The sequence below is a fragment of the Nerophis ophidion genome, linkage group LG19, assembly GCF_033978795.1.
Source record: "Nerophis ophidion isolate RoL-2023_Sa linkage group LG19, RoL_Noph_v1.0, whole genome shotgun sequence".
In the NCBI taxonomy this organism is placed as follows: domain Eukaryota; kingdom Metazoa; phylum Chordata; class Actinopteri; order Syngnathiformes; family Syngnathidae; genus Nerophis; species Nerophis ophidion.
Window position 1 is genome coordinate 18344827 of NC_084629.1, and position 288358 is coordinate 18633184.

A 288358-nucleotide genomic window follows, 5' to 3' on the forward strand; every position below is an offset into this window, starting at 1 on the left:
AGGATTGGATGGTGTTTTTAGTATATCTCATTAGCTTAACAGTATTTGATCAGATTAAGTAGTATTTCAGTGTGTAATTGACAGTATTTGATCAGATGAAGTCGTATTTCAGTGTGTAGTAGACAGGATTTGATGTGATTAAGTACTATTTCAGTGTGTAAATGACAGTATTTGATTAGATGAAGTAGTATTTCAGTGTGTAATTGGCACTTTGATTAGACAAAGTAGTATTTTAGTGTGTAGTTGACAGTGTTTGATCAGATTAAGTAGTATTTCAGTGTGTAATTGACAGTATTTGATCAGATGAAGTAGTATTTTAGTGTGTAATTGACAGTATTTGATCAGATGAAGTAGTATTTTAGTGTGTAATTGACAGTATTTGATCAGATGAAGTAGTATTCCAGTGTGTAATTGACAGTATTTGATCAGATGAAGTAGTATTCCAGTGTGTAGTTGACAGTATTTGATCTGATGAAGTAGTTTTTCAGTGTGTATAGTTGACAGTATTTGATCAGATGAAGTTGTATTTCAGTGTGTAATTGACAGTATTTGATCAGATTAAGTAATATTTCAGTGTTTAATTGACAGTATTTGATCAGATGAAGTAGTATTCTAGTGTGTAGTTGACAGTATTTGATCAGATGAAGTTGTATTTCAGTGTGTAATTGACAGTATTTGATCAGATTAAGTAATATTTCAGTGTTTAATTGACAGTATTTGATCAGATGAAGTAGTATTCTAGTGTGTAGTTGACAGTATTTGATCAGATGAAGTTGTATTTCAGTATTTCAGTCCAGTTGACAGTAGTATCCAGGGTGTAATCAGATTACAGTCATTGACACAGTAGTGATAATAAATGGAGGAAACGCCCCTCTCACATGCACGCGCGCACAGTCCCGCGAGGGAGAAGAGGAAAAACCGTAACGCGCACACGCGCGTACAGAAGGAGGGTCTTTTTTCATTGACTTCAACTTTTCTCCTCACACCCACACACACACTCACATACACACACACGCGCGCGCGCTTTCTCACCCACACCCACACACACATACACACACACACACAAGTCCGGCATCGACTCACGCGTTCACGGAGTATTCATCAGAAATCTTCTGGTCCAACATCTGGCATAACCAAGGCGAGGAGAACATCTGCTGTAACGGTGAGGCGCACACACGCAGCTCGGGCGTGGGGATGAGCATGCGTGTAAAAAAACAAGACTTTTATGAGTAAAACACACGAGAATGAACTTTTCCGAATTTCTTTCATTCAAGACCATTTTACCTTTTTTTTTTTATAGTTTTTTAATTATTGTACTTATAACAATAGTTTACATATTGGATGGATGGACATTCAAAGTCAATGAGTGCTAACAGGAAGTCTGTGCATGCCTTTATTCTGAAAATCACTCCTGCATTTCCTGCTGAAAGCTTTTAAGGTGAAACACAGCAAGCTGTTTCCTATATGGAACACTTTCGTGTGTAAAGCAGAAGTGTCCAATGTGCGGCCCCGGGGCCAATTTCGGCTTCCAGCTGTTTTTTTGTTGGCCCTCGGTAGATGGAAAAAATGTCATTAATACCTAATTAATTAAAAATATCATTAATACATTGTTGTGTTAGTAATGATACATTGTTAAAATCAGATTAATCACACTTTTGAATTTGGATTAATCAGGATTAACCACAGGAATTACTAGTAGTGTAAACTCGCTTGCATGATTTCAATTCATTTAAACAATTCAATCAAATAAAAAAATGCAATTTTTTGTCACAATAGTTAGAAAAAAAGGGAGCAAAATAAATTGCGTGAATAATCTGCGTACATACCTGATTAAGGGCCTACTGAAATGAGATTTTCTTATTCAAACGGGGATAGCAGGTCCATTCTATGTGTCATACTTGATCATTTCGCGATATTGCCATATTTTTGCTGAAAGGATTTAGTAGAGAACATCGACGACAAAGTTCGCAACTTTTGGTCGCTAATGAAAAAGCCTTGCCTGTACCAGAGGTAGCAGACGATGTGCGCGTGACGTCACGGGTTGTAGGGCTTCTCACATCCTCACATTGTTTACAATCATAGCCACCAGCAGCTAGAACGAGTCAGACCGAGAAAGCAAAAATTTCCCCATTAATTTGAGCGAGGATGAAAGATTCGTGGATGAGGATAATGAGAGTGAAGGACTAGAAAAAAAATGGCGAGGGCAGTGAGAGCGATTCAGATGTTATTAGACACATTTACTAGGATAATTCTGGAAAATCCCTTATCTGCCTATTGTATTACTAGTGTTTTAGTGAGATTATATAGTACCTGAAATTTGGAGGGGTGTGGTAGTGTGTGGTAGTAGTGTGGTAGTAGTGACCGCCAGTGTCTCTGAGGGAAGGAAGCCACGCAGCTGCAGCAGGACGCAAGCTCCGCTGATGTCTACGGTAAGAGCCGACTTATTAGCACAATTTTCTCACCGAAACCTGCCGGTTGACATGTGTTCGGGAACCATGTTCGCTTGACAACTCTGTTCCATAGTAAAGCTTCACTTTCTGGAATTTTAAATAAGGAAACACCGGCTGTGTTTGTGAAGCTAAAGGCAGCTGCAGTGCACCGCTTCACACCTCCATCTTTCTACTTTGACTTCTCCATTATTAATTGAACAAATTGCAAAAGATTCAGCAACATAGATGTCCAGAATACTGTGTAATTATGCGATTAAAGCAGACTACTTATAGCTTGGATCGGGCTGGAAAGAAATGTCCGCTACAACCCGAGACGTCACGTGCACGCGTCATCATACGCGTCATCATTGCGCAACGTTTTCAACAGGTTACCTCGCAGGAAATTTAAAATTGCAATTTAGTAAACTAAAAAGGCTGTATTGGCATGTGTTGCAATGTTAATATTTCATCATTGATATATAAACTATCCGACTGCGTGGTCGGTAGTAGTGGGTTTCAGTAGGCCTTTAATGCAATATCTTTTTGTGATTAAACGCATGAGTTAACTTATTTCTGACAGCCCTATTTGTCATTTCTAATTTCCTTGGTCGCCCATAACCAAAAGCTAACCTGGGTGTTTTGTTCAACAAGCTTAGCTTAATTTGACGCCCAAGGTTTAGCTTTAGTATCTTTAATGTATAAAATGTTCACCCATCCGGAGTTTGGACACCCTTGATGTATACTTTGTTAGATTTAGCGCACTTACACTCAGCATTTTTTAGCATTGACGTGCGTTTAGACTTACTAGTACACTTGCCACGCTCAATCGTACAGTGGGAAGAAGGGGAGGGGCTAACACGAGTGGTTGCAATTCACCAAAAAAAAGAGAGAAGAAAAAGGAGGTAAAATATTGCATTTGTCATTTCCGATAAGTGCACCTTGGTTGTGTCAAACTGCACACTGGGGAGCGCAGTGTACACAGTGTATACACTTAGTGAAAAGTAAGTACACAAGTGTGCGACTTGAAACGCAACTTCGCTGTGTGGATGTCCACAGGCCAAAGTTTAAGTATCAAAATGTTCGGCTCGACTGGGAATTGTGTGCTCGGCAAAAAAAAAAAAGTAAAAAATATGCCAATTTACCCAGGAATCCCTGTTTTCTGGGACATTTTTCCAATTGAAAATGAATGGGCCATTTTTCGAACTTGCGCAATTCCCACATTTCCCAAGATATTGGAAGCGTTCCACCTTCTACACACTCCGCTCATCCTGGACAAACAAACTTCCAATTTTCATTTTCCAAGTTCATAAAGATTCCAAGAATTCACGGTTTTCCAAAGTTTCCACGGTCCACATTTTTCAACCAAATCCAACCATTCTTCCATCAAAACATTCCTCTTAGTTAAGACAACAACATTTTGTATCTTTTTCCCGTAAAGAATCACAACTTTTCTAAAACTCCAGGAATTCTGAAACACCCATTCTGAATTCAAACTGTTACTACGTCAACATTTTTCAACCGATTCGAAAAATTCCAACACCAACCTATTTATATAACCGCGAACAGTTGTGCTAGTATTTATATTTTTTTTTAAATTCCAGGTTTTCCCAAAATACTCACATTTTCAGAAAAATTACCTTGAATGGACAGGCTCATAGTTCTACAATGCTTCAAATCTTGCACCATTTTTCCTCCCGATTTGGACTTTTCAACCATCCACACACGACTCTTCTCAGAACTCAAAGGCAAAACATGTTTTCCCTTTCCCAAAATTCCCGGTTTTCTCCTGAATTTCCAGGAATTCCCCCTATTGACAATGAATGGTCAATACACAAACCTCTCCATATCCCACATTTCTCAAGCGATTGAAAGTGTTCCACCATCCACTCACCCTGGACAAACAAACTATCATTTGCCAAGTTCCAAAAAATTCCAAGAATTCCTAGAATTCCCGGTTTTGTAAAGCCCTATTTTTCACTTCTTTCTGGAAAGTTTCCACGGTCCACGTTTTTCAACCAAATCCAACCATTCTACCATCAAAACATTCCTTTTAGTTAGAACAACAGAAGATTGTATCTTTTTTCTGTAAAGATTCCCGATTTTCCTAAAATTCCAGGAATTCCGTAATACCCATTTTGAATTTTAACTGTTACTATGTCAAATTTGTTCAACCAATTCGAAACATTCCAAAACCAACCCATTTATATCATCTTGAACAATTGTGCGTTTTATTAATATTTTAAAAAATTCCAGGTTTTCCCGAAATTCCCAAATTGTCAGAAAATTCCCATGCTCATAGTTCTGCAATGCTTAAAGTCTTGCACCATTTTTCCCCCGATTTGGACATTTCAACCATCCACACACGACTCTTCTCAGAACTCAAAGGCGAAACATGTTTTTCCTTTCCCAAAATTCCTGGTTTTCTCCTGAATTTCCAGGAATTCCCCCTATTGACAATGAATGGGCAATACACAAACGTATCCATATCCCACATTTCTCAAGTGATTGGAAGCGTTCCACCATCCACTCACCCTGGACAAACAAACTATCATTTTTCCAAGTTCCAAAAAATTCCAAGAATTCCTACAATTCCCGGTTTTGCAAAGCCCTATTTTTCACTTCTTTCTGGAAGGTTTCCATGGTCCACATTTTTCAACCAAATCCAACCATTCTACCATCAAAACATTCTTTTTAGTTAGAACAACAGAAGTTTGTATATTTTTTCTGTAAACATTCCAGATTTTCCTAAAATTCCAGGAATTCCGTAATACCCATTTTTAATTCTAACTGTTACTACGTCAAATTTGTTCAACCAATTCGAAGCATTCCAAAACCAACCCATTTATATCATCTTGAACAATTGTGCCAGTATTAATATTTTCAAAAATTCCAGGTTTTCCGGAAATTCCCAAATGTTCTGAAAATTCCCATGCTCATAGTTCTACATTGCTCAAAATCTTGCACCATCCCCCCCCCCCCCGATTCGGACCTTTTAACCATCCACACACGACTCTTCCCAGATCTCAAAGGCATAACATGTTTTCCCTTTCCCAAAATTCCCGTTTTCCCCTGAATTTCCAGGAATTCCCCCTATTGACAATGAATGGGCAATACACAAACCTCTCCATATCCCACACTTCTCAAGCGATTGGAAGTATTCCACATCCACTCACCCTGGACAAACAAACTATCATTTTCCAAGTTCTAAAAAATTCCAAGAATTCCTACAATTCCCGGTTTTGCAAAGCCCTATTTTTTACTTCTTTCTGGAAAGTTTCCACGGTCCACATTTTTCAACCAAATCCAACCATTCTACCATCAAAATGTTCCTTTTAAATAGAACAACAGAAGTGTGTATCTTTTTTTTGTAAAGATTCACGATTTTCCTAAAATTCCAGGAATTCCATAATACCCATTTTGAAGTGTAACTGTTACTACGTCAAATGTTTTCAACCAACTTGAAACATTCCAACACCAACCCATTTATATTATCTCGAAGAATTGTGCTAGCATTAATATTTTCAAAAATTCCAGGTTTTCCCGTGCTCATAGTTCTACTATGCTCAAAATCTTGCACCATTTCCCCCTGATTCAGACCTTTCAACAATCACCACATGACTCTTCCCAGATCTCAAAGGCAAAACATGTTTTCCCTTTCCCAAAATTCCTGGTTTCCCTCTAAATTTCCAGGAATTCCCCCCTATTGACAATGAAGGGACAATACACAAACCTCTCCATATCCCACATTTCCCAAGCGATTGGAAGCGTTCCACCATCCACCCACTCCACTCATCTTGGACACTCAAGGATTTCACTTCCACTCGTGCGTATCGGCGCCTTGCACACATTGGGCAGTCCAACAAATTGTAGTTCATTTTGCAGTGCACTCTCACTACTCAGAAGACGCAGTGCTGGCTGCATGAAGTGCACTGAGTACACTTCCTAAGTGCGCACATGGCGACAGTGTAGTGCTGTACCAAATCTATTACTGTCGTTTGGCACTTACCGAAAATACAGCTTACAATATTAAGCTATCTCCTTTTTTTTGTGTATTGCAACCCCGGTGACGCTTGAGTGTGCTGAGTTGTCCATCACTGCACACACTTAAGTGCCCTTTGCCCTACTTAGTGTGTTTCTGACATGATTGTGTTGGTGCTTGTCCCGTAGTTGAGTCCCCTGAGATGTGCCCCTCGTCGACCAGGCCGGTCCTGGTCCTTGTCCTGGTCCTGCTGGGTCACACTGCAGGCTACACCTTGGATCTGGAGAGCGTTGTGGAGTTCCGTGGCGTAAATGACTCCATGTTCGGTTACTCGGTTCTGCTGCACCGTCACCGAACTCACAGCTGGTCTGTCCTTGGCTTTGATGGATGTGTCTATGCAAATGAGTATGCAAATGAGACAGGCTCCCTGCGTGTGTGTCAGGTTGGTGGTGGGCGCGCCGGTGGACAACTCTTCTTCGTCAAGTCACTCTCCAGGAGCCGTTTACCGCTGCAGCATCAGCACGGACGACCGCCGTTGTCAGATCATGCACGCCGGTATCCTTTTGTTTTTCAGCTCTTTACCTTGGTTACTAGGGGGTGGCACCTAACCATTCCATCCGATTCCTGGGTTGACGATTCCATTCAGAATCAATTTTCGCAATCTATTATTTGGTATAATAATTCTTATGAAACATTTTCAAAGTAGGTTACTCAAACTATAGTACGGCACCCCAAGTGGTACACTGGCTCCATTTAGTGGTAGCCAAAGATTTTGTTCATTATTTAAATACACTGTTTTGTTTTCCTATCTTCAAACACAGTGTCACTGTTCAAACTGTGTGTAATGGTACAGTGGCCAAAACTATTATACAGACTTGTTAAATAAAACCTCTGCCTTGTTTTCAATGCATAATTAGATCTACTATGTTACTGTATTTTGATGTTGTCATTATGGTGGTACTTAATGAATACTTAGGTCTACTACGCTACTGTATCAAGATGTCATTATGGTGGTACTTGATGAATACTTAGGTCTACTACACGACTGTGTTTTGATGTTGTCATTGTGGTGGTACTTGATGAATACTTAGGTTTACTACAATACTGTATTTAATGATGTCATTATGGTGGTACCTAATGAATACTTGGGTCTACTGCACTATTGTATTTTAATGTTGTCATTATGGTGGTACTTGGAGAGTGTTTCCTACGGTTAGCCAAAGTGTTTTCTGAGATGGAACTTGGTAAAAAAAAAAAAAAGTGTGAGAAACACTGGGTTACAAGTTAGAACGTCTCCTTTTGGTTGCATGGAGATGATATAAAACTTATTTTTTTCAAATTATTATTATTTTTTTAATCAACCCCCAAAAAATGTAATGCATTTTTGAAAATTACAGATCAATTTATAATCACAATTTGGATGTGAATCGTTTAGTTTTTTCTGTGCATCCCTATTGTTTACCATGTTGGACTCAAGTTTCAGTAGGTAGTGGCCACTACTGCAGGGGTGTCTAAACTTATATATATATACTGTATATATATATATATATATATATATAAGGGAATAAGCGGTAGAAAATGGATGGATGGATATATATCCATATCCATCAATCCATTTCCCACGCATTCACAGGGAGAACATGCAAATTCCACACAAAAAGATCTTGAGCCTGGGATTGAACTCAGGACTGCAGGACTCTCGTATTGTGAGGCAGACGCACTAACCCCTCTTCCACCATGAAGCCCATATATGTATGTATGTATATGTATGTGTATATATATATATATATATATATATATATATATATATATATATACACACAGTATATATGTATATATATATATATATATATATATATATATACAGTATATGTATATATATATACACATGAGTACATATTATTATAATAATATGATATATAATTAATATAATAAATATTAAACGTATGTGAAAGTTTGACTCGTACCTTGTTAACTTCCGTGACGACTTCCTTAAGGTTTTTTAATCAATCAAAAGTATTAAGCAGCTAAAATGTGCCAAAGATGGATAAATGTGTGGAGTGTTTTGCATTTTTCCCATCATGCATGGGTAAGGGATTTAAATAGTTGTATTTTTTTTTAATGTTGATTGGACGTGTTTTATAATATCAGCAAAGTTTAATGAGCAGGTTTTGTTATGTTATTTAGAATTTTTGTACTAGTTGGTTGTTTTTTTCTGCACCTTGACTAGGGAAGGTTGTTTGGATTGGGGCTTATATATAAACGCTGTATGGTATCAAAGTGTAAGTTCAATTAATGGTTGCGTGACTTTAGTTGGCCATTGCATTGCCAACAAATAGCTGGTGTATATATGATATGAACATTACATTCTTGGCTATATTGTTTATTTAACTCATAAAGACGCCCGTGGTCCATAATTTGGATACCCCTGCTATACTGTTTCTCCATTGGCACACTTAAGCCTTTTTAGCGCACACTAAAAAAAACAGTCCAAAATGAGACCGTAGTGATGGACATTAACCACCCTCAATAGTCACTATTTTTTTTTAATTAGCAAAAGGGGAGGGGTTAACTTGAGTGGTTGTAATTCCTCAACAAAAAGGAGAGAAGGAGAATATTGCAATCATTGTTTCTGCAAGTGCGCAAAGAAAGTCATGGATTCGGTACAACACTACAGTGTCAACATCCGTGTACGTAGTAGACTTATTGAAGTGTACTAAAGAAAGGATGTTTGTTTTGTTAGTTAGCCTTAGCTCTAGCACCAGTAGTGCTGAGTGTCTTCCGTCAGTACACTTCCATGAGTACACTGCGTGCGCGGTGTTCTAATTCCGAGATTTTGTTCTTTTGGCGTTACCGGAAATTGTCAGAAAATTGCTAGGAAGCACATATGAAGACTAAGGCAAAAACGTAAAGCTCTTAGCATAGAGCAGGGCAGGGGTCACCAACCTTTTTGAAACCAAGAGCTACTTCTTGGGTACTGATTAATGCGAAGGGCTACCAGTTTGATACACACTTTAAAAAATTACCAGAAATAGCCAATTTGCTAAATTTACCTTTAATAAATAAATATACATATATATATATATATACACAAAAAATGGGTGTTTCTGTCCGTCATTCGTCGTACATTTTTTTTCCTTTTACGTAAGGTTTTTTGTAGAGAATAACTGATGAAAAAAAAACTTAATTGAACGGTTTAAAAGAGGATAAAACAGGAAAAAAATTAAAATTCAATTTTGAAACATAGTTTATCTTCAATTTCGACTCAAAATTCAACCGAGAAAAAAAAGAAGAGAAAAACTAGCTAATTCGAATCTTTTTGAAAAAATTAAAAAAAAATTTTTTATGGAACATCATTAGTAATTTTTCCTGATTAAGATTAATTTTAGAATTTTCATGACATGTTTTAAAAAGGTTAAAATCCAATCAGCAGTTAGTTAGAATATATAACAACTTGGACCAAGCTATATTTCTAACAAAGACAAATCATTATTTCTTCTAGATTTTCCAGAACAAAAATTTTGAAAGAAATTCAAAAGACTCTGAAATAAGATGTAAATTTGATTCGGAAGATTTTCCAGATTTACCAGAATATTTTTTTATTTATTTTAATCATAATAAGTTTGAAGAAATATTTTACAAATATACTTTGTCGAAAAAACAGACGCCAAAATGAAAAATCAAATTAAAATGTATTTATTATTCTTTACAATGAAAAAAACAAATGTATACTCAAACATTGATTTAAATTGTCAGGAAAGAAGAGGAAGGAATTTAAAAGGTAAAAAGGTATATGTGTTTAAAAATCCTAAAATCATTTTTAAGGTTGTATTTTTTTCCCAAAAATTGTCTTTCTGAAAGTTATAAGAAGCAAAGTAAAAAAATAAATGAATTTATTTAAACAAGTGAAGACCAAGTCATTAAAATATTTTCTTGGATTTTCAAATTCTATTTGAGTTTTGTATCTCCTAGAATTAAAAATGTCGAGCAAAGCGCGACCAGCTTGCTAGTAAATAAATAAAATTAAAAAGATAGAGGCGGCTCACTGGTAAGTGCTGCTATTTGAGCTATTTTTAGAACAGGCCAGCGGGCGACTCATCTGGTCCTTACGGGCTACTTGGTGCCCGCGGGCACCGCGTTGGTGACCCCTGGTATAGAGTGTTAAAAAAAAAAAAGACAGGACTTGTAAGCAGTAGCATCAAGTTAACCAGAAACACAAACAGTAGCATGACGCTAACAAGAAATGCAAACAGTAACATGAAGCTAGCGTTAAATGTGAAACGACACCTACATAATGCGAACAAATCACCAAACAGAGGTGTGCCCAATCTGCGCTCCTAGCAAAAAGAAGGTAAACAAAAGAATAAAGTCTAAACACCAGAGAATTAGAACAAAACTAATGAACCATTCATTCATTCCTCGTCTCTTCTTTAAAATGTGTCAATTGCAACCACTCAAGTAAGCCCCTCCCCTTTCGCCGTGTAGCTAAGATGGACAAATGTTGAAGGTGGCGAGTGGCAACGGTATTTGGCAGGAAGTTAGCCTCGCCGTGTTAAAACGTGTTCTGTGTGTGTACAGACGTGTTGCAGTGTGGGAAAACGTGTGAGGCAGAGAGCGACCACCAGTGGTTAGGAGTCAGTCTGTCCCGACAGCCTGGGAATGTGGCGGGAGGAGGCGGACATGTTTTGGTTTGTACAACATGTTCAACATCAGTCCCTTGACAGTGTGTGTATGTGTGTGTGTGTGTGTGTGTGTGTGTGTGTCATGAGTTAAACTGGTGACAACTTGTGATCACTAATCAAGTAACGACACTGTCGTGTGTGTGTGTGTGTGTGTGTGTGTGTGTGTGTGTGTGTGTGTGTGTGCGTGTGTGTGTGTAGGCGTGCGCACATCGCTGGAAGAACGTGTACTATTCGAAGAAAGACAGTCAGAACAACAAACTGCCCAATGGCGTCTGCTATCGCTATGACAACAACCTGAGACACGCCCAGGCGATCATACCTTGCTACAGAGGTGCGCACTCACCACGACCTTTGACCTCCACGTCACCTGAGGGCCTCTTCAGCCTGTCCACACCTGTTGTCTGTGCAATGTCCAAATGGTCCACATCTCCTCCCAAGAACCAGCATCTATTGTAGTGGACATTTATTGTAATTGTGTTTTTGATATCAAACAGAAACGTCCACTGTTGAGGACAATGTTTCTCAGGAGAATAGGTTGTCCACAGTGTCCAATGCATTGGACGTTTGTCATTTTGGTCAATTTCCTCTGTCAGACTGACAAATAGCCCTGTTACGATAAATAGAAACGTCCACTGCAGAGGACAATAGTTCTCAGGAGAGTATGTTGTCCATACTGTTGTTAAATGTCCATATACTCCTTAGAACCAGTGTCCAATACAGTGGACATTTGTTATTTTGGTTTATTTCTTCTGACAGATTGATAAAGACACAAACGTCCACTTCAGAGGACATTGGTTCTCGGGAGAGTATGTTGTCCATACAAATTTTCCATACCGTTGTTACATGTCCATATTCTCCTGAGAATCACCGTCCAATACAGTGGACATTTGTTATTTTGCTCTATTTGTGTTTTGTAAAATGGAAACGTCCACGTTGTCTCCATGTTGCCTCCACACTGTCTCCGTGTTGTTTCCATGTTGTCTCCACGTTGTCTTCCCACTGTCTCAGTGTTGTCTTCAAGCTGTCTCCGTCTTTTCTCCATGTTTTTTCCACGTTGTCTCCGCCCTGTCTCCATGTTGTCTTCACACTGTCCCGTATTTTCTCCATGTTGTCTCCACGTTGTCTCCGTGTTGTCTCCCCACTGCCTCCATGTTGTCTTCACACTGTCGCCGTATTTTCTCCATGTTGTCTCCACGTTGTCTTCCACTGTCTCCATGTTATCGCCACACTGTCTCCATGTTGTCTTCACACTGTCTCCGTATTTTCTCCATGTTGTCTCCCACTGTCTCCATGTTGTCTCCACACTGTCTCCATGTCGTCTGTGTGTCGTCTTAATGTTGTCTCCCCACTATCTCCATGTTGTCTCCACGTTGTCTCCCCACTCTTTCCATGTTGTCTCCACGTTGTCTCCGTGTTGTCTCCCCACTGTCTCCATGTTGTCTTCACACTGTCTCCGTATTTTCTCCATGTTGTCTCCACGTTGTCTCCCACTGTCTCCATGTTGTCTCCCACTGTTTCCATGTTGTCTCCACACTGTCTCCATGTCGTCTGTGTGTCGTCTTAATGTTGTCTCCCCACTATCTCCATGTTGTCTCCACGTTGTCTCCCCACTCTTTCCATGTTGTCTCCACGTTGTCTCCGTGTTGTCTCCCCACTGTCTCCATCTTGTCTTCACACTGTCTCCGTATTTTCTCCATGTTGTCTCCACGTTGTCTCCCACAGTCTCCGTGTTGTCTCTCCACTGTCTCCATGTTGTCTTCACACTGTTTCCGTATTTTCTCCATGTTGTCTCCACGTTGTCTCCCACAGTCTCCGTGTTGTCTCCACACTGTCTCCATGTTGTCTCAACACCGTCTACCTGTTTTCTCCATGTTGTCTCAACATTGTCTCCCCACTGTCTCTATGCTGTCTCCACACTGTCTCTGTGCTTTTTCCGTGTTGTCTGTGTTGTCTCTGTGTCCTCTCCATGTCGTCTCTGTGTCGTCTGCGTGCCGTCTTAATGTTGTCTCCGTGTTGTCTCTGCTTTGTCTGCGTCTTGTCTCCATGTTGTCCCCATGTTGTCTCCACACTATCTCCGTGTTGTCTCCATATTGTCCCCATGTTGTCTCCACACTATCTCCGTGTTGTCTCCATGTTGTCCCCATGTTGTCTCCACACTATCTCCGTGTTGTCTCCATGTTGTCCCCACACTATCTCCGTGTTGTCTCCATATTGTCCCCATGTTGTCTCCACACTGCCTCCGTGTTGTCTCCATGTCGTCTTAATGTTGTCTCCACACTGTCTCCATGTTGTCTCCATGTTGTCTCAACGTTGTCTCCCCACTGTCTCCATGTTGTCTCCACAGTGTCTCTGTGCTGTCTCCGGGCCATCTCCGTGTTGTCTGTGTTGTCTCTGTGTCCTCTCCGTGTCGTCTCTGTGTCGACTGCGTGCCGTCTTAATGTTGTCTCCATGTTGTCTCTGCTTTGTCTGCGTCTTGTCTCCATGTTGTCCCCATGTTGTCTCCACACTATCTCCGTGTTGTCTCCATATTGTCCCCATGTTGTCTCGACACTGCCTCTGTGTCATCTCTGTGCTGTCTCCGTGTCGTCTTAATGTTGTCTCCGTGTTGTCTCCACACTGTCTCCATGTTGTCTCCACACTGTCTCCGTGCCGTCTCCGTGTTGTCTGTGTGTCGTCTTCGTGTCCTCTCCGTGTCGTCTTAATGTTGTCTCCGTGTTGTCTCCCCACTGTCTCCATGTTGTCTCCACACTGTCTCTGTGTCCTCTCCATGTCGTCTGCATGTCGTCTCCGTGTCGTCTCTGCATTGTCTCCGTTTTGTCTGTGCGTTGTCTCCATGTTGTCCCCATGTTGTCTCAACACTGTCTTCGTGTTGTCTCCATATTGTCCCCATGTTGTCTCCACACTGCCTCCGTGTTGTCTCTGTGTCATCTCCGTGTCGTCTGCGTGTCATCGTTGATTGTTTGAAACTTTTATTATTAGATTGCACAGTACAGTACATATTCTGTACAATTGACCACTAAATGGTAACACCAGAATAAGTTTTTGAACTTGTTTAAGTCGGGGTCCACATTAATCAATTCATGGTATCTCCGTGTCGTCTTAATGTTGTCTGCATGTTGTTTCCGCGTTGCCTCCATACTGTCCCTACGTTGTCTCCACACTGCCTCCGTGTCGTCTCTGTGTTGTCTGTGTTGTCTCCGTGCCGTCTTAATGTTATCTCCGCGTTGTCTCCATATTGTCCCCATGTTGTCTCCACACTGTCTCAATGTCGTCTTCGTGTCTTCCAGACCACCAGAGGAAGTTCGGGGAGGAATACGGCTCATGTCAGGCCGGCATCTCCAACTTCCTGACTGAGGTCAGTGTTTCCTGTCCTCCCTGCTGTACAACATGTTCCCTGTTAAGCAGAGACCGACTTTTATTCCTCAGGACCTGATTATCATGGGCGCTCCAGGCACGTCTTATTGGACGGGTTCAGTCCTGGTCTTCAACACGTCCAGCAGCGTCATGTCCGTCTACTTGGACGACGACTCGGCAGCCGTGGGCTTCGGGAGCTATCTGGGTGAGTGTGTGCACGTGATGCCTTCAGGGACTTATGTGAAGTCACTTTCCAAGATGAGACCGTCATATGATGTTTGCTACTTTATTACGGCAGCCTGAAGCCACTTCATTCATTTTAGCGAACACAACGCTAACTTTAGCTTCATGTGTGACGTGACCTTTCACAGTCACTTTCAGTAACAATCTCTTTTGTCTGCTAACAGATTCAGCCAAGGACATTTAGACCACACCGCTGTCTCCAATGTTGACTTGAAGTTAAAAATTAGCTCCTTTTGGGGGGGAAATGCTAACTCCTCTTTGTAACTTTAACATCAACGTGCCGTGACAAAATATGCTGTACAAAGTACCACAGATGCTACTGCTAACAAGCACTAGTAGCGCTACTGCTACATGCTACTATCTAATGCTGGTGCTACTGCTAACTATGCTAATGCTACAGTTAACTCATAATAATAGTGTTACTGGAAGGACTAATGCTGACTCTTAAGGCTAGAAAACAACAGTCAGTTAGCACATGCTACAGTTAGCAGATGCTACTGCTAACAAACACTACTAGTTCTACTGCTACATGCTACCATCTAATGCTGGTGCTACTGCTAACTATGCTAATTTTACAATTAACTCATAATACTAGTGTTACTGGAAGAACTTATGCTTACTTTTAAGGCTACAAAACAACATGTTTAACAGATGTTAGCGCTACAGTGACATTTAATGCTAACTTCAAAGGTTAAAAAACTACGGTCAACAGATGCTAGTGCTACTATAAGAGGTTTATTTTAACTTCCAGGGCTAAAAAACAACACAGTCAACAGAGACTAGCACTACTGTAAACAGCTAATGCTAACTTTTAAGGCTAGAAAACAACAGTTAGTTAGCAGATGCTATTGCTAACAAACACTACTAGATCTACTGCTACATGCTACCATCTAATGCTGGTGTTACTGCTAACTATGCCAATGCTACAGTTAACTCATAATACTAGAAAACAACATGTTTAACAGATGTTAGCGCTACTGTGACAGTTAATGCTATCTTCTAAGGTTAAAAAAAACTACGGTCAACACATGTTAGTGCTACTGTAAGAGCTTTATTTTAAGATCTAAGGCTAAAAAACTGTATAGCAGTACTGTAACAACTAATGTTAACTTTTAAGACTAGAAAACAAAAGTCAGTTAGCATATGCTACTGCTAACAAACACTACTCGTTCAACTGCTACATGCTACCATCTAATGCTGGTGCTACTGCTAACTATGCTAATGCTACAGTTAACTCATGATACTAGAAAACAAAATGTTAAACAGCTGTTAGCGCTACTGTGACAGTTAATGCTAACTTCTAAGGTTAAAAAAACAACGGTCAACACATGCTAGTGCTATTGTAAGAGCTTTATTTTAAGATCTAAGGCTAAAAAAGAGTATAGCAGTGCTGTAACAACTAATGTTAACTTTTAAGACTAGAAAACAAAAGTCAATTAGCATATGCTACTACTAACAAACACTACTCGTTCAACTGATACATGCTACCATCTAATGCTGGTGCTACTGCTAACTATGCTAATGCTACAGTTAACTCATAATGCTAGTGTTACTGGAAGAACTAATGCTAACTTTTAAGGCTAGGAAACAACAGTCAGTTAGCAGATGCTAAAGTTAGCAGATTCTATTGCTAACAAACACTACTAGTTCTACTGCTAGATGCTACAATCTAATGCTGGTGCTACTGCTAACTATGCTAATGCTACAGTTAACTAAATACTGGAAAACAAAATGTTAAACAGCTGTTAGCACTACTGTGAATGTTAATGCTAACTTCTAAGGTTAAAAAACTACAGTCAACAAATACTAGTCCTACTGTAAGAGCTTCATTCCAGCATCTAAGGCTAATGCTGACTCTTAAGGCAAGAAAACAACATGTTTAACAGATGTTTGCGTTACTGTGACAGTTAATGCTAACTTCTAAGGTTAAAAAAAACACATGCTAGTGCTACTGTAAGAGCTTTATTTTAAGCTCTAAGGCTAAAAAACAGTACAGCAGTACTGTAACAGCTAATGTTAACTTTTAAGACTAGAAAACAAAAGTCAGTTAGCATATGCTACTGCTAACAAACACTACTCGTTCAACTGCTACATGCTACCATCTAATGCTGGTGCTACTGCTAACTATGCTAATGCTACAGTTAACTCATAATACTAGTGTTACTGGAAGAACTAATGCTAACTTTTAAGGCTAGGAAACAACAGTCAGTTAGCAGATGCTAAAGTAAGCAGATTCTATTGCTAATAAACACTACTAGTTCTACTGCTACATACTACCATCTAATGCTGGTGCTACTGCTAACTATGCTAATGCTACAGTTAACTCATGATACTAGAAAACAAAATGTTAAACAGCTATTAGCGCTATTGTGACGGTTAATGCTAACTTCTAAGGTTAAAAAAACTGTGGTTAACAGAGGCTAGTGCTATTGTAAGAGCTTTATTTTAACATCTAAGGCTAAAAAACAGAATAGCAGTACTGTAACAACTAATGTTAACTTTTAAGACTAGAAAACAACATATGCTACTGCTAACAAACGCTACTCGTTCTACTACTACATGCTACCATCCAATGCTGGTGCTACTGCTAACTACGCTAATGCTACAGTTATCGCATAATACTAGTATTACTGCCATTAAGGCATTGCCTTTAGCGTCCTCTACAAACTGCGGTCACATCCATTTTTCCTTCATACAAACAGCGTGTCGGCCCAGTCACATAACAAATGCGGCTTTTACAGACACACACAAGTGAATGCAAAGCATACTTGGTCAACAGCCATACAGGTCACACTGAGGGTGGATGTATAAACAACTTTAACACTGTTCCAAATATGCACCACACTGTGAACCCACACCAAACAAGAATGACAAACATATGTCGGGAGAACATCCGCACTGTAACACAACATAAACACAACAGAACAAATACCCAGAACCCCTTGCAGCTCTAACTCTTCTGGGACACTACAATATACACTCCCGCGACCACCAAACCCCGCCCATCTCCCAAATTCGGAGGTCTCAAGGTTGGCAAGTACAACTAATGCTATTTTTCAAGGCTAGAAAAGGAGATAAGGAACAGATGCTAGTGGCTGTCAGCCATTATCAACAAAGTAAACATGTCTCACCTTGAGCGCTAACGTTAACGTTGGGGACAGCTGTTGACTTTCCCTCCACTCTTTAGCCTTAGCAAATCCCAATCAATCAGTAACCATTATTTAGGAACATTTACTTCCTTGAAACGTGTACATAATTACTGCGATGAGATGGCGACTTGTCCAGGGCGTACGACGACTTCCGCCCGATTGTAGCTGAGACAGGCCACAAAAGGGAAAAAGCGGTAGAAAATGGATGGATGGATGGTGTACATAATTAATGTTGTTCTTTGATGTTCTAGGTTATTCCGTAGGAGCGGGTCACTTCCTGAATGCTGCTAGCTTAGAGGTGGTGGGCGGAGCTCCACAGTACAACCAGAGGGGCAAGGTAGCAGCTGCCCCACCATCAACACTTGAAGAGGGCTTCATGAAGTCAACTCATGCTACGTTTGTGTTTATCTCAGGTGTTTATATTGTCTGTGGACGGCAACATGCTGCGTGTGCTCGCTCACGTGGCAGGAAGTGAGGTAAGAGCTTTGACTTCCTTTGGGGGCGTGGTTAAGTCTTCCTTAATAATAATAACAAAGTGTGTTTTTTAGCTGGGCTCATACTTCGGCGCCAGCGTGTGCGCCGTGGACCTGAACGCTGACGGCCTGTCAGACCTGTTGGTGGGGGCTCCCATGGCGACGGGCCTTAGCAGAGAGGAGGGGCGTGTCCACGTCTACATCAACCAGGGACAGGTGAGTGCACACACATTGCCGCCATTTTTGTCAAAACGTTAAAACAACAAACATGAGCACAATTCAACCACGACGTCCCTTGTCAAAGGCCAAGCTTCTGGAGGCGGGGTTTCAGCTGAGCGGCAGCGACGCCCACGCCGCCCGCTTCGGTGAGACCATCGCTGACCTGGGAGACTTGGACGATGACGGTTACCCCGGTAACGATGACTAATTCTGATGTAGCTACTGTCGTTTCTATAGCAATTTTCTGATAGTTTGTACATTTTCATTAGCTAAATACTACTTCCTGTAAGTTTTTACATTTTCATTAGCTAAATGCTACTTCCTGATAGTTTGTACATTTTGATTAGCTAAATGCCGCTTCCTGATAGTTTGTACATTTTCATTAGCAAAATTCTACTTCCTGAGTTTGTACATTTTCATTACCTAAATGCTACTTCCTGATAGTTTGTACATTTTCATTAGCTCAATGCTACTTCCTGGTATTTTCTACATTTTAATTAGTTATCTCAATGCTACTTCCTGATAGTTTGTACATTTTTGTTTGCTAAATGCTACTTCCTGATAGTTTGTACATTTTCATTAGCTAAATGCTACTTCCTGATTGTTTGTACACTTTCATCAGCTAAATGCTACTTCCTGATAGTTTGTACACTTTCATCAGCTAAATGCTACTTCCTGATAGTTTGAATATTTTCATTAGCTAAATGCTAATTCCTGATAGTTTGTACATTTTCATTATCTTAATGCTACTTCCTGACTGTTTGGATATTTTCATTAGCTAAATGCTAATTCCTGATAGTTTGTACATTTTCATTAGCTAAATGCTACTTCCTGATAGTTTGTACATTTTCATTAGCTCAATGCTACTTTCTGGTAGTTTATATATTCTAATTAGCTTAATGCTACTTCCTGATGGTTTGTACATTTTCATTAGCTCAATGGTACTTCCTGGTAATTTTTACATTTTCATTAGCTAAATGCTACTTCCTGTAAGTTTTTACATTTTCATTAACTAAATGCTACTTCCTGATAATTTGTACATGTTCATTAGCTAAATTCTACTTCCTGATAGTTTATACATTTTCATTAGCTAAATGTTGCTTCCTGATAGTTTGTACATTTTCATTAGCAAAATTCTACTTCTTGAATTTGTACATTTTTATTAGCTAAATGCTACGTCCTGATAGTTTGTACATTTTCATTACCTAAATGCTACTTCCTGATAGTTTGTACATTTCCATGAGCTAAATGTTACTTCCTGATAGTTTGTACATTTTCATTAGCACAATTCTACTTCCTGATAGTTAGTACATGTTCATCAACTAAATGCTACTTCCTGATAGTTTGAATATTTTTGTAGCTAAATGCTAATTCCTTATAGTTTGTACACTTTCATTATCGTAATGCTACTTCCTGATAGTTTGGACATTTTCATTAGCAAAATGCTAATTTCTGATAGTTTGTACATTTTCATTAGCTAAATGCTACTTCCTGATAGTTAGTACATGTCCATTAGCTCAATGCTACTTTCTGATAGTTTGTACATTTTCATTAGCTCAATGCTACGCGTGGAGACAAGTTGTGTGCATTGTGTAATGTGTGTGTAGATGTGGCTGTGGGCGCCCCCCAGGAGGAGGAGCTCAAAGGGGCCGTCTACATCTACAACGGCAGACAGGAAGGCGTCTCGCCAACACCGTCACAGGTACACATGTTTGCATAGCGAACAGCAAAGATAACCCTCAGACACGTTCCTGGCGTTATGTCTGCAGAGGATCACCGGCTCCTCGCTGGGTCGCGACCTCAGGATGTTCGGACAGTCGCTGAGCTCCGGCGTTGACATCGACGACAACGGTTACCAAGGTAACGCGGCTAGTTGATGCCGTCGTTGTATTACGTGCTCTAACTGGCTGGCTGGTATGTCGCAGACGTGGCGGTGGGGGCGTTCCTCTCGGACGCGGCCTTGGTCCTCAGGTAAATGACAGCAGACAGGGAGTCTTGTCGTAGCAGGGAGAGGAAGTGGGATATAAGATGATGCGCTTGCAGGTCGCGCCCTGTGCTGCAGGTGGCGGCGTCGCTCATGCTGCCCGAGCGCATAGACCGGCGGGTGGCGCTGTGTGGGAACCACATGACAGTGTGCGCCAACGTCACCGTCTGCTTCAGGGTCACGTCCAGGCAATACAGAGGAGCCATAGGTGAGCCCAGTTAGCGAAGCATGGCGCTAACAAACAGCTAACCATTCTCTCCTCCCCTCGCAGAGCTTCAGTACAACCTGACCTCTGACCTCCTCCACAAGCCATCCTTCCCTCACCGCTTTTATTTCCACGGCAACGGCTCGTCCAATAGCACCAAGGGGCGCGTGCGGGCGCGACTCGGACAGCTGACGTGCACAACTCACCTCGCTTACCAGCGGGTAACGACGTCAACCTTGTTGTGATGCTAGCCGGGCGCTAACAGCGCTAACGTCTTCGTCCTCGCAGAAAGACGTGAGGGACATCTTCACGCCGCTCCGCTTCGAGGTGTCCTACAGCCTCAGGGAAACAGACACAAAAAAAACAACGTTCAAACTCTTTCCTCCATTGAAACCCATTCTGAGGAGGGGGGCGGGGCCTCACAACACCGTCACCAACCAGGTAGCGCTTGCTCATGCTAACTCAAACCTGCTAACATCTAACAGATAATGCTATCAATAAACTTAAAGGCCTACTTAAATACCACTACTACCGACCACGCAGCCTGATAGTTTATATATCAATGATGAAATATTTACATTGCAACACATGCCAATACAGCCTTTTTAGTTTACTAAATTGCAATATTAAATTTCCCGCGAAGTGTCGTGTTGAAAACGTCGCGGTATGATGACTCGTATGAAGACGCGTGCGTTTGACACCGGTAGTGGACATTATTTTCCTGCCAGATCCAAGCTATAAGTAGTCTGCTTTAATCGCCTAATTACACAGTATTCTGGACATCTGTGTTGCTGAATCTTTTGCAATTTGTTAAATTAATAATGGAGAAGTCAAAGTAGAAAGATGGAGGTGGGAAGCTTTTAGCCTTTAGCCACACAAACACAGCCGGTGTTTCCCTGTTTAAAATTCCCGAACATGAAGGTTTACTATGGATCAAAGCGCTCAAGCGAACATGGATTCCGACCACATGTCAACCGGCAGGTTTCGATGAGAAACTTGTGGTAATAAGTCGCCTCTTACCGGAGACATCAGCGGAGACTCTGGCGTCAACACACCCGTGGCCACACCCCTCCGACTTTCAGGTACTATTTAATCTCACTAAAACACTAGCAACGCAATAAGCAGATAAGGGATTTTCCAGAATTATCCTAGTAAATGTGTCTAAAAACATCCGAATCGCTCCCCCTGCAATCGCCTTTTTTTTTTTAAACTTTTTTTTTAGTCCTTCACTCTAAATTTTCTCATCCATGAATCTTTCATCCTTGCTCAAATTAATGGGTAAATTGTCGTTTTCTCGGTCCGAATAGCTCTAGTTGCTGCTGGCTATGATTATAAACAATGTGAGGATGTGAGGAGCCCTACAACCAGTGACGTCACGCGCACATCGTCTGCTTCTTCCGGTAAAAGCAAGGCTTTTTTATTAGCGACCAAAAGTTGCGAACTGTATCGTCAATGTTCTCTACTAAATCATTTCAGCAAAAATATGGCAATATCGCAAAATGATCAAGTATGACACATAGAATGGACCTGCTATCCCCGTTTGAATAAGAAAATCTCATTTCAATAGGCCTTTAAAGACGTGTATGGGCTAACTAATTTTACCTCATTTTTTTATGCCTCCACAAGCTGTAGAAAGGGTGGTCCCCACAAGGGATGATCAATAACTTGGTCCCCATTCCAAATGATAACCAGTAAGTGTGTGTGTGTGTGTGTGTGTGTGTGTGTGTGTGTGTGTGTGTGGCAGACACGCTTCGCTCGGTCCTGCTTGCTGCCCAACTGCTCCACGGACCTGCAGCTGTCAGCGACGCTCGTGCTGCCGCAGTAAGAAAGAACTTGAATACAACTTGATATTGTTGTGATTTGACAGCTATAACTGTGTGTGTGTGTGCGTGTGTGTGTGTGTGTTCAGACAGCACCAGTACTTTGCGTTGGGTTCTGGCCGCTCCTTCCTGTTGAACACGTCGCTGCTGGTGGCGGGAGACGACGCCTTCCTGCCTCGCGTCACGCTGCATTTCCCCGACGACGTCCACTACGTCAAAGTGCTGCACGAGGTGGGTGGAGCGCCCTGATTGGTCCAACGTGGCCCGCCGCCTTACAGCAGCTGTCTGTCATGCAGGAAGACACGGCGGTGAGCTGCGACGTCACACAGGAAGTGAACGGCACCACGGTGGAGGTGTCCTGCAGCGTGTCCAGCATCATCCTCACGTCTCACTCGCTGGTAAGACCACCGCGATTTTTTTTTTTTTAAAGTTTACACACTATTTGTATTTTTATTTTGTAGGTGAACATCAGCTTCCTGTTGGACATCAACCAGAACGCCACACCCGGTGACATCGTCATTCACGCCAACGCCAGCAGGTGCTGTAAGAGCACAAAACGTGTTTTCTTTCAGATGTGTTGAAGTGTTGTTTTTTTATTTCTCAGCGACAACTGGGAGAGTTGGGAGTATCTCCATGACAACGCTATCAGCTCCGTGCTCCCTCTCAAATACGACGTCGACGTCAACGTTCACGGGTGACACATTAACACATTCATTAATGCTCTGGAGTCCAGGGTAGGAATCAACGCTTTTGCGTACCGTATTTCTCGGACCATAAAGCGCTTTAAAGGGGTTGTATCATGATTTAAAACACTTCCTTGTGGTCTACATAACATGTCATTGTCACGACTTGGACTTGGGCGTGGATTGTTTTTCCGAGGCAAAGGAAAGTTGGGACGGGCAAGACGTGAATGTAAGTACATATTTTTATTAACACTATAACTAAAAACAGGAACAAACGAAAGGCGCGCACAATGGCGGTACAAAAACTTGGCTATGAAACAAAAAGACTAGCACAAAGGCAATTAACTATAAACACGAAACAAAACACTTCCACTATGGCATGAATAATGAGAACACTTACTGTGACTGAGACAAGGGTATGAGAAAAAAGCAGCATGGATATCATGGGTGCAGGAGGTGATGTTGCCAGGACGAAAAACAGAAACAGACAGTTTAAATAGCAGTGACATAATCAGTGAAAACAGGTGCAAGACATGAGGACAAGTTAAAACTAATGAGTTGTCATGGTACATAAAACAAACCAGGAAGTGAGTGTCCAAAAAACAAAACATAATCACACAGACATGACAGTCATGGTGGTTCTCTGGTCAAAATATTGCAGTAGGCGGGTCTTACTTACGTGCCTCCACTTCGAGAGCCTGATCTTTGTTGTAGCTTTTAGAGCTTCCATAGCGAGATTACTGACAGATACAAGTTAGAGCTGGTATTAGAAATGGCAACAGCAGAGGATGAATTCCCCGCAAAAAAGGGCAGAGAAAAGGAAGAAGGTATTGACTACGACTGAAAAGTTGGTTTTGCATAATATTGCAAAATAAAACGCCAGACAATATGTCTCCTAATAGGTGCCATTTTGGAGTCCTTATACACACCATGATAATAACCGTATGTTGAAGCACAGTACATCTGACTATGGTAGCCGTAAAGCGCCGTCAATCCATCAAGCAGTGGAGTTTACCAAAGTCATACTAAAACATTTTGATAGATTTTTGACCACCGTGTGAAATGTTCTATATCAGGGCTTGGGAACCTCTTTGGCTGAGAGAGCCATGAAAGCCAAATATTTAAAAATATATATCCGTGAGAGCCATATAACATTCTTTAACACTGAATACAACTAAATGCGTGGATTTTTAAGTAAGATCCAACATTTTTAGAGTATAATACGTCTCTTTTTTAATAACATTGTTATTCTGAAGGTAATAATAACTAAAATACTTCTTACCATTAATGCGACTTTTGGTGCTGCATGGTTTTGCTGATGGCTTTGTAGTCTGGTTGATACGTGGTTATTTTTAACATTGTGATTACCAGCAGAATTATTCATTACTTATCGTGTTAAGCAATGCCAGCTAGGATTTATCTGAGAGCCAGATGCAGTCATCAAAAGAGCCACATCTAACTCTCGAGCCATAGGTTCCCTACACCTGTTCGATAAATGAAACATCAAAGTTTAGGTGTTGCTTACTTACCTCCTAGTCATTTATTGTATATCTTATGTGTGACTGCCATCTACTGGTCACACCATTACACCATGTACCAAATAAACTTGCTTCAAGCTCGGTAAGCCCAAGCAGAAAAATACCTACATTAGGCGCAACAGATATTTAAGAAAATGAAAGGATTTTAAGTGCACCTGTAGTTAAAAAACTATTTTACATTTATTTTTCACTGTAATTACTGTTTTTTGCCTTCTTGATTAGTGCCATTTTTTGTACATCATGCATGTTTTTTGTTTTGACAAAGTATATTTATACACATTTTATTTTGACTTATTTAGTCATAGTTTATTTATACACATTTCATTTATCCATAGTATATTTATACACATTGCAGCACGGTGTAACAGGGGTTAGAGCGTCTGCCTCACAATACGAAGGTCCTGGGTTCGATCCTGCGCTCGGGATCTTTCTGTGTGGAGTTTGCATGTTCACCCCGTTACTGTATGGGTTCCCTCCGGGCACTCTGGCTTCCTCCCACCTCTAAAAATATGCACCAGGGGATAGGTTGATTGGCAACACTAAATTGGCCCTAGTGTGTGAATGTGAGTGTGAATGTTGTCTGTCTACCTGTGTTGGCCCTGTGATGTGGTAGCGACTTGTCCAGGGTGTACGACGCCTTCCGCCCGATTGTAGCTGAGATAGGCTCCAGCAGCCCCCGCCACCCGGAAAGGAATAGGCGGTAGAAAATGGATGGATGGATGGATGGATATTTATACACATTTTATTATTTAGACATACTATATTTATACACATTTTATTTGGACTTATTTAGTCATAGTATATTTATACACATTTTATTCAGTCATAGTATATTTATACACACTTTATTTAGACATACTATATTTCTACACATTTTATTTTGACATTATATATATATATATATATATATATATATATATATATATATATATATATGTATATATATATATATATATATATATATATACATACATACACAAATCAACATGGCCCGACTATTAACAGGGGTCACCTGCAAATGACGGACAAAATGCAAGTCTGTGATCAGATTCAGATCCAGAATTCTCTCCCACCATTCTTCTTCACTCGTGAAGCTAAATTCATACAATCATAATCAATGTTTCAGCCCTAAATATTGCTCATATATGTAAAAAAGGGCCATTTAGGTGTCAACTATCATTTTTAAATGTGTTTATATTTATTGTATTTTCTGGACTATATAAGCCGAACCCAAAATTTAGAAAATAAATAGTTTCTATATTTTAGGCGCACTGCACTATAAGGTGCAGATATATACATTGGGAAATTAATTATTTACACAGAAATATTTATTTACGTACCTTAATTGTTTCCAAACGGTGTCTGCAACACAGCAGTAAAACGGCTGAACAAACAAAACAGAAGTCATCGTCATGGACTCAATTGCTGCGTAAGCAAGCTCTCCAATCAGCTAAACAGACTCGATTAACTCTATGGTGACGTTTTGGTGAATTTACTGAGGAATTAGTGAAACTAAAACTATACAAAAAGAACGCCATTGTAGGTTAATAAAACTAACACAAACACTCGTAAACGCCTTAGCATATTAGCTAATGCTAACTGATTAGATTATGATAGGACAAACAAATATGCATGAAAACAATCTTGCAGACATCACACAAGGGACGGTTTAGCAAGTATGAATTGTTTTAGTAATATTTTAAACTTGAAAACGTTGCTAAAGTGACGAATTAAGAATCCATACGAGAAGAAATGCTATGGAGGACTAGAAGTCAGAACAGCACCTTACTTTCGGTTGAAAGCTCAAAAAAGAAGAGCACTGCAGCACCTGCAGTGAGCGAACTCTCTCGGCTTGTTTTTTTTGTTTTTTTTAACTATTTGCATTATGGCCGCCAGCAAAGAAAAATCCAAAAATTAGCCGCACCGTTTTATAAGCCGCAGGGTACAAAGCGTAGAAAAAAAGAAGCAGTTTATAGTTGGAAACTTGACAAATGTGGGTTGTTGGCAACTTTGACATGGCGGGCGCTAACTTTCCGAAGGGTAAGCGTTATTCTAGGACTCAACAATGAATCTCTTCAGGTTTACTATGTTTGTACCAGAAACCTTTTAACCTTAAGCCAGTTGCAAACATTTGACATCATGTAAGTGGGAGTACTCACTACTCGTCAATGGGAGTCACGGGCTAGCCTTTAGCTTGTTCGTCCGTGGTGGCCCCGCCTCCATCTCCTTATAAAGCGGCTAGCGGTGGTCTTCCGGTCCAGGCCAGCTCCTTGTTGTCCTCCATAGTGGACTTATGTTCCTTTCAAAGACTGGCTCGTCACGAGGGCCCAAGCAACAAAGTTTTCTGTCATTGCACCAAACACCCAGAGACAAAAATTGGCTATTTTGGAGGCAACCAACACAGAATGTCAGAATTGACCCTCTGGCACTCCTTTGAAAATTTGAGCAAACAGATTCACGTATCGGCACGGAAACCACAGGAGACGTCTATCATGCAACAAACAGGAAGTCGGCCATCTTGGTACCCGTTGGTTATTTTGGAGGAAAAAACAGGTTTTGTACTTAAAAGAAGTCCTCCAACGGACTGTGACCAAATGATCTGACAGACACTCGATGGAGTAGCGAAGGGGTTTTGACCACACCATAGGATGTGGGCGTGGCATGGCGCTAAACTTTGATTTGAAGCCTCTTTCAACATAATGAACTTGACTCCACAAACGCCAATCTTGATAAGAATATTTCCATGTGCAAGGAGACCCTCAAGTCTAGATCTGTCAGTACCTATTTGTAGTGGGCAAAAACAGCTCCTCTCAAGATGATCAGATCTGCTTCCAAACTGATAGGTTGGAATCTTATTATGACTGATCAATGATATCGACACAAATGTCGCCCTCTTGTGGTGGGAAATTATAACATTTTCTTTCCACATGCTCCTATCATCCTGATATTTTTGTTGGCGGGTCGTGACGTGAATGCATTCGTCACGCGTGTCTGCCGACTCGCGTGAACCCCCAAGTGCGAGGTGGGGCGAGATCAGAACTCTGTTTTTGCTGTACTAATTTTCAGCGAATTACGACTCGTGTGCAGAGAGAAGTCTGCACTTTTCAGGCTTATTGACTGCAGATAGCAACATATGGACTCCTTAGTTTTACACACACACGCAGAGTTGTGTACTGTAAGACTTGCGTACAATGACGTCATCTTTGTCTTTGCAGTTTTGTGACTCCCACCTCCTTCCTGTTCGGAGAGGAAGAGAAAATACATGTGGACTGTTACCAGCAAGTATTGAACTACACCTACAAGGTAACACACATCCAGGTGTGCTTCCCCTGGGCAGTCTCCAACCTCCATAATGTGTGTGTGCAGGTTTTAAACTCCGGAGTCAGCAGGTCAGTGGACACGGTGGTGGACATCTCTCTGCCCAAGCTGCTGACCCCCCACCCTCACAGACTGCTGCAGGTGGTGGACTGGCAGGTACACACTTCTAAGGGGGCGGGGTGTTATATGAGGGGGGGCATGACAGGCAATAGCATATAGCTTGACACTTACAGATACATCAATAAATCTCACTTCAAGGGGGCGTGAACAAATTCTGTCCCAGAGGAAATGTAAGTGTAAACAAGATCCAAACATCCCCTTTAATGCATTGCTTCTTAAATAGTGAGGAGGATCCCAAGTAATAGCATCTTTAGTAAAGATGTATGTTGACATAAAAACATAAACATTCACTTCAAGGAGGCGTGAAGAAATTCTGTCTTAAAAAGTGGGGCACGCCCCCCTGGGGTTGTAGCATGAGGTGGGGGTTAGAGGCTATAGTGTATATCTTGACACCATACTTGCCAACCCTCCCGGATTTTCCGGAAGACTCCAGAAATTCAGCGCCTCTCCCGAAATTCAGGCGGAGCTGGAGGCCACGCCCCGTCCAGCTCCATGCGGACCTTAGTGAGGACAGCCGGTTTTCACGTCCGCTTTCCCACCATATAAACAGCGTGTCTGCCCAATGACGTTATAACTGTAGAATGGTCGAGGGCAAGTTCTTGGTTTCTTATGTGGGTTTATTGTTAGGCAGCTTCATTAACGTCCTCCCAGGGCGGTAACAACACACAACAACAGCAGTCATGTTTTCGTCTACCGTAAAGCAGTTCGTCTGCTGTAAACAGCAATGTTGTGAAACTCTTAAACAGGACAGTACTGCCATCTACTGTCCATGCACCACAACACCTCCAGGCAACTTCAATCCTTTACTAATACCCTCCTCCATTCACATCCCATCTCCCCGGATTGTAAATAACTTAATGTAAATAATTGAATGTATTTCTAATGTATATACTTGTTCTTATGCTATCTGAACTCACTATGTTCTCTGCTAGCTGTACATATCCTACTAAGTAAGACCTACACTGTTTCAATGTCCATTTCTCTGTTGATGCAATTGTTGATGACTGAAGTGCTGATATCAACCAAAGCTCCTCATCCCACACCCCAGATTGTAAATAATGTAAATAATTCAATATGTATACTATGAAAATTAACTTGTGTGATGGCTGTATTATACTGATAGTATATATTTGTACCATGAATTGATTAACGTGGAACCCGACTTAAACAAGTTGAAAAACTTATTCGAGTGTTACCATTTAGTGGTCAATTGTACGGAATATGTACTGTACTGTGCAATCTACTGATAAAAGTTTCAATCAATCAATCATGCATATGTGACAACACTCCTCCCCTCTTAACCACGCCCTTGCCCCACCCCCAACCACCTCCCCCCACCTCCCGAAATCGGAGGTCTCAAGGTTGGCAAGTATGCTTGACACATACAAATAAATAAACACACACTCACATCAGAGGGGTGTGAAAAAATTCCGCCCCCTAGGAAAATGTACGCGAGCAGGTTCTAAACATCCTCTTTAAGCAGAGGGGTGGACGCCGTGAGTAAAGGGGGGGCGTGAGAGGCAATAGCATCTTTAGTAAAGATTTATGTTGACATAAACGTTCACTTCAAGGGGGCGTGAACAAATGCTGTCCCCTAATGTAAGTGTGAACAAGTTCCAAAAGTCCCCTTTAATGCAGTGCTTTTTAAACAGTGAGTAGGGTCCCAGGTAATAGCATCTTAAGCAAAGACTTATGTTGACATAAAAAACAAACATTCACTTCAAGGGGGCGTAAACAAATAGTGGGGCGGGGTGGTCAACATGATGTGTCAGGGCCGGGGGGGTATGAGAGGCAATAACATCTTTTAGTGTGGGTAAAGATTTTTCTTGACACATATATAGATAAAACAAAATATAAATCAACATTACCTTTAAGGGGGCGTGAAAAAATTCTGTCACCGAGAAAAATTTAAATGTGAGCAAGTTTTGAACTGCCCTTTTATTGCAGTGCTTCTTAAAAAGTGGGGCACGCTCCCCCTGGGGGGGAAACATGAGGTGTCAGGGGAAGGGAGGCATGAAAGGCCATAGTGTATATCTTGACACATACAAATAAATAAACAAACACTCACTTCAGGGGGTGTAAGTGAGCAGGCAGCATTTTTAGTAAATATTGATGTTAACAGATACAGATAACAATTAAAACATTAACTTTTGGGGGCTGAAAAATATGTCCATGAATTGATTAACGTGGACCCCGACTTAAACAAGTTGAAAAACTTATTCGGGTGTTACGATTTAGTGGTCAATTGTATGGAATATGTACTGAACTGTGCAATCCATTAATAAAAGTTTCAATCAATCAATCAATTCAGTCCGTTAGGGGTGCATGGCAGAAAACAATTGACAACCTCTGCCTTAGATAAACAGAAAGTAGAAGTTCATGTGTGGTTTGAGCCCAGGTGAGATTTTGTGGTCATGTGACATACACACCTTTTTCTCCACAGGTGTCACAAGGGGCCTGCACGGTCAGCGGCGACACCGTCTCAGTCCTCGATGACTGCGACGTCCCTCAAGCGTCCTTTATCAAACAACTGGTCTTCTTCTTCTCCTCCACCTCCACGCGCACCATGGTATACACACACACACACACACACACACACTGCATTTATTGACTACTTCATACGTTGACCGCACAAAAAGATGCTAACGTCAAACGTGTGTGTAGTTCTGTGGGCGTGGCGACCAGCTGTGCGAGCGGCTGGTGTGTCGCCTTGGCAACGTGGACGGCGGCCGGGACGTGAGCATCCAGCTGGAGGTCCGGCTGAACCCTGACGTTCTTCTCCAAGCGCCCGTAAGTCCACGCCGTGACGTCGTGAGACGTTAGCATGGTATGTTACTTTTAGCAGCACGTTGATCTGATGAAAGGGGGGCCATGTGGGCGACAAATGTTGAACTGTGGAGACCCACACAGGAAGTCACACATCAAGTGGAAGTGTCACATCAGTGTTTCCTACATGACTAATCTTCTTTGTCACATCCAATTTGCATATTCAGCCATGACACCTGGAAAAAACATAAAAAGCAAATCAAAGTGTATATAGCGGGGTCAACACACTAAATATAGCAGCATCGCTAAATTGGCAACCCCGATCCCTCATGCTACGTCTTCTTGTACTCTGGCAGACCAGGCGTGTACGGGGTGTGTTAGGATGCCACCTAGTGTATGGTGTTGGGACCACAAGCTACACCCACATACAGTCCCATGAGAATGTGTTTATGAACAACACTCTTGACTCCCAGTCAAGACAGGGACCGAACGTGTTTGTGTCTGCGTCAGGGTCGCCACGCCGTGGTGAAGTTGGAGAGCGCCGCCGTGATGTCATCACCCAAGAAGGACCGTCACACCGTCCTCAAGCAAGAACGGCCCGCAGCTCACGTAAGCATTCGCCAACCATCTCACGATGACAACGTTTGACGGCAGGGCAGCAACCAATGTGAGACACATTACTGTGTAGACTGGCTCCACCTGGTGGTACGCCAGAGAATCACTTGATTGTCACACAGTCTTTTTTCAAACACAGTGTTACTGTTCAAACTGTGTGTAACGTTAGTGGTCAAAAATATGACATATTAACCTCTGCCTTGTTTTTGATAAATACTTAGGCCAGTGGTGTCCAAACTACTATATAAATATATATATATATATATGAAAATATACATATATATATATATATATATATATATATATATATATATATATATATATATATATATATATATATATGCTGTGCTATTAGTGCAAAGTAAAAGCTCAGGTATGTGTATATATACATATATATATGACACAATCCAAACAACCTTCCCTAGTCATGGTGTAAAAAATATACATATACATTTATAACTAACATAAAGGTCAACACACAATTACACATAACACAACCTGCTCACTGATCTTTGTGAATATTATTAAAACAAAATTCAACTACCCCCACTTAAATCCATTACAATGAATGATGGGAAAAATGCAAAACACTCTCCACACTCATCCATGTTTACTGCATTTTGGCTACTTGATATTTCTGATTGATTACACAACTTTTAAGGTCGTCACGGAAGTATACAAGGAAGTCAAACCTCCACACACTCTTAATATTCAATTACATTAATTTAATATTCAATCCCATTCATTATATATCATCATATTAACAGAATATGTACACAAAAATATCATTACTTTACATGCATTTTTTTTTAGCTCAATGCGGCCTCCCAATTTAAGAAGTTTGGACGACCCTGCTCTAGTGGTGCACCAAAAGAATCACTTGATTAAAATAGAGTGTTACTGATCAAACTGTGTGTAATTTGAGCGGCCACAAATATTAAATATAGAACCTTGTTTTAAATGAATACTTAAACCTAATGTATTTTAATGTTGTCATTATGGTGGTACTGAATACTTAGGTCTACTACAATACTGTATTTTAATGTTGTCATTATGGTGGTACTTTATGAGGACTTAGACCTACTTGGTTAAAACCGAAGCACTGCAATAAAGCATCAAGTCGCAGCTTCATCATAGAAATGCAGTCTTTAGTACACCCTGCTGGAAGACGCACGCCATGACACCGTTTGGCTGCAGGTGCTGGTGGAGGCCCACTTCACCCAGAAACCTTCCACGCCTGTCAAAGTATTCATCGTGGTGGTCAGCTTGGTTCTGGGTCTGATGATCTTGGCCGCGCTCATCTGGTGCTTGTGGAAGGTAAAGGTGACACCAGGTGGTCAGTATGTGCTGGTGTAAGAACTATGGATCTTTCCCGCAGGCGGGCTTCTTCAAGAGGGACTTGCAGAAGAAGGAGGAAGAGGAGTTCAAGAGGGACAGCTGGGACTACGTCCCCAAACGGAACCACAGGGAGAGCACGTCCTAACGCACGTTGTTGGTTTGACTGACTTCTATTTCACGCTGCCAATGAAAGCCATGCTCATTCAGTCAGGCATCTCAACCCCCCAACAACCTGTGACCTTTTTCGCCACTGTGCCAACTCCACGTGAAAAGCGCTGAGAGGCAGGGGGGGTGGAAAGGGATGGACCAATCAGAAGGCCTGACTTCCAGGGGACCTTTGACCTCAGAGGATGGCAGCCACGTTTCATTCACCCGCTGAGACACTTCCTGTCTGGGGGGGGGGGGGGTCACACGACTGCTGGAGGACAGCGCTCTACATTTGTGTTTTGACGCTTTTCACGCACTTCCTGTTAGCTTCCGCGCTACAAGGCCTGTCCCGTCGCTCCCTTATTTAAATGTGACTACAAGAGGCGTGGAGCGCCGACGTCACTTTCTGTCACATTTCACACTAAAAACTGAAGACGACAAACGTGTTCTTTGAATATGTTTGTTCACCTGGACTTTTTGTGCACTGGAGTCAACATCTTTTAATAAAGTATTTTCTATTGACACTTCTTCTAAGCAGACTTAAGGTCCAAACCGCCTTTGTCAACTTTCAATGTTGTTGTGCGTCAATATCCTAAAATAGATGATAGGCTATCTTAGCTTTGTAATAATAACGGGATGCTACTATATGACACTATTACACTGGAGAAAATAATTTTCCTTATAAAAGCCACACCCAGGGCAGCATGGTGGGAGAGGTGTTAGTGCTCTGCCTCACAATACGAAGGTTCCTGGGTTTGATCCTGCGCTTGGGATCTTTCTGTGTGGAGTTTGCATGTTCTCCCCGTGACTGTGTGGGTTTCCCCCGGGTACTCCGGCTCCCTGGTGGTCTAGTGGTTAGGATTCAGCGCTTTCACCGCCACGGCCCAGGTTTAATTTCCGGTCAGGCAACTTCCTTTTACCGTGAATTGATTTACGTGGACCCCGACTTAAACAGGTTGAAAAACTAATTTGGGTGTTACCATTTAGTGGTCAATTGTACAAAACATGTACTGTACTGTGCAATCTACTAATAAAAGTTTCAATCAATCAATCCTCCCACCACCAAAGACATGCACCTGGGGATACGTTGATTTGCAGCACTAAATTGGCCCTAGTGTGTGAAAGTGAGCGGGAATGTTGTCTGTCTATCTGTTGGCCCTGCGATGAGGTGGCGACTTGTCCAGTGTGTCCCCCGCCTTCCGCCCGAAGCAGCTGAGATAGGCCCCAGCACCCCCTGCAACCCCGAAGGGAATAAGCGGTAGAAAATGAATGGATGGAGGCCACACCCACTACATTTTTTTTTTAAAGTTTTTTTTAACATAGATATTTACAAGATTTTGTTATTTAAACATAAATATTTGGTAAATGTTTATTTAGGTACCTTAATTGTTTCAAATTGGTACCTGTAACACGGCAGTAAAATGGCTGATAAAAAAAAAACAGAAGTCATGGTCATGGACCCACTAGGTGTGCAACCTAGATCTCCAATCAGCTAAACAAAATCAATAACTCCACGGTTTTGGTTGATTTGCAAAACTGATACAATACAAAAAGAATGCCGTTGTAAGTTAATGATACTAACAAACACTGACGTACAGTCGGGCGGCAGGTGAGGCCTGGCCATCATGGAAAGAAAAAAATGTAAAAAGAAAATAAAATACTTATATTGTTATATGTAGCCTGTGATTATACTATAAAGTTATTTTCCGTTTAACTTCACCAGTTTTAAATTTTTTTTAATTCAAAATCGCTTAATTTTCACATTTGCCGTTCAAATACTGAGAAGAGACTTGCGGTGAGTCACAGCCAGTTGAACCTCACCATGGATTGTGCAATGACTCGGCTAACTGCTGGCTGCTGTGCAGTGAGACCGTATTGCTATATGAATTATGTTATACATTTCCATAGTTTAGTTAGCTGAGGTATATAATGTACAGTGTATTTTGTCAACAACTGTATGTGTGTAACGTATTTCTTGTGCTGGGCAATCATAAAACGGCTGCGAAACACGTACTATGTGAGGCAACCTGTTCTCCGGCCTCCTGGTTGTAGAGGGCGCTAGTGATCCCAGAGATCATTCTTGCACTACTCAGCTAGGCCTGTATGGGGAAATCTGAAGCCGGTATGTTTTAAAGTTGTCGTATGTCTGCATATCGTAAAAACAACCGTCCAACATTTTACAACTAATTGTAAACTTATTGGTGCCGACCATCAAGGCTGAGTTGCGACGAAAGAGTGTGTCGATGTTGCGATATTAAGCCGAGTTGGTAAGTGAATTTGTTTGCTAATAGTAGCTACTAGCCGTACCCATGTATTTTTTATGGGCGGTTAGCATCAGGTTTTAATCCCGTTTCCTCCAATGTTTCTGATCAGATTGAATTTATATTTATGTTGAGTCTTTATTTTGGGTACAAAAATATGGTGACTGAGTATTGTGGCGTTTTAAGGCCATCTGCATTTTTTATGCTACAGTAAAGACAATGAATGAACACTGCCGCTGGAGCGCGGTTACACATGTCATAGTGACAACACTGTGTACTGTCGTGTTTGTTATTTGTACACATTGTGATTATTTAATATTGTTAATGTTAGCAGTATTATCGCCAATATTGATAATAATAAGTGTAATTGTTTTATACCATACTATACTAGCTAAAGTACCTGCTACATTAAGTTAAAGTACCAATGATTGTAACACACACACTAGGTTTGGTGAAATTTGTCCTCTGCATTTGACCCATTCCCTTGTTCACCCCCTGGGAGGTGAGGGGAGCAGTGAGCAGCAGCGGCCGGTAATCATTGTTGGTGATTTAACCCCAAATTCCAACCCTTGATGCTGAGTGAGCAGGGAAGAATGCTGGTATGAGTTTTTAAACATAACCCGTTAACTGCTGCAAATCTAATGGTGAATAAGATACTCTATAGGGTTCATATGTTTATAAATCTGCAGATGAAGTCAGTGCCTTACCAGCCATGAACCTCACCGCACGTCACTGCTAACAAACACTCGTAAACGTGTTAGCATATTAGCTAATGCTAACGACGTTGGCTGCATTACATTAACACGTACAAATAAGCATGAAAACACTCCGACAGACATCACACATGGGACTTTAGCTGTATTGTAAAACTTACAAACGTTTCCTGGAGTGATGAATGAAGAATCTAAATAGTAGAAATGCTATGGAGGCCTAAAAGCCGGAATGGCACTTTTACTTACGGTTCAAGGCTTTAAGGAATTCATGTTCACCCAGCAACACCTGCAGTGAGCAAAGTCGTCCAGAAGATGGCGCCATAGTACAAACAATAACGCACTTTGCATGTGTTTGATGTCGACTATTTACATTATGGCCGTCAGCGAAGACAAATCGACTGTTTTATTAACCCCAGGGTCCAAAGCGTAGGAAAAAAATAGTGGCTTATTGTCTGGAATGTACAGTGTGTTTGACAAAGAAACATTGTGTGCATCTCTTCCAGCAGAAGCTCAGGGTTTGATAGGCCTTCTTACGCACTTTAACAGCCCGTATAAAAAGTGAAGAATAAAAGTCAGTTAATGTATTTGCTAAAGTGCTAAACAGGCAAAAAGAAGTCAAAAGGAAGCCATGGAAGGAGGTTTATAAAGTGTGTTGTCACCATGGAAACCCTCTGCTGGCCTCAGATGCAGTTGCAGGACACATTGGCCTCGGCCTCGTCCACGTCCTCTCCGTACAAGGTGATGAGGCTAGGGTGGACCCTGAACGCACCACAGTTAGCATGATAACATCGAGGTGACATCATCATGTTTCGCACCTGATGACGACTTCATTGGCGATCTCCACCAGCTCCCCGTCAATGTTCCAGGGAAAGGTGGCGTCTGATTGGATGATGGGCGTCGTCTTCGAGTCCTCCTCGCTCTCGTCCTCGGGCGGTCGGGGGCGGAGCTTGACCGCTGACACGGTGTGCGTCTCCACGAAGGAGAAGTTGAACTGCGGAGACACAACAGGTGTATTGACGTGAGCGCCACTTCCGGTTTCCTTTCCCAGCTGTGACTATGCAAAGCTCCAACAGGGGGCAGCAGAGACCACTTTTTTTGTCTCCTCAAACTCTGAAGCCATCCATCCATTTTCTACCACTTATTCCCTTTGGGGTCGAGGGGGGCACTGGTGCCTATCTCAGCTACAATCGGGCGGGAGGCGGGGTAAACCCTGAACAAGTAGCCACCTCATCGCAGGGCACTCTGAAGCCAAACTGCAGTTTTTTTTTAAATAAGCATGAACCACGAGAATAATGAGCAGTTTTTAACCCAGTCAGGTTCTGGTTCTGGTTCGCTCTCTCGTCAGTCTGCTACAGCTGACGTGCAGGCAAACCAGGCCGGGAAGTGAGGATGTGGGTCAGTCAGCGAGTAAACACTCATATATTTAGAAAGTGGGTTAGTGTGCGTCCTCCTGGGCCAGAACGAGGCTAATCTGGTCTGGCGTGGACTTAAAGGGAGCAGGTCAAGAGTGATGTCCAGATCAACCAAACGGTTACCTGTCCACCGGAGGTGTTGTATCGTTTGAGGTGTTTGATGAACTCCGACCTGGACGTGTCGCCCACGGCAATCAACGCCGCGTTCCCATTGGCTAGTCTGCAGTAAACAGGAAGTAAACCAACATAATATATTACATGTTTACATTGGAAAGATTCTTGGATCATGTAGATTAGAATTAATTTATTAAGTAAATAAACTCAAAATGATTGTGTTTTTGGTTTTGAGGCAAAACAAATGTAGTTAATTACAACTTAAGCATTATATTTATCGAATACAGAGAATTTTGAGTGAATTCTAATTATTGTTATTAGGCACAGTATAATGCTACTTAAAGGCCTACTGAAATGAGATTGTCTTATTTAAACGGGGATAGCAGGTCCATTCTATGTGTCATACTTGATCATTTTGCGATATTGCCATATTTTTGTTCAAAGGATTTAGTAGAGAACATCGACGATAAAGTTCGCAACTTTTGGTTGCTAATAAAAAAGCCTTGCCTTTACCGGAAGTAACAGACGATGTGCGTATGACGTCACTGGTTGTAGGGCTCCTCACATCCTCACATTGTTTACAATGTGAGCCACCAGCAGTAAGAGCAATTTGGACCGAGAAAGCGACAATTTCCCCATTAATTTGAGCAAGGATGAAAGATTTGTGGAAGAGGATATTGATAATGAAGGACTAGAAAAAAATAAAAATAAATAAAGTTTTAAAAAAACACACAAAAAACAAGCGAGGGCAAGTGAGAACGATTCAGATGTTTTTAGACACATTTACTAGGATAATTCTGGAAAATCCCTTATCTGCTATTGTGTTGCTAGTGTTTTAGTGAGATTAAATAGTACCTGAAGTTGGAGGGGTGTGGCCACAGATGTCTTGACGCCAGAGCCTCTGAGGGAAGTCAGGCAGCTGCATGGACGGCGCAAGCTCCGCTGATCTCCGGCAAGAGGCGACTTTATACCACAATTTTCTCACTGAAAACTGCCGGTAGACATGTAATCGGATCCATGTTCGCTTGACCGCTCTGATCCATAGTAAAGCTTCACCTCCAGGCATTTTAAACAAGGAAACACCGTGTTTGTGTGGCTAAAGGCTAAAGCTTCCCACCTCCATCTTTCTACTTTGACTTTTCCATTATTTATTTAACAAATTGCAAAAGATTCAGCAACACAGATGTCCAGAATACTGTGTAATTATGCGATTAAAGCAGACTACTTATAGCTTGGATCGGGCTGGAAAATAATGTCTGCTACAACCCGAGACGTCAAATGCACGCATCATCATACGCGTCATCATACGGCGACGTTTTCAACACAACACTTCGCGGGAAATTTAAAATTGCAATTTAAGGCCGTATTGGCATGTGTTGCAATGTTAATATTTCATCATTGATATATAAACTATCAGACTGCGTGGTCGATAGTAGTGGGTTTCAGTAGGCCTTTAAGTAAACGTTAGCAAAATATTTTAAATAGCTTTTTAGCTAAATTTTTATGCTTGAACTTAAAAAACAAGATTTTGGATAGTTGGCGCCATCTTGGAAGTATGCTAATGTTAGCATGTTAACATTTTATGGTAGCTTCTTACTGAATTTTGTATGTTTAAACCTAGAAATGATAGTTTGTGATGTCAAGCAAGTATGCAATACTAAACATACGCTTGCACGTATGTTAACATGCTAACGTTTTTTGGTAGTGTCTCTTATATTAACATGTAACAATGGAATGCAAACAATTTATGCTAGCTCTTTATATAATTTTCTATGTTTACGCCCACAAATGTATGTATGTTTATGTATGTATGTATGTGGGTTGTGTTGTTATTCCTACTGCTTGTCGGCATGAGAGGCGAGCACGCTGACTACCGAGCTAAAAGCTTAACTTAATTGCCAGCATTGCGCTTGTAGTTTACCAATGTGCGTTACATGTACACCAAAGTATATATTTCATCTGTTCTCGTATCTTTAATTGTAAAACCACCAACTCTATACAGAGTACTTGTACCTTTAAATGAATGTACCTTTAAAGGGGAACATTATCACCAGACCTATGTAAGCGTTAATATATACCTTGAAATTGCAGAAAAAAGACCATATGTTTTTTTAACCGATTTCCGAACTCTAAAAGGGTGAATTTGGCGATTTAAACGCCTTTCAATTGATAGCCTGTCGAGCGATGACCTTTCACCCGTGACGTCACAACATGAAGCAATCCGCCATTTTCTCAATCTTATTACACGCACCAAGTCAAATCAGCTCTGTTATTTTCCGTTTTTTCGACTGTTGTGGATATCCTGGGACACTCAAAGCAAATGCATTTCCAACAATAAAGTCAACAAAATCTGCAATATTGGAATATAGATCACCATTGAATTTGCCCGAGTGCGAGCTATTCAAGGACGACGGCAGTCTCTTCCCGCAGACGAGTGAGTTAAATCCCCTGGATATGATTTATGCCACTTCTTTTTCTGTCTCATTTTGTCCACCAAACTTATAAGGTTGTGCATGAATGCACAAAGGTGAGTTTTGTTGATGTTATTGACTTATGTGGAGTGTGCTAATCAGACATATTTGGTCACGGCATGACTGCAAGCTAATCGATGCTAACATGCTATTTAGGCTAGCCGTATGTACATATTGCATCATTATGCCTCATTTATAGCTATATTTGCATCCAGCCTTCCCCTCCACCCACATGTAATGCCAAACAAACACATACCAATCGTTGGTTAGAAGGCGTTTGCCGAATTCGTCCTCGCTTCCTCCCGTGCCGCTGTCTGTCGTGATATGGCTCAATAGCTTCAGTTTGTTCTTCAATTTCGTTTTTGCTACCTGCCTCCATACTCCAACCATCCGTTTCAATACATGCGTAATCTGTTGAACCGCTTACGGCGATGAAATCCGAGTCTGAGTCCGAGCTAATATCACTATACCTTTCTGTGCTATCCACCATGTTTGTTTCTGTGTGATCATGCTGTGACGTCACAGGATAATGGACAGGTGGATATAATGACAGTTCAAATCGGGCACTTTGAAGCCGTTTTTCGGGATATTGAGTGATGGGTAAAATTTTGAGAAAAACTTTGAAAAATAAAATAAGCCACTGGGAACTGATTTTTATTGGTTTTAACCCTTCAGAAATTGTGATAATGTTCCCCTTTAATTTTAAAACCACACTAGTACACCAACTGTATACAGAGTACTTGTACCTTTACATTAAATTACCTTTAATTGTAAAACCACCAACTGTAAACCGAGTACTTGTACCTTTAAATGAATGTACCTTTAATTGTAAAACTACCATGTGTATACCGAGCACTTGTACCTTTTAATGAAAATACCTTCAATTGTAAAACCACACTAGTACACCAACTGTATACAGAGTACTTGTACCTTTAAATGAATGTACCTTTAATTGTAAAACCACACTAGTACACCAACTGTATAGAGTACTTGCACCTTTAAATTATTTAACCTTTAATTGTAAAACCACCAACTGTATACCGAGTACTTATACCATTAAATGAATATACCTTTAATTGTAAAACCACACTAGTACACTAATTGTATACTGAGTATTTATAGCTTTAAATGAATGTACCTTTAATTGTAAAACCCCCAACTGTGTGCAGAGTACTTGTAAGTTTAAATAAATGTTCCTTCATAGTAAAACCACACTAGTACCCCAACTGTATACAGAGTACTTGTACCTTTAAATTAATGTACCTTTAATTGTAAAACCACCAACTGTTTATTGAGTACTTGTACTTTTAAATTAATGTACCTTTACCTGTAAAACCACCAACTGTATACCAAGTACTTGTACCTTTAAATGAATGTACTTTTAATTGTAAAACCACAATAGTAAACCAACTGTATTCCAAGTACTTGTACCTTTAAATTAATTAATGAACCTTTAATTGTAAAACCACCAACTGTATTTATACATTTAAATGAATGTACCTTAAGCCACCAACTGTATACCGAGTACTTTACCTTTAAATGAATGTACCTTTATTTGTAAAACCACACTAGTATACCTAGTACGTGTACCTTTTAAATGGTGTACCAGTTCCCTTGCACCTTTGCCAGTCCTACCTAGTGTTAGGGGCCAGTCCTCTCGGGGTGTGAGGACTGAGACAGGGTATGGCCATGATGCTGATGCTCAGGTATGAACCCTGAATAGTGGTCCAGGACTCCGCCCCCTCTGCACATGCAAAGACGGCGCAGATAAAAAAAAAAACTGAATGGGCACAGAGTCTGCTCGACTCACCTGAGTCCCTACCCTGGTCCTGGACTGGGTCTTGGCCTCTGACAAAGACAACAATAGTAGTTTGTTTGTTTGTGTTTGTGAGTGAGTGAGTGAGTGAGTGAGTGAGTGAGTGAGTGAGTGAGTGAGTGTGTGTGTGTGTGTGTGTGTGTGTGTGTGTGTGTGTGTGTGTGTCTCACAGTTGCCCAGGCAGGTCGTGGTCTGCGTTGCTCACTAGAAAATTCAGCTGACAGTGGTCTGCTCTGTAAAACACAAACATGCTAGAACAAACAAAACAAATCTGCTCTGTAAGACACACAAACATGCTGGAACAAACGCGGTCCATTGTGGCTCCACCTTCCTGTGTCACCTGAGCCGGGCCAAGGTCTTGACCAGGGCGTACTCGTGTCGCCGCGACGACGGCATCCACCGCCTCTTCTCCGCCCGCGCCAGGCTCCGCCCACCAAAGCCGAACATGGCGGAGAAGCCGTAGCGCAGCAGCTGTCCCAGCGAGAAGAAGCTGCACATGTCCACTGGCTGCAGGTGACCTGTGGACACATGGCCGCCGTCACTGGCTCCGCCTTCTACAATATCATTGGCCCATAGAACTAGAGCATCAATAAAACATGTGTTTGATAATTGTACGTCGGAAGAACCCGGAAGTTGCCAAGTAGGGTTGGTTGCATGAACAAAGTGATCAGTGGGAGTGACACGCCAACAGCCAATCAGGTAACAATATCAGCTATCAAGGTTGGTTGATTGGAGTTTTTTTGAGAAGAGAAAGTCAAAATGAGGAAATGATAGATAAAACCGTACCAATGTGGTCTGTAAATGATGCAAGGCTGTGTTCGCCCTTAAAGCCGTGCACTAAACCTGCAGGAAACAGTTCTCAGGTTTCTCTATGTTTACATTTTCGCACTTTGCACTATTTTTGTACACTTAACGGTGTATGACCTGCTAGCCATGACTCTGCAACAATTCTTCTCAACAAAAGGAGAAATACAACCTTAGATTACTTGTCCAGGGTGAACCCCGCCTACCGCTTGAATGCAGCAGAGATAGGCTCCAGCGACCCCCCGCGACCCCAAAAAGGGACAAGCGGTAGAAATGGATGGATGGACAACCTTAGATTTAAAACATGTGTATGCACATTCAACACTTAAAACCTTTAGCATATCAGTAAATGGGATTCAATGATGGAGTGGATTAATCAAGTAAAACAAACAAAAGTATTAATATGATTCAGTTTAAGAAACGGTTCAAACACAAAGTACAAAGAAGAATTATCATATTTAACTTTTTTTTCAATTATCATTTCATTTATTTCACCATAAACTACTGTACCATTTATTTATGGGAACTTCAATTATTGTCTATATGTCAGGGTTCTCACCGACAGTTTGGTTATGTTTAGTTTTTCTTCTGTGTTTGGCTTATTTCCGGTCAGCGTTTTCCTGCACGTCTCCCTGAGCGCTTGTTTCCCTCACCTGTCCCTGATTGGCAGTCTGGCCCACCTGGTGGCCATTGCCAATCAGGCCACTATTTATACCTGCCTTTCCCTCCAGTCCGCGCTGGATTATTGTAGCTGTGTCGCTGTATCCTGATAGCTGTTCCCTGGTTCCTGTGCCTGTTTCCTGTCTCCTGGTTTGTGTTTTACCTGCATGTTTGGACATTAAATCATGTTTTCCTGCACCAATCCTGCCATCTCTGCATCTTGGGGTTTGTCACCACCAATACCTGACACTATATGTTTACATGTATAATATTAATGTATTTGTTTACTTATTGTATTTAATTAATGTACTCATGTATGTACCAGCTCAGTGGCCTTGTGGTTAGAGTATCTGCCCTGAAAATGGGAGTTTGTGAGTTCAAACCCCGGCCGAGTCATACCAAATCTATAAAAATTGGATCCATTACCTCCCTGCATGGTACTCAACGTCAATGATTGGAATTGGGGGTTAAATCACCAAATGATTCCTGAGCGCGGCCACCACTGCCGTTCACTGCTCCCCCCACCTCCCAGGGGGTAACCATGGGGATGGGTTAAATGCAAAGGACAAATTTCACCACACATAGCGTGTGTGACTAAAAGTGGTACTTTAACTTTTAATTATACACTGTTACAGAGAACAAAGAAATTGGATAAAACTGCTATGATATGAAAAAGGGGTAGGCTTAAATAAACTCTGCTTCTACCTACTCTTTTTCACACGTTCTGCAAAGAAACAACAGGAAATATCTGATTCATTGCATCGTAATCGTATTTTATTCATGTTCAAATTAAACTGAAACTAACACTTTATTAGGCATTTCTTACATAATCCTTATGTTTGCACCTTAATTTTAAGAGGTTACTGTTAAGTGTTTAATGTGATTTTACTATTTTGTGTACACTGTTTGTTTTCCATGCTTGTTGCCTCGGTAGCTGAGGGCATTATAATCAGAGGAAGTTTACATTTGAAATAAATGTATTTACATTCATTAAAACAATAATTATTGATATCGACCAATAAAAAACAATTATACTGTGATACAGTTTTCAGCCATATTGCCCAGCCGTAGTCAAAACACTATCTACTCTATATGTTGAAGAGCATTGCAGTAACCATGGCAACGGCAGCATCACCTGATCCAGGTATGTACACAACTTACTGTTTGCTTTGGTCTACTAATTAGTATCATTAGTTTGCCATCTGTTTCATGTCCCGCCATTCAAACACAGCGGTTGGCTGCCAGAAGGGAAGGGGAGGGGCTTCACAACTTAGTGAAGATTTGGGGTGAAACTGATCCTGTGGAAAGACATCTGTCTTTCCCCTGAGAGCCCGCCCCCCACTGAGCAGCAGCCAATCACAACGTCTTCAATTAAAAGAAGCGAGAAATTTGAAGAAAGCAAAAATTTGACTGAGTTAGGAAAACAAACTGGAGTGGGTCAAGGTAAGTTCTTGCCTCATCCCTCACTTAGAATGTGATGAAGAATGGTGTTTACTTGAGACGAAGACCTAATAAGTCCAAAATATGATTGAGTATTATCTGCTCACAGATGCTCTGATGGTTGTTGGAGCTCACTGCAGCTAGTTCTGGATAAATTAACCGACCCCCACTCCTTAATGCTTCAATAATGCGGTGGATTCTCACAGGAATGAGGCAAAGGTTCATTCAGACCCACAGAGCTCACCCAGGACGACGTGCATGGCTGCAGTTGCCGGGTCTCTCACCCCGTGAACAGAACACGACACCACGTCTGTGGAACCTGTTAGAACCGAGGACAAGGAGAATGTAGTCATACCGGTATAGTTTAGTGGATCTGGGTGGGTCCTGCACCTACTCTACCTGCAGGGATGATCCCCAGAGGCAGAAGAGCTCTCACTGGACTCTCAGGAGACCCGGCGTCCAGTTGGGCTCTCAGGACCAGAGCGTGGCAAAGTTCTGCGACGTAGCCGTCACCGCCGACGCACACCACCCTGACCCACACATGAACAATCATCAGAACATTTACTCTTTTTTTCTTTACCATTAAAGGGGCCATATTATGATTTTTTTTTACATACATATCATGGTGCTTCTTTGTTTAAAATGCTGCATAAATTACGTTTTACACACCATCTTCGAGCAATTATCTAGGCGCTCTTATTTACGTGCCTCCACTTCAACAGTGTCTTCTTCCCGCCATCTTTGTTGTAGTTTTTAGAGCTTCCATCGCCAGTCTACTGACAGGTACAACGTAGAACTATATACTACTTTGTATTAGAAACCGCAACTGCGGAGAATGTATGTGCATGTACGAGCCAGTCTGCCCTACAACAAGAGGATAGCAATAAAAGAAGGAGCTTATTGACACTTTGGGTAAATGTATACTAGGGTTGTACAGCATATCGGTACAATAAAATGTATCGTGGTACCAATTAATTAAAAAAGGTGCTGTACTACATTTGAAAAACATCGGTACTTTTTTTTGTCCATGCGCTGGCCGTTGGCACACAGGGGGGTATGTCACGAGTCAACATGAACACACGCACAGATCACTTCAAAACAGAAACAGTGTGGAGACAAAAGAGGGAGAATGGACGTATTTGGGCTATGAAACTAACAAAGTTGAAACTATAAACACAGAAACGCCGCTCTTCAAGCGGTGTGTTAGCTAGTTAGCATTAGCTAGCTAATAGAAGCTAGCTTTTAGTACCTAACTAGTAATAGCTATCAAGTAGTAGGTAGCTAGTAGTAGGTAGCGAGTAGAGGGCTAGCGATTATTATCAAGCTGGTTGTAGCTAGCTAGTAGCAAGCTAGCAACTAACGCCTGTCCATACAGTGTTTTCCCTACTTCTAAAGTAATGGCAACAAATAAAGTATGTTTTTTTTTACAAGTATCATCCCTGCAGGATGAGAAATAGCGTAACATGCTTCACTCCACATAACAGCTATCTGCTAACAGCAGGCTATCGCTCCTGAATGTAAACAATGGCTGGATCTATACAAACATCAACTGTAACGACAAGGAATACAAGAGCCATATCTATTAGATACTACAATAATTGCATCTAAATTATTTATTATCACAAAATAACTTTTGTGTTTATTTGTTGCTTATAAATCCATGAAATATGTCCCTGGACACAGGAGGACTTTAAAGGAGCCATATGTAATAATGTCATGTCAAGTCATCATTAAATGGCCATGACATGTCAAAAGGCTTTCAAAAATCATGTTGTTTTCCAATACCTCTATAAGTGATAACTCTAGTTCATATGCTCATTTCAAAATTAGATTTACAGCCCCGAAATATTGTTATTATTTTCATTTTGATGGCCCGCCCTCCACCATTTGACCAATTAGAAAGTCTATGAGTGTGTCACATCCAGTTTGCCAGCTATGCACCACCATCTTTGTCTGGCTACTGCCATTAGTCTAGTCTTAGAATTAGATTGGTCAGATTGAGTCTTAGACTTAGATCGGTCACATCTCGTTTTAGATTGGTCACATCTAGTCTTAGATTGGTCAAAGCGAGTCTTACACTTTGATTGGTCAGATCTAGTTTTGTACTTACATTGGTCAGATGTAGTCTAGCGGCTGATGCCAAGACCCCAAATATTTATACTCAAAACCAAGAGAGTGTGCCTGGGCAAGAATGGTTTTGCGCTATTGACTACTACCAGTCCAAAATGGTCTGAATCCCCCACGTAAGCATTCCATTCAGTTGTAAACAAATGGCACATATAGCATTCTGGTCACCTTCTGTGAGCAGAATGTTTCTAACTCCTGTTATTTGTTGGAGGCTAAATTGCAGAGTCTTTTAGGAATGGTTGAAAGGACAGTGTTTTATGTGGGAGAAAGATGGTGTCGCAGATCACCTCCTCTTTTCGGGGATAGTTTTTCAACGTTCCCTTACTCCTCTTTCATACCATTCGTCCTCCCGGTCCACAATACGTATTGTATCCATTCCACCATACCCTCAAAGGAGTGCTGTTCTCCTTAGGGTGCAGGTAGACAGCTGAGTCTGGACCTGAAGAGTTTGTCCGTTTATGCTGTGCAATGCATCGGCTTAGTGGTTATTTTGTTCCCCCAATATATGAATCAGTGCATTCATCATTACACTGGATAGCATACACCAGATTGTTTTTTGTGGGTGTAGGGTGTCCTGTCTCAATGATGCACCAGTCTTTGTCTCAGGGTGTTGCCTGGTTTAGGTGTTCTGAGATGTTGTGTTGGTTCAAAGTTCTTCTGAGTTTCTCACATACACCTGATACATATGGGATGACAATATTTTCCTCCTCATCCACTCTGTTCTTGTTATTTCTGGAAGTGGATGCACTTGTCAGTAACGACCAGCTGGGGTGACCACAGGTTTTGGACTGGTAGGATCAATATCAGCGATCGATTAAATGCCCTGAGATGACGATGACCCGGATGAACGAGAACATTCACAGACATATAGAAATATATTTTGGTATCGGCACAACCCTAATTTCTACCATATATGGATAAGCCACTAATGTCTACACAGGCAAAAAAACGTCACAAATTGGGCTAATTCCAAACAGCTCGTTTCTCAGAAGCATGAAAGAAAATATGAATATTTTATTATTTATAAATATTCCCGCTCCATGGTTTGATTTCACATTTTTTGGGACTTATGCAGATCCAAAATACACAAATGCAGGGACTAATTGGTAAAAACAGTTGGTTTTGCATAATAGGCCCACTTTAATGGAAAACCACAATCAATTCTTGGAACTGTTATCATTTTGTGTTTGTTTGACAACTGCAACACATGCGCACACAGACACACACACGCACACAGCTTCCCATCCGGTCTAGGTTTTTTTCCTGGAGCCGCAGTCTAATCTAATGTAGTTTTACGATAATCCTTACTTCAACACACACGCTAAGTAGCTACCTTAGCAATGCTAAGCTAATCTTCTCTAGGCGCAGTAAGCCATTGAGGCCTGAGTACAAAAGCTGATTACACAGACGCACGCGCACACACACACATTATTTTTAACCACATTTTCATTCTACACCTTTTTCATTTCAAAATGTGATTCATTTATGGACACTGGACTCTGATTGGTCAACTTCAAAAACGAAATGATGATGTCATAGCGAGTGATCTGTGAAGGAAACACTAACCCGTCAAATTCATCCAGCTGGAGCTCTTTCATCACAAAGAGGGCGTGGCCCCGCCTGTCTGTCACTGCACATGCAGGTGGAGAGACAGGTAGGAGGGACAGACAGGTGGACAGATGGAGAGACAGAAAGTGAACAACGGTGCTCGTGTGTGTGTGCGTACACTGAATGTGACAACAGAGATTACACCATCTGCTAAAGAGAAGGAGCGGAAGGACGCAGAGGAGGGGAGGATTAGGCAAGAGAGGAGGCAAGGGAAGGATGGAGGAGGAGAGGGAAGGAGAAGATGCGGGAGGAGAAGACTTTATGGCAACAGATGGGCGATGCTCCGCCTCCTGTATCATGTTACCTAGCAACCAGAGACTACCATTAACGCTGACCTTTGGACCCACACACACACACACACACACACACGCACAAACACTGACCAGTGATGTCCGTGCGTACGTCAGCCATCTTGAAGAGCGGCGCCACATGTTCTCTGTAGATGTGGACAGCCTCCTTCTTGTGACTGCTCGGGTTGATGAACACCTTCACACACCTGGGACGATTGCTGAAGCCTGCACACACACACACACACAATCTTGTTATGTATCTTGTTATCATCATGTTGTCATCAAGTATGGAGGTTTATTTGTGTCTTTATTACAAAAGCTTTTTTGTAAAGCTAAATATTTCACGTTTTAATTTTGTGAACTTAATTTTTTTTTTTTTACATCCAATTATGCCGACCATTTAATTGAAAATATATATACCGTATTTCCTTGAATTACCACAGGGCATTAAGTATGCGCCTGCCTTGAATTACTGCCGGGTCAAACTCGCTTCCCAAAAAAATTAGCGCATGCTTAGTATTACCGCCTGGTCAAACTTGTGACGTCACGAGTGACACTTCCCCTATCATCATTTTCAAAATGGAGGGGGCTGATTTCAATATCGGTAATTTGAAATCGCATAAAGTGAAGAAAATTAAGTGCTATTCAGTAGGATTTAAGGTCCAAGCTTACATCACACTCAAATTTTTACTGCATACCTTTGGTAAGTGCCGGAGTGAGAAGATGTTTTAAAATAATTAGCGCATGCTTACTTTTACCGAATGCCTTTGGTAAGCGCAGGAGTGAGAAGAGTTATTAAATTAATTAGCGCCCCAGCGGCAATTCAAGGAAATACGGTATTTTATATATATATATATATATATATATATATATATATATATATATATATATATATATATATATATATATATATATATATATATATATTTGTTTATATTTATATATTTTTTTAATGTAGTGTTTAAAAATTCAGTGTCAAAAAATGTATTATAAAAAATGTTGTGCTAATAAATACAGTGTCGAAAAATTATATGCTTCAAAAAGCAAAACGCACTTCCAGTAAAAAAAAAAGGCTGAAGCAATCGATCCTATCTCAGGCCGGGTTGAAATGTTGATTATGTTGCACTATACCAAGGTAGCCCACTTAACTGCTTTTTTTTTTTTCCTGTTTTGCAAGACCCGTGTTACGTGACCTCATACTTGACACCTCATTGGCTGGTTCTGAGACAGGATCGATTGCTTTAATCTTAATTTACCGGAAGTGACTCTTGCTTTTTGAAACAGCAAATTTTTATGCACTGATTTTTATTTTTTTTTACACTGAATTTTAAAATCATTGAATGTTCTTTCAATCCATCCATCCATCCATCCATCCATCCATCCATCCATCCATCCATCCATCCATCCATCCATTTTCTACCGCTTGTCCCTTTCGGGGTCATGGTGGGTGCTGGGGCCTAGCTCAGCTGTTCTTTCAATGAAATTGTCAAATTTAAACGCAAAAAAATCAGTGACACAAATTTTGTGTCAAAAAAGCTTTCGTAATAAAGACACAAATTAACCTCCTTATCAAGCGCCCCACGGATGATAACATCATTGAATCATCTCTACTGCAGCTGTGTGAGCGGCGGCCATGTTGGTACAGGCAAGTCCTGAGAGACATCGAATTGTAAACATTGAAAGGATACATTCTAAAAAAAAAAATTTCAAGAGCACTGAAACATTGTTTTTATATAACTTGAATTTTCACTAAAATTACAAAAATATAATTAACCTGATAGATTTCAACCCACTAGTTTTTAGAAGGGCTGTGAAACCTTTGGCACCACATGATTCAATTAAATTCTTGGCAGTAACGATTTGATTCAGAATCGATTCAAAATCAACACTGTTTTAATAACATTGGGTGCCAGTTCTATGATTAACTACACTCCTCCATAAACTAAATAAACATCTCTGACCAGTTTCTATATTACTTCAAAGATAACTGGTTTTGGTTGATAAAATTCTACCCAAACATTTTATAAAGTCAAATAAGGCAACTACAGAAGTATCCAAAACTTCTCTTTTCTAAAGTAAATATGTAAAGCAGATGTAGATCATCTACATTAACAATATGATTGGTTGGACGGAACAAATTAAAACAACAACAAAAATGTTTTTAAAACGATTTTGTATTTTTTTTTACTGATTAAGAATCGTTACAAATGAGAAACGCGATTAATTCAAAAACCAAAACATTTTTTGACACCCCTATTTTTGGTTATGTGGACAACCGCTTACATTGTTAAATATATTTTTGGGACCAGCTTGTGCTTATAAAGGTTAAGGTGTGTGTGTGTGTTTGTGTGTGTGTGTGTGTGTGTGTGTGTGTGTGTGTGTGTAGTATTGATCTGCGCTGGTCTACTGGGATCCGTAATGTGGCCTCTAAATCTGCTCATGATGAGTGCGCGCACACACGCACACACACGCACAGCATCTCCATTATCCAACTCATTGCTATAATCTGCTCCCAAAAGGCCGTGACCTCGCCCCGTTAATGACCTCCCGCACACACACATAGCTCCCCTTGTCACCCCCCACACCCTCACAAGGACCCATCCTGAATTAAGATGAGACTGACTGGCGCCCCCTGTGGTCTCTGTGGATGGTGCCAGCCACACAGCCACAGCCACAGCCACACACACACACACACACACACACAACCTTTGAAAGGAACCTTCACTTCGACTACTGAGAAAACAAAAAACATAATGTGCTGGCGTGCATTTCTCCACCAAAGCACTAGGGGCAGTGTTGAACAGTAGTTATGTGTGTTTCCATTGCAATCAGCACCCAGCCAAAAAGTAATTCTGGATGGTTTCTTCCATCTTTGCCCGCGCCATCGTGTCCAGAGACGGTTGGAGTCAATGATGTTGACGACAACAGTGAAGATCAAGTTTCCGCTCCTCAGCCTTCACGGGCGGCAGTAGGTTGTCATGGCAACGCTGCATCGCCATGGTAAACAATCCCTGACTGATGTCAACAACTTTGATTTCATGCATGCGAGGAGTCCAGAGAGCCCAGGTATCAACTTCCTGTTAGGAAACATTCAAACCTCTCTGCTCAAAGACTAATAATCTGTTCTCGGGTCGACTGTGGCCACCAAACATGGCACGACAGAAAACGAATATTAAATGTAGAAATTAGCGTATTTTCTTTTGGCACACAAGTCTTGTGTCGCTATGGAGATTTGCACTTTGCCAGCTGTAAATGACGTTACGCTGTATTGAAAAAAATCTGTTTTTGAATGCCCATACCTGCTATTTGGGAAGGTAGAAAGTCTTAAATGGTTCAGCGGGAAGGTCTTAATGAAAGCTAATGTCAGCTGGCTGACTTTCTTAACGTGTCAACAGGGAGAATGATGTGGGCGGAGCCACGCCGTTGTGTCGCGTACATTGAGTGGCGCTGCTGCATGGAAAGCAGTCGGCCCTTTTGTCACACTGACCGCCATTCTGCAGCTGCGCAATCGGGGGGCTGGTCTGCGCGGCGGCGACGGCAGCGGTGCCACACAACGCCACAAAAAAAGTTTTTTAAGCTGACCCCCGGCTGGAAAATTGGCTTAACGTGCACACGGCGGCCGCAAAGGTGAACGCGCTTACAATGAGCGCCGCCGTTTGACGTGCACTGTGACCACGGAGCTGACACGCGACCTGTCGTCCATTCATTTCGTGTGTGTGTGTGTGTAATCTGCTGTGATTGACAGACAGGTGAACACAGCTAACTTGTTACCATGGTGACCTCAATTGCTCTCGCACAGAGGACGCCAAAGTGCCACACGTTCAATATCTACGCGGCTGTCTGGCTCCACCCACTGCAACGACACCGCATACCCACATTAATTACGCCACTACTCTTTCTGTCTTCCAAAAATAACTACCGTCTGTTGGCGAGTGGCTAACCACTAACAAGTGCATGTTGATACGCGTGTTCATGAAGACTCAGCTAATCTCGCTCTCAGACGTGATTCAACATGCTGACGTGTGTGTGTGTGTGTGTGTGCGGATTAGCATGGATTAACAGATTAGCTAGTCTGTATTACTCACTCAACAAAATTGTCAAACGCAACACAAAGCAAACTAGTCCAGTCCCGTCAAAAGAGTGAGCTCAAGTAAAATAGGCATATATTATATTGATTTGATTCAGCATCAAAAAAGTAACAATGCTATAATTTTGTCGCATCAAAGCAACATTAGTCCACAAATTTAAGATAATAGTTCTACAAAAAAGCAATATTTTGGTGGTAAAATGCTGTATTAAAGTAGCAGGACAGTGGAAAAACAAGTTGCCTTTACGTTGAAGCTGTTATTGATTGATTGATTGATTGATTGATTGATTGATTGATTGATTGATTGATTGATTTAAACTTTTATTAGTACAATGCACAGTACGGTTCATACTCTGTACAATTGACCACTAAATGGTAACACCCGAATACGTTTTTCAACTTGTCCACGTAAAACAATTCATGGTACATTATCATATATATCTGATTTTTGACACAAAAAGACTTACAAGGTTTGCAAATAAATCAATATGATCAAAATAGTATCAATCTCACAGAGATTTTCGAGCTATTTTGAGAGATTATGAGGACGGCAGTCACGTGATGTAGAGGTGGAACCACAGATCTCTTCACCATCAACAACAATTCTAATCATGCAGAGTGCCAAAAACGATTACTTTGGGAACAATTATGATTCAGAAACTTATATTTTTGAGCCCGAACACAAAGAGGACTAGCAATAAGTTTTAGAAGCCTAGTGGTGGACGCCGTTCCTTTGTGACTCTATTAGCATTACCAGCATTGCTAGGTGCTAAACATACAAACTAATAGGGGTGTAACGGTACACAAAAATTTCGGTTCGGTACGTACCTTGGTTTAGAGGTCAAGGTTCGGTTCATTTTCGGTACAGTAAGAAAACAACAAAATATTAATTTTTGGGTTATCTATTTCCCGAATTTGTAAACAATGGCTTTATCCTTTTAACATTGGGAACACTATAATAAGTAGTGGTTTGTGCAGCCCTTTGAGACACTAGTGATTTAGGGCTATATAAGTAAACATTGATTGATTGATTGAATAATTCTGCCCATGTTAATCAACATTAAACGGCCTCAAATTGTTGCTCAGATGAAATAAAATGACAAAACTTTTCTTCTACATATAAAAAGTGCAACATTAAACAGTTTCAAGTCAATTCATCATGCTTAATTTATCACAGCATTTGGGAAGCCTGTAGTTGATTTTTATTATGTCAATGTTATATTTTTATCAACATGTGATAGCAGGGACACTGCCATTCAAAGCTTTTTTGTCCGTAAAACACACACACACGCACGCACGCACGCACACACACACACACACACACACACACACTGCAAAGTGAGCTAACGTTACGCTAAAAGCTAATTAGCCTTCACCTCAAACCAGAACTGCAAGCGAGCTGAGCTGCAGTTTAAGTTTCTAGAAGGTAAACGGGCTTGCCATGAATTGATTAACGTGGACCCCGACTTAAACAAGTTGAAAAACGTATTCGGGTGTTACCATTTAGTGGTCAATTGTACGGAATATGTACTGAACTGTGCAATCTACTAAGAAAAGTTTCAATCAATCAATCAAAACTCATAGTGATGTTAGTAGTAGTTGACTGGGAGGTGTTTATTATCATTTGGGGACAATACGCTGCCTTATGCTCACCTGCTAAACACCTATCTGCTCGACGCTGAAGCATTTACTACATGTGCTCCGAATACACACAGCTGATTGGCTGTTACCGCTCTGAATACGCACTGCTAATTGGCTGTTACCACTATATACGTAACCAATCAGATGGTTGTGTGGGTGGGACAATGCTGGGTGCTGAGACAGAGGCAGAAGAAGCAAAGCAGCTTCTTAAGACTTTAGCTTAGAAACTCGTTCGGTACACCCACGTACCGAACCGAAACCCTCGTACCGAAATGGTTCAATACAAATACACGTACCGTTACACCCCTACAAACTAACCATAATAAACCACAGTAAACAAACACTCTGTATTATCAAATTGTATTATTTTCACAATCACTGGGATGCTGACCGACGGAATGCTCACATTATTCTGTTTAGATGAAGAATCAATTGCAATCCTCATCAAGGGTTAAAAACAAGCATTTTTTCACGACATCTCGGGGACATGAAAGTGGACCAACCTGTCGGTTCATGGCCACATTTGTCTACTACCAAGTGAGAGATGCATGAATTATAATCTATAATTTACTTTTAGCAAATTTGAGACGAAGCAGAAGTTAGTGTGTCAACAATAGCTGTGTAAGGTAGCATTAGCTCACTGCTATCAATGTGCCGCTAAAATAGTCTGTCTGCTTTAGCACTTATAATAAATATATCACTCATATTTGGTTAATTTTCAGGTCACAAAATGTAAATAGAATATTGTTGGCAGTTTCTGGATGTTTTTAGATAGTATAACAAACACAATAGAGTACCCTTCATCTGTTGACTCAATTGTTAGATATTTATTTACCATTTAGAATGCATAAAACATATGTATTCTTGTCTTACATAAGGATTGTGAACGATAAACACCACATCTCTTTAAAATGTTTGCGTATTTCCAGTATGACTTATCAATAAAATGGTCAGAGGACAGAAGCGTTACTCCAGTGACGTAGAATCAACGGAAATTGCCAAAGGTATTACGGGCGGAATATTCAAAATGGCCGGCTGAATTTGTGGCATTTTGACATGTTTAGACAGTATTTTCAAATACTTTGCAGATTGTAAATACAATTGGATATGGTTGAATGGATACAATGAAACACAATTAAGCATATAAATTAAAAAAAAAAATCCACTCTACTGCTGCTTTAAGTCATGAAAAGGCTATATTTGGGTATATAAAAACTGTATTTTGCCATGAAATGCAATATTTTGCAAACAAATTGGTACATTTTCTTTAAAGAGGCACACAAAGGTTGTAAATTGCCTTGAAAACACCTTATTTGGTCCTAATTATATACATCCTCCTCCCCCAAAAAAGGCTATATTTTGCAGTTTAAATGCTGTATTAAGTCATAAAAAGGCTATACGACGGTTATGTAAACACAACTTTTTCACTTCCAATACCAGTTTTGGAGCCTCTATTCAGTTAAGCTCATGACTCAGTAAATTGAATGTTGTGGACCCGATTGTTACTGGATACGTTCTAATATGCCTTGACATTGTATGTGTAAGTAATAGGTCACTATGAGTATTTGATACTTGTTTATATAGAAAAATGTGCTGTTTTACACTGCAATATTGTACAATTATTATTACGTATGCCTAGCCTGCGTGCAATTGTGTGCTTAGCTGTTGTGTAGCTGCTAGCCTTCTAGTAGCCATACCTACTATGTTAACCTTTTGTGAAAATGACTTGACTAAATTAGAAGAAAATTAATGTGGTTGGAGAGACAACAAGTGAATAAAAAACGAAAATCAAAACACACGTCTAGAAATACATATAAATTCGGGACACTCCTCATAAATACTGTAGTTTGCCATGAAAATACATAACTTTGCAAATAAAATGAGAGCTTGTTAGAATGGCACAGAAATGTTGTCAAAACACAATATCAGACCATAAAAATAAATAAATTTAATATTTGTAAATGGTTATTAAAACACAATATCAGACCATAAAAATTTAATAAATATATATGTGTATAAGGTCATTAAATCTCAATATCAGGCCATAAAAATAAAATAAATATATATATTTGTATATGGTCATTAAAACACAATATCAGACCATAATAAGAATAAATATATATTTGTATATGTGCCATTAAAATGCATTAGCAGGTGAAGGAAAAAGTACTCCCAAAGGCGCCATCAAACTTGTGTTTTTGAAACCTTAGTACGTGTTACCTGCCAGCAGCTCCCTCAAGGTGTTGTACCAGGTGTGTGTGTGTTCTGAGGAGGCGTTGTGAAGGTGCAGCGTTTCCTCCTCCAACTTCCTCCCCCTCCGCTTGCAGTAAAACAAGGCCACGCCCAGCACAGGCCCGCCACAGCGCTGGCCGGCCGCTCGCCGACGCTTCACCTTCACTGCGAAGACGTCGCGCAGCATCAGCACACCTGGGGGAGGCGGGCACGCCTCACCTGCGCAGGAAGAATCACACCCGATTGGACACTTTGTACATCATATGACATAAATCACTGCTATCTTATTTAAAGGTAAACAAACACACTGCCAATTTGTCTAAATGGCAAACCCATTTATTCAGTATATTTATATACAGTATATATATATATACATATATATATATATATATATATATATATATATATATATATATATATATAAACACACACCATATGTAGTCATTTAATTAGATCATTATGTTGATGCCGGTGCTGATTCATCGAGGCTCATATTACATAACACATTAGCTGCTAGACCAGACACAAATGTAATAATCCGAATATATATGATGCACCTGTCAATCAATCTTAAAATGGGATTTGTCCCCGTCAGACTAATCATCCAATCTTGTGAGTTACATAACATACAGTATACCAGTGTGTGAGTATATGTACAAAACCCTAAACCAGTGAAGTTGGCACATTGTGTAAATGGTGAATGAAAACAGAATACAATGATTTGCAAATCATTTTCAACTTATATGCATTTGAATAGACTGCAAAGACAAGATACTTAAGGTTCGAACTGGTAAACTTTGTTATTTTTTGCAAATATTAGCTCATTTGGAACTTGATGCCTTCATCATGTTTCAAAAAAGCTGGCACAAGTGGCAAAAAGACTGAGAAAGTTGAGGAATGCTCATCAGACACTTATTTGCAACATCCCACAGGTGAACAGGCAAATTGGGAACAGGTGGGTGCCATGATTGGGTAAAAAAGAAGCTTCCATGAAATGCTGAGTCATTCACAAACATGGATGGGGCGAGGGTCACCACCTTGTGAACAAATACGTCAGCAAATTGTCCAACAGTTTAAGAACAACATTTCTCAACGTGATATTGCAAGGAATTTAGGGATTTCACCATCTATGGTCGGTGATATCATCAAAAGGTCTCCCGTTAAAAATGTTTGGCGCATTATGAAGTCTAAAATACCACAACGGAGACCCCGGACTGTTGAACAACTTAAACTGCACACCAAGCAAGAATGGGAAATAATTTCGCCTGAAAAGCGGTTTTTATTTACCATTTACACAACGTGCAAACTTCACTGGTTTTGTGTATGTACACACATATATATATATATATATATATATATATACATATGCGATGAGGTGACGACTTGTCCAGGGTGTACGCCGCCTTCCGCCCGATTGTAGCTGAGATAGGCGTCAGCTTCCCCCGCGACCCCAAAAGGGAATGAGCGGCAGATAATGGATGGATGGATATATATACACACACACATTTTTTCCCATTTATTGATAAATGTTTGCTATTTTCTATGTATTAGTTCAATCAAATGTTTTTTATAACTTATGTACGGATATGTCACTGTTCTTTCCCCACAGTGGCCTGAGACTGTACTACATCAACCATTTGTGACATGACATATATTAAACACGTGAAATGTAATTAAATGCAAAGAAAGTGATTTCATTGAGACACACAGCTTGTCCATCCTCCCCTCTACGTCAACTTGATTTCAACTGACAGCACACGCACACGCACACACACACAAACGCACACGCACACACAAACACAAACACACACACACACACACACACACACACACACGCCCGTAGCATGTTGCTGCTTCCAGATGGAGTTGAATCCACCGCTGTGCCCTCGCTACAGACACACACATGAAATATTAGCAAACGTTACTGTTCCCGTATTATTACGAGTTGTGTACCTAATAAAGTGTTCAGTGAGTGAACAAACTACGACATCATTGAGGCCTAGTTCACTAATGATAGTGTCATCTTGGACATTCTAGAAGCAGGCAAACAACATGTCCTGCAGCAAAAAGACTGGAAGAAGTCTTCATAAACAACACACACACACACGCACACACACACACACACAAACAGCATGCTAACTGTGTGTACGTGTGTTAATCTGCTCACATTGAGAGAATGTAATAACCCCCCACGGACACGACCAACTGCTCACTACTACTGCCAACACACACACACACTTCATGACATTAGGCTTGGATGGAATACAGCTAAACAGATTGTGTGTGTGTGTGTGTGTGTGTGTGTGTGTGTGTGTGTGTGTGTGTGTGTGTGTGTGTGTGTGACACACACACACACACACACACACACACACAGTGTATTTACACCTTCATTTGTGTGAAAACAACATTTACACCATGGAACCAAAACAAAACCAGTAACTAATGCCTTGTTAGTTGCCACTGACTCCCTCATACTAATACTACATCATTTATTATATTATTTATTAATTAATTAATTGATACTACATCATTAGAGCTGTATGACTACCTTCTGTAATCAGTTACTACCTACTACTACCACCTGCATACGACTTGATACTACATGCTACTACCACCTGTATACGACCGGATACTACATACTACTACCACCTGTATACGACCTGATATTACATGCTACCACCGCCTGTATACTACCTGTTACTACATGCTACTACCACCCGTATACTACCGGATACTATCACCTGTATACTCCCTGATAGTACATGCTACTACCACATGTATACCACATGGTACTACATGCAAATACCACCTGTATGCTACCTAACACCACATGTTACTCCTACCTGTATACTACCTGATACTACATGCTACTACCACCTGTATACTACCTGATACTACATGGTACTACCACCTGTACACTACCTAATACTACATGCTACTACCACCTGTATGCTACCTGATACCACATGCTACTACCACCTGTACACTACCTCATACTACATGTTACTACCACCTGTATACTACTTGATATTACATGCTACTACTACCTGTATACTACCTGATACTACATGCTACTACCACCAGTATGCTACCTGATACTACATGCTACTAACACCGGTATACTACCTGATACCACATGCCATGTAAAATCGCTAATGCTAATCTGTAGCATGTTTATGGCAAATCTCATATCGATTAGCATCAAGTTAGCACATTTTGAGAAGTACAGCCTTACTTTTGACCTATTATGTCAATTTGTGTTTGTCCCTTAGCGTTGTCATCTGGTTCAGTCTCTGCTTTCTGTTCCCGCGGGACTCAAACTTAGGTCCCCGGCATGAGAGACGAGCATGCTAGCTACCGAACTAAAAGCCCAGGCTATAAACCCGGTAGTTGGCAACCTGGCCTGCGTTACATTAGCAGGGACGCCCTGTGTATTGAGCTAAATTGGTTTGCACGTATATTGACTGTTAACAATACAGCAGGCTGCTTTCTACATATCCAAATAAAAGAGCAGTGGCAGGTCAATTGTCAGTGACACCGCCTGACATCATCAAACGTGCTGACTCGGCAGCATTGCCAAGTTCGCTTGTATAGCGACTTTTTGTACCCGAAAGTTGTTCGCAAATCTTTTGAGGCGCAGTTTGCAGTTTTTCGGGGGAGTGTTTTTGAACACGTAGATGCTTATTTGGGCTTGCTTTTTTTTTGTCTCTGTGGTAGTTTGTGCTTTTTCTAAACTCAGCAGTACACAGGGGTTCTGCGCCGTTCCTCTCAAAGTGTCTGTAGATCCTGCTCAATATGTTACGCTGCAAAAAAAATTATCACAGTCTTGCTTCTTGTTTACGAATGTCACTTATCAAAATGAAGTTTGGAGCTGAACATAAAGATGGCAAATGAGTCGAAAACACTACATGCATGTTCATCCAATCCACATTCAGTATAAAGAGGATTTCACGCTGCTAATTTTGTTTTTCTAAGGAATAAAGTTCCTGTTTACATTTGGAAATCTTTGAGGAAGATTTTTGACCAACACTTTGGTCTAACTCCATACAGTTTCTAAGGAGCATTGTATGTTAAGTGGATTTCTTTCACCCAAACCATGAACACACGACCCGTGTGTGAGCGCGCCCAATAGTTTCAATTACAGCACCAGCTGCCGGCACATTCCGTCCAGATGTCCATCACCGTGACAACTGACCTGTGGGGCTCTCGGGCGTGATGGGAGTCCAAGTCAGCGTGGTGCTGGTGAGCAGGACGTCGTGGCTTTTCTTGCCCACCTTGAAAATACCGTGCAGCAACACACACTCGCTGACAGACACACACACACACAGACACACACACACACACGCGTTCATATCACAGTTAAAGGCCTACTGAAACCCACTACTACCGACCACGCAGTCTGATAGTTTATATATCAATGATGAAATATTAACGTTGCAACACATGCCAATATCGCTTTTTTAGTTTACTAAATTGCAATTTTAAATTTCCCGCAAGTTTCTTGTTGAAAATGTCGCGGAATGATCACGCGTACGCGTGACGTCACAGACTGTCAGGAAATATTAGCAGCTGCACCACTCGCGGCTAAAAGTCGTCTGCTTTAATCGCATAATTACACAGTATTTTGGACATCTGTGTTGCTGAATCTTTTCCAATTTATTCATTTAATAATTGGAGACTATAAAAAACAATGCTGTTGGTGGAAAGCGGTGGATTGCAGCTGTCTTTAGCACCGAGACACAGCCGATGTTTCTTTGTTTGTTGTGAAGCGGAGCGGTCAAGCGAACATGTTTTCTCTACGTCAACCAGCATGTTTTTGGATGGGGAAATTGTGATATATATCTTACCGGAGAAATCATTGGAATATTCGTCGTCCTGCAGCAGCGGCAGCTGTGGGCTTGGCTCCTCGGCTTCTCTCTGAGACATTTCGTGTTCACCGCAGCCATCCGACCTCGAGGTGTGCCTTTACAATCTTTAAAATCTCACTAAAACACTATTAAAACAATAAGCAGATAAGGGATCTTCCAGAATTATCCTAGTAAATGTGTCTAATTACATCTGAAACGCTCACACTGCCGCCGCCCGGAGCTGTTGCTTTCATTTTTTTATTTTTTATTTTTTTTATATTCCTTCACTATCAATATCCTAATTCACGAATCTTTCATCCTCGCTCAAATTAATGGGGAAATTGTCGCTTTCTCGGTCCGAATTGCTCTTACTGCTGGTGGCTCCCATTAAAAACAATCGGAACATGTGTGGAGCCCTGCAACTCGTGACGTCACGCGCTCATACTTCCGGTACATGCAGGGCTTTTCTATTAACGACCAAAAGTTGCGAACTTTATCGTCGATGTTCTCTAATAAATCCTTTCAGCAAAAATATGGCAATATCACGAAATGATCAAGTATGACACATAGAATGGACATGCTATTCACGTTTAAATAAGAAAAACTCATTTCAGTAGGCCTTTAAAAGGGAACATTCTGAGAACATGAATGAAAAGTTCCATGAATAACTAATCATAATAACTAATTGTTCACTAAAATAGGATTATTTCCTCATATCAGTCTCAGTTTTTAGGTGACGTCGTCACGCCGCTCACCTGCTCTTCACTTCCGGCTTCTGCTCCTCACCGTCATCCTCCTCCTTCGTCGCCAAGTGAAGTTTCTCCTTCTTCTTGGTCCTCTTTTTCTCCTTCTTTTTCGTCCTCTCCTCGTTAAGCTCCTCCTCGCAGGCAGACATGTTAACAAAGTTAAAAAAAGACAAGCGAGCAAACAAACAAACAAACAAACACAACTCGACGTGTGTACGAGTCCAGGTCCGCGCGCGCTAAGCTGCTCAAGTGGGCGGCGCACTTCCGGGTCCGAGTAGCCGTCGTCATGGAGACGACGCAGGCGTCCACTTAGGCCCCGTGCGCGCAACATGTGCCACGCGGAAGCGCGCAGGCATCCAGTCTCGTCTCTGCTGGCCTTTCAGTTCACCTTTTTATGACGTAATTTGCTGTTTAAGATGAGTTGGTGTTTTTTATAGTTGTAAAAATACTTGCTGTTGTTCACTTCCTCCTCAACGACGTTCACAATAACAGCGTGTTTGTTTTAATGTGAAGGCGCATCATCTTTCACGTCAACACCTGACTCCCTGTCATCTTTAAGCAATATGGACACCATTTTGTAATCAGACGCACACACAGCAGACCATTAATGTGTGTTTTGAGGGTATCTCTTTTTATAAACGAGATCGCATACAATAAAATAAGCTTTTAGAAACATTAGAGAATACATCCATCCATTTTCTACCGCTTATTCCCTTTTGGGGTCGCTGGCGCCTATCTCAGCTACAATCTGGCGGAAGGCGGGGTACACCCTGGACAAGTCGCCACCTCATCGCAGGGCCAACACAGATAGACAGACAACATTCACACTCACATCCACACACTAGGGCCAATTTAGTGTTGCCAATCAACCTATCCCCAGGTGCATGTCTTTGGAAGTGGGAGGAAGCCGGAGTACCCGGAGGGAACCCACGCATTCACGGGGAGAACATGCAAACTCCACACAGAAAGATCCCGACCCTGGATTTGAACCCAGGACTGCAGGACCTTCGTATTGTGAGGCAGACGCACTAACCCCTCTGCCACCGTGAAGCCCTACAATAAATACATATTATAAGTGGATTAATTTGTCTGAAATTTACAAAAATAAATAATTTCCATTTAAACATATAAATTCTAAAAAAAAGTTCGACTTCAACCATTTGATAGTGAAAAATGAATCTAAATAAACTCAATAGATCAGCAACATTAACCCAGCACGATATGTAAAACACTTTAACCTATCAAAACACAAATTAATTAAACAATTTGTGTTGAATTAGTTATTTGTATCAAACTGACACAACCTCTACAATGGGCACATGTTGTAGTGCAGTGTTTCTCAACCTTTTTTCAGTGATGTACCACCTGTGAACATTTTTTCAATTCAAGTACCCCCTAATCAGAGCAAAGCATTTTTGGTTGAAAAAAGAGATTAAGAGGTAAAATACAGCACTATGTCATCAGTTTCTGATGTATCACATTGTATAACAGTGCAAAATATTGCCCATTCGTAGTGGTCTTTCTTGAACTATTTGGAAAAAAAAAGATATAAAAATAACTAAAAACTTGTTGAAAAATAAACAAGTGATTCAATTATAAATAAAGATTTCTACACATAGAAGTAATCATCAACTTAAAGTGCCCTCTTTGCGTATTGTAATTGATTCATGAACTTAATTCTAAACATTTCTTCACAAAAAAAGAAATCTTTAACATCAATATTTATGGAACATGTCCACAAAAAATCTAGCTGTCAAAACTGAATATTGCATTGTTGCATTTCTTTTCACAGTTTATGAACTCACATTCATATTTTGTTGAAGTATTATTCAATAAATATATTTATGAAGGATTTTTGAATTGTTGCTATTTTTAGAATATTTTTTAAAAATCTCACGTACCCCTTGGCATACTTTCAAGTACCCCCAGGGGTACGCTTACCCCCATTTGAGAACCACTGTTGTAGTGCATCATGATACTGATAAAACAGGTCGTCAGTATCAAATAACACTAAAACTTCTACTTGTTCGAAGCTATGTAGTATAAACTAATTTTAGTGTCGCTATAAAGTAATAAATGATATTATCTTACACATGTCTGTATTTTGTGACGTTGTACATGCTTGTGCTTTATGTATATTCAAAGTATAACTAAAACGACAATAAAAATTGTCTTAATGAAAATGTGAATACAAAATTTTGATTGATTAAATTATACTTTTATTAGTAGATTGCACAGTTCAGTACATATTCCGTACAATTGACCACTAAATGGTAATACCTGAATACGTTTTTCAACTTGTTTAAGACGGGGTCCACGTTAATCAATTCATGGTACAAATATATACTATCAGCATAACACAGTCATCACACAGGTTAATCATCATAGTATATACATTGAATTATTTACATTATTTACAATCCGGGGGTTGGGATGAGGAGCTTTGGTTGATATCTGTACTTCAGTCATCAACAGTTGCATCAACAGAGAAATGGACATTGAAACAGTGTAGGTCTTACTTGGTAGGATATGTACAATTCTACCAGGTGTGTGTACGCTTGAATAACTTTGCATATCAGAACAATTAACCAGACAAGTGGATCCAAATAAATTAATTAAAACATTAAAAAGTAAAAAATTATTACAGAAAAAAGGAATCCAAATGACGTTACATTTTCTTTGGCCCCGTTTACACTGCACACCAAATCAGATTTTTTTTTACCCTCAAGTCACACAGATCTGATTTCTTTTGGCATCAGATTAAGGTCACATCAAGAAGTAGTCCTGAATCTCATCTTTTCAAATGTGACTTCAGTCTGATAATAATAATAATAATAATAATAATAATAATAATAATAATAATAATAATAATTGAAATGTGAAATATATTTATATAGCGCTTTTCTCTAGTGACTCAATGCGCTTTACATAGTGAAACCCAATATCTAAGTTACATTTAAACCAGTGTGGGTGGCACTGGGAGCAGGTGGGTAAAGTGTCTTGCCCAAGGACACAACGGCAATGACTAGGATGGCGGAAGCGGGAATCGAACCTGCAACCCTCAACCCGAGCTATGCTATTATAATAATAATAATAATAATAATAATAATAACAACAACAACAATAATAGATTAGATTTATATAGCGCTTTTCTATTGAAACGCAATGCAACCTGAATGCGACCCGTTTGTGACTTTTTCATCACAACATCCGGTTTCTGTGATTAAAGTCTATAAGACGACCAATTTTTCGGTACATCACTTGTCCATCGAGTGCAAATAATTGTAAATATGTCACATAGGAATATATATTTTCATTCCCGAGTAATAGCGATTGTTGAAAGACCGGAATTGAAGCTGTGTCGCATTTGCTTACATGTGAGTTGAAAAATAAAGATCCCGTAGATCCACACTGATGTCCGTGTCTCCTCTACTTAACGGACATTAAAAGATTACAACCCTCCCAAATGTATACATCTATTCATACATTATATTAATATACTTTATTTTTACATAAAAAAACGCTAATTTTAAAGTGGGATGACATTTATTTTATTTTATTGTAGTGGCGACTTCCTCTTGGTCAACTTTTGTTTTGACTTTATCGCACTGCGCATGGAAGTGATGCGGAGGCCACATTGGTGTTTATACTGGAGTCTGATAAAAATCATATTTTACTTGCAGTGTAAACAGTCCGCTGGAACAAATGTGATCTCCAAAAAATCAGATTTGGTTCCACTTTTGGCAACAGTGTAAACGTTTTGTAGTCCATTTGCAGGTTGGTTGACACTATATTTGCATGTACATAAAAAAATTATTCAAAAAATCGTTTCACATCTCTATTAGGAATCAGGTTTTGGTTTTTTTCTAGCTTTGCAGCCACATACGTACTTAAACCTCTTTTGAATTTTCCATCTGAACAATATCGTTAGGATCTACTGCGGCCTAAACCTCAGAAACTAAAGTCACTACACAAGTCAAATCCTCCATATTGTGGAAACAACAAGTAAGAATGACAAAGGAAACAACAACCTGGATTTATAGAGAAAAGTACTTAAGTTAAGATTTGGTGGACGCTCAGGACACCATTTGGGCAACTCCTGCAGAGATGATTGCCTGTATCGACCTACACCTCCACCATCCATCGATGTCTACTAAAGTAAGGTTTCCCATTGGGTTGAGGTTTTTTTTGCCCTGATGTGGGATCTGTGGCTTGTGCAGCCCGTTGAGACACTCGTTATTTGGGGCCAAAAAAGTAAACTTTCATTGATTGATTGATTGATTGATTGATTGATTGATGTAGATGAGGCACCACTTCCAACATGGCATCTCTGGTGAGTGCAATCATTACATTTTGATAGGCACTTTGGATTACCTTGGATGTGTTAGGGCATCAAGCCTCTCCTTGCAGGCGATGCACGCTTGAAAGATGTCTAATTGTGATGGCCACCACTTATTCATATTTAAAGTGTGGCCATTTAGTGACTGTGTGTTGGAGTGTTCATGTTTGTAAAAGCTTTGACTGGCTTTGTGTGTGTATATATATATCTATATATATATAGATATATATATATATATATATATATATATATATATATATATATATATATATATATATATATATATATATATATATATATATATATATATATATGTATATGTCTTGGAAAAATCACAAGACTATTTCATCTCTACAGAACTGTTTCATATGGGGTTACCTCAATCATCATGACTGAGGGAACCCCTCATGAAACAGTTCTGTAGAGATGAAGTAGTCTTGTGATTTTTCACACACACACACACACATATATATATATATATATATATATATATATTTATATTTATATTTATATATATATATATATATATATATATATATATATATATATATATATATATATATACAGGGCAACGATTAAAAATTTTAATCGAAGTTAATCGCACTATTTCTCTGATTAATCGCGATTAACTGCATTGTATACGCAAAGCCCAATAATGAATTCAAAAGTAGTGTGTAGTGCACCTTTATTGGAATATTCTCCCACATGAACAAAAGCATCAAAACATTTGTTGTGCAAACACAATTTAAATCAGTCCTTGTTAAACAGTAGCAGTTAAATACCATATTTTAAGAAAATCAACTCAAAAAATGTAAATACAAACATTTAAGCTTATTACTACCACTGCCAGGGTATTTAAGTTATCCTGTTTGTTATGGAAAATAAATACAATCCACATACAAATCTCTGAGCCACAATCATAACATCTGAACAGGCAATTTCTGAGGTAACAGCAGAATTTTTTTTTTTTATCAGGGATCTTATGTTTAAAAAACCTATATTATAGGTAGTGGGCTGTTTTAGGGAATTTTTGATCAAATTATCTGTAGTAGCAATATTAATAATGTTGTGTTTATTCTGCGTAGTGCACTTAAAATAATTATGACCATATCTAGGAATCTTGGATCTTATGTTTAAAAAACCTATATTATAGGTAGTGGGCTGTTTTAGGGAATTTTTGATCAAATTATCTGTAGTAGCAATATTAATAATGTTGTGTTTATTCTGCGTAGTGCACTTAAAATAATTATGACCATATCTAGGATCTTGGGCTTCACGGTGGCAGAGGGGTTAGTGCATCTGCCTCACAATACGAAGGTCCTGCAGTCCTGGGTTCAAATCCAGGCTTGTGATCTTTCTGTGTGGAGTTTGCATGTTCTCCCCGTGAATGCATGGGTTCCCTCCGGGTACTCCGGCTTCCTCCCACTTCCAAAGACATGCACCTGGGGATAGGTTGATTGGCGACACTAAATTGGCCCTTGTGTGTGAATGTGAGTGTGAATGTTGTCTGTCTATCTGTGTTGGCCCTGCGATGAGGTAGCGACTTGTCCAGGGTGTACCCCGCCTTCCGTCCGATTATAGCTGAGATAGGCGCCAGCGCCCCCCGCGACCCCAAAAGGGAATAAGCGGTAGAAAATGGATGGATGGCATATCTAGGAATTGATATGATGGGAATTTTCCCATTGTTTGCTTGGTGCTTTGATAAACTGAACGCATCATATACATGGTACCATATTGCGATGTTATGAGCCAGGGAATAAAATAACTACCCTACTCAGCATGCAACAGGAGTGATGAAGCATGCGCGGTAGCCCGGTATAGGTTGTGTCGCCATGACGGCATCTTGTATGTTGTGATATGCACGCTCTGAAAGCAAACGTTAAGAACTCAGCCAACACTCCTCGTCTGCATTATTCATAAATAGACTGACAACACAAATACTCCGCTGCTTCACAGGCCGCTGGATATAGCCGGCAAAGTATTCCCATGATAGCTAGCCGGTCTAGCAAGCACGCGTCATTCAGTCCAAAACGGCCCGATCTATCCACATCCAGAATTGTCTGGCGGTCGTAAGTGATCCCGGAGTGACCACACTTTAAGCCAGCCAGAAATTTGCAGGATTGTCCGGTATTTTTGCCAAATGTTCCATCTTTACCAAGAGCCCCTCAACGTCGGGCGACGCCATCTTGTTAAAAAAAGGCGTTAACAAAATAAAAGCATGTAAACAACATTAGCAAATTTGCGATAAAATAATTGTCGGCGTTAATAGATTGATGAGTTAACTCATAATTAACGCACTAATTTGCCCACCCCTAATATATATATATATATATATACATATATATATATATATATATATATATGTATATATATATATATATATATATATATATATATATATATATATATATACATATATAAGTATATATATATATATATATATATATATGTGTGTGTGTGTGTGTGTGTAAAAAATATATATAATTGTATATATAATTTTCTGATATGTGTTATGTATATATATATATATATATATATATATATATATATATATATATATATATATATATATATATTAGAGGTGTAACGGTACACAAAAATTTCGGTTCGGTACGTACCTCGGTTTAGAAGTCATGGTTCGGTTCATTTTCGGTACAGTAAGAAAACAACAAAATATAAATTTGTTGGTTATTATTTACCAAATTTGTAAACAATGGCATAACATACATATACACACAAGGTCCATTGCCAAGGTTAATGTGGTCAACATATATAAAATAAAAACTAAATAAGATAAGGCTCAGAATGGTCTCCACATATAAAGTGTTTTTTTGATTGATTGATTGAGACTTTTATTAGTAGATTGCACAGTACATTACATATTCCGTACAATTGACCACTGAATGCAAACACCCCAATAAGTTTTTCAACTTGTTTAAGTCGGGGTCCACGTTCATCAACACCCCCTTATTTAATTTTTCAAAATATTTGTATAACATATGCATTTCTTGCCTGGTGTATATGTTGTCTGGGAAGTCAGATGGGTCTATGTATTTTTTGTTTGTGTGTTTGCATGAAAAAAAGAGACATTAACGTCATGTTGGCATGGACACGGAAGTTCCCTTTAATAAAAGTCATTTATAAACATCTAGAAAGTATGGACATGAAAAGTGAATACAGGCTAGGACATGAGAGAACATTAGAAAAATGAAGACAAGATGATCGCTCAAAAATAGACTTTCTGCGTTTGGAACCTCCTCCCCCGGGAACAAATTGCATAGTTTGCTGCACGTTATTGCTCGATGATTGGCGAAACGGAGAACACGAGGACATTCAGAAGTGCTACACACGAGGCGACGTCATTACGGACTGAAAGAGAAACAAGATGGCCGCCTGTCCTCCGGCATCCTCACGACTCGTGGAAAATGGCATTGAGCGGGGGGGCGCCCATCAGCCGCTCATGGTGTGGGTGTCCCTCAAATCCCATCAGGCCGTCCACCTGCAGGTCCCCACACCGCGGATTGGACCCTCCGCCCCCGTAGAGGGCCCCTCCGCCGTAGTGCACGCCGAAGGAGAAGGTCTTGTCGTATTCCGACGCCGCCTCGTGTTTGAAGGAGGACGAGAAGTTCCCGTTGATGCTGAGCGGCGGGCTGAGGGGCGGGTCGAAAGGCGGGCTGTCCGACACCAGGACGCCGTCAAAGAAGGGTTCCATTGGGCCATAGGGTTGACCTTTCACCTGGTGGAAGATGTGAGAGGGGTCCATGGTGCCGTAGGGGGGGCTGGGCAGGCCCGGCGTCAGCCCAGGACTCTGGTAGGAGAAGTAGGCGGCGCACCCCGGTGGGGGAAGGTGGGAGGGCAGGTCGGGCGTCTGCTCGGGCAGAAAGGTGCGAGGGTTCAGCTGCAAGCAGCCCGCCACTAGGTTGGTGGTCGGCTGGGACAGACCTGGCAAACACACACACACTATGTGAGTGAACACATGAATTATTCAGCCAATGTACTGATGCATAAAGTGAGTGAACTCATGAATGAATGTGAAATGAACTCATAGCTGTACTAATGAATGTCAATTGAACTAATTAGTGTTCAAATAAAATGAAGGGAACTAATGAATACATGAACTCATAAATTAATGATAGAATGATTTCCTGACTGTACTAATGAATGACTGTACTAACAAAGTGAGTGTACTAATGAATGAATGTCAAATGAAATAATGTCTGTACCAATGAATGACTGAACTAATGACTGTACTAATGAATGACTGAACTAATGAATAAATGAACTTGTGAATTAATGATGAATAAACTAATGACTGCACTAATGAATGTCAAATGAAATAATTACTGTTCAAATAACATGAAGGGAAGTAATGAATACATGAACTCATAAATTAATGATAGAATGATTTGATGACTGTACTAACAAAGTGAGTGAACTAATGAATTCATTTCAAATTAAATAATGGCTGTACCAATGAATGACTGAACTAATGCCTGTACTAATGAATGACTGGACTAATGAATAAATGAACTTGTGAATTAATGATGAATAAACTAATGACTGCACTAATGAATGTCAAATTAACTAATTACTGTTCAAATAAAATGAAGGGAACTAATGAATACATGAACTCATAAATTAATGACAGAATGATTTAATGATTGTACTAACAAAGTGAGTGAACTAATGAATGAATGTCAAATGAAATAATGGATGTACTAATGAATTACTGAACTAATGACTGTACTAATGAATGACTGAAATAATGAATAAATGAACTTGTGAATTAATGATGGTATGAACTAATGACTGTACAAACGGGTGACTGAACTAATGACTACTAGTAACATTAATAAACTACTCAATGAATGAACTAATTAATTAATGTCAAATGAACAGATTACTGAACTAATGAATTAATGTCAAATTAACTAATGACTGTAGTAGTAATGAATGACTGAACTAATGACTGTACTAATGAATGACTGAACTAATGAATAAATTAACTTGTGAATTAATGATGAATAAACTAATGACTGCACTAATGAATGTCAAATGAAATAATTACTGTTCAAATAAAATGAAGGGAACTAATGAATACATGAACTCATAAATTAATGATAGAATGATTTAATGACTGTACTAATGAATGACTGTACTAACAAAGTGAGTGAACTAATGAATGAATGTCAAATGAAATAATGGCTGTACTAATGAATGACTGAACTAATGACCGTACTAATGAATGACTGAAATATAATGAATAAATGAACTTGTGAATTAATGATGGAATGAACTAATGACTGTACAAACGGGTGACTGAACTAATGACTACTAATAAAATTAATAAACTACTAAATGAATGAACTAATTAATTAATGTCAAATGAACAGATTACTGAACTAATGAATAAATGTCAAATTAACTAATGACTGTAGTAGTAATGAACGATTGAAAACTAATGACTGTACTAGCAAAATGAAGGAAACTAATGAATAAATTCACTTGTGAATTAATGGACAAATTAACTAATGATTGCAAAAATGAATGACTACTAATAAAATGAATGAACGATCAAATGAACTAATGAATGAATGAATTAGTGAACTAATAGATTCATGATGGAATGAAATAATGACTATAGTAATGAATAAATGACTTTACTAATGGCTGTACTGATAAAATGAATGAACCAATGTAAGAATGATCAAAATGAACTAATTAATAATCAAATGAACTAAAGACTATTCTAATAAGTGACTGAACTAATGACTATATTGATATAATGAATAAACGAATGAACTAAATGTATGAGTAAAGCAATAACTGTATTAATAAAATGTATGAACTAAGGAATAAATGATCAAATGAACTCATGAATTAATGATGGAATGAACTAATAACTACAGTATTAATGAATGACTGAACTAATGATTATACTAATTAAATGAATAAATGATCAAATGAATAACTTAATTAATGATGGAATGAGCTAATGACTGTACTAATGAATGACTGAACTAATGATTGTACAAATTAAATGAAAAAATAATCGAATTAACTAATGTTTTCATAAATTAATGAAGGACTGAAGTAATGAATTAATGATCAAATGAACTAATGACTGTACTAATAAATGACTAACTCATGTCTGTACTAACAAAATGACTAAACTACTGAATGAATTATCGAATTGACTAATGAATGAACTATTGAATTAATGTCAAATGAAATAATGACTGTACTAATAAAATTAATTAATTAATTAATCAACAAATGACTGTAATATTAAATGTACTAATGAATTGTACTATTGATTGTGGTAATGTGTGACTGTATTAATAAATGAAATGACTAATGACTACTAGTGAATGAATGAACTAATGAATCAATTATATAATTAACTAATGAAGGACTGAACTGACAGTACTAATAACACGAATGAACTAATGAACGAATGGTCGGATTAATTAATGATTGAATGAATAAATGAACAGATAAATGAATTCATAATCATATTAATTATTGATTAAATGAACTAGTGACTGTACTAACTAATGAACAGAATAATTAATGAATTATTTAATGTATTAATGATTGAATAAACTAATGGCTGTATGAATGGATGAACAAACTAATGAACAGATGAATGAATTAATTAACAAATTAACTAATGACTGTATTAATGACTGAATGAGTGAACTAATTAATTAATGATTAGATAAACTATTGACTAATGTGTTAAACAAATAAATAGATGAGGGAATGAATGATCACATTAATTAATGATTGAATGAACTCATGAATGGATGAATTAATGATTGAATGATCTAATGACTGTATGAATGGATGAACAAACTAATGAACAAATGAATAAATGAATGAACTAATGACTGTATCAATTAATGAATGAGTGAACTAATGAGTTAATGATTAGATGAACTATCGACTAATGTGTGACTGTATAATAAATGAATGAATGATTGAGATACAGTACCTTCTGACGACTAATGAATGAGTGAGTGAGTGAACTAATGAATGTTTGATGGAATCCATGCTGTAACCCTAACCTGCAGTTGTTACTGACCAACAACAACAACAACAATAACAATAGAAGAAGGCATCAGCTGACCTTTGCAAAGAGCCTGGACAAAGGCCATGAGGTCGGGGGCTTTGCCGGAGCGCAGGACCTCACTGAGGGCCCAGATGTAGTTCTTGGCCAGGCGCAGAGTCTCGATCTTGGACAGTTTTTGGCTTTTGGAGTAGCAGGGAACCACCTTGCGTAGACTCTCCAGGGCATCGTTGAGACCGTGCATGCGGTTCCGCTCGCGGGCATTGGCCTTCATGCGGCGCACCTTGAACCTGGACCACAAACATGGTTACGGGCCAAGAACATATCAAGAGGAAGAAGAGCGTACCTCTGCTGCCGAGCCTTTGTCATCTTCTTTTTCTTCGGCCCTCGTCTCTTAGGTTTGTTCTCCCCGTCCTCCTCCTCCTCTTCCTCCTCCTCTTCCTCCTCCTCCTCATCGTCCTCCATCATGTGATGCTCCTCATCTTCCTCCTCATCCTCCGCCCCTCCTCCTGCGGTGGGGCTACGCTGCTCCTGCTGGTCTTCAGCCTCGCCGAAAGTTTGCTCGTCCCGCAATGACCTCGTCATGTCTGCGCAAGGACACTTTATGTGTAAGAATAATAATAATAATGTCAAATAAAGCTCGGATTTCCTTACTGTGCCTTAAAGAATGAGAAAATATTACCGTGTATATAAATACATATATAAGTATGATCGAATAAATATATGTGTACATATATATATATATACACATATAACTATCCCAGCTGCATTCAGGCGGAAGGCAATACACCCTGGACAAATCGCCACCTCATCGCAATACATATGTATATATATATATATATATATATATATATATATATATATATATATATATGTATATATATTTCATTACTGAAATAGCCTCTGTGTTTTTTCCTGACCTAACTTATGTTATTGAGCACTGTATAACGGATAAACCACAGTAACCTTGACTTTGTATGTGTATATATAAATATATATATATATATATATATATATATATGTATATATATATATATATATATACACGTATATGTATACAAATATATATGTATATGTACGTACATATACACACACGTATATATATATATATATATACACACACGTATATATATATATATATATATATATATATATATATATATATATATATATACGCACATGATTTTCATCATTTGTTTTCTGGTTAACACAAACATTTCATATATATATGTATACGTATATATATATATATATATATATATATATATATATATATATACATACAGTATATATATATATATTACATACTAATACACATACATGTACCTATAATACATATTTTATATGCATAATACAATTCCTATATATACTGTATAATTGATATATGTAGTATACATATATTAAAATGTATTTCATTTAAAAAATAAAAAAAACAAGATTAGTGGAATTATCGTGACATGAAAATGAAATCGCTATTTTGAACAATTAAAAATTATGAATGCAATTTTATAATTGCATTGCAAATGATTGCAAATAATCAATTATTCATAGCTAATTATTTTAGTTTTATTTGATCTGAGAAAAAACTACAGTGATCATACAGTTAGATATACATAAAATACATACTATGTTTAATTATTATAAAGAGTGCATTTTAAATTTGAATGTAGTTAATTAAAATGTGTATTATAAGATGTATTATATTATAATAATGATGACAAAAAACAATAATAATTAAATTGTTTCAACAATGGAATTAAAGAAATATGGAAAACCAAATAGAAAGTTTGTAAAAGTGCAATATAATTAGTACATAGAAAAAAATATGAATTTTTTCTTTGTTGGGTTGCCTGAGTTATTGCAGTAATTAATTGCTAATTAACACAACCCTGATGAAGATTATTAATACAACAGTCAGCAATTAATAATAGATCAACTTATTGACCAGGAATAAAAACTCACCTGTTGTGTTGATTTGCCGCCTTTCAGCTTGCTCGCATGCCGCGCGTGTCCGTGCGTGACCTGCCAGGAGCTGTCTGAGGCGTGGGCGCGCATGCGAGAGGCTTTTCTACTCACCGTGTGTGCGTGTGCGCGCGTGCTCATTAGCATATCCAGACCGCACCCTCCCGGCACGCGCCATATGGCGCCGACGTTATCCAAACGGCCCCGGGGGTCACGTGACCAACCTTCCATCGATATCAGCCCAAAAAGTTTTTTTTTTAGTTTTTTTTTTTACCATCTGGAGAGCCCCGCCGCGCTGCGCATGCGCGTCAATCAAGTCTTGGGAGGGAAGGTAGCGGGGAGTCCTTCAGGTGCCAACAATCAACAATTTAAGTCTATATTTACACACACACACACACACATATATATATATATATATATATATATATATATATATGCATATATATATATATATATATATATATATATATATATATATGTATATATATATATATATGTATATATATATATATATATATGATCCCAAAAGGGAATAAGCGGTAAAAAAAATATAAACTAAAAAATATTAATATATATATATATATATATATACATATATACATATATATATATATATATATATATATATATATATATATATATATATATATATATATATATATATATATATATATATATATTAGGGGTGTGGGGAAAAATCGATTTGAATACGAATCGAATCGAATACGTTGTGCGATTCAGAATCGATTCTCATTTTTAGAAAAATTTATTTTAATTTTATTTTTATTCTTTTTTTTTTTTTTAATCAATCCAACAAACCACTACACAGCAATACCATAACAATGCAATCCAATTCCAAAACCAAACCTGACCCAGCAACACTCAGAACTGCAATAAACAGAGCAATTGAGAGGAGACACAAACACGACACAGAACAAACCAAAAGTAGTGAAACAAAAATGAATATTATCAACAACAGTATCAATATTAGTTATAATTTCAGCATAGCAGTGATTAAAAATCCCTCATTGACATTATCATTAGACATTTATAAAAATTTTAAAAAAGAACAATAGTGTCACAGTGGCTTACACTTGCATCACATCTCATGAGCTTGACAACACACTGTGTCCAATGTTTTCACAAAAATAAAATAAGTCATGTTTTTGGTCCGTTTAATAGTTCAAACAAATTTACATTATTGCAATCAGTTGATAAAACATTGTCCTTTACAATTATAAAAGCTTTAAAAAAAAGTCTACTACTCTGCTAGCATGTCAGCAGACTGGGGTAGATCCTGCTGAAATCCTATGTATTGAATGAGTCGTTTTGAATCGGGAAAATATCGTTTTTGAATCGAGAATCGCGTTGAATCGAAAAAATTGATGTATTATCAAATCGTGACCCCAAGAATCGATATTGAATCGAATCGTGCGACACCCAAAGATTCGCAGCCCTTATATATATATATATATATATTTATATATATATATATATATATATATATATATATATATATATATATATATATATATATATATATATATATGTGTATATATACCCCGCCGGGCAGCACGGTGGTAGAGGGGTTAGTGTGTCTGCCTCACAATACCAAGGTCCTGAGTAGTCAGGGTTCAATCCCAGGCTCGGGATCTTTCTGTGTGGAGTTTGCATGTTCTCCCCGTGACTGCATGGGTTCTCCCCGGGTACTCCGACTTCCTCCCACCTCCAAAGACATGCACCAGGGGATAGGTTGATTAGCAACACTAAATTGGCCCTAGTGTGTGAATGTGAGTGTGAATGTTGTCTGTCTATCTGTGTTGGCCCTGCGATGAGGTGGCGACCTGTCCAGGGTGTACCCCGCCTTCCCCGTGATTGTAGCTGAGAAAGGCACCAGCGCCCCCCGCGACCCCAAAGGGAATAAGCGGTAGAAAATGGATCGATGGATGGATGGATGTCCTCTGTCAGACACACCCAAATAAATGGCCGTTGCCACATGCAGTATGGCCTTTGTCCACAGGGGCAGCTTTGTTATATGTGACACTTCAAATACTTTAAAATACATTAATGTTTTTTAGTTAATGTACAGAACAGCTAACGTGAAATCTTTTGCTACTTTTTGCCAGCAAATATTACAAAGTGAACCACAATCCAAACTCCCAATAGAAAATGATAACCAATTGAATAGTGTGTACCAGGGTCAAGCTGTGATCATCATAGTCAATCTTTACATTTCTAACCACCATGCTAGTGTAAAAGGAACTTAACAGGTGTACAGTCAAAGTAAAAGTAATAGTACTCACCCTTTGGCCAATAATACAACATAAATGTGATGTTTTTTTGGCTAATGCTATAGTTGTTCCCCGTTGAGCTCTCAGCTATATATCATTTGCATTAGCATTGGCTTGAGTGCTCATTGTACCCTTCCCATTAATGGAGTAAGTTCCATTTCTGGTTCTATGGTTATCATCATACTTTTCCTTTTCGCCATTACAAACTAAGTTTTGGGTGGGAACCGTTAGAATCGTGAGCTTTGTTTGACTCTTTATCGGGTCTGATCCAGGTGGACTTTGGTCCTGCTTGCCAGGTGAGTAGGTTACCATGGCGACGAGGATGGTGAGGACGATGACGATCAAGTGGTTGCCGGGCAGCTTGGAAGCACTTTGGTCGGAGCTGATCATCGGGCGGCTAATGTTTAACACAAAGTTGACACAACATATTTCTTGAATGACTGGTTGTCACATCAGTGCAGCACAAATACAGTTTCAAGAAGAACAAAGCAAAGTAAGTAAATATATTTCCTAAATAAAGAATAAAGATCTACTGGACTCCTGTCAAGCAGCTCAACAATCACCACGGCGACGAAACCATGAATGTCAATAATGTGAGGTCAGGTTACCTGCGAGTGGAAACAGCAGTTTTTTATTATTTTTTCTTCAATTATTAAATCACAGGTGTCACAAAAATATTATGACTTTAGTTTTAATGTGGTCTCAAAATGCATATTTTCCATTGTATCTCCCCTAAAAAAATGCGTCCGTATGCAACAAAACAACACACAATTCAATTGGCGCACTTTCGTACTTACACTTAAACTGTGTCAGTACCCGGATGTTGGACCCAAGACGGTGAGGATTTAGGTCGAGTTGGATGTTATCGAATTGTTACTAGAATGTGCAGTATCCTCCACCCCTCGAGTTCGTCACTGTTTGGACCCAAACAGTGACCTCTTGCGGTTGTCGTTGGAAGGAAACAACAATAAATTCCTGCTTGTTGTGTTTTTGTCGTGATAATTGTCGAAATCACACTTTGGGAACCACATTTGTGCTTGATAAGATGAGCTAAGCGTAAACATGTAGTAATAATAATGGGTATTTAAAAAAACACAATGATTAGGCGCTGGTGAAAGTGAAAGTTTGTATTCGTGAGACTTTATTTAACTTCCCGAGTTCAAATTAGTTAAAGATATTGTTGAAACAATTAATTTACGACAGTGTCAATCAAAACGAAGCATTAATTAATGTTGTTCCTGCTTTTACAGCTCACTAGCACGTCTTTGCTGCCATCTAGTGGTTAAAGGTGAGAGTGAGGCGTATTTCAGAGAGTGTAAACCAGGGGTCTCAAACTCAATTTATCTGGCGGCCACTGGATGCAGAGTCTGGGTGAGGCTGGGCCGCAAGAAAAGAGTTCTTTAAAAAAAAAAAAACGTTTTAAATGTCTATTTTATTTTCAACACAAAATAAAATCAAAATGAGAATTAAGAAATTAAGTTAAAGTTAAAGTAGCAATTAATTGTCACAAACAGGCTTCACGGTGGAAGAGGGGTTAGTGCGTCTGCCTCACAATACGAAGTTCCTGCAGTCCTGGGTTCAAATCCAGGCTCGGGATCTTTCTGTGTGGAGTTTGCATGTTCTCCCCGTGAATGTGTGGGTTCCCTCCGGGTACTCCGGCTTCCTCCCACCTCCAAAGACATGCACCTGGGGATAGGTTGATTGGCAACACTAAATGGCCCTAGTGTGTGAATGTGAGTGTGAATGTTGTCTGTCTATCTGTGTTGGCCCTGCGATGAGGTGGCGACTTGTCCAGGGTGTACCCCGCCTTCCGCCCGATTGTAGCTGAGATAGGCGCCAGCGCCCCCCGCGACCCCAAAAGGGAATAAGCGGTAGAAAATGGATGGATAATTGTCACAAACACACTAAGTGTGGTGAAATTTGTCCTCTGCATTCGACCCATCCCCTTGATCACCCCCTGGGAGGTGAGGGGAGCAGTGGGCAGCAGCGGTGCCTCGCCCGGGAATCATTTTTGGTGATATAACCCCCAATTGCAACCCTTGATGTTGAATGCCAAGCAGGGAGGTAATAGGTCCCCTCTTTATAGTCTTTGGTATGACTCAGCCGAGGTTTGAAATCACAATCTACCGATCTCAGGGTGGACTCTCTAACCACTAGGCCACTGAGTAGGTATGTGAGGCAATGCAAATTAAACGGTTCAAATTGGTCCATGTTATCGAGGAATGTTATTACTGACGGGATTACTGATGGACAGATGTTGGGGCACGACTGCAGTCAGGCACGTTAGAAAACCCTCGTCTCCACGGCAAAGTCTTTGTCGCTTTCACCTATTTGCCGTTTTTCCACTAATGCAGGGATAGGCCACCCAGAACATTGAAAGAGCCATTTTGTACCCAAAACACAAAAATCGTCTCTGTCTGGTGCAAATGTTGAGGGGGGGTGGGGGGGGGGGGGTATGGTCAATGTTCGGCCCTCGAGAGCGACATACCACACCATGATTGGTAGATTCCTACAACTCCGCGCACACCGCTGTCAAGCTCCATTCATACAAATCTCGCGGGCCGCACTAGCATTAAACTTTCATATTAAGGTGGGGGCCGCAAAATAACGTCTCGCGGGCCGCAATTGGTCCACGGGCCGCGTGTCTGAGAACCCTGGTGTAAACCCTGAGACGAGGAAAACTGAGGTTCTCCGTTTCAAAAAAAGAGAGGTAAGTCCAACTCAGAGTCTATTACCATGGTAACTTACTGCTCGGACCAAAAAAGGCAGGTTTTCTTGAACAAACCTAGGGGAGTTTTTTATATCGGGAGACGATTTTGATGCCGTGGTTAGTTAGAAAAAAATGTCTTCGTAGTCAATAAAACATACCTTTGATTTTAGATATTTGATATTACTTTGATTTGTTTTGGATTACAAAAACATTTACAGAGAAAACCATAGTCATTTTGTTTTTTTTCAATAATGTAATAATAATCGAAATAAGTGTTACATCGCGCTGAGAACCGCGGCGTCCTCGAGATCTCTGCAAGTTATACTTTAAAGCCGATATTACCAACTCTGGGTGGTCTTAACTCGGAGTCAACATACTCAGGACTGATTGAATTAACCGCTGATTTGGGACCTGACACTTTCTTGTCTTAGGTTACGTAAACTTCAGGTCTCCCGTCCAAAGGCAAAACCCAGTAACTCACTTCTAGCTGATTTTGAGAAACAAAAGAAAACCAATCTATATTGATGCTGTCTTACAAAGATCTACAAAGTCATCAAACGTATAGATGTTTTCTTGAGCTATAATTTTCTTGCCGATTGAGCCATGGATTGAATCTGCTCTAATGAACGTGTGCCCTTTCTCCAGATATTTTATCACAATCTCGGGTGGGCCCCATTCTGCGTTTGCACATTGGGCAAGAGCCGTGTAGAGGGTCCAGTTTTCATTTTGATCTCCACAGTTATCTGCCCAAAAGAGTATACAAGGGGAAGAATCAAGAACAATGCATTTAATGAAGGTGCCTGCAACGTCCTGGGCCAATCTTCCAAATATCCCCTTGTGCCATAATATCACATAATCAGGTTGACCGTCGGCCCCCATTCGTGCAAATGTCTCATTAAAGACAATAAGGCGACTGACAAAGAAGCTCCGATTGGTCCCTTGAGATACTAGGTTTTTCTGTTGTATCTACGCGGTTATGTGGTAGTTGCTAGGTCCTGCCATGCGCGTAACAGCTTACTTACGGAACAAATTACAATATCGCATACACTAATGTAAAGCATATCACCTAGGAACTCCAAAATTATTAGCAGCTCAGTTTTGACCAAAATTGAGTTACTGGGTTTTGCCTTAGGACGGTAGAGGTGTAGCCTCAAGAGTGGTGTTGAACCTCCCTCCTGGAATACCCCTGTGCATAGACCGATCTACATTTCTGTCAGTGGGTGCTCGGTGTGTGAGTGTATTAGTGTTGTCCCGATACCAATATTTTGGTACTGGTACCGGTACCAAAAGTATTTTGGTAGATTTTGGTACTTTTCGATACTTTTCTAAATAAAGGGGACCACAAAAAATGTCAATATTGGCTTTATTTTGACAGAAAAAAATCTTACAGTACATTAAACATATGTTTTTTATTGCAATTTTGTCCTTAAATAAAATAAGTTAACATGCAAGACAACTTGTGTTTTAGTAGTAAGTAAAAAAACAAAGGCTCCTAATTTAGCAGCTGATGCATGCGGCAACATATTGTGCCATTTATCATTCTATTATTTTGTCTAAATTATTAAGGACAAGTGGTAGAAAATTAATTACTAATCTACTGGTTCTGCAGTCCTGGGTTCAAATCCAGGCTCGGGATCTTTCTGTGTGGAGTTTGCATGTTCTCCCCGTGAATGCGTGGGTTCCCTCCGGGTACTCCGGCTTCCTCCCACCTCCAAAGACATGCACCTGGGGATAGGTTGATTGGCAACACTAAATTGGCCCTAGTGTGTGAATGTGAGTGTGAATGTTGTCTGTCTATCTGTGTTGACCCTGCGATGAGGTGGCGACTTGTCCAGGGTGTACCCCGCCTTCCGCCCGATTGTAGCTGAGATAGGCGCCAGCGCCCCCCCGCGACCCCGAAAGGGAATAAGCGGTAGAAAATGGATGGATCTACTGGTTCAGTTACAGTTGATATCTGGTTACTTTCTGTTTCGACATTTTCCATCTACACTTCTGATAAAAAGCAAAAATCACTTATTCTTCTGTTGTTTGATACTTTACATTAGTTTTGGATGATAGCAAAAATGTGGGTATCAATCCGTTACCAAATAGTTACAGGATCATACATTGTTCATATTCAAAGTCCTCATGTGTCCAGGGACACATTTCCTGAGTTTATAAACATAATATAATTATTTAAAAAAACCAAAGGAGATTTTACGATGTTAAAAAATGTCAATGTAATCATGGTAGTATCGACTAGATACGCTATTGTACGTGGTATCATTACAATGGAGGTTACATGCAGATCCACCAATGGTGTTTGTTTATATTGTAGTGTCCCTGAAGAGGTGGTGCTGCAGGGAATTCTAGGAATTTGTTCTGTTGTGTTTATGTTGCGTTGCGGTGCAAATATTCTTCCAAAATGTGTTTGTCGTTGTTCAGTGTGGTTTCACTATATGGCGCATGTTTATGACAGTGTTGGCATTGTTCATACTGCCACCCTTAGTGTGACATGTATGGCTATTGAGTAAGTATAACCTTCATCCACTTGTGTGCAGCGTATTCAAAGTCAAGATGATTGTGTTATTTGTCCATTATTGGGCACAATGAAATCTCGGTTAGACTTTGTCAATATAGAGCTCTGACTTTTTCTTTTTATCTGCAAAACGGACCAATCTCGCCAAGGAATTATCATCAACAAGATGAATTTTTCTCAAATTATGGTGGAAGAGGGGTTAGTGCATCTGCCTCCCAATACAAAGGTCCTTAGTAGTCCTGGGTTCAATCCCGGGCTCGGGATCTTTCTGTATGGAGTTTGCATGTCCTCCCCGTGACTGCGTGGGTTCCCTCCGGGTACTCCGGCTTCCTCCCACCTCCAAAAACATGCACCTGGGGATAGGTTGATTGGCAACATTAAATTGGCCCTAGTGTGTGAATGTGAGTGTGAATGTTGTCTGTCTATCTGCGTTGACCCTGTGATGAGGTGGCGACTTGTCCAGGGTGTACGCCGCCTTCCGCCCGAATGCAGCTGAGAAAGGCTCCAGCTAAACCCCCGCGACTCCAAAAGGGACAAGCGGTAAAAAATGGATGGAAATTTAAATAAAAAATTGAAAGTTGCCGTCAATCCCACGTGGGTGCTCGGCCCAAAGCACTCATGGGATCGGCGGCTATGCCCCCGAGCACGCTTATTATTCTCACTCGACACACCTTGTTGCACACACACACACACACACACACACACACACACACACACACACACACACACACACTGATGACGCTCACTTAGTGCTCTGTAAAAACATTTTGATGTTTGCATGTGCAAAGCAGGTGTCGTCATTAGGCTCACTTGTACAGAATCCTTTTTCCCCACCCACACACACACACACACACACACACACACACACACACACACACACACACACACACACACACACACACGCACACACACGCACACACACGCACACGCACTCACAACAACAGGAAAAGTAATGTGTCAGTCGTTTTTATTGTCCATCCATCCATTTCCTACCGCTTGTTCCATTTGGGGTCGTGGGGGGCGATGATACCTATCTTAGCTACAATCGGGCGGAAGGCGGTGTACACCCTGGACAAGTCGCTACCTCATCGCAGGGCCAACACAGACAGACAGACAACATTCACACTCACATTCACACACTAGGGCCAATTTAGTGTTGCCAATCAACCTATCCCCAGGTGCTTGTCTTTGGAAGTGGGAGCTATTATTATTATTATTATTATTATTTCTGTCTCCTCATCCCCCGCGCCTTCCGGCACGCCATCACAAAGCGGAAATTGCAATGTGGGAAGTCCCTGGCAAGTTCAGACGCCTTTGACAGTTAATTTGAAAAACAAAACAAAACAAGGTGTACCGTATTTCCTTGAATTGCCGCAGGGCATATAGTAGGCCCCTGCCTTGAATTACAGCCGGGTCAAGCTCGCTTAGCAAAATAATTAGCGCATGCTTAGTATTACCGCCTGGTCAAACTCGTGAAGTCACGAGTGACACTTCCCCTGTCATCATTTTCAAAATGGAGGAGGCTGATTTCAATACCGGTAATTTGAAATGGCATAAAGGGAAGAAGATTAAGAGCTATTCAGTAGGATTTAAGGTCCAAGCTTACATCACACTCACATTTTTACTTCATACCTTTGGTAAGTGCCGGAGTGAAAAGAGGTTTTAAAATAAATAGCGCATGCTTACTTTTACCGCATGCCTTTGGTAAGCGCAGGAGTGAGAAGAGGTTTTAAATTAATTAACGCCCCGGCGGCAATTCAAGGAAATACGGTAACTCAAGAGTCGAGTGAAGTTTTGTCGATGTATGAGCCAGCAGTGCACTTCCTGGCCATTTGGTGGTAGGGTAAAAGGCTGTAATGCTATTTATTTTCCAGCAGAGGTCGCTATTACTCCGCCCACTCGCCCCTGCTGCGGCTATAAGGAAGCGGAAGCAGGAATGTGGGACGTCTCTGGAAAGTTTGGACGCCTGACAGCTGGACAGAAGACACAAGACGAGTGGACCAACATGACGGTAAGGACAGCGACACTCTGCAGGCACCACTAATCCGTGGAACTAACTTTTCACGCAAGCTAACACAGCTAGCTTAACTAGTTAGGTAAGCGTGTTTTTATTCTATCTTTTCAATTATTTTCAATGTGACGTCTAAAATGCGCGGACAAACTAGTGAGAGACGCCGTTTCAGTAACGTGGGTTGAAAACAGTTTATGTGCAAGATACTTTCAGGAATCAGGACAAAGTGCAGATTAACGATAAGAGCGGTGCGTTGAAGTCTAAAAAAGTCGTCAAAAGTACGAAGAACAGGCTGGATTAGAAGACTTGTAACGTCAACTACAAACTAGTTAGTGCCCGTTTAATGCTTTACCAAACATTTAAATTCATGAAAAGCGTAAACAAGTTGATCCTCCAGCAAACAGGTTCAGTATCTGCACAAAGTAACAGTTTTTTATTTCATGAACGTTTTGTTTGTGGATCGGTTTGCAGCTGAGTGTGAAGCGACCGGAATGAGAATCAGCACCTCCAAGTCCGAGTCCATGGTACTCTCCTGGAAAAGGGTGTAGTGCCATCTCCGGGTTGGGGAGGAGACCCTGCCCCAAGTGGAGGAGTTCAAGTACCCAGGAGTCTTGTTCACGAGTGAGGGAAGAGTGGATCGTGAGATCGACAGGCGGATCGGTGCGGCGTATTCAGTAATGCGGACGTTGTATCGATCTGTTGTGGTGAAGAAGGAGCTGAGCCGGAAAGCTAAGCTTTTAATTTACCGGTCGATCTACGTTCCCATCCTCACCTATGGTCATGAGCTTTGGGTCAGGACCGAAAGGATAAGATCACGGGTACAAGCGGCCGAAATGAGTTTCCTCCGCCCTGTCGCGGGGCTCTCCCTTAAAGATAGGGTGAGAAGCTCTGCCATCCGGGAGGAGCTCAAAGTAAAGCCGCTGCACCTCCACATCGAGGGGAGCCAGATGAGGTGGTTCGGGCATCTGGTCAGGATGCCACCCGAATGCCTCCCTCGGGAGGTGTTTAGGGCACGTCCAATCGGTAGGAGGCCACGGGGAAGACCCAGGACACGTTGGGAAGACTATGTCTCCTGGCTGGCCTGGGAACGCCTCGGGATCCCTCGGGAGGAGCTGGACGAAGTGGCTGGGGAGCGCGAAGTCTGGGCTTCCCTGCTTAGGCTGCTGCCCCCGCGACCCGACCTCTGATAAGCGGAAGAAGATGGATGGATGGAACGTTTTGTTGCCTGAAGCGGAAAACTTCCAGGATACGTTTGGAACACTTTGCTGTAACACAGCCGATTAGTGACATTATAAACATATTTACACTCTCTACAAACTATTGGGGTTGGTTATTGTTTAAGTAGGGCTGTCATAATTAACAAGGTAACTCATATAATTAATCGCAAGAAACAATTTCATTATTCATGTACACACTTCAATTAATCATACAATTTATTTTGTTCTGGAAAAATTGGCTACCCATAAAAAAGTACTGAGCATGCATACGCATCCATCCATCCATTTTCTACTGTTTGTCCCTTTTTTGTCCATCCAGCCATTTCCTACCGCTTACCATATTTCCTTGAATTGCCGCCGGGGCGCTAATTAATTTAAAACCTCTTCTCACTCCTGCGCTTACCAAAGGCATGCAGTAAAAGTAAGCATGCGCTTATTATTTTAAAACCTCTTCTCACTCCGGCACTTACCAAAGGCATGCAGTAAAAAATTGAGTGTGATGTAAGCCTGGATCTTAAATCCTACTGAATAGCTCTTAATCTTCTTCCCTTTATGCGATTTCAAATTACCGGTATTGAAGTCAGCCTCCTCCATTTTGAAAATGATGACAGGGGAAGTGTCACTCGTGACGTCATGAGTTTGACCAGGCGGTAATACTTGGCATGCGCTAGTTATTTTGCGAAGCGAGTTTGACCCGGCAGTAATTCAAGGCAGGCGCATACTATGTGCCCTTCGGAAACTCAAAGAAATAAGGTATTCCCTTTGGGGTCGCGGGGGGCACTGTTGCCTATCTCCGCGACAATCGAGCGGAAGTCGGTGTACGCCCTGGACAAGTCGCCACCTCATCGCAGGGCCAACAAAGATAGACGGACAACATTCACATTCACACACTAGGGCCAATTTAGTGTTGCCAATCAACCTATCCCCAGGTGCATGTCTTTGGAGGTGGGAGGAAGTCGGAGTACCCGGGGGGAACCCATGCAGTCACGGGGAGAACATGCAAACTCCACACAGAAAGATCCCGAGCCTGGGATTGAACCCTGACTACTCAGGACCTTGGTATTGTGAGGCAGACACACTAACCCCTCTTCCACCGTGCTGCACGTCCCTTTTCTTATCAATGCTAAATCTTTCCTCAAACAAAATACCGTAGCAATTAGGGTAAAAAAAACAAAAACACTTTATATATTGTGGTTATTGTTATTATTATCAAACTAAAAACAAAATGTATAAACTTTGATTAACCTAAAATGCATGATTGGTTGTTTGTCTGTACTGTACAGTGACAGAATGAATGTCAACAATCAGTATTTTGGCAAGCTCATAAATGAATAATAAAAACATTTACATAAGCACCTGTTCCAGGACCTATTTCGGACATCTAAAAAAAAAAAAAAAATTATAAAGCAGTGCATTTTTTCAGAACACCGGACAAACTCTTTGACCTTAATTACCATAGTCAGTGATCAGAGTAATGCATATGTCGGTATCAAAATGAGACTGGTGTGCCCGCTGGCAAATTTCTCTCCAAAATACAGCCTGAAAGAATTTGATAAAACTGTTACCAAGTTTTGTGCAAATAAACGACATACATTCAAATAACACGTTTACTGCTCCTGGATGTCACTCTGACTAATATTGAGGTCTTTTCTTGACGTAATTCTAATCTTGCAAGCAAATAATCACCTGTTAAATAATCATGATTAATCCCAATTCCAAAATGTGATAAATTAATCTCTTGATAGCCCTCCTACAAAGTAGGGGTTTAATGAATCGTGTTAACGATTTGGTACAAATCATATTTTGTGGTTGCCGATACTATTCTGGGACAATATTAGTTTATTTAGAACAATACGATCAGAAACGATTAAGTAACTTTTTTGGCCATAAATTGACCAGTTTGACTGGTATTGACCACTACAGGTGAAATTTCCTATATTCTTGTTATTTCTTGTAAGGGAATTAAGTATCAACGAATTATGGATACAAGCAACATAAATTGGCCAATGTATTCACATGTTAATTGAATAACGTGCAAGCAACACTTCAGGTTGAATTACCAAGTGGAAATATTTTCTGCTCTCATTTTCAAGATTGAAGAAATGTTCAATAAAAGTACAGTAACCAACCTTTTAACAGTATATTTACCCTTTCTTTTGTTTTTCACCATGGAAATAATACAATATTAATATCAAAAATAAAGTGCCACCCAATTGCTTCAAGTTAAATAAGCAGTGGTTTAAAGTGTTGATTTCTCGTTAGTCTGCTTCTCTTCTGGTATCCACCATGCTTGATTTGATGACTGATGGCGAGTGGCGATAGACTCAAAAAACGTTTGCCGTCTTTGTCAATAAAAGTGCTAAAAAAAACAAGCTCATAAGTTCTGCCGTTCATAAATCCATTGTTTTCTTTTCAAATATCAATCAGATTGATTAATTGCCTTTTTAAAATTATTTTAGATCAATATTTCTTCCGGAAGGCCAACTTTCCGAGCACAGATTGATGTTTAGTAAGAAAGGGGTTCCTATGGCCTTTTTCATGACGGGAACTCTTGTGAGAGGAAGAGGTGGTGAATCATTTTGCAATGCGGTCATCTGAAAATGATGGAAACCGCCACTCTACATAGCAACTGATGCTGTGGTCAAAGTTGGAATTGCCACAAAACACATTTAGAGATATTTAACACTACTGACATCTGGCGGTTAAAGAGGTTAGTGCAGCCCCCCAATTCGTCAGATTTTACGTGTCAGGAATGGGGCCATCAAAATCCACTGCTGCTGTAGTTTAATCTCAAGAGTAAAAAACAAGTAGTCGATGAATGGCTACACCCCTACAAGTAAGGTTGTATTATCTAATACCGCCGATTTTGAAATAATATTTAAAAAAGGAAAACCATAGAAAATAAATAAAAAAATCAATGCATTTTTAATTTTTACGGAATTTGGAGAAGAGCCGGATGAGGTGGCATCTAGTCAGAATGTGTCCAACCGGAGGAGGCCTCGTGGAAGGACCAGGGCACGTTAGGGAGGCTATGTCTCCCAGCTGTCCGGGAACGCCTCGTAATCCCCTGGGAAGAGCTGGATGAAGGAGCTGAAAAGAGGCAAGGCTTGGCTTCTCTGCTTGGGATGCTTGAAGTCTCAATTAGTGACAAGCACGGTAACACTCAACGCATTCTGAGTCGTTCAAAAGGTCAAAATGGTGAGTAATCAGTGCTAGACGCGAGCCATTATCAATGCTCGCTATTTTGATGACACAACGAAAGGGGAGGGGCTTCCCAAAAAAAAGCGAGGGCAGAATTTCCGCCTCATTTTGAAGCAAGAATACATGCGTGAAAAAGTTTATGATTCAAATGTAAAAACAAATTATTTCTGGAGTACATGCATTTTAAGTACTCTATAAGACAGTAGACATAAGTACACTTATTCATGTAGAATTCATTCAGTGTTTGCTGAGAACTTGTTAGTCCTTTGCATGATTTGTTGTTAGTCCTAAAGTGTGTGTGCGTGTGTGTGTTGATGTTTTCAATTTGTGTATGAAAATCACCCCCCTGCCACCTCCGTGCGTCCTTGTCCTCGTCGGACAGGAAGTTGTTGTGCTGGTGGTTGTAAACACTTGTTTCCTGTTTCACACGTCCTCATTCATACTTGTTGTTGGTTGCTCTATTTCTGTCCGCTTTTCACTTAGCTGTGTTGTCATCTGGTGCGGCCATCACACGCCAGGCCACGCCCACCGCGTGGATATAACACTATGCCGCGTCCTTGCAGGTGCGTTGGCAGCTGCTGATGTTATCATAGCGACCCCAGTCGCGCGGACTGGTAGACCACATGGAGAGGGAGACCGTCGTACTGGATCCCACTGTCCCCGATCCAGGTGGGACACGTCTGGACTGAAGATCCTTGACGACTTTGAAGGTTTTTGACTCTTTACTGCGTCCTCAGATCCCAGCGGGCCGCCGGACTCCAGCCAGGCCTCCTTGCGGCGCCGCGCCTGGGCCCAGAGCCGAGAATCCACCTGGCAGGAGACGCTTAAAGCAGAGCCCCCGAGCCCCCGGGGGGCCCGACCCAGTTCTGGTGGCACTAATGGAGATTCTCAGAGACCCTCAGAAGACGCAGGTGAACCTTATTAGTGTCTCTGACACAGGCTGTCTTAAAAGAAATACTTCTCAAGGTACACTTCAACAAGAAGGGTTTCCCCAAGGCTACAACATACCTGTGGGGTGGGGGCCTGGCCAGGGACGTGATTAATATGACGCCATTAAATACTTGGCATAATCTGCAATGATACATTTTTAAAGTTAAAGAATTAAAGTGCCAATGATTGTTACACACACACACACACACTAGGTGCGATGAAATTATCCTCTGCATTTGACCAACCCCCACAAAGGAGGCGTTAGCAGCAGCGGTGGGAATCATTTGGTGATTTAACCCTCAATACCAACCCTTGATGCTGATTGCCAAGCAGGGAGGCATTGGGTCCCATTTTATAGTCTTTGGTATGACTTGTCTGGGGTTTGAACTCCCGAGCTACCGATCTCAGGGCGGACATGCTAACCACAAGGCCATTGAGCTGGTCTTTTAAAGGCTAAATAATAAACAAACCTGTGTTATTATTAATCAGTATCCATTCATCCATCCATTTCCTACTGCTTGTCCCCTTTGGGGTCATGGGGGGGTGCTGTAGCCTATCTCAGCTGCATTATCATACATATTTAACTATGCACATGTACGGGTATATCTGGGATATATTAAGGAACATCCACATCTTGGACATGCTGCCTCCGCTGCAGACACTCCCATGCTTAGTGCTTACATCATCACAACATCCTGTTTCGGCAGCGCTGTTTCTGTAGACAGTCTTTTTTTAGCCGGCCAAACCTTTGGTACATCACTAGTCAATAGTCCAGAAATAATAGGCTATTTTTATCCATTCATACTATAAATAACTTTAATTGGTTTTCATGTAAAAAAAAAACCAACTAATTTTTAGGGTGTTGCAACTTTTATTTTGCCGTGGCGGTCTGACATCAATTAGATGTTGGGGAAATCTTGCTGTGGGCAGCACGGTGAAAGAGGGGTTAGTGCATCTGCCTCACAATATGAAGGTCCTGAGCAGTCCTGGGTTCAATCCCATGCTTGGGATCTTTCTGTGTGGGGTTTGCATGTTCTCCCCGTGACTGTGTGGGTTCCCTTTTGTACTCCGGCTTCCTCCCACTTCCAATGACATGCACCTGGGGTAGGTTGATTGGCAACACTAAATTGGCCCTAATGTGTGAATGGGATTGTGAATTTTGTCTGTCTATATTTGTTGGCCCTGCGATGAGGTGGCGACTTGCTCAAGGTGTACCCCGCCTTCCGCCCGAATGCAGCTGAGATAGGCGCCAGCGACCCCAAAAGGGACAAGCGGTAGAAAATGGATGGATGCATGGAAATCTTGCTGTTTTTGTGTTCTTAATACCAGAGGGCACACATTTATTCTTTTGTTCACCACTTTCCATTGCTACGGGTTACGTACCTATCGGGTAAAAAAAAAAAGCTCTCATTCTTTTGTTCACTACTTTCCACTGCTATGGATTAAATACCTCCGCAGTAAAAAAAAAAAAATGCTGTAATTCTTTTTGTTTACCATTTTCCACTGCTATAGGTTGAATACCTCCTGTTGTAAAAAACAAAACGATTTAAAAGTTCTTTAATTGTACTTTTATGAATACTAAAAAAGAAGTTGCCGGTCTCAAATGTTGTACAACAAAAGCAAGTAAGAACACAATCCAAGGCAGATATGTGAAGCAGTTTAGTCAGTCATTCAGTTTGTTTGCAATTAAGGACACAATTTTTGGACCACTTTTCCAAAAATTCCTGCATGTATCAGAATTCCACATTTTCTGTATATATATTTTTTTTTTTAATGATTTTCCACATTCCACAAAAAGCTTTCTATCCAACAAACTCAGTTTCCTGGAATTTCTCTAATTTTTTAATACTTGGCCATGACACATGTGCATGTAATTGTAATCAAGGGGTGTCCTCATTAGGGCTAAATGAATTAACCACTTTGAGTACAGATCGGTACTTTTTGAATTTTGCCATATCAACTACTAATATCGATTAACCGCTTCCTGGTCGGCGCAGCAACAGTGTCACACTAAGTATGCTAACATTAGCTGCTAACAACAAACAGTCCTGGGCTAGCAAAAGAAAATGAATAGAAAATCAAAGTATGTTTCTGTTTGAGCCATTTAAAGGTGCCATGTGCAATAATGTGGCCAGAAATGGTTCTGCAATCACGTTCAAAATTCTGTAGTCCCCTCCCTCTCCTGAGCTGAGGTTGTAAGACACACAGTCAAATCCAGCTGGATGGATTGGGCTACTCCAAGGAACTTCAAACTTCCACTGCCTCTTACTAGGGGTTGAGGTGCTGGGATTATAACAGCTGAATAGACAAGCGTTTTCTCAATAACAATTCCCTAACCAACACACTAGACACAGAAATTAGGCTATTTTTTAGGAAGATGTAGGTCATGCCTGCGTACAATATCACAACAATCATATGGTTATTGTTAGTACTATCAAAAAAACAAAGACTACAACCAACGCTAGCAATGGTTACACTGGTGAAAATATGTAGAGCATGCTTAGCAGCCTAATATACTCCCAAAACTAAAGAGGGGATATTTTACCAAGGTATGCCTATGCAAGGTATGCCTTTCAGATTGCCATATAACTTGGTACATGTAGTCCACAATATGCAAACTCCAATGAGGAATTAATAAATAAATAAATAAATGGGTTGTACGTGTATAGCGCTTTTCTACCTTCAAGGTACTCAAAGCGCTTTGACACTACTTCCACATTTACCCATTCACTCACACGTTCACACACTGATGGAAGGAGCTGCCATGCAAGGCGCTAACCAGCACCCATCAGGAGCAAGGGTGAAGTGTCTTGCTCAGGACACAACGGACATGACGAGATTGGTACTAGGTGGGGATTGAACCAGGGACCCTCGGGTTCCACACGGCCACTCTTCCACTGCGCCACGCCGTCCCTCTACTGATAAAATTATTTTATCATGTGATTTGGCTGTCTCCATACGTTTCACATTGCCATGACGACTTATGTTGGAACCCATTTCCTCAGCGTATCAGCATATTGAGAAGGAAATAGGCACAGACACTACTCATATCCCCATAGATTTTATTTGTACAAAGATATATGTTGCCCTGTCAGTTGGATGAAACATCGATATACGGGCTGATAGCCTGTATTCCATACGTCATTGATCGGGCTAGAATGCTAAGCATTGGTTGAACATACTAACTTTGTTAGACAAGGTCATAGAGTGTATTGGACAATATAGTTTACATACCAAATTTCCATTTCCATTTAAAGTTAAAAGTTAAAGTGCCAATGATTGTCACACACACACACACTAGGTGTGGTGAAATTTGTTCTTTCCATTTAACCCATTCCCTTGATCACCCCCCTGGTAAGTGAGGGCAGCAGCGGTGCCGCGCCCGGGAATCATTTATGGTGATTTAACCCCCAATTCCAACCCTTGATGCTGAGTGCCAAGCACAGAGGCAATGGGTCCCATTTTTTTTATAGTCTTTGGTATAACTCGGCCGGGGTTTGAACTCACAATTTACCAATCTCAGGGCGGACACTCTTACCACTAGGCCACTGAGTAGTTTATTACAAATCCTAAGAAAACGTACATGCCTGAGTTACCTATCAAGGAAGAAATGAGCAAGTTTGGCGTTAGATGAAAAAATCTTCAATGGTTTCAACCTTTCAAAGGCATCCCCAATACAAATCCTGGTTTTGTTCCTGGCTTTGTCATAAATTAGTTGAGAATGGTAACGAGGCATTTTAAATTGACTAAGGTCAATCAATCAATCAATCAATGTTTACTTATATAGCCCTAAATCACTAGTGTCTCAAAGGGCTGCACAAACCACCACGACATCCTCGGTAGGCCCACATAAGGGCAAGGAAAATTCACACCCAGTGGGACATCGGTGACAATAATGACCCAGTGGGACGTCGGTGACAATAATGACTATGAGAACCTTAGAGAGGAGGAAAGCAATGGATGTCAAGCGGGTCTAACATGATACTGTGAAACGTGTTCTAATTTAACTGACTCCTTACCCAGACCAGACCAAGGTCTGACATGTTTAGTAACTTAATCCAGTGGCAGTAGTTAGACGAAGATGGCGGTGTGTAACCGTGAAATACTTTCTTATTGGTCAAACGGCGGAGGGCAGGGGGCATCGAAATTAAAACAATAACAATATTTCGGGACTGTTTAAATTTAGCATATCCCACCTGAACAGTCGTTCAGGTGGGATATGCTAATTTAAACAAAGGTATTGAAAGTAATAGAGGTATTGGAAAAGAAGATTATTTATTAATGACATATTAGGGCTATTTAATGATGACTTGACATGAAATCATTACATATGGCTCCTTTAAGTGTGGATCAAAGCAAATCGTGATTAATCAATTTAGAACTTTATGCATGGAAATCAAATCAATTTGGGAAATTGGCCATGATACTCACTCTGATAATACTTTTTCACTTCCGTACCATGCTGATATTGGTGCTTTGAGTATTGGCCGATACCGATATTGGTGTGGTACGGTATTGGCGCGATTAATGCTTGCTTTTATTATTTAGTTGCGTGGAATGTTAGAAAAGGTTTGATCAAGTGAAATTAGTCAGAAAAACAAACTATTTATTAAGCTAGCCTCGTTAGCATTAGTGTCTGTGTTAGTAATATTAACTTACAATGACATTCTTTTTGTATTGTTTCAGTTTCGTAAATTCAACAAAACGTCACCGTTTTCAAACAATGAAGGTTTTCAAACAAAATACAGGTATACAGTATATCTAGGGCATGGGTGCCCAAACATTTTGCCTCCAAGGGCCAAAGTGAAAATAGTCCACGGGCAAAGTAGTGATTTTTACCACAAAACTGCACCACGAGTGTGGAATTCAGCGTCATCCCGCCAAATATAAATAAAAGGTAGTACAGACTGTGTGCCTGATTCAGTTAACAGTAACAATGCATCTTTTAATGAAATTTTTAACCTCAAAACATTCAAAAAAGGTAATTTTCTGCAGATTTTTGACATTTCAGTTGTTGTTCTGTAACCATCCTCCTTGATGTTTCATCTGATCGCTTTCAAAATGTACCCAGACAGATAAGAATTCCGAAGCGTTTGGGTTTCAATTATAGGACGTAGGCGACCAAGAGGATCCTTTTCCATAGAGTGTCAAAAAGTCACAACTTAACCGTAAAACAGGGGTTCTTCAATTCAAACATAACTAGTTAGCCTTTGAAAAAAAAAAACAATCTTAAGATTTTACAATAAAAAAAAAAAAAAATGGCACCTCACTCACCAGAATTGTTCTGTAATATTTACTGTGGGTTTTTTTTACACCAAATTACTGCAAATTGAAAAACTGTACCTCTGATAATTTTATGGTACATTTCCAGGTTTTAAGAGTTAAATATACTAGCTTTTTTGCAGTCTAGCCTTGCCAACATGCCACCAATGATTGTGTAGCTTGAAAGAGGTCATTCTGAATATGTATTACATTTGATAGGCATCCGCGGACCCCACAAATGACACAACGGGACAAATTTGTCCCTCAGGCCCCACTTTGGGCATCACTGATCGAGGGCATACAGTCCAGTGCAGTGAATATAACGTATTTTCCGGACTATAGAACGCACCGGTATATAAGCCGCACCCTCTAAATTTTAGAAGAAAAAAACAGTTTTCCATGTATTAGCCACACCGGACCAAGCCACAGATATGTACGTTGTGAAATGATTTATTTGCACTGATATATTTTGTAAATGTTTATTTACATACCTTTAGTAGTTTCCAAACGGTGTCTGTAACACGGCAGTAAAATTGCTGATAAATCAAAACAGAAGTCATCGTCATGCAATCAGCGGTCTCCAATCAGCTAAAGAGACTCCACGGGGACGTTTTGGTGAATTTACTGAGTAATTTGTGAAACTGGAACAATACAAAAAGAATGCCGTTGTAAGTCAATAATACCAACACGGATGTTATTATTAGCTAATGCTAACGACACTTGCTTTATAACAGTACGATAGCACGTATAAATATGCATGAAAACACAACTACAAAAATCACACATGGGATGGTTTGCTCTGTAAGAATTGTTTTAGTTGTATTGTAAAAATTACAAACGTTGCTAGGAATAATGAATTAAGAATCCATTCGAGTAAAAACGCTGTGGACGGCAGGAAGACTGAACGGTGCTTGTACTTCCAGTTGAAAGTTAGTGTGTAAGTAGTATAATTTGTCAATAAAATTTTTATAACTAACATTTTGAGCTTCTTAACATTAAAAGAAACAACATAGTGGCCTTTCCTCTTCTCCCAGCGTGGTTACAGTGAAGCCAAGAGCTACGTACTCTTAGTAATATTCTGGTAGGGAGAAAAAAAAAAAAACATATCACATGAGAAGGACTGGTCTAAACCGAAGGGCTCTGCAGCACCTGCAGTGAGCGTACTCGTCCAAAAGATAGCGCCATAGCTCAAACACACATTTTCAGCGTCTTTGCTTGTCCTTTTTCGTTTTCTTTTTCAAGAAGTCCTTCAATCAGCTGCGCCATTTTATAAGCTGCAGGGTTCAAAGCGTTTTACTCTGGAATTTACAGTATGTAAAAAAAAATGTTAAAACATATGTATTTGAAAGAATATACTTTCATTCTTGTTATGTATTATTATTACATCATTGCTTCATCAATAAGGTTGACAATAATATAATTTGTCGCTCAATATAGAAAAATTTGGTTTTGGGAGCAGGCCTGCCTCCTAGTGTGGCCAACGCTAAGCTAGTCAAACATTTTCCAGCTGGCAGCGTGAGCATGTTGTCTTGTTTGAACACGCCACGTTGGCGCCTTGGAAGCTTCTTGTTCAAAATGGAGGACTGTTAGGGGTAAACAACAAGATCAACAAAAAACGTCCGGTGGAGTGTTAGCAAAACTATTGGCCAGCCTTCCGGAAGCTTGCAACACAATAATCAGTAGTTTAATGTTTTTATTTTTTCCATATGTCCGTACAGGACTGACACCCAACAAGATCACCAGCTGGCTCGACCAATGCAGGTAATTTTCATCCCGACTTTGAGCGACAGCTTGCCATGATGTTGTGTGTGTGTGTGTGTGTGTGTGTGTGTGTGTGTGTGTGTGTGTGTGTGTGTGTGTGTGTGTGCGCGTGCGCACCACAGAACCAACACACAACCTTTGCCTAGATATACAACACACTGAACACATACACACGCAACCAACGCCCGTTGCAGAAGAAGCTGTCAAAGGCTGTGAAGGAAGGCGTAAAAAAAAAAAAGCAAGTAAACAAAGGAGGAGTTTTTTTCCCGCTGAGTCAACATTCTTATCACACAACTTTCCTTCGAGCATGCGAAGGAATCATTCGTTGCCCCAGCAACGTGCCGCGGGGCCAACATGGCCGCCGGCAGAAAGCGGCGCTTGCTGGAACAACACTGCGGCTGCGCGTGCTTACACAAGTGCTGGCGTGTGTTTGCGGAAGGCTAGCTTGAAGTTTGCCCTGTTGATAAGCCCATCAGGTTGCGCAACAGCCTCGTCGGCCTGACTGGCCAAGTACCCAGTCTGTCCGGGACAACTGGTGACAGTGACCGGCACGCGACGCCACAGCCTGACAGACAGGTAGGACTGGGTTAGCTGGCGTTGGCCAAGTACGGCGGCCCCTGGGGATGGCGGCTTATTACTTTGCATTAGCCCGCGCTTTCCAGGAAGTTAGCGTGCATTAGCATAGCGCCGGCAGGCAGTTTGACCAGTTATCACGCAAGGGACAGATTTGTTGTTTGACTAGCAATAACCACGCAGTCATTGAACGGTTATCGCATTACGAGATCGCTGCATTCCTTCACTTGGCTAAAGTAGCTCGCCAGGCTGATCGGGCTAAAGGTAAACATGTAGATCAGAGGTGCCCTAACTTTCAGTCACACGCCACAATTAAAACAATTAATTACTTGCATATATATATATATATATATATATATATATATATATATATATATATATATATATATATATATATATATATATATATATATATATATATATATATATATATATATATATATATATATATATATATATATAAACATAAAAAAGTGACGATTTATAACACCTGCAGGCAATTTCAATCCGAAACTAACACATTCCACATCCCACCTTCCTGGATTTTAAATAATCAAATGTAAATAACCGAATTTATATACAAACCCCGTTTCCATATGAGTTGGGAAATTGTGTTAGATGTAAATATAAACAGAATACAATGATTTGCAAATCATTTTCAACCCATATTCAGTCGAATATGCTACAAAGACAACATATTTGATGTTCAAACTGATAAACTTTTTTTTTTTTTTTTGCAAATAGTCATTAACTTTAGAATTTGATGCCAGCAGCATGTGACAAAGAAGTTGGGAAAGGTGGCAATAAATACTGATAAAGTTGAGGAAGTTGGGAAAGGTGGCAATAAATACTGATAAAGTTGAGGAATGCTCATCAAACACTTATTTGGAACATCCCACAGGTGTGCAGGCTAATTGGGAACAGGTGGGTGCCATGATTGGGTATAAAAACAGCTTCCCAAAAAATGCTCTTTCACAAGAAAGGATGGGGCGAGGTACATCCCTTTTTCCACAAATAGTCAAACAGTTTAAGAACAACGTTTCTCAAAGTGCAATTGCAAGAAATTTAGGGATTTCAACATCCCAACGTCCATAATATCATCAAAAAGTTCTGAGAATCTGGAGAAATCACTTCACGTAAGCGCCATGGATGGAAACCAACATTGAATGACCGTGATCTTCGATCCCTTAGACGGCACTGTATCAAAAACGGACATCAATCTCTAAAGGATATCACCACATGGGCTCAGGAACACTTCAGAAAATTACTGTCACTAAATACAGTTCGTCGCTACATCTGTAAGTCTACTATGCAAAGCGAAAGCCATTTATCAACAACATCCAGAAATGCCGCCGGCTTCTCTGGGCCGAGATCATCTAAGATGGACTGATGCAAAGTGGAAAAGTGTTCTGCGGTCTGACGAGTCCACATTTCAAATTGTTTTTGGAAATATTCGATATCGTGTCATCCGGACCCTAAGGAGAAGGGAACCATCCAGACTGTTATCGACGCAAAGTTCAAAAGCCAGCATCTGTGATGATATGGGGGTGCGTTAGTGCCCAAGGCATGGGTAACTTACACATCTCTGAAGGCACCCTTAGTGCTGAAAGGAACATACAGGTTTTGGAACAACATATGGTGCCATCTAAGCGCCGTCTTTTTCATCGACGCCCCTGCTTATTTCAGCAAGACGATGCCAAGCCACCTTCAGGACGTGTTACAACAGCGTGGCTTTGTAAAAAAAGAAAGCAGGTGCTTTCCTGGCCCCCCTACAGTCCAGACCTGTCTCCCATCGAAAATGTTTGGCGCATTATGAAGCGTAAAATACGACAGCGGAGACCTCGGACTGTTGAACGACTGAAGCTCTACACAAAACAAGAATGGGAAAGAATTCCACTTTCAAAGCTTCAGCAATTAGCCATGAAATTCTAAGTTAATTATTATTTGCAAAAAATAAAGTTCCTGAGTTTGAACATCAAATATCTTGTCTTTGTAGTGCATTCAATTGAATATCTGTTGAAAAGGATTTGCAAATCGTTGTATTCCGTTTATATTTACATCCATAACAATTTCCCAACTCGTATGGAAACGGGGTTTGTACTTGTTTCTATGCTTTCTGATCTCTCTATGTCCACTACTTGCTTTACATATCCTACGAAGTCAGACCTACACTGTTTCAATGTCCATTTCTCAGATGATGCAATTGTTGACTGAAGTGCTGATATCAACCAAACCTACCCCCCCTCCACATCACATCCCCCGATTGTAAATAATTCAATGTATATAGTCTGATGATTATCTTGTGTTATGCCTGTATTATGCTGATAGTATATATTTGTACCATGAATTGATTAACGTGGCCCCTGACTTAAACAATTTCAAAAAGTTATTCGGCTGTTACCATTTAGTGGTCAATTGGACGGAATATGTACTGTACCGTGCAATCTACTAACAAATGTTTCAATCAGTCAATAACATGTTTCAGTAAAAACCATTTAAAAAGAAATACAATCGAAATAGTTTCCTGATCCCTTTAAAGGAGCCTGGAATTCCTCCAAAGGTGTCAGCTCAGGTAACTTCAGATCTTCTTCGAAGTTATTCCAAGACCATGGAGCAGCAAATATAAAAGCTATTTTTCACAAGATTTGTGTTTGCTTTCAGAACAAACGTGCCATGTATGTCCTGCCACCTTAAGCTGTCGCAACTGGAGTCTCTCCACATAAAAGAACATCAGTTAGGGAGCTCCAGACCAAGAAGGGATTGACATATAAAAAACAACCATCGAGAAATCTACCAAATTTTATGACACTGAAGTGTATACCTGTTAATGTTAGAATGCTAACTTTAACCTGTGTCAAGTACTGAACTATATTACTCTGAGGTGTGTAATTTGTTTAAAATGCTGGCCTGCTAGCATGAGCATGCATCAGGTACCTACAGATATCTACAAAATTTGCTGAAAATTTACATGCTGGCCAGAAAGCGTCAAGTAACAAAATGAGCTAAAAATAAAATTTAACATCCTTACTGTGCTATGCTAACATGCCAACAATAGCATGCTTACAATTAGCATTAGTGAAATGCTAAAATGTATGACACTATGGTGTATACCTGCTAAATTAACTGAAACAAGCTGGCATGCTAAAATGCTAACTGTAACCTGTGTCAAGTATCAACATATATTACTCTGAGGTGTGTAATTTTGTGTAAAATGCTAGCCTACTACCATTAGCATGCACCAGTTGCCAAAACTGAAGTGGATATCTAAAAAAAAAATAGCTTAAAAGCCATCATACTATTTGGTTAGCATGCTAAGAGGTATATACATAAAGTAACAAAATATTTGACGTTGAGGTCAACCTGCAAAATGAGCAAAGAAGCTAACATCAGAATGCTACCCAAAGTTAGCCACGGGCCACACTTGTGACACCCCTGACTTTGGTGATGTCAAGAAACAGGTTTTATTTCATATGTTTTATTCCAGGACTCCGCTGGCTGTCTCCCTGGATGACCAGAGTGCGTCTCCCAGCAAAGGTAACGTGCGCTACTTCTCGCTCAAGCCCAGTGACGTCATTCAAAACGAGGTGTTTCTGGCCACAGCAGGATTGCTGAGGAACGGCTGCAGCTTCGAAGATGACCTCTCCCTGGGAGCTGAAGGTCTGTAATGACTTTTCAAAATAAAATAACTCTCAGTCAATAGGGGACTGTCGAGCGCGAGAAAGCTAGCTAAACATAAATCACTTTTGCCGAGAGGTGTGTTTAATGATTAAACAAAATCAATAGTGAACTTCTTGACCGGGGAGAATCTAGCTGCTGTGATGTAACTGACCAGACGCCCTCTTTGATAAAACTTTGATTGGGTTAAAAAGTAAAGCTTAAAAATCTAAAAGTGGATTTTCATCTAGGGCAGCACGGTGGAGGTGGAGTAAGTGCGTCTGCCTCACAATACGAAGGTCCTGAGTAGTCCTGGGTTCAATCCCGGGCTCGGGATCTTTCTGTGTGGAATTTGCATGTCCTCCCCGTGACTGCGTGGGTTCCCTCGGGGTACTCCGGCTTCCTCCCTCCTCCAAAGACATGCACCTGGGAATAGGTTGATTGGCAACACTGAATTGGCCCTAGTGTGTGAATGTGAGTGTAAATGTTGTCTGTCTATCTGTGTTGGCCCTGCGATGAGGTGGCGACTTGTCCAGGGTGTACACCGCCTTCCGCCCAATTGTAGCTGAGATAGGCACCGCGCTCCCCGCCGTCCCAAAGGGAATAAGCAGTAAAAAATGGATGGATGGATGGATTTTCATCTAACTTTCAGGACATTTCCAAAACGTTGGTACATTTTTGGGGCTGATCCGGATAATTTCTGCTGCGTTCCCTTTTGTTTTACAGGCAAATGCTAATGATGCTAATAATTAGTATGGTGCATGCTAACCAAAAGTTGCAAGGAAAGGAGTGTCCTTATTACTGCCATGCAGGAATTAGCATTTGGACAGGAATGGAATAGGGGTTAGTGCGTCTGCCTCACAATACGAAGGTCCTGCAGTCCTGGGTTCAAATCCAGGCTCGGGATCTTTCTGTGTGGAGTTTGCATGTTCTCCCCGTGAATGCGTGGGTTCCCTCCGGGTACTCCGGCTTCCTCCCACTTCCAAAGACATGCACCTGGGGATAGGTTGATTGGCAACACTAAAATTGGCCCTAGTGTGTGAATGTGAGTGTGAGTGTTGTCTGTCTATCTGTGTTGGCCCTGCGATGAGGTGGCGACTTGTCCAGGGTGTACCCCGCCTTCCGCCCGATTGTAGCTGAGATAGGCGCCAGCGCCCCCCGCGACCCCGAAAGGGAATAAGCGGTAGAAAATGGATGGATGGATGGATGGAATGCTAACAAGGTAGCACTTATCAAGGTGGCACTGAGGACCAACAATGCCGAGCCGGTTCTTCAGTATTCTGACATCATGCCATGCATGTACTTGCATGAGGACATGAGTAAAATAGATCACATGTTAGAATGCTAACAGTTAGCGTGTTAGCACTAAAGACCAAAAATGCCAGTACTATTCTATAGTGTGAGTAAAATAGCTAAAACACTAGCATGACAACAGTTAGCTTCCACTCACACAGACAAAACGTGTTTGTTTCATTTTGCGATGAATAGCTCAAGATGTAATGGGCCCATATTGATTAATATCAATGCTGGCACTCGCAACTTTTTTTGGCTCCATGGTGGATCATTTGGCACTACTATTCAGTCAGATTTGTTGGCCAGGTATGTTTACCACACCAGGAACTCCACTTGGTAGACCTTTTGTTCAATGTAAACAATGAATATTAAGGATATAAACCAGTTCTTCAAACACCAACATGTGCAAGGCTGATAAGGTGACAACTACACTCCTGATAAGATGATAGTGAATAGAGCCAAGACGACGAGTTGAACATGAGTTAGTACACTCAGATGGGTTGTTTCACATCACAAAGACTGACTTAGTAGGTTTGGACACTCCATTCCGTGGACTGATACGTGGACCAATGAGCTAGTTTGTTACATTTGGTCGTACACTTATTGGGACGCTCTATAAAAACCGGTCCAAGGTTTTGGAAGAAAACAAGTTATGGCTGTGCAGTGATGTGGATCATATGTTGGGGAGGACGTAATGTAAACTGGTCTCTAACTGTGTGTGATGATTACAAATCGATCCTAAATTGATTATTTATAATATTACCATTATATTTTTAATGTAATTTATATGATTATCATATGTTGCATATAATTCTTAGTAATATTAACATGTCTACAAGGCTCCTCCTAAAGTATGCAGTATTGCATAATTTCCTGGTTTTGGACGCACAGCGTAGATATACACAGGGGAACCTCCAATTACGAACTGGAGTGATTAATGAACATGGTTTGTTAACTGAAAAGTTTGTATAGTGAAACAGAATTCCCCATAAGAACCAATGGTTACAGCGACGACAAAAGTCCCTATTTCAATAATAAAATGCACGTACCATATATTACCAAAAAAACGCCCTTGGGCAAATAACCGCCCATGTCTTAATAGCCGCCTGGGGTCTGACCCCATTTTGTGAATTAACCGCCTCTTCCTAATAACCGCCTCTTCCTAATAACCTAATGTCCAAATAGCCGCCCATGGGCTGTTATTTGCATACTTTAGATTAAAATCATATTGATTTAATTAAGGCCGATTTATTAGCTAAAATGAAAAGCAAAGGTGCAGTAATTCTGGTAATTACGGTAACCGCAGACGCGTGGAGTTCTGAGAGTTACATGACAATCAAAGGCTTAACGAAATCTGTGCCGTGATGGCTTACGTTACGTGGGGATTCTGAGTAATCAACATATTGCAATGGGTCACCGCATATAGCGTAACACACACACAACAAAAACACAAGGAAAGGTTTCAACATGGCAAGCAACAGTAGCAGTGAGTTGAATGAACAAGGTACCGGTACACCACAACTGATGGACGGGAATACTTTAAAGGGAAATAAGAACAGAAAGTTTGACTTAAAGTTCAAGCTAGCAGTTGTGAAGTGTGCTGAGCAGAATTCTGGTTTGGCAGCAGCCAGGCAGTTCAACGTTGACCCAAAACGTGTACGAGAATGGAAACAAAAAAAGGGAAAACTACTATCTCAGTCGGCAATTGATGGAAAACGGGCTCGCTTATCTGGTGGAGGTAGGAAGAAAGTGAGTGACGAGCTTGATGCTAATTTGTGTCAGTGAATACATCACGTTTGTGGACTGAACCACCGTGTGTCCCGCAAAATAATCCGCATTAAGGCCAAGGAGTTGTATGCCACCGCGAGTGACACGAGAGACACCGGGGTGGTGTTTGGTGCAACGACTGGCTGGTTTAATCAATTGCTGCGTTGGAACAACTTTACCCTCAGGAGGAGAACAACTGAACAGTAACCATTGTAACCAAATATTGGCCTGGTGCAAAAATAAATAAAAGCTTTCTGCAAATAACCGCCTACTTCTTTTAAACGCCCGTCTCCAAAATTGATTTTGTGAAATAAACGTTCGGGCTACTATTTGGTAATATACGGTGTGTGTGTGTATATATATATATATATATATATCTCTTGATTGGATTATCCAGAGAATAGTGCTCGATACCGTGGTAGAGCGCAATATGTAGGTGTGGGAAAAATCACAAGGCTACTTCATCTCTACAGAACTGTTTCATGAGGGGTTCCCTAAATCATCAGGAGATTTAACGGAAGCATTCACATACAATGGTTTATATAGGGCACAGAGTGAGTGGGTACAGGCAGGCGTAGGGTGTGGTGATTGGCTCATGTGTTACCTAGGAGGTGTTTCCGTCTGTGGCGGCATGTTGAAATGATTTCACTGCGCTTGTTGAGGGATGATAGATCTGGATGATATATAATAAACCGTTTCTCTTTTAAGCTTTCTCTTTTAAGCATAGGTTGCATCTTTTATTACCACTGTTGTAAGGTGTGGTGAATGCAGGAATTTGCCATGTTATTGAGTATTCAACATTATTGTCTTTGAGGTTCCAAATGTGCTTGCTGAGTTCTGTGTATATATATATATATGTATATATATATATACACACACACACAAAAGATTACAAGCTGTAGAACTTGCTAACACGTTACGCGGCCCATTAATTATTCTGTCTGATTGTTATATTTTCATGATTGTGAGAAGCCATTATCAAAATCACTATTCCAGTAATGGTCAAGCCCATATGTTGACATATTAACTTTCACGCAGCCAGATGATTGTTTTTACTGTATTGCGGAGGCGTGCTGCTCGATAAAAATGTAGCTAAAGTCGCAGAGATCGGACTCACCAAGCCTCACTAGTCTCGTGTATTTGTTTTCTTTGCTCAAAGTCTGACTCCTCCACTTAAATCCTTCTTTACTCTCTTTGGACTTGTTCTGTTCCCGCCAGTTCATTTTGTTGGGACTTGGCTTGGGCGTCACAACGTGAAGTATTCTGTGTGTGTCCTGACCTCAAACATCAGGACCGTACCGTTTGATACCCTTCCCATTCAGAACAGTCCTCTCGTGACTAAATGGATACCCTACGGTGGGTCTGGGTTGGTTTTTATCTTCATCCCTCACTTATGAAGTATGAGTGAAGAATGATAGTATTATTTAGTCCTGGATGATCCCACTCCTTAATGCTTCAGTCACACGCAGGGTTCTCACAGGAATGAGGCAAATGTCCACAAAAACACAGAAATACGCGTTTATAAACATTAATTTTCGGGTCAAAGTATCACTTTTGCATTTTTTTTGTGAAACATTTAGCGTGTAAGGACGGGAGTGGAGGAAGTGTCAAAAGATGAAGCTATTTGTTTTGACATTCAGACTTTTTCTTCTCAGCATTATCTATACATCCCTTGCTTCTCAGCTCAACAACACTGGAAATGTGTCCCGTGAAAACCCGTCAGACAATAACAAAAGATGATTGGATGAGTTGTAGTTATAGAGTATTCATTAGTAGAACGTATGTTATTGACATGAGGGATTGTAAACAAAGGTCTCAACACAGGAAGTGTATTACCCAAGGGGGTGTGGCTACAGGATAGAGTTGCCAAACGGGAAAGGTTTTCTGAGTTCTTTGCATGCATGTTATAGAATTTGACATGACATAATCATGTTAGTAAATGATCCAGTAAACAAGTATGTGGAACATTACATGGGACAGCCAAAGGAGGTTGGAAGATGAGATTACATCTGAAGGTAAAAATGTAGTGTAGAAATGTACCCAATTGTAGGAAAGGTTGTTGTTGTTTTTTTTCCAAATGTAATTTTAGGCCTTACAGCACTGTGTGCTAGTAGAAATGTTCCTATTTTTGTTGTCGGTTTTTCAATTTTTTTTTTAAAGGGTCCTCACATGCATGAAAAAATACAACCTTACCTCCTGTAAGCAGGATTACATGAAACCTTTTTTAATCTAAATTTAGGCCAACACAACTTTTGTGAATGTGCAAGGAAGGCACAAACTGGAGAGGATCCTGCAGACCGCGGAGGAGTCCACACAAAATTTGATGCATGTTTAGTACTAAAATCAATTCATGCAAAATAAATTGTTCAAACATTTATTTGTCTTGTTGCAAACATACTTCATTTCGACCTGGGATTGAACCCAATACCACTGTCCTACAAAATCACAAAACGGACTACAATAATGTGCTTATGTAGCGGTCTGCGTTGTGTTTGATCGTCCTTCTGCTCTCGGCTGCTCGAGACAGGGGCGCCGGCATGAGTTGCGAGTGTGCTTGCCACTAGGCTAAAATCCTCAGCTGCTAAACCAGCAGCCAGCACATTCTTTGAAGTTGTCAGGTAGTGAGGTTTACTAACTGGTGCAGCCACACTGGCTGGCCCCCGTTACATTTATATAAGCTTATTGTTGATTGAGGTTTTTTCAGGTCTCAAACTGAGCACCCCGCCATAGGAGCATTGTTTAGCAGTTCCTTTTCTTGTTCTTGGATGAGCAGGAAGGGGATAGCAATATGTTTGCTTTAAAATTTAATTTGAAGCGCCCCGTCGTCCATTAATTGACATTCAAACACATTTTAGCTCGAGGGCCACATGGAGGAAAATCTATTGGTAAAGTCATGCCATGATAACTTAGATAAAGACAACTTCAGATTGTTTTCTTTGTTTAAACATACTTACATGTTGGGGTTATTCGTCATTTATACTTTCTGAATAAATGGTGTGATAAGGTTCATCAGTCAAATAGGTGGAATTGAGTTTGGCAGTGGTTGAGAAGGTAGTGTTAATTTTTCATCTATCAGAAGATAAAATTAATGATATCAAAATCAAATGACAAGATGTTTTTAATGTAATTTACTCATTTTGTACTAACATCATGTGCTTTATATTCTGTTCACCATCTACAACAACATACAAATACATATTATTTCAGCATATTTACTTGTCCCCAGATGCAGGAAATGTACAGATGATCAAAAGCACTTATTTGGGGGTAGACATGTCACAGGTTTCATGAACAACATCTGTGGCATGAATGTAACAATCCACATGTTGTATACTATCACTAATAAGCAGCTTACGTACATTGTGTCCAAATACGGAAGTGTAGATATGTACAATATAGCTCCGCCCCCTCTGAAGTTACGAGCGATGTCACGGCAGCTGTCACATTTTGTTTTATTTAAAGGAGAACTGCACTTTTTTGTAATTTTACCTATCATTCACAATCGTTATGAGAGACAAGAAGACAAAAGGTTTTTTTTTTTTGATTTTTTTTTTGCATTCGAACATAAAAAAATTGGCCTGTTGTAGGTAGCGAACAATGCAGCTAATGTGAGCAATCACTTCTACCTCTAAAGCACTTTAAAAATGTATTCAAACCCCGTCAACAGTACTTCATTTAAGTTTTGTAACCGGAAATAGATGAGCAAGCTTCTACGGCCTCATAAAAATGGGGTTTGAGTTTGTAATGCACAACACAATGTGATTGGACACCAATCTGTACTAAGTGAAAAACATGAACAATCATATTACAGTATCTGTAAAGTATTATCAAATCAACTTTATTATTTCATGTTTTGTTTGTACACAGCTAGACAGACAACCTATGTACTGTATTTTTAATAAAACGATGTGTTGCATGTATCATTACCAATATTATATTGACTCACTCGGTATACAGTTTTCTCTTTGGTCCAGTTGGCCAGGGATATTGTTCCCCTTTCATTTGGGTAAGCACTAACCTGACTCTTGCCAGATCCTTGAAGTTCGTTGAACTCCACACAAGGATCTGGCCTCGAGGGAATTGCAAACTCCTTCAAGATAGGAAAAAATAATGAACCAATCAGGATCGCCGGGCGGGATTCCATACACAACTGTTTTGTCGAGTCTATCGAATATTAATTACTTAAAAGATGAACAGAGAACGGTTTTGAAGGCATTTATTGTTTGGCAAGGAGGTTTTGGCTCTTCTTCCGACCTGGTTTGGATTCCACACCATCACTCTCATCAGCGTCACAGCTTGATTTCGATGTGAATGGTTGAAACAGCATGTCATTCAAGATCAGGGACAATTGGTTTATCCAATTACATACAATTATTTTTTTTTACAAGCCCCCGCCTTCTGAAATACATCTCCTATTGAACTCCCAGATCCTTGTGTGAAGCTCAGCGAACTACAAGGATCTAGCAAAAGTCAGGCTAGGTAAGCACACCATATATGTCAAAGTAGCCTGGCTTCAAATTCCATATTTAACAGCTTCAAGTCACATTAACCTCACACTCTTGCCTCACCCTTACTTCGTGCTGGGTTCTAGAAGAAGTAGTTCATCCTCGGTATATTCAGATTTAAAAAGATAAGGTTGTGAAACCTCATTTGTCCAAAAATAGTCGTCCTCGTTGTTTGTTACTGAATCTGACTCCTTTGTTTCTGGAAGTAGGAACACACATTTATTACCAGAATTCGGAAGTGTGTTGCTATGGTAACAAAAATAAATGTGCCAAGGAATTAGTTCAGGGATTGATTAAAATAACCAAATAACGGTAAATATTGTACATATTACATATTGCTATGAAAGTGTCTGTTACTACATTATATAGATACTTGCAGTGTGTATATTGTACATATTGTTATGAAGGTGTCTGTTACTACATTATATATTTACTTGAAGTGTTCATATTGAACATATTACATATTGTTATGAAAGTGTGTGTTACTACATTTATATACAGTATATACTTCCAGTGTGTATATTGACATATTACATATCGTTATTAAGGTGTCTGTTACTACATTATATATATACTTGCAGTGTGTATATTGTACATATTGTTATGAAGATGTCTGTTACTACATTATATATTTACTTGAAGTGTTCATATTGAACATATTACATATTGTTATGAAAGTGTTTGTTACTACATTTATATACAGTATATACTTGCAGTGTGTATATTGACATATTACATATCGTTATTAAGGTGTCTGTTACTACATTATATATATACTTGCAGTATGTATACATTACATACTGTTATGAAGTTGTCCTTTACTACATTATAAACATATTGCAGTTTGTATATAAAATGTTGATGGGGGTTTTTGAAGGCTACAACGATATTAGCTGCATCTTTCTTTAAAATCCTAATAAAAAAAAAAAAAGATGTGTGTTCTTGTCTCTCATAATGATTGTGAACAATAGTGCAGTAAGCTCATCGCGCAGGCGAAATAAAATCGGTTCAAGGGCCCGATCTGGCCCGCGGGCTTTATGTTTGATACTCCTGTTCGACGTGCTCTTTAATATGCAAAGCGCAGAGCAACCACGTATGGCGGGACCCTGCGCACAGTGAGTAATCTGTGAAGGCTTTGGCTTTGTTTTTGGAAGTCCTTCCACAGTTTGTTCTGTCTAAGCAGACCCATGTGAACACTGATGAACAGCAGGAAGATGAGCACAAATATTGACTCAGTCCATCAAGTTTTTCCGCCCACCGCGTGCACGTTAACTCATCTTCTTTTACGCGACACGGCACAGAAGTCAACTCCTTCTTGAAAGCATCGCTCACCCGCCTAAGTTCGCCTTGTTTTTGACTTTGTCACTGTGCATATGTGCTGATGAGTGCAATACACTTCAATGAGTAACCTTCTACACCAGATCTGGGCAAATTGTGGCCCTTTAAGATTTTCAATTTGGCCCGCCGGACGTTTCCAAATAGTTATTTAAACCTTTGACGTAGAAACTGTAGACGCCATTATGATGTGCAGTGCTGTTTTCAAATTACCGTAAGTCTTAAACAATACAAAAGTATTTCAATGGTTGGAATCTCGACTTTTGAGTGACATAAGAGTTATTACGGTAATTGGGTCACAGCAGCTCAGATAAGTCACTAAGCAGTGTAGGCGGGGTTTGTTTTGCGCACAGCCAACCTAAAACGCGGGTGTCAGGGACATAACTTCTTTTACAACAATGTTCTGCAAAAAAGTGATAATATTTTGGATTGTATGTGTTTTTTAACATTTGTGTTCCTCTGTTGCCGTGTTCGTTGCATTTTGGTTGAGTTTTGCTTAATTGTAAAAGATGTTGATGCAGGAGGTGGTCTGAATAGTAAAGAGGAGCGACGTTCATTTGTTGTCAATAGTCAGTGTTTTATTGTTCATAGTTAATATTTTAAATCCCACATTCTTTATTGTAATGTACAAAAACCAAAACCAGTGAAATTGTCATGTTGTGTAAATGGTAAATAAAAGCCGAATACAATGATTTGCAAATCCCTTTCAACTTATATTAAATTGAATAGACGGCAAAGACAAGATATTTGATGTTTGAACTGAGAAACATAATTTTTTTTTCAAATAATCATTAACATAGAATTTAATGGCAGCAACACATTGCAAAAAAGTTGGCACAGGGGTATTTTTACCACTTTGTTACATGGCCTTTCATTTTAACAACACTCAGTAAACCTTTGGGAACTGTGGAGACTAATTTTTAAAGCTTTTCAGGTGGAATTATTTCCTATTCTTGCTTGATGTACAGCTTAAGTTGTTTAACAGTCCTGGGTCTCCATTGTGGTATTTTAGGGTTCATATTGCGCCACACATTCTTAATGGGAGACAGGCCTGGATTACAGGCAGGCCAGTCTAGTACCCACACTCTTTTACTATGAAGCCACGCTGTTGTAACACGTGCCGTGGCATTGTCTTGCTGAAATAGGCAGGGGCGTCCATGATAATGTTGCTTGGATGGCAACATATGTTGCTCCAAAACCTGAATGTACCTTTCAGTATTAATGGTGCCTTCACAGATGTGTAAGTTACCCATGCCTTTGCACTGATATACCCTCATACCATCACAGACGCTGGCTTTTGAACTTTGCGCTTATAACAATCCGGATGGTTATTTTCCTGTGTTCCGGAAGACATGACGTCGACAGTTTATAAATGGCTTTCGCTTTGCATAGTAGAGTTTTACCTTGCACTTACAGATGTAGCGACCAACTGTAGTTACTGACAGTGGTTTTCTGAAGTGTTCTTGAGCCCTTGCTGTGATATCCTTACACGCTGATGTCGCTTTTTGATGGAGTACCACCAGTGGGACTGAAAGTCACGAGCATTCACTGATTTTTTTTCGGTTTTGGCATGACATTCCTTGCAATAGCTCGTTGAGAAATGTTGTTCTTAAACAATTTCCTCAGGCATTTGTTAATGACGGCGCATATCATGGAAACTGCTTTTACAGCCAATCATGGCATCCACCTGTTCCCAATTAGCCTGTTCACCTGTAGAATGTTCCAAAATAAGAGTTTGATGATCATGCCAGCTTTTTTTGAAACATGTTGCAGGCATCAAATTTCAAATGAAATAATTTTTACAAAAATAACTAAATGTACAAGTTCGAACGTTAAGTATCTTGTCTTTGCAGTCCAATCAATTGAATATAGGATCAAAAGGATTTGCAAATCATAGTATTTAGTTTTTATTTACCATTTACACAACGTGGTTGTGGGTTTTGTACATTCTGGGTATCTGATTCAGTAAAAAATTTAAACTTCCATTTCGATTTTTGAGGTTGTCTGTGATAAAATACTGTACAGCATATTTTTACAGGTATATACATTTATTTGTATTTTATACTCCAAGGCACATTTTTTTTCTTTCAATGTGGCCCCCGAGTCAAAATAATTGCCCAGGTCTGGTGCACACTGTGTATTAGTTCCCGAGTGAGGGAAAGTTGCAGTGTCGTGCTTTCCAAAATCCACTACTCTCACCACATTGCGCTTCTTAATTGGCAGCGTCAACGACCACACTGTCAGAATGCGTGTACCGTATTTTTCGGACTATAAGTCGCAGTTTTTTTTCATAGTTTGGGGGTGGTGCGACTTATGTGTGAAATTATTAACACATTACCGTAAAATATCAAATAATATTATTTAGCTCATTCACGTAAGAGACTCGACATATAAGATTTCATCGGATTTAGCAATTAGGAGTGACAGATTGTTTGGTAAACGTATAGCATGTTCTATATGTAATAGTTATTCGAATGACTCTTACCATAATATGTTACATTAACATACCAGCCACCTTCTCAGTTGGTTATTTACGCGTCATATAATGAACACTTATTCAGCCTGTTGTTCACTATTCTTTATTTATTTTAAATTGCCTTTCAAATGTCTATTCTTGGTGTTGGGTTTTATCAAATAATTTTCCCCCAAAAATGCGACTTATACTCCAGTGCGACTTATATATGTGCTTTTTCCTTCTTTATTCTGCATTTTCGGCAGGTGCAATTTATACTCCGGAGCTACTTATATTCCAAAAAAAGCGGTACTCAGGATGTGTACACTGAGTACTTAAAGAGGAGCTGAAGTTTTGGGGGAATTTTGCCTATCGTTCACAATCATTATGAGATACATGACGATGGATGTTTTTTTTTTTTTTTTCATTCTAATTATGAAATAAAAGCAGTCAAAAGTCTGCTTACAATGGAGCCTATAGGAGCTGTTCAATTCCGCCTGTAAAGCCCTTAAAAAACATCCAAACACCTCCATTATGTTTTTTTATACATGATGTAGGTATATATGTAATGTAGTAACATTCATCATAATAGGTAATATATACATGATGTAAGTATATATGTAATGTAGTAACATTCATAATAATAGGTAATATATACATGATGTAAGTATATATGTAATGTAGTAACATTCATAATACCATGTAATATATACGTGATGTAAGTATAAATGCAATGTATTAACATTCATTATAACATGTAATATATACATGATGTACCGGTAAGTTTATATGTAATGTAGTAACATTCATAATAATAAGTAATATATACATGATGTACCGGTAAGTACATATGTAATGTACTAACATTCATAATAACAGGTGATATATACATGATGTAAGTATACATGTAATGTAGTAACATTCATTATAACATGTAATATATACATGATGTAAGTATATATGTAATGTAGTAACATTCATAATACCATGTAATATATACGTGTTGTAAGTATAAATGCAATGTATTAATATTCATTATAACATGTAATATATACATGATGTACCGGTAAGTACATATGTAATGTAGTAACATTCATAATAATAAGTAATATATACATGATGTACCGGTAAATACATATGTAATGTAGTAACATTCATAATAACAGGTGATGTATACATGATGTAAGTATACATGTAATGTAGTAACATTCATTATAACATGATATATATAAATGATGTAAGTATATATGTAATGTAGTAACATTCATAACACCATGTAATATATACATGATGTAAGTACCGTATTTTTCGGAGTATAAGTCGCACCTGCCGAAAATGCATAATAAAGAAGGAAAAAAACATATATAAGTCACACTGGAGTATAAGTCGCATTTTTTGAGGAAATTTATTTGATAAAAACCCAACACCAAGAATAGACATTGGAAAGGCAATTTAAAATAAATAAAGAATAGTGAACAACAGGCTGAATAAGTGTACGTTATATGACGCATAAATAACCAAGGGAGAAGGTGCCTGGTATGTTAACGTAACATATTATGGTAAGAGTCATTCAAATAACTATAACATATAGAACATGCTACACGTTTACCAAACAATCTGTCACTCCTAATCGCTAAATCCGATGAAATCGTATACGTCTAATCTCTTACGTGAATGAGATAAATAATATTATTTGATGTTTTACGATAATGTGTTAATAATTTAACACACAAGTCGCTCCTGAGTATAAGTCACACCCTCGGCCAAACTATGGAAAAAAAACTGAGACTTATAGTCCGGAAAATACGGTATATATGTAATGTAATAACATTCATTATAACATGTGATATATACATGATATACGTATATATGTAAAGTATTGAGGAGCACATTTATAATAAAGTCATATTTACGTAAACATACATGGCACAATAATTTCAAAACGAATCATGATCTTCACTTTAAAAAAAAAAAAAAAAACATCAATGATTATTACTCACTGCAGACTTTGAGAGCCAACAAACATAATGAAACATCACTTAATGTACAATGTCTGCTGTCATCAGGATGCCGACTGGTGGAATTTAGTTTTATTCCCGATTAGATGAAGAATGACTCATACTCCTTGTGAAGAAAAGGGCGTGGAACCAAGCGTCCTTTTTTGTCGTTCATGCCCCTAAATTGGCTGTCAAAGTTGACAAGCTTGTCGGAATACGTCGTCATCCTTCTACTGCCCAGTTATCCATCCATCCATTTTCTACCGCTTATTCCCTTTTGGGTTAGCAGGGGGCGCTGGCGCCTATCTCAGCTACAATCGGGCGGAAGGCGGGGTACACCCTGGACAAGTCGCCACCTCATCGCAGGGCCAACACAGATAGACAGACAACATTCACACTCACATTCACACACTAGGGCCATTTTAGTGTTGCCAATCAACCTATCCCCAAGTGCATGTTTTTGGAGGTGGGAGGAAGCCGGAGTACCCGGAGGGAACCCACGCATTCACGGGGAGAACATGCAAACTCCACACAGAAAGATCCCGAGCCTGGGATTGAACCCAGGACTGCAGGACCTTCGTATTGTGAGGCAGACGCACTAACCCCCCTGCCACCGTGAAACCCACTGCCCAGTTATTTGGTTATAAAAAGAATGCATTTAGCATTCAACACCAATAATTGAATACATCTAATTTGCAACAATACTAGCAAAGTCTACATCTAATAATATAAGCTTCATAAAAACTATTGTTTACCTTAGTTACTTGCTAAAAAAAATGTTTTCAGTTCTATAATCTATTGTCAAAGCAATCTCATTATAAACATCCCGATGACACTACAAACTTGTGTATTTGGTGATCTGCATCAATTTAGTAACGTATCATAAAAGAGTCAATGTCATGTTTCTTTCAATATGCATCATAACAAAAACAGTAATATTAAAACAATGGATAGATGTTGATAGTCCATCTCATACTGACTGGTATACACAATACATACTGACTGGTATATACACACACACACACACACTACATACTGACTGGTATACACACATGTAATACATACTGACGGATATAGACACAATACATACTGGCTGGTATACACACATAATACATTCTGACTGGTATACACACACACATAATACATACTGACTGGTATACACACATAAATGCTGATTGGTACTAACACATAATACATACTGACTGGTATACACACATAAATACTGACTGCTGTACACACATACTCACACATAATAAATACTGACTGGTATACAAGATATGGAGATGATATCAGTAGAAAAAATTGCAATTAGTTAAGATAATAATGAGTCACTTCTTGGAATATGCGATCCATTATTTAAATTTGTTTTAACTATTAAATGAACCTAAAATCTGACTTATTTTATCCTTGCGGTAAATATTGAACACAATGTGTGCACTGTGACACTATTGTTCATTTTTTAAATGTTTTTTTTTTTTTTTTTAGAAATGGCTGTGATGATAATGTAAATAAGGAATTTTGAATCACTTTTATGTTGGAAGTCTTATTGATATTGATACTGTAGTTGATGTTATTCATTTTTGTTTGACTACTTTTGGATTGTTTTGTGTGTCCTCTCAATTGCTCTGTTGATTGCTATTCTGAATGTTGCTGGGCCGGGCTTGGTTTCGGAATTGCATTATTATTGTGTTTATCTGTATTATTTTGTTGCACTGATTAATTAAAAAAAAATCATTTTTTAAATATCTGATCGGGGTCTCGAAATCGGATTGGGGGCCAAAAAATGTTGATCGGGACATCCCTAATTAGGAGCGCAACATCCGGTTACTGACAGTGCACTCTACATTGTTACGTACTTCTCTGTGTGAACGCACTTACCCGCTCAAAAGACCAAGGTGAAAGTCAATGAAACGCAGCGTTTGTGTGGAAGCTCTTGGTGCAACTCAGTGGAAGTGGATGAGTTCATAGTTGTGGTCACAGATGCGTGCTAAGGCTTTGTGTGTGTCAAGTCCAGAGTTGTTGAAATGAAAACAAAGGTGAGCGTGAAGGTGCCTGCACAAAGGCGGCAGATGACTTTACAGATAATAGACACGTAAGGGGCTCAGTCTACTACTTCCTGACACACGTGGGATGCTAACATGATGCCTAGAAGGATTACCACGGTCATAATGCATGAATAGCATGGAAAATCAATTAGTGAAGTTGAGATTTGGACCAGGTGCTTTAGCATGAGAGGTGTGTGTGTGTGTGTGTGTGTGTGTGTGTGTGTGTGTGTGTGTGTGTGTGTGTGTGTGTGTGTGTGTGTGTGTGTGTTAATTGGCCTTCACAAGAGAACACGCGGCATTCAAGGAGAAAAGAAGGATTTCAGTTGAGTGAGACGAGCCTCGACAGGCTGGAAAAGAAAATCAGGACATTCTGCAGCTTTTAAGACGGAGCCTTTTATCCTTTCTATACATCAGAAAGGAAAAAAAGGCCTACTCCACTAATTAAGACGTAGTGGTCTAATGCAGTGGTTCTCAATCTTTTTTCTGTGATGTAAAAAAGCAAATCTTTAACATCAATATTTATGGAACATGTCCACAAAAAATCTAGCTGTCAACCCTGAATATTGCCTTGTTGCATTTCTTTTTGCAGTTTATGAACTGACATTGATATTTTGTTGAAGTATTATTCAATAAATATATTTATAAGGGATTTTTGAATTGTGGCTATTTTTAGATTTATTTTTTTTTAAATCTCACGTACCCCTTGGTATACCTTCAAGTACCCCCAGGGGTACACGTACCCCCACTTGACAACCACTGGTCTAATGATTATAAATATATATATCGGTATTTCATGGATGTCAACCTATGTACTTAGTCATACTTCCCAGCTAAACCTGTTTATTATTTCAAGCAGTGCTGCCACGTAGCTGAAGGCTTAAGTATTGTTCAAGAATGAAAAAAGACACTAATACTGGAAGACCCTTGCCTCTGACACCTTACCCCCCACTATTTGAGAAGCTTTGACGTAACTTAACTTCTTAGCTGCTTCAAAGGGTGCCTGAACAGTCAGTGAAAGGTTTGACACTGGAACAGATCGACTCAAATTTGTATGGGAACTTTCCCCCAAAAATCCGAACACATCAGAGACGGACAAAAGTGTGGAGGTTCCTCTCGCACACAAATGCAATGCTGCGTTACATCACCGGAGACGGACATGAATGGTAAACTGTAGCAGTTTATTGTCATTGCACCTTAAAAGTAAAACTGGTCGGGGGCTCAGTCTGGGCCCACAATAAGCACATATACACATGTTGCGACACAGAACCCACAATCCTTGCAACAGGAGTGCGGGAGGTGACGTATCTCATGTCGAAGGTGCAGCCCTTCTGGTGCTGCTCCAGCGATCCGTTGTACTTGGGTGTACGTGTGCATATGGTGTGTTACAACCATAGGCCTGGAGTCGCTCTGCAGACACGGCGAACATGTGTCGTAGTAACACTGTCCTGCATTGTCAAGCCACCCATTGGCAAGATTATTTTTTTCGCGGCCCCCTAAATTAAGATCCAATTGAGAGCCTGATAATATTTTTATTTATTGACACTTACTGAAGACTTGTGTACTGTTTTCTCACGCCCCCCTCAACACCTTATCATGCCAGCCCCACTATATAATTACTGGTCCAATGATTATAAACAAATGTCAATGCCATCCATCCATCCATCCATCTTCTTCCGCTCATCCGGAAAATGTCAATGTTGGTGTGTAAATACAAAAGCGTGAATGTAATATACCTTTTATGAATTCAAGAACCGGGTCAAAGTCTATGGACTACTTTTCCTCCTCACAGGTTGTCACTTATTAAAACAATGAGAACCTGAAAATCTCTTGTGATCTCACCTTAGTACATCATGAGTTTGGAATGAGATTAATAATCTGTCCAGGAAATGAACGCGTTGTTTACCACACCAAGACGGGGAAAGGTATTGTCTTGGTTTCTAAAGAGTTACCAAGCAGGATTTAGAAATACTCACTTTCAGTAACATAGGGACATATTTTCTCCTTTTGGAAAGAATTCTCTTTTCAAGGTACTCTTACTGTTTGGACTAGTTTCCTGCTACTTTTGCAGTACAGTGCGCACCTACACGCTTCCTGTAACGTCCGTGTTGACCTGTGTCTCCACAGCCGACCATCTTCAATCCGGCAACAAGAAGACTGGATCCTGGTGAGTCCGCTTCTTCTCAATGCCATAAAACCAGCCTATTGCTCGCTCACATGCCACCACACTCCTCCCTTCAGCGCTGGTCTTGCCGCCAACCAGAAGAGGAGTCAGTTCAAGGAAAAAGGAAGAAGTATGAACTCCACTGGGTCCGGGAAGAGCAGCACCGTGTCTAGGTGGGTACTCGTTTGGCGCTGATTCCGGTCTGTCAGTTTGTCAAAGTGCTGTCACCTGCTGGTGTGGAGTGTATGTTCGCTGTGGTTATGGTGCTGTGTTCAAGTGCAGTCTTTTGGACTGGGATTTCTTTGTGTTGTATGTTTACCTTAAAGGCCTACTGAAATGAGATGTTCTTATTTAAACGGGGATAGCAGGTCCATTCTATGTGTCATACTTAATAATTTCGCGATATTGCCACATTTTTGCTGAAAGGATTTAGTAGAGAACATCCACGATAAAGTTTGCAACTTTCGGTGCTAAGAGAAAAGCCCTGCCTCTACCGAAGTCGCAGACGATGACTTGAAATGTTGATGAGTAAAAAAAAAATAAAACGCGATTTGCATTGAGACGGATTCATATGTTTTTAGAGACATTTACTAGGATAATTCTGGGAAATCCCTTATCTTTCTATTGTGTTGCTAGTGTTTTAGTGAGTTTAACAGTACCTGATAGTCGGAGGGGTTTGTCCACGGGTGTGTTGACGCGCAGTGTTTAGCGAAGTCGACAGCAGCTTTATAGACGGGGCAAGCTCAGCTGATATCCGGTAAGAAGCGACTTTTTACCACAATTTTCTCACCGAAACCTGCTCGTTGACATTCGGTTGGGATCCATGTCCGCTCTGATCCATAGTAAAGTTTCACCTCAGTGAATTTTAAACATGGAATCACCGTGTGTTTGTTTGGCTAAAGGCTAAAGCTTCCCAACTCCATCTTTCTACATTCACTTCTCCAATATTAATTGAACAAATTGCAAAGGATTCAGCAACACAAATCTCAAAAATACTGTGTAATAATGCCGTTAAAGCAGACATCTTTTAGCTGTGTGTATGCGCAGCGCTCATATTCCTAACAGCCCGTGACGTCAAGCGTACACGTCATCATTACGCGACGTTTTCAAGAAAAAACTCCCGGGAAATTTAAGATTGCAATTTAGTAAACTAAAAAGGCCGTGTTGGCATGTGTTGCAATGTTAATATTTCATCATTGATATATAAACTATTAGACTGCGTGGTGGGTAGTAGTGGGTTTCAGTAGGCCTTTAAGAAAATAATACGGATTTGGGACATTTTCAAGCATATTAGCTAAGTTAATTACACATGTCAATACTACAATGGTATAGTTAATGACTCATGTCATTACTACAGTACTATAGTTAATGACTCATGTCAATACTACAGTAGTAGATTTAATGACACCTCAATACTACAATAGTATAATTAATGACACATGTCAATACTACAGTAGTATTGGCTACGAGGTGAGTTTAGTATTGTGGCCATTGATTGGCTCAGCCTCAGGGAGCATTACTATATTGAGTAAAACCGGTGTCAAGGTGACTGTAGGCCTTTTTTCTTTTGGTTCCTGGAACCTTTAATTCCAGGAATCATGTGTTCCTGTGGAAGTTTGTGGTTTGTGTTTAAGCCACATTTCACAGTTCAGGTAGTTAATACAAATTAGGCTGATGATGTATGGAGCAGTGGTTTATGATATTTCTACACTGATACCATGTAAATAAACAGACAATTTTAGGTTACAGGTATTTTACTAAAAAGTAAGTAGCGTATTTTCCGCACTATAAGGCGCACCTAAAAACCTCAAATTTTCTCAAACGCTGACAGTGCGCCTTATAATCCGGGGCGCCTTATATATGGACCAATATTGAGCCACAACAGGTCTCGCAACTACCGTAAGCAGCCACCGACTTTATTTTCGCCCGTAAAGGAAGAAGTCCGCTTATTCTACGATAAGCAGCCGTCGACTTAATTTTCCCCCGTAAAAGAAGCGCGCTTCTTCTACGGTAAGCAGCCGCCAACTTCATTTTCCCTTGTAGAAGAAGAAGCGCGCGGTGCATGCTGGGATATATGACTGCGGGAGGCGTGCCGCTTCTGTGTGTTTATGTAAAGACCCCAAAATTGCTCCTATTAAGAGACACGCTTACGACGCAGAGTTTAAACTCAAGGCGATCAGTCACACAGTAGTACACGGGAATAGAGCAGCAGCGAGATAATTTAACATTAACAGCAGCGACACTGACTCGTTTAATGACGACTAGGATGCCGACTTGGATGCCGTATTCGCCCAACTGTTTGATTCGAACACTGAAAAAGAAGAATTTGAGGAATTAGTGGATGAGGAATAACTTAATAAATTGAGCTTTACATGTTTATTTTGTGTGTTGTGTTGTGTGACATTATCGCTTGAGCAACGTTGAGTTATTGATATATTATTGCTTTGCACTATTTTGAGTGTTACTATATTGTGATTTCACGAACGTTTCATTTACCGTAACAGTATCAGACTGTTTTTTACGTGTTTATTGAATCGGGGAAAATAATGAGTGAACGGAGTTGTCAGAATGCTGGTTTGTAATCTATTAATAAAGTTTGACTGACTTGACTGTTTTGTTGACATTCCCTTTAGCGCAGCTCCATCTAAAGCAGGGGTCACCAACGCGGTGCCCGCGGGCACCAGGTAGCCCGTAAGGACCAGATGAGTCGCCCGCTGGCCTGTTCTAAAATTAGCTCAAATAGCAGCACTTACCAGTGAGCTGCCTCTATTTTTTACATGTTATTTATTTACTAGCAAGCTGGTCTCGCTTTGCTCGACATTTTTAATTCTAAGAGAGACAAAACTCAAATATAATTTGAAAATCCAAGAAAATATTTTAAAGACTTGGTCTTTACTCATTTAAATAGATTCATTTATTTTTTTACTTTGCTTCTTATAACTTTCAGAAAGACAATTTTAGAGAAAAAATACAACCTTAAAAATAATTTTAGGATTTTTAAACACATATTCTTTTTTACCTTATAAATTCCTTCCTCCTCTTTTCTGACAATTTAAATCAATGTTCAAGTAAATTTATTGTTTTTATTGTAAAAAATAATCTTCATTTTAGCTTTTGTTTTTTCGAAGAAGAATATTTGTGAAATATTTCTTCAAACTTATTATGATTAAAATTCCCAAAAAATATTCTGGCAAATCTAGAACATCTTTAGAATCAAATCTAAATCTTATTTCAAAGTCTCCTGAATTTCTTTTAAAATTTGTGTTCTGAAAAATCTAGAAGAAATAATGATTTGTCTTTGTTAGAAATATAGCTTGGTCCAATTTGTTATATATTCTAACAAAGTGCAGATTGGATTTTAACCTATTTAAAACATGTGATCAAAATTTTAAAATTAATCATAATCAGGAAAAATTACTAATGTTCCATAAATTATTTTTTTTATTTTTTCAAAAAGATTCGAATTACCTAGTTTTTCTCTTCTTTTTTCTGTTGAATTTTGAATTTTAAAGAGTCGAAATGGAAGATAAACTATGTTTCAAAATTTAATTTGAATTTTTTTCGTGTTTTCTCCTCTTTTAAACCGTTCGTGTTTTTTCATCATTCATTCTCTACAAAAAACCTTCCGTAAAAGGAAAAAAAATGTATTACGGAATGACAGACAGAAATACCCATTTTTTATATATATATATATACTGTATATATATATTTATTACAGGTAAATTGAGCAAATTGGCTATTTCTGGCAATTTATTTAAGTGTGTATCAAACTGGTAGCCCTTCGCATTAATCAGTACCCAGGAAGTAGCTCTTGGTTTCAAAAAGGTTGGTGACCCCTGATCTAAAGGATGCATAACGTAACCCCAGCCTCTACTGTAGCATCTATTCTATGCGCCTTATAATGCGGTGCGCCTTATATATGAACAACGTTTTAAAATAGGCCATTCATTGAAGGTGCGCCTTATAGTGCGTAAAATACGGTAGGTGAAATACAAAGCAATAATATGCGAAATTATATGGTTTAAAAAATAAGGTTGTTCATAAAAAGTCTGGCTTTTGTCCGTAATGTCTAAAAGTCAGAAAGGCAGTTAATGATAAATTCATGAGGGTCAGGTGGTTCCTTTTGGTCCATTTCAGCTGTAAATAACAATACATAAATAGAAAATGTCAGTGTTTATCTGTAAATAACAATATATAAATTATACATGTCAGTGTTTATCTGTAAATAACAATGTATAAATAATTGTCAGTGATTATCTGTCAATAACGATAAATAGGTAATAAATGTCAGTGTTTATCTGTAAATAACAATTAATAATAATGTCAGTTTTTATCTGTAAATAATTTATAAATATTAAATTGTTTAGTGTTTATCTGTAAATAATATATAAATAATAAAGGTTTTTGTGTTTATCTGTAAATAACAATACATAAATAATAAATGTAAATGACAACACAAACACATCTGCTTTAGCATTAGCTTGTTAGCATTAGCATTCTGTTCACTCTGATTGAGGCCAACAACTACACAAATGGAGTGTCAATGACTACTTTTACAACATGTAATAAAGTAAACAGTTAATATGTGATGTTATTTACCTTAATTCCACATGTGTGCTGCCTTCTTTGTTTCACATTTATCCAACAAAGTCTGAGTAGTAAGCAGCTGAGGTCGTTGCTTCCAGTCCGCCTTCATAATCCTACGTAAATATGTTTAAAATAGTCTGTCCACTTCTAGTAGCTTCACGGATGGGAATTAAGTTTTTAAACATAATAAACAATAACGCACTACATATAGTTTAAAGACTGAGTAAAAACACTGCAAGCTAGTTCCACTGATCAGCATTCTTTTTTTAAAACTTTTATTAGTAGATTGCACAGTACAGTACATATTCCATACAATTGACCACTAAATGGTAACACCCGAATATGTTTTTCAACTTGTTTAAGTCGGGTTCCACGTTAATCAATTCATGGTACAAATATATACTATCGGCATAATACTGTCATTACACAAATTAATCATCAGAGTATATACATGGAATTATTTACATTATTTACAATCGGGGGGGTGGGATGCGGAGGGCGTTGGGGCGCGGGGTTAGGTTGGTTTGCTATCAGCATACTTAAGTCATCAACAATTATCTGAGAAATGGACATTGTAACAGTGTAGGTCTCACTTCGTAGGGTATGTACAGCGAGCGGGGAACATAATAAGCTCAGAAAGCATAAGAACAAATATATACATTTAATTATTTACATTTGATTATTTACATTTATTTACAATCCGAGGAAGTGAGATGTGGTGGGGGATATGGTATTAGGCTTGGGTTGTAGATGCCTGGAGGTGCGGTTTTGAAGGAGGATAGAGATGCGTTTTCTTTTACACCTGTTGGGAGTGCATTCTATATTGATGTGGCATAGAAGGAGAATGAGTTTAGACCTTTGTTAGATCGGAATCTGGGTTTGACATTGTTTGTGGAGCTAACCCCGGTGTTGTGGTTATGGCGGTCCTTTACGTTCTGGAAGTAGTTTGACATGTACTTCGGTATCAGGGAGGTGTAGCGAATTTTATAGACAAGGCTCAGTGCAAGTTGTTTTACTCTGTCCTCCACCCTGAGCTAGCCCACTTTGGAGAAGTGGGTAAGAGTTAGGTGTGATCTTGGGGGGGAGGTCTAAAAGTAACACAACTAGCTTGTTCTGGGATGTTTGGAGTCTTGATTTGAGGGTTTTGGAGGTGCTGGTGTACCAGGAGGTGCATGCTTAGTCGAAAAAGGGTTGAATGAGAGTTCCCGCTAGAATCTTCATGGTGCTTTTGTTGACCAGAGGAGATTCCGTGGAGAAATCTTGTTCGTTGGTTGATCTTTTTGATTACCTTGGTTGCCATTTCATCACAGGAAAGATTAGCCTCTAGAATGGAACCTAGGTAGGTGACCTCATCTTTTCTGGTGATAACAATGTCACCCACTTTAATAGTGAAGTCACTGACTTTCTTAAGGTTGATTTGGGACCTGAATAGGATGGGTTACATTTGACTTAAGTGTAGGGATAGCTTATTGTCAGCGAGCCAGGTGCAAATTCTACAGAGTTCGGCACTTAGGATATATTCCACCTGTGATTTGTCCTTGCTGGATACCAGCAGCGCCGAATCATCCGCAAACAGGAACAATTCACAGTCGCATGCTGATGACTTGTTGTTTACGTATATTAGGAACAGTAAAGGCCCTAATGTACTGCCTTGGGGGACTCCACATATTACTGTGAAGGGGGGGGCAGGGTGCCCTTCACCTCTACCACCTGTTTCCTCCCCTCCAAGTAAGATTGCATCCAGCTCGATGAGGTTTTATCAAATCCGATTGCTTTAAGCTTATCCAACAGTAGAGCGTGATTTACTGTGACAAAGGCCTTCTGAAGGTCCAGCATTGCCCCTATCCACCTCATGTTTGGTGTGGTCGGTCAGATAGAAAAGGCATGTGTCAGTGGAGTGGTTAGTTCTGAAGCTGGATTGGAATTTGTACATGAGTTTTTTAGTGGCAAGGTGTCTATCGACCTGTTAATAAACAATTTTTTCCATTACTTTCGAAATTGAACTGAGATTAGAAACAGGTCGGTAGTTACCAGGTTCTAATTTGCTTCCTTTTTTAAAAAGGAGAGTTACTCTTGCTATCTTGAAATCTTTTGTTACTTGGCCTTGTTTAATTGAGAGATTTATTATGTGTGTGATGATTGGGGCAATGGTGGTGGCAGAGTCCCTGGGGAATCTGGAGGGGATATTGTCAAGGCCAGTGGCCTTGTTTTCAGCACAAAGAGGGCCCACAAAAGTTCATTTTATTCTTCTTTCTCTCGGTCGACAAGTTTTTAAAACACACAAGAAATTAACAAGTCGTATAGCATTGTGTAAATGGCGGCGCTGTGTTTGAAAAACAAGTTTTAGGAACGCCCTCAACTGTGTTCAACCAATCAGTGTTGGACGACATAGCCCGCCCCCAAAAAAGTACTGGGAAACTTTCAATGTTTTTTAAATAAATTGATTAAATTGATAAAATGTTAATTCATAAGTGCGAGACCATGTTTATTTATATGTTTTTATAATTGTTGAATATATGCGTCCGTATTTCACACCAGTGCTGGGGGGCATCCTCTGTGGTCGACATTTGTTTTGGGGCTTTTGTCACAGTTACACATTTTGGGAAAAAAATATCACTATTATGCAAAACACTAGTCAAAGATTGTTTTGTATGACATTGCTCATTTTTTAGTTATCTACTGCAATACTTACTTGAACTGTGTTTTTATCAAGGAAACAATCCCTAGTATCAGTCATAGGATAAAATGTAGATCAGAATCATTTGACCTTCACAAATATTACTACTTTGGTGCCAATTATTATAATTTTTGTTGTTGTTGGCTTTTCATTGCAAACATTCCAGAAGGCAATGCCATATCGCAGTGGTTCTTAAATGGGGGTACGCGTACCCCTGGAGGTACTTGAACGTATGCCAAGGGGTACATGATTTTTTTTTTAAATATTCTAAAAAATAGCAACAATTAAAAAATCCTTTATAAATATATTTATTGAATAATACTTCAACACAATATGAATGTAAGTTCATAAACCGTGAAAAGAAATGCAACAATGCAATATTCAGTGTTGACAGCTAGATTTTTTGTGGACATGTTCCATAAATATTGATGTTAAAGTTTTCTTTTTTTGTAAAGAAATTTTTAGAATTAAGTTCATGAATCCAGATGGATCTCTATTACAATCCCCAAAAAGGGCACTTTAAGTGGATGATTACTTTTATGTGTAAAAATATTTGTTTATAAATGAGTCATCCATCCATCCATTTTCTACCGCTTATTCCCTTTCGGGGTCGCGGGGGGCGCTGGCGCCTATCTCAGCTACAATCGGGCGGAAGGCAGGGTACACCCTGGACAAGTCGCCACCTCATCGCAGGGCCAACACAGATAGACAGACAACATTCACACTCACATTCACACACTAGGGCCAATTTAGTGAATGAGTCATTTGTTTCTTTTTCAACAAGTTTTTAGTAATTTTAATATATTTTTTTCCAAATAGTTCAAGAAAGACCACTACAAATGAGAAATATTTTGCACTGTTAAAAAATGTAATAAATTAGAAACTGATGACATAGTGCTGTATTTTACTTCTATATCTCTTTTTTTTTTTAAATGCTTTGTGCTGATTTGGGGGTACTTGAATTAAAAAAAAATTCACAGGGGGTACATCACTGAAAAAAGGTTGAGAACCACTGCCATATCGTTACCCCAAATGGAATAAGCGGTAGAAAATGGATGGATGGATGGATGTCTCACGAGTTAGAATATTCCCTCACCTAAATATGTGTAGCATTTTAACAGTATGGAACAAATACTGAGTAAGAATAAAATGCATTAATGGATATAAATACAACTATAATAAAAACGAGGACATAATAAAAATGTGAGTACAAAATAATACGAGTGTGTGTATGCTTAAACTATTAGAACAGTGTTTCTCAAACTGTAGTGCGCTACATCTAGTGGTACGCCAAAGAATCAGTGTTTTATTTTCCTAAAGTCAAACACGGTGTTGCTGTTCAAACTGTGTGTAATGTTACAGTGGCCAAAATATTAAATATGTTTGTTAAATAAAACATCTGTCTTGTTTTTAATGAATACTTAGGTGTACTGCACTAATGTATTTTAATGCTTTCATTATGGTGGTACTTAATGAATACTTAGGTCTACTACACTACTGTATTTTAATGTTGTCATTAATTGTGGTACTTAAGGAATACTTAGGTCTACTACACTTTTTTTTTTTTTTTTTTTTTATCAAATGGGCCCTGACCGTCACCATGGTGTGTTCGCTCCTCCACAGTGTATCAGAGCTGCTCGACCTTTACGAGGAGGACCCGGAGGAAATCCTCCTGAATCTGGGCTTCGGTCGAGATGAACCTGACATGTCCTCCAGGATTCCCTCCAGGTTCTTTGACGGCTCGTCCTCAGCGCGTGGCATCGACATCAAGGTAGTCGACTGATCATGGCTGATAGTCAGCGTTATAAGAGCATGATCATGCTGCATGTATAACATATTATTGTTAAAGGCCTACTGAAACCCACTACTACCGACCACGCAGTCTGATAGTTTATATTTAAACGATGAAATATTAACATTGCAACACATGCCAATATGGCCTTTTTAGTTAACTAAATTGCAATTTTAAATTTCCCGCCAAGTGTCCTGTTGAAAACGTCGCGGAATGCTGACATATACGCGTGACGTCACGGACTGTTAGGAAATATTAGCGCTGCGCACACACATAGCTAAAAGTCGTCTGCTTTAACCGCATAATTACACGCTATTTTGGACATCTGTGTTACTGAATCTTTTGCAATTTTTTCAATTAATAATGGAAAAGTCAAAGTAGAAAAATGGAGGTGGGAAGCTTTAGCCTTTAGCCACACAAACACACGGTGATTCCTTGTTTAATATTCCCGGAGGTGAAACTTTACTATGGATCAGAGCGGTCAAGCGAACATGGATCCCGACCAAATGTCAACCAGCAGTTTTCGGTGAGAAAATTGTGGTAAAAAGTCGCCACTTAACGGAGATCAGTTGAGCTTGTGCCGTCCGTACAGCTGCCGTCGACTCCAATCAGACACTGGCGTCAACACACCCGTGGATACACCCTTCCGACTATCAGGTACTATTAAACTCACTAAAACACTAGCAACACAATAGAAATATAAGGGATTTCCCAGAATTATCCTAGTAAATGTGTCTAAAAACATTTGAATCCGTCCCAATGCAATCGCGTTTTTTTTTTAATTAGATTTTTATTTTTTATTTTTTTTCTAGTCTGTCGCTATCAATATCCTCAAACATAAATCTTTCATCTTCGCTCAGATTAATGGGGAAATTGACGTTTTCTCGGACCGAATAGCTCTTTTTGTTGGACGCTCCCATTAAAAACAATGTGAGGATGTGAGGAGCCATCAACGGGTGACGTTATCGTCTGCGACTTCCGGTAAAGGCAGGGCTTGTCTGTTAGCGACCAAAAGTTGCGGACTTTTTCGTCGATGTTCTCTACTAAATCCTTTCAGCAAAAATATGGCAATATCGCGAAATCATCAAATATGACACATAGAATGCAGTGTTTCCCACAGGTCAGGCATCTATTTGTGGTTGGGGGATTCCTTGGGGTTATTGATGGGGGCGGCAGCGGCGATGACCAAGAAGAACGCGGAGTTGGAATATAATTACAACACTTTATGTACATATTTCTATAATATTTACATATTTATGTAATATGTAACTACAAGCTCCATTCACAGACAGAGTCCCATTGCTTTTATGAGCAGTCGAGCGAGTCAAAAGCCCCCCAGATTTTTTTTAATTTTTTTTTTGTGGCGGCCGTAATTCTTCCCACACATTCTTTAAATGAATGTGTGGGAAACCCTGGAATGGACCTGCTATCCACGTTTGAATAAGAAAATTTCATTTCAGTAGGCCTTTAAAGGGGAACCGCACTTTTTTGGAATTTTGCCTATTGTTCACAATTTTAAACATAAAACCGCCAACAATACTTAATTTACGTTCTGTAACCTGTATAAAAATCAAACCATACAACATTGTTATTGTAAGAGTGAACACTGAGGAACTATTTTTCTAGCGTAGTAACACATCTGCGTGCTACGGTATTAGCAGTAATAGCAAACTATGGCAAGAGATAAGCTAGCTTCTACGTCCACACGAAACATGTTTGAGTTTGAAATGTAAAACTCAATATGAATGGATACCAATCTGTAATGAGTGAAAAACATGAACAATCATATTACAGTATCTGCAAAGTATTATTTAATGTTTTGTTTGTATACAGATAGCCAGACAGTGTATCAATCAATCAATGTTTATTTATATAGCCCTAAATCAGTAGTGTCTCGAAGGGCTGCACAAACCACAACACAAACCACAATGTCATCCTCGGTAGAGCCCACATAAGGGCAAGGAAAACTCACCCCAGTGGGACGTCGGTGACAGTGACAATGATGACTATGAGAAACCTTGGAGAGGACCGCATATGTGGGCAACCCCTCCCCACCCCCCCTAGGGGACCGAAAGCAATGGATGTCGAGCGGGTCTAACATGATACAAGTTCAATCTATAGTGGATCCAACATAACTGTGAGAGTCCAGTCCAAATTGGATCCAACACAGTAGCGAGAGTCCCGTCCATAGTGGAGCCAACAGGAAACCATCCCAAGCGGAGTCGGATCAGCAGCGCAGATATGTCCCCAACTATGCTGTCTGTCATGATACACACATGATGGGCTACATTTATCATGATCAATATAAAGTGTGACTCACTCAATGGACAGTTGTCTGCATGGTCCATTTCTCCAGGGACATTTTTTTTCCGTTTTATTTGGATAAGCATACCATTTATGTTGAAATGGCATCGCTTCAAATTCCACTTTGCAGCTCCAAGTCACTTTCACCTCACTCTCTCTGCTTCTGTCTGCTCCGACAGCTCACTCTTCCTTTGTGCTCGCTTTGAGAAGCAGTAGTTCATTCTCATTATATTCAGATAAAAAAGATAAGGTTGTGAACCCTCATTTGTCCAAAACTAGTAATATCCGTTGTTTGTGACTGAATCTGACACATTTTTTCCCGGAAGTAGGAAGACACATTTGTTACCAGAAGTCGGAAGTGCGCTGCAAGGGTAACGAAAATAAATGTGCCAAAATTCTGAAAATTACCAAAATACGATAATGTTGTACATATTACATATTGTTATAAATATGTCTGTTGCTACATCATATGTGTATATATATGCAGTGTGTATAATACATATTGTTATGAAGGTGTCTGTTACTACTTTATATATATATATACTTGCAGTGTGTATATTCTACATATTACATATTGTTATGAAGGTGTATGTTACTAAATTATGTATACAGTCGTGGTCAAAAGTTTACATATACTTGTAGAGAACATAATGTCATGGCTGTCTTGAGTTTTTAATAATTTCTACAACTTTTTTTTGTGATAAAGTGATTGGAGCACATACTTGTGGGCACAAAAAACATTCATGAAGTTTGGTTCTTTTATGAATTTATTATTGGTCTACTGAAAATGTGACCAAACCTGCTGGGTCAAAAGTATACATACGGCAATGTTAATATTTGGTTACATGTCGCTTGGCAAGTTTCACTGCAATAAGGCACTTTTGGTAGCCATCCACAAGCTTCTGGCAAGCTTCTGGTTGAATTTTTTGAACACTCCTCTTGACAGAATTGGTGCAGTTCAGCCAAATTTTTTTTTTTTTTTTTACATGGACTTGTTTCCTCAGCATTGTCCACACATTTAAGTCAGGACTTTGGGAAGGCCATTCTACAAATGCAGAGGACAAATTTCACCACATAGTTTGTGTGTGACAATCATTGGTACTTTAACTTTAAAACCTTCATTCAAGCCTGATTTAGCCTTTGTTTTACCACTTTCGACATGTATTTGGGGTCATTGTCCTGTTGGAACACCCAACTGCGCCCAAGACCCAACCTCCGGACTGATGATTTTAGGTTGTACTGAAGAATTTGGAGGTAATCCTCATTGTTCATTGATTGAGGGTTTTGATGACTACAACAATGGAAACTCAAGACGGCCATGACATTATGTTCTTTACAAGTGTTTGTAAACTTTTGACCACGACTGTATTTACTTGCCATGTGTATATCAAAACATTGGTGGAGGGTTTTGAAGACTACAACGATGACTCCCATTAGCCACATCTTCCAAGCGTTTCCCCCCCCCCCCCCTAAAAAGTGCAGTTCCCTTTAATGGCAGCATAACTTGCGACACAATATTATCCAAATGTTGCAGCTCTTGTGTTTGTGCTGCAGGTGTACTTGGAAGCGCAGCTACAGCGCATGGAGGTGGAGAACCCAGACTTTGCTCTGACAAGTGAGTACTGTCCTCACAACACTCTTCACTGTTGTCATGCTGTTTGTGTTTCTTCCTCTGCCTTTTTGGGCTCTTTTCCAATTGCCTGGACGACTACTGCCAGGCTGGACAAAGATCTATTTGTCTACACACACACACACACACACACACACACACACACACACACACACACACACCAATAAGATCTGGCCTCTTTTGGTGGCCCAGTGTGTGTGACTTGCTGGCTAATTGAAGGTGTCAGTGGTCCTCCATGTCCTTCTAAGGGGATGTGTTGACACCACCTAAGCCTTGTTTTCATCCCCTCAGAACTCTGACCGAAGTTCTCCTTTGGGCCTTTGGGCTTTGAAACAGCTGACTCTACTCGTCTTGACAGCTTAATTGTCACAGCGACTGTAAAAACGGTAGATGAATCGCTGGCCACTTTATTAGGTGCAGTGCTGTCCACGGTTTCAGGGTGTACTCCTGCTTGACCCCTTTGGGCACCCACCTCTCGGTCTGCGCTTGTGTGTTTGCTCATCCTGTCTCTTCCACACTGCATTTCTTTGACTCTGGATTGTTTCCACTTTTATTTGGAGTTAGGTATCGAAAAGCGGTTGTTATTGTTCAGAATCAGTTCCCGGTTTATCAATTCCTAAGAATCACTTGCCGTCCCGTCACAGTTCTTCTGGGTGAGCATGACGCCATCACACACCATGCGTAGTGATGTCAAACGGCAAACATGGCGGGAAAAAGACTCCAAAGTCTTTTTTACAAGAGCCACTGAAGGCATCAAAACTATGAACAATGTTGTTGCCTTCAGTGACAATCTACAATGTAAATAGTCATGAATGAGAAGGTGTGGCCAAACTTTTGTACTGTATGGAGAGAGAGAGAGATGTCATATATATATATATATATATATATATATATATATATATATATATATATATATATATATATATATATATATATATATATATATATATATATATATATATATATATATATATATATATATATATATATATATATATAATATGATCTTTTTGTGTGGAGTTTGCATGTCCTTCCCGTGACTGTGTGGGTTCCCTCCGGGTACTCGGGCATCCTCCCACTTCCAAAGACATGCACCTGGGGATAGGTTGATTGGCAACACTAAATTGGCCCTAGTGTGTGGATGTTAGTGTGAATGCTGTCTGTCTATCTGTGTTGGCCCTGCGATGATGTGGTGACGTGTCCAGGGTGTACACCGCCTTCCGCCCGATTGTAGCTGAGATAGGCACCAGCACCCCCCGCGACCCTAAAGGGAATAAGCGGTAGAAAATGCATGGATATATGTATGTATGTATGTATGTATGTACGTACGTGAGAGAGAGACGTACAGTATATGTGTGTGTGTGTGTGTGTGTGTGTGTGTATATATGTATATATATATATATATATATATGTATATATGTATATATATGTATGTATGTTTATTTATATATATATATATATATATATATATATATATACACACATCTCAGCTGCATTCAGGCAGTTGGTGGGGTCATACAGTATATACAAACCCTGTTTCCATATGAGTTGGGAAATTGTGTTAGATGTAAATATAAACGGAATACAATGATTTGCAAATCATTTTCAACCCATTTTCAATTGAATGCACGACAAAGACAATATATTTGATGTTCAAACTCATAAACTTTATTTATTTTTTTGCAAATAATAATTAACTTGGAATTTCATGGCTGCAACATGTGCCAAAGTAGTTGGGAAAGGGCATGTTCACCACTGTGTTACATCACCTTTTCTTTTAACAACGCTCAATAAACGTTTGGGAACTGAGGAAACTATTTGTTGAAGCTTTGAAAGTGGAATTCTTTCCCATTCTTGTTTTGTGTAGAGCTTCAGTTGTTCAACAGTCCGGGGTCTCCGCTGTCGTATTTTACGCTTCATAATGCGCAACACATTTTCGATGGGAGACAGGTCTGGGCTGCAGGCGGGCCAGGGAAGTACCCGCACTCTTTTTTTATGAAGCCACGCTGTTGTAACACGTGCTGAATGTGGCTTGGCATTGTCTTGCTAAAATAAGCAGGGGCGTCCATGAAAAAGACGGCGCTTAGATGGCAGCATATGTTGTTCCAAAACCTGTATGTACCTTTCAGCATTAAAGAGGAACATTATCACAATTTCAAAAGGGTTAAAAACAATAAAAATCAGTTCCCAGTGGCCTGTTTTATTTTTCAAAGTTTTTTTCAAAATTTTACACCTCCCGGAATATCCCTAAAAAAAAAAAGCTTTAAAGTTTTTGATTTTTGCTATTTGCGATGCGACTGTCCATTTCCCTGTGACGTCATACAGGGCTGCCAATACAAACAACATGGCGGTTACCACAGCAAGATATAGCGACATTAGCTCGGATTCAGACTCGGATTTCAGCGGCTTAAGCGATTCAACAGATTACGCATGTATTGAAACAGATGGTCGGAGTATGGAGGCAGATATCGAAATTGAAATTGAAGAAGAAATTGAAGCTATTGAGCGAATAGCTATTAACGCTATTCGGCCATAGCATGGGTGTACCTAATGAAGTGGCCCATAGCATGGCTGCCTTATTAGCATCGCCGGTAAAATGTGCAGACCAAACGATCAGGACTTTCGCATCTTGCGACACTGGAGCAACTTAAATCCGTCGATTGGTAAGTGTTTGTTTTGCATTAAATGCGGGTATCTAGTTTCAAATGAACATACAGCTAGCGTAAATAGCATGTTAGCATCGATTAGCGTAGCATGTTAGCATCGATTAGCTGGCAGTCATGCCGTGACCAAATATGTCTGATTAGCACATAAGTCAACAACATCGACAAATCTCACCTTTGTGATTTTGTTGACTTAACCTGCAGATGCATTTGCAACGATTATCTATACATCTCTGTGCCATGTCTGTCTTAGCATCGCCGGTAAAATGTGCAGACACTGGCAAATTCAATGGGGGTCTGGCGGCAGATTTCTTGCCAGTGGTGCAACTTGAATCCCTCCCTGTTAGTGTTGTTACACCCTCCGACAATACACCGACGAGGCATGATGTCTCCAAAGTTCCAAAAATAGTCGAAAAAACAAAAAATAACAGAGCTCAGAGCCGGTGTTTGTAATGTGAAAGTGAAAATGAAAATGGCGGGTGTATTACCTCGGTGACGTCACGTTCTGACGTCATCACTAAAAGAACGATAAACAGAAAGGCGTTTAATTTGTCAAAATTCACCCATTTAGAGTTCGGAAATCGGTTAAAAAAAATACATGATCTTTTTTCTGCAACATCAAGGTATATATTGACGCTTGCATAGGTTTGGTGATATTGTTCCCCTTTAATGGTGCCTTCACAGATGTGTAACTTACCCATGCCTTTGGCACTAATGCACCCCCATACCATCACAAATGCTGGATTTTGAACTTTGCATCGATAACAGTCTGAATGGTTCGCTTCCCCTTTGGTCCGGATGACACAACGTCTAATATATCCAAAAACAATTTGAAATGTGGACTCGTCAGACCACAGAACACTTTTCCACTTTACATCAGTCCATCTTAGATGATGTCGGGCCCAGAAAAGCCGGTGGCGTTTCTGGATGTTGTTGATAAATGGCTTTTGCTTTGCATAGTAGGGCTTTAACTTGCACTTACAGATGTAGTGACAAACTGTATTTAGTGACAGTGGTTTTCTGAAGTGTTCCTGAGTCCATGTGGTTAAATCCTTTAAAGTTAAGTTAAAGTACCAATGATTGTCACACACACACTAGGTGTGGCGAAAGTATTCTCTGCATTTGACCCATCACCCTTGATCACCCCCTGGGAGGTGAGGGGAGCAGTGGGCAGCAGCGGTGCTGCGCCCAGGAATCATTTATGGTGATTTTAGAGATTGATGTCGGTTTTTGATACAGTGCCCTCTGAGGGATCGAAGGTCACGGTCTTTCAATGTTGGTTTCCGGCCATGCCGCTTACGTGGAGTGATTTCTCCAGATTCTCTGAACATTTTGATGATATTATGGACCGTAGATGTTGAAATCCCTAAATTTCTTGCAATTGCACTTTGAGAAATGTTGTTTCTTAAACTTTTTGACTAATTGCTCACGCAGTTGTGGACAAAGGGGTGTACTTCGCCCCATCCTTTCCTGTGAAAGACTGAGCATTTTTTGGGAAGCTGTTTTTATACCCAATCATGGCATCCACCTGTTCCCAATTAGCCTGCACACTTGTGGGATGTTCCAATAAGTGTTTGATGAGCATTCCTCAACTTTATCAGTATTTATTGCCACCTTTCCCAACTTCTTTGTCACGTGTTGCTGGCATCAAATTCTAAAGTTAATGATTATTTGCACACACAAAAAATGTTTGAACATCAAATATGTTGTCTTTGTAGCATATTCAACTGAATATGGGTTGAAAAGGATTTGCAAATCATTGTATTCCGTTTATATTTACATCTAACACAATTTCCCAACTCGTATGGAAATGGGATTTGTAATATATATATAAATATATGGACAAGGGTATGGGTCAAATGCAGAGGAAAAATTTCACAACACCTAGTGTGTGTGACAACCATTGGTACTTTAACTTTACAAAACACTGGTATGTTTATTAGTGGGCTGGTACATGTATTATAACTATGGTGCAGTCAAATGGAGCTGTCCTTTAACTGTACTCTTTACCAAGCTAACTAAGATGAAGGTTGTGTTTTGAGCGGAAACAGACGTTCTCACAAGGACCTTTAAGCTGAAGGCCGTGTGGAAGTGGATCTGTTTCGCTCTTGAGAGGTGGGTTTCGGAGACTTGACTCTGAGTCCACTTTGTGTATGGGTCCAACTGCTCTTTCTGTCAAAGCTTGGAAGTTGTCTCCTGTGGGGAAACATTCTCTCATGGCTTCCTGTGATATATGCTCCTTATGCAACCACAAGACTCTTTTGGGGGACATTGTGGCAAGGGGAAGAATGATCTCTCATTCCTCACTTCCTGTTTCTGCTTTTGTGTGCTTGAGCCAAGTCAGCAGGAACAATCTGTCTTGGTCACATGACCCTCAAGCTGTTGTAGAGCAGGGGTGTCCAAACGTTTTACACTGAAAAGTCAAAACATGCATTTTCAAAACCAATACATGTACCATATACCTCAGGTCTATCTGTTGATAGTTTTTTAGATGTTGTATGCCCTTTTTGTCAAGACCCAATTTTCTATGATAAAAACAAAATATGCAATATTTTTCCCAAAATTCAAAGTGCGATATTTGATGTGAAGTAATTAGAGCCTTAAATTGGTCAATAATTCATAACAAAATACATTTCAATTCACCATTTTTTGAGCAATGGCAGTTTAAAAAATATTTGGAGATGTAAATGGGCCTCACTTGTGTTAAAAATATGTCATACATTTTTATTTTTTACTTTCAACAATTACATCTCTGTATTAACTTCAGATGTATTCGTCGATAATCTTTTTTTTAATTACATTTTCAAGTGTTTTGTATGTTTTATACACTTTATGTCAAAGAAAAAAAAATTGACAAAAACACAAAATATGAAATATTTTCCCCAAAAAATATTTCAAAAAGGAATTTTTGATGTGAGGTAATTGGAACCCTAAAAAGATCAATAATTCATAACTAATCTGATTTTAATTCATTATTTTTTGAGCAATGCTGGTTAAAAAAGTCCCATTAAAATCTTGGGGATCCAAAAGGCCCCCACTCATAAAAGTGTTAAAAATAAGTCATACATTTTTTTTAAACTTAACTTTCAATGCTTAAGTATCTAGATCAACTTCAGATCTATAAGTGGATTCTAAGTTTTTGTCATATTTTAATGTGTTTTTTGCAAAAAAAAAAATAATAATAATTTCAAAGTGTACTTTTTCATGTGAAGTAATCAGAGCCATAAATAGGTCAATAATTATTACCAAAATTGGTTTTAATTCATTATTTTTTTAACAATAAACGTTTTTTGTTTTTTTTGAAAGTCCCATTGAAATTATTTGGGATCCAAAAGGACCCCACTCATAAAAGTGTTAAAGATAAGTCTTTTTTTTTTTTACTTTTAGTGATTTAAGTCTTTAAATCAACTTCAAATGTATCAGTCCATAAATGTTTTTAAATGTATTGTTATATGGTCATTTGTTTTGTTTCATGTCCTTTTTGTCCCAAAATATTTTTTTTCATGGCAAAGACACAAAATATGCAGTATGTTCCCCAAAAAATATTTTAAAGTAGAATTTTTGATGTGGAGTAATTGAAGCCTTAAAGTCAATAATTTATAAAACTTCAGTCAATTATAAGATTAAATTTTTTTCATGTGTTTTTTTTTGGTTTGATTTATGCCCTTTTTGTCAAAGAAAACTTTGTTTTCTTATAGCAAAAACACAATATATGCATTATTCTCCCCCCCCCCAAAAAAAATATTTCGGAGTGGAATGTTTGATGTGGAAGTAATTGAAGACAAAAGTCAATAATTCATTACAAATTTGATTTGAATTCATTATTTTTTTTTAGCAATGTCAGTTAAAAATATAGTCCCACTAAATTACTTCTGCATCCAAAAGGGCTTCACTCATAAAAGTGTTAAAATTAATCGTACATACATTTGTTTTATTCTTTTCGTGATGGAAGTGTCCAAATCAACTTCAAACTTATCAGTCAATTATAAGTTTTTCTTTTAATTTCTTGTGGTTTTGTTTCTCTCAAACAAAATATGCAATATTTTCCCCAAAAAACATATTTCAAAGTGTAATTTCTAATGTGAAGTAATTGAAGCCTTAAAAAGGTCAATCATTTATTACAAATTTAATTTGAATTCATTATTGTTTGAGCAATGACAGTTTAAAAAAGTCCCACTGGAATAATTGGTAATCCAGAAGGGCCCCACTCATAAGTGTTAAAAATAAGTCATACCATTTTTTTTTTTTTTTTTTTTACTTTTGTTTTTTACCTTTTTACTTACATGTGGGTTTTCGGGTTCTTGTTTTTTGTATACCCTTTTTGTCAAAGAACACTTTTTCCTATGGAAAACACAAAATATTCTAAGTGTAATATTTGGTGTGAAGTAATTGGAACATTAAATAGGTCAATAATTCATAACATTGATTTTGATTCATTATTATTTTTTAAGCAATGCCAGCTTTCAAATAATCAGTCTGCATTGCAGCTTTGTGTTATTAGAGTCAACATTTCATTCTTGTTACATTTCACTTGTTTGCTCTTTTATTCCACTTTTTAATTTTTTGTTTTTTTAATGGTATTTTTAGAATGTAAAAAATAGCCACACTTTGCACACCCCTGCTATATATGGCATTTGAGACTTAATTATGTCAGTGAAGGTGTCACGTCTGTGCAGTGTTCCCAGTGGTGACATCACAGCGTGTGTTTTATAACAGACTGACAAGTATTTAGTCCTGCTGGAGCTCCTCTTACACAAGCTCTGAGGAGGAAGGAAGGCCAACTGACATCTGTCTTCAATCCCAACATGGCTGTCACTTTGCTCTTTTTTTTTTTTTTGACCCCCAAAAAATTCTTATGTAGCAGTCGGCATCCGCTTTTTTAAAAAAAAGCTGAAAAAAAACATAGCAGGTATATGAGGCTCATTGGTGTTGTGGTAGTTTGAGATTAAAGCGGTGGCAGCAGGAAGTGTCTGAGCTGTGGAGATACGGGACCACTTCCTTAAATAGTGCGCTTCATTTGTGTACCTTTTTTTTATTGGTTTCTCTGTTTCAGTCTAGTTGGAAAAGTTAAAATTGCTGAAAAACCCCCCAAAATATGTTTAATGTAAGGCAGCACGGTATTACAGTGGTTAGTGCATGTACCTCACAATACGAAGGTCCTGGGTTCAGGATCTTTCTGTGTGGAGTTTGCATGTTCTCTCCGTGACTGCGTGGGTTCCCTCCGGGTACTCCGGCTTCCTCCCACCTCCAAAGACATGCACCTTGGGATAGGTTGATTGGCCCTAGTGTGTGAATCTGAATGTTGTCTGTCTATCTGTGTTGGACCAGTGATGAGGTCGCGACTTGTCCAGGGTGTGCCCCGCCTTCCGCCCGAATCAGCTGAGATAGGCTCCAGCACACCCCGCGGGGACAAGCGGTAGAAAATGGATGGGATGGATGTTTAATGTATTTTCTTTTAAAACAAAGCCAATAATGAAATGTTTTGTGGTGCCCTTTTATTTTGAAAAGTATGGTATCACAACACTGTTGCCTAGTTTTGACTATCTAGCAAATGGACTGACTGGTCTCTGGTCTCTCAGGTCGTTTCCGTCAGATCGAGGCCTTGACCAACGTGGCCAACACATTCATCCAGCTCTACGGACATGTTTCCGGTCAGCAGGTCCAAAGTTTCAGCAGCAAGGATCAAGGTAACCATGGTAACCGAGCACGGACGTTGAGGTCTGTGGTTCCCTATCCTAATTAGTCTGCAATGCATGTAGGGGGCGACGTCGATGGCCGCTCAGACAGCGCCAAAGAGGAGTCGCCGCTGCCTCTGAAGAAGAGAAACCCGGCCCTCAACGCGGCCAGGCTGCTGAAGAAGACGCTGAGTAAGCACAACCTGCTGACGGCGTCCTCGGAGTCGTCAGGCTCCGGTGCGTCCAGTCAGGCCACCGACAGATGTCAGCCTGACCCCGGCCTCACCAATGGCCACCCGGCACAGGATAGCACTGCCGAGCAAGATCACCACTCCGACGCCGCCGGCCAGAAGCACGCTCGCAAGAAGGACAGCTGCTCTCTGGCAACGGTCGCTGAGGAAGCCGGCGGGGATGGCGAGACAGAGCGCCTGAAAGACGACAGGTAGGGCCCGGACGGAAAGTCCACCTTGTTGGTAAACTGACTCAGTTTTTGGTCGTCTCCTCCCCCAGCAACCCTGGACTCGGCGGCGAGCATCAGCCAGACTCTCACCCGGCCAGTCGGACGGAAGACAAACAACCGGCAGGAGAAAATGAAAAGAAGGTCACTTCAGTTGCTGACAGAGCTCCTCCCACCCTTGCCCCGCCCCAGCTGCTTCATTTGCGGACAGAGAAGACCGACTCCTTCGACATGGAGGAGGTAGGTGTCCGCTAGTTCAAGTCGAATAGTGTGAGGTCAGGTTAAAACCTGGTCATCAGTCTTTTGACGTGTCTTTAGTAGGTGTGTGAACACAGGGCTAGGCCCATAAAACCATTGGATATATCGCGTTAGACGTTGCCAAGCAATGTTGGTTACACAAACAAATGCGACTAGCAAAACAGGAAGTGGTTCGTTAAGCTAAGGGAGGGACAAGCCAATCAGGTAACATTAACAACTGTCAGGTTCGGTTGCGCCATCTTTTTGTCTGGCGGTTGATTATCTGCATGGAGTGAGAAGAGAAAGTCAAAATGGAAATACAACACATCTGTTGTGTTGTTGTAAACGACATCATGGCTGTAACATCAATGTAAAAACAATCATACACACACAACACATGTCATCTGTTCATCAATCAATCAATCAATGTTTATTTATATAGCCCTAAATCACAAGTGTCTCAAAGAAATGCACAAGCCACAACGACATCCTCGGTTCAGAGCCCACATAAGAATGACATCATAGATGTAACATCAATGTACAGACAATCATACACACAACACATGTCATCTGTTGTGTTCTTGCGAATGACATCATGGATGTAACATCAATGTACAAACAGCAGTCCCAACTTGAGAGGCGCTCTCTTTTTTTTAACAGCATCAAGTCGCCTCTTTGCACGTCAAGCTGAGAACAGCACAGCACCCCCCCCCCCCAACCGTAATAGCGCTAATACCCTAATGACTGCGCTAACAAAATAAAGGTTTCAGAAAAGTACCTTACGCAAGCATAAATGTACTTAAAGCACTTTTTGATGCATTTACAGTATTATTATTTTTTAACTAAAATACTGGTCAAATTGTCCAAAGATGTATTGCACCCATAAATGTGAGGATCTTATAACATTTTGTTTGACACAATAATTACTTAGTGGTAAAATAAGTGTAAAAGGTCAAAAATAGAACAAAAAAAAAATTAAAACCTAAAAACTAAATGTTATTGTTTTTTTACATTACTATTGGTATTTAATTTATTATTTTACTTGTTGTGGTTTATTTGTTGCTAATGTATGTTTTTTTTATTGACTTTTGACGGTACAATAAATACTTGTGTTTTCAAATGAATGAATAATCATGTATTTAATCATGATTATAATATCAATCAAAATATTCTGGATTATTATTTTTGCCACAATTGCCCAGCCCGATCATACAATCATTAAATGCTGATGTTGTTCTGTTGTTGTTTTGATAATATAATGGATATATAATTAATATAACTTGATATTTAGAGTATATGAAAGTTTGACTCCTACCTTGTTTACTTCCGTGACAACCTCCTTAAAGTTTTGTAACCAATCTGAAATATCAAGCAGCTAAAATGCGCCAAACATGGATAAGTGTTGAGAGTATCGTGCTTTTTTCCAGTAATGCTTTGTAATCGTTTAAAATGGTGTAATTTTATGGTGATTGGATTTGTTTTAATAATATCGACAAAGTTCAGTGACCATGTCTCTTGACATTTTGTGTTTGTTAGATTTGTTTTTTTTTTATTGGTTTTTTTTTTGCACCATGACAAGGGAAGGTTGTTTGCATTAGCTCATACAAACAAATGCTGTGCATTCGTTGCCTAATAAACGGTGACCAAAAATATCTCATGTAGTCCACCAGACTGTGATAAACTGGCAGCATCGAAAGAGTATTTAAAAGTAATTGCAATCCCCCAAGATTCCTTTTTAAACTCATGACGCACTTGACCCGTGGGCCGCAGTTTGGACAATGCTGATCTAATCAACGATATGATTTGAAGGACAGGACATGTTAATAAAAAAATATTCAGAAAGGATGTACGTTGAGTTTTTACTGTGACTCAGCAGTATCACATTTTTATGCCATTTTCTTTTAAAATTCAGATTCAGAGTAACGAAGGCGACACTCTTCTAACCAGAACGTCCATGATCTCAGGTGAGACGTCCCACTCTCTACCCTACTGACTTTCACTCTGCGAGTGTGTGCGTGTGCGTGTGTGTGTGAGAGAGAGAGAGAGAAAGAGAGAGTGATTCAATGGCTAATAGTGGCAGGGACTAGGTGACAAGGAGAGTTAAAGTAGAAGAGAACATTTCCATGTTGTAAATCTGTTACATAAGTAAATCTATAAACATGTCTCTCAGGGACTTTCATTAGCACTTGATTGCTTGCAGGACTCGTCACACGTTTATTCCTTCAAGACAGCTTCCCTCTCTGCTTGCGTCTCGATACGCGCACTTCTGTACTTGGTCTTTTAAGTACATGCTCGTTGTGTGTTTGACATTGACATTAAAGCCTGGAATACAGTATACTCTCGCGTTGCGTAGTGGTTGAAATGCACCAATTATTGTATGAAAAGTAACAACAGTGATTTAACAATTGCATGACAACTGATCTTGTGCACTTAATATCTTGGTGCGCTCTAAAAATAATTACTGATTGTTTTTGCGCCCAGAAGAAGTCACAAAGTAATGCACTCTTTTTGACTTTTATTGCCAATCTTGTGCTAACAACCGGTTCATTTACGACACATATTCTTTCTCGTGCACACACGTCTTTGTCTCTCACACGCAATACTTCTAATTGCCCGCCAATGGTATATTTACAAACATTTGTGAACTCTGAACACGTCCATTCAGAATAACACCAGCATGTAGTTACCTTACAATAGTTATTTAGCAGTTTACATGTTGGATCTCTCTTGTCCTATGTCCTGAATGGTCAAATAGCTTTGCAGATAATAATAGCTAGTCATCCAGCTGCACGTAAGGAAAACGTCCATTCCAAGTAAACTGATGATTGTGACTGATTAGTTCCAGTGTTGATGTTGTGATTCTCTGGTTCACGTCACTTGGTAAAAAGTATCCAGTCAATAACAGCTGCACTTGCTCCTTCTGGAGACACTGCCCCTAGTGTTTTGGAAGAGAATTACAAGTCTGGCTGAAGATCTATAAAATAAACAAGATGCCGACGCGAGAGTATATTCCAGCCTTAAGTGACAGCATGCAGTCTTTTAACGACTACAAGCCCAATTTACCCAGATCCAAATACCCCACGTTAAACAAAGTAGCGTGTACAATGAGTGGGCGTGTTGCCTGTGATCTACTAAGACTGCGTTTGCAATTAGAACGTGGTGCATACCGCCTTATTCAAATGAGGATTTTGCGTGCCTACGGGGGCTTTTATCATTTTCTTCTCATTTATGTTATCATGCTCCTCCTACCTGTGTTCCGTGTGATGAACAAGCAGCACAAATCTCTAACACCTTTTCTGAATCACAATCTACTGTAGACTCCGGAAACATACGCACACAGACACTTGATTCTGCGCGCCAGGCTGTGGATCGCTTCACCAGCGCGTTCTTGCGTCTGGATTGATTCAAACACAAAAAACTGCATAATGAAAGATGTATTTTCATGCAGGAGATATAATATAGCAATATATTTACTACATAAAAACGATGAGAAACTTTAAAAAAAAAAACGCCAAAAGACACCAAAACACTCCAATTTTAATCAGCCCCTGATGAACTGCACTTTTTGGGGAAGACAAGACACGTTTTTTTTTTGTTTTTTTTACGATTTTAGAGATTATAAAAATACGCTTCAAATATGTTTGTAGCCTTTAAAACCTTATATATATACTGCAAGTATATATGTGTGTGTGTGTGTGTGTACGTGTACTTTTGTATTAGTATATATGTATGTATACATATATATGTATGTATGTATGTATGTATATATGTATGTATGTATAATGTAGTAACCTTCATAAAAATGTGTAATGTGTACAATATACACACTGAAAGTATATATATATTATGTAGTAACAGACACCTTCATAACAATATGTACAATATACACACTGCAAGCATATATATGATGTAGTAACAGACACTTTCATAACAATATGTACTGTGGTTTATATACACACTGCAAGTGTGTGTATGTACAGTATGTATGTATATATATATATATATATATATATATATATATATATATATATAATGTAGTAACATACATCTTCATAACAATATGTAATATGTACAATATACACTGCAAGTATATATATATGTATGTGTATATATATATATATATATATATATATATATATATATATATGTATATATATATATGTATATGTATATGTATATGTATGTAATGAAGTAACCTTCATAACAATGTGTAATGTGTACAATTTACACACTGAAAGTATATATATAATGTAGTAACAGACAACTTCATAACAAAATGTAATATGTACAATATACACACTGCAAGTATATATATAAGGTAATAACAAACACCTTCATAACATGTAATATATAAAATAATCACCATATTTTGATAATTTTGATTTTTTTCTGCGCATCGATTTCCATTTCTATAGCAGCACACTTCCAACTTCTGGCAACACGTGTGTTACTACTTTCGGAAAAAAACACGAGTGTGTGCTCTAATCATGGCAGACTTGGAAACAGACACTGAAGACGACTATTTTTGTACAACCTTATATTTTTGAAGCTGAATATACTGCTGCTTCTTGAAGGAAGCACAAAGGGAGAGTGAGACGTCGGAGCAGATGGAACCCGAGAGGGTGAAGTTGGCGTGACTCGAAGCTGTAATAAGTAGAACGTCAAGCCTAGCTATTTTGACATAAATGGAGTGCTTACCCAAATAAACCTAGAAAAAATTCCCCGGCCAGCTGGACTTAACGCACAACAATTCATCGAGTGAGTCACTCTTTAGTATCGATCATGATGCACACAACACGTCATGTGTGTTATTACAACTACAGTACACAGCTGTGTACAAACAAAGAAACTAGCTAATCTCTTTCCGTAGCTATGTTTTACGACTAATACCGTAGCATACCGATATGTTACTACGTTGGAAAAAGATTTCCTCAGTGTTCACTCTTACAACAACAATGTTGTACAGTTTGGTTATTATACAGGTTACAGAACATAAGTTAAATTTTGTTAATGGTGTTTGAATGCATTTTTAAAGTGATTTAGAAGTAGAAATGATTGCTAACATTACCTGCATTTCTAGCTACCAATAACAAGCATATTTTTCAATTTTTTAATACAAAAAACCCCCCAAAACTTTTGTCTTCTTGTTTCTCTTTGGATTGTGAGCGATAGGCAAAAAAAAGTGCAGTTCCCCTTTGAGGCGCAATTCACCATGCACACATTTAATGGAGCACCTTTGCCAAGTTTGCATATGTTATAATAGAAGTGAGAATTGAGACATGCAGTCCTCCCTTTCCGCTCATACACATCCCAACACTGACCCCTGCTGGTGAAAAGTGGCAATGGTCATAACATTGTCCTTCCCACAGACCTGCTGAGGACAGCCAGCCAGCATTCCGACAGCAGCGGTTTCGCTGAGGAGCCGTCCGTGGAATCGGGCAACCTCAAGGTGCGTGGGTGTGCCTTTAAAGTTGGTGTTTGCATTGACTTCTGACTGCTGCAGGTGCAGGAGAGCAGTGACAGCTGTGACAGTGAGACCACGGTCACATCGCACCCTTCACAAGACGTCTCCACGCCCGTCGCTTTGGACCAACCTGCCTTCCTCCTGCCAGACAGCCACACGGAGGAGGCGGAGCCAGATAGTGCAGTTGAGGCTGCTGGGAGTTCCCAGGAAGCGGACGAGCGTGATGGAAATTCCGTGCCGGTCCCACAGTACACAGCCCACCAGCTTCCCAAGGACTGTCCGCGGGATGAGACCCAATACGCAGGGCAGGGCGGGAACAACTTTGAGCCGGAACCAAGTCCGGGGCAGGAAGACAGTGCAGTGAGTACAGGACCTTCCTTCAGTCTCCCCACTCCCAACTCTCCTGTTCTCGGTGCGCTGAGTCGGGCCAAGCAGCGGCTCGGCGAGAAATGTCTCGCTCCCAATAGGAGGCGGCAAAGAGAAGGCCTCCCCCTGCAGAGGTCGTCCTCCCTCCCCACCTCACTGCTCTCGCCCGCCAAGGTGGTGTCGTCTGTCAAGATCGAGTTTGGCCGGGGACAGACGTATTTCAGCCAACCCCGCTACGCCTTCCGCTACATCCAGGAGCCCCCAAGCGACGCTGCCTCGTCCACCTGTATCTCCACTCTGCTCATTAACCACTCCTCCAAGTCTAGCGACCAATCAGGGCTCCTCAGGGAAGACTCCGCCCCGACCCGCCATGTCCACTCCTCGTGTTCCCTCAGATGTGCCAGTCCTCAACTGGACTGGCCAGACAGGGTTGGTGCCCCACCCTGGATCACCCAAAGCGTCCCAGATCTCTCATCCAATCAGGAACAGTTTGGCGAAGCGCCCGATCGGAGCCGGCAGAGCTACAGTCCCGGACCGGTCACGTTCATTTCCCCGAGTCCAAGTCCCTCTCCCAACCTGAGATATTTGGCCCCGCTCTCCGCCCCCCCTGTCAACTCCTTTTTGTACCCTACGCCCTTCCATCCCTACGCCAGCCTTCCAAACCTCCAGCACCACCTCCATTCCAGCATGCCCAGCTTTCACCCTCAGCCCTCTGTGGCCACACCACCCCAGCACGCCAACTTGCCCATGCCTGCCATGGCCACACACCCCCATTACACCAGCCTGTGGAACCTTCACCCAGGCACTCCTACAATGCACCACTTTCATCCCAACAGTCATCCACTGTATCACTCCGCCCCTCACACCCCGCCCTACCTTGGTTACCATGGCTACGACATCAACCAGGACCACACCCTGCGTCGGGGGAGCGCCCCTCCAGGTCCGGGTCTGGGCCCCCACCCTGTCTTTTCTTCTGGCTCCTGTCAGGTCTTGTCCAGTACGGAGATGCAGTTGAGGAGAGTTCTCCATGACATCCGAGGGACAGTCCAGCGTCTGAACCAGGTCATTGTTATTGTATCTTCATAAACACCGCAATTACTGTCTTAACATCTCCCTTGTCTACAACCAGGACCACACGTCTGACTTGTCTTCTGAGCACACAGCGTCCTGCCAGCAGGTATTTAACTTTAATAGTAATAATAGTCACAGTGAGTGAATGGCACCCTCACTACCTGTATCTACCATCTGCTGGATTAAAAAAATAATAATTTGACTGACAAATAAAAGAGTTCATTAGTATCCTAAATATTTCATGTCTAAATATTGTAAAAAAAAATTGACTGATTCCAGAATCAGAAATAATTTATTAAAACCCTGAGGAGAAATAAAATGTTTATTCCGAAAATGGAAAAAAAAAAATTATGAATAAAGGAAATCTGATAAGTTTTTTTTTTTTTTTTTTAATGCTCAGCTGTGCAGAAAGAAATATGTGCTCTGGAAAAAATGCCCCTCTTAAAAAAATGATTTGCCAATGCAACATATAAAAATTGTCTTCATAAGGTCAATTATATTAATACATAATGTTGGATATAGAGAACATACAAACACTTTATTTATTGAATCACAAATATTGGTATGTTGGTACAACACTTAAGAGAGGGGTGTTAAACCTACGGCAGGTTTAATCCGGCCAGCAAGATCAGTTTAAGTATAGAAATGTGCCGTTTTTTTCCCGCGTGGGAATAAATATTCCTCCATGCGGCCCCTGTGCTAAAAAAACACATTTATTTATTCACTGTTCTGTTACAAACCGAGAACAAAATAATGGGATGAAATTGCTATGATATGAAAAGGGGTATAAGCTAACTTCTTCCTGCTCCTTTTTGGACGTGTTGTAATGAGTTGAAATGGAAATATCTGACGCATGACACTGCAATTGTATGCATGTTCCAAATAAACTGAAACTAACTAAGATTTATTGACATATGACATTATAAGCTTTAAAAACTTTAAAGTGAAATTAGCTATCAAAACTTGTATTTAGCTAAACTTACTAGTTTTGTGATGTTGTGTGTCCTATAACAAACTTGTGATGCTCAAAAGTAGTACTTTTTCCTCAGAAGATCTGTTGCCTAAAAACAAGTTCTTCCATGTCACGAGCTGTGTGCACAAGGGCACATTTTATCGGATTACTAATCGCAGTAAAAATGCTTTATGTGCACATGCCATTCGGAATAATCTGACCCCATTACATACGTTCGATCAAAATTTCGTTAAAATCCTGACTGGTGGTTTATTCCAATAGTCATTTGGATTGGAGCGCATTTGAACTCTTCCTCCAAAATTTAGGTTGAAATGATCACATTATGTGATGTCAGCTGTACTTTGGTGGTTGGGGGGGACTAAATTTAATAGTCCCGGAATGCTGGATTTTCTTGCTTCTGTCTCTTCCATTCAACATGTATACATATACTTATTATATACTCTTGAGTTTGTTGCTTTAAAATGAGACTAACAAAAAAAAAGGATGGAGTTGCATGTGTCGATGTAACAATAAAAGAAGGGATCCTGTTGTCATCTTAACTAGTTGTTGTATTCACGACCTTGCAGCTACTCCAAGTGCTAACTGCTAGCCTCAAACACATATACAGAATGTCGTGACTTAAAGACACGCTGCAACCCGTACATAATCACAATGCAAAAAGCACAGAAGTTCCATTTCAAAAAGAGAAGTAAAACAAAGGTAGTGAACTAAATGAATAAATGGTAAATAAATACGCCAGACAAGCAGAAATGCACCAAGTCATGTTTGTTTACAGTGGAAGTCAACTGCTTTGTCAGCACCTGCAGTGAGCAAACTTGTCCAATAGATGGCGCCATAGCACAAATAACACACCTTTCCGTTTGTTAGGTTCTGCGCATGTCAAAGTAAAGTATTCTGATTTCAGGTGTGATGCATGAAAATGCACTTCATAATCGGATCCTTTTTTTCCGGGTTCATGTACATGTGGCTACTGAAAAATGACTATTCAGGGTATTGGGACTTGCATTAAGTTGTTTAGATATTTGGACTAGAAATTGGAAATGTATACTCTGTGAGATTTTGACTTTTTCTAGTGTAACACGCAACTCTGGTCAAGGAGGCAAATAGTACACAAACCAAAAAAATAGCTGTATCGGTCACATGTCTTTTCTTAATGTGACACACACATTGAGGGACACAGTATCACTCCTTCAGTATCGTCACTAGTAATAACATTAACATTTTTAATTTTCCTGAGGGAACTCTCCTGAAGGAAGCAATAAAGTACTATCTATCTATTATTACCTCACGTTCTCTATAAAGGACTTTTCTACCTTCCAGTCCCTGGCCGAGCTCCAGCAGAAGAGGCGGAGTCTCAGCTTGTTCCGCACGCAGATGATGGATCTGGAGCTCTCAATCATTCGACAGCAAGCCGCGGTCTACAAACACCTGAGTCCAGGTGACAGGTGAGCCAGGATTCTTTTATTTGTTCGGGCTTTTAATTATTATTTTTTTCATTTTTAATATTTAAATTGTGTTATGGAACACTTTGTGGCTGCTGTGCAAATAAAAGTTACTTACTCTGTTACTGTGGCGTTAGCAGCGTCAGTCGAACATGCTAAATTAGAGACTATTATCCTGTGTAGGCTGGAGGTGGAGCAGCTTCAGTCCCTGAGGTCCGCAGTCAGAGACGAACTGTTGGAGCTGGAGCAACAGCTGGAGGACAAAGTGATGGAGCTGACGCAACATGGGCCAAGCAAGGTAAACACCAGGGTTGTCATGGTAACACAATTTGTATGCAGTTAACCCACAATGTTCTACTTGGCCACATTTGGACAAATGTCTGGCTAAAACATTCATTTGAGTTGTTAACCATTTTAACCCAAATCCAAACTGAAAGACATATTTAAGATGACCGTGGCAGACATTTTTGCTACAGTCTGTCTAAAAGTGTTTTACAACAAGACAGTAGCTGACATTTTGTTCATTATTTGTACTGTTTCACGGCCCTCAGACTTATTTTCAGTCTTTTTCATGACGTTTCAGTCACATCTATTTTAAACAATATATCAAAAAATCTAAGAAACTTACAAAAGGTATTAAAGGGTTAACATTCTCTTTTAGTGGCAGCAGTGTCCTGATCAGCCTTTTTTGGCAGTTTGTCAAAGTCTGCTATCAGTTTGGTTGCAGCATTAATTATGGCAATTGCTCAATTCTGTTGTGATATTTGGCGGGCCGGATTAAAGGGACCCACAGGCCGTAGTTTGCCCACCCTTCCCTTATAATAATGAAGGAGAACAACGATAATTGTGCTAAGTTAACCAGGAAGTAACATCAAATTTCTCTTCATTGTCAGGGTCTCCATGGCAACAGCAGTATTGACAATTTGTGTACGACGTCCGCACTGAGAGCAATGGAGCCGGTCAGTACACACACACACACACACAAACACACACACACACACACACACACCTTGTAAAAAGGCCATCATTAAGGTGTGTGCACAGGTGTCAGATCTCCTCAGAGAGCAGCGCCTCCTCCAGTCGCAGCTCAGCTATGACGACGACGACGCCCCCTCTGCGCCAACTTCCTCGCCGCCCACCAGTCACGCACGGAGCCAGGGCGCAGACCAGCCTCCGGGCGTGTTCCGGGCTTCCATCAACATCACCCCCGCCCCGCCTCCCAGGCCCAACCGACAGGTGGTGGTAGAGGAGGGGAGTGAGGCACCACGGGGGGAGGAGGAGGAAGAGTCGGGGGCAGCTAGCCTCAAGGGGGAGACACTGCAGGACCTTATCAGAGAGGTGAGCCAGGTGGACCGGTATCGAACCGTCAATCAAGTGTTTCGCTCAGCCCGCTATTTGTCCGCCAGATCCGGGAGAGCGTGGCCCAGGAGGTCCGACGGGAAATCTACAACGAGTTGATGGCCGCCATATCGCCACGACGGTCGCCAATGTAGCCGCGGGCGCCACCACTGTCTTGTCTGTATCACTGTAAGAGCCGCCTAGACGGGCCGCCACACTGAATGTCTAACACTGCATGGGATACACACCGCCCGTTTACTGTACATGTGGGCCAGTCTGATTTTCACCTGAAACCTCTCCAAATACCGCCCTAACATGACAACACATTAGACCCAGGTAGTCATTAAAACAAGTTTTATTGAACAAGTATATTTGTGGCCAGTTTGAACAGTGACACTGTGTTTAAATATTTAATGGGGTGATTTTTGGGCGTGCCACAGTTTTACAATCACTGCCAGAAAGACCCAGGCCATCACTAAATAAGGGGGCCAAATAGTTTTTTTTATTCTAAAAATAAAATATAACAAAACTATTTAGAAGTAGATACATTGACTTTTTGGTACAAATAATTTAAATAATAATAATGTGCAAAGTGGGACATTTACAGCTTTTTCATATTTTTTGGGGCCTTGCATCAAATTGTAAAAACATAAAAATGAGAAGACTAATAATAATAGTTTTATAAATAACTTTTTTGGGGGGGGGGGGGGGGGGGGGAATTATGAAAATGGCCTCTGTTTTTTGATGTTTGATGCTAACAAAGTTTGGACCCCAAAAAGATTTAATAGTGTAAATACTTTCCATCACTGCACAACAAAACAACAAACGCTACATTGTGGCGCTGTGCTCCTTTAGTGTTTACATTCCATCCCACACGCATTTGGTCAGATGTGCCTCCATTGTTTTTGTTTGTTTTCATGCGATAAAAGTAACTTGTCCAACAACAAACCACGCAGTTAGCATTAGCTGTTAGCCACCTTCGACTACGTCAGTTGTCGTTGCACGAGCTAACCTTTTAGCCGCGTGTGATTCGTTTGTCTGGACTCTCAATTTCAAACGTACTAGTTTGGCCATAATGGCACCGAAACGGCCAACATTTTGACGAAATCATTCGGAAAGCGTAGCGTACCAAAACGGTGTTTGTGAAAATAAACGTAAAGCTGAAGAACGTAGATGTCGTTACACCAGTTAGAATAAATTCATCAGTTACATCTCAGAAGGCGGTGGTTGTAACCGATGAAAACGTTGGAGTGGTGAGGGTGTGCGGATGTTGTCACGGCGACGACGATATAAAAGGGTGAGGCTAGTGAGAGGCCTCGGCTATGTTGTTAGCATTTGTAAAAGGAGAATAATTGGTCAGTCCCACTTATCGACTAAAAACATTTTGAATGGGATTATTAATGTTCTGTCGAAGGCATTTTGTGCATTATTGCGATCATCCAATGGAATATGGCGCCCTCTTGTGTCCAGCTTGTTGTGTGTATGTGTGTCGTTTCCCACTTGCCTTTTAACGACCGTGTGTTTCGTACTGATGCTGCGCAGATGTGGGGAGGGCGACAGAGAAGAATAAAGATGTATTTATTTTCATTAAAACGGACTTGTTTATGTGTCATTAGCGGAAGAGACCGCCTTACAATTGGCCTTTTTGTTTTGTTATTGTCGCACTCACACATGAAAGATGGATATTTTATTGTCATTCCAACATGTACTACTAGGTTAAAAGTGTCAAATCAGTGCAGTAAAACATTCATTTAGGAGAAGATCTCAAATCCAAAAATAAAAATAGATCAATATAGGATTTTTTCTACTAAATGGTGTCATGACACACAGCTGGTTACCTTTCAGTTTCGATATCTGTCAGGTGGATAATAGCATGAGACCATTTTAGAAATTGTTTGTACTTACCTCCTGTTTTGTAGAACAAAGACGTTAACATTTTTAATCAAATCAATCTTTATTTTTATAGCACTTGTCGTGTATATAATAGTGCTTCCATGACATCTCAAACAGTTAGTGACCCCATTTCCCTCCACCACACACACAAGTCAAATAAAACAGACGCTTCTATTTTTCCACATTTATATCCAAAATGGAATAAATTCTAAAAATTCTGCACACAATACCCCATAGTACCTTTTTTTTTAACAATTTTTTGCAAATGTATTCCAATAAAAAACTAATAAATTACATGCACGTAAGAATTCACAGCCTTTGCCATGAAGATCAATTGGACCAGATGAGAATGCCAGGTGTCTTGTTTGGGGAAAACATCACCAGGCCAGTACTATCCTTACAATGAAGCATGGGGGTGGCAGCATCATGCTGTGGGGATGCTTTTCAGTGGCAGGAACTGGGAGACTAGTCAGGAAAGAGGGAAAGATGAATGCAACAATGTACAGAGACATCCTGGATGAAAACCAACGCTTCTCATCCAACCCGATGGAGCTTGAGAGGTAGTGCAAAGAGGAATGGCCCAAACTGCCCCAAAATACGTGTGCCAAGCTTGTGGTATTGTGGACAAAAAGACTTGAGGCTGTTATTACTGCAAAAGGTGCATCAACAAAGTAAAGGGTCCAAATATTTATGTACATGTGATTTTTTTTTCTTTTTCTTTTTTTTTTAGATTTTTTTGCAAAAATGTCAACAACAAAAATAACATTATAAATGATAAATGGGTTATACTTGTGTAGCGCTTTTCTACCTTCAAAGTACTCAAAGCGCTTTGACACTACTTCCACATTTACCCATTCACACACACATTCACACACTGATGGAGGGAGCTGCCATGCAAGGCGCTAACCAGCACCTATCAGGAGCAAGGGTGAAGTGTCTTGCTCAGGACACAACGAACGTGACGAGGTTGGTACTAGGTGGGGATTGAACCAGGGACCCTCGGGTTGCACACGGCCACGAATAAATGTGACCTACACACTCCCCTGAACAACCAGCAGAGGACACTGCAGCCAGCGCAATAGCATTGCTTCACGAATATGGGGTAATTTGTTTTGAATTTTCTGGACAAATCTGAATTAATTCCATTTTGGAATAAGGATGTAACATAACAAAATGTGGGGAAATACTTTCCGGACGCACTGTGTGGCTGAGCACAAAGGAACCAAAGGAAAAGACTATCGTAAGGAGCCGGATGATGACTAACCCAGGGACCAAGGAGCCAATGTGAGACAGTGAGACTCAGCCACGGAGGAAATGCTGGACATAACTCAAATATAGGACCAGAATAATATGAGGCAATATAATGATTAAAGTATAGAAATATGTGGTTAAAGACTCCTTCAAATTGACATATATTAATAAATACTGGAAAAACAAGGAGTTAAAAAAAAGGTCATAAGATTGATTAAAAAAAAAAAATTAAACGCCAAGTTAGGTCTTGAGCTTGTTTTCAAACATTGTAACAGATCTGGGTGGATTCTCCTAATTAAAGTCATTTTTAATTTAAATTCCCTAAATTTCTAAAAGTATTCATATTCTCTTCATATCATATTATGCTTCTTCCAGTACTCTTGTTTTTGGGTTAGAGCTGTTATCCAATCAGAATTCAGCTAGCTTATGTTGCCATGCTGTACGATATCTGCCTGGGCCTTCAGAATAAGCAATGTCTGCACTGTAAGCGAACGTGAACATACAGTTGATATATACAGTATTTGCCATAGGCAATCAGATCAGGAGCCTTCTAGCTGGCCTCACATTGAACGTGAAATTTGCGCGTCCAGTGATTGGATCCTAATTTGAGAATCACAAGCGAATATGTAATCATAAGTTGTGAGTTGCGAAAGCGGGAAGTGTTATCCAAATCAACAGAGCCGCACTGGAACCACACTTTGCTCGCAGAGACACCTGATATCTACTCTCGTTTTCAACCCATGATCGCCGAAGAAGAGCAAAACGATCAGGTTGAAGATATATACTTGAAAGGCTATATTCAAGAAGGATATTTCAAGAGATGCTCGATCTCGTGAGACTAGGTCAGCTGACCATTGAGCTAGGTAACCTGTGCCAGCCGGTGAAATGCCATCCATCCATCCATTTTCTACCGCTTGTTCCATTTGGGGTCGCGGGGGGCGATGATACCTATCTTAGCTACAATCGGGCGGAAGGCGGTGTACAACCTGGACAAGTCGCCACCTCATCGCAGGGCCAACACAGATAGACAACATTCACACTCACATTCACACACCACTATTTTTGATTGATTGAAACTTTTATTAGTAGATTGCACAGTTCAGTAACACCCGAATAAGTTTTTCAACTTGTTTAAGTCGGGGTCCATCCATCCATCTATTTTTCTACCGCTTATCTGAGGTTGGGTCGCGGGGGCAGCAGCCTAAGCAGGGAAGCCCAGACTTTCCTCACCCCAGTGACTTCGTCCAGCTCTTCCCGGGGGATCCCGAGGTGTTCCCAGGCCAGCCGGGAGACATAGTCTTCCCAACATGTCCTGGATGTTCTCCGTGGCCTCCTACCGATTGGACGTGTCCTAAACACCTCCCTAAGGAGGCGTTCCGGTGGCGTCCTGACCAGATGCCCGAACCACCTCATCTCTCTCCTCTCTGTGGAGGAGCAGCGGCTTTACTTTGAGGTCCTTTCGGATGGCAGAGCTTCTCACCCTATCTCTAAGGGAGAGTCCCGCCACACGGCGGAGGAAACTCATTTCGGCCGCTTGTACCCGTGATCTTATCCTTTCGGTCATGACCCAAAGCTCATGACCATAGGTGAGGATGGGAACATATATCGACCGGTAAATTGAGAGCTTTGCCTTTCGGCTCAGCTCCTTCTTCACCACAACGGATCGGTACAACGTCCGCATTACTGAAGACGCCGCACCGATCCGCCTGTCCATCTCACGATCCACTCTTCCCCCACTCGTGAACAAGACTCCTAGGTACTTGAACTCCTCCACTTGGGGCAGGGTCTCCTCCCCAACCCGGAGATGGCACTCCACCCTTTTCCGGGCGAGAACCATGGACTCGGACTTGGAGGTGCTGATTCTCATTCCGGTCGCTTCACACTCGGCTTCGAACCGATCAAGTAAGAGCTGAAGATCCCGGCCAGATGAAGCCATCAGGACCACATCAGCAGCAAAAGGCAGAGATATAATCCTGCGGCCACCAAGCCGGAACCCCTCAGCGCCTTGACTGCGCCTAGAAATTCTTTCCATAAAAGTTTTGAACATAATTGTTGACAAACGGCAGCCTTGCGTAGTCCAACCCTCACTGGAAATGTGTTCGACTTACTGCCGGCAATGCGGACCAAGCTCTGACACTGATCGTACGGGGAGCGAACCGCCACAAGCAGACAGTCCGATACCCCATACTCTCTGAGCACTCTCCACAGGACTTCCCGAGGGACACGGTCGAATGCCTTCTCCAAGTCCACAAAGGACATGTAGACTGGTTGGGCAAACTCCCATGCACCGCCAAGAACCCCACCGAGAGTGCAAAGCTGGTCCACAGTTCCACAACCAGGACGAAAACCACACTGTTCCTCCTGAATCCGAGGTTCGACTATCCGGCGTAGCCTCCCCTCCAGTACACCTGAATAGACCTTACCGGCAAGGCTGAGGAGTGTGATCCCAGGATAGTTGGAACACACCTTCCGGTCCCCCTTCTTAAAGAGAGGGACCACCAACCCGGTCTGCCAATCCAGAGGTACCGCCCCCGATGTCCAAACGTATGAAAGAAAAACAGAGCATTTTCAAAAGGGCCCTAGTGATGCTCTGCGTCGCCCCTGCCTCGCTGCGAAAGGCCTACTGAAATTAGATTTTCTTATTTGTCATACTTGATCATTTCGCGATATTGCCAAATTTTTGCTAAAAGGATTTAGTAGAGAACATCCACGATAAAGTTTGCAACTTTCGGTACTAAGAGAAAAGCCCTGCCTCTACTGGAAGTCGCAGACGATGACGTCACATGTTGAGGGCACCTCACATAGTCACATTGATTTTAATGGGAGCCTCCAACAAAAAGTGCTGTTCGGACCGAGGAAACGACAATTTCCCCATTAATTTGAGCGAGGATGAAAGATTCGTGTTTGAGGATATTGATAGCGACGGACTAGAAAAAAAACAAAAAAAAAACGCGATTGCATTGGGACAGATTCCGGACTTTTTTAGACACATTTACTACAATAAATCTGGGAAATCCCTTATCTTTCTATTGTTTTGCTAGTGTTTTAGTGAGTTTAATAGTACCTGATAGTCGGAGGTGTACGTCCACGGGTGTGTTGACGCACAGTGTCTCAGGGAAGTCGACGGCAGCTGTACGGAGCTCAGCTGATATCCGGTAAGTGGCGACTTTTTAACCACAATTTTCTCACCGAAACCTGCTGGTTGACATTCGGTAGGGATCCATGTCCGCTTGACTGCGCTCTGATCCATAGTAAATTTTCACCTCCAGGAATTTTAAACAAGGAATCACCGTGTGTTTGTGTGGCTAAAGGCTAAAGCTTCCCAACTCCATCTTTCTACTGTGACTTTTACAATATTAATTGAACACATTCCAAAGATTCAGCAACACAGATCTCCAAAATATGGTATAATTATGTCGTTAAAGCAGACGATTTTTAGCTGTGTGTGTGCGCAGCGCTCATACTTCCTAAAAACCCGTGACGTCTTGCGAACACGTCATCATTTCACGGAGTTTTCAAGACGAAACTCCCGGGAAATTTAAAATTGTAATTTAGTTAACTAAAAAGGCCGTATTGGCATGTGTTGCAATGTTAATATTTCATCATTGATACATAAACTATCAGACTGCGTGGTGGGTAGTAGTGGGTTTCAGTAGGCCTTTAAGGCCTAAATAAGTAGTGATATCCGATGACAAAAAAAAGTAAAGCTCTACATTTATTGTGAAATCCGGAAGTTACTTCTGACCCGGAAGCTGATTTGCTGCTCTGGTTAAAGCATTTTTCGCCTAAAGTGTGTGTTTCACCCGAGAGAGGAAAAAATTGGCACTGGGGAATTTAGTATTTAATTAAACACACAAAAGTGGAAGAAGAGACGAGTGGGTTTGTGTCTAAAAGAAAAAGGTAAGTCGTCTCGCCGAAGGAGAACCTGTCGCGATTCGCTAACACGTTAGCTTGCTAACTTTAGCGCAATCAACACACGGCCTGAAGACGCAGACATCACCCGGGAAAAGTGGCTTGAATGCCTGTTAAATCCAAGCAGTGGACTATACACACATATTGTATTAATATTGTAATTACACATGTCGATTTAGTCGATTAGTTATGACAGTTTTTTTTATGTGTGTTCATTTCAGACACAATGGACTCTGCGAGTAGAAGTCCACCTCCTAAAGAACTCAACGGTGAGTTGAACACAGAACAAGTAGGTTGTTGTATTTATTACACATTTAAATATGTACATGTGATGTTATAAAGTCTACACTTGTCCGGTTACGGATGGTTTGGTAAAGAGAGATGGGTCTCGGTAGGGCTGCGCAATTAAGGCCGAAATAATAATCATGATTATCTTTTATTGAGATTGAAATCACAATCACTCTATATCAGGGTTCGGCTACCTTTACCAATCAAAGAGCCGTTTTGACCCGTTTCACAAAGTAAAGAAAACAATGGGAGCCACATAACTCTTTTGAAATTTATAATGAAATAATACTGCATACAGAGTTTTTTTTTTGCTTTGTGTTATGTATAAACCAGGGGTCTCAGACATGCGGCCCGCACCTTAATATGAAAATGTAATGTTAGCGCGGCCCGCGAGTTTTGTATGAATGCCGCTTGACAGCGTCACACCTGCCAACCGTCTCAATTTTCCCAGAAGACTCCCGAATTTCAGAGTAATTATTCTCTTGAATGTATGCTAGTGTTCACCCAATGAACAATAAGGGCGTACAATGATGTCACTACCGCCCTCTAAAGCTTGTACAAATAGCTTGGCAGCCCAAATAATAGTTTGACAAGGCTATTGCAGACAAATCAATCAATCAATCAATCAATGTTTATTTATATAGCCCCAAATCACAAATGTCTCAAAGGACTGCACAAATCATTACGACTACAACATCCTCGGAAGAACCCACAAAAGGGCAGGGAAAACTCACACCCAGTGGGCAGGGAGAATTCACATTCAGTGGGACGCCAGTGACAATGCTGACTATGAGAAACCTTGGAGAGGACCTCAGATGTGGGCAACCCCCCCCCCCTCTAGGGGACCGAAAGCAATGGATGTCGAGCGGGTCTAACATGATACTGTGAAAGTTCAATCTATAGTGGCTCCAAGACAGCAGTGAGAGTCCCGTCCACAGGAAACCATCTCAAGCGGATCAGCAGCGTAGAGATGTCCCCAACCGATACAGGCGAGCGGTCCATCCTGGGTCCCGACGAGCGGTCCATCCTGGGTCTCGACTCTGGACAGTCAGTACTTCATCCATGGTCATCGGACCGGACCCCCTCCACAAGGGAGGGGGGGACATAGGAGAAAGAAAAGAAGCGGCAGATCAACTGGTCTAAAAAGGAGGTCTATTTAAAGGCTAGAGTATACAGATGAGTTTTAAGATGAGACTTAAATGCTTCTACTGAGGTAGCATCTCGAACTGTTACCGGGAGGGCATTCCAGAGTACTGGAGCCCGAACGGAAAACGCTCTATAGCCCGCAGACTTTTTTTGAGCTCTAGGAATCACTAATAAGCCGGAGTCTTTTGAACGCAGATTTCTTGCCGGGACATACGGTACAATACAATCGGCAAGATAGGCTGGAGCTAGACCGTGTAGTATTTTATATGTAAGTAGTAAAACCTTAAAGTCACATCTTAAGTGCACAGGAAGCCAGTGCAGGTGAGCCAGTACAGGCGTAATATGATCAAACTTTCTTGTTCTTGTCAAAAGTCTAGCAGCCGCATTTTGTACCAACTGTAATCTTTTAATGCTAGACATGGGGAGACCCGAAAATAATACGTTACAGTAATCGAGACGAGACGTAACAAACGCATGGATAATGATCTCAGCGTCTTTAGTGGACAGAATGGAGCGAATTTTAGCGATATTACGGAGATGAAAGAAGGCCGTTTTAGTAACGCTTTTAATGTGTGACTCAAAGGAGAGAGTTGGGTCGAAGATAATACCCAGATTTTTTACAGAGTCACCTTGTTTTATTATTTGGTTGTCAAATGTTAAAGTTGTATTATTAAATAGAGGTCGGTGTCTAGCAGGACCGATAATCAGCATTTCCGTTTTTTTGGCATTAAGTTGCAAAAATTTAGCGGACATCCATTGTTTAATTTCATTAAGACACGCTTCCAACTGACTTCAGTCCGGCGTGTTGGTCAGCTTTAGGGGCATGTAAAGTTGGGTGTCATCAGCATAACAGTGAAAGCTAATACCGTATTTGTGTATGACGTCACCTAGCGGCAGCATGTAGATGCTGAAGAGTACAGGGCCAAGGACCGAACCCTGAGGAACTCCACACGTTACCTTAACATAGTCCGAGGTCACACTGTTATAGGAGACGCACTGCATCCTATCAGTAAGATAAGAGTTAAACCATGACAGGGCTGAGTCTGACATACCAATTCGTATTTTGATACGCTCTAATAAAATATTATGATCGACGGTATCGAAAGCAGCGCTAAGATCGAGGAGCAGCAACATAGATGACGCATCAGAGTCCATCGTTAGCAATAGATCATTAGTCAATTTTGCGAGGGCTGTCTCAGTCGAGTGATTTGCCCTGAAACCGGATTGAAAGGTTTCACATAGATTGTTAAACACTAAGTGCTCATTTAGCTGCTCTGCAACAATTTTTTTGAGGATTTTCGAAATAAAGGGAAGGTGAGACACTGGTCGGTAGTTTACCATGAGGTCAGGATCGAGGTTAGGTCTTTTAAGGAGAGGATGAATAACCGCTTTTTTGAATGCAACGGGAACAGTGCCCGAGGAAAGTGATAAGTTTATAATATTTAGCACTGATGGACCTAATAATACAAAAAGCTCCTTGATAAGTTTCCCAGGAAGTGGGTCAAGTAAACATGTTGTTTGTTTTATTCCATTTACACGTTGTAACAATCCTTCTAATGTTATTTCATCAAAACGAGAGAAACTATTTTGGATATTTGCAGTATCCGCCGTATATACAATCGTATCTGTGTTACTATAACCCCGTTGTAACTGGGACGCATTGTCTTTAATCTCCTTTCTAATAAGTTCAATTTTCTTATTAAAGAACTTCATAAAGTCATCTGCCGAATGGGTGGAGCTACTGGAAGGAGTCCCTTGTTGGGTTAGCGATGCTACTGTACTAAACAAAAATTTTGGATCGTTTTTATTAATGCGGATGAGATTTGAGTAATAATTTGTTTTAGGTAAGGTAAGCATGCGTTTATAAGTTATTAAACTATCACTCCATGCTTGATGGTGCACCTCAAGTTTAGTCGTGCGCCATTTGCGTTCCAGCTTTCTACATAATAATTTCTGAGCTCTAGTTTCTTCAGTAAACCATGGCGTACGCCTTTTTGGAGCCTTTTTTAACTTCAGCGGTGCTATACTATCAATGGTTTCACGCAGGGCGTTGTTAAAGTTGTTAGTGAGGTTATCAATAGAGCCCACATACTTTGGGAACGGTGCCATTACCGAGGGCAGTAGGTCCGCAAGAGTCGTCGTTGTGGCAGCATTAATGTTGCGGCTGGTATAGCAGTTATTATTATTATTAGCTTGCCGAACATGAGTCTGCACTTCGAATTTTATAAGGTAATGATCGGACATTACTTTAGTATACGGGAGTATCATAACTTTGGAGACGGTGATACCTCTGACAAGCACTAGGTCTATCGTATTACCGCTGCGATGCGTCGGTTCATTTATTATTTGTGTAAGACCACAGCTATCAATTATAGTCTGGAGCGCCACGCACGGTGGGTCCAATGGGGTATTCATATGGATATTAAAGTCCCCCATTATAATTATATTATCGGCGTGCGTCACTAGATCAGCAACAAACTCTGAGAATTCACTAATAAAGTCCGAATAGGGCCCTGGGGGGCGGTAGATAACGGCCAGGCACAGTGGCAGAGGTGTGGCAGACTTAATAGAAAGCACCTCAAACGATTTATATTTATTATTTAAGTTAGGACTAAAGTTAAAGTTTTCGTTGTATATTAGTGCGACACTCCCTCCCCTTTTGAGGTGACGGGCAATATGCACATTCGTATAGTTAGGAGGGGATGCCTCATTTATCGCAAAAAAGTCGTCTGGTTTAAGCCAGGTTTCGCTAAGACCGATGACGTTAAGGTTGTTGTCTCTAATGACCTCATTGACTAATAACGTTTTGGGAGACAAAGATCTGATGTTTAGAAAGCCCATATTATAGGTAGTGGGCTGTTTTAAGGAGTTGTTGATAAAATTATCCGTAGTAGCAATATTAATAATGTTGCGTTTATTATGCGCAGTGTACTTAAAATAATTACGACCATATCTAGGAATTGATATGACGGGAATTTTCAGATTGTCTACTTGGCGCTGCGATAAACTGAACGCATCATAATTTGCCACCTCAGTAGAACGCATGTCTAACTCTGACGTAGTCATAGACACAGTAGAAAAAACATTTTGTGAGTTGTGTATTATTCTACGACAATTGCTATGTGTACAGGGATCATCCAGCCTGGCGCTGGCTAGTTCTAACTTAACTGACTCCATACCCAGGCTAGCAGGCTCTGTAATTGCCTGTGACCGGGCTTGCTCTAGTGCAGTTAGTCAAATGTGGCTCAATGCGAAGTCTATGTTCCGAGACAAGAGGATAGCGCCTTCCTGGTTAGGGTGAAGGCCGTCTCTCCTCAGCAAGCCTGGTTTGCCCCAGAAAGAGGGCCAATTATCAATAAACGTAAATCCCTGTTGTCTGCAGAAGCTATCCAGCCACCTGTTAAGAGAGACTAATCTGCTATATCTCTCATTATTGCCTCTCCCAGGCAGGGGGCCAGAGACAATTACTCGATGCCTGGACATCTTTCTGGCGAGATTACAAGCCCTGGCTATGTTTCTCTTTGTAATCTCTGATTGTCTCATCCTAACGTCATTGGAGCCAACGTGTATTACTATATTCGCATAACTAGTGGTGCGGTTAGCCTGCCGTACGTGTTTACTAGACCTGTTGCGAGTTAGCTCCCTAAGATTAGCTTCAATGTCAGGTGCTCTGCCCCCGGGAATACACTTAATTGTGGCTGGTTTGCTAAGCTTTATGTTTCGGGTGATGGAGTCCCCTATGACTAAAGTGTGGTGCCCGGTAGACAGGGGTGTAGGACTAGCTAAAGGGCTAAATCTATTATGCGTCTCAACCGGTACACCGTAGCTTGTAGGCCGGTTAGGGCTGCTACAAGCTGGGCTAGTTAGCTCGCTACAGCTAACGCTAGCAGATGTGTCCGCAACATCTAAAGTTACGAAATTACACTGCTCTAACTGGCGGACACGGCTCTCTAGCAAAGCCAACCTATCCATGAGTAAAGTGCACGAAGCGCAGGAAGCCATACTCACAGAATGTAAGAATGTAAGAGACCGCAAGGCATCCTTATTCAACAGCAATACAGGTCACACTGAGGGTGGCCGTTTAAAAACAACTTTAGCACTCTTACTAATATGTGCCACACTGTGAACCCACACCAAACAAGAATGACAAACACATTTCGAGAGAACATCCGCACTATAACACAACATGAACATGACAGAACAAATACATAGAATCCCGTTTATCCTGACTCTTCCGGGCTCCGTTATACACCCACCTACCACCATCCCGCCGTGCGTCGGTTGAGGTGGGCGGGGTTGGGTTGGTGGTAGCTGGGTGTATAATGGAGCCTGGAAGAGTCAGGATACATGGGATTCTGGGCATTTTTTCTGTCGTGTTTATGTTGTGTTATAGTGCGGATGTTCTCCCCGAAATGTGTTTGTCATTCTTGTTTGATGTGGGTTCACAGTGTGGCGCATATTAGTAAGAGTGTTAAAGTTGTTTATATCACAACACTCAGTATGACCTGTATGGCTGTTGAACAAGTATGCCTTGCAGTTGCGTATGCGTTCAGATAGAGGTCGCATCCAAAATGTGACCGGACGGCCGGCACGCAGATAGCATGGTGAAAATCCTGGCGTGATGACATGTAGAAAGGGTGTTAGAGGCATTGTCATCACGGCACGCCGTCAAAGTTGATGTCTGGTTGTAAATCGAAAAATGTTTACCCAGGAGATTGCTGATTGACATTAAAATTGGAAATCTACCGGACTTCTACGGGCGGTTGGCAAGTATGCGGCTGCGCCACATCAGAGTGGTCAAAGAGCCCCATGCGGCTCCGGAGCCGCGGGTTGCCGACCCCTGCTCGATTATGGTAGGTGTTCCCCACAGGTCGGCAATTTATTGGCAGTAAAGGGTCCTTCAGTGGGCAGGAGGCGTGTGATCGTGACGTCATGTAATTTAAAATGGAATAGCCTAATCAATCAATCGTTTATTTATAAAGCCCTAAATCACAAGTGTCTCAAAGGGCTGCACAAGCCACAACAACATCGTCGGCTCGGATCCCAAATCAGGGCAAGAAAAAAACTCAACCCAATGGGATTACAATGAGGAACCTTGGAACCCCACCCCGTGTGAGAGTCCAGTCCATAGTGGGGCTAGCCGGAGTTCGTCTTGGATGGAGATTGATTGATTAAGACTTTTATTACTAGATTGCACAGTACAGTACATATTCCGTACAATTGACCACTAAATGGTAACACTCGAATAAGTTTTTCAGCTTGTTTAAGTCGGGGTCCACGTTAATCAATTCAAGTCAGCAGCGCAGGGACATTCTCAACTGATGCACGGATGAGTGGTCCATCCGTGGTCCCGACTTTGAGCAGCGAGCGCTTCATCTGTGCATGACAGCTCCCACCATCAGTGTGTGAATGGGCGAATGTGGAAATACTGTCAAAGCGCTTTGGGCTCCTTAAAAAGGGGTAGAAAAGCTCTATACAAGTACAACCGAATTACCATAGTAAAACCTTGAAGTCGCATCTTAAGTGCACAGGAAGCCAGTGAAGGTGAGCTAGTATAGGCGTGATATGATCAAACTTTCTGTTCTTGTCAAAAGTCTAGCAGCCGCATTTTGTACAAACTGTAATATTTTAATGCTAGACATAGGGAGGCCCAAAAATGATATGTTACAGTAAACGTGACGAGACTCAACAAACGCATGAATAATGATCTCAACGTCGCTGGTGGGAAAAATGGAACACATTTTATCAATATTATGGAGATAAAAGAAGGCCGTTTTAGTAACACTCTTAATGTGTGACTCAAACGAGAGAGTTGAATCGAAGATAATAAAAAAGCAAAATAAAGTTGTCCATAAATTTAAGACAACATTTTGGGTTTTAGTTCATTATCAGTATTAACATTTAAAGAGGAACTGCACTTCTTATATTAATTTTGCCTATTATCCACACTTCCTATGTTAGACAAGAACACATTTTAAGTCGTAAAATACGACAAGTACAAGGTGGCTAACAATGCACCTACTGGGAAAACAATCAATAACTGCCAACAATACTCCACTTACATGTCGTGACCTAAATATAAACCAAGTGTTAGCGATATGGTTATTGTAAGTGCTTTTGCAGACAAACTATTTTTAGCGGAGAGAGCTAACTATCTTATGCTGCTATATTGATATATTGAGCTGCTGCATCGCCTCTGAGATGGTGAAAGTTATTTCTAGATTATAAATCATGCCTCTCATTCGGATAGTAGAAGGTTGCCGCCACAAACCGAGAAGTTGGTCAACTTTGACATTCAACTTAAACTCAGATATGGCGAGAAAGACACAAAGAGACACAAGTTTGTGGCACTTTTTATTTTAATTTTTTTACTTGTGTGAGGATTAAGAATACTTCTTCATCTAAGCGGGAAGTTATGAACATTCCATCAGTCAATGTCCCAGTGAGAGCAAATATTGTACAATAAGTGATTATTTTATAATGTTTCGGAGTTTGTATGTCTTGTTTAGCACTCAGCAATACTGCTACATGATACTTAGTGTTTGTTGTTGAAGGGAAAAGCGAACATGGTCTGAGAAATTATTACGCCACAGTAGGGCCTGGCGATTATATGATTGTGATTAATTTGAGTTTGATCACGGTGATCGGCTGTTAGCATATTTCCTCGATCCAACATTGCGGAACAGTAGGGCAGCAACGATGCTCGGTTTAATCCTGCACGGAACAATCTGCCTTTATTGACCGTGATCCTGTGTTTGTCTGTGAATGTGTGTTTGTGTACGTTTGTGTGAAAGTCTTTGTATATGTGTGAAAGTGTTTGTATATGTGTATCTGCGCGACCTCCTGTTCCACAATCAGGTTTGTCACGACGTATGTTCTTCCCCTTACACAACTCGAAAGCGCATCCCAGAATACCAAAATAAAGAAGTGTGACTAACATAAGAAGGAGCAGCGACTGTAGTGACACGCTTTTAGTTTTACTATCTGCTGCAGCGCACCAGTAATCCTGCCCTGAATGCGGACTTGCAGTAACTCACATGAGTCTTTATTAGTCCTGACTAGGATAATAAACACACCCACTAATTTAATCAGAAAAAGGCGTTTTTACATCTAAATATTTTTCAATCACACTTTTTCTTTGTGTCTGCAAAGATTCAACAACTCTGATATTACATGTACTAAAAAAACTCTGCAGGCAGACACTTTGTGTTCTTTTTGTTTATTAGTGGATAAAAGAAAACATCCTGTTCCTGAAATAATCATTAAAATTGTTTTATGTGTTGGTATATATCAATTCAAAATGCACTTTAATGTAATTTTCTTCAATATATGCTACAGTATTTGAAGTTAAAAAAAAAAATCCATAATCTCGGTCACCACTTGCTGTTTGTCGAAGTACTGATGTATACAAGTAGTTAAAGAATACAAATAATCATTTACCAATTGAAAGTGTGGTTTAGTAAATGTTAACTTGAAGTGAAAGTCGCTTAGTGTTCAGTACACCACTAATCATTTGTTTACTGCAGAGTGAAATTGGTGATGGCAAGCCAAATAACTTTGAGAGGGAACAAAAGTTGTCTATACTCCCACAAATTGTACCGAAGAAGAAGCAGAACCGTGGCCCTGACACCGAGGTATGAACCGTAGAGTGGGTCCCCTGTACTGTTGCACCGCAACACAATTATATATACGATCAAAATGACAGTTGTCCGCTGTTAGCATACATTACCTCCATCAAACTTGGCGGAAATGTCTTACAAAATACTGCAGTTGTAAACAGTAAGGATGCAACGGTACTCGCTATAATCCTGCACGGGATAATCCGTCTTTAATTTAAAAGAATAATGATGATATTAATTGAGATAGGATGATATGGAAAAAAAATTGTGACTTTTTTGTTTTTGCCATGTCGCCCAGCCTATGCTAAAATGAGCAACGTATGTAAATATTAGATGCTATTATGAATATGCTTGTTACTAGATTACATTTATACTTGCAATGTGTATATAAAATAGGGGTGCAATGATTCGTCGATAATGACATTTGTCGCCGACTATCAAACTGAAATTAATAAAACTAAACAAAATAAACTTGTCAACATAGTCGTGACATCATTACTCGTGTTTTTCCGGAGGACGCGGGTCGGCACCGCCAATTGCATCGACATTACGGGCGAAAACATGAAAAGTGTGGTAATATTTCCTCCTTTTCTTGTTAAAAACATGAATACCTTGCTCATTTTGCAAAGCAGATTTTGTTTTCATTACACTATATCTGCGATACGGGAGCATTAAAATCGGAGGAACATCTGGAGGTTACGGTCCCAGCTCGGGACTCTTCTTCGCTTGTACCTTGCTAGCAAGCTAACAGGTGTCAGACGAATTTGTGTAAAAATTAGATTCAATTATAATTTTAGCTAAAGTCAGGCACAGTAACAATCGCACACACTAAACAATAATCACCAATGCGATGGTACCATAAGATTAAACATACGATCTATGTAATATACAATTGAACATACAATCTTAGATAATTAAAATGTTAAGAAACAATAATAATACAATTACGTGCGTGGAGTCTATTCAAATACTAAACATGTCAGGAGTTAATCAAAAAAATATCTGTTATATCAGCGACTTTACATGATGTTAGTTTATTTGCACAACCAGGTCTTGTAGTTATATTTAGACATAGCAACCACCAAAGAAAACAAACTAATGCCATCTCTTGTCCTTTTCTTACGTTTTGTTCTGCTCTCAAACACTACTATTATATTAGAGAATAAACTTGATTGCATCACAGAAATTTTCACAAACAAATCAAATGTTCAAACAAACATTTTACAAAGTAATCCCTGCAGACACGAGCATGGTTCGATTGTATTTCACAAGATGATGAAAGTTATATTTTTAAAAGCCATTTCATTAAACGCACTTTTGTTTTCTTCCCTGACTTTATTACCCTAATGAACCACTTTTTCAGGACTCTATGAGAGCTCTTTTCTATCTCTCTATTTGAAAGGCTGGAACACCCAAGAACAGAACAGCAAATTGACAGTATTTTTCTTTTTTTTTATGGCCATATAAAAACAGTGTGGCCTGTTACCTGAAAAATAGTTGGTCTGCGTTAGCCCTTGCAATAAAAATATTGCTAATGTTTCCTTAATATTCAGGTCACAACTTGTAAATGGAGTATTGTTAGTGTTTTTTGGATGTTTTTATAGAGGGCTTTATGGTCAGAATAAAGTACCCACATTAGCTACATTGTTAGCCACCTCCTAATTGCCTTATTTATACGCAGTAAAGTTCCAAGGTTGTGTTGCACCCTAAAACCACCCTTTCTGTGTGTCCCCAGGAGAGTCCCATGAGGACTCCGGGCCCCAGCAGGGTCCCTCTGTTCCCCGAAGTACCGAAAAAGGATCAGCCAGCGAAGCTTCCAGCAGCTCAGGCAGCAGCAGTGAGGATGAGGACGCACACAATGTGGCCCTGAGGAAGATTAGGAGCCACGTGGCCCAGATCAGAGTAAGTAAAAATCTGAGACGCTTATCTCGACAAACCTTCAATGTCGATAAACCTATGAAGTCCCGATCTGACTTGTTCTTCTTACTAACCAGTGACCGACCGCTTTTGTTAACTCAAAACGTGAGCACCGTAGTGGTCATTTTGGTAATAAAAAAAAAATGTTTTTGTTGCATTTTGAAAGGTGACTCTGTTTGCAGAATTCCAGGTCCAAGTCCAGGGAACAAGATCAGCTTGAAGCCAAAGAGCTGAACAAATCCAACTCTTTGGAGAGAGAGAGGTCCAAACCAAGATCCAGGGAGCAAAACCAATCCAGATCCAGAAGCCAAGACAGGTCTAAGGAAAGAGAAAGGTCCAAGTCCAAGGAAAGAGACAGGTCCAAGTCCAAGGAAAGAGACAGGTCCAAGTCCAAGGAAAGAGACAGGTCCAAGTCCAAGGAAAAAGACAGGTCTAAGTCCAAGGAAAGAGACAGGTCTAAGTCCAAGGAAAGAGACAGGTCTAAGTCCAAGGAAAGAGACAGATCCAGGTCTCAGGGCAGAGACAGATCCAGGTCTCGGGGCAGAGACAGATCCAGGTCTCGGGGCAGAGACAGATCCAGGTCTCGGGGCAGAGACAGATCCAGGTCTCGGGGCAGAGACAGATCCAGGTCAAGGGGACGGGACAGATCCAGGTCAAGGGGACGGGACAGATCCAGGTCCAGAGGCCGAGACAGATCCAGGTCCAGAGAGCGCGATCGGGACCGGCAGCGTTACGACAGAGGACGCTACGCACGGTAAAACAAACAACAACAAAAAAGTCCTGCAGGTAAAAGGGGGTCTTCACCGTGTCCACACTCTGCTCAGGGATCGCTACGTGGGTCGCCATGACGATGGCGAGCGGCGCCAGGAGAGGGACCACAGGGGCCGCGGTCGCAGCCATTCCCCAGCGGTGGCCGCCAATGAGCCCCCGGCCAAGAAGAAGAAGGAGGAGCTGGATCCCATCCTGACCAGGACTGGGGGTGCTTACATCCCCCCCGCCAAGCTGCGCATGATGCAGCAGCAGATCACCGACAAGAGCAGGTATAAGCCAAGCAACATAATTTTTATGGATCGTGTGGCTGATGCTCCCCCCCCTGTGCAGCTTGGCCTATCAGAGGATGAGCTGGGAGGCTCTGAAGAAGTCCATCAACGGTCTGATCAACAAAGTCAATGTGTCCAACATTGTCAACATCATCCAGGAGCTCCTGCAGGAGAACATCGTCAGGGGGAGGTGGGCTGGAATGAACACACACACACACACACACACACACACACACACACACACACACACACTGTATGTTGTCCACCATGCTGACACTGTGTACGTGCAGGGGTCTACTGGCTCGCTCGGTGCTTCAGGCTCAGGCGGCCTCGCCCATCTTCACTCACGTGTACGCCGCCGTGGTGGCCATCATCAACTCCAAGTTCCCTCAGATTGGAGAGCTGATCCTCAAACGCCTCATCCTGACCTTCAGGAGAAGCTACCGCCGCAACATCAAGGTACGCCCATGTGAAACAGAGTTAAAAGTCACCAGTAGAGGATGCTATCACACCACAATGTTTTTTGATTTGTCTTTTGCTTCCCAGCAACAATGTCTGACATCGTCCAAGTTCGTGGCGCACCTCATCAACCAGAACGTGGTACGTACGGCCGCTGCCGTCTGATTGGCCATGAGGTGGTGCCATCCAAATACACAGTATGTCCGTGTCGCCCGCAGGCCCACGAGGTTCTGTGTCTGGAGATGCTCACGCTGCTGCTGGAGCGGCCCACCGACGACAGCGTGGAGGTGGTCATCGCTTTCCTCAAGGAGTGCGGCCTCAAGCTGACCGAGGTCTCCCCCCGCGGGATAAACGGTAAACTGCAGCAACTTGTCATGGACAGTTAAGAACACACACACACACCGATTATTTAGTATTAAGGGTTCCCAAAGGTTATTAAAAAGCATAAAAAATAATACCATCAAAAAAAATAAGTGTGGCCTTGCATGTGAAATGTGCAATAAAAGCAATCCTGCAGAGTGTTTACTTGTGCAAAGCAGGACTGCCATTTTACATGTAAATGTACACCAATAAACACATGGTTTGTCTATCTTTTTATTTTAGTAAAGTTATTTACAAAAGGTAAACATAAAAGGCTATAGGCTACTAGGAGCTAGCGGCGACACAGCAGCTAAGCCTACAATAGCATACAAACTAGACACATGTAGTAAGTGTCTCTCAGTGAACTATATTGCTGTCTTAAACCACACATTTGTCAATATATATAAGTATCAAATACAGTATTTTCTAGACTATAGAGGGCACCGGTGTATAAGCCGCACCCACTAAAATTTAGGGGGACAAATGGTTTCCATATATTAGCTGCACCGCACTATAAGCCGCAGATATATACTGTATTTTTCGGACTATAAGTCGCAGTATTTTTCATAGTTTGGCCAGGTGTGCGACTTATTTTCAGAAGCGACTTATATGTGAAATTATTAACACATTACCGTAAATTATCAAATAACATTATTTAGCTCATTCACGTAAGAGACTAGACGTATAAGATTTCACGGGATTTAGCGATTAGGAGTGACAGATTGTTTCGTAAACGTATAGCATGTTCTATATGTTATAGTTATTTGAATGACTCTTACCATAATATGTTACGTTAACATACCAGGCACCTTTTCAGTTGGTTATTTATGCATCATATAACGTACACTTTTTCAGCCTGTTGTTCACTATTCCTTATTTATTTTAAATTGCCTTTCAAATATCTATTCCTGGTGTTGGGTTTTATCAAATAAATTTCCCCAAAAAATGCGACTTATACTCCAGTGCGACTTATAGGTTTTTTTCCTTCTTCATTATGCATTTTCGGCAGGTGCTACTTATACTCCGGAGAGACTTATGCTCCGAAAATTACGGTAGTTTGTAAAATGAATTAGTTTCACACAAATATTTTGTAAATGTTTATTTACACACCATGATTATTTCAAAAGGGTGTCCGTAAAACGGCTGATCAAACAAAACCGTAGTCATTGTCATGAACCCACTAGTTGCGGAAGCTAGCTCTCCAGTCAGCTAAAGAGACGCAATAACTCCACGGTGACGTTTTGGTGAATTTAATGAGGAATTTGTGAAACTAAAACAATACAAAAATAAAACGGTTGTAAGTTAGTAATACTAACACAGACACTTGTAAATCTGTTTTCATATGAGCTACTGCTAACGACACTAGCTTCATTACATTATGATAGCACGTACAAATATGCATGAAAACACTCCTGCAGACATCTCACATGGGATGGTGTATTAAGTAATAAATGTATTACTTAAATTTGTGAAACTTTCAAATGTTGCTTGGAGTGATAAATGAAGAAACCTTTTGAAAAGTTTTACCTCTGGTTCATGGCATTAAAACAAGAAGTACATTTTTAACCCGTTACACCTGCAGCGAGCGAACTCGTCCAAAAGACGTGCCATAGCACAGACAATAACACACAATTTCAGTGTGTCGGCTTGCGTTCAAAGAAAACTATTGAACACAAAACATTATAACGGGACAAGCGGTGGGAAGTGGATGGATGGAAAAAACATAATGGCCGTTAGCAAAGAAAAATCCATAAATTAGCTGCACTACATGATAATACTTCCAATGACAAAGTTTTCAAAGTGGTGGCATATTAGAATGCTTAATACGTCATGATCTTATATTACAAATTTGTAGGTGATTAGGTGTTGCCACAAACCAATTACCACTCCAGTGTAACTTGGAGACAGTGTAATTCTATTCCATATGGTTAATAATAAATACCTTAGTGTTTTACATACCTATTATTATTCTCTGTTTGACTCATTTCACTCGATCAAACCTTTTCTAACATTCCACAACACAATATAATACAATTATGTATGAATGCTCCACGGCACGGTGTTGTGTCAGAAGGGAAAATATTTGTATCAGAACACCACTATTTGGAGCATCAAAACATCCATTCGTTATCTTTCCCACTTTTGTGTTTCAGCCATATTCGAGCGTCTGCGCAACGTCCTCCATGAGTCGGCCATTGACAAGAGGGTCCAGTACATGATTGAAGTGATGTTTGCCATCCGGAAGGACGGCTTCAAGGACCACCCGGTCATCCCGGAGGGCTTGGACCTGGTGGACGAGAATGACCAATTCACACACATGCTGCCGCTGGAGGACGAATACAACACAGACGACATCCTCAGTGAGTGCACAATTGGTACAAGCTTAACATGTACACTCTGTGCTCATTACGTGTGTGTGTGTGTACAGATGTGTTCAAATTGGACCCTAACTTCCAGGAAAACGAGGAGAAGTACAAAACATTAAAGAGAGGTGAGAACACGTCGGCCGTGACTTCCCTTTTGTCTTGAACCAATCAGCTTTGTCCTCTTGGCAGACATCTTGGACGAGGGCAGCGGCGACTCCGGCGAGGAGGGAGATGGCAGTGAGGACGACGAAGATGATGACGACGATGGCGACGGCGAGAAGCAGGAAGGTGAAGGTGAGCGGGGGGTTCCTGCTTCTGTCACTTCAAAAAACGACGTCACGTTTCTTTGAATGTTTGTCCTCAGACGAGAAAGTGACCATCTTTGATCAGACTGAGGTCAACTTGGTTGCCTTCAGGAGGACCATTTACCTGGTCATCCAGTCCAGGTGAGCGCCGTCACCCTATTGTTGTAAATGGCAGATGAAACATTTGGATCAGTGGTTCTTAACCAAGTGCCCACTGTGGGGCCGCCAAGAAACGTGTTTCTCAGCTGTGGTCTGTATGGGTTGTAATACACTTTTTCACCGCAACAACACTATCAAACACACAGAAGAATTCTGTAGGTGAAGTCATAGAGAAGTTTTTTAATGAGGAACTACACTTTTTTGAGGTAATTTTGCCTATCGTTCACAATCATTATGAAAGACAGGACGGGTGTATTTTTTTTAATGCCTTCTAACTCGTAAATAAAAGTGGATCGTCCTCTATTTTGCCCACAAAACCCAATAAATAACCATCCAAAAAGCCCAACAATACTCCATCTACATTTGGTGATTTGAATATTAACCAGGTTTTAGTGATATTCTTATCATATGAGCTAACACAAACCATTTTATAGCGACACCATGATCATGAGCTTGTGTGCCAATGTTGACATCATCTAGTCGTCGGCTGTTTCCTTGCTCGTCAAACTTTATTCTAGATCATAAAATCATGCCTTTCACCTGTATAGTAGGACCAGGACGTATTCTGACATGTTGATGCACTTTGACAGCCAATTTAGACCCGTAAATACTGAGAACGACACAAAAAGACGCTTGGTTCCACCCCCCTTTTCTTCGCAAGGATTTCAAGTCATTCTTCGCCTTAACGGGAATATATGAACATCTTAGCAGTCGGCATTGTGATGACAGCAGACTTTTTACAGTAAGTGAGGTTTTATTACGTTTGTTGGCTCACATAAAGTCTGCAATGATTAATAATCAGCGAAGTTGTGATGCGTTTTTTAAATTAATGCACAGCTTATGCTTAAAATGATCAAAATACGGAAATATTAAATGTTAGTATAAATGTTACTACTTTACATATATACTTACATCATGTATATAAAACCTTAATGGAGGTGTTTGGATGTTTTTTTAAGGGCTCTACAGGCAGAATAAAGAGACTAATAGGCTCCATTGTGAGCGGACTTTTGATCGCATTTATATAATTTTTTAGAATGCATCAAAAAAATACATCCGTCGTGATGTCTTTCGTAACGATTGTGAACGATTAACAAAATTTCCCCGAAAAAGTGCAATTCACCTTTCAGCGCAAAAAATATGACTACAGTGGTGAAGCTGTATTTTCAATTGAACTTTAATTTAATTGCTAGTCTATTTAAGAAACATCCATTCATCCATTTTCTACCGCTTGTCCCGTTCGGGGTCGCGGGGAGTGCTGGAGCCTATCTCAGCTGCTTCGGGCGGAAAGCGGGGTACACCCTGGACATATTATTATTTTTATTTTTTAGCTTAACATAAATGTTTGTAAATACATTTTTTATCAGTTATTTGAGTTCCTTCTCATGCTGTATATTTGGTTAATACTTATTTTTGAATCAGCCTGACCTAAGCTTAATGTTTGTGTTATATCAATATTTGTGACTAACACACGGTTTCATATCATTTAACAAGGTGGTCAACTGTAATTATGTTAGATATAATTATTGAATATGATTGTAATCAAGCGTGAGATAACTTGTTGTGTTTAATATATGAGTGGGCCTCTGTAGCTTATAACTTAAAGAGAAGTGTGCCATAATGCACTACATGTATAATCACATGTAGCATGAACATGTACAGTATACTAATGGTTGACACAGGATGTCCTCCATAGAAAGTTGTGTGTGTCCTAGTTAGTGTGGTCTTTGAAGACAACATGGCACTTTTGGACAGGACCATCAAACACTTGAACAGATTGGATCTTGCTCTCTGTTATATCTGCCAAAGAGAACACAAGTAGACGTATGCCGTTTCTCAAATAGGAATGGATACTGAATTTGGTTCTTTTGGAGGCACCGAACATATTTTGTCAATAGTACCGTGTATCGAACCAAACAGTGACAGATTTCGATACGTTTCGACGGCACATTCAGTTGCCGACCCGGTTGGCTCAAACACATGACGGGGAAACAAGCTCTCAAGCACCACTCCGAGGGGCCTCTAGGTGAGGATTTCTTTAACTTTTTTACCCTGAGGCCCAATCTTTCCACTACACTCATATATTAACACTGATTTAGGAGTCTTAAATTTGATTTTAATCGTATTCAATAATTATATTTAACATCTAGGATTAGGTCAGGCTGATTACAAAAATAAATACTAACCAAATATATTGCGTAAGAAGGAACTCATAAATAACAGACGAAAAATACAATTACATACAATTAATTATGTGCTGCGAAAATAAGTACACTAAAATAATAACAAATTTAACAAATATGTCTCTTAACTAAACTGTCAATACAATTTAAAAAGTACAGCTTCACCACTTATACAAGTCATACTAGTTGCGTTTAAGAAACTTCTTTATGACTTTAGCTCCAGACGTCTTCTTTTTGTTTGGTATTGTCATTACTGCCACAAGTGATGGAAAAGTGTACTACGGCTGAGTACCGCTGCGGCCCTTATGGACCACATGTGAGAAACAGATATTTTTAGTTAAGAAACACTCCTCTAGGAAATGTGGCACATTTGCCACAATACCTAGAGGAGATTGTTGCTAACAAAGCAAGTTGAATTTACCGTAGACATTAGAGATTTTACATGGCAATTTCAAATTTTGGTCAGGAAAAGTACAACAAATTTGCACGTTACAATCAAACAGCTGGTGTGTAATAAATACAATATTTACAGTACAAACACGTTACAGGGCGCAACAAAAACCTAGTCTATACACTACTGCCATCTGATGTCTTGGAATTGCAACAGCATGCAAAGTCTGCTCTATATTACTTGCCCATGGGACGTGTAAAAAAACAAGATATAACACCTGATCAACACAGTTATTACCTTAAATTAAACAACTGAGATTTTATCGTTTAACAAATTAACATTTATTAGCACATGAACACACACAGAAGTATGTAAATGGGAACGGTATCGATTCAAATGTGAAAGATACCCACCACTAGTCTTAGATGGAATTGCTTTTGTCAGTACAATTAAGACTGCTAAGTAAGAATTTTGACAGTGTAGTGCTGTCCTACATGTGTGTAATGAAGATTGCTAAGTAAGAATTTTGACAGTGTAGTGCTGTCCTACATGTGTGTAGTGTGTGTACATGCGGAAGTGTGGCAGTTGACATAAATACAAACACACACTGCGATGCACTTAATTAGGCTCACAACCTGCTGAGATCCAGATTGAAAAAGATAGTCATGCCCACTTTTGATTGACACAGTCTGAGAAGTGTTGATTGAACAATGTTTATTCATATGCTTGTGGAAAGGAGCTCCTCACACCCTCAGTTTGCCTTCATGTAGCTGGCAGGAAACTGCCTTGACTCATTCCCTCTTTCTTTCCTCCCTTGTGTAGTTTGGACTTTGAGGAGTGTGCTCACAAGCTGATCAAGATGGAATTCCCTGACAGTCAGACTGTGAGTGCACACACACACAAACACACACACACACACAGACACACACACACACAACAATCTCTTCAGGTGAATCTGTGACGGAATCCCTCACCATACGCACTTTCAGATGTGTTTGCAGTCTGGAATCTTTTTATCTTTTCACAACATTGATGATCAAATGTTAGCTTAACTTGAAACTTGAAACGATCACTTTGGGATTATGTGCTTGTGTGTGTGGCACACGGTAGACTTCCCATATAGCCTACAATGGCAACTATAAATATTTGATACTTGTTTATATTGATAATGTGCTGTTTTACACTGCAGTATTGTTCAATGAAAGACACTTATTACTTATGTCTAGCCTGTGTGCTTAGCTGTTGTGTATCTGCGAGCTCCTTGTAGCCTATTGCCCAGCCAACATTTTTGGCTGAGAGAGCCATGAAAGCCAGATATTTTATAATGTATTTCCGTGAGAGCCATATAATATTTTTTAACACTGAATACAACTAAATGCGTGCATTTTTAAGTAAGAGCAACATTTTTAGAGTATGATAAGTCTCTTTTTCTTTTCAATAACATTGTTTTTCTAAAGCTAACCAATAATAAATAAAATAATTCTTACCATTAATGCGACTTCTTTAACAGGTGCGGTAGAAAATGGATGGATTGATTAAAATGCATGAATATGTTTTATATTTTAAACGTTATTTTCAACACAGTCATTACCAGCAGAATTATTCATTACTTATCGTGTTAAGCAATGTCAGCAAAGGTTTATCTGAGAGCCAGATAAAGTCTATAAAAGATCCTCAGCTGACTCTGAGAGCCATAGGTTCCCTAGCCCTGCTGTAGCCTATCATTTTATTTTTGTTTCAGAGATCAGCCCATAATTTGACACTTGTTTCTTTGCTGATATTGGACCAATATTTTCTTCAACTGTGGCACGTGGACTACATCTAGTGGTAGGCCAAATAATCATTTAATTTAAGTACAGTGTTTTATTGTCCTACTTTCAAACACAGTGTACATACTGTGTGTAATGTTACAATGGCCCAAAAATGTTAAATATACTTGTTAATTAAAACATCTGTCTTGTTTTAATGAATACTTAGTCCTACTATGCTACTGTACATGTTTTTTCTGAGGTGATGTACTTGGTGAAAATGTTTTGAGGAACACTGTCTTATAGCATACACCCATTATACCAAAAAAAGGCAATTTAATGACTTACAAAATGATAACTAGTCAAATATTAAAATATTTTAAAATTGTTTAAGTTAAAATAATAATTACAAATATATATATTGCAATAACATATATGTATTGTATGTACTAAATTTACAGTTAATAAAAATATGAATAAAATAGGCAAGTATGATGTATATTTTATTTCAATAATATACAGTTATGTTCATAGTAATAGCAGTGTGTTCAAAAAGGGGAGTAAACCTCTAAATTTTTCAAATAAATTGTATTTTAATGAACACAAATGCATTTGGGACACTGCACATTCTATTTCAAAGCCATACAATTAGGAAAAAGTAATTAAATTTGATAATATTTTACAAAAAGTCAATAAATATTAAAACAAAAAAATAGCAGTGCCGACATATTTCTTTACAAAACTCCAATTTACTGTATAAACTAAGAAAGGCTTGCAGAATCAACTTTCTTGAGAATCATTAATTAATATTCAGTTGCATAACCACGGTTTCTGATAACTGCTTCACATCTGTGGCACATGGAGTCCACCAACGTCTGGCACCGGTCAACAGGTATTGCAGCCCAGGAAAATTGTACTACGTTCCACAATTCCTCTGCATTTCTTGGCTTTGCCTCATGAACAGCATTTTTTATGTCAGCCCACAAGTTTTCAATGGGATTAAGGGCCAGGGATTGTGCTGGCCACTCCATTACTTGAATTCTGCTTGTCTGAAACCATGATTTTGCTCGCTTGCTGGTGTGTTTGGGGTCATTGTCTTGTTGAAACACCCATTTCAAGGGTATTTCCTCTTCAGCATATGGCAACATGACTTCTTCCAGTATTCTGATGTACTCAAACTGATCCATGATCCCTGGTATACAATAAATAGGACCAACACCATAGAAGGAGAAACATCCCCTTATCATGATGCTTGCACCACCATGCTTCACCGTTTTCACTGTGTACTGGGCTTGAATTCAATGTTTGCAGGACGTCTGACAAACTCTCTGTGGCCCTTACACCCAAAAAGAACAATCTTACTCTCATCAGTCCACAAAATATTACACCATTCCTTTTTAAGCCAGTCAATGTGTTCTTTGGCAAATTGTAACTACTTCAGCACGTCTTTTTTTTAACAATGGGAATTTGCGGAGGCTTCTTGCTGGTAGCTTGGCTTCGCATAGACATGGTCTGATTGTTACAGTACTCACAGGCAATCTTAGATCTACTTTGGTCCTCCTGGAGCTGATCATTGGCTGAGCCTTTGCCATTTTGGTTACACTCCGATCCATTCGAATAGATGTTTTTGTTTTCCTTCCTCGCCTTTCTGGTTTTGGCTGCCTTTTTAAAGCGTTTGATATCATTTTAGCTGAACAGCCTATCATTTTCTGCACTTCTTCATAGGTTTTCCCCTCTTATTAATTTCTTAATCAAAGAACGCTGTTCTTTTGAAGTGTCTGGAACGACCCATTTTACTCTGTTTTTTAAGGACAAATGCACAGCCAGCATATGCAGCGTCAGTGGCCTTGATCCTCAAATAAGGGCCACCTGTTTAACAACTTTTTTTTTCACATAATCAATGACCTCACTAATTGAACTCAGCGCTGCTATTTTTTTGAACACGCCCCTTTCAGTAAATGATTCAGTTTCACAAAATCAGCATCATGCATGTCATGCCTGTTGGGTCTGTTGGTTTTCAATACCATTACTAAACCTTCTAGAAACATACTTGCAGTGTAGAAGTTGAAATTCTAACAAAAACAGTGATTTATCTTGCTAGTGATGTGGGACTGCTATTATTTTGAACACAACTGTATATATATATATATATATATATATATATATATATATATATATATATATATATATATATATATATATATATATATATATATATATATATATATATATATATATATATATATATATATATATATATATATATATATATATATATACACAGTTTATATATATATATATACATACACAAAAACAAGTTATTTTTTAATTATTGTTTGCATTTTTACGTGTGTGTGTGTGTGTGTGTGTGTGTGTGTGTGTATATATGTATGAATATTAGTGAGAGTGTAAGTGTGTGTGTAGCCTGCAGAGTGTGTGACTCGCGCTGTCAGCTTTTTGAAATGATGAGACTACTCATCAGAACAACACAAACACTTGAGACTTAGCTCACACGTTAACAGAGAGCCTAAGCATTCAAGTAACTGTGTGCGTGTCTGTATGTCAATGTGTGTGTGCGTGTGTGTACGCAGAAAGAGCTTTGCAACATGATTCTGGACTGCTGCGCTCAACAAAGGACCTATGAGAAGTTCTTTGGCCTGCTGGCAGGGGTGAGACACATGGGCATTTAATACCTTACCTTTTTCATGTTGACAACCAATTCGAGGCTCTAATGTGTGTGTGTTTGTGTGTGCAGAGGTTCTGCCTGTTAAAGAAGGAGTACATGGAGAGCTTTGAAGCCATCTTTGCAGAGCAGTATGAAACCATTCACAGACTGGAGACAAACAAGCTGAGGAACGTGGCACGACTCTTTGCTCACCTCCTCTACACCGACTCTGTTCCCTGGAGTGTAAGCACACACACACGCTTACTCATGCATGGTCATCCCCCTCACAAATCACATGACCCGCTGTCTGTCCTGCAGGTGTTGGAGTGTATCAAGATCAGCGAGGAGACTACCACGTCATCCAGCAGGATCTTTGTCAAGATTCTTTTCCAGGAACTGTGTGCCTACATGGGCCTTCCCAGACTCAACCAACGCCTCAAAGACATGTCAGTACACACACACATGCACACACACTTTCACACATTCATAAAGCCATTTGAGTGTCACACAACCACCAGGGGAATCCACCAGGGGGCAGTAATTCTCTATTGTGTCCAGCTAGTGTTTTTGGAGGGGACAAATGGTGACAATGTATAATCACAATACTATTAATATTGTAATAATAATGTAGTAACGTTTCTCTTTCAGGACTCTGCAGGCCTTTTTTGAGGGTCTTTTTCCTCGTGATAATCCAAGGAACACTCGCTTCGCCATCAACTTCTTTACGTCCATTGGGCTGGGTGGACTGACGTAAGACACACAAAAACATGCTAAGGGTCCGCCCCCAGTGAGGTCATACACCGGTCATGTGTGTGTGTTGTCTTCTGCAGGGACGAGTTGAGGGAACATTTGAAGAACGCCCCAAAGATGATCATGACTCAGAACCAGGAAGTGGAATCCTCCGACTCCGACTCATCTTCCTCAGAATCATCCTCGTCGTCCTCCGACTCCTCAGACTCCTCCAGCGACTCGGACTCCTCGTCCAGCAGTAGCAGCAGCAGCAGCTCAGGTGCGTGCACGTTTCAACGAGCTCCTCTTTGTCAGCCCGACATCGCCACTGACGCCTTTTGTCACTTTCTCAGACTCCGACTCCAAGCGTAAGAAGAAGAAGAAGAGGAAAGGACAAAGCGAAGAGAAGAAGAAGACGGAGAAGGTGACGAGGAAGAAGCGGAGTCCTGACCAGCGCCAGCCACCTGCAGACCGCGGCGACCACGACATGCAGGGCAGGAATGTCCGCGCGCGGAATGATGATGATGATGAAGTGGAGGAGCGCGCACGACAGCGCCACCTGCAGCACGGCAGGCGAGACGAGCGGAGAAGGGACGGCCCGGAGGAAGACAGTGCCAGGCGGAAAAAAGAGGGCGAGGGCCAAAGGAGAGAGGAGAAGAGGGGGCGGGAGGAGGACAGGAACAGGAGGGACGGGGAGAAGAATAAGGAGAACAGAGACGGTAACAGAGAGGACAGGAGGAGGAGATAAAGACTGGCGAGTGTTCCGTCGTGCGCATTTTTATCTGAGGGACATTAAATTGTAATTTTTCAATGTTTTCTTTTAATCTTCCGTCTTTTTAGTAAGTCCCAGCAGCCATCTTGTCCTCCATTGGACTCTCGGACATGTGACATGGTGACTCGGATGGCTGCATGCAGACAGACAGGTTGGACCTTGTAGAACTGGACCAAATGTGTCATCCCTGTTTTCTGTAAACGGTCTCCATGGCGACCACGACTGCGTGCCGTGTTTTCCTTACAATTGTTGGTCTGCGGCAGACTGCCACAAATATATTAGGTGACTATTGTCTAGTAATGTCAAAGTACTACTGAGTACTTTTACACTCACACCTATGTTGTAATAAACATACATTACTGTATGGATAAGGCTCTTTGTGAATAATGACAGGTTGGACCAGAGCACTGAGGGCCACATAGAAAATTGAAAGCATTTTGATTTTGGTCATTTTTATAATCATTAGGGCTCACCTCAATTTTAGTCAACGTTAAATGTCCTGGGGACCCAAAGGAGTCTGTCGTCAAAGTGTTTTAAAAATAAGTTGTGTGTGTATATATATATGTATATATATATATATATATATATATATATGTATGTATATATATATATATATATATATATATATATGTATGTATATATATATATATATATATATATAGTGTACAGATTTGAGATCAATTTAAAAAGTATATAATGGGGGTTAAAATGGAAACAAAATTAAAAAATATTAAAATAAGAATGAAAATAAAAAGCAACTATCAGAATAAAAATATAACAGTAAAATAAGAATGTAACAAGAGAACCTAGGCAGTAGTGACCATGTTATGAAAACGCACACTACCATGTAGAACAGAACACTGGCAACCACTGACTGGTAGTACATCCACAGGAGTTTTCTACAAATGTTGAAGGAGAGCAGCCTCCTGGGGAAGTACAGCCTGCTCTGTCCTTTCTTGTACAGGTGGTCCGTGTTAACAGTCCAGTCCAGCGTATTGTCCACGATATATTTATATAGCACTATTTTCTGGATAATCTAATTAAGACATACATATATATATATATATTTTTTTGTATTTTTTTTTAACTTTCGAATGCTTTTTTTCCCCAAAGAAAACCCAGTTTCTGTATAGCAATGACACAAACTATACAATATTTTCCCCAAAACGTTTTCAAAATGGAATTTTTGATATGACTACAGCCCCCCCCCCCCCAAAAAAAACTGTTTTTGTATAGCAATAACACAAAATACATATTTTCTTGAAAACATTTTTCAAATTGAAATTTTTGATGAATGCAGGTCCTTGGGACTCAAAGGGGTCTCAGTCATTAAAGTGTTCAAAATATGTCTTATTTTTAAATGTATTTATTTTTATATACCGTATTTTCCACACTATAAGGCGCACTGGATTATAAGGCGCACCTTCAATGAATGGCCTATTCTAAAACTTTGTTCATATATAAGACGCACCGCATTATAAGGCACATAGAATAGACGCTACAGTAGAGGCTGGGGTTACGTTATGCAACCACTAGATGGAGATGCGCTAAAGCGAATGTCAACAAAACAGTCAGGTCAGTCAAACTTTATTGATAGATTACAAACCAGCGTTCTGACAACTTCGTTCACTCCCAAAATGAATAAACAGCTGTTTTATTATTTCCCCCGATTCAATAAGCATGTAAAAAACAGTCTGATAATGTGAAGGTAAATCAAACGTTAATGCAATCACAATATAGTAACACTCGAAATAGTGCAAAGAAATAATATATCAATAACACGACAAGTTGAGTTTATACCATAAAGTTCTACTTTGGTTTCATCTGACCACATGACATTCTCCCAATCCTCTGCTGTATCATCCATGTATCCATTTTGGTATAAACTCAACTCCTCGTGTTTGGAGGAAGAAGAATACTGAGTTGCATCCCAAGAACACCATAACTACTGTGAAGCATGGGGGTGGAAACATCATGCTTTGGGGCTTTTTTTCTGCTAGGGGGACAGGACGATTGATCCGTGTTAAGGAAATAATGAATGGGGCCATGTATCGTGCGATTTTGAGCCAAAACCTCCTTCCATCAGTGAGAGCTTTGAATGGTTGACCAAATACTTATTTTCCACCATAATTTACAAATAAATTATTCAAAATTCCTACAATGTGAATTCCTGGATTTTTCTTTCACATTCTCTCACAGTTGAAGTGTACCTATGATGAAAATTACAGACCTCTGTCACCATTTTAAGTGGGAGAACTTGCACAATCGGTGGCTGACTAAATACTTTTTTGCCCCACTGTACATTGTATTTTTTTTTACTTTCAACACCTTACGTATTCACAGATCACCTTCAGATATATCTGTTGAAAGAGTTTTTTTGATTTTTCTAAGGTTTTATGGCCTTTTTTAAATTTTATTATTATTATTTTTTAAAATAAGAAAACCTTGATTTTTGGCAAAATCACAAAATATTAGAGGTGTGAATTAATTTTATTTAGTTCCAAATAAATCGCAGTTCTTGTGACCATTCTTAATCGATTAAAAAAAATAGATTATTATTATTATTTATTTATTTTTACTTTATTTTTTCCCTTCCAAAATGTGTTCTGCTCAGCCACTTTATCAACTGTTTGGTTCGAATTTTATCGAACAAAACCATTTTTCTGTTAAGTAATAAGAAATGTTTTGGAGGTGTTTGTCTATTTTATGGAGGATTGTAGTTCATCATTGAACTGGCAACAAATGTTATTAAAAAAACAAACTTTTTGAATGTAAAATCGATTCTGAATTGAATTGTTACCCCAATAATCAAATTGAATTGACTTGATTTACAGCCCTACAAAATATGCAATATTTTCCCCAAGACATTTTTCAAAATTGAATTTTATAGTATGACTACAGCCTGGGGACCCAAAATGGGTGTCCGTCATTAAAGTGTTTAAAATAAGTTGCAATTAATATTTTTCTTCAACACTTTCAGCTTTGGTTGATTTTGGCGGCGCCAGTGGACAAAAGCGGTAGTGTTAATTATGCCTAATGTCCTTTTTATTTAAAAGAAAACACTTTTTTATGGCAAATATGCAATATTTTCCCCAAAACGTTTTACAAAATGTAATTTTTGATGTGTCTTAAGGTCTCAAGAATCCGAAAGGCCCCCAGTCATATATTTTTTTTAAATAATTAATAAATAAGCCGGGCTTCACGGTGGAAGAGGGGTTAGTGCGTCTGCCTCACAATACGAAGGTCCTGCAGTCCTGGGTTCAAATCCAGGCTCGGGATCTTTCTGTGTGGAGTTTGCATGTTCTCCCGTGAATGCGTGGGTTCCCTCCGGGTACTCCGGCTTCCTCCCACTTCCAAAGACATGCACCTGGGAATAGGTTGATTGGCAACACTAAATTGGCCCTAGTGTGTGAATGTGAGTGTGAATGTTGTCTGTCTATCTGTGTTGGCCCTGCGATGAGGTGGCGACTTGTCCAGGGTGTACCCTGCCTTCCGCTCGATTGTAGCTGAGATAGGCGCCAGCGCCCCCCGCGACCCCGAAAGGGAATAAGCGGTAGAAAATGGATGGATGGATAAATAAGCCCTGTGACCCCAAAGGGAATAAGCGGTAGAAAATGGATGGATTATAAATGTTTTTATTATGTAAATACTTTTAGCAAGGACAGTTTTAAAGTAAAAAAAAATGCTTTTATGGCAGTTATTTGTGTTATTAAGTGTCGATATAGCAAACATATTGGCATTTTTTTAAATACATTTTTTTTCATCAAAACGTATTCCTGAATCTTCATCCTGTTTTTAGAAGTTTGGGGGGGGGGCTTTTCAAACTCCACATTGTCGGCACTTCTCACCACCTGTGTGTGTGTGTGTCCCAATACTTTTGTCTAGATAGATAGTACTTTATTGATTCCTTTAGGAGAGTTCCTTCACGAAAATTAAAAAATTACATTCGCAGGAAATGTAGCCACGTGATGAGACACGGGGCGTGGGTAAGATGTCCACTGGGTGTGGAATGTGTCACCATGGTGACGAGAAGAGTCCCACTTAGCACCAAATTAACGGCAAGGAGTCCTGTGATTGGGCGGAGCACACGCGAGGAAGGCGGGGCTTGTGTGCGCGCGCGAGACACCACCAGGTGAGACACGGGGGGGGGGGGGGGGGGGGGGGGGGCTGCTCTTCAATGACCGTGACCGCGCAGGTGAGTCGACCGTCGGGCGCGGATGTGCCTGTGAGCTCAGCGAGTGAAGTTACCCGCGCATGCGCAACGCCTCGCTCACAGCGGTCATTCGCGCTTCTTTTTTTCAGTCAGGTAGCGCGTGTCTCTCACACGCACACGCGCGCGGGACTTGGCTGCTTGTCGAACAGCGACGTGCGCGTGGCCGGCACCCTTCATCTTTATCATCATCATCTTCCGGTAAGTCACCTTTTCCCTCCTCTTCGTCACCTTTCTGCAATATTGTTTTGTTTTTGTTTCGATCATAATTCATCACTTTGACTCCACACAACGCAAACGTATTTCAAATGCATTAACTTGTATGTATTAAATGGATCATATACACCTTACTATTGTCACAAACACACGAATATGTCATTTCAACAACGTTTTGAATTGTTCTCCATATTGTTGTATAGCGCCCCCTGCAGCTCAAGCTAAACACAAACCGAGTGAAATGTATAACTTGAGGCAATGAACGGTAGTGAATAAGGTAAATTGTAATGGTAAATGAGTTGTACTTGTATAGCGCTTTTCTACTCCTTTTTAAGGAGCTCAAAGCGCTTTGTCAGTATTTCCATAATCGCCCATTTCATATATATATATATATATATATATATATATATATATATATATATACATATATATTTATAATATATATATCTCCATCCATCCATTTCTACCGCTTATTTCCTTTTGGAGTCGCGGGGGGCGCTGGTGCCTATCTCAGCTACAATCGGGCAGAAGGCGGGGTACACTCTGGACAAGTCGCCATCTCATCGCAGATACATATATTATATACATATATTTTATATACATATGTATATATATATGTATGTGTGTGTATGTATATATGTATACACACACACACATATATATGTATGTATGTGTGTATATATGATATATATATAATGTATGTGTGTATATATGTATGTGTGTATACATATGTATGTGTATATAAATGTATATATGTGTGTGTGTATATACATGTATGTGTGTATATATGTATGTGTATGTATACATATGTATATATATGTGTGTCTATATATGTATATATATATATATATATATATATATATATATATATATATATATATATATATATATATATATATACATATATATATGTATGTGTGTATATATAAAATGAAAGATACACTATTAAATCACACAATATATTCCTTACAAGACAAGCTGATTTTGAACTAGCATGAATCATAACACGCTGGTAGTTATGAAGATGATGTATGTGTGTGTGTGTGTGTGTGTGTGTGTGTGTGTGTGTGTGTGTGTGTGTGTGTGTGTGTGTGTGTGTGTGTGTGTGTGTGTGTGTGTGTTAGTGTTGACAAAATATTTAATATCTATTTATGCTTCACGAAGTCGGCCTCTTCTTCTCCTCCACATAAATCAATGTGACCTATTTATGAAACATGACAGCAATACACCCTCTGCGTGTGTGTGTGCGCGTGTGTGTGTGTGTGTGTGTGTGTGCCAGGACTCCGGCAGTGTGCAGATTGAGAAGCAGCATGTTGTTATGTCACATCAAAACCTGCACACACACACTAAGTAAAGATATAAGTGTGTGTGTTGCTCCTATCATTCATTTTTACTGAAATATTTACAAATGTTTATTTGAATGAGTCCTTCTTACACAATTCAATCCCACGTGACGGGTCATGACTTTTCATATACAGTTAGCGTCTTCAGCAGCGCCAGTGTGAGGTCAGAAGGCGAAAAGTCGGACAGATGTTCACTTGTGTTGCAAACAGCGCCCTTCAGGGGGCATTACAATAGTTTTAATGAGGAAAACTTTATTACGAGTGTGTGTGTGTGTGTGTGTGTAGGTGTTTAGCAGCAAAGCGCTAACAGCTAGGCACCTCATTACTCCAATTCTGTCTGCTGTGATTTATGGAGGGGTGTGTGTGTGTGTGTGTGGGGGGGTGGGGGGGGGGGGGGGGGGGGTGCATGTGCGCGTGCGTGTGCACCTCCTTGGCGTTTATTTGCAGGAAATATTTTAATTACCGTTACATTGTGTGACCTCATGGCCCCCCATTAAAGTAATGATGCTTATCAAATGTGATTGGATCAACTTTTTTTTTTTGCTTTCAAGTGTGTGTGTGCATGTGTGTGTGTGTGTAAATTGTCATCATCTAAGGTATTCCCCACTGACAACTAGTGTGATCCTCCAACATAATTTTCAACATTTCTCAGTACAAACCCAGCAGGCACAAGACATTGATACAACATTGATTATACATATATGTCCTCTAAAACTGACATTAATAAACCAGTGATTATACATACATGTCCTTTAAAACTGACATTGATACAACGTTGATTATACATACATGTCCTTTAAAACTGACATTGATACAACGTTGATTATACATACATGTCCTTTAAAACTGACATTGATACAACGTTGATTATACATACATGTCCTTTAAAACTGACATTAATACAACGTTGATTATACATACATGTCCTTTAAAACTGACATTGATACAACGTTGATTATACATACATGTCCTTTAAAACTGACATTGATACAACGTTGATTATACATACATGTCCTTTAAAACTGACATTGATACAACGTTGATTATACATACATGTCCTTTAAAACTGACATTGATACAACGTTGATTATACATACATGTCCTTTAAAACTGACTTCTAAACAACGTTGATACATGTCTTTTAAAACTGACATTGATACAACGTTGATTATACATGTCCTTTAAAACTGACATTGATACAACGTTGATTATACAGACATATCCTTTAAAACTGACAATGATACAACATTGATTAAACGTACATGTCTTTAAAACTGACATTGATACATTGATTATACGTACATGTTTTTTAAAACTGACATTGATACAACGTTGATTATACATACATGTCCTTTAAAACTGACATTGATACAACGTTGATTATACATCCATGTCCTTTAAAACTGACATTGATACAACGTTGATTATACATACATGTCCTTTAAAACTGACATTGATACAACGTCGATTATACATACATGTCCTTTAAAACTGACTTCTTAACAGCGCTGACTATTCATACATGTCCTTTAAACTTGTACTATTACAACATTGATTATACATACATGTCCTTTAAAACTGACTTCTTAAGAACGTTGAATATACATACATGTCCTTTAAAATTGACATTGATATAACGTTGATTATACATACATGTCCTTTAAAACTGACATTGATGCAACGTTGATTATGCATACATGTCTTTTAAAACTGACTTCCAAACATTGTTGCAAAATAGTTGTATTTGTAAATTGAGACAATGTTGGATCCACGTTGTTGGTTGGGAAATGACCAAATTTCAATGGTCAAACCAACATCAGAACCAGACATTGATTAAACGTTGTTAAAAGACATGTTGTTTCAACGTTAGGTTAACGTCAGGATCTAATTCAACAGGTTGTCAATGTTGTTTCAATGTCTTGTGCCTGCTGGGAATAGTCTGTTCCAGGGTCAAACTGTGTCCGTCACGTGTACAGGCAATGTTTTAAGTCGCGTTCTCAACATCCTTGAGTCGGGCAAAATTTTACCAAATCCTTAAATAAACGCCAAACTCCTCATGTGTGGAGCCTTGGAGGAGGTACCAGAGCGTGCGATGCCACTTCCTGCTGTCGAGTGTCACCTTTCTCCTTCTTCTTCATCGGCTGAGTGCTGATGAATCTTTGATAACTCAGCACTTTGTCAAGGAAGTGATGTCACCCGTCTCACCTTTCCGGACAGTTGAGTCATGTTGAGACACTTACCTGATCAAACCTCATGTAGACCTGGGTCACGTAATGGGGTGTGTCGTTCACATTTGAACCAACTTTCGTTATGTTTAAAATTGTATTTTTCAACGTAACATTTAAAAATGGGCTGATTCTAACAACTGTGCTATCCAGTTGTTGTATTTTACCATTCACTATACCATATGAATGCTATTTGCAATGCACTTCCAAACCATTAGATGGCAAAACGGTATATGTTGCTCCCAACAAAATGTTTATACTGTAAGCACTGTGCTTATTACAGATCAGCTGCTTGAGTTTAACAATAATCCTGGTTGTGGTTTTCCTGAAGAAATTTGGAGATGTTGAAATCGCCATGTAAAATCGCTAATGTTAATAGTAGCCTGTCTATGGAAAATCCAATGTAAATTAGCATCAAGCTAGCACATATTGAAAGAGTGGAGCCTTACTTTACGTTGGAGTGTTTTCTACCAACTATACTTACTTTGTTGGTGTTGTTTGGTTGAGTCCGCCTTGACTGATTGTTCACGTACGCCGGTCTTCAGTCTGCAACTGGACGTGGCAAGTCTGAAACGGATGTGGACTCACATGCAACAAACCCTTAGACTGTATCGTTACCGGGTAGTACTTAGGGAATCCCTATAAAAGTACCAAACTCGGAAACCTGGAGTAGTCACGTGTCTGAAATGGAATACTTCCGTCAGTACGCACTTAATGAAGAATACGGAGTGCTCTGTGTAATTAGAGTGTGTGTTTTTTTTAATGGCGTAGCGCTGTCCCGAATCCATTACAGTCATTAGTCACTTAACGGCTATGAAACCAGAGTCCCTTGCCAAGATGGCGACCATTATGTTACGTGTCACCATTTTGCCGACAGTGAGTGCACTGCATTGGCCTTCTCTCGTGCACTCAAAATGTTAAGTCTTAGTGCGCCGGTGGACTAGCTTTGCGACGAATGCTCACAGCTGTGACAGGTCAAAGGGCAGATTACATCTGGTGGGGGGCGGGGATGGGGGCGGAGTCACAGGAAGTGTCAGTGCCGCTTTGGAGGCACACTAATCTGTATGAACACGCACACGCGCACTTTAATGTGCGGATTATAATCTCAATCCTGCAATCCTCTGCCTGTGTGCGTGTGTGTGTGTGTGTGTGTGTGTGTGTGTGTAACAACACAATGTGTCATCTGTGATGTTAGCCGAGACAACATCATGGTCACGTGACTATGCACCTCTATAAAGTGAAATTACTGCCAAAACTCAATAAAAACAAACAAGTTTTTACTCACGCTCAACAATTTGCAAGTAGAACAATACATTTTTTTGCAAGTAAAAAAGCATTTGTAGCTATAAAAACTATTTTCTCCAATTAGAAAAACGATTCGTTTGTCCATCCATCCATCCATTTCCTACCGCGTATTCCCTTTGGGGCCGCGGGGGGCGCTGGTGCCTATAAAAATTGTTTTAAAAATTCTGCTAATAAGAAATTATTCGCACGGGAAAAAAAATGTCCATCAAAAAAACTATACACATTTTTTCAATTAAAAAAACAATTTGCACGTAAACACGATTTTTCTTTAATTAAAAAAATTATTTGCAAGTAAAAAAAACAGTTTTCTTCAATTAAAAAACAATGAGAAAAAATTAAAAGAGCGATTTTGAAGTAAAAAAAACTATTTTTCTCAATTAAAAAGGCGATTCGTAAATAGAAAAACTATTTTCCTCAATGAAAAAAAACCACTCGCAAATGAATTTTTTTTTAATGATTTACAACTGAAAAAAACACATTTTTTCAACCCCAAAAATTTTTTTCAACAAAAGAACAATTACCACGTATAAAAAACCTGTTTTCTTCAATTAAAATACGATATGCAAGTAAAAAATTTTTTTATTAAAAAAAGTATTTGCAAGTAAAAAAAAACTATTTTCTTCAATTAAAAAGGCGATTCACCAGTAAAAAAAATATTTATTGAAAAAAAAACATTCGCAAGTTAAAAAATAAAAATTTTAACGATTTGCAAGTGAAAAAAAAACATTTTTCATTAAAAAAACTATTTTTTTCAATAAAAAAACAATTAGCACGTAAAAAAAATTGTTTTCTTCAATTAAAATATGTTGTTGTTTTTTTTATGTTTTTTTCAATAAAAACATTCGCAAGGTAAAAAAATTTAAATGTTCTTCAATGAAAATAAAGATTCGCAAGAAAAAAATCTAAAAAACAATTATAAAAAATTAAGAGTGATTTAGAAGTAAAAAAAAAACAATTTTTCTCAATTAAAAAGGCGATTAGCAAAAAGAAAAAGTATTTTCCTCAATGAAAATAACATTCGCAAATAAAATAAAACCATTCTAACGATTTGCAAGTGAAAAAAACAAATTTTTTCAAGAAAAAAAAAATTTTCAACAAAAAAGCGATTACCACGTAAAAAATTTTTTTCTTCAATTAAAATATGATGTGCAAGTAAAAAAAAATTGATTAAAAAAAGTATTTGCAAGTAAAAAAGACTAGTTTCTTCAATTAAAAAGGCGATTCACAAGTAAAAAAAATATATTTATTGAAAAAAACATTCGCAAGTTAAAAAATAAAAATTTTAACGATTTGCAAGTGGAAAAAAATGTATTCATAAAAAAAAACTATTTTTTTCAATAAAAAAACGACTGGCACGTAAAAAAAGCCTGTGTTCTTCAATTAAAATGCGATCCGCAAGTAGAAAAAAAAACTGTAATTAAAAAAAGTATTTGCAAGTAAAAAAACAACTATTTTCTTCAATTAAAAAGGCAATTCACGAATAAAAAATATATATATTTATTGAAAAAAACATGAAAATAACGATTGGCAAGAAAAAAAATCTAAAAAAAAAATTGGCATGTGAAAAAAAACAATTTTTTTTTATTAAAAAAATGACATGAATGTAAAAAAATATTTTTTTCAATTAAAAGCGACTTGCTAGAAGAAAACAACTCTATTAAACGATCCGCAAGTAAAAAAAAAAAAAAAATTCTAATTAAAAAAAGGATTTGCAAGTAAAACGTTTTTTTTTCTTCAATTAAAAAAAGTATTTGTAGGTAAAAAAACAGCAAAATGATTTTTTCTTCAATAAAAAAAACGATTCGCAAGTACAAAACTATTTTTTGCAAGTAATAAAAAGATTCCCTTGTATATATATAAAAATAATCTACTAATAAAATAAAATTTAAAAAACAACTTTTTTAATTAAACAAACAAATACAAAAAAATGTCCTTTAAAACCTCTAAAGGCTTAGTTGGCCACTTGCGTGGACAGCACTTTTTAGCTCTTATTTCCAAAATGGTGTTCACTACTGAATTGGGGTCTTATGGCCCTTATGTGGACACTCATAAATAAATACATAAATAAATGGGTTGTACTTGTATAGCGCTTTTCTACCTTCAAGGTACTCAAAGCTCTTTGACACTACTTCCACATTTACCCATTCACACACACTGATGGAGGGAGCTGCCATGCAAGGCGCTAACCAGCACCCATCAGGAGCAAAGGTGAAGTGTCTTGCTCAGGACATAACGGATGTGACAAGGTTTGTACTAGGTGGGGATTGAACCAAGGACCCTCGGGTTGCGCACAGCCTCTCTTCCACTGCGCCACGCCGTCATCTGGTGGTGTCAGAAGAGTATAACATACAATGGAATTTGGGGGAAAAAAGTGTAAAAAAAAGAATTAGTATGTCACGAAACATGAAGTACACATTTGTGTACTTATGGACTAAGTACATCATATCAAAAGATGATTCTTAGTTTTTATTGTAATTAGCGTACAATAAGCCCAAATAGCAAAAAGAAAAAAAGAAAGCATGTAAACAAACAGGTAGGGCCTTAAAAGGTGTTAATGTAAAAACAACTTTTGACAACATTATTCCACCCTGCACCATCCACACACTTGCACTCAGACCACCCGCTGAGTCAATTTTAAGGTCATCACAGCTACTGTTATTTGCGCATGGTGCTGTCCGCCAAAAATAGCAAAGAAGAAGAAGCAGGGTGTGGAGTAAAATGCTGGACTGTTCGCCATTTTTGTATTCGCTGTCACTTCTTTTTACACTTACGTGACACTTTAAAAACGTGAGTAGAAACACTCCCTATACAAATGATAAAGTGTTTATGGTGACACTGACACGGGTTATTTCTATCTATACGATTTCACCTCGGTACAATCCACACTTTTATTGGCATTTTGTGAGAAAAGGGCATGAAAAGAGTTCCTTGGCGGAGGTAAAGGGACACACTTCTTTTCGTGTCTTCTTGCCAGTGCACGTATTGTGTGCGACCATCAGCTGCCTGTGGCCTGAAGGCAAACGTTGACGAGTGGTCAACGTCTTTTCACATTTCCATTTGTCTCTTTTGTGCTTGTGTGCGTGCGTTAAAGCCCCTCCTCCGCCCACCAGTGACCCACTGAAGAAGATGAGGTTAAGTGCTTCTGGTATGGTTCCCATCGGAAATGATACAACTAATCCGTTACAGCAGTGGTCACCAACACGATGCCCGCGGGCACCAGGTAGCCCGTAAGGACCAGATGAGTCGCCCGCTGGCCTGTTCTAAAAATAGCTCAAATAGCAGCACTTACCAGTGAGCTGCCTCTATTTTTTAAATTGTATTTATTTTCTAGCAAGCTGGTCTCGCTTTGCTCGACATTTTTAATTCTAAGAGAGACAAAACTCAAATAAAATTTGAAAATCCAAGAAAATATTTCAAAGACTTGGTCTTCACTTGTTTAAATAAATTCATAATTTTTTTTACTTTGCTTCTTATAACTTTCAGAAAGACAATTTTAGAGAAAAAATACAACCTTAAAAATGATTTTAGGATTTTTAAACAGATATAAATTTTTACCTCTTAAATTCCTTCCTCTTCTTTCCTGACAATTTAAATCAATGTTTAAGTATACATTTATTTTTTTTATTGTAAAGAATAATAAATACATTTGAATTTATTTCTTCAGTTTAGCTTCTGTTTTTTCAAGGAAGAATATTTGTGAAATATTTCTTCAAACTTGTTATGATTAAAATTCAAAAAAAATATTCTGGCAAATCTATAAAATCTGTACAATCAAATTTAAATCTTATTTTAAAGTTTTTTGAATTTCTTTTAAAATTTTTGTTCTGGAAAATCTAGAAGAGATAATGATTTGTCTTTGTTAGAAATATAGCGTGGTCCAATTTGTTATATATTCTAACAAAGTGCAGATTGGATTTCAACCTATTCAAAACATGTCATCAAAATTCTAAAATTAATCTTAATCAGGAAAAAATACTAATGATGTTCCATAAAATTTTTTTTTTTTTTTTCAAAAAGATTCGAATAAGCTAGTTTTTCTCTTCATTTTTTTCGGTTGAATTTTGAATTTTAAAGAGTCGAAATTGAAGATAAACTATGTTTCAAAATTTAATTGTCATTTTTTTTTCCTGTTTTCTCCTCTTTTAAATCATTCAATTAAGTGTTTTTTTCATCATTTATCCTCTACAAAAAACCTTCCGTAAAAGGAAAAAAAATGTACGACAGAATGACAGACAGAAATACCCATTTTTTTTATATATATAGATTTATTTATTAAAGGTAAATTGAGCAAATTGGCTATTCCTGGCAATTTATTTAAGTGTTAATCAAACTAGTAGCCCTTCGCATTAATCAGTACCCAAAAAGTAGCTCTTGGTTTCAAAAAGGTTGGTGACCCCTGCGTTACAAGGTCAAACTAGGGTCCTTGTTTTATTTTTTTTCAATTATGAGTTGCAAAAAAAAAAAAAAGAGTTCAGGTCATGTGACCATACACACACTCAATTCACGGGCTTTCACACGCGCACGTAGCATTTTGAGCGCACACGTGAACGCTCTCGTGCACAAAATGCCACCTCATGACTTCTCTTTCTCAGTGATGAAGACCCTCAGGTCCCACCCCTTCCTGGAGGGCAGGCCAACCTTCAACCTGGTGGGGGCGTGTCCGCAGCGGATGGACACACCTGCTGTCGGCTCGGCAGCTGAGCAGACGACAGGTGAGCGCCGCCCGACCGCCGTGAGTCGTACTTTACTGCTGATGTGTATGTGACTCCGCCCTCCTTGTGATTTCCTAGCTGCTGGCTCCGCCTACTCGCTCTGCGACGTGTGCAACTTGCAGCTAACCTCGGCGGCTCAGGCTCAGCTGCACTACAACGCGCGTTCTCACCTGCGCCGCGTACGCCAGATGAAGGCAGGCGGGATGGGGGGACAGGTGGCAGGTATGTCCCCCCCAATCAATATTAGCATCATGATCTTGTTAGCATCGTTAGCGGTATTAGTGTTGTTAGCATCTGTAGCAGTGTAAGCAGAATTAGTGGTGTTAGCATCTTTAGCATGTTGGCAGTGTTAGCAGAATTTGAGGTGTTAGCATTTTGAGCATGTTAGTGTTGGCAGTTAATGGTAAGAATCATTAGCGTGTTAGCAGAATTAGTGATGTTAGCATATTTAGCATGGTAACTGTGTAGCAGAATTAAATTTGTTAGTATCTTTAGCATGTTAGCAGTGTAAGTCGAATTAGAGGTGTTAGCATTTTGAGCGTTTTAGTGTCAGTGTCATGATCCGCAACTTGGATCATGGAATATTCTGGTTTTGGTTCTGTTTTTGTATATTGTCTTGTTATGTGACTTCCTTAGTTCCTGGTGGCACTTCCTGTTTTGTTTCATTGCCTAGTTGCGCATTTAGTGTCACCTGCTTATTGTTTTTCGCCGCGCACCTGCCTCCGAATTTCTGCCTGTATTTAAGCCTGCCTTCGTTTGCCATTCGGTCTCTCAGTGTAAACTTGCTTTCCATGCAACAGGTGACGTCGCTATGCCGCATTGTGGTAACTACCTTTTGAACTTGATTAGCTTCCACGCTATTCCTCCGTTGTGTTCATTTTCCTAGCTCACATGCTAGCGTCTTTTGTTCTGTCTAGTTCACATGCTAGTTCTGTTGGTTTTGTTGATAGTGCCTTCGTGCAAGTGTTTTTGTTCTTAGTTAGTTCTTTAGTATATAAATAAATCATCATCCTTACCTTCACGCTGTGTCCATTCCGCATTGCATCAACGAGAAAACCCAACCACACCACGATGCCAGCCAAGCGTCACAGTACACTGCGAGCAAAGAGACGTTCTCTCGCATCGGAAATAGAAGATTTCAATGTGTTTACGGGGAAGATAGCCCAAGCAATGGAGGCTGGAACATTTCGCTACACGCCGGAGATGATCTGGGGCCCTGGAGGTCTTCAAGCCCCACTCAACTCCAATTGGCCGGATAATGTTCCATCTCGCCCGGCTCGCACTCGTCAGCGAAGGTGGAAGTCACAGAGGAAGGTTTCTCCTCGCGATAGAGACACGCTAACCCCGCCATCACTCTCTCAGGGACGCAGCCACCTTCAACCCGTCCAGGACTCACTCCTCTTGTCTGGTAATGTTTTTTTTTGTCGTTCTTTAAACTCCTCCGGCTGGCCTGTTAGTAATACATACAGCAGTCGTGACGTCACTCCTCCGACATCTCCTGAGAATAGTGGAGACGAGGATTTTTTTTTGAAACATGCACTCCCTCAGTCATCCACAGGGGACTTAAATGAAGCCATCACGCTTCCTAAAGACATTTGTTTTCAGTCCCAATATAAGTCTTTGTTTTCTGAAACCCCGCCACCTGTGACTTGGGCCCCGCTCCCAGTTACTTTTCCTCCCACCCAGTCTACCTCTGTCCTGACCTCCCTCCACCCACCACTAGAGGCATATTCAGACCACGGGAAACACGTCTGGCATCCGCTTTTTGAGGGGGGGTCTCGTGCTGGTAGCTGTGCTACAGAGGTAGCCAAGCCTCAACCTTCAACAAGACCTCCTCCACCGGTCTTTCGTCCCACCGGTCTTTCGTCCCACCGGTCTTTCGTCCCACCGGTCTTTCGTCCCGCCAGACCGCAGCCTCCTGCGCGTCCTCCTCCACCTGTATATTGGACTGCTAAATCTCTACCACCTCTTAGGCCGCCTCCACCGGCACCACGGCTAGCTGCACCTGTAGCTAGCCCTAGCCCTAGTCCAAGCCCTAGTCATAGTCTGACTCATGGTCTGACTCGTGGTTCGAGTCCGAGTCCGAGGCCGAGTCTTAGCCTAAGTCCTAGCCATAGTCATGGTCTGAGTCCTGGTCCTAGCCCTAGTCAAAGTCTCAGTCATAGTCTTAGTCACAGTCACAGTCCTAGCCATAGTCATAGTTCGAGTCCTGGTCCTGGTCCTAGTCCTTGTCTTAGTCTTAGTCCTAGTCCCAGTCTTAGTCCCAGTCTTAGTCATAGTCATAGTCCAAGTCTTAGTCCGAGTCTGTGTCATAGTCCTAGTCCAGGTCTGGATCCCACTCCAGCACCTGACATTATGCTGGATCCCACTCCAGCACCTGACATTATGCTGGATCCCACTCCAGCACCTGACATTATGCTGGATCCCACTCCAGCACCGGACTCAATGCTGGATCCCACTTCAGCACCTGTCCCTCGGCTGGCACCAGTGCCTGCTCCTCGGCTGACACCAGTGCCTGCTCCTCGGCTGGTACCAGTGCCTGCTCCTTGGCTGGTACCAGTTCCTGTTCCTCGGCTGACACCAGTACCTGATCCTCGGCTGGCACCAGTGCCTGCTCCTCGCCTGGCACCAGTGCCTGCACCCCGGCTGGCGTCAGTACCAGTTCCTGCTCCTCGGCTGGCGTCAGTACCAGTTCCTGCTCCTCGGCTGGCGTCGGTACCAGTTCCTGCTCCTCGGCTGACGTCAGCACCAGTTCCTGCTCCTCGGCTGACGCTCCATGCTCCAGCGCCAGCTTCGTCTGCTTCTACAGCGCCGGCTACATCTCCTGCGTCAGCGCTGGCTTCGTCTGCTGCACTCGGGCCTGCTTGGGCTGCAGCACCCGCACCGGCTTTGTCTGCTGCTACAGCGCCGGTTTCGTCTGCTGCTACAGCGCCGGCTTTGTCTGCTGTTCTAGCGCGGACTGCGTCTGCGGCACCAGCACCGGCTTCGTCTGCTGCATCAGCGCCGGCTTTGACTGCTGCTTCCGAGCCCGCCAGGACAGAGGCTTCGACGCACCCGCCTCCACGTCGGCCACGGTTGTGGCCGTGCTCTGATTGTCCTCCTCGCCAGGCGCAGCCTCCACCCCGTCGGCCACGAATGTGGCCGCCCCGAGGTCACCCGGTAAATACGGGGACACGCGACCTGGCGACCCTCCACCATGTCCTCCCTCCGCCCTCCTTTCACGTTTGGACTTTCTTGTTGTGTGGGGGGTGTTCAGGCTAGTATTTTTTTGGGGGGACATCTGGTATCTGTACCTTGAGGGGGGGCTTATGTCATGATCCGCGACTCTGATCATGGCATATTCTGGTTTTCGTTCTGTTTTTGTATCTCGTCTTGTTATGTGACTTCCTTAGTTCCTGGTGGCACTTTCTGTTTTGTTTCGTTGCCTAGTTATGCATTTAGTGTCACCTCCTTCTTGTTTTTCGTCGCGCACCTGCCTCCTAATTTCTGCCTGTATTGAAGCCTGCCTTTGTTTGCCATTCGGTCTCTCATTGCAAACTTGCTTTCCATGCAACAGGTGACGTCGCTATCCCGCATTGTGGTAACTAACTTTTGAACTCGATTAGCTTCCACGCTATTCTTCCGTTGAGTTTATTTCCCTAGCTCACATGCTAGCGTCTTTTGTTCTGTCTAGCTCACATGTTAGTTCTGTTGGTTTTGTTGATAGTGCCTTCGTGCAAGTGTTTTTGTTCTTAGTTTGTTCTTTAGTATATAAATAAATCATCATCCTTACCTTACGCTGTGTCCATTCCGCATTGCATCAACGAGAGAACGCAACCACACCACGATGCCAGCCAAACGTCACAGTTAGTAGAGTTAATGGTAAGAATCTTTAGCGTGTTAGAAGAATTAGTGATGTTAGCATCTTTAGCATGGTAACAGTGTTAACAGAATTAGTTTTGTTAGTATCTTTAGCATGTTAGCGGTGTAAGCCGGATTAAAGGTGTTAGCACTTTGAGCGTGTTACCAGTGTTAGCAGAGTTAATGGTAAGCATCTTTAGTGTGTTAGCAGAATTATTGATTTTAACATTCTAGTAGTCTTAGCAGAATTTGTGGTGGAAGCATCATTAGTTTGTTAGCAATGTAAGCAGAATTAGGGGTGTTGGTATCTTGATGGTGTTAGCAGAGTTTGGTAAGCATTTTTAGTCTGTCAGCAGAAATTGGGATTTTAGCATCTTTAACATGTTAGCAGTGTTAGCAGAATTTATAGTACAACAATATTTGGCATTTTAGCAGTGTCTGGAGAATTTGTGGTGTAAGCATTTTTAGCATAGTAACAGTGTTAGCAGAATTAAAGATTTTAGCATCTTGAGCATGTTAAAAGTGCAGAATTAGTATTAATGTTAGCAAACTTCATTGTTTATGCAAATTTAGCAAGTTAGCAGGGTTAGCAGAAATATGGATTTTAGTATATTTTGCATTTTAGAGGCATAAGCAGAATTAGTAGTGTTAGCATCTTAAGCATGTTAACAGTGTTAGCAGAATTAAAGATGTTAGCATCTTCAGCATGTTAAAAGTGTTCACAGATTTAGAGATTATGTTAGCAGAATTAATTGTGTAAACATCTTTAGCAGGGTAGTCAAAATTAGGGGTTTTAGCATCTTGAGCATGTTAACAGTGTTAGCTGAAGTAATGGTAAGCATCTTTATCGTGTTAGCAGAATTAGTAATTTTAGCATCTTTAGCATGATAGCAGTGTAAGCATAATTAGGAGTGTTAGCATTTTGAGCATGTCAACAGTGTGAGCAGAATTTTTCGTGTAATCTTTTTTTAGCATGTTAGCAATGTAAACCGAATTAATGGTGTTAGCATCTTTTGCATGTTAGCAGTGTAAAATGGATTAGGGTTGTTAGCACCTAGAGCGTGTTAATAGTGTTAGCAGAATCAATGGTAAGCATCTTTAGCGTGTTTGCAGAATTAGTGATTTTAGTATCTTTAGCGTGTTAGCAGAGTTTGTGGTCTTAGGATCTTTAGCATGTTAGCATTGTACGCAGAATTAGGGGTGTTGGGATCTTGAGTGTATTAAAGAGTGATAGCAGAATCAATGGTAAGCATCTTTAGCGTATTTGCAGAATTAGTGATTTTAGTATCTTTAGTATGTTAGCAGAGTTTGTGCTCTTAGCATCTTTAGCATGTTAATAGTGTACGCAGAATTAGGGGTGTTAGGATCTTGAGTGTATTAAAGAGTTAGCAGTAATAATGGTTAGCATTTTAGCAGAATTAGGGATTGTTGCATCTTTAGCATGTTAGCAGTGTTAGCAGAATTTGTGGCGTAAGGATCTTTAACATGTTAGCAGTGTAAGCAGAATTAGTGTTGTTAGCATGTTTTTAGCATGTTAAAAGTGTCACTAGAATCAGAGATGTTAGCATCCCAAGCATTTCATCAGTCTAAGCAGAATTAGAGTTTTTAGCATCTTTAGCATATTTATAGTATTTGCAGAATTAAGAGTGTTTGCATCTTTAGCAGGCTAATAGTGTTAGCGGAATTAGTAACAGTATTAGCAGAATTAATTATGTAAGCATCTTTAGAATTTTAGAAGTATTAGTATAAGTAGTGATTTCAGCATCTGTAGCATTTTAACAGTATTAGCAAAATTAGGGGTGGTTGCATCTTGAGCAGGTCAATAGTCTTAGCAGAAGTAGTAGTGTTAGCATCATTGGCATGTGAGCAAAATTATTAACAGACAGTGTTAGCATAAAAATATTGTGTTGGCATTTAAATTAGTGTTAGCATGTTAACTATGTTGGAAGAATTATTGATGTTAGCAGAGGTGGTAAAAGTGTTTGCAGAATCAAGGATCTCTGAAATGTTAGCAGTGTTAGCAAAATATGTTGTGTTAGCATACAAGCAGTGTCAGCCGAATTAGATAGGTTATCATATTCAATCAATCAATCAATCAATCAATCAATGATTATTTATATAGCCCTAAATCAATAGTGTCTCAAAGGGTTGCACAAACCACAACAACATCCACGGTATTAGCAGTGTTGACAAAATAAGTTGGGTTAGCATGTTAACAGTTAGTAGTAGTGTTAGCAGAAATAGTCACAGTGTTAATAGAATTAGAGGCGTAAGCACCTTCAGCATGGTATCAGAATGAATGGTGTTAGCATATTAGCAGTGTTAACATAATTAGTAGTGTTAGCATATTTAGCATTTTAACAGTGTTAACACAATTAGTAGTGTTAGCATATTTAGTGTTTTAACAGTGCTAACAGAATGAGTAGTGTTAGCATCTTTAGCATTTCAACAGTGTTAACATAATTAGTGGTGTTAGCATCTCTACAGTGTTAACACAATTAATAGTGTTAGCATCTTTAGCATTTTAACAGTGGTAACATAATTAGTAGTGTTAGCATCTTTAGCGTTTTTAACAGTGTTAACAGAATTAGTAGTGTTAGCATCTTTAAAATTTCTACAGTGTTAAAGAATTAATAGTTTAATCTTTAGCATTTCAACAGTTTTAGCAGCGACCTCAGTGGTGTTGGCAGCGCCAGCGGAGTGTGGCATTACCGCTGTTGTCTTCCAGCAGGGGGGCCGTCCAAGCTCCTCCCCCTGGCGTCCGGTCTTCGCTGTCTGGCTGGACAAGTGCAAACGTCAGAGCCCAGCGCCCCCCTGTGTTCAACTACAGGTAAGACAACAACTTACAGAGGCGAGGAGGCGGGGCTTGTTGGTATGGCATCAATGTGCACGTGACTAATTGTTTGTAAACAAGGCCACCGGGGTTTGGCCGCGTTGTCATGGCAACCACTGGAATATTTTTTTTTTCCCCACGGCCGCTCAAATCTGACCGACAGCTGTGTGTGTGTGTGTGTGTGTGTGTGTGTGTGTGTGTGTGTGTGTGTGTGTGTGTGCGCGTGTCACTTTTGACCTCAGCCTGTGGATGATGGCGTTAGCTCCGCCCACACACCTGTCACTCCAGCATAAACCATCCCCACACCTCCGTCAGGTTCTGTGGCCCTGCTGCTCCCCCTGCTGGTGAAATCACGACATAACTCTTATGACGTCATCATCATCACCTCCTCAATGCAAAAGCTAATTGGAAAAATGACACTTTTTAGCCAACTTGTTGTTTGTGACATTTAACACTTTAATTATATTACATCTTTAACACACACACACACACACACACACACACACACACACACACACACACACACACAGCTGTAATTTCATTCCGCGTGTGTATCGGTGTGTATACTCATGAAACATTCACACACACACACACATACCCACACACACACGCACGCACGCACACACACACACACACACACACACACAGTCCATTACGGGATGCTCGTTCAGTCATGACAAGCTCTTTGGCCTCCTCCTCCAGGCTGACATCTGTGTGTGTGTGTGTGTGTGTGTATGTGTGCGTGTGTGTGTGTGTGTGTGAGCAGCCAGGCCAGATGATGTCATCATCACAATACAAATACTAATGTGTCCAAGTGGTGCATATAACGTGTATTTATGGTACGTACATATTAATTAGGGGTGTGGGAAAAAAACGATTCAAATTTGAATCGCGATTCTCATGTTGTGCAATTCTGAATCGATTCTCACTTTTAAAAAATCTTTTTTTTTTTTTTAATCAATCCAACAAAACAATACACAGCAATACCTTAACAATGCAATCCAATTCCAAAACCAAACCTGACCCAGCAACACTCAGAACTGCAATAAACAGAGCAATTGAGAGGAGACACAAACATGACACAGAACAAACCAAACGTAGTGAAACAAAAATGAATATTATCAACAACAGTATCAAAATTAGTTATAATTTCAGCATAGCAGTGATTAAAAATCCCTCATTGACATTATCATTAGACATTTATAAAAATAAAAAAAAAGAACAACAGTTTCACAGTGGCTTACACTTGCATCGCATCTCATAAGCTTGACAACACACTGTGTCCAATGTTTTCACAAAGATAAAATAAATCATATTGTGGTTTGTTTAATAGTTAAAACAAATTTACATTATTGCAATCAGTTGATTAAACATTGTCCTTTAAATTATAAAAGCTTTTCACTAAAATATACTACAGTACTCTGCTTGCTTGCATGTCAGCAGACTGGGGTAGATCCTGCTGAAATCCTATGTATTGAAAGAATACAGAATCCTTTTAAATCGGGAAAAAATCATTTTTGAATCGAGTATCACATTGAATTGAAAAAAAAAATCGATTTTGAATCGAATCGTGACCCCAAGAATCGATATTGAATCGAATCGTGGGACACCCAAAGATTTGCAGCCGTAATATTAATATACACGCTAACAACTCTGTTGTCATGGCGACAGAGCAGCTCCTTGTAAGTTATTAGCACAGTTACCTCGTTGTACCAATTAGCTGTCAAAATACCTCTACTTCCTGATTGTGGGGCGGAGCTTCCTTGGCACAGTCGGTGCCGTTACACTAATATGGGTGTGTCACGTCCCTCCATCAGTGTACCCCGGGTTACCTTCACCAAGCTTGCAGGTTCCGTTAGAAAGCTAAATGGGAGCATATTTGCCTGATAAAGGTGATAAAAAGAAAACAAATGCTGACATTCCGGTGACGGTGTTCACGTGGCAGCCGTGTGACATCATCTGTAAGTAGTGCTCATCTCTGTCTTGTCGCCGCGATCACGTTTCCCCTCTCGGGGCCAAAACCGGGAGCGGGGGGATTAGGAAGAGACACCCCGTGTTGACAGGCCGCCGCTTTGGGTAGCGATGACGCGGCGGTCACCTGATCCGCCCCCCGGGCTGCTCGTCTTTTGAGGCGTGCGCTCAGGAGGAGATGAGCACCTTTCAGGAAACTTCTCCGGAGGACGCTTGTCAGGTAGGTCACTTCCTGTTAAAGACAGGTGCGAGTCATGGGGTGTCAGCACTTCCCAAGTAGGCGTAGAGGAGGGGCGTGAGAGGACCATTTTGTCTTTTTATTAGTGCTCTAATGATTCTCCAGCAACGTCAACTTGTATCGGGGACGGACGGATGGACGTGAGAGGCGGTATTTGTGTTTTTATTCACGTCGGAATGATTCACAAGCCCCTAACTTGGTCAAATTTGGGGTAGGGGGGCGTGAGAGGCAGTATTGGTGTTTTGATTTGTTTAATTGATACACAAGCTTTCTTGTGTATTTTCTTGTGTTTCAAGTACATGGGCCACACGTGGCCGTCAAAGAAGCCGGGTGTCAATTTGGGGGGGCGTGAGAGGCATGAATCGGGTTTTATTCATGTTTGATTGATGCACAAGCTTTCAGCTAGTCAATTTGGGGGGGCGTGAGAGGCATTAATCAGGTTTTATTTATGTTTGATTGATGCACAAGCTTTCAGCTAGTCAATTTGGCGGGGCGTGAGAGGCTGTATTTGTGTTTTTATTCAATTCTGAATTATTCACAAGCCTCTAACTAGGTCAAATTTGGGGTAGGAGGGGCATGAGAGGCAGTAATTCTGTTTTTTTCATGTTTGATTGATACACAAGCTTTCAGCTAGTTAATTTGGGGGGGGGGCATGAGAGGCGGTATTTGTGGTTTTATTCAAGTCTATATGATTTACAAGCCCCTAACTAGGTCAAATTTGGGTTAGGGGGTGTGGGAGACAGTAATCATGTTTTTATTCATTTTTGATTGATACACAAGCTTTCAGCCTGTCAATTTGGGGGTCGTGAGATGCAGTATTTGTGTTTTTATTCATGTAAGATTGATACACAAGCTTTCAGCCTGTCAATTTGGGCGGGCTTGAGAGGTAGTAATTGCATTTTTATTCATGTTTGATTGATACACAAGCTTTCAGCTAGTCAATTTGGGGGTCGTGAGAGGCAGTATTTGTGTTTTTATATATGATTGAACGATACACAAGCCTCTGTCAATATGGGGTGGGCGTAAGAGGTGGTATTCATTGTTTTATTCATGCTTGAACACGCCTCATGCTAGTACGGTACAAGGGGGGGCGTGAGAGGCAGTCTTTGTATATTGAAATAGCCAAATTAATCCCTCAACCTGCACCTTTATCCGGATCTGCACCTAACAAAACCTTTTGTGCTTGGTGTAAGTAGAACACCCCCCCCCCCCCCCCCCCCCTCCCACACACACACAAAAACTTTAGAAAATGTCATGACGTTTAATATGGCCCCCCATATTAAACATCCACTTTAAAAATAGACAAGGTAATGTTACTGTCATAAATGTCTCGCTGACAGCTGTTTGATTGTTGTCACCTTGTTGACCACTTGCTTGAACCCTGATTCACACACACACACACACACACACACACACACACACACACACACACACACACACACACACACACACACACACACACACACACACACACACACACACACACACCAAGGTCAAGTGAGGACAACTAACATTAGAACATGGCGTCGTGTTCCTAATGCCTCTACGTGTAAATGTCCATAATACTCTAGTACAGTAAGAATACACACACTATGTGTATGTGTACATGTTACTAATACTGTAGTACAATAAGTGTACACACATTACTTTTAAATGTTACTAATACTGTAGTACAGTAAGAGTACACACACTATGTTTAAATGTTCCTAATACTGTAGTACAGTAAGAGTACACAGACTTTGTGTAAATGTTCCTAATACTGTGTAACAGAATTGGTACACACATTGTGTATGTGTAAATGTTCCTAATACTGTAGTACAGTAAGTATACACACACTGTGTATGTGTAAATTGTACTAATACTGTAGTACAGTAAGAGTACACACACTAGGTGTAAATGGGTCTAACACTGTAGTACAGTAAGCATACACATTCTGTGTATGTGTAAATGTTCCTAATACTGTAGTACAGTAAGAGTACACAGACTTTGTGTAAATGTTCCTAATACTGTGTAACAGAATTGGTACACATATTGTGTATGTGTAAATGTTCCTAATACTGTAGTAAAGTAAGTGTACATACACTGTGTATGTGTAAATTGTACTAATACTGTAGTACAGTAAGAGTACACACACTAGGTGTAAATGGGTCTAACACTGCAGTACAGTAAGCGTACACATTTTGTGTATGTGTAAATGTTCCTAATACTGTAGTACAGTAAGAGTACAACAGACTTTGTGTAAATGTTCCTAATACTGTGTAACAGAATTGGTACACACATTGTGTATGTGTAAACGTTCCTAATACTGTAGTACAGTTAGTGTAGACACACTGTGTATGTGTAAATTGTACTAATACTGTAGTACAGTAAGAGTACACACACTAGGTGTAAATGAGTCTAACACTGTAGTACAGTAAGCGTACACATTCTGTGTATGTGTAAATGTTCCTAATACTGTAGTACAGTAAGCGTACACACACTGTGTATGTATGTGTAAATGATACTAATACTGTAGTGCAGTAAGTGTACACACAATAGGTGTATGTGTAAATGTTTCTAATACTGTAGTACAGTAAGAGTACACACACTGTGTATGGGTAAATATTACTAATACTCTAGTACAGAAAGATTTTACACACTAGGTGTAAATGGTACTAGTACTGTAGTACAGTAAGATTTTACACACTACATGTAAATGGTACTAATTCTGTAGTACAGAAAAAGTACAAAGACTACGTGTACTAGTAATACTTTCTTGCCTGATAGGTGGCGCTGGAGGTCCATCCGTCCTGATGAAACCCTTCTTGCCTTTCCCCGTGGACGCCGTTGCGCCAGTCGCACTGTTTCCAAACTTCAACACGGTGTGTGTGTGTGTGTGTGTGTGTGTGTGTGTGTGTGTGTGTGTGTGTGTGTGTGTGTGTGTGTGTGTGTACATATTTCTACACACGACTGGCAACAATGAGTGTAAAAGTACTTGGACGACGGCCGCAGTTTGAGCGTTGCCACTGTGTCCACAGATGGACCCCGTGCAGAAGGCCGTCATCAAGCACACGTTTGGGGGCGTGGCGGCCAAGAGGAAACAGGTGATCACGTGCAGCGTCTGCCGGCTGAGGTTCAACTCTGACGTGAGTGACGGGTTCTAGCCCCGCCCCCTGGCAGAGGTTTTTGATTGACAGCCGCTGTGGTCCAGTCGCAGGCGGCGTCTCACTTCCGAGGCGGACGTCACGCCAAGAAGGTCAAGTCCCAGGAGAACAAGACCAATGGCAGTGGGTCCCGGAAAGCAGGCCCCGCCCATCCGATGAGCACCAATCAGCACACAGGTGGTTGGAACATCATGGATGATGATTCATCTTCTTCAACTTGTCTTCTTTTTTATCTTCCTTTGTTTCTTCTTCTCCTTCTTTTTGTCCTTCTATTTCATTTTCTTATTCACCTTCTCTCTTTTGTTCTTTTTCTTACCCCATCCTCTTTCTTTCGCCTACCTTTCCTTCTCTTCTTCTTTTTGTTCATCCTTTTCCTTTTTCTTTTTCTACCTGTTCTTCTGTTTCTTTTTTCTTCCATTTCTTCTTCCTCTTTTTTCTTGTCACCCACTTTCCCTTTTCTTCTTTTTTTCTCTTCTTTTTTATTTTGTATTCCTTTTATACTATTCTTCATCTTATGCTGCTGCTTTTTCTTCTGTTCCTTTTTCTTTTTCTTCTTTGTCTTTTTCTACTCTTTCTTCCTCCTCTTGTTCTTCTTTATCTTCTGTGTTCTTCTTTTCTTTCTTATTGTTCTGCTTACTTTTTTGTTTTCACTCTATCATTGTTTTTCTGTTGGTTGTTTCTTCACTTGTACTCCTTTTCTTCCTCTTTGTTCTTCTCCTTTTTCTGCCTTGTCTACTTCTTTTCTTTCTTGTTTGTCTTTTTCCTTTCACTTTTCCCCTTTCTTCTTATTGTTTTCCTTTTTTCTTCATTTTTGTTCCTCCTTTTCTTCTCCCTTTTTCCTCCTCCTCTTCTTTCTCCTTTTTCATCCTATTTGTTCTTCTTTTCTTTCTTATTGATCTGCTTACTTTTTTCTTTTCACTCTCTTCTTATTGTTTTTCTGTTGGTTGCTTCTTCACTTGTACTTCGTCTTCTTCTTCCTCTTCATCCTCTTTGTTCTTCTCGTTTTTCTGCCTTTTCTGCTTATTTTCTTTATTCTTTTTCTTTTTCTTTAACTTTTTCCTTTTCTTCTTATTGTTTTCCCTTTTTGTTCATTTTTCTTCCTCCTTTTCTTCTTCTTTTCCTCCTCCTTTTTCCTCCTCCTCTTCTTCTTTCTCCCTTTTCATCCTCGTTCTTCTCCTCTTTCTCCCTTTCCCCCTTTTTTTCTTTCATCTTCTTGTTCTCTTTCTTCCTCCTGCCCCACAGAGGTCGCCCCCTCCTCACCCTCGTCCAGCCGAGCAGGAAGTGAGACTCCTCCCCCCAGCCCCGCCCCCACTCTCCCCCAGGAAGCCCCGCCCACGGCAGAGTGTGAGGAGGAGAGGGCCAAGCAGCTGATGTATTGTTCCCTCTGCAAGGTGGCCGTCAACTCTCTGTCTCAGCTGCAGGCTCACAATGCAGGTGAGGTGGGCAGGGCCAGTGTCGTTAGCTCCCCCACGGCTAATGTTTACCTGCCGGCAGGGTCCAAACACAAAACCATGCTGGACGCTCGCAGCGGCGCCGGTCCGATCAAGTCCTACCCTCGCCCCGGCGCCAAGCCCAAGACGTGCAATGCAGCGACAACGGTGAAAGGTTCTGGTCTGCAGAACAAAACCTTCCACTGTCAGACGTGTGACGTCCACGTCAACTCTGAGATACAACTCAAACAGGTTCTACACTTCTTATTTTTCATCATCATCACTTCTTCTTATTCTTCTTTTCAACTCTGAGATACAACTCAAACAGGTTCTACACATCTTCTCTTTCATTATCATCCCTTCTTCTTCTTCTTTTCAACTCTGATGCAACTCAAACAGGTTTTACACGCTGTCTCTTTCTTCATCATCCCTTCTTCTTCTTCTTCAACTCTCAGATATAACTCAAACAGGTTCTACACATCTTCTCTTTCATCCCTTCTTCAACTCCTTTTACTTCTCTTTCATCATCTTCTTGTACTCCTTCTTTTACTTCACTTTCATCATCATCCCTTCTTCTTCTTCTCCTTTTACTTTTCTTTCATTATCATTCCTTCTTCTTGTACTCCTTTTACTTCACTTTCATCATTATCCCTTCTTCAACTCTCAGATACAACTCAAAAAGGTTCTACACTTCTTGTCTTTCATCATCATCCCTTCTTCAACTCCTTTTACTTCTCTTTCATCATCATCCCTTCTTCTTCAGCTCCCTTTGCCTCTCTTTCATCATCATCCCTTCTTTTACTCCTTATTTTACTTCTCTTTCATCATTATCCCGTTTTGAACTCTGAGGTACAATTCAAACAGGTTATACACTTCTTCTCTTTCATCATCATCCCTTCTTCAACTCCCTTTACTTCTCTTTCATCATCTTCTTCTTCAACTCTTTATTTTACTTAGCTTACATGATCATCCCTTCTTCTTCAAACCCTTTTTAATTTGTCTTTCATCATCATCCCTTCTTTTTCTTAAATTCCTTCTTTTGATTCTCTTTCATCATCTTTTTCTTCTTCAACTCCTTTTATTTCTCTTTCATCATCATCCTTTCTTCATCTCTGAGATACAACTCACACAGGTTCTGCACTTTTTCTCTTTCTTCATCATCCCTTCTTTAACTCCTTGTCTTTCCTCATCATCCCTTCTTCTTCAACTCTGAGATACAACTCACACAGGCTCTACACTTCTTCTCTTCCTTCACCATCCCTTGTTCTTCTATAACTCCTTGTCTTTCCTCCTAATCCCTTCTTCTTCAACTCATTTTCCTTCTATTTCAACATCATATTCTTCTTCTTCAACTCTGAGATACAACTCAAACAGGTTCTACACTTCTTCTCTTTCATCCCCTTTTCATTCTTTTTCTTCATCTTGTATGTATTCTTCTCCATCATCTTCTTATTTCTATCTCCTTTTTGTGGAGGATTCCGGATGTTGTCTCTTTGATGAAGTATTGTTGTTGCAGCACATCACCAGCAGGAGGCACAAGGACCGCGTGGCAGGCAAGCCCAGCAAGTCCAAACACTCTCCTCACAACAACAATAACAACAACATGAGAACGCAACACAGCTCACTGATGGTGAGTCTTGTTGTCATGGCAACATGTCACTAAGCAACAGTCCTCATGGACTTTCCTCGCAGGAGCTGGCCAAGTCCCCCTTCCTCCGCCCTCCTCCTTTCACCTCCTCCCTCCCACCTGGGCCCCCCCCTTCCTTGCCCCTCCTCGCTGCCTCCTTCCTGCGTCAGGCGCCAGGACAGATCCGAACGCGCCACCCCTCGCTCCTCTTCGCACCCTACTGATGCTGACCTTTGGCCTCTCTGGACTCATCTTGGACCAGAACCAAATAAACTTCCAGAACAAACCTTGGTGTCTCAAAAAGAACCAGAAGAACCTTTGAAAGTAAAAAAAATGTGGACCTGAACCAGAAGCTAGACTTGGATAAAAAGGACAAGTGAAGGATTCTGTGATGTCATCAGACTGTTGTCCAATCACCTGCCAGAAGTGCATCATCAGGCTACTTCCTGCAAGCAGAAAATTATTTTCCAGGACCTGTGGGACGAAACCTGCTTTTGACTCCAGGCCATGAGAGGACATCACGTGACCTCAGAGGAACTTCCTGTCTCATTCACTTCTCACCAGCAGCAGACTACCAGGCTCCGCCCCCTTTCATGAGGTCATGTGACCTGCTCTTACTTTGTGCTTCTTCTCATTTGGTTTGCTTGCTCCTGAATTACTTGAACTGTCGGAATGCTCCTGTGATGAGGATGATGGTGATAGTGATGAGGAAGATGATAATCATGATGGCGATGACAGTGATGAGGATGAGGATGATAGTGATGATGATAATGGTGATTTGGATGATAGTGATGAGGATGATGATAGTGATGAGGAAGATGTGAGGATGATTGTGACATTAATGATCATGAAGAAATGGATGAGGATGACTGTGATGAGAATGATGATGGTGATGTGATGATAGTGAGAATGATGGTGACATGAATCATCATGAAGAAATGGATGAGGATGACTACGATGAGAATGATGATGTGATGTCAGGATGACTTTGATAAGAATGATGAGGAAGATGATAATCATGATGGTGATGTGATGATAGTGAAGATAATTGTGACATTAATTATGAAGAAATTGATGAGGATGACTATGATGAGAATGATGAGGAAGATGATAATCATGATGGTGATGTGATGATAGTGAGAATGATGGTGACATTAATTATCATGAAGAAATGGATGAGGATGACTATGATGAGAATGATGATGTGATGTCAGGATGACTATGATGAGAATGATGAGGAAGATGATAATCATGATGGTGATGTGATGATAGTGAAGATAATTGTGACATTAATTATCATGAAGAAATTGATGAGGATGACTATGATGAGAATGATGATGGTGATGAGAATGATGATAATCATGATGGTGATGTGATGACAGTGAGAATGATTGTGACATTAGTTATTATGAAGAAATTGATGAGGATGACTATGATGAGAATGATGATGGTGATGTGAGGATGACTATGATAACAATGATGAGGAAGATGATAATGAAGGTGATGTTATGATACTGAGGATAATTGTGACATTAATTATAAATAAATGGATGATGATGAGAATAATGACAGAAATGAGGAAGATGATAATGCTGATGTGATGATAGTGAGGATGATTGTGACATTATTTATGAAGAAGTGGATGAGGATAATGAGGAAGATGATCATCATGGTGATGTGATGATAGTGAGGATGATTGTGACATTAATTATGAAGAAATGAATGATGATGATAGTAACGAGAAAGATGATAATGGTGATGTGATGATAGTAAGGGCCATTGTGACATTAATTATCCTGAAGAAGTGGATGAGGATTATGAGTGGGGTTATGTTGAGCTGGATGATAAAAGTTACGATGATGATGCAAGCGTGATGATAATTGTAAGGAGGATAGAGATGATGATAAATATGATGATGGCAAGATCTAGGATGATGATAATGACAGAAAATGTGATGATTAGAATGAAAATAATTGCAAGGATAAAGATGATGATAATTACAATAATGATAGCAAGGACAATAATGATAATTGTCAGGATAATGGTGATAACGCTGTGATGATGATAGTGACGATGATGATTATAATGGCAAGAATTAAGATGATAATGATGGTGAGGATGATAATGATAAATATGGTGATCATGATGTTTATGATGGCAAGAATTAGGATGATCATGATGCATATGAGGATGATAATTGTGACAGAGATAAGGATGTGATTATAAGTAGGATGTATATGATGACAATAGTGACAATGATAATTATGATGGCAAGAATTAGGATGATAATGATGGTGATGATAGTGACGATGATAAATATGATGGCAAGAATTAGGACAATAAGGATGGTGATGCCAATAATTGATGATGATGATGGTGAGGATGATAATATCATTGTAAGGATGATGGAGATAATGGTGTGATGATGATGATGATGATGATGGCAGGAATTAAGATGATAATAATGAGGGGCATTTTGATAGCGGTGATGAGGACAATGGAGATGATTATGACGATAAAAGATGATGACAATAACTATAAAAGGTTATGATGAGGATGATTGTAAGGATGACGGCGATGATAATGAGAAGGATGGAAAAGATGTGCACTATAATGAGGATGATAATGATGACTGTGAGGATATTAAAAATAAATGTGGTAATACTGAACCAGAAAAAAAAGTACTCTGACTGATGATGTCATCATGATGCAATAACGGAGCGTCTCATACAACTTTGAATAAAAATAAAACATTTATTGGTGAACTTATCTGTTATCCATTGGACATGTCTGACAACATACGACAACTTATCTGTTATCCATTAGACATGTCTGACAACCTACTAGAACTTATCTGTTATCCACTGGACATGTGTGGTGACCTACCACAACTTATCTCAAAGTCAATCAATCAAAGTTTACTTATATAGTCCTAGATCACGAGTGTCTCAAAGGGCTGCACAAGCCACAACATCTGTTATCTATGGCAGTGGTCCCCAACCTTTTCGTAGCTGCGGACGGGTCAACGCTTGATAATTTGTCCCGCGGCCCAGCGGGGGGGGGAGGGGATTCTTTTTTTTTTTATCTGTTTTTTTTTCTTTGTCATGAAAAAGGGAGTTTTTTGGGGTTGGTGCACTAATTGTAAGTGTATCTTGTGTTTTTTATGTTGAATTAATAAAAATAAAATAAAAATTAATGTAATTAATAAAAAATTATTCTGCGGCCCGGTACCAATCGAGCCCGGTGGTTGGGGACCACTGATCTATGGGACATGTTTAACACCCTTCTACAACTTATCTGTTATCCATTGGACATGTTTGACAACCTACTATAACTTATCTGTTTTCCATTGGACATGTCTGACGACCTACTACAACTTATCTGTTATCTATTGGACATGTCTGACGACCTACTAGAACTTATCTGTTAACCACTGGACATGTCTGATAACCTACTACAACTTATCCGTTATCCATTGGACATGTCTGACGACCTACTAAAACTTATCTGTTAACCACTGGACATGTCTGACGACCTACTAAAACATATCTGTTAACCACTGGACATGTCTAACGACCTACTAGAACGTATCTGTTAACCACTGGACATGTCTGACGACCTACTAGAACTTATCTGTTAACCACTGGACACGTCTGACGACCTACTAGAACTTATCTGTTGTTCATTGGACATGTCTGACGACCACTACAACTTATGTTATCCATTGGACATGTCTGACGACCTACTACAACTTATCTGTTATCCATTGGACAGGGCTGATGACCTACTAGAACTTATCTGTTAACCATTGGACATGTCTGACCACCTACTACAACTTATCTGTTATCCATTAGACATGTCTGACGACCTGCTATAGGCTCTCATTGGTATGTCAGCTGATGTTAGCATGTAGCTAATGTTAGCTTCTCATTGTACAATCAGACCGAATAAAAACATGCTTTTGGTGTACAAACGTTTCCTCCACCCGCCGCGTGCCCGGCAGCACATCCATTAGCTACCTTGCTAACTGTTATTTCCTGTGCTTCTCTGCTTGGGCTTCTGCTCCGATTAGACCATGGATGGATAAATCATAAGTGATGGATTTTATCCTAAAAAAAAATATTACTCAAATCTACAGCATTTTTAAAGAAAATTCGAAAAACAACAAAGTTGTTAGGTTGGAGTGTAAACTTGTTTTTCTCTCTCATCCGGCAATAACACACACACCTAAAACGCATAACTCCATATTTTGTTAGGTCTATTTTTTCTCCACAACAAGGCTAGACCGTCTGAAGGGACTCTTTCCAGGACCCACACACACCGTGGGCTGGATGCAGGGAGTGTGGATTTGGGTGTGTGTGTCGGCAGGGCGGTTGCCAAGGAGGACAGTTCAGGTCTTTGTTGTTTTGGCTTTGTTACTAAACAGAAAGTGGAACCATCACCCTTTTGTTGTGTTTGTTCGATATGCAGTACTTATTTTTGTGGATCAACTTTTATTAAAATGTCAACTTTTGCCCGGACTGGAACCGATTATTCATGTTTACAATGTATTTCTATGGAGACATTTGCTTCCAGAGAGTCCATAAATCCGGGTGGCACTCGTCAGCGCATGCTTAGCAAAATGTACACGGCGGCTATCTTGGCCAGGTCCACTTTCCCATTTAAGACAATGCGTTGTCTATTAGAAATAAGTCATAATCTGCGATTTTCTTGCGGTTTACTGTATTGTCAAGCTAAAACCTTTTTGTCGAATTCATAAAGCTTCCTTGTTTAAGATTATCCTATTATGACACGGTGTATTTTGCAACACACAGTGCTACCATTTTTGTTGTTTTTGTTCCTGTTGCCATCCACGGCAATGTCAATAGCACTCTGCCCCTACTAGCTTAGGCAAGCCTGATTTATAATAATGATAATAATAATAATAATAATAGATTTTTTATTCGTAAAAAGCACTATAACAATAATAATTAAAAGAATAATAATAATAACAATAAAAAGATTATAAAAATAAATAAAACTAAAAAAAACTTAATAGCTATAACTAGTATGCATATATCTCTAAAAAAGCTTTTTTTAAAAGGCTTTTTAAGCCTTATTTTTTATTTTTTATAAAAACATCCACAGTCTGTGGTGCCCTCAGGTGGTCAGGGAGAGCATTCCACAGACTGGGAGCAGCGGAGCAGAAAGCCCAGTCTCCCATAGTTCGTAGCTTTGTACTTGGAGGTAGGAGGAGGTTAGCCTGTTTGGAGCGGAGGTGTCATATGGAGGATTTGGGGGTGAGTAGTTCTTTGAGGTAGAGGGGGGCATTTCCATGGAGGCACTGGTGGGTTAGTAAGGAGACTTTGTATTCAATCCTGAGTGGAACAGGAAGCCAGTGAAGGCATTCGAGAGTTGGTGTGATATGGTCGTATTTCCGCACTCATCAAGATCGTAGCAGCACTCTTCTGTATGTACTGCAGCTTCTGAATGTTCTTGCTGGGGGTCCCGACAAGAAGTGCGTTGCAGTAGTCGAGCCTGGAAGAGACAAAGGCGTGGATGAACCTCTCGGCATCAGAGAGAGTGAGTGAGGTTATCCAGTTACTGCCCCCTGTTAGGCTAACTAGCATTGGTGCTAATGTAGCAAACAGTGTTAGCTAGATTAGCACCAATGCTACTTAGCAACGCCACGCGGCAGCTAGCTGGAGCATTTAAAAGGCGTGAAAACGAAAATAAAAATATTTTGTTACATTGACGTCAGTACCACAACACTTCCTGTCGCGCCAACGAGCCACGAGCTTAGCGGACATGAAAATGCTGACTCACCAAGGGTTTTGTTCATGACCAAGGTCCTGTTCATTGGTAGCGGGGACAAAGGAATCATTGACGAGGTTCTGATGGAAGACCGGAACCAGACCGGCTAATATGTGACTAGCTTGGTGAACATTCATTAAAGCAGTCTCTTACTGTCCTTATAAGAGGCGTGTCAGGTGAGGAAAGGGGAGGAGTCAGCGCGGACCACTTAAAAGGACATCTGTGAAGTACTTTGACTTGATATTGTGGACGTTAGCGGCATAAAGAAGGAGTCCACAATGCAGGACTACGAGAACCTGGTGGTCTCTTTCCTGGGGACTTGGGGTCCTTACCAGAGGCGAGTGTTCTTCCTGCTGTGTTTCTCCGTCGTCCCCACGGGGTACAACCTGCTGTGCCCCCTCTTTCTGCTGGCCACGCCCCCGCACACCTGCCGGATCCCAGCCAACGTGAGCCAGAGCTGGATCCAGGCTAGCATCCCAGCCCAGGTCAGAATATATTTCTTCAATTGTCTTCCTCAAATTATAACTAAGTTCCATTTTCTGTTCTGTGGTTATGGTCATTTTTATTTTCCATCACTGGTACCGGAACATGTGAGTTCAACCATTTCAGTTCTGTTAAATTTCACAAGTTAGCCAATTATTTAGCCTTTGGCTCCTTCCTGGACTGGAGTCTGGCTAGAACCGGTTCAGTTGGACGTGATACAGGTCAGACATTAACCGGGTGTTGCCGCTCAGCTGGTGGAAGGACACTGGGAGCAAAGCGCTTGTCGACGCTTTGAACCGGACTTCATCCAGAACCAGAGCACACCGGGACCAGGATCAGAAATTCTGCTGTCGGAGCTGAAGCAGGAAATTTGTAAGGACGGTTGGACCTTCAGCAAAGAGCACTACCAGTCCACTGTGGTCACTGAGGTACTGCTGCTGCTCCTATTCCTCATCTTGGTCACATGATCACATGATCCCGCCCTCAGTTTAGTCTGGTGTGTGAGGACCAATGGAAAGCACCTTTTACCTCTGTCGTCTACTTCCTGGGTGGACTGTTCGGATGCTTCATCTCGGGTCAAATCTCAGACAGGTAGGACCGCTTGGTTTTTATTGATTAGCTTTATTGCTAACTTGCTAACAGTGTTGTGTCCAACAAAAGAAATCTGACCCTTATAGGGTCAGATTTCTGTCACATACGTTCTTTTCTAGCCTTGTTGGGTAGCATGAATGCTAACGTCAAACCTGTTGCCCAGGCTCCTCCTCAGGTCATTTGACAAACATTTTTTTTGCGTTTTCAGGCTGGGCAGGAAGCCGGTTCTGTTGGTTTCCATTGCGGTGCTAAGCATCTTCAGCGGCGCTTTGGCACTGGCGCCTTCCTGGGAGGTCTTCACCGTCCTCTTCTTCATGCTGGGGATGGGACAAATCAGCTGCTACGTGGTGGTCTTCGTGCTCGGTCCGTTTTGTTACTTCCTGGTCCGGGAAGATTCCAAAACACGCTGGTTTGTGTGCAGGCTCCGAGATCCTGATGGGTCCAACAAGAGTTCTGTTCTGCAGTGTGTCTCTGCCTTGCTTTTACGTGTTGGGAATGTTGCTGCTGGCCGGCACCGCCTACCTGATCCCAACCTGGCGTATCCTGGCGCCGATCATGGGCCTGCCTGGTCTGGCCTGTGTGCCGCTGTGGTGGTGAGAGGCTCTTCTTGAAACTGCCACATGTATGCTCTCCATTTGGACCTGAGCCACTTGTGTAGGTTCCTGCCTGAGTCTCCTCGCTGGCTGGTGTCTCGTGGGCGTCTGAGAGAAGCTGAAGTTCTGTTAAAGTCGGCGGCACTGGAAAACCACCTGGAAGCGCCACAAGTCATCTTCGACCCCCCCGAGGTGAGGACGCCTTGCGGTCTTGGTCCAAACCACCTAAAGTCTCTGCAGGTGGAGAACCCGACGAGCCTCAAGTCTGTGGGTTTTCTGGACCTGTTGAAGACTCGGAACGTTCGCTATGTCACGCTCATCTTGTGGCTGGTCTGGTGGGTTCCCACGGCGTCCATCTGTCCTGCGACCGCCACGGTTCATGTTCTTGCCTTTCGTCAGGTTCTCTCTCAATGTCAGCTACTTTGGCGTGTCCTTCAACATGTCCGGCTTCTACGGAAACCCGTTCCTCAACTACTTCCTGGTGTCGGTTGTGGAGCTGCCGGCGTACATGGCGAGCTGGCTGGCGGTGCGTCGTCTTCATCGCCGCCTGTCTATCACCAGCTTCTCCCTGCTGGGAGCACTGGCGCTGCTGCTGATCCAGATCACCATCAACAGTGAGGCGCAGTGACGGACTCTCGACAGTCGCCATGGACTAATGTACTTACAAAGTGGACTGAAGGACTTTTGACTCAGTTTATAGTTCCTCTTTCTGCAGGCGATCCAAATGTGACCTTGTTCCTGGTTCTAGTGGGTAAATTTGGCCTACTGGCTGGCCTCAGCGTCTTGTACACTTTCAGTGGCGAGTTGTACCCCACAGTGATCCGGAACACAGCCGTGGCCTCCTGCGCCACCTTCTCCAGGATGGGTTCCTCAGTGTCGCCTTACCTGCTGCAGCTGGGTCAGTCACGCCTCTCGGAGTTTCCGGCAGACCTTCTCACGCGCCGTTCCTGTCTTGCAGCCGTGTTCAATCAGTACCTGCCGTGGATCATCGTGGGTTGTCTGATGGTTCTCAGCGTTCTCCTGTGCGTCCTCTTGCCCGAGACCTTCAGAAGGCCGCTTCCAGACACCATAGAGCAGATGGCCACCACGCAGGGGTGAGTGTGGCCGCACACGCTAGCTAAGTTAGCCGCGTGACATGTAAGCACAAAGGTCTCCTCTTCTCAGGTGTACCTGTGGTGCAAAGCATGATGGGAAAACAGCTGAGGATCAAATATCAGTACCAGAGATCATCTATACGAGTCACTTTTAAAGGCCTACTGAAACCCACTACTACCGACCACGCAGTCTGATATAAATATTAACATTGCAACACATGCCAATACGGCCTTTTTAGTTTACTAAATTGCAATTTTAAATTTCCCGCAAAGTGTCCTGTTGAAAACATTGCGGAATGTTGACGTGTACGCGTGACGTCACGGACTGTTAGGAAATATTAGCACTGCGCACACACACAGCTAAAAGTCGTCTGCTTTAACCGCATAATTACACAGTATTTTGGAGATCTGTGTTTCTGAATCTTTTGCAATCTGTTCAATTAATAATGGAGAAGTCACAGTAGAAAGATGGAGTTGGGAAGCTTTAGCCTTTAGCCACACAAACACACGGTGATTCCTTGTTTAAAATTCCCGGAGGTGAAACTTTACTATGGATCAGAGCGGTCAAGCAAACATGGATCCCGACCAAATGTCAAACAGCAGGTTTCGGTGAGAAAATTGTGGTAAAAAGTCGCCACTTACCGGAGATCTGCTGAGCTTGTGCCATCCGTACAGCTGCCATCGACTTCCATCAGACACTGGCCTCAAGACACCCGTGGACACACACCTCCTACTATCAGGTAATAATTAACTCACTAAAACATTAGCAACACAATAGAAAGATAAGGGATTTCCCAGAATTATCCTAGTAAATGTGTCCAAAAACATCCGAATCCGTCCCAATGCAATCACGTTTTTTATTATTATTTTTTTTTCTAGTCCGTCGCTATCAATATCCGCAAACACGAATCTTTCATCCTCGCTCAAATTAATGGGGAAATTGTCGTTTTCTCCGTCCGAATAGCTCTTTTTGTTGGAGGCTCCCATTAAAAACAATGTGAGGATGTGAGGAGCCCTCAACGGGTGACGTCATCGTCTGCGACTTCCGGTAAAGGCAGGGCTTTTCTGTTAGCGACCAAAAGTAGCAAACTTTATCGTCGATGTTCTCTACTAAATCCTTTCAGCAAAAATATGGCAATATTGCGAAATGATCAAGTATGACACATAGAATGGACCTGCTATCCCCGTTTAAATAAGAAAATCTCATTTCAGTAGGCCAGCTCAAGGACTACATTCTGTCAAGGCTGGACGGCACAGTCTCATGTTGTCCACCAGAGGACGACAAGGCGCCACCAAAGCTTCATGTCATTTTTTTTTTTATTACTGAACAGAGATTTTTATTGTAATACCTAGACCAGTGTTTTTCAACCACTGTGCCGCGGCACACTAATGGGCCGTGAGATACAGTCTGGTGTACCGTGGGAGATTATGTAATTTTACCTATTTAGGTTAAAAATATTTTTTGCTAACCAGTAATTATAGTCTGCAAATGTGTTGTTGTTGAGTGTCTGCTGTCTAGAGCTCGGCAGATAACCGTGTAATACTCTTCCATATCAGTAGGTGGCAGCCAGTAGCTAATTGCTTTGTAGATATTGGAAACAGTGGCAGGCAACGTACAGGTAAAAAGGTGTCTCATGCTTAAAGCAAAAATATAAACAAAAGTTGAGTGCCCCCAAGAAAAGGCATTGAAGTTTATGGAAGGCTACGGAATGCAAAACAAAAGTAAAACTGAACTGGCTACAAAGTAAACAAAAACAGACGACAGAAAAGACTTACTGTGGAGCAAAGACAGCGTCCACAAAGTACATCCATACATGGCATGACAATCAACCATATCCACAGTAAGATAGATAACAACAACTGAAATATTCTTGATTGCTAAAATTAAGTAGATGTGGGAAATATCGCTCCAAGGAAGACATTAATCTGCTACAGGAAAATACCAAACAAAGAGAGAAAGCCACCAAAATAAGAGCGCAAGACCAAAACTAAAAACACTATACACAGTAAAACATTAAAAAACTCCAAATAAGTCACGCCGTGATGTGACAGGTCGTGACAGTACACCTACTTTGAGACAAGAGCTATATTGATGCGTGCTTGGTTGTGGTTTAAAGTCATATCCAACAATTGCGACAACCACTTTTTACTGTCAACTGAGATTTGTTTTTTTTATGATTTCTGCTGGTGGTGTGCCTCCGGATTTTTTCAACGCAAAAAGTGTGCCTTGGCTCAAAAAAGGTTGAAAATCACTGACCTAGACAATGTCATTTTCTGTAAAGGTACCAGAGAGTAAATAGATTTTGACATTCCATTTGTGTTTGGGTAAAATACTAGAAGTAGTTTGTGAAACTAAAACACAGGCTAAGGATCTGGAATCATTTCCTCCAGATTTGGTCAAATATTTATAAACTAACTTTGTACTAACTAATTAAGTACTTTGTTCATATTATTATGTAGTAATGAAGTAATCCTTCTTAGACCCATTTTTTATTTAGGATGCCACATGTTGCTCTCATGTTTTTCTGTCATTTTGCTTTCTACATCTTCGTATTATGCTGGTTAGCCTGTTCTGTTATTTTCTGCCTCTACAGATCTTTGTGTAATAAATGGTCTATATAAAGTATTCTTCTTGCTACAAGCATTTTTCAATCTCTGTGTCATCCATGGTTGATTGCTCTTCTTTGACGTCCCACTAAGTTGTCTCCATACACAATGTTTGTCATAAAGTATTGAAACAATGACCATGTGCATCATCTAGATCAGGCCTTGGGAAATTATTTTGACTCAGGGGGCCAAATTTACAGAAGAAAATGTGTCTGGGGGCCGGTATATCTCGTTTTAGGAACACAAATGTTGTATTTTGAGCTACGACTGGACCCCAGGATGCAGAGACGGGAGGCGAGGTTGAATCACAAAAAATAGTTTGTCTTTAATAATTACAAAAAGAGATTAACTAAAGGCGATGGGGCAGAAGTGCACACCATGGAGATACAAAACAGAAGGAGGACTCTAGGAGGCCAGCAAAAGCTTTCAACGAAAAAACTTCTCAATTACTGAGGAACTAGGAAGCAAAAACGAGAGGTAAGGAATGATGATAAAGAGAGAGCACGTACCGAGTTAGAGGATGCGAGTCAGGCATGAGCACATGGAGAGCACAGGTGACAATAACCGGCAAGGAGCAGCTGACTCTGATGGTCTTATATAGTGCCGGGTGGTGATTAGTCGCAGGTGTGCCTCGCTGGAACTACTGGGTAGAGGAGGAACTAACACAAAAGGCAACAAGGAGAAGACAGTAAAATAACAAAAACACAACAACAAATACAAAACCTTACAATAATGTCTGATCGAATGCCAAAAACATGATAGAATGATTATTATTTTGTTTATCCGAATGAGACACCCTGAATGTACAAATGTTTGTACATGAAAATAAAGAATGAGGAATTTACAATAATAACTATGAAGGGTAAAACACTGAATATTAACAACATATGAATGTCACACCCCCTCTCGATTGACATATTATACAATCAAGCAAAACGCAATAAAAATGCAACAAACAGCGAAATATGGACACGGATAGTAAAAAAACCCCACCTACAATCTGATGCATCTGATACATCACTGAGCTTTAGAACTTTTTTGTAAAAATGTCCTTCCGCGTCTGTCCCTGACACCCGCATTTCAGGCTCTGGAAAATCTCTGTGGAAACGCTCCCCACCCACACTGCTTGGTTCCTTCGTCTGAGCTGCTGTGACTTAGATTACCAAAGTAACTCATTAGATTACCACAGTAACAAATTATATTACCCTAGTAACTAGTATATCATGCAAAAGCGCAGATTCCAACCATTGAAATACTTTGTATAGTTCAAGACTTACGGTCATTAGAAAACATCACTGCGCATCATATTGGCAGCTACACTTTCCAGCTTAAATATCTACAAAAAATTATTTGGGAATGTCCGGTGGGCCGGATTGAAATGCTTAAAGGGCTGCATGTGGCCCCCGGGCCTTAACTTGCCCAGGTCTGATATAGATCATTTTCACTGTGCACATTGTCCCAATGTTGTTCTCTCAGATGAACGTTCATACTTTTCTCTGTAGTTTGTGTCATAGATTGTGAAAACTGGTACATGTTCACTGATATTACTTGTAGTAATATTAACAAAACTCATTGCTCAATATATGATCAATAAGCGGGGCAAAGTGTCCTGCAATATTGTAATTTCTGGATATAAACTCAAGCTGTACATTGTATATATGGAGTCATCAATGGCATTTTGCTAATTAGGGTTCCTAAGATCATTGTTGAAGTTGTTTCGATCCACTTCATGGATTGTTTGTTCTTTGCTTTTGTGTATGTTTTGATCACGTTTTGGACTCTGCCGATCCCAGTATTTGAACACTTCCTTGTTTACTTTCGTCACCATGGCTTCGTCATTTGTTTCGGGCTCCCAAGCACCTACGGACAATGCTGAGCACCCACGAGGGATTGATGGCAACTTTCAACATTAATTTTTTTTTTTTTTTTAAATCAATCTTGTAGTTAATTTTGTGGCGAGTTTGGTCCGTTTTACAAAATAATAAAGCCACAAATTATATGGGATATTAACTTCTCTGAATGTCTTGTTTTTTTAATACACACACACCACACCGAGGACCCACTGACAGAAATGTAGATCGCCTTTATATATATACATATACATGTATGTGTGTGTATATATGTATATATATATATATATATATATATATATATATATATATATATATACACACATACATGTATATGTATATATATACATAAAAAAAATATGTATGTATATATTTACATATATATATATAGATATCTATATACCTGTATATGTATATATAGATATAAATATAAACGTATGTATAAAGGCAATGTTGCGCCTTACAAAGTGTTTATACTGTAAGTATTGCACTTATTACACACCAGCAACAATGTATATATATATATATATATATATCTTGATTGCGCAATATGTAGGTGTGGGAAAAATCACAAGACTACTTCATCTCTACAGAACTGTTTCATGAGGGTTTCCCTCAAATCTCCTGATGATTGAGGGAACCCCTCAAGAAACAGTTCTGTAGAGATGAAGTAGTCTTGTGATTTTTCCCCCACACACACACACGCACGCACGCGCGCACGCACGCACGCACGCACATGCACACGCACACGCACACGCACACGCACACGCACACGCACACACACACACACACACACCTCCATTTTCTACCGCTTATTTACTTTGGGGTCGCGGAGGGTGCTGGTGCCTATCGGAAGGCGGCATACACTCTGGACAAGTCCTCACCTCTTCGCAGGGCCAACACAGATAGACAGACAACATTCACACTCACATTCACACACTAGGGCCAATTTAGTGTTGCCAATCAACCTATCCCCAGGTGCATGTCTTTGGAGGTGGGAGGAAGCCGGAGTACCAGGAGGGAACCCACTATAATATAATATAATATATATATATATATATATATATATATATATATATATATATACATACACATCAGCAACAGTCCGACTGGAATTGAGCTATTTGTTGATAAGAGAAAGTTGTGTACCTAATTAATGCTACGGGATGTGTAATTATTATATTAATATTAGTTTTGAGTTTACATTAGATTTGAGAGTCCACATTCTTGTGCAGTGATCAGAAATAGCTGTAACAGTTTCATAATGTTCTCACAACAAGAGAGACATTGAGAAGACAGGCGTCACACGTACTGTGTGCACCTCGGGCAGATGAAAGGTCGAAGAGGCAGTTTCAACCAATAGAGAGTGAACCTACTATATAGTATATTTAATGTGTATATTTGCCACCTGCTTTTATATTCACACAAACACCATGCTTTTAAAATTCGTCCTTGATGTTGTGACGTGAGTGAAATCATTTAGATTTGTCACACATATATAAATATTTGTGAAACTGTATTTATATAAACACTTAAAGGCCTACTGAAACCCACTACTACCGACCACGCAGTCTGATAGTTTATCAATGATGAAATATTAATATTGCAACACAACCTAATATGGCCAGTTTAGTTTACTAAATTACAATTTTAAATTTCCCGCAGAGTTTCTTGTTGAAAACGTCGCGGAATGATGACGTGTGTTTGTGACGTTTCGGGTAGGAGGAGACATACTAGCTCAGCACCACTTACGGCTAAAAGTCGTCTCTTTTCATCGCATAATTGCACTAATTTGGACATCTGTGTTGCTGAATCTTTTGCAATTTGTTCAATTAATAATGGAGACTATAAAGAATAATGCTGTTGGTGGAAAGCGGTGGATTGCAGCTGCCTTTAGCACCGAAACACAGCCGGTGTTTCTTTGTTTGTGGTGAAGCTTTAACACAGAGCGGTCAAGCGAACAAGTTTCTGTATGTCAACCAGTATGTTTTTGGATGGGTAAATTGTGATATTAAGTCGGCTCTTACCGGAGACTTCAGTGGATTATGCGACCTCATCCTGCAGCTCAAAAAGGCAGCTGTGATCTTGGCTCCTCCATTGGCTTCTCAGAGATACTAGCGTTCACCACAGCCCTCCGACTTTCAGGTATGACTTTACAATCTCACTAAAATACTATTAAAACAATAAGCAGATAAGGGATCTTCCAGAATTATCCTAGTAAATGTGTCTAATTACATCTGAAACGGTCCCACTGCCGCCGCCTGGAGCCGTCGCCTTTTTTTTTTTTGTGCATCACTCTAATTTTCCTCATCCACAAATCTTTCATCCTCGCTCAAATTAATAGGGAAATTGTCGCTTGCTCGGTCCGAATAGCTCTTGCTGCTGGAGGCTATGATTATAAACAATGTGAGGATGTGAGGAGCCCTACAACCCGTGACGTCATGCGCATATCGTCTGCTATTTCCGGTTAAGACTAGTACGGGGGAAGGAGACGACACAACGGCAGGAGCTCAAACTCAATATATTTATTGAGCGTTTGATGAATATGTGGTGTGTGTATGCTACTATGTGTTTGAATGTAAAACTATGTGCGGGACTTAAGATGTGTAAAAACCGTAGGAGGTGTTGATGTGCGTGATGAATGGTGGCGTCCAAATCAAGAGGGAAGAGGCTAGGAGGTTCGGGCTCCAAGCGTGGTCAGTGGATTAGGGAAAGCAATCTGGGTCCAGGAGGGAAACAGCAGTGGAGGAGCGCAGCAGAAGCTGCAGACACGGGCCTGTGGGGAAGATGAGAGGTGACAAAGGATCAGGACGAGACACGAAGCAAACAAGCAAAGGAGAGAGCGCGCAGGTGGGAGTCAGAGCCGTGAGGCTTACTGGAGACAGAGTGACGTTCCGACAAGAAGAGGTCAGTGGCAAGGCCTTTTATCCTGTCGTCTGTAATCACTGCCAGGTGTGTTGATAGAAGATTGCTGACAGCTGCGGTGGCGCGTGGGCGCGGTCTGTGCAGCAAGTGCAGGGGCGTGTCTGGAGGAGCAACTAGGAGCTTCTGTAGACAAGTGAGATACGGACTGCGCTTGCGCCGTAACAGCTTTTTTATTAAGTTGCAAACTTTATCGTCGATGTTCTCTACTAAATCCTTTCAGCAAAAATATGGCAATATGGCGAAATGATCAAGTATGACACATAGAATGGACCTGCTATTCCCGTTTAAATACGAAAATCTCATTTCAGTAGGCCTCTAAAGCAGTGGTTCTTAACCAGGGTTCGATCGAACCCTAGGGGTTCGGTGAGTTGACCTCAGGGGTTCGGCAGGGATCAAAACACACCCGACTCTTCGTGTAAATACAAACTTCTCCCTGTTGGCACATTATGGATACGGCAACAGCTGATTGATTTGCAGGTGTGAAATTTGTTGTGAGTTTATGCACTGTCTTGGTTTTGTTGTTTGAACAAGGTGATGTTCATGCACGGTTGATTTTGTGCACCAGTAAAAACAATATGGTAACACTTTAGTATGGGGAACATATTCACCATTAATTAGTTGCTTATCCATCCATTTCCTACCGCTTATTCCCCTTTGGGGTCGCGGGGGGCGCTGGCGCCTATCTCAGCTACAATGGGGCGGAAGGCGGGGTACACCCTGGACAAGTCGCCACCTCATCGCAGGGCCAACACAGATAGACAGACAACATTCACACTTACATTCACACACTAGAGCCAATTTTTAGTGTTGCCAATATACCTATCCCCAGGTGCATGTCTTTGGAAGTGGGAGGAAGCCGGAGTACCCGGAGGGAACCCACGCATTCACCGGGGAGAACATGCAAACTCCACACAGAAAGATCCCGAGCCTGGGATTGAACCCAGGACTGCAGGACCTTCGTATTGTGAGGCGGACGCACTAACCCCTCTACCACCGTGAAGCCCTTAGTTGCTTCTTAACATGCAAATTAGTAACATATTGGTTCTTATCAAGTCATTAAGTACTAATTAATGCCTTATTCGGCATGGCCTTATTATAACCCCAACCCTCTAACCCTGACCCTAACCCTAACCAAATAACTAAAATATTCTATAACTTAGAATATGTTCCCCTAGTGTCCAAATAACTCTAAATTAAGCCTTTGTTACTTAGAATTTGGTAACTAAAGTGTTACTAAAAACATACAACTTTGTCCTGAATTTGAAAAAAAACCCATATTATTTTTCATTAAAGAAGGGTTTGGTGAATGCGCATATGAAACTGGTGGGGTCTGGTACCTCCAACAAGGTTAAGAACCACTGCTCTAATGTAAGCAGAGACACAATTAATCGTTGAATCACAGAAAATGTATTCGAGGCTTTTATTTTGAAGAGCACTCAAACGGAAAACACCGTCCTCTCCGGGCGCTTCTTCGCGCGTGCGCAAAGTAGCGAACAGCAGTGCCGCCTGTTTCTGACTCGCAGCTCGTAGAGCGGAGCCGCTAATCTTCTCCCTGTTGGTTGCGGGGGGAAAAAAAAACGCCCAACATCTGGAGCTGAACCGCTGGAGAGACCAGAAACTTCCGGTAGACCGACAGAAGCCTGCAGGATGCCGAAGATTTGACTGAAAGGTAAAACAAAGACCATAACAGCTCGATAGTCGTTACTGATTGATCGCCGAGTTATCGATACGGAGACGGTTGCTCGTCAATGTAGGTCATTGTGTCTGTGGGCCGAGCTCAGCCGAAGCCAACCGAGTCCCATCGAAGACACTTGAATGATTATTTATAGCTAAACTACAGTGATTAGGTCACTAGTGAACAATGTTACTGTAGTTCCGGACTCTTGTGGACCTTCTTTTGTCAACTTCCGGTTCACTAATGTATGTGGACAGATGTCTCAGCAAGTAAGCATGGAAGCCAGCAGCATCCTGTCCGTCCTCAAAAAGAAGCTGGCCTTCTTGTCAGGTACACACACACACACACACACACACGCACACACGTTTTAAGTGAAAAGCGCACATTTTGTGATTATTCTTCGAAAAATGTCTTTCAGGCGGCAAAGATCGGCGCAGTGGTCTGATCCTATCCATCCCCCTTGGCTCAGATCAGACCAGCATGGAGGAGCTGAGCGACACGCTGGACTATCTACTCAGCATCCCGAGGTACACACTGACACATGCACACACACACACAGACAAGATTTCAGTTATTAAAGCGTAAAAAGAAGTCATGCTACGTCTGTGTTGTCAGTGACAAGTGTAAGGCGCGTGGTTTCACTGTCATCGTGGACGGCCGCAGGTCGCAGTGGAACACGGTCAAGACGGTGGTGCTCATGCTGCAGGTAGGAACACCCCCCCCCCTCCTTCCCCCACAGACATAAGCGCTAAAGTGCTACCATGCTAACAAAGTATGGCCCCGCCTCGTAGAACGTTATCCCGGCCGAGGTGTCGCTGGTGTGCGTGGTGAAGCCCGATGAATTCTGGGATAAGAAAGTGACGCACTTCTGCTTCTGGAAGGAGAAAGACCGCCTGGGCTTTGAGGTCAGTCAGCAGCCAATCATCTTCACTCTTTGCAGCTCTGCCCTCTAAGTGGTCCAACAAAGTTGTTACTAGCTGTGTTTTTATAAATTGGATAATACACAATTTGTGCACGTCTATACTTGCGCTTCCTTTGAGTGCTCAAGGGCTGAACTCAAATGCAGGGCACTTGTGTTGCGGCCAAAGTGGTTGCTGCCCTTCAAGGGCGGCATGGCGTAGTGGGTAGAGCGGCCGTGCCAGAAACCTGAGGGTTGCAGTTTCGCTTCCCACCTATTGACATCCAAATCGCTGCCCTTGTGTCCTTGGACTCTTCACCCTTTCCCCCGGTGCCGCTCACACTGGTGAATGAATGATGAATGGATGATAGGTGGTGGTCGGAGGGGCGGTAGGCGCAAACTGGCAGCCACGCTTCCGTTAGTCTACCACAGGGCAGCTGTGGCTACAGATGTAGTTTACCACCACCAGGTGTGAATGAATGATGGGTTCCCGCTTCTTTGTGAGCGCTTTGAGTATCTAGTAATAGAAAAACGTGATATGAATCTAATACATTATTATTATTATTATTAGACGCTGAGATCATTATCCATGCGTTTGTTACGTCTCGCCTCGACTACTGTAACGTATTATTTTCGGGTCTCCCCATGTCTAGCATTAAAAGATTACAGTTGGTACAAAATGCGGCTGCTAGACTTTTGACAAGAACAAGAAAGTTTGATCACATTACGCCTGTACTGGCTCACCTGCACTGGCTTCCTGTGCACTTAAGATGTGACTTTAAGGTTTTACTACTTACGTATAAAATACTACACGGTCTAGCTCCATCCTATCTTGCCGATTGTATTGCACCATATGTCCCGGCAAGAAATCTGCGTTCAAAGGACTCCGGCTTGTTAGTGATTCCCAAAGCCCAAAAAAAGTCTGCGGGCTATAGAGCGTTTTCCGTTCGGGCTCCAGTACTCTGGAATGCCCTCCCGGTAACAGTTCGAGATGCCACCTCAGTAGAAGCATTTAAGTCTCACCTTAAAACTCATTTGTATACTCTAGCCTTTTTAGACCACTTGATCTGCCGTTTCTTTTCTTTTTCTTCTATGTTCCACTCTCCCTTGTGGAGGGGGTCCGGTCCGATCCGGTGGCCATGTACTGCTTGCCTGTGTATCGGCTGGGGACATCTCTGCGATGCTGATCCGCCTCCGCTTGGGATGGTTTCCTGCTGGCTCCGCTGTGAACGGGACTCTCGCTGCTGTGTTGGATCCGCTTTGGACTGGACTCTCGCGACTGTGTTGGATCCATTGTGGATTGAACTTTCACAGTATCATGTTAGACCCGCTCGACATCCATTGCTTTCCTCCTCTCTAAGGTTCTCATAGTCATCATTGTCACCGACGTCCCACTGGGTCATTATTGTCACCGATGTCCCACTGGGTGTTAGTTTTCCTTGCCCTTATGTGGGCCTACCGAGGATGTCGTGGTGGTTTGTGCAGCCCTTTGAGACACTAGTGATTTAGGGCTATATAAGTAAACATTGATTGATTGATTATTTATAGACGCCATCATGACTACATTGCAGATGGGGAGGGACTAACTGCAGTAAGTAAGTGTGCAATGACAGTACAGTGACTGTGACAGCACTACAGTGACACAATCTGTGCACTCAGGAATTAAGTACACTTACATTTAAGGAGTATAGCGCTGGATAAAAACTGCACCGCATAAATGAAGGTAAAACAAGTTGAATAAAAGGTAAAAGATGGTAAAAGGTAAATAGAAGGTAATATAGGTGAAATAAAGGAAAAATAAGGCGACAAACAAGTTAAAAAAAAGGTAAATAGACGATAAAACAAAGTAAGTAGAAGGTAAAAAAAATAAAGTTTGTAAATGAAAATGGAAAGTAGGTAAATAAAATGGAAAAGTAGGTAAACAGAAGGTAAATGAAAAGTAAAATAAGACAAATAAAAGGTAATATAAGTAAATTAAAGGTCAAAGAGGATAATCAAAAGGTAACATAAGGTAAATGAAAGGCATCAGTAGTAAATAAAAGGTCAATATAAGCTACAATAATGAATAGAGAAGTTAAAATAATTTAATTTGTTGAAACTTGGACTATATAACCAACATATAAGTTGATTGTAAAATAGGGGCGGGACGGGGATAACCATTCTTGCTTTTTTCCCCGTATCACTTTTCAGTGGGTGCCGTTGCATGTCTGTCAAATTACGAAGAGTGATGAAGTGTTGCTAAGTATGTATGTCTGCCGGATTGAATAAATATAATTTGAAGGTAAGATAAGGTAAACAAAAGGTAAAATTAGTTCAATAGAAAGTAAACTAAGGTAAATAAAAGGTAAACAAAAGGTGAAATAATGTAAATTAAATGTAAACAAAGGTAAAAAGGAATATAAAATGTAGAATAAGTTAAATAGAAGGTAAAATAAAGTAAATACAAGGTAAAATAAGGAATATAGAAGGTAAACAATTGAATCAAAGGTAAATAAAATGTAAAATAAGGTAAATAAAAGGTAAACTAAGTTAGATAGAAAGTAAACTATGGTAGATAAAAGATAAAAAGAGAATATAGAAGGTAAACAAAAGGTGAAAGAAGGTAAATAAATGGTAAAAAATATGTAAATTAAAGATAAAAGAATATAAAATGTGAAAAAAGTTAAATAGAAGATTAAGTAAGAGGTAAAAGAAGTTTAATAGAAGGTAAATTATGTTAAATATTAGGTAAAAAATGAAAATATAGAAGGTAATAGAAGGGGGGTAAAGGGGAAATAAAAATGTAAAATCAGTTAACTTGGAGGTAAATAGAAGGTGAACTAAGTTAAATAGAAAGTACACTAAAGTCAATAAAAGGTTAAAAGGAATATAAAAGGTAAACAAACGGTGAAAGAAGGTGAATAGAAGGTAAAAATAGATTTAAAAAAAAAACCAAGGGATATAAAATATAAAAGAAGATAAATAGAAGATTAAATAAAAGGTAAAAAAGAATATCAAGTGTAAAATAAGTTAAAATGAGGGTACAATAAGGTAAATGAAAGGTAAAAAAGGAAAAAAGAAGGTAATATAAGTAAACAAAAGAGGAAATAAGGTAAATAAAAAGTTAAAAAAGAATATAGAAGGTAAAATAAGTTAAATAGAATGTAAAATAAGGTAAATAAAAGGTAAACAAGAAATATATAAAGTAAATTATGGTAAATACAAAGTAATGAAGGTTACGGCAAGTAAATTTAATTTGTTCCTTTCAACTATTTTCCCCAAAATTTGTTTTGAGGCTATAAAGTGTGTTTTATCCCAAAAAAATAAGATTACTCGATGACTAAAATAATCGATAGCTGCAGCAGATCAGTACTCTACTTGAGACCCAGCCTCCATGATCCCTGTTAGGATTAAACCTTGTTTGTCGGTCATCATCTTCTCCGCCTCCAGCCCACACTCGTCACCATGGTGACCTACTTCTCACCTAAATGGGCTACAGATCATCTCGGAAACGCAGCACATTCAAGGTGTGACCTTTGCCTGTCCTGCCAGGTGATCCTGGTCTCGGCCAACAAGCTGACTCGGTACATCGAACCATCCCAGCTGACGGACGACTTTGGGGGAAGTCTGGACTACGACCACAGCGACTGGCTCGGCAAGAGACTGGTCAGGAAGTTCCACTTTTCACACATTCAGTCTTTGTTGCCATGGCGACTGAACTCCCCCTGCGCGTGTATCAGGTGTTTGAGAAGTTCACCAAGGAGTCGACGTCGCTGCTGGACGAGCTGTCAATCATTAATGACGGGGACAAGAGCGCCAACAAAGACAAGTAGGTGCTTTGATGTGCACCTGATGCCAATCAATACTGATCACTAAACTCTCACAGTCACATTACTGCTAACTGTGTTCGTCTTGTGAGCCTTCTGGGGCTCCGAAGAAAGGATACAAAAAATATGCTTGCGCTAAGCTATCTTGAAACTACAGATGTGTGGATGGAATCCCATAAAAGCAGAAAGTAAGCAGTTATTAAATAAAAACAAGGAGATAAATAATAGCCGAGAGCAGTGGTTCACACTCTTTGAACCAAGTACCACCTCATCAAAACTTGGCACTCCAAGTACCACCATAAAGACAACATTAAAATACAGTAGTGTAGTAGACCTAAGTATTCATTAAGTACCAGCATAATGACAACATTAAAATACAGTAGTGTAGTAGACCTAAATATTCATTAAGTACCAGCATAATGACAACATTAAAATACAGTCATGTAGTAGACCTAAATATTCATTAAGTACCACCATAATGACAACATTTAATTATAGTAGTGTAGTAGACTTAAGTATTCATTAAGTACCACCATAATGACAACATTAAAGCACAGTAGTGTAGTAGACCTAAGTCATCATTAAGTACCAGCATAATGACAACATTAAAATACAGTAGTGTAGTAGAACTAAATATTCATTAAGTACCACCATAATGACAACATTTAATTATAGTAGTGCAGTAGACTCAAGTATTCATTAAGTACCACCATAATGACAACATTAAAGTACAGTAGTGTAGTATACCTACATATTCATTAAGTACCAGCATAATGACAACATTAAAATACAGTAGTGTAGTAGACCTAAATATTCATTAAGTACCACCATAATGACAACATTCAATTATAGTAGTGTAGTAGACCTAAGTATTCATTAAGTACCACCACAATGACAACATTAAAGTACATTAGTGTATTAGACCTAAGTAATCATTAAGTACCACCAGTAGTGTATTCGGTGTAAGTATTCATTAAGTACCACAATAATGACAACATTAAATACAATAGTGGTTAGAGTGTCCGCTCTGAGATCGGTAGGTTGTGAGTTCAAAAACCCCGACAGTCATACCAAAGACTAAAAAAATGGGACCCGTTACCTCCCTGCTTGGCACTCAGCATCAAAGGTTGGAATTGGGGGTTAAATCACAAAAAAAATTATTCTCAGGCGCGGCCACCGCTGTTGCCCACTGCTCCCCTACCTCCCAGGGGGTGAACAAGGGGATGGGTCAAATGAAGAGGACAAATTTCACCACACCTAATGTGTGTGTGACAATCATTGGTACTTTAACTTTAACTTTAATAGTGTGGTAGACCTAAGTATTCATTAAGTACCACCATGATGACAACATTAATATACAGTAGTGTAGTAGACCTAAGTATTCATTAAGTACCACCATAATGACAACATTCAATTATAGTAGTGTAGTAGACCTAAGTATTCATTAAGTACCACCACAATGACAACATTAAAGTACATTAGTGTATTAGACCTAAGTAATCATTAAGTACCACCAGTAGTGTATTCGGTCTAAGTATTCATTAAGTGCCACCATAATGACAACATTAAAATACAGTACTCCAGAAGACATAAGTATTCCTTAAGTACCACCATGACAACGTTAAGCCCTCACTTAGGGCCTGATTTACTACAGCAGTGGTTCTCAAACCATTGTTTCAAAACACAAGTACCACCATAATGACAACATTAAAATACAGTAGTGTAGTAGACTTAAGTATTCATTAAGTACCGCCGTAATGACATTAAAGTACAGTAGTGTAGTAGACCTAAGTATTCATTAAGTACCACCATAATGACAACATTAAAATACAGTAGTGTAGTAGACCTAAGTAATTATTACTTAGGTCTACTACACTACTGTATCTTAATATGGGTCATTATGTGATACATCCGAGATGCTACTTGCTTGAGAAGCACTGATGTAGTCAATAGCACTCACCATAAATAAATCATGACATTTATAGTCAATATCATGGTATTAGCTGGTCTCACTTGCGGATGATTGGTATCGGAGTTGGCAATATAAATTCTGACCAGAACATACCTGCTTGAAGTTACAAGTGATGTTTCACAGCAGCAATACACAAGCACTTAGAACGGCACTTTTGTATCCCTTCCAAACAACGTGCATTTAAAGTTTGGACACACAAGAAATTTTTTTTAGGGAATTCATTGGTAAAACCACTGTGCTAAAAAAGCAGATTAATCAGAAAAAAATATTGATGGATAAATTCTGGAAATAATCGTCTGGTGCCGCCGTAATTTCTACTCATACTACTGTAGGACCTTTCTCTTAGCATTTTACATGTAGTTTGGTGTGTGTGTGCGTGTGTGTGCGTGCAGGTCAGCTGACTGTGTCCTCCTGCCGTCCTTTGACCCAGAGACTGTCCTCCAGACTGGTGAATATGACTCTAACCTAATTAGAAGTGTGTGTGTTTGTGTCTGTGTGTGTATTAAAGGCCTCTTTGTTGATGGTACCATCCTCCTCTTTACACTCACAGTCAAACACACTTTCATCTCTTTTTTTATGCATGGTTGTGTAGGTCACGAGCTGTTGTCCGAGCTGCAGCAGCGACGTTTTAACGGCTCTGAGGGAGGAGGCGGAGCAGGAGGACAAGGACAGGGAGGTGAGGAAGATTCCGCTCACATACTAATGTTTGTTGTGGTTTAAGCTCGTTCCGATGTGTATTTCCAGCATGTTCACATTAAGGGCCTGATTTACAAACCCTGTTTCCATATGAGATGGGAAATTGTGTTAGATGTAAATATAAACGGAATAAAATGATTTGCAAATCCTTTTCAACCCATATTCAGTTGAATGCACTACAAAGACAAGATATTTGATGTTCAAACTCATAAACTTTATTTGTTTTTGCAAATAAAAATTAACTTAGAATTTCATGGCTGCAACATGTGCTAAAGTAGTTGGGAAAGGGCATGTTCACCACTGTGTTACATCACCTTTTCTTTTAACAACACTCAACAAACGTTTGGGAACTGAGGAAACTAATTGTTGAAGCTTTGAAAGTGGAATTCTTTCTCATTCTTGTTTTATGTAGAGCTTTAGTCGTTTAACAGTCTGGGGTCTTCGCTGTCATATTTTACGCTTCATAATGCGCCACACATTTTCGATGGGAGACAGGTCTGGACTGCAGGCGGGCCAGGAAAATACCCGCACTCTTTTACTACGAAACCACGCTGTTGTAACACGTGGCTTGGCATTGTCTTGCTGAAATAAGCAGGGGCGTCCTTGACAACATTGCTTGGATGACAACATATGTTGCTACAAGACCTGTATGGACCATTCAGCAATAATGGTGCCTTTACAGACGTGTAAGTTACCCATGCCTTGGGCACTCATACACCCCTATAGCATCACAGACGCTGGCTTTTGAACTTTGCGCCTACAATAATCCGGATGGTTATTTTCCTCTTTGTTCCGGAGGACACCACGTCCACAGTTTCCAGATATAATTTGAAATGTGGACTCGTCAGACCACAGAACGATTTTCCACTTTGCATCAGTCCATCTTAGATGAGCTCGGGCCCAGCAAAGCGAGCGGTGTTCCTTGGTGTTTTTGATAAATGAGTTTTGCTTTGCATAGCAGAGTTTTAACTTGCATTTACAGATGTAGCGACCAACTGTAGTTACTGACAGTGGTTTTATGAAGTGTTCCTGAGCCCATGTGGTGATATCCTTTACACACTGATGTCAGTTTTGGGTGCAGTACCGCCTGAGGGATCAAAGGTCTGTAATATCATCGCTTACGTGCAGTGATTTTTCCAGATCCTCTGAACCTTTTGATGATTTTACGGACCGTAAATGGTAAAATCCCAAAACTCCTTGCAATAGCTCGTTGAGAAATGTTGTTCTAAAACTGTTCGACAATTTGCTTACAAATTAGTAAGCAGCTTCCATAAAATGGAAGCTGCTTTTATACCCAATCATGGCACCCACCTGTTCCCAATTAGCCTGCACACCTGTGGGATGTTCCAAAAAAAGTTTGATGAGCATTTCTCAACTTTATCAGTATTTATGGCCACCTTTCCCAACTTCTTTCTCACGTGTTGCTGCCATCAAATTCTAAAGTTAATGATTATTTTCCCCAAAAAAACGTTTATCAGTTTGAACTTCAAATATGTTGTCTTGTAGCATATTCAACTGAATACGGGTTTATATTAACATCTAACACAATTTCCCAACTCATATGGAAACGGGGTTTGTACTAAAATCCAAATACTCTCCGCTAAACAGTGTGTGCGATCTTAAAATAGTGTGTACTTATTAGTACTTATATGTACGCATTTTATGGACTATAGAGCGCACCGGTATATAATCCACACCCACTAAATTACATTTATTCTTCTTCCAAATATTAGCCGCACCGGACTATAATTAGAAGATATGTACGTTGTGAAAAGAGTTATTTACACAAAACTATTCTGTATAATTTTATTTACATACTTTAAGTGTTTCCAAACTGTGTCTGTAACACGGCAGTAAAACGGCTGATCAAACAAAACAGAAGTCATCGTCATCGTCATGGACCCACTACCTGTGCAAGCTAGCTCTCCAATCAGCTAAACAGACTCAATAACACCACGGTGACGTTTTGGTTAATTTACTGAGGAATTTGTGACACTTAAACAATGGGTTGGCATATTAACTAATGCTAACAACACTAGAGTCATTACATTACAACAGCACACACCAATATGCATGAAAACACTCCCAACAGACATCACACATGGGATGGGTTAGTATGTGGGAATTGTTTTAGTTATCTTGTAAAACTTACAAACGTTGCTTGGAGCGACAAATGAAGAATCCTTTCAAGCAGAAAATGGACGGTTTTACTTCCGGTTCAAGGCATTAAAACAGGCAGTAGATTTTCATCTGCAGCGAGGGAGCCTGTCCAAAATGCACTGTGATTATCAAACTGTTGCATGCAGGCGCTATCTCGTGGTGCGCCAAAGAGTCACCTAATTAAATATTCAAACACAGTGTTACTGTTCAAACTGTGTGTAATGTTACAGTGGCTGATATTAAATACACTTGTTTTTTTTTAATACTGCGACCTACTACGCTACTGTATTCTAACGTTGTCATGGTGGTACTTAAGGAATACTTATGTCTTCTGGAGTACTGTATTTTAATGTTGTCATTATGGTGGTACTTAATGAATACTTAGGTCTACCACACTATTAAAGTTAAAGTACCAATGATTGTCACACACACATTAGGTGTGGTGAAATTTGTCCTCTGCATTTGACCAATCCCCTTGTTCACCCCCTGGGAGGTAGGGGAGCAGTGGGCAGCAGCTGTGGCCGCGCCTGAGAATAATTTTTTGGGTGATTTAACCCCCTAATTCCAACCCTTGATGCTGAGTGCCAAGCAGGGAGGTAATGGGTCCCATTTATTTAGTCTTTGGTATGACTGTCGGGGTTTTTGAACTCACAACCTACCGATCTCAGGGCGGACACTCTAACCACTATTGTATTTAATGTTGTCATTATTGTAGTACTGGTGGTACTTAATGAATACTTAGGTATACTACACTACTGTATTCTAAGTTGTCATTATAGTGGTACTTAATGAATACTTTGGTCTACTACACTACTGTACTTTAATGTTGTCATTATGGTGGTACTTAATGAATACTTAGGTCTACTACACTACTGTATTTTAATGTTGTCATTATGGTGGTACTTAAAGAATACTTAGGTCTACTACACTACTGTATTTTAATGTTGTCATTATGGTGGTACTTATTGAATACTTAGGTCTACTACACTACTGTATTTTAATGTTGTCATTATGGTGGTACTTGTGTTTTGAAACAATGGTTTGAGAACCACTGCTGTAGTAAATCAGGCCCTAAGTGAGGGCTTGTTATCAAAGTAGGTTGCTGCAGAACAAGATCAAATCCCCCGCGGTGTTTTCCCCGACATGCTGATCGGCCTGACTGAGCCGTGCTGGTTCCTGTCCAGATGAGCCATGGAGAGTGTGTCTGCCAACTGCCGACCGAAGTTTTAGCAAGCCCCCTATGTTCCCGCGCCGCCCCAGATCTTATCGCCTATTCTCCACCTCCAGGTCCGACGTGGCGGCCCATGGAGGAGGAGCTTCTGGCCCAGCCCCAGGTCATGAAGCTGCTGGACTCGCTCAGGGAGCAGTACACCCGCTACCAGGAGGTGTGTCGCCAACGCAGCAAGCGCTCGCAGCTGGATGACATTCACGCCAAAGTCATGCAGGTGATACGCGGCCACTTCCTGTCACATAAACACACACACACACACACACACACACACACACACACACAAAGTGTGCAATCTTGGAGAGGAGCCCGGGGTTGCCATGGTAACCTCAGCATGTCGGTCGCTAGCCTGGAGGATTTGTGGGTAGGGGTGGCCTAGTTCTAGATAACACACACGTGTGTGTGTGTGTGTGTGTGTGTGTAAGACACTGCTGACCTGCCAAATACAATCACACACACATACACCAGACATCAGGAAGTGAAACCCTGCTCTCTTGTTTCTCGCCAGGTGGTCACATGGTTGCAGGGTCCAGGCTCGGAGCTCCTAAAGACCCACCAGGCCATCGGAGACTCCATGCGTGCGGCGCAAGCCCTGCAGCAGAAACACGAGGAGATCGAAAGCCAGCACAGCGTACGTCCACATGCGCACACACACACACACAAGCAAACATACTGACACGTGCACGCACAGGAGTGGTTTGCCGTCTATGTGGAGCTGAACCAGCAGATCGGCGCCTTGCTCAGCGGCGGCGAGGAGGAGGAAGCGACCGAGCTGAAGGCGCTGCAGCAGCAGCTGAGCAATGTCTGCTACCAGCAGGCGGCACAACTGGAGAGCCGGCAGAACGTCCTGCAGGCGGCGCACGGCTTCCACGGCGCCGCACAGGAGGTGACCTATCTTTGCGCCAACTTTTGTCTTCGCTTAGCGCAGCTCAACTTTTGCACCAAGGTGGTCCACTGACACTTCAAATGTGTGTGTGTGTGTGTTGTGCCCCAGCTGTCCCAGCAGCTAGATGGCTTACTGGGCATGCTCTGTGCGGACGTGGCACCAGCGGACGGCTCTGCTATACAGCAGAACCTCAAGCTGCTGGAGGAGAAGTTGCAGAGCGTGGGTTAGTACTTTTTCTAAAAAAACAGCTGTGACGCCTGGAACAGAGCGATATGGCTGAAAGCTGATAATTATTCATACTTTTATGATCCATCAAAAATATGGACCAGGAGAATAATATATTAAAGGTAAACATTCTAATTCTAATCCCCTCAGCTATGTAGGCAGAAAGGAAATGTCAACACAAGCATGGAAAACACTCAGAAACAATGTCAACAAAATAGTCAAATCACATTGAACACTTAAATATTAGCTTTTAAAGTAAGGAGTATGTAAGAAATGCTTCATAAAGTGTAACAAAATGTGAGAATGTAAACAAACCTGAGAAGAACTATTTTCTGGAAGTTTAGTGCCAGGATATTACAGCTGTGCTCTAAAGGGTGATTACGGCTGAGGTGGTGTGGTATCACTAAGTACGAGCACCTTGGTCTGAATACAGTCCCTTTTAGGGATGGGCAATTAATCACATTTTGATTTTAAATGAAATTATGGATTCTCACAATTACGAAAATAAAATAATGGGCCGCGCAGCGTGCATGCAAATTCCTGAGCTTGTGACGGTGAGCGAATGAGCGGAAAAAAGAGCATGTTTACTAGAAGTTTAGGATTTCATCTGGGTTGCTACTTCCTTTTTGACACAGCGCTAACATTCATAATCAATAATCACTAAAATCAACAAAAAAGGAAGTCACATGATTTTCGCGTTCCATAACCGTGAACGGAGTCACATAATTGTCCAATAAAACGGAATCCACCGATAAACCCAAAATAATATCAGGGAAATTGAGATACAGTGGGGCAAAAAAGTATTTAGTCAGGCACCGATTGTGCAAGTTCTCCCACTTAGAATGATGACAGAGGTCTTTAATTTTCATCATAGGTACACTTCAATTGTGAGAGACAGAATGTGAAAAATAAATCCAGGAATTCACATTGTAGGAATTTTAAAGAATTTATTTGTAAATTATGGTGGAAAATAAGTATTTGGTCACTTCAAACAAGGAAGATCTCTGGCTCTCACAGACCTGTAACTTCTTCTTTAAGAAGCTCTTCTGTCCTCCACTCCTTACCTGTATTAATGGCACTTGTTTGAACTTATTATCTGTATAAAAAACACCTGTCCACAGCCTCAAACAGTCAGACTCCAAACTCCACTATGGCCAAGACAAAATAGCTGTCAAAGGACAATAGGCAAGCAGCTTGGTGTGAAAAAAATCAACTGTGGGAGCAATTATCAGAAAATGGAAGACATACAAGACCACTGATAATCTCCCTTGATCTGGGGCTCCACGCAAGATCTCACCCCGTGGGGTCAAAATGATCATGACAACGGTGAGTAAAAATCCCAGAACCACACAGGGAGACCTGGTGAATGACCTGCAGAGAGCTGGGACCAAAGTAACAAAGGTTACCATCAGTAACACACTACACCGTCTGCAGTGCCAGACGTGTCCCCCTGCTTAAGCCAGTGCATGTCCAGGCCCGTCTGAAGTTTACCAGAGAGCACATGGATGATACAGCAGAGGATTGGGAGAATGTCATGTGGTCAGATGAAACCAAAATAGAACTTTTTGGTATAAACTCAACTCGTCATGTTTGGAGGAAGAAGAATACTGAGTTGCATCCCAAGAACACCATACCTACTGTGAAGCATGGGGGTGCAAACATCATGCTTTGGGGCTGTTTTTCTGCTAAGGGGACAGGACAACTGATCCGTGTTAAGGAAAGAATGAATGGGGCCATGTATTGTGAGATTTTGAGCCAAAACCTCCTTCCATCAGTGAAAGCTTTGAATGGTTGACCAAATACTTATTTTCCACCATAATTTACAAATAAATTCTTTAAAATTCCTACAATGTGAATTCCTGGATTTTTTTTTCATATTCTGTCTCTCACAGTGGATGTATACCTATGATGAAAATTACAGACCGCTGTCATCATTTTAAGTGGGAGAACTTGCACAATCAATGGCTGACTAAATACTTTTTTGCCCCACTGTACATGTAAGTGAAATGTTGTCATTGTGAGGAAAAGGAACACGTTTTGGAAAATAATGAGTCCGGTAGTACTCATTTATACTCGACACACTCAACCACACTTTCCTGAACTAACGATGTCAGGACGGTCATTTGAAACAGTGACTAAACTACAAAGCTAAAGCTAACAAGAACAACACACAGTACATATCATCTTGCTTGTGTGGTTGTGAACGACATCATGGCTGTAACATTAATGTACAATCATTAGTACTTTAACTTTAACTTTAATGGATGTAACATCAATGTACTAACAGAATTCCCAACAACAGCACAGCACACTTCCCCCTTTCACGATAATGGCGCGAGGCACCACATCCGCTCTAACTGCACTAACAAAATAAAGGTTTCAAAAAAGCACTTATTGATACATTTACACAATTATTATGCTTTGACCTAAAATATTGGTCAAAATTGTCCAAAGATGTAATGTACCAATAAATGTGAGGATGTTTGCATTTAATTAATAAACATTTTAATACATTTTATTTTGCACAAATCTACATGCTCTATGGTGGTAAAGTAAGTGTAAAAGGAAAAAAAAACTGAATTCAAAACAAAATAATATTTTATGTTGCTATTATTTAAAACTCTTGTTATTGCTATTATTTTTTTTTTGCATGTGGTTGTTTATTTGTCACTAATTTATATACAGGTTTTTTAAAAGGATATTTAAAGTTGAGTTCTGGTAGTAAATAAATACTCATATTTTCAAATTAATTGTGCTTACAATATCAACCAAAATAATCGTAACTATTATTTTGACATAATTATCCCGGCGTAGTCCCTTTAAAAAAAAACAAAAAACTGCCATACTGTTATGAGGACTTTTCCTGTTTTATCGACTATTTCTTCGCTCTCATCTCGTTTCTCACTCCATGCAAAGATTCACCCTCGAGACAGCAAGATAGCGAAACCAAACGTGGTAGTTATTATTATTACAGTATGTGGTAGTGTTCTTGTAGCAAAACTATTTGCAAATGCCTACGCCAGTTTGTGTGTATAATCCGATTCACGTGTCTGTGTACTAATTTGTCTGTATTTCTGTCTGTGTGTGTGTGTAATCTGATTCACATGTCAGTGGAAAAATGTGTGTGTCCGTATTTCTGTCTGTATGTAATCCGATTCACGTGTCCATGTTCTAATTTGTGTGTCTGTATCTCAGTCTGTGTGTGTAATCAGATTCGCATGTGCGTGTTTTAATTTGTGTGTCCGTATTTCGAATTGTGCGTGTGTTAAAAAAACTGTGTGTCATTGTATTCAGATTTGTGTGGAACAGGAACCCTGATTGGTTGTCTTTTGCGACACATCTGCCGTCTAACATTTGTGTGAACGTGTTAAAAAACTTGTCTATCTGATACGCCACCTTTCTTTTCCCTATACTCACCACTAGTGGGCGCCTTGTAACCATTCATGTTATTCCGAGCTGAAGCCACCACATCAGACTACCCATGACACACAGGCTGAGAAAAGCCGACTAGTTGACAGACAACATGACTGATAAAATTATTTGAAGAAGACAAAAACATGGACAAGCGGTAGGAAATGGATGGATGGAAAAACATTTCTGACAACTGACTTGCTGCGAACACTGCACTTTTACTTTCGACTACTGATGGAGAGTCTAATGTGATGGCTTCAGCACCAAATAACATGAGAGGGTACAAGGCGGCCACTAGTGGTGAGTATAGGGAAAGGAAAGTTGACGTTGCAGGTAGACAAGTCTTTTTACACGTTCACGTCAACGCATAGACACAACTTTTACACTGCAGAAGTTTTACAAAAGTCACGTTTAAAAGGAAGCTAAATACACAGACGCATTTTTTTACTTGCACGTAGATGAAAATACACACTTTTTTTTTTACACACAGAAATCGAAATAGGGACACACAAATTAAAACATGCGCGTGCGGATCTGATTACACACACGCAGATTGAGATACAGACGCACAAAAATAATTCACGGACACGTGAATCTGATGACACACAATCACAGACACGTATTGGGATACAGACACAAATTAGTAGACGGATTTGTGAATCTGATTACAGACACAGGTTGGGATTCAGACACACAAATTACGACACGGACATGTGAATTTCATTACACACACACATCGAGAGTCAGACAAAATAAAACATGGACATTTGAATTTGATTACACCCACACGCACACACACACAGACAAACAGACTGAGATACAGACATGCAAATTACTACACAAACACGCAAATCTGATTACACGCACAGATTGAGTTACAGACACACAAATCTGATTACACACACACAAACTGAGACACAGACACAAATTAGTACGCGGACACGTGAATCTGATTACACACACAGACTGAGATACAGACACACAAATTAGTACACAAAAATGTGAATCTGATTACACACAGACTGAGATACAGACACACAAATTAATACACGGACAGACAAATCGGATTAAACACACAGATTGAGATACAGACACACAAATTAGTACATGGACACATTAATTGGATTACACACAGACAGAGATACAGATACACAAATTACTACATGGACATGTGAATTGGATTACGCACACAGACTGAGATACAGACACACAAATTACTACATGGACACGTGAATTCAGCTGATTACACACACACACACACACGCAGATTGAGATACAGACACAAATTAGTATACGGACACGTGAATCGGATTACACACACACACAGACTGAGATACAGACACACAAACTAGTACACGAACACAAATCTGACTACGCATAGATTGAGCAAATAGTTTTGCTACAACAATACTTTCATACTGTCCCCTGATTGGCTGTAGGCGTGTCCCTCCCCCTGATCAGTGATCACTTCCTGTGTTGCCAGAGAGCGTGTGCCTTTGTTCATGCAACCAACCTTGCTTCGCAACTTCCGGTTTCGTCTAACAAAGAAATAAAATACATAAAAACGTTTTATAGAACGCATTTTTTATTGATACCATTACGTGTCTATCGCGATTACCGTATTTCCTTGAATTGCCGCAAGGCATATAGTATGCGCCTGCCTTGAATTACTGCCGGGTCAAACTCGCTTCCCAAAATAATTAACGCATGCTTAGTATTACCGCCTGGTCAAACTTGTGACACTTCCCCTGTCATCATTTTCAAAATGGAGGAGGCTGATTTCAATACCGGTAATTTGAAATCGCATACAGGGAAGAAGATAAGAGCTATTCAGTAGGATTTAAGGTCCAAGCTTACATCACACTAAATTTTTTACTGCATACATTTGGTAAGTGCCGGAGTGAGAAGAGGTTTTAAAATAAATAGCGCATGCTTCCTTTTACCGCATGCCTTTGGTAAGCACAGGAGTGAGAAGAGGTTTTAAAATAATTAGCGCATGCTTACTTTTACCGCATGCCTTTGGTAAGCACAGGAGTGAGAAGAGGTTTTAAATTAATTAGCGCCCCGGTGGCAATTCAAGGAAATACGGTATATATCAATTTCGTTTTATTGCCCAGCCCGAGTGACACTGCGTCCTGATGTTCCCTCCCCTCTTTGTTTTCCCCGCAGAGGCGGGGCTTACCTCCCTGCGTGAGAAGGGGGCGCTCTTGTTGGAGCCCATGTGCAGCCAAGCATCGTGGCCGCAGGACGAAGGCGAGAGTCCGGCAGGAGAACAGGAGAACGTCCAGCAGATCCACGCCGTCATGGAGGAGATGCAGCTCCGCAAACAGAGGTCCCGCTCGCCTTCGTCCTCCTCTTGTGCAATAATGCGGACCAGGAGTGTCATGTGTTTGCGTGTGTGTGTCAGGTGTGAGGACATGGTGGATGTAAGGAGGCTGAAGATGCTGCAGATGGTCCAGTTGTTCAAATGTGAAGAAGATGCTCTGCAGGTGGCAAGAAGACATCACATGAAGCTTCCTTCACACGTGTGTGTATTCTTACACACTTTTGTGTGTGTGTCTGTGTTCGTGTGTGTGTAGTCCGTGGAATGGCTTGGCGAGCTGCTGGACGCCCTGTTGAAGACGCACGTGAGACTTGGCGACGACTCCCAGGAGACAAAGTCCATGTTGGACAAACACAGGAAATTTGTGGACGTGGCTCAGGTGAGACAGGAAGTAGGCGAAAAGTCTCACATGGTCTGCCAGCGTCCGGTTCGCTCCACCCACCCTGACGCCAAGTGTCACTCCTTCAAGACCTGTTGAGAAGATTGACTCCCTCTCCCTTTCCTTCTGTTCACCTGTAGAGCACGTACGACTACGGCCGCCAGCTGCTGCAGGCGACGGTGGTGTTGTGTCAGTCTCTGCGCTGCACCACGCGCTCGTCCGGCGACACGCTGCCCAGACTCAACCGCGTGTGGAAGCAGTTCAGTGTCAGCGCGGACGAGCGGCAGCACCGTTTGGAGCTCGCCCTCGACTTCCACGACGCTGCTGAGAGGGTAAGAGCTGCTAAAAGGGTCACCTCAACGACTTAGCGAGCTGCTAATTGCTAACGTGTGCGTCAGGTGTTACGGGAGCAGCATGTGGAGGCGGAGTCTCTGGATGATGTCGACTCGTCAGGGAAAACTCTTTTGGATAGACTGAGCATGCCCGTCATCTTCCCTGATGGGTACGTGCATGGCTGTCACACACAAACACACAAACACACACACACACACACACACACACACACACACACACACACACACACACACACACACACACACACACACACACACACACACACACGCACACTAAGCCAAGTTGTGTGTGCGTCATCAGGAGCGAGCAGTGTTTCGGGAGCCAGGGTGACGCGGCGGCGGCGGCCGAGTGCGTCAGGGAGCGCCTCCTGCTGGTGGAGGAGCGGCGGCAGGAGTCGGATGTCTGCGAGCGGGGGGAAGGGCTTCACGGGCTGGACGTCATCGGGGAAGAGCTGAGCGAAAAGGAGGAGGACGAGGAGGAGCAGGCGGAGCCACGGGTTGAGGCACCAGAGCAGGAGCGCTAAGTGGTTGTAAGCCAGTTAGCTAACTGATGCTAACAGCTGCGTTTGTTCGCTTCCATAAAACGACCTCTTTCCCAGCATGCTCCTTGTTTTGACAGGAGGGTAGGGCTTGACCATGCCTCCTGCCTGTGTGCCCCCCCAACCCCCTTCTTCGTGTCAACTTTTACTCATTAATGACGCCGTGCGTTCAGGAGAGGGTCAGTGTGGCCTTAGCCAAAGAGCCATAACGTCTTAGTGACGGGACGTTCGTGGGAATCAAACCTACGCCCTTCTCCGGCCCCTCCCTCACGGAACTGAGGTGAACTCTGACCTTTGCTGGGCTGACATTTATTTATTTGACTTTTTAGAAACCTACTCAAATGTTGAATGTGTCCACTTTGCTTGCTTGAGCTCCTCCCCTACATGAATATTCATGACGTTATTGTGACATCAGAATAAAGAAGCTTTTTTTTAATATACTTTTGTCTAAATTTGTTAACTTTGTGCATCCATTCATTCATCCTTTTTCTGCCGCTTGTCCCTTTCAGGGGGTGCTGGAGCATGTTTTGATGAAAACATTCTTTCAACGCCCCCTGCTGGCAGTAGTCACTTTCACTTATTTTTTTAAAATGGGCAAAAAAAATACTATACATTAGGGCTGTGAATCTTTGGGTGTCCCACGATTCGATTCAATATCGATTCTTGGGGTTACGATTCGATAATATATTGATTTTTTTCTATTCAACGCAATTCTCGATTCAAAAACGATATTTTTCCAATTCAAAACGATTCTGCATTCATTCAATATATAAGATTTCAGCAGGATCTACGGCAGTCTGCTGACTTGCTAGCAGAGTAGTAGATGTTTTAAAAAAAGCTTTTATAATTGTAAAGGACAATGTTTTATCAACTGATTGCAATAATGTAAATTTGTTTTAACTATTAAACGAACCAAAAATATCACTTATTTTATCTTTGTGAAAAAATTGGACACAGTGTGTTGTCAAGCTTATGAAATGCGATGCAAGTGTAAGCCACTGTGACACTATTGTTCTTTTTTAAATCCATCCATCCATCCATCCATCATCTTCCGCTTATCCGAGGTCGGGTCGCGGGGGCAGCAGCCTAAGCAGGGAAGCCCAGACTTCCCTATCTCCAGCCACTTCGTCTAGCTCTTCCCGGGGGATCCCGAGGCGTTCCCAGGCCAGCCGGGAGACATAGTCTTCCCAACGTGTCCTGGGTCTTCCCCGTGGCCTCCTACCAGCTGGACGTGCCCTAAACACATCCCTAGGGAGGCGTTCGGGTGGCATCCTGACCAGATGCCCGAACCACCTCATCTGGCTCCTCTCGATGTGGAGGAGCAGCGGCTTTACGTTGAGTTCCTCCCGGATGGCAGAGCTTCTCACCCTATCTCTAAGGGAGAGCCCCGCCACCCGGCGGAGGAAACTCATTTCGGCCGCTTGTACCCGTGATCTTATCCTTTCGGTCAGGACCCAAAGCTCATGACCATAGGTGAGGATGGGAACGTAGATCGACCGGTAAATTGAGAGCTTTGCCTTCCGGCTCAGCTCCTTCTTCACCACAACGGATCGATACAACGTCCGCATTACTGAAGACGCCGCACCGATCCGCCTGTCGATCTCACGATCCACTCTTCCCCCACTCGTGAACAAGACTCCTAGGTACTTGAACTCCTCCACTTGGGGCAGGGTCTCCTCCCCAACCCGGAGATGGCACTCCACCCTTTTCCGGGCGAGAACCATGGACTCGGACTTGGAGGTGCTGATTCTCATTCCGGTCGCTTCACACTCGGCTGCGAACCGATCCAGTGAGAGCTGAAGATCCCGGCCAGATGAAGCCATCAGGACTACATCATCTGCAAAAAGCAGAGACCTAATCCCGTGGCCACCAAACCGGAACCCCTCAACGCCTTGGCTGCGCCTAGAAATTCTGTCCATAAAAGTTATGAACAGAATCGGTGACAAAGGACAGCCTTGGCGGAGTCCAACCTTCACTGGAAAAGTGTCCGACTTACTGCCAGCAATGCGGACCAAGCTCTGACACTGATCATACAGAGAGCGGACTGCCACAATAAGACATTCCGATACCCCATACTCTCTGAGCACTCCCCACAGGACTTCCCGAGGGACACGGTCGAATGCCTTCTCCAAGTCCACAAAGCACATGTAGACTGGTTGGGCAAACTCCCATGCACCCTCAAGAACCCTGCCGAGAGTATAGAGCTGGTCCACAGTTCCACGACCAGGACGAAAACCACACTGTTCCTCCTGAATCCGAGGTTCGACTATCCGGCGAAGCCTCCTCTCCAGTACACCTGAATAAACCTTACCGGGAAGGCTGAGGAGTGTGATCCCACGATAGTTGGAACACACCCTCCGGTCCCCCTTCTTAAAGAGAGGGACCACCACCCCGGTCTGCCAATCCAGAGGTACCGCCCCCGATGTCCACGCGATGCTGCAGAGTCTTGTCAACCAAGACAGCCCCACAGCATCCAGAGCCTTAAGGAACTCCGGGCGGATCTCATCCACCCCCGGGGCCTTGCCGCCGAGGAGCTTTTTAACTACCTCAGCGACCTCAGCCCCAGAAATAGGAGAGTCCACTACAGATTCCCCAGGCACCGCTTCCTCAAAGAAAGACGTGTTGGTGGGATTGAGGAGGTCTTCGAAGTATTCCCTCCACCGATCCACAACATCCGCAGTCGAAGTCAGCAGAACACCATCCGCACCATACACGGTGTTGATAGTGCACTGCTTCCCCTTCCTGAGGCGCCGTATGGTGGTCCAGAATCGCTTCGAAGCCGTCCGGAAGTCGTTTTCCATGGCTTCCCCGAACTCTTCCCATGTCCGAGTTTTTGCCTCCGCGACCGCTAAAGCTGCACACCGCTTGGCCCGTCGGTACCCGTCCACTGCCTCCGGAGTCCTATGAGCCAAAAGAACCCGATAGGACTCCTTCTTCAGCTTGACGGCATCCCTCACTGCTGGTGTCCACCAACGGGTTCTGGGATTACCGCCACGACAGGCACCAACAACCTTGCGGCCACAGCTCCAATCAGCCGCCTCGACAATAGAGGTTCGGAACATGGTCCACTCGGACTCAATGTCCCGCACCTCCCTCGTGACATGTTCAAAGTTCTCCCGGAGGTGTGAATTGAAACTCTCTCTGACAGGAGACTCTACCAGACGTTCCCAGCAGACCCTCACAATGCGTTTGGGCCTGCCAGGTCGGTCCGGCATCCTCCCCCACCATCGCAGCCAACTCACCACCAGGTGGTGATCGGTAGAAAGCTCCGCCCCTCTCTTCACCCGAGTGTCCAAAACATAAGGCCGCAAATCCGATGACACAACTACAAAGTCGATCATGGAACTGCGGCCTAGGGTGTCCTGGTGCCAAGTGCACATATGGACACCCTTATGTTTGAACATGGTGTTTGTTATCGACAAACTGTGACGAGCACAAAAGTCCAATAACAAAACACCACTCGGGTTTAGATCCGGGCGACCATTCTTCCCAATCACGCCTCTCCAGGTTTCACTGTCGTTGCCAACATGAGCGTTGAAGTCTCCCAGTAGGACAAGGGAATCACCCGGAGGAGCACTTTCCAGTACTCCCTCGAGTGTACCCAAAAAGGGTGGGTATTCTGAACTGCTGTTTGGTGCATAAGCACAAACAACAGTCAGGACCCGTCCCCCCACCCGAAGGCGAAGGGAAGCTACCCTCTCGTCCACTGGGTTGAACTCAAACGTACAGGCTTTGAGCCGGGGGGCAACCAGAATTGCCACCCCAGCCCGTCGCCTCTCACTGCCGGCAACGCCAGAGTGGAAGAGGGTCCAGTCCCTCTCGAGAGAACTGGTTCCAGAGCCCTTGCTGTGCGTCGAGGTGAGTCCGACTATATCCAGCCGGAACTTCTCTACCTCACGCACTAGCTCAGGCTCCTTCCCCCCCAGTGAGGTGACGTTCCACGTCCCAAGAGCTAGCTTCTGTAGCCGAGGATCGGACCGCCAAGTGCCCTGCCTTCGGCTGCCGCCCAGCTCACAATGCACCCGACCTCTATGGCCCCTCCTATGAGTGGTGAGCCCATTTGAGGGATGACCCACGTTGCCTCTTCGGGCTGTGCCCGGCCGGGCCCCATGGGAACAGGCCCGACCACCAGGCGCTCGCCATCGTGCCCCAACTCCGGGCCTGGCTCCAGAGCGGGGCCCCGGTGACCCACGTCCGGGCGAGGGAAATCTGGGTTCATTTCGTTGTAATTCCATAGAAGTCTTTGAGCTGCTCTTTGTCTGATCACTCACCTAGGACCTGTTTGTCTTGGGAGACCCTACCAGGGGGCATGAAAACCCCCAGACAACATAGCTCCTAGGATCATTGGGACACGCAAACTCCTCTACCACGGTAAGGTAGCAGCTCAGAGAGGAGTCTTTTTTTTTTTTTAAACATTTTTTTTTTTTTTTTTTTTTTTTTTTTTTTTTAAACATTTTTTTTATAAATGTCTAATGATAATGTCAATGAGGGATTTTTTAATCACTGCTATGCTGAAATTATAACTAATATTGATACTGTTGTTGATATATTCATTTTTGTTTCACTACTTTTGGTTTGTTCTGTGTCGTGTTTGTGTCTCCTCTCAATTGCTCTGTTTATTGCAGTTCTGAGTGTTGCTGGGTCAGGTTTGGTTTTGCAATTGGATTGATTTGTTATGGTATTGCTGTGTCGTGGTTTGTTGGATTGATAAAAAAAAAAAAAAAAAAAAATTCTTCGATTTTTTAAAAATGAGAATCGATTCTGAATCGCACAACGTATTCGATTCGATTCGTATTTGAATCGATTTTTTCCCCACACCCCTACTATACATGTATACATTTGTATCATTATTATCAACATTGCAGCTTTCTCTCTTGACTGTGTATTTTGGCTCTTGTACCTCTATCCATGCTTTAAAAAAAATGTTTACAGTATGCGGCTGGCCTCTAAAAACAAGCATGTAAAACAAGGCTAAAACCAGTAATTAAAGACAAATATAAGTAGTTATATTTGTCTTTTTAACAAAATAATTTCTACCTTTCTCTTTACATTTGTGGATTTTTCGCTTTTTTTTTGAAAGCCTCATTTTGCTGTATTCTTAAATAATTGTAAATAAAATGATTCGATTTTAAAAAGAGTTCAAGGGTCAATAAGAAACAAGCTGCTGGTCCACACTTTGGACACCCCTGTTTCAAACCAGTTACAAAAGGTAAAAACAATTTTATCGTACTATTTATATCGACTAGGAGTTATAAAACATATATTTTTTTACATTTTATATAACCGGTTTATACAAAACAAAAACTGCTGAAACTTTAGCGGTTGCCGACATGTTGACACTTATTGCTAACATTAGCATTAGCGGCTAGAAGCTAACGCGAGTCATGCCGTCCTTATTCGTCGGCGGACGTTCAAGGACGTGTTTAATAGTTGCTCGTCTTGTTCAAATGGTGGTGGACTGAAGTGAGCGTAAAATGGTGTTTAAAAAGGAATAGGCTAGGGTAGGGGTTAAAACAGCAAATAGGTGGGGGATTTGTCAGCTGTCAGGATGGCCGAGCGGTCTAAGGCGCCAGACTCAAGGTGAAAAACCTTCCTCTGATGGGACTTCTGGTCTCCGAATGGAGGCGTGGGTTCGAATCCCACTTCTGACAGAATTTTTTTTGATAAACACTAAATTCTCATAATCACGAGGAGTACGACGAACTCCATAGTAATCTTCAATCATCTTATTTTGTAAACACACCAACAGTAGCCGTATACTGTACACTATTGTTAGTGTAGAGCAAACCATAACAAAATATACGGATTTTTTTTTATTCCTTAGGGCTCCTGGGGAGCATAGAGGGTCTCAGTCACTAAAATGTTAAAGATAAGTCAAATTATTATTATTATTATTATTATTTATTTTATGCTTAGAGTAAATCTCTATATCAACTTGAGGTTGATATAAAGTAAAATAAGGTTTTATGCCTTTTCTGTCCAAGACAACTTTGTTTTTTTTATAGTAAAACTGAAATATGCAGTATTTAGATCAGTGGTTCTTAACCATGGGTTCGATCGAACCCTAGGGGTTCGGTGAGTCGGCCTCAGGTGGAGCCTCCGCCGCTCAGGTCAAGACATACCCAACTCATCACGTAAATGAAAACTTCTCCCTATTGGTGTATTATGGATACCCCTAAACAATTTTCCCTATAATTTACCATCAGATTTGCAGGTGTGTAATTTGTTGTGAGTTCATGCACTGTTTGTGTTGTTGTTTGAACAAGGAGATATAAATGTTGTGCACCAGTAAAAAAAACATAACTTTGTCTTGAATTTGAAAAATATTTTTTTCATTTTTCACTAAAAAGGGTTCGGTGAAGGCGCATATAAAACTGGTGGAGTTCGGTACCTCCATCAAGGTTAAGAACCACTGATTTAGATAGATAGATAGATAGATAGATAGATAGATAGTAGTTTATTGATTCCTTCAGGAGAGTTCCTTTATTAAGCAATTAAAGCCCTCAAAGATCAATAATGCAGGACACCATTGGTTTTAATTATTTAATATTTTTAGTAATCACAGTGAAAAGTGAAATAAAATCCTACTAAATATATTTAAGATCCGAAAGGTTCCCCACTCATAAAGTGATACATTTTTATTAGTGTTTCTTTGTTTTGTTTTTTACACTTAAATGTCAAGATCAACTTCTGATATATCTGTCGATTTTAACTTTGGACTATTATTTTGGTAGTTTTATGCTCTTTTGTCAAAACGTTGATGTTTTTATATGGCAACCACACAACATATGCAATATTCTTTCCACATAAGACATTTTAAAGTGATAATTTTAAAGTAATAATTCATTATAACAGATTTTTTTGTCCTTTTTATTGAGCAATGGAAAAAAAAAAAAAGAAAGACAAAAGGAACCATGAATTGATTACGTGGACCCCGACTTAAACAAGTTAAAAAACTAATTCGGGTGTTACCATTTAGTGGTCAATTGTACAAAATATGTACTGAATCTACTAATAAAAGTATCAATCAATCAATCAATCAATCAACAAAAAAACTACCTGCATGGCAGCTTTATGTCAACATTGCCACTTTTTCTCATTGGATTTCACCTCATTCCACTTTTTTTAAATGTTTTTTTAAATTTTTGCAATGCTATCAATTTGACAATTTTTTCAGAATGTGTGGCGGGCCGGTAGACGATTAGCTGTGGTCCGCAAATGGCCCCCGGGCCGCACTTTGGACACCCCTGGTGTAGAGTATTAGACTGATTACAACAGGACAGCCAATACAATCACATTGTACAGTAACAGAAATGAAAAAAACAAATTCTAAATCTACATAGCATTTTCAAACAAACTTTTTTTTTTGTTTATAATCTATTTGCCATGCTTTGTCTGTCCACTAGATGGCAGCATAGGACGTTCTCCACTCACTAGGACACATTGTTAGGTACACTAAAAACTAAAGTGATTTAAACGTAGTTGTAACAAACATTTTCCAAAATTAACACATCAAAACTCACTATTATTATCCATTATTTGTATCAATATCATTCTAATCGATCCTGAAATATAAATCAATCAAATCACACATTGTATAATGCTTATTTGTGAATAGATGAAAAGTTAGCGTTATTGTGTGGTGTACATAATGAAGTGTCCAATAAGTGTGGTTATTGTTGACTTAAAAACACAAAAACATACATAACACAGTGGTCAAATTTAAATGATGGTGTTTTAAATGTTAGCTTAGCATCGTGGTGCTAAAAATAGTTAAAAAGGTGACAGTGAGGAGGTCATGGACCCTTGAAGGGGTCACAGAGCGGACTGTTGGAGTCCTTGTCCGTCCATAGGTTGTGTTCCCATGATGGGGGGGGGGGGGGGGGGGGGGGGCAGTCCCAGTCACTTTGTCAGGACTAATGTGAGGATTTGGGGCCACGCTAAGCTACAAGTGCTAATTGTTTGTGTGCCAAGGGACTCCTCTCAATCAGCCGGGTCTGACCCCTCCCTTTTGTCTGCATGGGACTTGAACCTGACACGTCGGACCTCGGTGGGAACCCGGGGGGGTCTTTATTCTGACGCCGAGTTAAAAACAATTTTTATTCTTTGTTCGACTCTTGTTACATTCCATCGTGACACCCCAGTAGGGGAGGGGGGGGGGTGTCTTATGGGGAAGGAAGGGACCGGGATCAGGGGGGGTCAAGTCCATTCCTACCTGGTCAACAGCGAATGGACCAGGACCACCGCAGCTTCAAGTGTCCCATCAGAGAGAGTGGTCCCCTTAGCAACCCCCCCATGTTGTTGTGATGGCATGCTGATGAGAGGATTAGGACTTGGTTTGGGGGGCCGGGTGGACTACATCAAGTCAAGAGCTGTGTTGGAGGACACAAAGGACGTGTGAAGGTGTGAAGCAGGACTGGACCACAACCATGGACTACTGTGGACTTTGACCACGCCTCACCACACCTAGTGTGTGTGACAATCATTGCTACTTTAACTTTGCTAGACCACAACCATGGACTACTGTGAACTTTAACCACGCCCACTAGACCACAACCATGGACTACTGTGGACTTTAACCACACCCACTGGACCACAACCGTGGACTGCCGTGGACTTTGATCACGCCCACTGAACAACAACCATGGATTACTGCAGACTTTGACCACGCCCACTGGACCACAACCATCACTCGATGACATCATCACAATGACGCGATGACATCATCCACAATCTCGATGATTGTTTTATGATATCACATGATAATGTCATCACATGATGATATCCCGATATAGCCATGTGAGGATGATGCTGTCTTCCAAACGATGTGTGCATGATGATATCACATGATTTTGATGTTTCATCAAGATATCATGTGACGACATCATGTGATATCATGTGTAGGGCGTGTACTATCATGTGACATTACATGATGATATCACATGAATTTGATGATTTCATCTACATGATAATATCTCATGATATCTTGGTTTCATCAAGATATCCTGTGATACCATCATCATCATGTGATATCATGTGGAGAGCATCAGAATCAGAAATACTTCATTTATCCCCGAGGGGAAATTATGATTTTCAGCACATTCCCATTCAAGATCAGACAAACATTACAGGGAGACATGTGATATCATGTGTTATAACAGGATAATATCACAGGATTTTGATGTCATCTACATGATGATGTCTCATGATATCTTGATGTTTCATCAAGATATTATGTGATGACATGTGATATCATGTGGGGGGCATGTAATATAAAGTGATATTACATGATGATATCACATAATTTTGATGATGTCATCTACACAATGATATCTCATGATATTTTGATAGTTTCATCAAGATATCATGAGATAACTTCATCATCATCTTTTGATATCATGTGGAGGGCATGTCATATCATGTGATATAACAGGATGATATCACATGATTTTGATGATATCTACATAATGATATTTTGAGGATTTCACCAATATTTCATGTGATAACATCATCAGTGCTAGACTGCTTCATCCCAAGTGCAGGACTAATAGACTCAAAAACTCCTTTGTCCCACACGCCATTAGACTGTACAACTCCTCTCTGGATGACAGGGGATGCAAAATAATAAAAGTGCAATACTTTTTCATAACATGGCCACTACTGCCTAGTCTCTCTTGTTATATTTTTATTCTTATTGATGTTGTTTATTTTTATTCTTATCGTAATATTTTGTATTTTATTTCCATTTATAACTCCATTATTTACTTACTTTTTAAATTCGATTTCAATTCTGTACACTGTTAATGGAATTTTAATGAGGGAACTCTCCTGAAGGAATCAATAAAGTACTATCTGTCATGATCCACCACTTGGATCATGTCATATTCTGTTTTTGTTCTCTACTGTGACGTTTGGCTGGCATTGTGGTGATGCGGTTGCGTTCTCTTGTGCATGCAGGCGGAATGACACAGCATGAAGGTAAGAATGATGATTTATTTCTACTATAAAAACAGACTAGGAACAAAAACACTTGCACAAGGCACTACAAACAAAACCAACAGAACTAGCATGTGAGCTAGAAAGAACTAAGGACGATAGCATAGAAGCTAGGAAAACAAACAAGGAATAGCGTGGAAGCTAATGAGTACAAAAAGGTAGTTACCACAATGCGGGATAGCGACGTCACCTGTTGCATGGAAAGCAAATTACACTGCGAGGCCGAATGACAAACAAAGGCAGGCTTAAATAGGGAGGAAAATAATCAAAGGCAGGTGTGCGTAAAAGACAACAGGCAGGTGACACAAATGGGTTACTATGGGAACAGAACAAAACAGAAAGTGCCACCAGGAACTAAGGAAGTCATAACAGAACACGATACCAAGACGGAACAAAAACAGAATATGACATGATCCAAGTAGTGGATCATGACACTATTTATCTATTTATCATCGTGTGATATCACGTGATATTACCTGATTTTGATAACGTTATTGACATGATGATGTCTCATCATATCTTGACAGGGCTTGAATTTAACCACAGCAACCATGGCATTTTCCACGACCGCCCTTGTCATTTGGTGTAATGCCCTAAAACATTGACCAGCATCCACGGTAACAACATGCCTTAACCGCCTTTGACTTTTTACTTGTTAATAGACTAGGGATGTAACGGTAAACGGTGGGGACGGTGTGGCACAGTTGATAGAGTGGCCGTGCCAGCAACCTGAGGGTTCCTGGTTCGATTCCCATCTTCTACCAGCCGACTCACATTTGTTGTGTCCTTGAGCAAGACACTTCACCTTTGCTCCTGATGGATCGTGGTTAGCGCCTTTCATGGCAGCTTCCGCCATCATTGTGCGAATGGGTGAATGTGGAAATAATGTCAAAGCGCTTTGAGTACCTTGAAGGTAGAAAAGCGCTCGACAAGTATAACCCATTTAACGATTACATTTATAATGATAGACAGTGGTAAAATTCCAGACAGTAAGACCATTTAAATGATTAATTACCGAAAAGCCGTCATTTATTAATGCATTTTAGGCAACTGCTTACTTCCTGAATACTGAGGTGCTGCAGCATCTGCGTATGCGCACTAAAGGCGTTCAGCTCGGGAAACATGGCGGCAACTCCATGGACTTTGCTTTAAAAAATGTTCGATCAAACAGAGCCGATTGATTCGCTTCAATAATCGCTTCTGCGGAATATCGGTGTGCGATTAAGAGCGCAAAGAGGAGAATAATATTTGTTGTTGCAGTTTAATTTTGAATGTGCAGCTGGTCTCCTTCCGTCAGCTGCTGGGACTGAGAGTTAGCATGCAGCAGACGATGTGTCGGGAACGTTGTCACCACTTGTTTATAAAGTCTGTAGTCCGTTTACTGGGATGTTCACTCGTCCTTTAATCTAACTGCTAACTTTATCAGTTGTCAAATAACATCATTACAAGCTTAAATGTTTTGTCATTTCATCAAATTGATCGCTGGCTGAGTTGGTGGTGAGGCATAAAGATTGTGTATTAGATGTGAGCGGTATCACTGCTCTTTATTTTCGTTGGCCCAACTGTTGCACGAAGTACATTGTTGTTGTTGAAGAACAAATCTGGTTTATTTGACTTTATCTTCATTAGTCAAACTGCTTTGTTTTTTACATTGATATCAAAAAGTAAACGCCATGTTTTTTTTACATTACTTGTGTTTTTTTTCATTCCACAAAGTCATTATTTTAATAACCATTCATGTGACATGGAATTTTGTTAATGTTTTATGGTGTAAAATTCATTTCTATACGTCATATTTCTGCTCAGGACAGCACAGTGACAGAGGTGTTAGTGCGTCTGCCTCACAATACGAAGGTCCTGAGTAGTCCTGGGTTCAATCCTGGCCTCGGGATCTTTCTGTGTGGACTTTGCATGTCCTCCCCGTGACTGCGTGGGTTCCATCCGGGTACTCAGGCTTCCTCCCACTTCCAAAGACATGCACCTGGGGATAGGTTGATTGGCAACACTAAATTGGCCCTAGTGTGTGAATGTGAGTGTCTGTCTGTGTTGGCCCTGCGATGAGGTGGCGACTTGTCCGGGGTGTACCCCGCCTTCCGCCAGATTGTAGCTGAGATAGGTACCAGCGCCCCCTGCGACCCCAAAGGGAATAAGTGGTAGAAATGGATGGATGGATATTTACGCTCAAACTCTCAATGGATCTGTCCTGATGCAACATGTACATGTACACACATTAGTACATGTAAATGTACAATACTTAGAAAATACCTGTTTTTTGAAAATGTAAAACAAAATCACAAATATTTTTCTTTAAATATGTAGATACAGTATCTAGAGCATTTTTATGAGATATTATAAATTACATGATGGCGTCGCGTTCACACCCCAACACTGTTTTACCAAACATAATGAATAATCATGATTAATAATCTTGATTTCAATATTAATAAAAATAATCTTTATTACTTTGCCCATAACCGTCCAGTCCTATGTGTAAGACTCGACCTCATATATGAACAATTTTTTTCTATATGGACAAAAAGTGCAGTCAAGGGACCATCTTGCAAATTTTTCACATTTATTTGTATTTATTTATAGCATTATTTTGTTTCTGCCATATTACTTTGTTTATAATGTTTGTGTTGCTTTCATATGCACATTCAACTTTCTACTTTAGGTACATTTATACATTTTGAATGTGTTTGTATTTAAAAAATACAAATTTGGTTAAAGGATTTCAGGAGAAGTAGTTTGTGAAAACTGAGCACATTTAAAATGACCGCGATAATAACCGTGATCATTTTGGTCACAATAACCGTGATAAGAAATGTTCATACCGTGACATCCCTATAATGGACAATTGTAACTTAATCGTTTCATTGACTAAATTGATAAAGACACCGCGGCATGACTGTTTTTCTCACATTTTCAACTGTTTAAGACATCACATAATTAATGTCAATTGGTATAAACAACAAGGGCGCAGCCATTTTGGAAGCGTATGTCAAAGGTTAACCATTGTTCTGAGATTTTACGAGAGGGCACTAGTTGCATCAAGGTCTGGAAGGACGTCAGGTGATCGGTGAATTCAGGTTCAAGCATATGCGCCGTAGACCGACCAGGTAGGCCGGTGTAAGGGGACACTATGCACATTTATTTAAACAAATCTTTTTTTTCACAAAACTCGACAGTACGCCTTATAACCCGGTGCGCCCAATGTATGGAATAATTCTGGTTTTGTTGACCGACCTCAAAGCTGTTTTATTTGGTACATAGTGTAATGATAAGTGTGACCAGTAGATGGCAGTCAAACATAAGAGATAAGTGTAGACTGCACTATAAAAGCAATATGACTCAAGTAAAAGACATACATCACTTTATATGTTCCATTGAAAATATAGAACATTACACACGGTGCTCAAAAATCTATCAAAATGTTTTATTACGACTTAGGTAGGCTATGAAGCGGCACCGCTTGATGTGGTTCAACATACGAGTATTATTATGGTGTGGGTATAAGGTAAGACATTATCTACTGTTTTGTTTCCCAATATTATGCAAAAGCAACTTTTCTTACTTTCTGGTACCTGCTGATCTGTATTTTGGATCTGCATAGTTCCTGCAAAATTGTGCGCGTCCGCCTTTGTAGTACGCGGTGACACCGTAGTCCACAGTTAAAGTTAAGTTAAAGTTAAAATACCAATGATTGTCACACACACATTACGTGTGGTGAAATTTGTCCTCTAGATTTGACCCATCCACTTGATCACCCACTGGGAGGTGAGGGGAGCAGTGAGCAGCAGCGGTGCCTCGCCTGAGAATCTTTTTTGGTGTTTTAACCCCCAATTCCAGCCCTTGATACGGAGTGCCAAGCAGGGAGGTAATGGGTCCCATTTTTATAGTCTTTGGTATGACTCGGCCAGGATTTAAACTCACAACCTACCGATCTAAGGGCAGACACTCTAACCACTAGGACACTGAGTAGGTCTTTTCATAGGCTCATAGGCTTCTTCTTTTTGTCTATCTTCTTGTTATGGGACATTCATCCTCCACTATGGCCATTTCTAATATAAAGTAGTGTAACATTCTTACTGGTATATCTTATCCAAAACATACTGCTAAAACATACTGGTATAGTGAGTTTATATTATTCACCCAAGGAACTTTGGTTATTAGAAAGTTCCGGTCGGACGGTTTTTCACGGGACACATTTCCGGTGTTGTTTCCGGATGAGGAGATGCTGCTCTGTTATTGATTTGATGATGTCTGCATTCCACATTATAATATCATCTTCAATGAGGATCATCTTTGTGTCGTCATGTGTTATCTTCAAAGCATATGATATCATCATGTGATCTTAATTACATGGTATCATCTGCATGATGTTGCCATTTAAATGAGGATGATATCATGCACATGATCATATGTAATGATGTGATATCATGTAGATGGTTGAGTCACATGATGACATTATCATCACATGACATGGATCCTCTGCAGGATGATGTCATGGACATGACAAATCATGTACATCAAGGGTCACCAACGCGGTGCCCGCGGGCACCAGGTAGCCCGTAAGGATCAGATAAGTCGCCCGCTGGCCTGTTCTAAAAATAGTTCAAATAGCAGCACTTACCAGTGAGCTGCCTCTATTTTTAAAATTGTATTTATTTACTAGCAAGCTGGTCTCGCTTTCCTCAACATTTTTAATTCTAAGAGAGACAAAACTCAAATAGTATTTGAAAATCCAAGAAAATATTTTAAAGACTTGGTCTTCGCTTGTTTAAATAAATTCATTTATCTTCTTACTTTGCTTCTTATAACTTTCAGAAAGACAATTTTAGAGAAAAAATACCACCTTGAAAATAATTTTAGGATTTTTAAACACATATACCCTTTTACCTTTTAAATTCCTTACTCTTCTTTCCTGACAATTTAAATCAATGTTGAAGTAACAATTTTTTTTTATTGTAAAGAATTCAATTTTAATTTAATTCTTCATTCTAGCTTCTGTTTTGTCGACAAAGAATATTTTGGAAATATTTCTGGACACTTATTACGATTAAAATTCCCCAAAAATATTCTGGAAAATCTAGAAAATCTTTAGAATCAAATTTAAATCTTATTTCAAAGTCTTTTGAATTTATTTTAAAATTTTTGTTCTGGAAAATCTAGAAGAAATAATGATTTGTCTTTGTTAGAAATATGGCTTGGTCCAATTTGTTATATATTCTAACAAAGTGCAGATTGGATTTTAACCTCTTTAAAATATGTCATCAAAATTCTAAAATAAATTTTAATCAGAAAAAAATGACTAATGATGTTCCATAAATTATTTTTAAATTTTTTTCAAAAATATTCGAATTAGCTAGTTTTTCTCTTCATTTTTTTCGGGAGAATTTTTAATTTTAAAGAGTCAAAATTGAAGAAAAACTACGTTTCAAAATAAAATGTTCATTTTTTTCGTGTTTCGTCCTCTTTTAAACTGTTCGGTTAAGTTTTTTTTTTTTTTCATAATTTATTCTCTACAAAAAAAACTTCCGTAAAAGGAAAAAAAATGTACGACAGAATGACAGACAGAAATACCCTTTTTTATAAAATTATATATATATATATTTATTTATTAAAGGTAAATTGAGCAAATTGGCTATTTCTGGCAATTTATTTAAGTGTGTATCAAACTGGTAGCCCTTGGCATTAATCAGTACCCAAGAAGTAGCTCTTGGTTTCAAAAAGGTTGGTGAGCCCTGATGTACATGATCATACATAATGACGCAATATCATTTATGACGTTAACATCATCATGTGATGTCACCTGTAATGATGACCCTCGTGTCGATAATTTACAAGACAATGATGATTATGTTGTCACATGATGAGCTCAAAATATCATTATGTGTTGACATCTACTTGATATCACATGATTTTGATGAATCATATCATGTGATGACATCAACCTGTGGTATCAAGGTCCTCTATGAAAACCAGTTTGATTTCCCTGATTTAGATGACATCATCATCATCACATGTGATCACATGATATTTGCAACGTACGTGATATTATGCACATGACATCATCTACAAGGCATATGATTTCATCATGTGATCATGACTCTATTATCATAATTTCATTGGCTCATTTGCATGATGATGATATCACATGATCGTACGTCATGACGGGATATCATTGATGACATCATCAGCATGTGATATCAAGGTCATGTGGATCATTTAGAACAGGGATTTTCAACCTTTTTTGAGCCAAGGCACACTTTTTGCCGTGAAAAAATCCGGAGGCACACCACCAGCAGAAATCATAAAGAAAACAAAACTCAGTTGACAGTAAAAAGTCGTCGCAATTGTTGGATATGACTTTAAACCATAAACAAGCATGCATCAATATAGCTCTTGTCTCAAAGTAGGTGTATTGTCACGGCCTGTCACATCACGGCGTGACTTATTTGGAGTTTTTTAATGTTTTACTGTGTATAGTGTTTTTAGTTCTTGTCTTGTGCTCCTATTTTGTTGGCTTTCTCTCTTTGTTTGGTATTTTCCTGTAGCCGATTCATGTTTTCCTTGGAGCAATATTTCCCACATCTACTTCGTTTTAGCAATCAATAATATTTCAGTTTTTTTTATCTTTCTTAGTGTGGACATTGTTGATTGTCATGCCATGTACGGATGTACTTTGTGGACGCTGTCTTTGCTCCACAGTAAGTCTTTGCTGTCATCCAGCATTCTGTTTTTGTTTACTTTGCAGCCAGTTCAGTTTTAGTTTCGTTTTGCATAGGCTTCCCTAAACTTCAATGCCTTTTCTTAGGGGCACTCACCGTTTGTTTATTTTGCTTTAAGCATGAGACACCTTTTTACCTGTACACTGCCTCCCACTGTTTCCAACATCTACAAAGCAATTAGCTACTGGCTGCCACCTACTGATATGGAAGAGTATTACACGGTTACTCTGCCAAGCTCTAGACAGCAGACACTCAACAACAACACATCATTTGCAGACTATAATCACTGGTTTGCAAAAAATATTTTCAACCCAAATAGGTCAAATTAAATAATCTCCCACGGCACACCAGACTGTATCTCACGGCACACTAGTGTGCCGCGGCGCAGTGGTTGAAAAACACTGATTTAGAAGACATCATCACATGTGGATGATGATGTCATCACATGATGATATCATCTATAGCGTGGATCACATGAAGGAGCCATGTGACGACATCCTCATGACGTGATATGGCCATGTTGATGACGTCACCCTGGCACCATTATATCTGACACCATGTGACGACCTCGCCGTCCCAGACAGGAACTAGCCGTAGGACTTTGTCGGCCAATCAGAGGCCAGAAGACAGTGGCGAGTGGAAAAGACAGACTCAGTGGAAACGTCGTTAGCGCTTTCATCAGAACGTTTATGAAGGATGTCCTCTCAGACACACTAACTCTCCTTGTTTCCACTTACACCACCTCCCCCCCATAGACGCCCCTCCGCCCCCCCTGCCCTAGCTGTCAGGCCACAACAATGCACGGCATTAGCATGCTAATGAGGCCGCCAGGTGGCCCGCTAGACAGCTCAATTAAAGAGCTCGTTAAAGAGCCAGTGAGTGACAGGACACAGGAAGTCACATGCTAACAATGCTAACAGGAGCTAACGAGGCTAACCACCCTTTAAATGTGGCCTTTTGGTGGAGGGCGGAGAGGGGGGGCGCCATCATTAAGGTAATGAAGACAACAACAGCAACTGACCTGGTCGCCGTGACGACAGTGTCCTCGCCTTCATCAGCAACTTCACACGTCACTCATTCTGTCTTTTTTCTCGCTCCCCATTTACCCTCACTGTTTTTGAAGGTCCTCTGTAGTAGACGTTTGTGGACAACGTGGAACCCCTGAGAGTCCAAACGTTGGTCCGAGAATGAAATAACGTGTCATCACTAAACATGGTCTCGTCCAGACGACAATAGCCTCCATGTTGCCAACGTCTGGTGTGTGTGTGTGTGTGTGTGGACAATAATAAGGACATTATTAGCGACATGCTAATCACTTTGTAACAGTTTAGCCGTGCTCTCTCAAGTGTGAAAACGGGGGCGTGTGTGTGTGTGTGTGTGTGTGTGTGTGTGTGTGTGGACAAACAAGCAAACAGACTGTCCAAAAGATGGCCGTCCTCATGAATATGCTAATCCCCGTTTAGCATAGCTGGTTAATGACGATGGCCCGCTTCTTCTTGGTCTTCCTTCACGCTGACACGCTTCTACGCGTTTCAGTTTCGGTTTTAGCGGATGTCACCCTTTTTGTGTCTGCCTGGCTGGCGGGGTTTAACCTACATAGGACAACAAAAGCTGTCTCACCTCCAGGGACAGTATGCCCTCCATCTTTAGCAGCGTGTTAGCATGCTAATGCTAATGAGCTCATGTGGGTGGGGGGTTGGTCGGGCTGCTAGTATGTCACCTTCGTGACCGTCATCATATATATATATATATATATATATATATATACACGCCACGTCGACCGCTACTGCCTACTATTGGCGCTGACGAGACCTGAGCCGCCATCTTGAAATGAGAGAGGAATTGAATCCATCATAACTTTCTACATACTAAACCATACTTGCCCACCTTGAGACCTCCGAATTCTAGAGATGGATTTGAGGTGGGCGGGGTTGGTGGGGGGTCGCGGGATGTGTATATTGTAGTTTCCCGAAAGAGTTAGTGCTGCAAGGGATTCTGGGTAATTGTTCTGTTGTGTTCCGGTGCAGATGTTCTCCCGAAATGTGTTTGTCATTCTTGTTTGGTGTGGGTTCACAGTGTGGTGTATATTTGCAACAGTGTTAAGGGCCTACTGAAATGAGATTTTCTTATTTAAACGGGGATAGCAGGTCCATTCTATGTGTCATACTTGATCATTTCGCGATATTACCATATTTTTGCTGAAAGGATTTAGTAGAGAACATCGACGATAAAGTTCGCAACATTTGGTCGCTAATAAAAAAGCCCTGGCTTCACCGGAAGTAGCAGACAATGTGCGCGTGATGTCACTGGTTGTAGGGATCCTCACAATGTTTACAATGTGAGCCTCCAGCAGCAAGAGCTATTCGGACCGAGAAAGCGACAACATCCCCATTAATTTGAGTGAGGATAAAAGATTCGTGGATGAGGAAATTTAAAATGACGAACAAGAAAAAAAAAAAGGCGATTGCATTGGGAGCGATTCAGATGTTTTTAGACATTTACTAGGATAATTCTGTAAAATCCCTTATCTTTCTATTGTGTTGCTAGTGTTTTAGTGAGTTAAATAGTACCTGATAGTCGGAGGGGTGTGTCCGCCAGTCTCTGAGGGAAGTCACGGCAGCAGCAGCACAACAGAAGCTCTGCTGATCTCCGGTAAGAGGCGATTTATTTCCACAATTTTCTCACCAAAAACTGCCGGTCGACATGTAGTCGGGATCCATGTTCGCTTGACCGCTCTGATCCATAGTAAAGCTTCACCTCCAGGAATTTTAAACAAAGGAAACACCAAGTGTTTGTGGGGCTAAAGGCTAAAAGCTTCCCACCTCCACCTTTCTACTTTGACTTCTCAATTATTGATTGAACAAATTGCAAAAGATTCAGCAACACAGATGTCAGAAATACTGTGTAATTATGCGATGAAAAGAGACGACTTTTAGCTGTGTGTGGTGCTGGGCTAAAATGTCCCCTCCAACCAATACGTCACAAACACGCGTCATCATTCCGCGAAGTTTTCAACAGGAAACTCAGAAGGAAATTTAAAATTGTCATAGAGTAAACTAAAAAGGAAGTTTTGGCATGTGTTACAATGTTAATATTTCATCATTGATATATAAAATATCAGACTGCGTGGTTGGTAGTAGTGGGTTTCAGTAGGCCTTTAAAGTTGTTTATACGGCCACCCTTAGTGTGACCTCTATGGCTGTTGACCAAGTATGCGTTGCATTCACTTGTGTGTGTGTGTGTGTGTGTGAAAAGCCATAGATGTTATGTGACTGGGCCGTCACGTTGCTTGTTTAGAGGAAAAGCGGACGTGACGACAGGCAGCCCTCAGGTCAGCATGTGGACCTGAGTGAGGACAGCATGCGGTTGTTAAGGGGTGAAGGATTCAGTTGAGAGAGGACGCTAAAGGCAGTGCCTTTAAGGCACGCCTCCAATATTGTTGTCTGGGTAGAAATCGAGAGAAATTCGGGAAAATGGTTGCCCCGGGAGATTTTCGGGAGGGGCACTGAAATTCAGGAGTCTTCAGGGAAAATCCCTGAGGGTTGGCAAGTATGTACTAAACTGATTTTCCACTTAGCTTATAGCGAGCTGCAACAGTTGTCCTGGTGGGCATTAAAACAGTACAATAATCTTGGATTGACAAAACAACAATGTTCAGGCTTACTTGTGAAAAGTCATTAGGCATCTGTCAAGTTCTTCAGGTTTTTTGCAGCTGTGCCCAAACTTGAAAGGGCCAGTGGGACTCAAAAAGGACACAAAGGGACAACTCAATCATCTTTCCTTTTGATTTATTGATATTTGATTTGAAGCAATCAAATAAACTGGGTTATTGGCGTAAATGAATGGATGAAATGAATTAGTGGTGGGTTGATTAGTTGAATTGTAGATTAGGCGATTAGAATAGCCGATTAGCTGGATAGTAGGATAGGCGATTAGGGCGATTAGGTTGATAACCTTAATCAAACAGGAAAAAAAAAAAAAAGAACACTGTTTCATAAACATGAAAATACATGCTTTGCTTTATTTTTAAATCAATCCAAACAAAATTAATTTCCATTGATAGGGACTAAGTTTAAGAATAAACTTAAACATTTCCAATAATTTGAATGAAATTAAATTCAGACAATCCGAGAATTAACTTAAACATCACTGATAACTTTTAAATTTACTTTCAGTCAACTTAAACATTGTGTAAACATCAGTGAAATTATCTCCTTTAAACATTTTCCCCAGTGAAATTATTTTCTTTAAACATTCCCCTCAGTCCAAACAAACATTTCTTTCCTTTGGTTTTCTCACCAGTTGCGTCTTCTGAGTCCACACAAGAGCTGTCTTCCTTCCTCTCAGCAGCATGTCAAAAGGGGTGACTGACTGAAGCTCAAACATTTTAAGCATGTGCTCTGAGCAGGTGAACTCAATCAAGCCAATCTGGTGGAAGCAGGTGGAGATGTTCAGCCCTCAGCTCTCACTGTTGCCCCTTCAGGCCTGGAGTGAGCTCTGCAAATCAGTGGTGTTTTTTCTGCTCTGTCTTTTGACTTGACAGCCCTGTGTTTTTCCTCCTTACTCTGAAATACAAGTGGATGCCCCTTTCAATATCGCTGCCGAATGTCCTGCGCCCCAGCAGCGGTGTCTATGAATGTGAAACCTCCACACCAGCAGGGGCCAGTAGTATCACCTACCCACAATGCTTTGAAGCGCAGAATTGGAGGGAACATGTCAGGCCAGGTGCGGTTGACTCCTTCGGCTCTCGTCCTTGTGTACAACGTTTAAAGTTTGACTTTTATGTCAAATTGTTCCATCGCATCACAGACTAACATTAATGCTAATGCTACATGTTTACTTGGCTTTACCATCATTGTTGTTGGTGATATGATATCTATCTTTCAGCTAATGCTAATGCTAGTGCTGAACTACTACTTCCTGTACTTTAGTCTAGATTAAAGGCCTACTGAAAGCCACTACTACCGACCATGCAGTCTGATAGTTTATATATCGCTGATGAAATCTTAACATTGCAACACATGCCAATACGGCCGGTTTAGTTTACTAAATTGTAATTTTAAATTTCCTGCAAAGTTTCCTGTTGAAAACGTCGCGGAAATATGACGCTTATGTTGACGCGTGCTTGTGACGTTATTGGTTGGAGCGGACATTTTATCACAGCACCACTCATGGCTAAAAGTCGTCCGATTTAATTGCATAATTACACAGTATTTTGGACATTTGTGTTGCTGAATCTTTTGCAATTTGTTCAATTAATAATAGAGAAGTCAAAGAAGAAAGATGTAGGTGGGAAGCGGTAGAATGCAGCTGCCTTTAGCAACCAAAACACAGCCAGTGTTTCTTTGTTTGTTGTGAAGTTTTAATATGGGACAGAGTGGTCAAGCATACATGTTTCCCGACCACATGTCAACCGGCAGGTTTCGGTGAGAAAATTGTGGTAATAAGTCGACTCTTATCGGAGACTTTAGCGGAACTTGCGTCCTCCTGCAGCAGCTGTCAAAAAGGCAGCTGCGACTTTCTTGGCTCCTCCTTGGCTTTCATCAGAGACACTGGAGGTCAACACACCCCTCCGACTTTCAGGTATGACTTTATAATCTCACTAAAACACTAGTAACAGAATATTCAGATAAGGGATTTTCCAGAATTATCCTAGTAAATGTGTCTGATGACATCTGAATCGCTCTCACTGCCCTCGCCTATTTTTTTCTTTTTTCTAGTGCTTCACTCTAACTTTCCTCATCCACAAATCTTTCATCCTCGCTCAAATTAATGGGGAAATCGTCGCTTTCTCGGTCCGAATCGCTCTAGCTGCTGGTGGCTATGATTATAAACAATGTGAGGATGTGCACATCGTCTGCTACTTCCGGTACAGGCGAGGCTTTTTTATTAGCGACCAAAAGTTGCGAACTTTATCGTGGATGTTCTCTACTAAATCCTTTCAGCAAAAATATGGCAATATCGTGAAATGATCAAGTATGACACATAGAATGGACCTGGTATCCCCGTTTAAATAAGAAAATCTCATTTCAGTAGGCCTAGACTAAAGCTTATATTACTGATAGCTTAGCATAACCCCCTTTGCTAATGCTAGCCCAATGTCAGCCAACTTGGCCAAAGTCGTCACTATTTTCGCCAACTCTAGTGTTTTAATGCTCAACCAAAAGGGTAACTTTTTTGAGCCTGAGCTTGGTCTTTTTAAGAAAATGTAACAACATTTACACGACTACGGTTCCTAACATGCTAACGCTAGTGCTTTTTCTGTTCATCTACTCCCTTAATGTTATGGTTTGTAATGAATTGATTAGCGTGGACCCCGACTTAAACAAGTTGAAAAACTTATTCGGGTGTTACCATTTAGTGGTCAATTGTACAGAATATGTACTGCACTGTGCAATCTACTGATAAAAGTCTCAATCAATCAATCAATCTGGAGCTTTACTTGACATCTGCCTCGTGTAATTACCATCATTACCTTCAGTATATCTGTATGTGGAATTAAACTATGGAATGGATTAAGCAAAGCAATCAAACAATGTACTAATATCATCCACTTCAAGAAACTCTTCAAAATTCAAGTGTTTACAAAGTACAAAAAAGAAGAATCATGACAAACATTCTGAATTTATTCACCCATTCATTCTTTCATTCTCAAAATAATCTTACTTATCTCATCGTATGGAATAAAACTTCAACAATTATTTATTTTTATTTAATTACTTGTGGAGTATATTGTGAAGACATTGAGAACAGGAAGTGAACAAACGTTTTAGCAACTGTTATGTAAAAGAAAAGGGGTAGGATTAAATAAGCTCTGCTTCTTCCTACTCCTTTTTAAAACTGTTGAAAAGAGAAACTGGAAATTGTGATGTATCATGTTGTATGTTTGCATGTTCCAAATAAACTCCTACTCCTACTCATACTCATCATTAGTAACACCTAGCTTATCCTAGTCCTCGTAAGAGGAGGATCATGCTAGCGCTGACGAATCTTCACGGTGTGTTCAAGTGCAACGTTGGCGCCTTTTTTTTTTTAAGTAGACGGCTCATTGCCATGGTGTAATGGAACGTTTGTGTGTTGCAGGTGAGCTGAGCGCTCATCATCGTCATGGTCGCAGCCCGTGGATGAAGACGAGCCCCCCGCCCAAAGAAAACAAAGAGAGTGTTGCTATTGTGATACAGGAGGTCAGTCGAGGGTTACTCAGAGGTCGGTGCTGAGGGTCAAAGTGCAAGCAAAGGCAACGGCCAGCGGCCTCCCTAAAGTGAAGCTAGCTTAGCATTAATGTTAGCATTAGCATAGAGTTTTTGGTGGTTATTAGCCAGTCAGTCAGCTTGCGCTTGGTGGTGTTGTGACCGTGTGGGCGGGGCTGGCCGTGTGTGTCGTTAACCTTTTTAAACACACTGATAATTAGTGCTTATTACAGCCTGGGGGGCTATTAGGACCAGTGGACCTGCCCCTCAGGACCACCAGCAGCTCATTATAGGAGGCAGGGTCGCCTTGTTAGCGCCCACATGCTAAACACGTCAATAGTCTGTTTGTGTGACATTGTTCATGTGTCGATAACGGTGATTACGAATGTTAACGAGTCATGAAAATTGATGTATTTTTATATAATATACAACATTATACATGTTATCTATGCGTTATTTAAAACATTTTAAAATGTGTCATATTGGGAGCCACACATGTTATTTTCTTTATGAGGTAATTATTTGATATGGATTGGGAGTTTTAGTGGATTTTTATTGTCGTTATTCATTCGTTTTAATCATGATAATATATTATTATTAAAATATAAAACATCTAACGCCTTTTGATGATTTTTGATTTCGAATAACCACTTTATTTACTGTTAACAATTCCATTTGGAGTCGCGGGGGGCGCTGGCGCCTATCTCAGCTACAATCGGGCGGAAGACTCCAAAAGGGAATAAGCGGTAGTAAATGGATGGATGGATAACAAACTGTTTACACAGTGTTGCACATAAAAACAATTAAAAAAAACATTTAAAATAATGAATACGAGAATAGTAATAGTAAAATAACAATAAAAAAGATAAAATAAGTGAAGGAAAAAAATAAGATAGAATAAAACAATGAAAGACACAGATCAGTGGTCCCCAACCTTTTTGTAGCTGCGGACCGGTCATCCATCCATTTTCTACCGCTTATTCCCTTTTTGGGATTGCTTGGGGCGCTGGCGCCTATCTCAGCTACAATCGAGCGGAAGACTCCAAAAGGGAATAAGCGGTAGGAAATGGATGGATGTTTACACAGTGTTGCACATAAAAACAATTTAAAAAAACATTTAAAATAATGAATACGAGAATAGTAATAATAAAATAACAATAAAAAAGATAAAATAAGTGAAGGAAAAAAATAAGATAGAATAAAACAATAAAAGACACAGATCAGTGGTCCCCAACCTTTTTGTAGCTGCGGGCCGGTCAACGCTTGATAATGTGTCCCGCGGCCCGATTATTATTATATTTTTTTTCTTTGTCGTGAAAAAGGGAGGTTTTTGTCATGAAAAAGGGAGTTTTTTTGGATTGGTGCAGTAATTATAAGTGTATCCTGTGTTTTTTTATGTTGATTTGATAAAAAAAAAAATTAAAATTAAAAACATTTAAAAAAAAAAAAAAAAATTCTGCGGCCTGGTACCAATCGAGCCGCGGCCCAGTGGTTGGGGACCACTGACACAGATGACTCAAGCCTATAGTTTTTTTTGGATTGGTGCAGTAATTATAAGTGTGTCTTGTGTTTTTTTAGGTTGATTTGATAAAAAAAAAAAAAAAATTTAAATTAAACACTTTTTTTAATAAAAAATTCTTCTGCGGCCTGGTACCAATCAAGCCGCGGCCCAGTGGTTGGGGACCACTGACACAGATGACTCAAGCCTATATAACATGTTTTATAGTATGTTAAATCATTGGCTATTATTGTATATCAATATAATATGTGATATGATATGTACAGTACACGTGTATTTAAGTGCATTTGAACTAACCACGCTAGTCTTTTTCTAATATTAATCACATCCCTGAAAGTGCCTAAAGAAGTGGAGGTCGTGCACTTTTAATTAGCAAGGAAGACTTGTCATGTGATTTCATTGTGTGTTTGTGTAAAAGTGAGTGCGTGTGTGTGTGTACGTCCACTCCAACTTTGGAGGACTCTCCCACCCCTCCCAAGTCCCAAGTCCAATAGTTCGCCTAGCAACAAGAGCAAAGAAATGGCGAGAAAGTAACTTTTTTTTTTTTACAGTGTCAAGCGCGGCCCCCCTCCTAGGTGGTCAGCACTGACCTGTGCCCCCCCCCCCCCCCTCTCCTTTCTCTGTGGTCTTGTTGGCCAGACCTCCCTGCTAATTAGGGGAGCGGTCCCGCCCCCCCCAGGAGGCGCTAAATGTGACTCTCGTGTTGTGGACGCCATTCAAGCCCCCCCAACTCTACATTTCATCCCCTCCCCTGGTTTTGTGCGGCTGTCTGCGTCCATCAATCTTCCCATTAGGCGTCCGTATTACGGAAACCGGCGGGAACGCCCCCTTTACACAGCGCCCCCCCAAGTCTCATTAACCCCACCTGTTGTTGGCCCCGCCCCCTGTGTCAGCTCTCACTAGAGGTGAAGGCGAGAAGGAGGCCGCACTTTGGGTGGTATGTTTCCTGTGGGGGGGGGGGACACACAAAGCCCCCAGTGTTCAGGCGGGCCCCCAGGAGCTTGTTTTACAACAGGGGAGGGGCTGCTATCATGATGTGAACCACCCTGAGTCCATTCATGGTGACAAACTAGACCACGCCTCCTCCTTCTGACCCCCCCTCTCATGCAGCTAACATGTATGTCACTTATACATGTGTGTATATACATGTGCCCCCTAGTGGCTGATACGGATGTATACATTTTTCATTTAAAAATATTTTGAAAATGTGACTTTGGGCTAGGGTTGTACGGTACACCGATACTAGTATAGCACCGCGGTACTAATGAATCAAAAAGGGTACTGTACTCGGTTTGAAAAATTCACCATATATTTTTTTTTAATTGGCCTGATGGCACATAGTCATGTCGTGATATTGCTGGTTTTACAAGCAGAGGACCATGTTGGCAAACGCACACACACGGAGTACTTACAAGCAGACACTGGGTGTAGACAGAAAAGCGAGAATGGACGCATTTTGGTCTAAAAACTAAAGATAAAGATGAAGGTATAACACTGAAAGGCCCTCAGGAAGAGGTGCTTTAAGACATGGCAAGCTAGCTAGCAGCTAACATCTATCCTTGTCTCCATGGCGACAAAATAGGTCAGTTTCTTTCAAGTATCATTATCACTGGAGGGCGAGGAATAGCTAAACATGCTTCACGACACACCGTAGGAGGATACAATGCTCACCGTTACAAGCTAGCACTCCTGAATGTAAACAAATACCATGGTTGGATCTAAACCTGACATTCAGTGTAATGATACCACGTACAAGAGCGTATCTAGTCGATACTACTATGATTAAATGGATATTTTTTATCGTCACAAAATATTTTTTATCTAAAAAAAAAAAAAATCATATTATGTTTATAAACTTAGGAAATATGTCCCTGGACACATGAGGACTTTGAATACGACGAATATATCATCCACTAAATACTTAGTATCGGATCGATACCTAAATGTGTGGTATCATCCAAAACTAATGTAAAGTATCAAACAAAAGAAGAATAAGTGATTATTGCATTTTAACAGAAGTGTAGATAGAACATGTTAAAACAGAAAGTAAGCAGATATTAACGGTAATTGAACAAGTAAGGGACAAGCGGTAGTAAATGTATGGATGCACCCATGGGTTAGTAATAAATGTTTACAGTTTGTCCCTCATAATTTTAACATAATAATGTAATGATAAATGACACAATGTGTTACTGCATCCATCAGCAGACTAATTAGGAACCATTATTTGTTTGACTTACTACTAAAAGAAAAGTTGTCTAATATGTTCAGTATTTTATTTAAGGGTATTTAAGGACTAAACTGCAATAAAAAACGTATGTTTAATGTACCCTAAGATTGTTTGTTAAAAATAAATCAATCAATCAATCAATGTTTACTTATATAGCCCTAAATCACTAGTGTCTCAAAGGGCTGCACAAACCACCACGACATCCTCGGTAGGCCCACATAAGGGCAAGGAAAACTCACACCCAGTGGGACATCGGTGACAATAATGACCCAGTGGGACGTCAGTGACAATGATGACTATGAGAACCTTAGAGAGGAGGAAAGCAATGGATGTCGAGCGGATCTAACATGATACTGTGAAAGTTCAATCCACAATGGATACAACACAGTCGCGAGAGTCCAGTCCAAAGAGGATCCAAGACACAGCAGCGAGAGTCCCGTTCACAGCGGAGCCAGCAGGAAACCATCCCAAGCGTAGGCGGACCAGCAGCGCAGAGATGTCCCCAGGCGATACACAGGCGAGCAGTACATGGCCACCGGATCGGACCGGACCCCCTCCACACGGGAGAGTGGGACATAGAAGAAAAAGAAAAGAAACGGCAGATCAACTGGTCTAAAAAGGGAGTCTATTTAAAGGCTAGAGTATACAAATGAGTTTTAAGGTGAGACTTAAATGCTTCAAGACAATAATAACTTTTTTTTTAATGGTCCCTTTTATTTAGGAAAGTATCGAAAAGTATCGAAATACATTTTGGTACTAGTACCAAAATATTGGTATCGGGACAATCCTACTTTGGGTAAAATTTTGTGGGGTCGCTGAAGTGCAAAAGCGAACTGAAATGCTAACAGTTTGGAACTAAAAGTAATTAAAAGTATGAGCAAAAGGAGCTGAAAAAGGCGTGGTTGGGGGCGGGGCGTGGTTGGGGGCATGGTTAAGAGGGGAGGAGTATATTTCCAGCTAGAATTCACCAAGTCAAGCCGCCGGACATGTAATATGCGCCTGCCTTGAATTACTGCCGGGTCGTACTCGCTCCCCAAATTTATTAGCGCATGCTTACTTTTACCGCCGGGTAAAAGTCTTGTCATCCTTTCCATAATGGCGGAGGAGGTTTCTTTTTGCTTTCACTATGTGTCAACCAGGGTTCTTGTTTCACAGCCATACAGATCACACAGATGGTTGTGTAATAAAACAACTTGTCTTTAACACTTACTAATATGCGCCACACTCTGTGAACCCACACCAAACACATTTCTGGAGAACATTGGCTCTGTAACACATTATAAACGCAACATAAGAATTACCCAGAATTCCAATGCATCCAAGACTCTTGGCTATATTATACACCCTGCTAGCACCAAACCCCGCCCCCACGCCCTCTCCGTGCGCCGGTTGAGGTGGGCGGGGTTGGGGGCGCCTGTATAATATAGCTAAGAGTCATGGATGCATTGGAATTCTGGGTAATTCTTATGTTGCGTTTATAATGTGTTACAGAGCCAATGTTCTCCAGAAGTGTGTTTGATGTGGGTTCACAGAGTGTGGTGCATATTAGTAAGAGTGTTAAAGTTGTTTATATCACAACCATCAGTGTAAAAGGTATGGCTGTTGACCAAGTATGCATTGCAATCTCGTATGAAAAGCAGTGATATGCATGCGTCCGACCGGCACGCAGATAGCTTGGTGTAAAGGTGGGCGCGATGACATGAAGGAGAGCAGTGGTCCCCAACATCCGGGCCGCGGCCGCAGAATAATTATTTATTTATTTATTTTCTTTTTATATCACTCTTAAATTTTTACTGCATGCCATTGGTAAGCGCAGGGGTGAGAAGAGGTTTTAAAATTATTAGCGCCTGCTTAATTTTACCGCATGCCTTGAGTAAGCGCAGGAGTGAGAAGTGGTTTTAAATTAATTAGCGCCCTGGCGGCTATTCAAGGAAATACGTTATATCTATTATATCTATATCTATGTGTATATATATATATATATATATATATATGTATATTTATACAAGAAATACTTGACTTTCAGTGAATTCTAGCTATGTATATATATATATATATATATATATATATATATATATATATTTATTATATATATATATATATATATACTGTATGTATATATATATATTTATTATATATATATACTGTGTATATATATATATATATCTATATATATATATATATATATATATATATATAAAATAAATACTTGAATCTCAGTGTTCATTTATTTACACATATACACACACATAACACTCATCTACTCATTGTTGAGTTAAGGGTTGAATTGTCCATCCTTTTTCTATTCTCTGTCACTATTTTTCTAACCATGCTGAACACCCTCTCTGATGATGCATTGCTGTGCGGAGTCCGGGTATAAACTGCGGGTCGGGCGGGTGACATGACAAAAAAAATAGATTTGAAATAGATCGGAGCGGGGGGCGGTTGAACCAATTCGGAAATATATGTACATAGTTAAATGTTGTTACACAGATCAATCAATAAAGGTTCATCTTTGTCGCAAAATTGTTCACTGTTTCACTGTGCGCCCCGCCCTCGTCCCTATTTGAGCATTATAACGTTACCAATTTAATATTCATTGAGGTAAATTCAGAACATTTTTTTTACCTAACGAAAATATAGGCCTAGTCTTTCTAAAACATTTTATTAACTTCTTAAAAGCCTCGTTCTGCTTGCTTCAACTGCGCATACAAAGTGTGAGGAACGCACTCCTGATCTGAGGGCATTGGCAATAATAGTCAACACTTTCTTAATGGAAATGACAATAATATTATAATAATGATAAATAATATTATCACGCACTGAATGTCTCTACTGCATTGGATCAGTCTCCTTTCTTTAACAGGCCAAAGCTTTCTAACCTCACTAATGCCTACATCGTCTATATTAGACATATAACAACGGGCGGGTGTGGTTTTGATAAAATGTTGGTTCGGGTGAATGACGGGCGGATGGCGACTTTTGTGATGCGGTTGCGGATGAAATAATTGCCTATCCGCGCATCTCTACTGTGTGGCACACACAAAAGTGCTTTCATCAAATGCACTAGAGTCTGGAATCTTCCATTTTCATCTCCTTGTTGTGTGCGCAGTTGTTCACTGCACTCTCTAAAAGCCGTAGATGTTATTGTCACATATGCATGTACAGTAGATGGCAGTATTGTTCTGTTTAAGAGTGTCACAACATTGCTGTTTACGGCAGACAAACTGTTTTACAGTTGTTGTGTGTTGTTACCGCGCTGGGAGGACGTTAATGAAACTGCCTAACAATAAACCCACAAAAGAAACCATGAACTCGCCCTCGATCATTCTAGAGTTATAACGTCATTGGGCAGACACGCTGTTTATATTGTGGAAAAGCGGACGTGAAAACAGGCTGTCCTAACTCAGGTCCGCATGGAGCTGGAGGGGGCGTGGCCTCCAGTTCTGCCTGAATTCCGGGAGATTTTCGGGAGAAAATTTGTCCAGGGAGGTTTTCGGGAGAGGCGCTGAATTTCGGGAGTCTCCCGAAAAATCCGGGAGAGATGGCAAGTATGCAAGTATGCTAACAGCTAACGTCCAATATCAGTATTGTATGGGGACAGCCGTATTAGTAAATACGGGAATTTTATTCATACCTTTGACCCTTTGTCAACACAATCCCAAAACTCCAAAGTGTGTAACGTTTAACTTCAAACAAGCGGAAAAAGTAGTAAAACAGAGACACAATAACCCGCATGAAATTGTATTGTTTGTTTGCAAGCTTCCCGTTGTCATTTTAATGCTAGTCATTAGACGTTTTGTTGCTATTCATGTTAGCGCTGGCCTGCTAAAAAAAATCACTTGATGTTCACTCTGCTCATACTTCAACGAGCAGTCAGGCCCCTAACTGCCCTTTCCTGTTCTAGAGTTATCATCACTTTTTTCCGAATTTGCCATCCCTACTACCTCTTCTGTGGTGGCCAAAGAAAAAGATAAGCACACCTGAGATACTCACTGAGCTTAGGTCTATATTCATGGATAGATCGGCTTATCACGGTTTTACCGGCATGAACAGGAAACGTACAAATGTATGCCCATATTTGGCGCGCTTACAAACGAGTACACTAAGAAGTACAGCAAAAGACACTTATGGAGCTAAAATAGTTTCCTGAGGTGATGATTCGATTCAAAACTGATTCTCGATTCAACTCAATTAAAATGTACAAAACCCAAAACCAGTGAAGTTAGCACGTTGAGTAAATGGTAAATAAAAACAGAATAAAATGATTTGCAAATCCTTTTCAACTTACATTAAATTGAATACAATGCAAAGACAAGACATTTATTGTTCGAACAGAGAAACTGTATTTTTTTGTGTGCAAATAATCATGAACTTAGAATTTAATGGCAGCAACACATTGCAAAAAAGATGGCACGAGGGCGTTTTTACCACTGTGTTAAATGGCCTTTCCTTTTAACAACACTCAGTAAAAGTTTGAGAACTGAGGAGACCAATTTTCAAAGTGGAGCTCTTTCCCGTTCTTGCTTGATGTACAGTTGTTCAACAGTCTCCGTTGTGGTATTTTACGCTTCATAATGCGCCACACATTTTCAATGGGAAACACGTCTGGACTACAGGCAGGCCAGTCTAGTACCCACACTCTTTTACTACAACGCCATGTTGTTGTGACACATGCAGAATGTGGCTTGGCATTGTTTTGCTGAAATAAGCAGGGGCGTTCATGAAAAAGACCTTGCTTGGATGGCAACATATGTTGCTCCAAAACCTGTATGTACCTTTCAGCATTAATGGTGCCTTCACAGATGTGTAAGTTACTTCTGCCTTTGGCACAAATACACCCCCATACCATCACAGATGCTGGCTTTTCAACGTTGCGCCTAGAACAGTCCAGGCGGTTATTTTCCTCTTCGGTCCGCAGTTTCCAAAAACAATTTGACATGTGGACTCATCAGGCCACAGAACCCTTTTCCACTTTGCATCAGTCCATCTTAGATGAGCTCAGGACCAGCAAAAGCGTTTGTGGGTGTTGTTGATAAATGGCTTTGGCTTTGCATAGTACAGTATTAACTTGCACTTACAGATGTAGCGACCAACTGTAGTTACCAAAAGTTGTTTTCTGAAGTCTTCCTGAGACCATGCGGTGATATCCTTTACACACTGATGTAGGGCTGGGCGATATATCAATATTCACGATATATTGTGGGTTTGTCTGGCGGTGGTTTGGCTTCAAGTGGGAATATGTCGAACAAACAACCGTAATTTGTCAAATGTGGTGATAAAAAGCGTTGCTACCAAAAGTAGCATTACTGTTAATATGTAGCAACATTTGAATGGTCACCTGCTAGAGCAGGGGTCGGGAACCTTTTTGGCTGAGAGAGCCAAGAAGCCAAATATTTTAAAATGTATTTCCCTAAGAGCCATTTAATATTTTTTTAACACTGTACACAACTAAACACGTGCATTTTTAAGTAAGACCAGCATTTTTAGAGTATAATAGGTCTCTTATTCTTTGTAATAACATTGAGTACACAAATAATAACGTTGTTATTCTGAAGCTAACTGTGGAGGGGGCGTGGCCTGCAGGCCTGCAGCGAAGCGGGGTGTTGCCAGGACCGGCCTCAATCAGCGTGGATGGCCCACCTGGGCCTTGTTATCTAATCACCTGTCGCTCTGTTATAAGCAGCAGCCAGGAGGAGAGACGGGGTTGGGGCTGGAACCAGAGCGTGAGTGAGGACGAAAACGAAAAAGACAATTGCTGGAATGCAACTGAGAGACTTATTGAAAAATAAAACAATATTCTAACCTTAAAACAGGCTCTCATGTCAGTGCTCGGTGATCTGAAGAACCCCCAGGAGGGCAAGCCCCACACTGACCGATAATAAATAAATTACTTCTTACCGTTAACGCAACTTCTTGAACATAAAAAAGCATGAGAATGTTATATATTTTGAACGTTATTTTGAACACTGTGATTACAAGTGGAATTATTCATTACTTATCGTGTTAAGCAATGTAAGCTCAGATTTATCCGAGAGCCAGATGCAGTCATCAAAAGAGCCACATCTGGCTCTAGAGCCATAGATTCCCTACCCCTGTGCTAGAGAGTGAGGAGTTTTTACTCCGCATGTCAACATCTCCATTTGGTGCAATATGCCCACAAAATCATGCACAAAAGTGCATTTTATTTGTTTTAAACTATTGTAGTGGTGTTCTGTACAAAATTGCATTTTAATTTAGTGTTGGTTTGATATGTCATCTTAGTGACATCTTAATAATAGCTTGTTTTAAAATGTCTCCGACAATCTTGCACTTTCTGTTTGGAAATGACATGAATGTTTGTGCCACTGCTTAATAACTGTTTAATAATTACAGTTTTGGTCAATTGACTTAATTGTGGTTTCCCTCTCTACATGAAAGTTAAAATGAGCATATATTAATGCAGTATGAACAAGAATGTTTTACTGTAGACACATAGATTCCTCATACTGCTGTGATTATATGCATCAAGTGTTAATGGCAAAACCTCAAGATATATATCGTGTATCGTGACATGGCCTAAAAATAGAAATATTTTTAAAAAAGAAGCCATATCGCCCAGCCCTAATTTTAATGCAAAAATGTTTGTTTTTTTCAATTTACAGTCATATGCTGTAAGAACACCATACAATATATTGTCGCTACCCATTTGATGGATAGTTTGCTGGAAATTCATAACTCAAGCAGACTTTTAAGTATTTTTATTAATGTTTGAAAAGTATGATAATATACTATAATATTTGTTGCAATATTGTATACTATTAAAGTTTAAAAATGTATGAATTTCAAGCAGTACATATATTTTTTTCTGTCAAAATGAAAAAAAAAGTGAGAAAAAAAATCAGCATTTCCAGGTGTTTGTGGGCCAGATCTGCCCCCCGGGCCTGGAGTTTTGCACCTGCGACCTAAATTATTACCACCAAATGTGTGGTTTTCTTTTCCGTTGGTTTTAGAAATTGTCTGTGTGGTGTCACCACAACAGGACGAGGGCGAAACCTTTGATAACAACAAAATAAGTCGAAATTTTACTAGGCTAAGGAAAAATATCGAGATATATATCGTGTATCACGATATGGCCTAAAAATATTGAGATATTTAAAAAAGGCCATATACCCCAGGCCTACACTGATGTCGGTTTTTGATGCAGTAATTCACAGGCCTTCAATGTTGGTTTTTAGCCTTGCTGCTTACATGCAGTGATTTCTCCAGATTCCCTGAACCTTTTTGTAACGATGTGTCACTTCATTTCTGTTAGTTTTTTGTGTTTTTGTATTTACTTCCGGTTCAGTGCTCTTATTTTGTTGTATTTCCTGTTTTTATTCACGGAGCACTATTTTTCTCTTTTCGTTGATTGGCAGCGGTTCACACCTGCTGTCAATCACACTAGTGTCTATTTATGTTTCACTCGAGCACTCCTCAGTGCTCGATGATAATATTATGTTGAGAACGTTTATCTGCACGACTGCTTTATGTTTGCTTTTGTTATTTTCTTTTGTGTATTAAATTCATCTTACCTCCACGCAACTCTCCTGGATTCTTGCATACTCGGGGACACACAACTGCAGCCATGCGACATCCCAACAGTATCATCGAGCCAGAAGAAAGTGTCCTCGCGAGAATCCCTGTCGGCAATCCTCAGCCGACGTTCTGGACCGCACAATTCCTGGAGGACTTGAAGGCCAGGTTTGTGCGGTCCCAGCCAACAGATGCGGACCCTCTCCCCGCGGCAACGCCACCGGCTTCGGCTCTCCGACCGGCGCGTCCCCCGCCGCCATCTTTCCTCTCGGCTCAACGACTGGCTACGGCTCTCCGACCAGCACGTCCGCCACTTCCTGCATGCCTCGCGGCTCCCGCGGCAACGCTACCGGCTACGGCTCTCCGACCGGCGCGTCCTCCGCCGCCATCCTTCCTCTCGGCAACGCTGCCGGCTACGGCTCACCGACCAGCGCGCCCGCCTCCTCCTTCACGTCTCGCGGCTCCTGCGGCTCCGTCGCCGACTGCGGCTCTCCGACCGGCACGTCCGCCGCCGCCATCCTTCCCGTCGTCTGCTGAGCTGCTTCTCCCTGCTCCTACGCAGCTTCCAGCGGCTGCTCCCCGGCTGCTCTTTTTGCCAGCTCCCGCTCTCTTTTCTGGTCCGCCGAGAGCTCCAGTGGAGCCCACAGTGAGGTCGCTTTTGTCCTCCTGCTGGGACTTGGCACGGGACGTGTCTTCGTCCCTCCTCCTGGTCCCCTCCCGCCCGTCCCTGGTTTTCGCACCGGGGGACTCCGACGAGCAGGCACGTTTTCCCGCATGTGTGAACGGTGTCTGGCAGCCACCTAGTGGAGGGGGGCCCACTATACACTGCGGTGCAGCCAGGCACACAACGCCGGCTCCACGCCTAGCCCCAACGCCGGCTCCACGCCGAGCCCCAACGCCGGCTCCACGCCGAGCCCCAACGCCGGCTCCACGCCGAGCCCCAACGCCGGCTCCACGCCGAGCCCCAACGCCGGCTCCACGCCGAGCCCCAACGCCGGCTCCACGCCGAGCCCCAACGCCGGCTCCACGCCGAGCCCCAACGCCGGCTCCACGCCGAGCCCCAACGCCGGCTCCACGCCGAGCCCCAACGCCGGCTCCACGCCGAGCCCCAACGCCGGCTCCACGCCGAGCCCCAACGCCGGCTCCACGCCGAGCCCCAACGCCGGCTCCACGCCGAGCCCCAACGCCGGCTCCACGCCGAGCCCCAACGCCGCCAAGAGCAGCACCACGCCGGGCTTCGTCACCGCCGGCATCCGCTATTCCTCGGCCAGCATTTGCTGCTCCTCGCCCGGCGTCATCTGCCGCTTTCACGCCGCCGATGACATCTGCAACAATCACGCCGCCGATGACGCCTGCCGCTTCAACGCCGCCGATGACGTCTGTTGCTTCCACGCCGTTGATGACGTCTGCCGCTTTCACGCCGCCGATGACGTCTGCCGTTTTCACGCCGCCGATGACGTCTGCCGCTTTCACGCCGCCGATGACGTCTGCCGCTTTCACGCCGCCGATGACGTCTGCCGCTTTCACGCCGCCGATGACGTCTGCCGCTTTCACGCCGCCGATGACGTCTGCCGCTTTCACGCCGCCGATGACGCCTGCCGCTTTCACGCCGCCGATGACGTCTGCCGCTTTCACGCCGCCGATGACGTCTGCCGCTTTCACGCCGCCGATGACGTCTGCCGCTTTCACGCCGCCGATGACGCCTGCGGTTTCCACGCCGCCGGTTACGTCTTCTGCTTCCCGGCCTGCTTCAGCGCGCCCGCTTCTACGTCGGCCGTGGATGTGGCCGTGCCCTGCGCACTCTCCTCTTTTTCGGCCAGTGATTTGGCCGTTCCCTGGCCGCCCGCCTCGCCAGTTCCAGCGGCGCTCTACGCGGCGCCGCCACCTGACTTTCCCTCGCTGGCTGCGGGGACACGAGGTTTGGCAACCCTCCACCAAATCCTCCCTCCACCCTCCCTTACATTTTGGACTTTTTTCCATTTTTTTTTCTTTCCCAGGGAACATCTGGTATCTGTTCCTTGAGGGGGAGGTCCTGTAACGATGTGTCACTTCATTTCTGTTAGTTTTTTGTGTTTTTGTATTTACTTCCGGTTCAGTGCTCTTATTTTGTTGTATTTCCTGTTTTTATTCACGGAGCACTATTTTTCTCTTTTCGTTGATTGGCAGCGGTTCACACCTGCTGTCAATCACACTAGTGTCTATTTATGTTTCACTCGAGCACTCCTCAGTGCTCGATGATAATATTATGTTGAGAACGTTTATCTGCACGACTGCTTTATGTTTGCTTTTGTTATTTTCTTTTGTGTATTAAATTCATCTTACCTCCACGCAACTCTCCTGGATTCTTGCATACTCGGGGACACACAACTGCAGCCATGCGACATCCCAACACTTTTGATGATATTACAGACCGTAGATGGTGAAATCCCTAAATTCATTACAATAGCTCGTTGAGAAATGTTGTTCTTAAACAATTTGCTCAGGCATTTGTTCACAAAGCGATGACCCTAGCCCCATCCTTGTTTGTGAATGACTGGGCATTTCATAGAAGCTGCTTTTATACCCAATCTAGGCACCCACCTGTTCCCAATTAGCCTATTCACCTGTGGGATGTTACAAATAGGTGTTTGATGAGCATTCCTCAACTTTCTCCGTCTTTTTTGCCACTTGTGACAGCTTCTTTGAAACATGTTGCAGGCATCAAATTCCAAATGAACTAATATTTGCAAAAAATGACAACGTTTTCCAGTTCGGACATTAAATATCTCGTCTTTGCTGTTCAATTGAATGTAGGTTGAGAAGGCTTTGCAAATAATTCTGTTCTGTTTTTATTTACCATTTACACAACGTGCCAACTTCACTGGTTTTGGAATTTGTATTATTTGGTGTAGTAATTATAATGCAAGACAGGTTATAGGTGAGACAAGCTCCTTGGACGTTGAAAACATGATTGTTATTAAAAAAATAAAAGCTATAATAATAGAAAATATAGATATTTTAGATTTTTGGAAGATTTGAATGGATTTAACATGGGGATGATTAAGAATGTGAATGGAAATAGTGTGACACTTCACAGACCTGAATATTTGCCATGTTTACTGCGTGGCAAAAGGGGAGGAGCTAAAGTCAGTGGTTGCAATGGAAGAAATGTATAGTGGTGGTAATTCATGTGGTACAGCACACTCACAGGAAGGAAGTACACTCACTGAAGCGCACTGATGGAAGTGTTCCAATTGAGGTGTAATAGTGGACTCATGTGACCTCTGGAGGTGAGACGTCAGCAAAGGTTAAGAAGACGTGAGCAGTTTTAGTTGGAGGGAGGACAGCTGGTCAGGACGTAAAGTAGTCCGCCCTCTTGTTAGGCATGAGTGCCATGAAGGGGGGCGACAGTAAAGGAATGCGATGGCGGCCATATGACGCTAATTGCAGCACAAGTGGGCGCTGCTTGTGTCGTCCATTGTGCACCCCGACCCATTGTCTGCGGCATGTGAGCATCTCCATGAGAAAGGAGCCGGCACATCCCCGCCATTAGAGCCGCTCCACGCCATTGTCACGCCGTACTGTAGCGCCATCAGTCAGCGGGCCGACAGATCCTCTTTTCTTGTCCTTTGTCCACTTCAAGTCAACGCGCTCAGAAACTAGATCTTCTTCTTGTCTCCTATTGTCCTTTTTAGAGCACGTTTATTACTCCCTTCTTGTCCACTTCTTCCCATCTGGGACATCTTAAACCTGCACTAAGGACTAACCCAGGGGTAGGGAACCCATGACTCTAGAGCCAGATGTGGCTCTTTTGATGACTGCATCTGGCTCTCAGATAAATCTTAGCTGACATTGCTTAACACGATGAGTAATGAATAATTCCGCTGGTAATCACGATGTTAAAAATAACGTTCAAAATATAAACCATTTTCATGCATTTTAATCCATCCATCTGTTTTCTACCGCACCTGTTCAAGAAATAACGAAATTATTAAAAATAATTAAAGACTTTTTACACTCTAAAAATGTTGGTCTTACTTAAAGAATGCACGCATTTAGTTGTATTCAGTGTTAAAAAATATGATACGCCTCTCACAGAAATACATTTTAAAATATTTGGCTTTCATGGCTCTCTCAGCCAAAAAGGTTCCCGACCCCTGGACTAACCAGACCTCCATTCTGGCTGCCATCTTTCTTTGTAATCCTACTTTTCTTTTTTGTGGGAACTTGAATCTGCATCCAAAGTGACAAAATAAAGAAAATAATCGGTTTAATTGCACAATCCAGACTATATACTTGAATATATCCATCCA

General features: G+C 40.7%; 8 protein-coding genes and 1 non-coding gene across 20 annotated transcripts; 7 read left to right on the forward strand and 2 right to left on the reverse strand.

The window, feature by feature from the left end:
- Positions 1 to 925: 925 nt before the first annotated feature.
- Positions 926 to 33586, forward strand: itga4 (integrin alpha 4). 2 transcript variants are annotated; one of them, XM_061879399.1, is made up of 29 exons: positions 926 to 1162; positions 6597 to 6774; positions 6851 to 6963; positions 10987 to 11096; positions 11289 to 11421; positions 14378 to 14445; positions 14517 to 14649; positions 18088 to 18173; positions 18250 to 18312; positions 18385 to 18525; positions 18614 to 18722; positions 20136 to 20230; positions 20298 to 20388; positions 20454 to 20499; positions 20572 to 20720; positions 20784 to 20938; positions 21006 to 21158; positions 22462 to 22538; positions 22627 to 22768; positions 22834 to 22935; positions 22999 to 23075; positions 23142 to 23231; positions 27974 to 28061; positions 28125 to 28232; positions 30640 to 30765; positions 30861 to 30986; positions 31473 to 31571; positions 32775 to 32894; positions 32956 to 33586. In XM_061879399.1, the coding sequence occupies exons 2-29, from the start codon at positions 6611 to 6613 to the stop codon at positions 33058 to 33060; spliced, it is 3069 nt and encodes a 1022-aa protein (XP_061735383.1). In that variant the 5' UTR covers positions 926 to 1162; positions 6597 to 6610; the 3' UTR covers positions 33061 to 33586. The 2 variants fall into 2 exon arrangements, with proteins under 2 accessions (XP_061735383.1, XP_061735384.1); XM_061879400.1 differs by lacking the exon at positions 21006 to 21158.
- Positions 33587 to 36419: 2833 nt separating this feature from the next.
- On the reverse strand, positions 36420 to 62607 carry cerkl (ceramide kinase-like). Of its 2 annotated transcripts, none has more exons than XM_061879402.1 (14): positions 62341 to 62607; positions 60934 to 61043; positions 56727 to 56957; positions 48872 to 49003; positions 48447 to 48510; positions 45153 to 45283; positions 44998 to 45072; positions 42190 to 42367; positions 42020 to 42082; positions 41844 to 41881; positions 41669 to 41777; positions 37572 to 37668; positions 36852 to 37027; positions 36420 to 36795 (listed from the first exon to the last, which is right to left on the reverse strand). In XM_061879402.1, exons 1-14 carry the CDS (start codon positions 62478 to 62480, stop codon positions 36717 to 36719), a joined length of 1623 nt encoding a protein of 540 aa, XP_061735386.1. In that variant the 5' UTR covers positions 62481 to 62607; the 3' UTR covers positions 36420 to 36716. The 2 variants fall into 2 exon arrangements, with proteins under 2 accessions (XP_061735386.1, XP_061735385.1); XM_061879401.1 differs by having other exon boundaries at positions 42020 to 42100.
- A 7158-nt stretch (positions 62608 to 69765) lies between these two features.
- On the reverse strand, positions 69766 to 75950 carry neurod1 (neuronal differentiation 1). 2 transcript variants are annotated; one of them, XM_061879404.1, is made up of 4 exons: positions 75705 to 75950; positions 74089 to 74342; positions 73803 to 74032; positions 69766 to 70612 (listed from the first exon to the last, which is right to left on the reverse strand). In XM_061879404.1, the coding sequence occupies exons 1-4, from the start codon at positions 75933 to 75935 to the stop codon at positions 70080 to 70082; spliced, it is 1248 nt and encodes a 415-aa protein (XP_061735388.1). In that variant the 5' UTR covers positions 75936 to 75950; the 3' UTR covers positions 69766 to 70079. The 2 variants fall into 2 exon arrangements, with proteins under 2 accessions (XP_061735388.1, XP_061735389.1); XM_061879405.1 differs by having other exon boundaries at positions 74089 to 74329; positions 75705 to 75836.
- Positions 75951 to 85106: 9156 nt separating this feature from the next.
- On the forward strand, positions 85107 to 152774 carry itprid2 (ITPR interacting domain containing 2). Its single transcript, XM_061879406.1, has 22 exons — positions 85107 to 85234; positions 90216 to 90321; positions 90390 to 90563; positions 97563 to 97605; positions 101663 to 101712; positions 101779 to 101835; positions 119351 to 119390; positions 119465 to 119560; positions 128275 to 128422; positions 132302 to 132362; positions 140620 to 140727; positions 140800 to 141157; positions 141226 to 141412; positions 143322 to 143373; positions 146779 to 146858; positions 146913 to 148301; positions 148369 to 148416; positions 150604 to 150728; positions 150909 to 151023; positions 151619 to 151684; positions 151770 to 152063; positions 152132 to 152774. The coding sequence occupies exons 2-22, from the start codon at positions 90276 to 90278 to the stop codon at positions 152216 to 152218; spliced, it is 3624 nt and encodes a 1207-aa protein (XP_061735390.1). The 5' UTR covers positions 85107 to 85234; positions 90216 to 90275; the 3' UTR covers positions 152219 to 152774.
- A 6151-nt stretch (positions 152775 to 158925) lies between these two features.
- On the forward strand, positions 158926 to 183809 carry cwc22 (CWC22 spliceosome associated protein homolog). 7 transcript variants are annotated; one of them, XM_061879413.1, is made up of 22 exons: positions 159156 to 159265; positions 159341 to 159388; positions 169908 to 170074; positions 170272 to 170597; positions 170646 to 170693; positions 170742 to 170843; positions 170914 to 171129; positions 171191 to 171319; positions 171420 to 171588; positions 171676 to 171729; positions 171807 to 171942; positions 174102 to 174308; positions 174377 to 174439; positions 174504 to 174608; positions 174679 to 174760; positions 178175 to 178235; positions 181692 to 181769; positions 181856 to 182008; positions 182084 to 182211; positions 182414 to 182515; positions 182596 to 182774; positions 182848 to 183809. In XM_061879413.1, exons 1-22 carry the CDS (start codon positions 159226 to 159228, stop codon positions 183240 to 183242), a joined length of 2988 nt encoding a protein of 995 aa, XP_061735397.1. In that variant the 5' UTR covers positions 159156 to 159225; the 3' UTR covers positions 183243 to 183809. The 7 variants fall into 7 exon arrangements, with proteins under 7 accessions (XP_061735394.1, XP_061735393.1, XP_061735397.1 ...); XM_061879408.1 differs by having other exon boundaries at positions 170272 to 170843; positions 182848 to 183248; positions 183335 to 183809; XM_061879411.1 differs by having other exon boundaries at positions 170646 to 170843.
- Positions 183810 to 187554: 3745 nt separating this feature from the next.
- Positions 187555 to 215128, forward strand: znf385b (zinc finger protein 385B). Of its 3 annotated transcripts, XM_061879415.1 has the most exons (10): positions 187555 to 187677; positions 197158 to 197277; positions 197356 to 197499; positions 203846 to 203947; positions 208926 to 209020; positions 209177 to 209284; positions 209350 to 209479; positions 210545 to 210984; positions 212249 to 212362; positions 212425 to 215128. In XM_061879415.1, the coding sequence occupies exons 2-10, from the start codon at positions 197160 to 197162 to the stop codon at positions 212581 to 212583; spliced, it is 1410 nt and encodes a 469-aa protein (XP_061735399.1). In that variant the 5' UTR covers positions 187555 to 187677; positions 197158 to 197159; the 3' UTR covers positions 212584 to 215128. The 3 variants fall into 3 exon arrangements, with proteins under 3 accessions (XP_061735399.1, XP_061735398.1, XP_061735400.1); XM_061879414.1 differs by lacking the exons at positions 210545 to 210984; positions 212249 to 212362; positions 212425 to 215128 and having other exon boundaries at positions 209350 to 210536; XM_061879416.1 differs by lacking the exons at positions 187555 to 187677; positions 197158 to 197277; positions 197356 to 197499; ... (2 more) ...; positions 212249 to 212362; positions 212425 to 215128 and adding an exon at positions 206145 to 207347 and having other exon boundaries at positions 209350 to 210536.
- Positions 215129 to 218138: 3010 nt separating this feature from the next.
- On the forward strand, positions 218139 to 225558 carry LOC133538101 (solute carrier family 22 member 4-like). Its single transcript, XM_061879418.1, has 10 exons — positions 218139 to 218637; positions 218887 to 219063; positions 219123 to 219226; positions 219435 to 219589; positions 219648 to 219819; positions 219885 to 220154; positions 220219 to 220433; positions 220535 to 220717; positions 220778 to 220913; positions 220984 to 225558. Exons 1-10 carry the CDS (start codon positions 218431 to 218433, stop codon positions 221066 to 221068), a joined length of 1704 nt encoding a protein of 567 aa, XP_061735402.1. The 5' UTR covers positions 218139 to 218430; the 3' UTR covers positions 221069 to 225558.
- Positions 225559 to 229758: 4200 nt separating this feature from the next.
- sestd1 (SEC14 and spectrin domains 1) lies at positions 229759 to 249286 on the forward strand. Its single transcript, XM_061879419.1, has 19 exons — positions 229759 to 229964; positions 230228 to 230300; positions 230389 to 230497; positions 230586 to 230676; positions 230762 to 230875; positions 234400 to 234513; positions 234588 to 234676; positions 237039 to 237094; positions 237239 to 237322; positions 240790 to 240947; positions 241239 to 241361; positions 241422 to 241616; positions 241725 to 241839; positions 247422 to 247584; positions 247660 to 247741; positions 247832 to 247954; positions 248095 to 248286; positions 248353 to 248456; positions 248609 to 249286. The coding sequence occupies exons 2-19, from the start codon at positions 230228 to 230230 to the stop codon at positions 248829 to 248831; spliced, it is 2208 nt and encodes a 735-aa protein (XP_061735403.1). The 5' UTR covers positions 229759 to 229964; the 3' UTR covers positions 248832 to 249286.
- Positions 249287 to 254388: 5102 nt separating this feature from the next.
- On the forward strand, positions 254389 to 254497 carry trnal-caa (transfer RNA leucine (anticodon CAA)). The gene is made up of 2 exons: positions 254389 to 254426; positions 254452 to 254497. It is a non-coding gene; the product is annotated as a tRNA-Leu (tRNA).
- Positions 254498 to 288358: the final 33861 nt, after the last annotated feature.

Excerpts from the sequence above, each read along its gene's own strand:
- itga4 (XM_061879399.1), top strand. The coding sequence starts at position 6,611 with ATGTGCCCCTCGTCGACCAGGCCGGTCCTGGTCCTTGTCCTGGTCCTG. Across the intron at positions 18,723-20,135 it reads GGACGATGACGGTTACCCCG|ATGTGGCTGTGGGCGCCCCC; the intron begins GTAACGATGACT and ends ATGTGTGTGTAG. Across the intron at positions 20,500-20,571 it reads GACGCGGCCTTGGTCCTCAG|GTCGCGCCCTGTGCTGCAGG; the intron begins GTAAATGACAGC and ends ATGCGCTTGCAG.
- cerkl (XM_061879401.1), bottom strand. The coding sequence starts at position 62,480 with ATGTCTGCCTGCGAGGAGGAGCTTAACGAGGAGAGGACGAAAAAGAAG. Across the intron at positions 45,073-45,152 it reads TCTGGGGATCATCCCTGCAG|GTTCCACAGACGTGGTGTCG; the intron begins GTAGAGTAGGTG and ends CGGTTCTAACAG. Across the intron at positions 36,796-36,851 it reads GCCAATGAAGTCGTCATCAG|GGTCCACCCTAGCCTCATCA; the intron begins GTGCGAAACATG and ends TGGTGCGTTCAG.
- neurod1 (XM_061879404.1), bottom strand. The coding sequence starts at position 75,935 with ATGGAAGGTTGGTCACGTGACCCCCGGGGCCGTTTGGATAACGTCGGC. Across the intron at positions 74,343-75,704 it reads GCGGCAAATCAACACAACAG|TGTCCTTGCGCAGACATGAC; the intron begins GTGAGTTTTTAT and ends TTACACATAAAG. Across the intron at positions 74,033-74,088 it reads ACAAAGGCTCGGCAGCAGAG|GTTCAAGGTGCGCCGCATGA; the intron begins GTACGCTCTTCT and ends TTTGTGGTCCAG.
- itprid2 (XM_061879406.1), top strand. The coding sequence starts at position 90,276 with ATGGAGAGGGAGACCGTCGTACTGGATCCCACTGTCCCCGATCCAG. Across the intron at positions 90,564-97,562 it reads GAGACCCTCAGAAGACGCAG|GACTGACACCCAACAAGATC; the intron begins GTGAACCTTATT and ends ATGTCCGTACAG. Across the intron at positions 152,064-152,131 it reads TGCAGGACCTTATCAGAGAG|ATCCGGGAGAGCGTGGCCCA; the intron begins GTGAGCCAGGTG and ends TTTGTCCGCCAG.
- cwc22 (XM_061879408.1), top strand. The coding sequence starts at position 159,226 with ATGCCTGTTAAATCCAAGCAGTGGACTATACACACATATT. Across the intron at positions 174,309-174,376 it reads CAACACAGACGACATCCTCA|ATGTGTTCAAATTGGACCCT; the intron begins GTGAGTGCACAA and ends GTGTGTGTACAG. Across the intron at positions 174,609-174,678 it reads CGAGAAGCAGGAAGGTGAAG|ACGAGAAAGTGACCATCTTT; the intron begins GTGAGCGGGGGG and ends GTTTGTCCTCAG.
- znf385b (XM_061879414.1), top strand. The coding sequence starts at position 197,160 with ATGAAGACCCTCAGGTCCCACCCCTTCCTGGAGGGCAGGCCAACCTTC. Across the intron at positions 197,500-203,845 it reads GATGGGGGGACAGGTGGCAG|CAGGGGGGCCGTCCAAGCTC; the intron begins GTATGTCCCCCC and ends GTTGTCTTCCAG. Across the intron at positions 209,021-209,176 it reads TGTTTCCAAACTTCAACACG|ATGGACCCCGTGCAGAAGGC; the intron begins GTGTGTGTGTGT and ends CTGTGTCCACAG.
- LOC133538101 (XM_061879418.1), top strand. The coding sequence starts at position 218,431 with ATGCAGGACTACGAGAACCTGGTGGTCTCTTTCCTGGGGACTTGGGGT. Across the intron at positions 219,064-219,122 it reads AGTCCACTGTGGTCACTGAG|TTTAGTCTGGTGTGTGAGGA; the intron begins GTACTGCTGCTG and ends TCCCGCCCTCAG. Across the intron at positions 220,914-220,983 it reads CAGATGGCCACCACGCAGGG|GTGTACCTGTGGTGCAAAGC; the intron begins GTGAGTGTGGCC and ends TCCTCTTCTCAG.
- sestd1 (XM_061879419.1), top strand. The coding sequence starts at position 230,228 with ATGTCTCAGCAAGTAAGCATGGAAGCCAGCAGCATCCTGTCCGTCCTC. Across the intron at positions 230,677-230,761 it reads CGGTGGTGCTCATGCTGCAG|AACGTTATCCCGGCCGAGGT; the intron begins GTAGGAACACCC and ends CCCGCCTCGTAG. Across the intron at positions 247,585-247,659 it reads ATGCAGCTCCGCAAACAGAG|GTGTGAGGACATGGTGGATG; the intron begins GTCCCGCTCGCC and ends TGTGTGTGTCAG.